The sequence below is a fragment of the Zootoca vivipara genome, chromosome 13 (assembly GCF_963506605.1).
Source record: "Zootoca vivipara chromosome 13, rZooViv1.1, whole genome shotgun sequence".
NCBI classification, from domain to species: Eukaryota; Metazoa; Chordata; class Lepidosauria; order Squamata; family Lacertidae; genus Zootoca; species Zootoca vivipara.
The window spans coordinates 38739390-38990494 of record NC_083288.1 but is presented as its reverse complement, the minus strand read 5'-3'; the positions used below and the strand labels follow the sequence as shown (position 1 = coordinate 38990494).

Here is a 251105-nt window from a genome sequence, read left to right as displayed (position 1 = left end):
GAGGGTTTTTTTTAAATAAAAAAAACCGTCCCGGGAATTGTTTAGTCTAAATTTAGACAGGGAAAGAGAAGACAACAAAGGGAGAGGAGAGTCGCAGAATAAAGTTCCGCTCCGGTCATGGGGCTTTACTTAATGTGATTGCTTCGATATTTATATTCCAAGATTACTTATTATATATTTAAAAAACAATTCGTACAATCATGTTACATTTTTTTATTTATTAAATTTATATCCCACCTCCCAAAGGAAAATAAAAAGTTATAACCAGAAAATCCTCACACATATAACAATATGATAGTGACGACAGATTAAAATAGCATCAGCAGAATCAAACGATGCCATGACCCCCCCCCCAAAAAAAGCAGCAAATGTTGATATATATGAGTGTTGGCATCTGTTTGTCTTGGGAGACAATGGAAGAGTGCACCATCGAGGGTAAAGTCAAACCCAAGGTGCTGGAGAATTCCAGCGCCTGCTCTGGCTGTCGAGACCAATGAGGGAGAGACATGCTTTATTGCAGCTGTGGCAGATAAGGCATCCAGTATAACTGATGCCAGTGCACTATGCCATTTCTTCTCTTCTCTGGTGTCATTTATCCTCTGGTTACTGATGTGGCTATACAACTTGTCTGTCTCCAGGGATTCCCATACAGTGGGGTTAATGTTGCCAGACTTCATGTCACTCTTGCAGACAACTTTGTAATGCAGAGTTGGTTGGTCAACAGGCCTGATGATGAGGCCACCTCCCTGTAAAGCACATTCTTGGGGACCCTGCCATCTTCCATCCAAGCCAAGGTAGACGTCACTGAGATAGAAGTGTGAACAAGCTGGGAATGTGGGCTTGAAAGAACACATCTTTGTTTGTTTGAGACTCTGACTTGCCATGTGATGCCCAAAATGTTCCTGACACAACGCATATGGAAGGCACTGAGGCATCGCTCCTGGCCGCTTTAAGTTGCCCACAACCAACTCAACATGCAAGCTTGGTAGATCTTCATCTTGGTATTGATCATTCTCCCAAACCCTTTTGGAGAGGCGAGCCATTGCCATAACTGCCTTGCCAATTAGCTTGTCCGGCTTGGCGTCAATGGAACGGTTGCTGGTTATGGTGGAGTCCAGGTAGACAAAATTTTCTATCATCTCAAGCATGTGGTCACCACCACTGATCCATGGAGTGCTGGCGATATCCTGACCTAATATGGTCTGAAAGGCTGGTGGTGAGGCCAAACGCCCCACAGGCTTGGGCAGGAGCCTCTCTAGTGTCCCATCTATTGTGTCCTTGAGTCTAATACCTCCTGAGGGTGGATTCACAAGCATGGCCTCAGAGGTTAATATTAACCTTAGATCCAAATAGATCCAAATAAGTGGGCATAGGATTGCAGTCGGCCATGCCGGTCCATCTACAGTATAGGACAAATGTTTGCCTAAAATGGGAAGCCTCAGAAGATCAACTCCCTACCAATAATTAAACCTCATAGCCCTACTCAGTGTACTGTGAGAGGCAGCTAAATCTGAGAGAAGATGCTTGAAGCCCAAGATAGGCTCTCCTTGGTGGAAGAGGACAAGCCCTTTGAAGGGATCAGCTGTGGTTCACTAGGCTATGTGGTGGAGAACTGGCCTCAGCTGGACTTGGAAGCCTCTTCACCTTCCTGGCAGTAGAGATGGAGGACACTTGGGGGAGCTTGTAAACAGAGTGCTGATGACTGTAAACTTAAACCTATACCGGCAGCCACTAATGTCATTTGGGCTAGAAAGATTATTGGGAGTGGGGTGTGGAGACCGTCCATCCCTAAGAGAAAACAAGCCACACAAAAGAGCACATTTTCAAAACAAAGCAACACGGATCAGATGAGCCTACTGATCTAGTCACATTTATCGACTGGACAATCTGAACAAGTGTTGGCTAAACATCAAAGATGGACAGAGCCAAGGGGCACTATTTTTCAACCTTCAACCCTCCACCTCTGAGGCCTGGTTCAGAGAAATGTACATGGTGAAGGAACATGATCATAGCCACCCCACTCAGCAGGCACAGCTGTCTCTTGCCACATGTTTCAGGGGTGAAATGTCTTTTTAGATCATATCTGCACACAGACCCACGCTTATGTTTTCATTAATGTACATAGAATCTGGGAAAGAATGGTTCAGCCTGAAACTACATTCATTGGAATTTTTTTTATGAACATCATCCGCCAACAATTATGTCCATGTGTCATGTCTGTAAATAAGTAAGCATGGTCCTGTTTCTTCCCTGTCTGTTCCCTCAGTGTTTATTCAGACTAGGCCTGTACGTCATGAAAAAATGAGCTAGGGGACATGCAACATTTTGGTGTTTGTACTGTACTTCAGATGTGGCAACACCTAACGTTGTAGTGGTCTGAGCCTGAGTACATGTTCTATTGACATTAATCATGATGTCAAAAGTAGCCTTACGTAACTCAGACCCCCGTATACAGTACAATATACATTTAAAGCACTATGAAACCATTATGAACAGCATGGCTTCCCCCAAAGAATTATGGGAACTTTAGTTCAATAAGGGTGCCGAGAGTTGTAAGGAAACGCCCCATTCCTCTCAGAGCTACAATTCCCAGAATTCTTTGGGAAGGGGATTGATCGTTAAACCATTCTGGGAACTGTAGGTCTGTGAGGGGATCAGGGGGTCTCCTAACAACTCTCGGCAGCCTTAACAAACTACAGTTCCCAGCAGAAGCCATTTTTCCAGGTGCCTCCTCAGTCTTGGGGCAGGTATTGCAGGAGCTTCAGGCTGTCTTTCTCTATTATTTATCACTCCCCTGATGTGTTAACCCAGGCATCCCCAAACTGCGGCCCTCCAGATGTTTTGGCCCACAACTCCCATGATCCCTAGCTAACAGGACCAGTGGTTGGGGAAGATGGGAATTGTAGTCCAAAACATCTGGAGGTCCGAAGTTTGGGGATCCCTGTGTTAACCTTTCATTCTGAGAATTTTGTCCAGGATGCTGGACTAGGTAGGTCTTTGGCCTGATCCAGCAGGCTCTTCTTAAGTTCTCATCAAAATGAAGTAAGAAGTAAGAGTCTGCTGGATCAGACCAAAGGCCTGTCTAGTCCAGCACCCTGTTCTCACAATATTCAAACACATCCTGCCTCTGACAGCGGAGACTGAAACATTGCCATCATGGCTGGCTGTCACTGATAGCCGTTTCCTCCATGAATATGTCTAATCCTCTTTTAAAGCCACCCAAGTCTGTAGTCATCGCAAATCTTGTGGAAGCGAATTCCACAGATTAACTATGTTGTGTGAAGAAGTAATTTTTTAAAATGCACCATATTTTTCTGTGTATAACACGCCCCCATGTATAAGACAACCCCTAATTTTTTGGACCGCAAAAAAATGGGGGGGGGGAATTGCCCAAAGTTGTTGTTGAGCTTTTTTGGGGAGGAGTCGCCAGTCGCTCTACAGCCTGCCCGCCAATGCAAATCGCATGCATCGCCGCAGTCACCAATCATCTGCACACTTGCCGCCAAAAGCACACCTGCACACTCACGAAGCCACAACTGATTGCACGCATGCAAGCCTTGCCGCTGCCGTAAATAGCCCGCCCAATTGCCACAGCTGCAGCCAATCGTTAGCAGGCCTTGCCGCAGCAACCAATCACACACCCTATAAGGGCCGACTCTAGGTAGACCCCCGGTGGCACGGTGTGATAGGGTGCCGTGCCGGTAGGCCGGGCGCCGCACAGTGAAGCCGCGTGGAAACCATGCTGCGCCCTGCAAGGGTGGGGGCGCCGGAGCAATCTCCTCCTCTCAGCACCAGGGCGCGCGACCTGCTCGAGACTGCCCTGCACCCTATCGCCGCTGCTAATCTCCTGCTGGCTGCTGCCACCAATCGTCCGCCCCCCCTCTTCTATCCGTTTATAAGACAACCCACAATTTTTGCCTATTATTTCTAAGGAAAAAATATCATCTCATACACGGAAAAATACGGTATATGCTCAAGGTGGGTCTTGAACCCATGACCTTGAGATTGATGCTGTGAATACACCATACATTTAAAGAACAACTCCCAAAGATTCCTGGGAACTGTAGTTTGCACCTCAAAGAGCTACAATTCCCAGCACCCTTGACCAACTACAGTTCCCAGGATTCAGTGGGGAGGGACATGCTTTAAACATATTGTGTGCAGGCCGTCTAAGAGTCTCATGCTCTACCAACTGAGCTAACTGGATGTGTAGCCCAACCACAATCTAACATTTATTTTATCGAAAGATAACTGGCTTGTCTTCTCAGAAGCTTGAGGCGGTGTAGATGGAGCTATCCCATTTTTATCTTCACAGTTACCCTGTGAGGTAGCTTCCTGGCTGGGAGACAGCTGCCCAAGGCCACAAAGTGACCTTCATGTGTTAAGACAGCATTGCATGGACAGGTGGAGTCCCCCCAAACCCCAGGCGACCCCCGAGCGGAATAATGACTCAAGACAACTTGCTGTGGGATTAAAACTGGCCACAACTTTATTAAGATTCAGATGTAGGCTGATGGCAATGGCACAATTGACTTCCCTGAATTTTTGACGATGGCAAGAAAAATGAAGGATACAGACAGCGAGGAGGAAATTAGAGAAGCATTCCGTGTACAGTATTTGATAAGGATGGTAATGGTTATATTAGTGCTGCAGAGCTTCGCCATGTGATGACAAATCTTGGAGAGAAATTAACAGATGAAGAAGCTGATGAGATGATAAGAGAAGCAGATATTGATGGTGATGGTCAAGTAAACTATGAAGAGTTTGTACACATGGTGACAGCAAAGTGAAGACACTGTACAGAATGTGTTAAATTTCTTGTACAAATTGTTTATTTTGTCTCTGTTTGTAACTTATCTGTAAAAAGTTTCCCCCTACTGTCAAAAGAATATGCATGTACTGTATAGTATCAAACTCATTCCTCCATGTTTTCCCCTTTATCTGTCATCCTGATATTTTGGGGAAATGATCAAAGTAACAAATGTTTGCATGTGGCTTACTCTGGATATTTTAGCCCTTCCACACTTCTAAAGCTAGATGATGTGTTGGTCAAATGAGGGAACATCTAGGTTATGCCTGTTTTAAAATTAGTTCTTTTAGGAAACTTAGCATGTTGTTGAAATGTAACCTTAACTCTTTGTGGACTATGGACAGTCAACAATATGGAACTTTAAAAGTTTGCACTATTGCAAAACGGGTGTATTATCCAGGTATTCGTACACTATTTTTTGTACTGCTGGTCCTGTACCAGAAGACCTTTTATTCTATGGTTACTATGCTTTTGAAACTTTTGTTCAGCCACTTATTTTCAAAAGAATCTGCTTATGGCACAACTAGCCTCAAATCCATTCCAAGTTGTATATTTGTTTTCCAATAAAAAAAATACAATTAACACCCCCCCCCCAAAAAAAGATTCAGATGTAGGGAGACCTTGGCTCAGGCATTCAGCATTTATCCTTCCCAGTCACAAGCCAGGGATCTGGGAGACTTCAGGGTTATCCAGAATGTTTGGGGATTGGGCTGGCTCTGGAGAACATATGTTCAAGCAGAGAGACCGCCCCCCCGCCCCCCGCCCCCCATCGCAGGGGAGAGCAATGACAACCACTCGGCGTATGGCCAATGCCTCCCCTCAAGACCCCTTTAACGGGGAACCCTGGTATCACCGTCGCAAAGGGGGCGTGGGGCACCGCTTCACGCCCCCCCACCCCATTTAGGAAGATAGACTAAAGGATTCCGCCCAAGGCATGAAACTGCCAAAGCTGTGACGTTTTGCTACGGGAAAGGCGACCTTGACGTAGCAGCGCCTGCGTACCTGTGGAGAAGAGCTTAACCTGCAAAAGAAGACTTAATTGAGGGAGTGGAGGGTGGGAGAAGCTCTGGAGCCGAGTGAAGCTTCCCAGGTAAGCGTGTGCAGGGTGGTCCCTCCCCTTACCTGCCCAATCCCCTGGCAACGCCTCCCCAGGCAGGATTGGGCGGTTGACTGAGGTAGGCGGAGATCCCAGGTATCCAGCCTGGGGAAGATGAAGCCAGTCCGAAATACCAGGAGCCAGACTGGGATCCAGGGGGCTGCGCATGACCACGCCAAAGTCACCCCCCTCCATTTGATGTGGGGAGCGGTCATTATCTTCCATTCCATCTCTGGTTCACACTTGGCGTCAGTGGCAGCAGGAAAAGGAAGGCAGGGGTTATCCAATATAGTTAGTAGGGTAGGGCTGACTGGTATAAAATCAAGCCTTCACACCACATTCCACCTTTTTGGTTTATTAGGCGTGATGCATCCTCAGAATAGAAGGGAGGACACTCGTTAAAAAAGAAAAACCTGGTTGCTTCGGGGTGAACTCTGGCCACAGCAAGCTCCTTACATCTTGCCCAAATTGTTGCTACCTGTCTTTGTTTCCTCATCAGATGAAACTCCGGCCTGGCAGGCGGAAGGATGATGCAAGAGGTTGCCACCTCCAAGTTGCCGCACGCAAAACAACTCACTCAGCGGCCTCTCTGCCTCAGGGTTCTTGGATTGACTCACAACGATGAGAGGGGAGGAGAGGCTTGGGATATATGGGGGAAACCCTGGGCTCCTCAGTTCCCTGTCAGCATTTCTTCCTGACTTCTCAAAGCCAGACATTCAGGTTCCTCCTTGACCTGCTTCCATGAGATCCCATGGTAGTCACCATCAGTTCAGCTGAGACCAAGCTGGCATGTGGTTCCTGCTCTCCCAGGACTGACTCCCACGTTATAAAATTTGCGTCACTCTAGGGAAGAATTAGGGCCTGAATTTGCTTGTTTTCCTTTCCCCTCCTCATGCCTTTTTCCTTTTGTATCGGAAGGTCGGCAGTTTGAATCCACCCGATGGGGTGAGCTCTGTCCCAGCTCCTGCCAACCCAGCGGTTTGAAAGCACACCAGTGCAAGTAAATAAATAGGTACCACTGTGACGGGAAGGTAAACGGCATTTCTGTGCGTTCTGGCAATCATCACGGCCCTCCGTGCGTCAGAAGCAGTTTAGTCCTGCTGGCCACATGTCCCGGAAAGCCGTCTGCGAACAAATGACGTCTCCCTCAGCCTGAAAGCGAGATGAACGCCGCAACCCCATAGTCACCTATGACTGGACTTAACTGTCCAGGGGCCATTTACCTTTTTACCTATCCTGTCTACTGGATTACAAGCCTATGTTGTATACTAATCTATACAATTATAACAATTGTAATATAAGTGTGTGTGTGTGTGTGTGATATGCACTATAATATTGCCTATAAAACTTTCAGAATTGTGGTGAAGGTCATGAATGGACCAGCTAAATGAACCAATAAGGAAACAACCCTACTGGGAAGTTATATAATGTGACTCCAAATGTTCACCTTGTCCTAGATGCTTAAGGGGGTCAGGTGACTTGTCTTTCATGCACTAGGGTAAAAGAGCAGTGTTGCATTATCTGAAGTCCATTTCCACTCTCTGCTTTCACCATTACTGAGTAATGCCTTGCAGTACTTCCCCTATTCTGAGAAGAACCCTGGAGTCCTGGTGTGCCCATCCCATAACCCACAGCACTTTTGACCTCATGCACCAACCCAGAGCCAGTAATCCAGCTCTCTCCTTCCGAAGAATCTAGAAGTCTTAAAGCCACCCACCCCTGAAAAACCAACCCGATCCTCTCTATTGCTTTGCCCAGTGCAACTCAATCCTCTTCTGGAGGGATCCGGCCACCAACCCCATCCCCGTCTAATCTCGATTTCTCCCCTTCTAGCCTGCAGTGGGAATAGAACTCCACTACCCGCGAGTATCCCTTCTCATCCTCACCTTCTCTATTGCCCCTACAAGGATTAATACCGGGTATTGTTTAGGGTGAGTAGTATGAAGTGGGTCAAAGCTGGTCAGTCCACATACCCCGCCCTGCCCCAACCGGTTCTCTTGAAATTTGCAATGAGAAAGAGGTTTATTGTCATGACAAAACCACGTCCCCCAAACGTACCAAAAAGTGTGCTTTGATGGCTAAGTGCGAGTGCCGTGCCCCTACAGCACTCCGGTCAAACACTTGTCTGATCTTAACATAGAAATCAGTGCCAGATTTCAGGTGCAAAGTCATCGCCACTACCATCATCATCCCACAGAACCACAGAACTGTAGAGTTGGAAGGGACTCCCAAGGATCATCTAGTCCAACCCCCTGCAAGGCAGGAATCACAGCAAAAGCATCCGCGGCAGGTGGCCATGTGGCATCAGAGCCCCCATGGCCATTTAGTCAATCCTGTGAGAATCCCTCCACTCCCATGAGTTCAATGGCTTAATTAAATCATGCAGATTTGGAGGAACATCAAGCATATGTTTTTCTTTCTGGGGGTGGGGAAGTGGGATTAATAATAAAGGTAAGGAAGATCAGCTGGACAACAGGTGTGTGGCAGCTCTTGTGCCATTGTTCTGCCTGGATTTGACCCGCTGGAAATCGAACAGAAAATGACTTAAGGCTTGGAGAAGCAATGGCTGATCCCTTCCCTCAAACCGATGGCCTCCTTTTGTAAAAAGAACTTCACGGCCTCAAAACAGAATCTCTCGGTGCAAACTCGGTTTGGTTAAGAAGGCAATGCAATATAAAGCACTGTTATCAAAGCAATAAAAGGGAAAGGTCCAAATTTTCTCTCCTGGAAAGAAGCATTCATGGATATCCATTAAACATGGGCATCAAGGTACTTTACAGGGACCAGCTGCTAAAATAAAATAAAACACACAGAGACACACACGCCCAGAAGATGCAGAAAATCTATAGAGGTATTCATGCATTGCACATAAATATATTTTAGAAGCCAGAAAATGGTTCCCAATAAGATCCGTAAAAAAGCAACTGTACCAAAAGGAATTATTGTGGAAATTATAATTGGGGTGTGTGTGTGTGTGTGCAATTTATGTCCTGGCTCAAAGCACCATATTACCAAAGTTTGCCCCTGAAGGAAATAGTTGCTTCGTAGAGACAGGACTCCTGGTTACCCTCCTCAACAGACAATTGGGGCTGGGTGTCTGATAGGGTGGAGGAGGAATTTTCCAGAGCAGGGCTATGTGCCCCTTGTCTCCCCTTCTAGCCTGGCTGGTTTCTTCTTTCTGAACAGCTGCATCACAGGCAGAAATTATACAGAAACATCTACATCTAGTCCTCCCCAGAGCAGACCCGCCGTAGTTAATAAGCATGACTAATTTAGGCCCATTAATTTCAGCGGGTCTACCCTGAGTAGAACCTAATTGGATTTACAGTGGTACCTCGGTTTATGAACACAATTGGTTCCGGAAGTCTGTTCATAAACTGAAGCGTTCATAAACTGAAGCGAACTTTTCCATTGAAAGTAATGGAAAGTGGATTAATCCGTTCCAGATGGTCCGCAGAGTACTTAAACTGAAGCGTTCATAAACTGAAGCGAACTTTCCCATTGAAAGTAATGGAAAGTGGATTAATCCGTTCCAGACGGGTCCGTGGAGTACTTAAACTGAAGCGTTCATAAACTGAAGCATGGGTGTAATTGGTTCCGGAAGTCTGTTCATAAACTGAAGCGTTCATAAACTGAAGCGAACTTTCCCATTGAATGTAATGGAAAATGAATTAATCCGTTCCAGATGGGTCCACGGTGTTCATAAACCGAAAATTCATAAACCGAGGTGTTCATAAACCGAGGTTCCACTGTATTTATTTTTTTACTCCGCTGTTCAGCTGAAAAAGCTCCCAGAGAGCAGCTTACATATCAATCATTATTTTCCAAAAGGCTGTTCCTTCCCACAAGCTTCAGATATTTTCAAAAATGACCGAAAAGGAAAAGGGAATGGGGAGTAGGGAGGAAGAAACCAAACGTCAGGTGCCATCAGTTCCTATTTTTTTTTAAAAAAACATAGCTTGAGTTGAAATAGTTCAGATAACCGTTAAAGGCACCCGCAAACTCGGCCCTGCAGATGTTTTTGGGACTACAATTCCCATCATCCCTGACCACTGGTCCTGTTAGCTAGGGATGATGGGAGTTGTAGTCCCCAAACATCTGGAGAGCCGAGTTTGGGGATGCCTGGCTAATAACCTGATGGAATGGCTGAGATGAGGGGAAAGAGCAGCCAGAGCATCTGGTCTTTCAGCACAGCTGATGGAGAAGCCCTGCTTCTCTTCTTCCTCTCCCTCTCCTCTGCAACCTGCCAATGTCTTTGACTGTAGAGATAAAGCTGGCACGGAGATGCAGTGATGGAGGGAAGCTTCGCCTGCTGAATTTCTGCCTGCCTGATGACTGTTACAAAAACCATAGCCCTGCTCAGGAGGAAAAAGTGGGAACCTTAGCTTTGTGAGAGTGTTTGGGTGGAGGAAAAACTGACACAATCCAGACGTTTTGAACTACAACTCGCATCAGCCCTCAACGTGCCAACATACACCTGTTGAATTGCAAAGCCTCCATCTATCCCTGCACCTTAGGCCTCATTCCCCTTAGAATCATGGAATTGTAGAGTAGGAAGGGACCCCTGAGGGTCATCTAGTCTAACCTCCCCTGCAGTGCAGGATGCATTTTGCCCAATGTGGGGCTCAAACCCACAAGCTTGAGATGAAGTCTCCTGCTCTACTTGGCGTCTACAGGTGAAAAGGATCCAGCCTGTAAATCCAAGTGGCTAAGGGAATTTCCACTTGCCTTGTCATGCAGAAAGGGCACAGGAACTTTTACTAGAGGAAAAAGTTGGCAACCCTCCCTGCTGGTGGGAAGAAACTGGTACTTCTGGGTTGCTTGAGAAAGAGAGCACTTGGGATCAGGATGGAAAGGTGGAGAGATTTCATTGCCGGGCGAGTCCTTAATCCCCTGAAAGGCAAGTATGCATCTGTGCAGGGGTTAGGGCCCTACTTTGCAGAAGGGAGCGGAATCTAGTGGTTAGATCAGCCCCTGGGTTCTGGAGCAGGGGAGGGGGGGAAGGAAGGGGTTGCTTTTGAGAAATGGGGACGTGAGCTTCCTCATGTTGAAAGGTTGGCTCCTACTTCGAGTCATTTCCTAATTGTGTAATTGACTTGCTCACAGCCTTTGCGTATGAAATCATTGCCCTCCCCAGGAATAGGTGCAGGGGACTAAGCCTACATGGATTTGCCTGAGGCCTGCCCCTTTCCCTGCTGCGTCCCTGCCTGCCTGCCTGCCTGCCTGCTCCTTTTTATCTTCTCTTTTCTCCTTCCTGGTAATCTACCCTCCCCTTCTCTGTAATTCCACCCGCCCCAGAAGCAGACGGGGCGGTGACCTTAATGCACAGATATATATATCCACCTAAACGGAGCCAAGATGCTTTTCCACCATCATCTGTGTCACCTTGCCCAGGAGGCGGACGGAGAGAGGCGCACACTTGACAGGTGAGTTTACCTGGGGCTGGGTGGAGAAATAATGGGGACCGGACCCCCAGATTTGGAAGGAAATCATTTGGCAGAAACTAACTTTACATGCGTTCAGGGGTACAGTTGTGGTGTTTACTAACAATAGAAGTGCTTTGTTGAACCGCTCTGGAGGGTCAGCTTAATCTTGCATTCTGTTTCCAAAAGCGGCTGTTCATGTTGCCTCTGGAAAGCAGAGCAGGAAGATGATAGTCCTTTCCCTGTTATTCATTCCCATCAATTGGTGTTCCGAGATATACTGCTTCTGTTAATAGAGGATCCATTCAGCTGTCATAACTAGCAGCTCTGGCTAGACCTCCCATCTCCATATATACACCCCCTGCAATGCAGGAATCTTTTTGCCCAATGTGGGGCTCAAACCCACAACCTTGAGATGAAGAGTCTCCTGCTCTACTTGGCGTCAAAAGTTCTTTGACAGGTGAAAAGGATCCAGCCTGTAAATCCAAGTGGCTAAGGGAATTTCCACTTGCTTTGTCTTGCAGAAAGGGCACAGGAACTTTTTCTGGAGGAAAAAGTTGGCGTATATATATTCTAATCTCTTTTTTAACCCATCCGCACTGGTGTCCCTCACCAGTTCTTGTGGCAGTTACATCCAGGAGGAAATTATCTGCACTTTCCAGAATCAGTTTAAGACATTTTTTTGTTCCCAGCTGGATAAATAGGGTCTTTACTACAACTGTCCGCTTGTTAGCGCTTTAGTCTTGTTTTAAATGCATTTGGTTTTTGTGTTTAAGTGTTTTTAATTGTCTCATACGTAAATTGCCTCAAGACCGTGGTTTGGAAGGAGGTTAGTAAATTAATAATGGCGATAATAATAAGATTGGTTTTTCTTCATGTCCTACAGTTTAACCCTGTCATTTTTAGAAAGGTAAACCATTTTATGAGAAGTGAATGAATGGGCATGGCCGTGGCTTGTGGTTTGGCATGTGGGAACGTCTGTGACTGGTTGGCAGAGCTTCTCCCTTGCATGTAGAAGATCTTGGATTCGGCCCCCAGCATCTGTAGGCAGGGCTGGAACAGATTCCTGTCCAGACCATGGAGAGCCGCTGCCAGTCAACACAGATTAATGGTCCCCAATTACCTAAGTATTGCAAACCCCCCGTTTTTCAAAAGCCAAGACATGGCCCCCCCTTACTTTTGAAAATTTCAATAACCCTATGGTAGTTTTTGTCGTGTGAATGGCCGGTGGCACGGACCCCCTGGTAGATTACATGGACCCCTTGGGTCTATGGACCACCAATTGGGAACCATTAGCATAGACAGTACAGAGCCAGAATGGAGCCCTGTAGCTTCCTATGTGCAAATCATCACAAGTGTGCCTCTCCCATGCACCCGTATCCTGTACACACCGAAAGATCTGCACACAACCACCTACACGAGACGATCTGCCTACAACTTTCATGCATTTCCCCACTTCCAGCGCATTGGGAAAGTTGGGAAATTTCAAGCAGTCCTTTGGACACTGGTTTGAACTTGTTTGCAGTGATGCTACCTTCTCGCCCCTCAAAGCCGCAGATGGATCCAAAGGAGAACGGCTTTTATGCCACCTGTAGACCAATTTCAAAGAGACAGAATGTTACACAGACAAAATGTTACTGGCAGCTGTCCCGAGGCCGTGCGAGAGACTCCCTTGACCTTCAATCCAGTGTGGTGTAGTGGTTAAGAGCAATAGACTCGTAATCTGGGGAACCGGGTTCGGGTCTCTGCTCCTCCACATACAGCTGCTGGCTGACCTTGGGCTAGTCACACTTCTTTGAAGTCTCTCAGCCCCACTCACCTCACAGAGTGTTTGTTGTGGGGGAGGAAGGGAAAGGAGAATGTTAGCTGCTTTGAGACTCCTTCGGGTATCAAATACAAATCCAAATTCAAAATCCAAGACTTGCTAAAGTTTTCATCCGCTCTGCAAACCTTGCAAGACTCGTTTATCTGGGCTTCTGGTAGCCACATTAAACCTCTGGCCGCAAGGTTTGAGCATGTTTTCTCTTGTTTAGTTTGAAGACGCTCGTTGCTCGTTACTGCTCTGCTGCCACCCCATTAATCCACATTTATGTGGTGACTCCACCTACCTTGTGGGAGTCCATATCAATTCGAACTGTTTCTAGACCTTGTGGTCTCCTGGGGAAATAATAACCCTTGCCACCTGTAGAGAGCAGAGCAGCTACAAGTATAACGTTGGTTTCTGCATGTCCGAACGGACATTGGTAAATTCTGTATGCTGCTATTGACCCAGACTCTTGTTCGAGAATTGTCTCATTTGTTCAAGGATGGTATCATTTACTCATCTGTTCTCCTGCACTTTTTCTCCAGCATACTATGGCTTCTGTTTGGGTACCAGCGACCTTCACTGCGGTGGTCCTTTTGCTTTCTGGGGGATGCTACGCCAGTTCTTCAGGTAACGCCACGCTGACCCCACCCATATCCTAAGTGTCTCCATTTTGCTCTGGGGAGGGCTTTAATGGATAATTCCTGGGGGTGAAATTGGATCTTCCCCTTTGCATGGATTCGGTCCCATAAACTTATGCCCCCTCTGTTTCTTTTCCTGACAGGTTCCTGGTGCTACGACAGCCTACTTTGTGGTAAGGAAAATAGCAGCCCCAACTTCTCTTTAGCCACATAATCCAAGCAAGGCATACTTTTGAGCCAAGGCCGTCACACCAAACTCAACTTTTATTTCCAGGGCTTTGTTCTGTAATGGACTAAAATGCCTCTGAACATGTGCAAAGTGCATTTTCCTCTCTACTTCCTCATACAGATCTAGGACTAAGTGGGAGGGCTGCCTAACAGAGGATATAGTTTTCAGGAAGTTTAGAATCCTGGTGCTAATTCTTCTTCTCCTTTTTATTTATTCAATTCAGTGCCCCATCTCTAATTACCGCTCTGTCTGTTCTTGGCTCTTCCTTTCCTTGACCAGGACCTGACACATGGTCATCCCAAGGTCATTGCAATGGCAAGAGGCAATCTCCCATCGATATTGTCACCACCAGTGTCAGGCATAACTCCAAATTGGGTGCAGTGACTCTCACCGGCTACAACGACACCAAAAAACTGCTGGAAATGAAGAACACGGGGAAAACAGGTGAGTGTGCAAGCATTTCGTTTTCAAAACACTATGCTTCAAGTCCTTAAGATAGCAGGAAAGTATGAAAAAGAAGACCCAAAACTGCAAGATGGGGAAGCTGCTAAACTCCATCCCTTCCTGTTTGTGCCATTCCTAGTAAAAAGGTGGGTTTCCCCTACCTTTACAGTGATGGCAGCGTGGAGGAGCCCGGAAGAGTGTGGGAGAATCTCCCAACCTTTCCCCCCAGCTTGGGACAGGTTTGGAAAGGCAGCCTGTTGTTTTCTGAAGGGGAGCTTCATTTATTTCCCTTCAGTTTAACAGGCTGTAGGCAGATCAAGAGATTTCACCTGCATTCTGCCCACATCTTGCCAGGGCCCCATGAGAGCATGCTTTTTTTGGGGGGGGTGAGATTCTTCCCCCCTTTCGGGTCAGAACAGCTTGGTACTTCTCTCCTTTAGCTGGTGGGTCGCACTGACCACCTGAGCTGGCTATTAGAGAGATCGGTACTTTTCAAACTCAGAATCGCCTGCCCTCAGGGCAGCCCACCTGTTCTGTGTGTAGTGTCACTTTCTGATTGGAAGGAGAAAATCCCGCCCTCCACCCTGGCAATGATTCACGCAGTGTCATAGCAGAGCAGGCAGTTCTGCATCTCTCTGATGGGGATGTCTGAATGGCCGAATCATCAATGGGAAATGCTCCATCGAGTACCTTGTCTTTTGCTCTTTGTTCTTGGCCTGCTCTATGTGCTTCGGCAGGATCCAGGCTTCGCCAGCCTGCTGCCCTCCAGATATTTTGCACGTCAACTCCCTTCATCCCCTGCTAGCACAGGAATTGATCAAAAACATATGGAGGGCGCCAGGATGGCAATAGCCGGAAGAGGGTGCAAGAGAAGGGGGGGTAAGCGCCTCCTTCTAGACATGCAGCACTGCACCCCACATTACTGAGCCCCTGCTGAAGAAAAGGCACTTTTTACGTACTTTAGTTTCCAGCTGATGATGTAATTAAAATTTAGTAAGGCACCATTGTCAGGCTTCCTGGCAAAAATTAGCACCCTCAAAAATCAACACAAATAAGTCATACCCCTCCCCACCCTCTGACTATACATAAGGGTCTGGTGACTTCTGTTTCAGCGTATCTGAAGAAGTGTGCATGCACACAAAAGCTCATACCTATGACAAACTTAGTTGGTCTCTAAGGTGCTACTGGAAGGATTTTTTTTATTTTTTGTTTCGACTACGTCAGACCAACACGGCTACCTACCTGTAACAAATAAGTCACAAATCATTATTATGTTCAATTGACATCCAAAATCATTACTCTGCTTACTCTGTCAAAATCAATAGGATATACTTGAGAGGAGATGCAGTTAGGATGGGACTGTCAGTGTGTGATGGACGCTGATGTTTCTCTTTCAGGATAAAACTCTGCCCCCTCCACCCTAAAAATGCACTTCTGTCGCTATGTGCACACTGTACCTTCAAAGCACATGTAAATTTCCCTTCCTCTCAAAAGAACCCTGGGATCTGTGGTTGACCCTGGTCTCACTTTCCCGATCGTACGAACCAAAATGTTACCAACCCAGCCCAATCCTGCGTGTCATTGATTGAAATGACACCACTACAAAAGCAGTAAGAGAAGCTTTTCGATGGAGAATTCCAACGCTCTTGATGCACTAATAGAAATTGGTCTGGTTTCTCCTTTTGCCTGCAGTTGACATAGAACTGGGCGAAGGTCTCCAACTGAGCGGCCCTGGGCTTCCGGCTACATACACAGCCAAGGCCTTTCACCTCCACTGGGGAGATGGAGTCCACAAACCTGGATCGGAGCACCACATAAACGGCGAACGGTACTCTATGGAGGTGAGGATATCTTTCCTTACCTGGATTCTGGGATTGATAGCATGTTAATAATGTCAGCTGGCATATTTTTTATTAAATTTATTTTTCTTTCCGTTTGTTATATTAGCAAATATTTTTTGTTAAAATAATTGTTCCTTTGAGCATGTGCAAGTACAGCAGCATAAACTCCATATATACTGTATTTATCAGGGCATGCAAAGCTTTCAAGGCAGAGGGCTTTTTAGAAATTATGAATGACCAGGTCTAACGGGAGTAGACACAAGGATGGATTTCCAATATGCATCAGGCTTTTGTGTGTACTGGGTCAGCAGGGATATGTCCCAACCCAATCTTTTTCTCTCTCCCCTCAGTTACACATCGTGCACACCAAAAACAACACAAGTGTATCAGAAGCCTTGAAGGACCCACAGGGCATTGCTGTGCTAGCATTCTTTGTCCAGGTGAGGGATTGTGGAGGTCAAGGTTTGTGCACGTCTATCCTATCAGCTGGGATATCAATTTTAAAGCATTTTGGTTGTTTTGGCTTCTTCCAAACAATTCTGGGAACTGTGGCAAGTTTTTCTCTTGACCAGTCACTCACTTGACTTATGGCTTAATGTGATGTGCAAACCAGGCCACTGAATGAAGTGCTTTGCCTCGAGTTCGCTGGGAAGGGGGCACGGCTGTTGAAAACACCACTTGGCTATTCCATAGTGGAAACGGAAGAACTGGGAGAAGCAAACGTTGTTGACAAGCAGTAGATTGTCCTGATTGATAAATGGGCAGTGTTGCTTCTGAAGAAGCACTTCTTTCAAGGAGGTACATTGGTACCTCTACTTACGAATAACTCTATTTACGAATTTTTCTACTTACGAATGGAGCTCCGTCCGCCATCTTGGATGCAGTTTAGATAGGATTTTTCTACTTACGAATTTTTAGATAGCGTTGCTTCGACTTACGATTTTTTTCTCTCAATGCATTCCTATGGGATTTGACTTACAATTTTTTTCGACTTACAAATGTGTGTTCGGAACGCATTAAATTCGTAAGTAGAGGTACCATTGTAATTGCATTTTCCCAGCACTCAAATGACCATCTTTTCCCGCTGGAACAAAGTTCCAAAAAGTATGCACCTGTTGGATAATGCCAACGACATCATGAGTGATGAGCACCACAATTCCTGCCTTCATCTGCTTCTTAAGGTACCCCCGGGAAGGGGAGGAAGACGATAAAACAGGAGATGCTGAGTCCTGGGATTCCTAGGTTCCTTCATCACACTTTATTTCTGGGTCTTATTTTACACTACTGTGTATGATGTTTCCTCTTTACTGCAGGGCTATGAGAAGGCACAGGGCAAGACAGCTGAAGCATGGGAATTGTTTAAAAAGAAGCTGAAAGACGTTGAGGAAAAGGGTAAGTCCATCAGTGAGCGGAAAGCCAAGGAAAACATCTGGTTCTTCTCTCATCTCAGAGAATCCATCATGGCTACCACAATGAACTGGAACAAAAGAATAGCCCATTTGAGTGGCGAGGAGGTGTGATTCTTTCAGTCGCCTCCCTGATGAATCCTGGGAATGGTGATTTCGCAAGAGTCCCTTGGAATTCTTCGGAACCTTACATAGAACTGCAGTACAGTGGTACCTCGGTTTAAGTACACAATTGGTTCCGGAAGTCTGTACTTAACCTGAAGCGAACTTTCCCATTGAAAGTAATGGAAAGTGGATTAATCCATTCCAGACGGTCCGCAGAGTACTTAACCTGAAGCGTACTTAACCTGAAGCGAACTTTCCCATTTAAAGTAATGGAAAGTGGATTAATCCATTCCAGACGGTCCGCAGAGTACTTAACCTGAAGCGAACTTAACCTGAAGCGAACTTTCCCATTTAAAGTAATGGAAAGTGGATTAATCTGTTCCAGACGGGTCTGCGGAGTACTTAAACTGAAAGTACTCAAACCGAAGCACACTTAAACCGAGGTATGACTGTATTCCAGAGTCCCTTGTTGGGGAACTATTATTATTATTTGTGAAATCTGTATTATATCCCATGTTTCCTCTAAGGAACTCAAGCCCCCCCCCCCAAAAAAAAACATTTTATCCTCACAACAACCCTGTGATGTAGGTTAGGATGAGAATTAAGTGTGGAGCACAGATGCAACCAACTTACCTCCCCCTGTACAGGTGAAGAGACAAAATTCGATGGCAGCTTCTCTCTCCAGGACTTGCTGGGCCGCCCGGAGCTTGACCGCTATTACCGCTATCCTGGGTCCCTCACCACCCCCGGGTGTGACGAGGTTGTGCTGTGGACCATCTTTGCCGACCCCATTCTGGTGTCGGAAGACGTGGTGAGTGCTGCCATCTTGCGTGTGTCTGTGTGTAGGCAGAATGCTGAGGCACAGAAGTCCTTAGAGAGGTAGGAGGTGCTGTTGTCTAAAACATCTGAGGTACACTAGGTTGGGAAAGGCCAACTGAACAGCACAGGTACATGAGGGAAATTTGGGAGATTGGCTTCTCCTATTTGGGCTCCCCTTGCAATTAGGATCAAGATACTTTTCTTGGCGTTTGAAGTAAAAAAAAAAGGCTATTATCTACTAGAAATTGGGCTTTTTGGGTGGTGGCCTATGGTTTATTGATTCCTTCTCCCACAGCCACCACGCCAGGAAGGTAGGAACAAATACTTAATTAGACTGTTGGTACATCTAACTCAGGGTTTCCCCAGCTTCGGCCTCCAACTGTTTTTGGACCACAGCTCCCATCACCCCGAGCTAACAGGATCAGTGGTCAGGGATGATGGGAATTGTAGTCCAAAAAAAACAGCTGGAGACCCAAGTTGGGGAAATACTGATCTAACTCAATATAGTCTATATTGGTTTCAGGGGACATCCTTGGAGGTACCAGGGATTGAACCTGCAAAGCAAGAGCTCAGTCCCCCAGTACCTGGGAGTTAAAAGACGAGGCCTGGAGGAATGAGAAATGGAAGCTTAGATTTCTCAGGCAGCTGGATTCTACAGTCAACCCCAAACCCTGACCCTATTTTTCTGTACAAGATGCAGGTGTGATGAGCTGGAGGGTGAGCATTAGATGGTCAGAGGATGGCCAAATAGCAGGTAGACGAGAGGTGAAGGCACCACTGGGAGGGCAGGAGAGGCTTTGAAAGCGGAGGTGGCCTTGAGAAGGAAGCACTTTGATAACCAGAGAGAACAGAGCCATTTCCCAGTTCCTCATTTGTCTCATTACATTATCCTATTCTGTCAAAAGCAGTGTCACAGGGCTGAACAGAAATGTATGCCCCACATTCTGTGTGCTATTTGTGGACCATGGAACTGGAGAGTGAGGGGGCAGTTTGCTGAATGTTCTCCAGGGGAGAACCAGAATTCTCCAGCAATTCAAGAGCAGCTGAGAAACCTCAGTTCAGCTCCATGCTGTCATAACTCTTGCTGTGGAGTTGCCACATCCTGGTCTTCACCGGGTAGATCCCACTGCCCGACGTAGGAGTTCCTCCTTTGCCATGTGCCACCACCTGACTCCTTCCTTCTCCCTTCCAATAGGTGCATGCTTTTCCGAATGAGCTTCATTCAACAGATTCCTCCACCGGGCCCTATATTGAGAACAACTACCGCCCCCTGCAGAACATTGGGGACCGGAAAGTGGAATCGTCTGCTGCTTTGAAGCACAAATCCGCTGCCTCGATAGCCTCTCCACCAGTAGTGCTCCTCCTCTTCATTTCTGCGGCTACTCTTGCATCCTTCTTACCTGCATAAAGGCTGGGGCCGGGTGGGTGGATGTAGGAACCACATGGAGGGAGAGTCGACATGATCTCCAGAGAGGCCATAGCTAGGCCACAACTCTTTCTGTCCCCCTCAGGAACTTCAATTCACCTCCATCTACCTCTCAACCAGCTCAACCAGTACCAGAAGCACTGGCAAAGGACTCTAAAAAGGCGGGAGGTGCAGATTTCAGTGAGGAGAGGAGCACAGAGAAGGAGATCAATAGGAGCTAGGATGCCCAGTGCTGGGGGGGGAGGAGTGCAGTTCAGTCCACTACAGCTAGAGCTGAAGTGAAACTTTCCATTCAAAATGGGCTCGCTGTTGACATTTCCCTATCTTATATTGTGGCTTTGTTTCTCAATGGTGTTTGAGTTTCCAGATCATCGTTTGGGCTTAAGTGGAATAGAACTATCACCAGCGTTTGAGCTATGACGCACATTTTGATACACTGCATACCAAAACCTCAGGTGTCAACAAAAGCAAAGGGTGGGTGGGTGGCAGGGAATCCCTTGAAATATATAGATTTCCTTGTGGCCTTTGAGATTCAGGTCTGTCTGGGCTAAAACTTCCAATGATTAAAAAAAATCAACATTGATTTCAGCTCTAATTTTAGCAGGAATTGCTTGTTCCCACAAATGTGACTTTGGGTGGCACATTCACACTGCAGAGAAAACCCATAGTACCTAGTGTCAACATCTCAAAGGCTACACCTCTCCAGTGAAGCGTGTTCACACATTCAGCTGCCATTGAGGCACCAAGCGATGTGCGTGCATGTGTGACCCAACTCATTCCCCATCATGCTATGAAACAGCAACTGGGACCAGAGGTTTAAATATCAGGATTTTTCTCCTTAGCTGAGAAACTGGGGCAAACAGCCACCCTTTAACTACATACCTTCCTTGCTCTCTTGAAATGTTTGTTTGTTTCTTGTTGTTATATGACCAGTGCTTTAGGGGGTGCTCAATGGTACTCAGTACCACTACCTCTTTTTGTTGTGGTTAAAAAGCGTGGCACTTACTGTACTGTAACAACTTCGTAGTACGTACTGGCACCTCTCTGTCTTTCTCTCTCTGTTTGTTAAAAAGTGTGACACACCCTGTAACAACTTCATGGTGAGCATCTATTTTTCTAGGGAAAAAAGCACTGTGTATCTCCAATGGTGGAAAATCACTTATTTATTTTTTTTAAAAAACCCACACAATTTTTAAAGTGGAAACTTTCACGAATTGAAATGCATGGGATGCTACTTACTGATCATTCCTTGGGAACTTCTATTGTGAAAATAGTTTTGAGAACTAATGAATAAGCTGTGACTTGAAAGACAAATGTGTGTGGAAATTAAATTAAGTGGATTGTGTGCTGCAGTGTGTGTGGTTGCACTGACATGAATAGAGGCAAGCAATGCCAATTATTCCTTACTTTAGAACTGCCTTGCTTTTCCTAATGTGGTCTCTCAATCTCCTGCCTGTCTAGCTCTAAGGGAGGGGGCACTCGGGTCGCAGCATTCTGAGAGAGGTGGTCCAGGTGAGTGCCAGCGCTATTGCCACTTTGCCAGAGCAGCTAGGAATTTTATTGCAAAAGAGAAAAGCAGCTAAAGATTTAAATGAACTTCAGTAATTCTAGACTTAACTGATTTAAAAAATCTGTTTTACAATTTTCTAGCTGTCATGGCAAGGCGCCAATGATGGCACTCCCCCCCAACTCACCAAGAATGCCTCCCTTTGACCAATTATGGAGTTGGAAGGGACCACAAGGGTCATCTATAATAATAATAATAATAATAATAATAATAATATATTTATTTATTTATACCCCGCCCATCTGGCTAGGTTTCCCCAGCCACTCTTGGCGGCTTCCAACAGAAATATTAAAACACACTAATTTCTTAAAGATGAAAAGCTTCCCTAAACAGGGCTGCCTTCAGATGTCTTCTAAACATCTGGTAATTATTTTTCTTTTTGACATCTGGTGGGAGGGCGTTCTACAGGGCGGGTGCCACTACCGAGAAGGCCCTCTGCCTGGTTCCCTGTAACTTGGTTTCTCGCAGCGAGGGAACCGCCAGAAGGCGCTCGGCACTGGACCTCAGTGTCCGGGCAGAGCGATGGAGGTGGAGACGCTCCTTCAGGTATACTGGACCGAGGCCGTTTAGGGCTTTAAAGGTCAGCACGAACACTTTGAATTGTGCTCGGAAACGTACTGGGTTCCACTGCAGGTCTTTCAAGACCGGTGTTATGTGGTCTCAGCGGCTGCTCCCAGTCACCAGTCTAGCTGCCGCATTCTGGATTAATTGTAGTTTCTGGGTCACCTTCAAAGGTGGCCCCACATAGAGCGCATTGCAGTAGTCCAAGCGAGAGATAACTAGAGCATGCACCACTCTGGCGAGACAGTCCGCAGGCAGGTAGGGTCTCATCCTGCGTACCAGATGGAGCTGATAAACAGCTGCCCTGGACACAGAATTGACCTGCGCCTCCATGGACAGCTGTGAGTCCAGAATGACTCCTAGGCTGCACACCTGGTCTTTCAGGGGCACAGTTACCCCATTCAGGACCAGGGAGTCCTAAACACCTGCTCACCTCCTGTCCCCCAAAACAGTACTTCTGTCTAGTCCAACCCCCTGCAACTCAGGAACCTAGAAGGGACCCGCTGTCCTCAAAGTGTTGCATGAGGATGGGGCAAGCACTTTGGAGAGCCCTGCATAGCCACAAGATCCTTGCGCTGTGGGCTGGGAAGGTGTTAATTCACTGTTTCCTAGACCCAGCACCCGATGCAATTGCTTCGATTTGCCTCAAGTTAGGGCCAGACTTTAATCTGAACTCGTGTCTCCCTGGTCCTATGTCCAACTGTGTACCCACTATGCCTCTAACCATAGGGGCTTAATATATAGGAGGACACCATGCCGCCACCACATTTTCCACACAAGGAGTACAGTCTCTGGGGAGTCCTGTATGGCTATCCCCAAGTTTTCCCTTGGCCTGAGGTAATTTTCCTCTCTGTGATGGGCAGAAGCACCCTGAGAACAGTAGACCAGACTGCGAAGCAACCAACCAACCAGGAATTAAACTGAAGGAACTCTTGGTGTGCATGATGTTTTAGCAAAATGTTTCAGCATTTGCATGTTAAAGAAATAAAAGAATAAGCTGCATTCCTCACTACTGGAGGGACATAGGATTAGGAACGCCTCCATTTTGTGTGGGGAAGGGCCAGAGGGACTAATCACAGTCAACTCTCAAAACCTGGGCTCAATTTCTGTTAAAACACTTCAGCATAATTACTCTTCACCTGAAATCTCATGAGTTTCTTCTATCTACTGACATAAAAAATTCCTTCAGTAGCTCCTTAAAGACCAACTAAGTTTTTATTTTGGTATGAGCTTTCGTGTGCATGCACACTTCTTCAGATACACAGATACACTGAAACAGAAGTAACCAGACCCTATCTACTTCTATCTTCTATATACTATCTACTGAGTCTATCTACTATCTACTGAGTGTGAGTACAAATCGAGTAAATGTAAGTTTAATAAAATAAAACCAACCATGTGTGTGTGGTGATAGAGGTGTTTTTAATTTTTCTAAGAAATACCTCATATGTGTCATCATCAAAAGTGGACGGGGGGGAGAGAATATGGTCTCCCTTATGAAACACACCACATTGAGAAATTATTGATACTTGGGTCAGAAGATGGAACTCCCTGCATTGCTCAGATCTTTCAAGCAGAAGAATTCTGTTGCCATCCGTCTTTGCAATCCACATACTCTTTGGCCCCAAAACTATTGCCAGGGCAACGTTTCGGATCATACTCATTTAGGTTGAAGGCACTGATCCCTCGGTTGTTCAATGGTTGTGTGGGACGGTAATTATTCTGCATACGCCGATTTTCTTCTTTGGTGGTAAAAAAGAGCGAGTTGGTGAATTTCCTCACCTAGGAAGAAAAACAGGAGAAATGGGAGGAGGGGGAAGAGAAAAGGAGAGTAGCGCATACAAGCTCAGGAAACCCATGCAGCAAAGAGACCAGTGTCAAATGTCTAAAGTCGAACTCGAGTGCCTGGGGATCAAGGTGGCCTTCCGCCATGAAAGCTCTCTCCAAACGACTGTGAAAGGAGACACTACCTACTGACCTAGAAGTTTCCGTTGCTGTTGCCAAGCCCAGATCCGTAAAGATTCTGTGCGGCCTCCTTGGCAGGGAAACCCTAACTCTAAGGAAAACCTTGCGCAGGAAGGGGCAACCTAGCCTGCTCACTGAAGCTTTTCCTGAAGTGTTTGAGGTATGCAAAGGAGCTCCCAGAATCCCTTATAGCACCTCACCAGGGAACTTCCCTGGGGACCATGCTCATTCTATGGAGAATGTGGCTTAGTGAGGTCATAGGTAATCTGGGCTGCTAGTAAACTGAGGTGACATCCACACTGTACACTTAAAGCACATGGCTTCCACCAGAGAATCTTGAGGACTAGTCTATTAAAGGGTGCAGAGAATGGTAGCTCTGCGAGGTGTAAACTACAGCCCCCAGGATTCTTTGGGGGAAGCCGTGTATTTTTGAATGTGTGTCAGATGTGTTTTAAATGTGTGGTGTGGATGTGCCCCAATATTATGTGAGGCACTGGTGGGGCGGGACACGCGAGAGTCTCAAATCAGGACTACAACTGGGCTCCAGCACCTCACTATCTGTGCTACCTAGCATCCCATTGTTCCTGCCACAAACCTTGCAGGCTGAGGTGTGTTTCTCAAAGGTACCTCCTAAGGGGATGCCCCCACCACTTAAACTGACAAGAGCCCTCAGTCAGCTGGTCTCACAGACCAATCAGGTTCCACCAGGCCCAACAAGGGCAAGGTGTGGAACTAGGAGGCCAACTCTGAGCAGGCCCTGACTTACTTGTATGAGGAGGATCCTGTCAGGCTAAAACACCTGCTCCTTTTCCTCTACATTGTTCCCTCTGGAGTTTGACTCCCTGCCTGTCTATCTTGGATTACACTCTCAACCTTTGGCTCTTCTGATGCCTGGGCATAGCTGCCAAGTTATCCCTTTTTTTAAGGGATTTTCCCTTATGCTGAATAGGCTTCCTCACGCGAAAAGGGTAAACTTGGCAGCTATGTGCCTGGGTCCTCAACCCTTTCCCACCTTGGACCATGTAATTCACCTTAACCCCTATCAAGATGAGAGCTGACTTCTCAAGGAAACCTGATTGCTTAGGGCTGGAACTCCTTATGGACCCTGAAATATTGTGTCCCTTTTGCAAGGGACTTTGGGATAGTACAATCTGATTTTACATCCTTATGAACTAACTAACTGATCACCTTCCACACCTGTCCCATGATGATCTAAGAAATAATATAAAAACAGCAAAAATGGTTAGGAAGCAGCATTAAAAAACCAACAACCCAGAAATGAGTTTTAAAAAACTATATGAAATGGACAGGCACAGCAGAGACCTATCCACCCAGCTGGGAAAGCTTGTTGAAACAGAAACAGAAAACAGAAAACAGAAGGCTTGTTGAAACAGAAACAGCCTCATATTTCCCCCCCCCAGAAAGTGCTCCCAGTACGTTTCCGAGCACAATTCAAAGTGTTGGTGCTGACCTTTAAAGCCCTAAACGGCCTCAGTCCTATATACCTGAAGGAGCGTCTCCATCCCCATCGTTCTGCCTGGACACTGAGGTCCAGCGCCGAGGGCCTTCTGGCGGTTCCCTCACTGCGAGAAGTGAGGTTACAAGGAACCAGACAGAGGGCCTTCTCGGTAGTGGCGCCCACCCTGTGGAACGCCCTTCCATCGGAGGTCAAGGAGATAAACAACTACCTGACATTTAGAAAACACCTAAAGGCAGCTGTTTAGGGAAGTTTTTAATCTGTGATATTTTAATGTATTTTGGTATTTGTTGGAAGCCGCCTAGAGTGGCGGGGGAAACCCAGCCAGATGGGCGGGGTATTATTATTATTATTATTATTAATAATAATAATAATAATAATAAAATGGGCACCTGCTTCATGTCAACAGAGGACTTTGTTCCACAGAGGAGGGGCTGCCACAAATAAAACCCTGCTCCAAGTTATTGTAGAGCAGGCATCTAATTCCTTTGGGACTTGAAAGAGAAATTCTCCTGCAGCATGCAGTGACCTATTTGGGGTTGGGGATCTGAACGTGAGGGTGTTGTTTGTGGTGGCGACCTTGTCTGTTTCCTAAGAACCCACGAATCAAAACGCCTAGGCCTCAGTCCGCTCTTACCCCCAGCAGGCTCCATTCAGTGAACCTAAGGACTCAATCCCTCCAGCTGCCGCCACCCCCCCACACACACCCTTCCTCAAAGAATAGATGGCACCCACTCACCACATAGGGGTGCACCTTGATGACATCAGGAAAGACAAACCAGGTCACAGCTTCAGAGCAGTTGGGCGTAGTGAGGGAGCCCTGGTAGCGGTAATACTTGTCCGTAATTTTAACGGTGTCTTTACCTCCTGGTTTCAATAAGTCCGAAAGAGAAAATTCCCCATTCAGTGGCACAGAGTTACCTGGGGAAAGACAAGAAAGGTGAGAGGCCTGGTAGGAAGAAAGATCCATTCATTTTCTAAGAAATGGAGGCAGGGAGGCGGACTGGGGGAGCCTCACCTTTTTCTGGGATTCTTTGCAGCATACTAGCCAGAAAAGCCCATGCACCGTCAAAAGGAGCCTCAAAGGTCTTCTACGGGGACACGAAAGGTAATGGCATTTGTTACAGGAAATTATCTCTGTAAGCTTCTTGGCCTCCTCCTTTCCAGAGGGCTGAGCCCTAAGCAGCCCACAACAGCCCCCAAGGGGTTCAGGGGCTCCTGAACCAATCCACCCTTTGACTGCACAAGCATGGGCCACTCTGTGCCGTTCCTCACCTGTATGAAGAATCCCAGGACAACGAATCCCTCTGGGTCCTTCGCCGCTTCTTCGGCACTTATGCCATTTTTAGTGTGAACGATGTGGAGCTGGTGCAAGGGAAGGGAAAAGAAAGGGAAGGGAAAGTGAGAACGGTGTTTCTAAAGTACGCCAGAGTGAGAGCGAGAGCGAGATTCTTGGATTTAGTTCAGTGGGTAACAGTGAACTACCTTGCTGGCCACTCTGGATAAGAGGGTGCTAGACTAGACTAGGTGTGTCTTTGGTTCAATCCATCAGGGCTCTACTGAGTGCAAAGCAGATTCCCTACAGCTGAGCCACACGGCTTTCACGTAAACTCAGGCATCCCTGGAGTGCTGTTGCTCCTTTTGGAGACGCGAGCTATGATCAGCACAGTTGTGCTGCCTCCTCTAGGAGTCGGTCTGCTCCCAAAGTGCTCTGCTTGCATATTTGGGGTGGGTTTGAAAGCAGCACCAGATACAACCCCATAAATCTCCAGGATGCTTTCTCATCCAAAAGCAACTAAACTCTGCATTGCCCATAGATTTACCACTGCTGTGTATTTTTTAAATCTAGCTGTTATGTTCTGTAAGAGCTCCTTCAGATAATCAGAGCCATAGCTGCCAAGTTATCCCTTTTTTAAAGGGATTTTCCCTTATGCTGAATAGGCTTCCTCGCGAGAAAAGGGAAAACTTGGCAGCTATGATCAGAGCATTCATCCCTATTTGCTTGCACCAGTTAAACTACGTCCGGTCTTTTATTGAGCATGTCTTCTGATTTGTTTGCTGGTTTGATGATAATGAGCATTCATCCTGCAACTCGATTTCCTCGTGAGGTGTTTACATGCCTTCCCCTTAATCATTGGTCCATCCCACACCTTTCAATGCATTCCCTGTCACATCTCAAAGTACAAAACATCTGCTGGAAAGGGATTTGCTGTGTTAAAATGACAGAGTGTTGCTTTAATCCACTTCAACTGTGCAAACCTAAAGTTCTACGATGCACTTGAATCCCTCCTGTACGATACTGACAGCCCAAAGTAAGGTTACCAGACGTCCCCGTTTCCTGGGGACAGTCCCCAGATTTGCAAACCAGTTCCCTGACAAAATCCACTGAATTCGACTGAAGTTGAAAAGTGTCCCCAGATTCATTGGAAAAAAAATCTGGTAACCTTAACCCAAAGGCAACCTTACTCCCCCAACTAGCCTAGGAGCATATGTTTGCAAACACGCTGTCTGCTGAAGAGGAAGGTCTGCCCTGGAATGTCTGCCTTTTTTGCTCAGTGTTTCTCAGAATTGGAGAGGGAGATACAGTATATAAACAAGTGATAGCCCAGAGTTTCCAGGAGCCTTAATTGCAGCCTCAGTGGAATTCTTAAAAAGAAGAGCCGGGGCAGTGAGAAAGTGTGGGTTAACCTTTGCTTGATGCAACATTGCATAATCTGCTCATGCTCAGCAAACTAATCCAAATGAACACTCATCAATAAACAGCCAATATCACCTAACCTCCCCACGAACTTAGAGAAGGAGAAGAGGAGGAGGAGGAGGAGGAGGAGGAGGAGGAGGAGGAGGAGGAGGAGGAGGAGGAGGAGGAGTAGGAGTAGTTTGGATTTGATATTCCGCTTTATCACTACCCGAAGGAGTCTCAAAGCGGCTAACGTTCTCCTTTCCCTTCCTCCCCCACAACAAACACTCTGTGAGGTGAGTGAGGCTGAGAGACTTCAAAGAAGTGTGACTAGCCCAAGGTCACCCAGCAGCTGCATGTGGAGGAGCGGAGACGTGAACCCGGTTCCTCAGATTACGAGTCTACCGCTCTTAACCACTACACCACTCTGGCACACTGTGGAAACAATTTGAGATGAAGTCTCAATAAACAAGCCATCTGGAAGTGGCAGACCTTGGGGTCTCAATTTTCAGTGACACCCTGTGCAACGCCAAAATTCAGCGACCCTTCGCCTCTCGTGCTCCATTCTAAATCATAGCTGCAGCTTCCCCAGCAGCAACTCTGAGGCTCTGTGCCCAAACCAGTCTGCATCTGGAAGTACGGTAGCCAAGATCTTAAGAAAAGAGGACAGCCTGAACACCAGAGAGCGGAAAACGACATTATAGGTCCAGGGCAACAGAACAATAATATTTGGGCTAAAATCCTCAGCTGTTGGGGACTGCAGCTCCCATCAGCCCCAGCCAGCATGGTCAACTGTTGAGGTTGATGGGAGTTGTAGTCCACAAATGTCCACAGGGCACCACCAGGTTGGCTACCCTAGTCTGCCCATTTGTTGCTCACTCTCATTGCTGCTTTTGAATTATGGTGGTGGAGGAGACTCCTGAGAGTCCCATGGACTGCAAGAAGATCAAACCTATCCATTCTGAAGGAAATCAGCCCTGGGTGCTCACTGGAAGGACAGATCGTGAAGCTGAGGCTCCAATACTTTGGCCACCTCATGAGAAGAGAAAACTCCCTGGAAAAGACCCTGATGTTGGGAAAGATGGAGGGCACAAGGAGAAGGGGACGACAGAGGACGAGGTGGTTGGACAGTGTTCTCGAAGCTACGAACATGAGTTTGACCAAACTGCGGGAGGCAGTGCAAGACAGGAGTGCCTGGTGTGCTATGGTCCATGGGGTCACGACTAAACGACTGAACAACAACAACAACAACAACAACAACAACAACAACTCATTGCTGCTTCCCCTGTTCTCCCAGATGGCTCACCTCCATTGAGTGGTGCTGGCCATTAATGGCATGTTCTGAGCCTGCATGGTGGTTGGTGCCGAAGTGGAAGTGGAAGGACTTCAGGTGGTACTTGGCCGGGAGGCTGGGGCTGGAAACGGTGGCTCCTTCCTTCATCTCAACCTCAGCTGCAATGGATCCAAGAAACAAAGCAAGTGTTGAGTTGTGATGACTCCTTTATTTTAAAAAAAGAATAATAACGTTTCCAGCATTCCCACCGCCAGCGAGGCAAAATGCTGAAGTGTTAAGAGATGGCTCACATAGTCAGAACTGTGTACTCAGAAAAGATCAAACTAGGTTGCTGTGTGTGTACTATACAGTATACATTTAAAACACATTTCCACTCTCCGAGAATCCTGGAAGCTATAGTTTGCAAAGGATGCTGGGAATTCAAAGAATCAAAGAATTGTAGAGTTGGAAGGAACCCAAAGGGCCTTCTAGTCCAACCCCCTGCAATGCAGTAATAAATTGTAGTTTGGAATTGTAGTTCTGTAAAAGTTAAGCTACAGTTCCCAGGATTCTTCTAGAAGGATCAAATGCACTTTAAATGCACATTAAATGTATTGTGTGTATGCATGTGATGTTTGGGAAGGCAGGTCTTTCAGGGAGTCATTCATCCAGAAACAGGGAGAAGACTTCAGAACAGTCGTATATAAGTGGGAGTGGCACTCTGAGCATGAGCAGCTTCAGCTGGAAGTGCAGATCAAAGGAGAACTTTCATTTTTGCTTTTTGCAGACGACTGACCAACAAATGCTGTCTGCAAACTGCTATGTCATGACTGCCAATAGATTGTGTCTGCCTAGGTTGTTCCTAAAGAGAAAGAGGGACTGAAACTTAAGTATGCTTTTACAGCTAATGCTATAATGATTGTAAATAGTGCTACCGTAATGCATTTATGACCAGCCAAGCAATAAATCACTTGACTCAGTTTTACAGTGTCTGTGAGCGTTTCATCTCAAAGTGTAACTTCAATTGCTGACCACTGCTTCCAGAAACTCTGCTAAATGGACGAAAGCTGCTAACGAGGTGCCTACACACGAGTATTCTCACGCAGCAAAAGTATGATGGATTGTGACCTTTAATAAGTTCCCCACTGTATATCTAAAATCAGGGGCAGGGGAACTTTCTAGCCCAGCAATCGAGATCTTTCTATCTCCACCACTCCATCGGCCGATTCTGCCATCATAATGACATCTGGTGATTGACAAGTGGGTGATACCACACACCTGTCAAAGTTTGCCTGCGGGGGTGGGGGAGGGGAGATAGTAACCGTGCAGGATTCAGGTAAGCAAACAAGCAGGATTGAACTCCAAGTGCATCAGCTGATAGGCATGGGGTTCAGTCCTTTCTGTAGGATTTAGGGATGTAAAAGAATTATCCCCCTCCCCCAAACAGCCAATCCAGTCATATGTCAGTTGTGGGACAGGTAGACATCAGGGGCATGGCAGGTGGGTGTGATTGGGAGAAAACGGCCTTGCGGACCAAATGGGCAGGGAGCTGACAGGCCAAATTTGGCCCCTGGCCAGGTGTTCCCCTGTACTTAATTTTACTGCCTAAAATTAATCTTGGAAGGGTACAATTTAGAGGGAAGAAGTGGTGGGTAGGGTGGGGGACAAGTGAGCTTATCCTTTCCCCCATCCACCACTTTCCTTGCTCAGCTGCTTCTTCCCCCCCCCTCCCGGCTTGGTTTTGCTCTATGTTGATAGGACAGTCCAGTTCTGCAATGGCTTAAGTAGCTCTGTGACGTCTTTCGATTTAGGAAACCATCAAAGCTTATTTTTCAAGCCTCCTGAATTTGTAGTTGTGCATTTGCTGATGCAGTGATCCTATGAAGTACTGCAGGGCCAAACTCCTCTTCTTGGCAAATGGTTTTATCTGCATCTTAGACTATGTATAGGCGGTTTAATAACACCAGTTGTTCGCTGCCCTTTAACTGATGGCAGGCTATAAAGAAGAGAGACAGGAACCTCTGTACATCATAGACAGAGTACATGTCAACTTCTCTCTCCCTGGGGCCAGTTTACCTATGAGATTTTCCTTACCCAATATATTCTCACTCAACCCCTTCAATGTGCAGCACTGGCCATGTTACTAGGAGCTGCATGGCACCCATTCTTCACTTGTGAGGAATCTATATTTTAGTGTGGCAGCCCCCACACTTGCTGTACACATTTTGGAGAATGCTAAAACCTTTTCCCCGTTTAGACAAGTCAACTCAGATATGTTGAATTCTGCCATGCATTTTTAAATCCGTTTTCATCTTATCGTTGCTTTAAAAGACTTGGCGGAGCCCATTTAACCGGTGGCAGCAACCTTCCAATCCACCACCCTCCAGATGTCTGGGATCACAACTCCCATCAGCCCGACAACTTGGCCAATAGTCAGGGATGATGGAAGCTGTCGTCTAGCAACAGGGCACCAGCTTGGGGAAAGTCTGTCCTATAGCGTCGCCCAACCCTGCTGAGCTGGTAGGTACAATGCCGCTATCTGGGTCTCTCCACTGTGTTGAAGCATAGCTGTGAAGCCAGCAGCTTCCATGGAGACACACAGATTAACGCGCCTGCAGTCAGAGTCCCAATTTCAAGACCTCTCCCAATGCCTTCTACATCGCCCACCGTTGATCAAGTCGCCTATACTTACGGTAATCCCCTTTGTTCAAAAGTTCTCGCGGCCTCCAACGGTCCTCATATCCGGACAATGTCAAGGGACCCAGACAGGAATCAGGCTGTGTATACTTGGTGACAATGTTGATGGGAGACTGCTTCTTGTCGTTGCACTGGCCCAAGTGTTTCCATGTAGCGGGGCCTAGGGAGAGGGAGGCAGAAGCAGGTGTGGAGCCAGCGAGGAAGAGGAGGAACCCAAGGCAAAATTGAGTATTGCCTTCCCTTTGGGCAGGACAGCTTATCAAAGCAGAAAGGGTGACTGTCGGCCTTCCAGTACCATATACACACAAGCACTATATTGATTAATCTGGGAGTCACGGCCTGATCCTGAACACCCAGTCGCCCACTGCAACCAGGATCCTCACTCCGACCATAATTGTGGACTGAAGTTGCAAAGGATGGGGAAGAATTCACTTTTCTGGGAATTGGGAATGGGGAAGGGTATCACCCTAAGAAAGGGCTGGGGAACTTGTTTTAACCTCAGGTGTCACTAAAACAAAAACATTTTCTTCCTTCGTCCTAGCAGGAGTTTCTGGAATCCTGCCAAACTGAGCAGGGTTTGACCCCCCCCCCACTTGTCAGCTGACAAGCAAGGGGTCAAATCCTGCTTCTCTGGTTGTGCACACCTCTTCGCTGCTGGAACAGGATTTAACCCCGCCCTCCTGAGAAGGTGTCCTCCCACCCATGCAGGATTTAACCCCGCCCTCTCAAGTGATGTCAGCTGGTGGGCAGATGGGAAGGTGGCTTTGCGGGTCAAACTGGAGCTTCTGGCCAGGAAGGATTGGCCAATGGGCTGGAAGTTCCCCATTCCTGGCCTAAACACTAATTTGGATTGAACAACTGCTGAAATTCCTACCCGTTTGTCCCACTTCAATATGGAAAACTTGGAACTGCCAATAGGGAACCAGGAACCAATTGGGAACTTCAAACTGGCATGATTGGATTGGTGGCCTAGTTTGTGCTGAGGCCTCTTTCAGGCTGAATTTGGCTCAGCCCAGCTTCCTGCCTAGCAGATTAAACAGGCTGCTCTGTGGGCATGAGAGCTTGAAGCCCCATTAGAGAAGCCTGCTACCCTTTCTGTGCCTCAGCGATCGAACTGCACTACTGGAGAGAAATAGTCTTTACTTCTTACACTGGGAGGTACTGAGCTTGTGGATGAAACCAAGTAATGCTGTTTTGCTTACCACAGATTGGCTTGTCATAACACCATTTCTCTGCAGGAGAAAGAGAGAAGTGTTAGCAGATGGGAGTCTGTAGAGAAAAGAAACCCGATAATACTTACTGAACAACAACAGAGGTCTTGTCTTTCTCAGATCGGTATAAGCCTTATACTTAGCAGGAAGACATTCAATCAGGTACACAGAGCGGAAAACTCCCTCTGAACTGCACAGCCAATCAGAGCATGTGCTACCTCAGTGAAAATATTGCAACTCTGCTTGGTTACTAAGCAACACCTCCACCCAGCACCCTCTTAGCTAGTTGACTTTAACATTAATATAATTGACCCTTAAGCTACAAACTGAATGACCCCTGCACTTCAAACAAGGAGGGCAGAAAGTTTGTTTTATACAGTATTAGAGACTTGAGAATATTGCACACACATCTTTCTGCCTTATTTCCATCCATAAGGCAAGAGAAGACTGGGGCTGTCTATTGATGCCACTGCATGAAGTGAGAGCAGCCCAGCGCCACCCATCTTTCTGGCCCCCATTACAGCCATTTCATACCTCCACTTTTCCTGTTCTACACACAGAGAGAGAGGAGGATGGGGGAGAAATTAGTTTGGTTAGTATTTTAATCTGACACACACACACACACACACACACACACACACACACACACACTTGCATTTTCCATAATAGTGAGCTGAAACACAATTAGCTTTCTACATTCACACCTCTCCGAATTTTGTAATGCAATTCTCCAGCCAAAAAATGTGTGGAAAAATGAGTATGTTGGGGAGAAGGGAGAAAGCATAGGTCAAAATCCATCGGTTTCCTGTCCTTTCTCTGGTTTAACATGAGATGATAAGATTGCAGAACCCAGTAAATCCCCAAGGACTGATGCAACACTTTCTTCCACGAAACTAATCCGAAACTCTGGCCTCATGATGAGCCAAAGAAATGAGCCTTGGACTCTGTGAACCCTGAGTCTCCAACCAGAGACCAGTTAACAACACATCCGCACCATACATTTAAAGTACAGTGGTACCGTGTTTCTCATATTATAAGACATGTCTTATATTTATTTTTTCCTCAAAAAAACACACTATGGCTTATTTTCAAGGGATGTCTTATTTTTTTCCTTCTCCTCCTGCCGCGGCCGGCATTGCTGCTGTGCCTATCACTATGTCTTATTTTTGGGGTATGTCTTATATTCCTTGAATGCTTAAAAATCCTGCTATGGCTTATTTTATGGGTATGTCTTAAAATATGAGAAACAGGGTACCTCTACTTACGAATTTAATGCGTTCCGAACGCACATTCGTAAGTCAAAAAAAATTGTAAGTCGAATCCCATAGGAATGCATTGGGAGAAAAAATTCGTAAGTCGAAGCAACCCTATCTAAAAATTCATAAGTAGGAAAAATCCTATCTAAACTGCATCCAAGATGGCGGACGGAGTTCAGTTCGTAAGTAGAAACATTCGTAAGTAGAGTTATTCGTAAGTAGAGGTACCACTGTACTCTGATATCACTTCCCCCAAAGAATTCTGGGAGAATTCAGTAATGGCCTCCCCCAAAGAATTCTGGGAGCTATGGTTGGTTATGCATAATGAGAGTCGCTAGGAGGCTCCTTATTCTGAGCTACAATTCTCAGAGCGGTTTAACCATCAAATCCTTCTTCCCGGGGAATTCTGCGCTCCAGAATTTATCATTTCACTTTGCCGCAGAGGCTTACCTTCACAGCTAACATAGGATCCTCCCAAGAGCAGCAACATCAATAGATGTGTGATTGGTTTCAGCGTGGGAGCCATGATTGCTACCTGTGCAGAGAGGGCATGTTAGGAAAAAGACTTCTCCCACTCAGCCTTGTCCAACCCTCAGCACCAAAGCAGTACATGCTCCAGCCCCGTTCACAGTCATTTTCCTCGGCTATGTGATCAGTGTCACCATTTAGCATGAGAACATAAGAGCAGCCCTACTGGATGAGGCCCAAGGCCCATCTGGTCCAGCATCTTGTTCTCACAATGGCCAACCAGATGCGTCTGGGAAGCCCAGAAATGCACCAGGACCTCTCCCTCCCCATGTGTGATTCCTAGTGGCTGGTAGGCAGAGGCACATCTCCAATAGTGGAGGGGGAGCACTGTCCAGTGGTGGACTTTGGCTTCTCGAATTTCAGCGGCGCCCTGTGTGACACTAAAATTCAGGACCCTCTCCACCCCACCCCACCCACCTCTCATGCTCCGTTCTACATCACTGTTGCAGCACTAGCACCCAGTGCAACTGCAACAGTCGTGCCATCCCAAATCCTCCTCTGCCTTGTCTGCCTCCACTTGAAATTTTCAGAACTCTGGTGCCCAACTATGCACCAGCAGAACAATGGTCTAAGGCAGAACAATGGTCTTAGATTAACACCAGCCCACGTCGATGCATGAAGTCTCTCATCCATTTACTTATCACCTGGATCTCCTATGTGCTAATTAGCTGAACAGCAATTAACTTCAAATTTCACAACGTCAAATTTTGAACGCGGAAGGTTAAAGGGAACAAAAGGCATTCACGTAATATTTTCATATGCCCTTATGCAACTTGGAGCGGCCTGAGGGGAAGTTTGGGTAGGATCCTTGTTGAGTGATCAGCCTGGGTGCTCCTGGCTGATCAGGGGATCACAGAGCTGCTATATTATTATTATAATTGTTACTAGATTACCCCTGCTTTTCAGCCATGATTGGTTCCCAAAGTGACCTACAGCAATTAAACAACGTATCAGAAGATACCAAGGCTGGATCTATACACATCAAAGATGCTTTTCGGTTTAAAGCGTTGTAAATTGAAGCAGGGATAAACAGGACTCCACGTTGCCATCTTGGTGGCACAACGTTATATTGCACATACAACATATATAAATAGCTTTAGAGCTGAGTCCCCAGTATAAAATATTGAGAGCACATTGAGTACACAACCATAGGAAGGGACCCTGAGCACAGTATTTCACTCTGTATAGTATTTTACTCTGACATTGTTAATTGATGGCATTATCCAGGTTCCAGGCGCTTCCCTCCAGAAGGAAGGCGGAGGGAGGAGATACAGAGAGAATCAAGGCTTGGCTGGAGCTGAAGATGGCGTCTCACAAGAGCAACCTCTTCCTTGATCTACACCAGGCATCCCCAAACTGTGGCCCTCCAGACGTTTTGGCCTGCAACTCCCATGATCCCTAGTTAACAGAACCAGTGGTCAGGGATGATGGGAATTGTAGTCCAAAACATCTGGAGGGCCGAAGTTTAGGGGTGCCTGATCTACACTAAGAATGGGGAACCTGCAAACCTCCAGAGATGTTGCTGGACTTTAACTGTCGTAATCCCCAACCATTAATCACACTTACTGGGGATGGTGGGAGTTGGAGTCAGACGATGGCTGGAGGGACACAGGCGTCCCATCCCTCTTCTACAGTCTTGTATGGCTTCTAGTCAGAGAAAAGCATTTGGAATGCACCAAAAGGTCCTCCAGTCTGGCCCTACACTTACCCAAGGGCAGCAGCATAATATACCCACCCACAACACACATGCAGCCAGGCTGTGCAAGCTTCTAGACCCCATTGTGCCACAAGCTGAAAGCCGGGGACTGAAGAGAGGCACAGGCCAGGAGATCACATTATGACATACAACAGAGGAGGAGGAATTAGCAACACACACACACATCCTGCAAATCCTAGAGATTCTCCTGCCACTCCAGAAGAATGGCTCCCCATTCTTACCTTCTGTACCAGAGTCGCCCTGCGTTGTTGCCGAATCCTCTGGGAGTTGCTTCTTTCCAGAGATGTACTACTTCAATTATGGGCCCCTCCCCACAGAGGAGGGGAGAAGTGGGTGAGAAAGATGGGTTACCCAAAGGTGGCAATTGGACACACCCTGTAGCACAAGAGATACCTGGTTGAGGACAAGACAGATAGGCACTCAAGAGGAGGTTCCAAGTGTGGTGATGAACAGGTTGACAATGTACTATATGTGCGCTTTGCATACGACAAGGAAGTCATCATATATAAAATTAGGTGGCTGGTCATCTGATTTTTAATTAAGAAATCTCTCTCTCTCTCTCTCTCTCTCTCTCTCTCTCTCTCTCTCTCTCTCTCTCTCTCTCTCTCTGACATGTGATATTTGACTTTTTGTTTTTAATTAGTTTGAGACTTCAGAATATACAACATTCCCTATCACGGTCATCTGCTTGGTGCAGGTGTGACCTGTTCCATTATCAGCAAGTGGGAAAGTGCTGGTATTAGGAAGGATGCATTTTAAATAAAAGCACACATGCTACTCATATCAAAACACGCTGATTCCTGGACCATCTGCGGTGATTGGGCTGGATCTGGCCATAGTTTGGCCGCCCAGGCCATAGTTTGCCTACCCATGCTTTAAACCCAAGGCCAATCCAGCAACAGGAAACTCTGGGCAACGCCACAGCACCAACTGCCTTGGAACATCAAAGCAACAGGAGGTAAACAAAGAGATATTCTTTGCTGCTATTCCTGCATCACAGTGGGGTTGGACTATATGACCGCACTGGGTCCCTTCCAACTCTACGCTGCTATGATTCTAAGGCAGGGAACAGCTCTGAAAGTCAGTATGTGCTACTGAGTGGCCATACATTTAAAGCACCCCCCAAAAAAGAATCCTGGGAACTATAGCTTACAATCTGCAATCCCCAGCACACCCTTAGCAAACTACAGTTCCCTTCTCTCTTTGGGAGAAGCAATTACCTGTTACTGGAAACCACAGGAGTCCCGAGAGCTCTTGCACTTGCGATCTGCTTGGGGGCTTCCCACTGTGAGAACAGGATGCTGGACTAGATGGGCCTCATCCAGGCCATTTTATGTCCTTAAGCTGTCTTCTTAAACTGCCGCTGGGGATGAATTTAAGACAAAGTTTGGACTATAAATTCAAATAATAATAATAATAATAATCAGCACCGATCTGTTTGGGACTTGGTGGCCCCAATACTGAACTGCATCCTGCATTGGAGAACCTCCCTGTTCCCAGATCTGCATTTGTCTTAAGGGGGTTAATAAATTCCTGATTCACCCCTTCTGATTTGCATGATGCGAGTGATTTTCTGGTGGTCCTGGGCCATTGCATTCAGGCCTACTCTCCACCCCTTCTACCCAAGAACAGAAGAAGAGCCCCGCTGGAGCAAATTGGGAAAGAGATCCTGTTCCCAATGGAACAGCATCCCAATGGCGGACAGCCTTGACACCACTCCCCTTGCCCCATGGAGAGATTGGGGTGGGGGAGAAAAAATTGCTAAGGGAGAAGGCACGGGGTGTGGGTGGGGAGATCTCACCTGTGTCCCTGCTAAACTCGGGAGAGAAAACTGAGCCAAGCGACTGTCCCACAGTGAGGAGGGAGGACAGGGGAGACACCCCCAAGACGAGGCGAAGGAAGAGGAAGAGGCTCCCTTTCTGTTGGAAACCAAGCTCCCGCTACCTTCCTTTAAACCAACGGAAATGCACTATTGTTGTCTTAAACTCTCTCTCTCTCTCTCTCTCTCTCTCTGTGTGTGTGTGTGTGTGTGTGTGACGAGAGAGAGAGAGAGAGAGAGAGAGAGAGAGAGAGAGAGAGAGAGAGAGAAAGAAAGAAAGAAAGAAAGAAAGAAAGAAAGAAAGAAAGAAAGAAAGAAAGAAAGAAAGATGAGTGAATGCAGTCCCAGGGCGGGTTACAGCCATTTAAAACTCGGAACTAAACATTTAAATATGTCCCTTCCCTATGCCCTTTGCATCTTTGCCTACTATTCCAGACAATAACAAGCACTGTGGCTTTCTTTCCCTTCCCTGCTTCTCTTTAAAAACCAGCACTTGACAACAAGAGGAAATTCCAGGGCCACCTGTTTAAAACAAAAGGCAGAACCCCAAAACCACAGGGCACCATCAACCTAAGCCTCCTCATTATGCTTTAATAACCGGGACTTTACGGGAAGCATTGGCGGAGAGAATGCAACCCCAAATATGTCCTCGAGTGCAAACCACCCACACAAACACTCAGTGTTTGCACATGCTGGCAATTCTACAGCAGAGTACCCAAGAAGGAAGGAAGAATCTGCTAAATCTTCCCTGGATGAGGTTGTGTTGTGCCATTTCTGGCAGTTGCAAAGGCTTACTTATTGTCAGGGATTATGAAGGATTAGACCTTGGAACCTGCTTCCTATGCTAAGGGCACCAACGTGAAATACAAAAATTTGAGCGTGTGATGTCTCTTTCCCACATCAGACCTATATATCCCATGCCAAAGTGAGGACCCACCTCAGGTCAAGCTGAGACCCAGTGGTGGGTCCCAACACACCCGCTGAAGCCTGGTGATCTGGAGGAAAACAAAGATCCCCCGCGTTAGAGGGTACGACTTTCCCATCCACATGAACCCCATTATTTGCAGTTTCCTTCCATTTCTATTTCCTAGTCTTAAATTCAGTTCTTCACATTTCCACATCAGCTTGCGAATGCATTTTTAAAAGTCTTCATGAAAATTCGTCAGTATGTTTTGTAGGCAATGTTTCCTAATACACACAATTTTGACAAATACAATAATGCATTATTTTCACCATTACAGCCACACTTTCCACTAGCATATGCATTTTGTACACATTACTTGGTTGGAGAGTTGTACTGCAAAACTTGGAAAAGTGAAAATTTCAAAGGGTGAGTGTGTTCCAGTTTGCATGTCGTTACAAAAAGTGTGAGTTAGGGAAATTTGCAGTTAAATACGAACTGTATCAAATTGCACCCCACTCCCCACTGTTGGATCAGTATCCTTTTTATTTTAGCAGAGTTCCTGTGCCTTGTACAGAAGGGTATGACAAAAGTTCAACAGGATCAGTTTTTTCCACCATAGAGATGCAATTACAGTGTAAGTGCAGTTGGAGATGAAGGGGAAACTTGACCTGTTGCATTTCTGCCTGTTTTTCCAGTTGCCTAAAGGCACAAGAGCCAAGCAAGGGGGCGGAAGCTGGCAACCTTACATGCGTACCAGTTTAATTAGCGTTGGCTCAGCACATCCTGTAGTCGAATCACAAACCTACCACATTAACCTTAATTCATTTGTTTCAGTCACAAGCCATAACAAATTGCATATGGGTTCAAAATGTGATGTTAAAACAAAATGTACAGAACAACCCTGGGAAAACTTTTCATAACTTTTCATAAGGTTCATACAAAAGTAAATCTCTTGTGACAAAAATTGTGAAAGCATATGGCACAGAGTACGTGTTGATCCAAATGGCAGTAGAAAACATGTCTACACATTTTGTCCCATTTTTAGCTGGTGGGAATACAAAGATGGCCACTTTTTGAGTAACCTCTTCATTATCTGAAAGCAAACAAGCCTAGTGGGGTGTTTTGTTTTTACAAGTCTGACCATTTCAAACTTGCCCTTTTAACAGCCCAGGGAGCAAAGCATTCTAAACATGTTCAGTTATAATACAATTAAGCAGAAACTGCAGAGTGTCCTTCCCCACAAATACAAATTATTTTTATTCTGATATCCATCCTCTAACACAATAGGTATTTGTTGCAGTCTGAGAGGATGAGAGCATTTCTTAAGGAAAACTTCTTCAAACCATGCTTGAACAACCAGGGGGCTGCCATAGTATTACTCCAGAGAGATCATCGTTGTCATCTATTTCTTATACCCAGAATATCTGACTGGGTTGTCCCAGCCACGCTGGGCAGCTTCCAACAAAAATACAGGAAAAACAACAACAACAACCACTTAGAGCTAACTGAAACAGAGCTGCCTTCAGATGTTAACTTTATGACGTCTACTGGGAGGGCATTCCACAGGACGCGTGCAATTACTGAAAAGGCCTTCTGTCTGATTCCAGATCAAGGGCCTGGAAACCAAGCCTTACAAGGAACGGGTGAAGGAACTGGGTTGTTTAGCCTGGAAAAGAGGAAACTGAGAGGAGATACGATAGCCGTCTTCAAATATCTTGTTTTCTCCTGCTCTGGAGGGTAGGGGCGAACAAATGGCTTCAAGTTATAAGAAAGGAGATTCTGATTTAACATCAGGAAGAACTTTCTGACAGGAAGAGCTGTTCGACAATGGAGCTGTCTTCCTCGGGAGGTTGTGGGCTCTCCTTCCTTGAAGCTGGACCTCTCTGACGCCTTCGTACTGCTCCCTGATGCCACCCCCCACCATCCGCTGCCTGAAGCAACCACTGCACTTTCCCTAATGGTAGGGCTGGCCCTGTAGTCCAGATCTGGATTAACCATGGTGCTACAAAGCATCATGCATTCTCTGGGACCATCCTTCCACCTTTGTGGTCTGGGCTGCTGAAGATTTCTCAGGAAGGAAGGTGAGCAAAGTGCTGAGTTCTAGCCAGGAGGAACGGCTGCCATTCCAATTGCCCATGAGTCCAGGTGGAAGGCGAGAGATGGCCCGACAGCTGCCCTAATTCTCCCTCACCAGCCTGCAGCCCACCCATCTTAACCAACAGGTCGTTCTGTCCACAACTGCCTATGGGAGCCTCTCCAAAGGCACCCAAAATAGCAAGAAATGAAGCTGGAAGCAGCAACACTGAAGGAAGAGCCACACTTAAGTTTTAAAAGACATATTGAGACCATATAGAGTTACAGAACATTCACTTAAAGCAGATGTTTTATTGCTGCTATATTTATTGCAGGTGCTTTGGAATCCCTTGTGAGAAAACAAGGGTCAAAATATCATTCACTCAAATCAATGCACCACCAAAGGTCATGGGATCCAGGAAGATTAGAGGCTAAAACTGCATTAAATGCTGTGCCAACTTCACCTTCATGTTTATTCTGTACTTTATTATCGCTTCAGGCCTTCTGGCGCTAAAGACTGGTACAAGAACCAGGGATGGGGCCTGCCCAGCAGGTCCTGGTTCCAATCAGTGGGTAGTGCCAAATTTAGAAGTGCAGGGTCAGAAGTGTCATGCCCCATCTAAGATTATACAATCTTATAATTATATTATAGCAACAATAATTAGGGGTGTATTGCAACGATCAGATCTTCATGTGTTGCCTTTCAGCTAGCTGTGCAGCTACAGAAAACTGGAGTGCTCCAAAATCATCTTCTGGATTGTCCTAAATTGCGTTTTCCACAAAGTTCCATTGTGTGGAAAAGAACTTGCACGCCGTTCTCTTAAAACTGAAGCACCTTGTGTTTCCAGTGTTCCTAAACACTTCATTTTGGAGCTTACAGTTGCTCCCCTTTCATGTTGATTGGGCAGCTCTAGGTGACAGGGACCATGCTGCAGAAATAGTAATGGGTCTCTGACACCGGACCGCTATACCACTGGAACCATTTAATCCCATTTAATTTAATCCATTTAATTGAGGCCCTCAGAGGGTTAGAACAATGGAGACGCAGAGTTTATGTGTTTTCAAGGAGAAAAACAATAGAGAATGCTGTTCATGATCACGACTGCTGGCATTTATCAGCAGATCAGGAAGAGAAGTGCAGCAAAGCTAATTTGCACAGAGGTATGGATGGGAAAGAAATTCAGTTCGGATTTGATGAAAATTCACACTTTCTGAAACAAAAGGATCACCCACACTTCCATTTGTCCCATGCTTTCTAGGTAAAAGTTTGAGATACAGGTAGGTAGCTGTGTTGGTCTGGCGTAGTCGAAACAAAATAAAAAAAAATCCTACCAGTAGCACCTTAGAGACCAACTAAGTTTGTCATTGGTATGAGCTTTCGTGTGCATGCACACTTCTTCAGATACACGGAAACACAAGTCACCAGACCCTTATATCTAATGAGAGGGTGGGGAGGGGTATTACTCAGAAGGGTGGTGGGAATCGGTGATTGGCTGATAGGTGTGCAAACCCGACTGCTTACGGCTGCAGTTGGTCTTACAGGAAAATTTTACAACTGTTTACGACTCCAATTGGTCTACAGGAAAAAGCAAGCTAATTTTTTTTCTTCCAGTAGCACCTTAGAGACCAAAGCAAGGGGTGTGATGGCTAAAGATAGCTTTATCACGTATAATGAGTTAAGAATCCAATGTCTTTATTCAGACCAGGTTTCTCCATGGTTTTAAGTTTGGTGATAAGATGCAGTTCAGCAACTTCTCTTTCCAGTCTATTTCTGAAATTCTTTTGTAATAAGACAGCTACTTTGAGATTTTGTATAGAATTGTATAGAATGAGATGTTTTTCTTTTGTCCTGCCTCATTCCCCTGGAAAACCCACTGTCTACTGCTGAATCGGAACAAATGTCCATTGGGATCGGCATTTCTTCCGATTCGAAAGTAATGAATGAGTTTACCTGGGGAAAGTGGCAGGATGAAAGAAAAACCTCTCAAACCGGTGCCTAGAAAGTACAAGACAAACAAGTGGGGATGAGCCTCATATGCGAGCTGAAACAGGTGTCCTTTGCACTCTGCACCTTGAAATCTTGTGATGCAATTCTCCAGCCAAATAATGTGTGCGAATTTGTGTGTGATATGGGAAAGGATGCATTAAAATTCATAGATCTGCAAAAAAATAACACATATAAATCCATCCTGCTATGGGAAATTGGTTGCCAAAATGTGAATATCTGTCAGGCTTCGGGGAATTGGCTTCCTCCCCTGTGGCCATAAATGAGCAGATCAAACAAAAGGGAATTATTACCAGTTAGTTTCTTCAATAAACACAGCAAAGGACAAAAGAAAGCATCTTCCCAGAATGGCGGTTTGGTCTGACAATATAAGACCAAACAGGATATAGAATGTGTGTATTAGGACAAATTTGCATTCATATTTTTCTCAACCAGAGAAAAGCAATGACAAACCTAGACAGCATCTTAAAAAGCAGAGACATCACCTTGCCTACAAAGGTCCGTATAGTTAAAGCTATGGTTTTCCCAGTAGTGATGTATGGAAGTGAGAGCTGGACCATAAAGAAGGCAATTGATGCTTTTGAATTATGGTGCTGGAGGAGACTCTTGAGAGTCCCATGGACTGCAAGAAGATCAAAGCTATCCATTCTGAAGGAAATCAGCCCTGGGTGCTCACTGGAAGGACAGGTCATGAAGCTGAGGCTCCAATACTTTGGCCACCTCATGAGAAGAGAAGAATCCTTGGAAAAGACCCTGATGTTGGGAAAGATTGAGGGCACTAGGAGAAGGGGACAACAGAGGACGAGATGGTTGGACAGTGTTCTCGAAGCTATGAACATGAGTTTGACCAAACTGCGGGAGGCAGTGGAAGACAGGAGTGCCTGGCGTGCTATGGTCCATGGGGTCACGAAGAGTCGGACACAACTAAACGACTAAACAACAACAACAACAATTTGCTCATGAGGACTTCACCACAAACTGATGCAGAAATGCAGGGCATTTTTTAAGACTGGGGGGGGGGGGAAATAAGCAACAGAGAAAACAAAATTGATAGATCTGTCCATCCCTACACAAACGAAAACAAAAGCTCAGGGAGACCACCACTTGTGTGGGGCAAAGGGATCTAGTGGCTCTCAGCAGATTGGATAGGAGCATGAGCTGGCTCCTCAGACATCCTTGTCCTGTTTGCTTCCAGAGAGTAGGTCACTCACCCATCCCCTTTTTCGAGAGCTCACACCCTGAACTTTTGGAGAGCAATTACAGCTGCTGCACACGTTGCAATCAAGAGTTGCTATATCAAGAGCTTTTAATTCCCCTTCTGAGGGAGTGCCAGCAGGAAGGCAGATTCTTGATGAGATGCCATGAAGCCTGGCCGGGCAAATGCCAGACAAAATTGCCAGTATGTTCCATAATTTTGCAATTTTGAACTGGACCACCTTGCCAACTGCAAAGGTATACCAAGGAGAGCAAAAGCCACGTCAGTCTTCCAAAGCATCTTATATTTGCCCCTACAAAGTCAGCAAAGTTGGGGGTGCCGGGGGAATAGGTTCAGGCTTGGCTCTGGCAAAAAACCCACCTCCAATCCTCATATAATAATCTTGTCTCTACTCGCATGCTCGGAGAGAGAACAGGGAGTGACAGCAAGGATGGGGGTGGTGCTGTGGTCTAAACCACTGAGCCTCTTGGACTTGCCGATAAGAGGGTCGGCTGTTCGAATCCCCGCGACGGAGTGAGCTCCCATTGTTCCGTCCCAGCTCCTGCCAACCTAGCAGTTCGAAAGCATGTCAGTGCAAGTAGATAACTAGGCACCGCTGCAGCGTGAAGGTAAACAGTGTTTCCGTGCGCTCTGGCTTCCATTGGGCCAGAAGCGGTTTAGTCACGCTGGCCAGAAAGCTGTCTGCAGACAAACGCCAACTCTCTTGGCTTGAAAGTGAGATGAGCACCACACCCCATAGTCGCCTTTGACTGGACTTAACCGTCCAGGGGACATTTACCTTTTTAGCTTTCTGGGGGTCAACAGTGGTATGGGCCTCAGCAACTGCCCAAAGATGCCTACCTCTGGTGCCAATCCTGCCAGTCCTCCCTTCCTGCTAGGCTTCTTCCTCCCACCACTCAAAGGATTTCATTCAAAAATAAATTTCAAAACAAAGGATTGTAATAGACAAGGGCACATGATGTAGCCTCTGCTGATTTTCTGTATTGCGAATCCAGAATGACGTGTTCCCATGCTTCCTTCAGAATTTGTAAAGCATACTTTCACTAAGGTGGGCTGGGTGTAGCCTCAGATCCACGTGGTGCATTAGTAATAACTAACTTAAGTTATACTGAATTCAATGGAACTGAAGAACAACTAACTTCCTCTGGATACAATTCAGTTTGCTGAAGCATATACTGTACACTTCTGAGTCTTAAAGCCAAAATAGATATGGTTGTGGGGTGGGGTGTTGTTGTTGTTTGGAGCATAGCTGCCAAGTTATCCCTTTTTTACAGGGATTTTCCCTTATGCTGAATAGGCTTCATCGCGAGAAAAGGGAAAACTTGGCAGCTATGGTTTGGAGGGGATTAGAACGTATGCCTGAGACCCTTCTAATTCCTGGATCCAGCAAGGGCTAAAATCTAAACAGAGGATTCAGTTGCTGGGATAGCCAGGCCAACTTCTTGGTGAGTTTATCCCCTAAGTGTGGGTCAGTATGGTAACAAAGGAAGCATAGGTGCCAACTCCCTGGGGCCCTGGGGGCCCGAGCACACAGAAAATTTCCCATGAAGGGTCCGGGCACCCACAGATTTCAGTGCCAGGGCCATGCACGCTGCATGGCACCCACAGTTGCAGGGCCAAGTTGGCACTCCAGAGAGGAAGTGGCTTTGAGACAGGGGGCAAGGGGGTGGGGTCTCTCCCTCACTCAGCTGGTAGCGAGAAGGGCAAGAAGCAAACATTATGTGTGCAAGAGCTGGGCTAGAAGCAAGCGGATGCCTGAGAGTGAGAGCTGTGCCTGATTTCTGCTGGAATCCAAGGCTGTGACTATGGGAAAATAAATACCTTCTGGGGTGTTAATGCTGTGAGCCCCTCCATCATAGGTTCAGGTTGTATATAGGTGTAAATAAACCATATATCTTAAAGACACCACTGTCTCCGTTGTGCCTCATTCCAAAGAAAGCAAATACTGGGCAATCGCCTGGAATCCTGCACCACTCGGGAGACTGGGGTAGTGTGAAACACTATGATATTTGACACATACGTTACCCTTGTATTGTTCAAAACAAAATAAAAAAATCCTTCCAGTAGCACCTTAGAGACCAACTAAGTTTGTCATAGGTATGAGCTTTCGTGTGCATGCACACTTGTATTGTTGTCACTTTCAAAGGAAGCTACCTTATCCTGAGTCAGACCATCTAGGTCAGTATTGTCTACACTGACTGGCAGCAGCTCTCCCGGTTTCAGGCTTGTAACCTCACCCAAGCCTACCTGGAGATGCCAGGAATTGAACCTGGGACCTTCTGGTTACTAAGCAGATGCCCTGCTGCTGAGCTATAGCCCTTCTTCTAAATAAATAGCTAGAGGGGGAGGGGAATAAGATGGGGGTGGGGAGTTTTAATAATTTGCCCCCACCTTCTGCCTACTATTTGCAGTACAAGGAAAGCTCCCATTGGTGAATAGCTGGCATGGAGGTTTGAATTCCAGCTGGGACCACGGTGAGGGCAAGGCATTAGAGACCAACCCCTGCTATGTTACAGCCCCGATCCAGCTTCTCCCCACCCCAACTGTTTAAAAGCACATTAATATTCCATTTTTAGCTCATGTTTCAAATTCTCGTTATTCTTAATGCAATAATCAAATTTACTCACTGATAAAATATATACATATCCAAATAAAGCCAGCGGAGGTGATTATAATAACCTATCATTTTTAAAGTTGCACTGAGAGACATATTTATTTGAGAGGGGAAAGTTCTCGATGTGATCTCAAAAAAGTTTATAATCTGCTGTGCCTGCCCTGTAGGGTTTATTTAGTTTGGAAATTGTGAGTAATTAACCTTAGGGCACAGCCAACCGTATTTTAATTAAATGTGCCCTTTCTTGCTTGGGAGGGAAGGAGGGAAAGAAGTGTATGAACTTGCCAGCGCGGAGAGCAGATTCATAGAAGTATGGAGGTGAAAGGGGTCGTCAGCTGGAGGAAGCCAGGTTGCAACCCTAAAGTGGTTAGTAACCAACCTGTACCTAACACAATCCAGACTGCAGCATGCCAAGGGGAAAAGGCAGAGTTGCTGGCTCCTTCCAGACAACCTGCCTATTGAGCATTCATCTGCTTTCTTTGCAAGGAGGTTAGACATTGGCCATTTTGGGGGGCACTCTGCTCAGGGGCATCTACATGACGGTACCAGTGCAACCATTAGGCAAAGTGAGGTCTCTGCCTCAGGCAGTAGATGCTGTGGGGTTGGCAGGCACTGTTCCTCCTGTGCCTTCTAACATGCATAAGATCGCAAAGCAGAAACAATTCAACATGGATAAATGCACCCAGAAGAAGAAAAAGAAACTGTGGGGACCAACATGTGAATAAACCCCTTAAGTACCTACCACTTCTTTGGGTTTCAGGGGCTGATGGGAGTTGTAGTCCAGCAACAGCGGGAGGGCCAAAAGTTTCCCATGCGTACTTTAAAGCCAACTCTGAGCATGTTCAGGAGTGCCTTTATGGGCACCACTTACTGCTCTGCTGTAAAATGTATCGGGCTGGCCCTGCCGACCAACTGAAAATTTATTATACTTTCTCCCTATGTTCCAATTTGTCACATTTGTATGCAAATTGATGAAGCAGTGGATCAGCTAGCACTCAGTTAATCCACTTAAATGTCTTTAATCAGGCTGGGCTGGTAAAACCTGTATGAGCTCCATAGAAGGATGGGGTGGTTTAAACAAAAAAACAAAAAAACAAAAAAACATTGACAGCAGAAAACCAGAATAAATTGATAGTGTGTTGTTCTCCGAAAGGCCAATTTAAAATCTTGTTCTGAGAATAATCATTAGGAGGGAGGTGCCTTTCTGGTAAAGGTAAAGGTAAAGGGACCCCTGACCATTAGGTCCAGTCGCAGACGACTCTGGGGTTGCGGTGCTCATCTCGCTTTACTGGCCGAGGGAGCCGGCGTACAGCTTCCGGGTCATGTGGCCAGCATGACTAAGCTGCTTCTGGTGAACAAGAGCAGCTCACAGAAACGCTGTGTACCTTCCCGCTGTAGCGGTACCTATTTATCTACCGTACTTGCTTTTGAACTGCTAGGTTGGCAGGAGCAGGGACTGAACAATGGGAGCTCACCCCGTCGCGGGGATTCAAACCGCCGACCTTCTGATCAGCAAGCCCTAGGCTCTGTGGTTTAACCCACAGCGCCACCCACGTCCTTTCCGATAGCATCTCTCAATTCTGGAGCTACCATAAGAAAAGTGGAGGGAACACATATGACCACTTTCAGAGCCACCCTCCCTGTGGGCCAACTCCTTCCTGCTCCCTTGTGCCTCCTTGCCTCGGTCTCCCTTTTCATCTCCAGTCTCAGCCAAAGCTACCTGACGCCAGGCTAGTCGGGAGTGTGATGCAGAACCTGGTCTCCCTGACACAAGGCCAACAGGGTTCCTGCATTATTCATTGGCGTGGTGTGTCGAACTCTTCATAATTCATCAGTGTGTTAGTTACATTCAGGAGAAAGACACGTCTAAGAGGGCACAGAAAGGAGAAGCCTGGCAAAGACGACAGCGGCAGGAAAGTTTTTCTGCACTGTTGCCAAAAGGCTCTCTCCTCTCACACAGAAAAGGACTTTCTGAGACCAAAGTTGGAAAGGCAAGTTACAGGCAGGGAGTGGGAACGAGACATTTCGCTACCTCAAGCATTCACACTGGCATATAACCCATCCCTTGTAAAAGAAGAGAATGTGGCCCTTGGGCTGAACGTGGCCCTCAGGTTCCTTGCCAGTGTGGTGTAGTGGTTAAGAGCGGTAGACTCGTAATCTGGGGAACTGGGTTCGCGTCTCTGCTCCTCCACATGCAGCTGCTGGGTGACCTTGGGCTAGTCACACTTCTCTAAAGTCTCTCAGCCCCACTCACCTCACAGAGTGTTTGTTGTGGGGGAGGAAGGGAAAGGAGATTGTTAGCCGCTTTGAGATTCCTTCGGGTAGTGATAAAGCGGGATATCAAATCCAAACACCACTCCTTCTTCTTCTTCTTCTTCGTCTTCTTCTTCTTCTTCTTCTTCTAAACACTAGGATGCTGGTTCTAGGTTCCTTTATTTGTTATAGTTATTACATTTATACAGTGCTATTTTTCTAGAAAAACTCACCATGAACACCTGCCTTGTTCTCTTATAAGGGCAATGGTGCCCACCTGAGAGGTGCCAGAACTGAGTACAAGTGAGTTCTGGCTGAGAAAAAGCCCTGCATTTATACCCTACCTTTCTTCTGAGGAGCTCAAGGTGGCACACAGAGTTCTCCATTTCATCCTCACATCAGCCCTGTGAGGTGGGCTAGGCTGAGAGAGAGTGGCTGGCCCAAGGTCACCCAGTGAGCTTCATGGCAGAGTGGAGATTTGAAGCCCGGTCTCCCAGATCAAACCACTACACCCCCTGTCTCTCCTGGTCCTTAATTAGTCCAGAAATGCAAGGCATTTGTACCTCTGAGCGAGCGGAACATTGCTGCACCCTAAAACAGAAACCAACACCTGCCTTCTCGTAGCACGCATCATGGATGTCCTCTTTACAGAAGTGGTCCAGAACTTATTTGGGGAGCATAGATCTGTTCAAATTGACAGAGTTCTGGCATCTAGCTGTTACGTATTCAAGACTTGTAGGCGTAACAGCTTCTGTCTTTATGTGTGCACTGTGGAGAGGATGAGAATCTGGGATAATCTGCCCACACCAGCCCCCAGAAGGTTTCTCACTAGGTGACATGCTCCTTGAAATGAGTATGGTTCCCCCACCCGCCTGGAGGAGGAAGAGAAACTAGTTGGGCTCATTGTGGCACGGAGGAGAGAGGTTGCCAAAAGACCTAGCATTTCCCTCTTCAGACCTTCGTCCAAATGCACAAACTTTTCTAGGCACACAATGTCCCCATTTATTTATCATATTTAACAGGGTTTCCACATGGCTAAATTAACCAATCCTCCAGGCAATCTAATATAAAATCTACCTTAAAATTACCAATAACAAAAAAGTAGATATCAGGAACAAGGGGTGATGGGCAGCTCACTTTTGCTCTGAGTAAACCCATTGAAATGAATGGGACTAAGTTAGTCATGGTCAGTCACTTCAACTCTGAGTAAAGGTTAGTGGAATGCAACCTCTGTTGGGCTAAAGGTTTTCATAAGAAAATTGGCAGGCTTAAAAATTACCTATTAAAATATGTGTCGAATTTGCATGTCTGGGAAGGCTTGTCTAAACAAAAATGGTTTTTATAGAAGGTGCCAAAACCCACGGAGCAAAGGCACTTGCCTAATATCAATGGGCAGGGAGTTCCAGGGAAGAGATGTTGTCACACTGAAGAATCAATTCCTTTTATGTGCAGTCTGCACATAATTTCCAAGCAAAGGGTCTACTGGTTTCCCTTTAAGGTTTCCAGACTCAAAAGAGAACAGGACAATTAAAGGCACAGAAGTCCTGTCCACTATTGAGTCTGGCAACCCTATGTGCAGAATGAACATTATGTGTACCTTGCAAAACTGCCAGTTCCCTTTAATTTGATTAACTTGATGTGCAAACAGGGCTTAAGAGAAGAGTGTATCTGGGGTTTTTAAATAAATAAATAGGCCACATATGAGAAAGGTCATCAATACCCAAACTCACCCCCCCACACACACCTCACCCAATTTGAGCTGTAATCTTGATTATTTAAATTATCCAGATCTTAGCTGCTTTGCTGTTAATCAGGAAGTTCCCTGTTCAAAAAAGACACATCCTCTCAAGATAATCATCACCCCCTCAGCCGTGTGGGATTTATTAATGGGTCCCCAGTTGTGCAGATTTGTTTCAATAAGCATTAGTACCGATAAGATTATAGTTCTTTACACACAAGACATTTCTGTTGAGTGTGTGTATTTAAGGACTTCTGGGTTCAGAGTCTCAAGAATGATTAAAGGAGTCATACCCTTCATGGCCAGTTTCCAGCCTAGAAGCAAATTGTATTGGAGACTTTACTCCTTTTTCTGAAAACACGGATCAAAATTATGTTTTTCCTTACACTAATCATATATGATTTATTTAGCATGGTGTAATAAAATGTGAAAAAAGTAGTAACAAACATTTCCTGCAGTACTTTGTCACTGAATCTCTTTGAATGTTCACAACACAATTGAAAGTCATCATAGCCAAAAAAAAAAAAAGTGGCAAATGATCTGCTATAAAATAATTCATAAAATAATTATTTCCATGGGTACATCATGGCCAAATCACCTTTTCCAGACATCCAGAAATACAGACAGATACTCCTTGACCTGGATTCACACATTAGCAGCTAGGTCATGGCTATTAATTGTCCAAATGCTAACCATGGTTTAGGAGAGCCTAAGTAAACTCAGGTTTGCACATTCCTGACTCCAGCACTCCCACCTGATATGCCAGTGGAACAGATCATCTGTTTATGTTTATATTTAATTGATTCACTGAAACTTATCAGTTGATTCTACCTTAAGTCACCCCGAGGCTGTGGCACAGGTGATTAAGGACTCCTCCAGATGACCTGTTTACTGAGCAGCCACCCTAATTTGCTTGCACAGAGGTTACATTATAACTGGTCTGTATTGAACATTTGTATGACTCCATTTGCAATAAGGTTACATAGGACAATGAGTATTCATCTTGTGTTCATCCTGATTTGCTTGTGGGGTGTTTGAGCATCTTCCTATTAGTCATTCGCTCCTCCTACCCCTTTCCAGGGGATTTCCCTGTCACTTTCCTAACTGCAAATGTGCTCATTCCTATTTTTAAGTGGATTAGTTGTGCTGTGGTGACAGAACGCTTTAATGCACTTTAATGGCACAAGCCTAAATTTCCCAGTTATGAGCTTGAATTCCTCCTGCAATGTAGGAAACTCAAGAAATCAAATGAAGAAACAAATAATAAAACGGGGTGCAGTTGTGGGTGGAACAAGGAAGCACAGGCTTAGGAGCACTCACACGCCCCTGCCCACAGTGGAATTTTGGAGCTGTCACCATGAATCTCCTCAGTGACTACTCTGTCACTGTGACTACTCAACAGCCACCTCAGTCCCATTGCCACAGCACCCAATCACATGGCACACCACCTCCAGAATAAAAGAAACCCCATAAGTCAGATGATGAGACACATGCTATGGGACTCCACCTCTCTGGCTTAAGGTTGCGCACATTGAAATGGAATTGTGTGGCTTTGTGGGCTGGCCTGTCTCCCACATCACTTACAGTGCTGGAAAACTGCAACAGGGTCAGGCTGTTGTTGTTTTTGTTTCAACAGCTTTCCCTATGGAGTAGTAATGCTGTACTGTTTTAATAATGCTGTACTGTTTTAATATTTGGTTGGAAGCCGCCCAGAGTGGCTGGGGAAACCCAGCCAGATGGGCGTATAAATAATAAATTTTTATTATTATTATTAGCCTGGGGAAATCACAGTTTAGGAAATTATCTTTTTCAGAAACCTTTCACAGTTCTTGTTGAGTCTAAGGTCTTCTGCTGGTTTTAAATTAGCTGTCTTTCGGAGACTTTAACACAAGATTGAAGAATCTGTGACCTTCCATCTGGAAGAGGGGTGGGAACCAGAGATTGCTGGACGCCAAACTCTCACCAGCTGCAGCCACATGCCCAATGGTCAGGGGTGCCGGGAGGCCCACAGGCTGTCTATCCCTGTTTTAACAAGTGACGTGGTTTAAATGTTTGAGGGCTTGTTTGCTCTTTCGTCGCCACTTCCATGTCACTTAGGCTTACAGCAGGAAAAAACATTTTTAAATGTTGTTCATCGGTATTTTTTTTATAAGTGAATGGTTGCATTGTTGTGCCAAATGAGTATAGACCGCCCCCTGGCGGTGGTGCCTGTGTGTGTAGTGTAGGATAGATATCAGATGTGTGAAAACCAAATGAAGGATGGATCAGCGTCAGGGCTGATCTGAAATGCCGGATTGGGGCTCAAACAGTTGGGTGGGGGTATAGCCCCAATTTTTACCTGTGTGTGTGTGTGTGTGTGTGTGTGTGTGTGTGTGTGTGTGTGTGTGTTTTATGCCCACTTTGCCTCAGTACGTGCATTTTAGTACACATAACTTGGTTGGCGAACAGAATTGCAAAATTCAGAGTTGTACAAATTTAAAGGATGGCTGTTTTGGTACTGAAAGCATGAATTAGGTAGGTTCACCTTTAAATGCAAACAATTGGAGTTCTCTCTCCAGCTCAGGCAAGGAGAGGGGAGCGCTTGGCTGGGGGCCTGAGAACAGAGCTTGATGAAGCCAACTCAACCAGAACAACCTTTGTGCTTCTGTTCCTGTATTTTAGATTTTAGTCTTTCCTCTTGGGAGACCTTGAAAAAGAGACTAAACCTGGCAGGAGCTTTGAGTTTTGAGTGTAGCTGAGCTTTGTTCCATGTTTAGATCAGAAGGCCTGGCAAATCTCCTAAGGCCTTTTGGGAAAGAATGGGGCGAGCTAGAATTCATCACAGTACATACAGTATTGAAAGCTTGTTTTCAGGGCTAAAACATGAAGGTGGAAACCTTTCCGGTGCCCACAAGTATGTAAGAACCAACCGGGAGAGATGTCAGAGAATTCCATCAGAAGCACAAATGGGTGTCGAAATTGTCACAATTCTGATTTTCACCCAAGGTCAGGGACAGATCTCCTGCAAATGAATATGAGCAGTAATCACTGTGGCTGTGGGGTTTTTTGGGTCCATGAAAATTTCATAAATACCCAGTAATTAAGGTTGTTTTCTGCATTGTTTTTGATATTTGATATTTCCCTTCCACTGATATGCACCGAAGTGAATTACGTAATTAACTATGTTAGCTTCGGCCATAGTGGATAGCAAGACAAACAAAATAGGTTTTAGCTAGAAAATGTCTACTTCTGCTTCATTGATTATGCAAAAGCCTTTGACTGTGTCGACCACAGCAAACTATGGCAAGTTCTTAAAAGAATGGGAGTGCCTGATCATCTCATCTGTCTCCTGAGAAATCTCTATGTGGGACAAGAAGCTACAGTTAGAACTGGATATGGAACAACTGATTGGTTCAAAATTGGGAAAGGAGTACGACAAGGTTGTATATTGTCTCCCTGCTTATTTAACTTATATGCAGAATTCATCATGCAAAAGGCTGGACTAGATGAATCCCAAGCCGGAATTAAGATTGCCGGAAGAAATATCAACAACCTCAGGTATGCAGATGACACAACCTTGATGGCAGAAAGTGAGGAGGAATTAAAGAACCTTTTAATGAGGGTGAAAGAGGAGAGCGCAAAATATGGTCTGAAGCTCAACATCAAAAAAACCAAGATCATGGCCACTGGTCCCATCACCTCCTGGCAAATAGAAGGGGAAGAAATGGAGGCAGTGAGAGATTTTACTTTCTTGGGCTCCTTGATCACTGCAGATGGTGACAGCAGTCACGAAATTAAAAGACGCCTGCTTCTTGGGAGAAAAGCAATGACAAACCTAGACAGCATCTTAAAAAGCAGAGACATCACCTTGCCTACAAAGGTCCGTATAGTTAAAGCTATGGTTTTCCCAGTAGTGATGTATGGAAGTGAGAGCTGGACCATAAAGAAGGCTGATCGCCGAAGAATTGATGCTTTTGAATTGTGGTGCTGGAGGAGACTCTTGAGAGTCCCATGGACTGCAAGAAGATCAAACCTATCCATTCTGAATGAAATCAGCCCCGAGTGCTCACTGGAAGGACAGATCATGAAGCTGAGACTCCAATACTTTCGCCACATCATGAGAAGAGAAGACTCCCTGGAAAAGACCCTGATGTTAGGAAAGATTGAGGGCACAAGGAGAAGGGGACGACAGAGGACGAGATGGTTGGACAGTGTTCTCGAAGCTACCAACATGAGTCTGACCAAACTGCGGGAGGCGGTGCAAGACAGGAGTGCCTGGCGTGCTATGGTCCATGGGGTCACGAAGAGTCGGACACGACTAAACGACTAAACAACAACAACAACAGAATATGTTATGGAAATGATGTATAGGTGGTATTTAACACCATTTAAATTGGCCAAAATGTATAGAACAAAAGAATGACTGTTGGAAATGTAAGGAAAAGGAGGGTACTTTTTACCACATGTGGTGGACATGTAAAGAGGTAAAAGCTTTCTGGGAAATGATATTGTTGTTGTTGTTTAGTCGTTTAGTCGTGTCCGACTCTTCGTGACCCCATGGACCATAGCACGCCAGGCACTCCTGTCTTGCACTGCCTCCCGCAGTTTGGTCAAACTCATGTTCGTAGCTTCGAGAACACTGTCCAACCATCTTGTCCTCTGTCGTCCCCTTCTCCTAGTGCCCTCCATCTTTCCCAACATCAGGGTCTTTTCCAAGGATTCTTCTCTTCTCATGAGGTGGCCAAAGTATTGATATGATATATCATATATAACTTATGATATATCATAAGTTAAAGAAAATGTTTAAAAACACCTTTGTTAAAAAAACCAGATGCTTTTATGTTGGGTATAGTTGGTAGAGAGATACTGAGACAAGATTTTAAATATTGTTCTTATATGCAACAACTGCAGCAGGAATTTTGTTAGCCCAAAGATGGAAACAACAGGAGTTACTAGAGTGACAGGTGAAGCTGATGGACTTTCCAGAACTAGCGAAATTGAAAGAATCTGGAACCAGCGAGACCAAGCATTCCAAAAGGACGAACAAATTTATATTATATTTGAAAGACAACGGTAAGCAATTAACATCATTAGCAGGGCTATATGAAGATATGTAAGATGAAATTCTACCTATTAAGGTTGAGTAATATAATATTTTACGTCAGGCATCCCCAAACTGCGGCCCTCCAAATGTTTTGGCCTACAACTCCCGTGATCACTAGCTAACAGGACCAGTGGTCAGGGATGATGGGAATTGTAGTCCAAAACATCTGGAGGGCCTGTAGTCCAAAACATCTGGAGGGCCGAAGTTTGGGGATGCCTGATTTAGGTAATGATATAACAAGAATAAGAAATGAAGGGAAATGTAAAGATGTAAAGTTTAATTTTGTAAACCATCAGACGGGAGGGAGGGAAGTCATTAGGCTCAGTTGAGCCAAAGAGATAAAACAAGAGGGTATAATGTTACGTAATGTGATTATATGTAAAACCAATAAAAATCATTTATGAAAACAAAATAGGTTTTAGCAGGAGCCAAACCTATAGCAGCGCTGATTGTGGTGAACACAGGGAAGAATGGAAATCACCACCCCTTGGCATCCCTACTGCCAACAGGTGAAGCTTATCCAAGAAGGGAGATCCAGGAATCCGAAACGATCTGTCAATTGCTGTCTGCGGAGACACACAACTTTTGTCCGTAAAAGAAAAGCTAACAACTTGAGCCAGGGTTACTGGAAGTTGCCCTCTCCCCACATCACCCTCCTTCCCATCTACCACGTAGTCCAAGTTAATCGCACATCCAACCCATGACTGAGCTTTTTATTAACCACTCCTAGAGGAGCTGCCCCAGAGAGTTCCTTGACTTTGCCTACTTGACTGTGGGAGATCCAGAGCTTGAGGAACCATGGAAGAGGAATCGCCAGTCGTCGCACCAGAGAGGGCGGCCATCAACAATCCAGCAGACATTTCCGTCATCTGCTTCTACTTCCTTGCGGTCATTGGAGTCGGTCTGTGGGTATGTATGTAGGGAGCGGGGTGGGGGTGCTCCTCTCATGTAAACACGCTTCCCTCATCTAGGGTTTTTTCCCCAGACTGTCTTTATTTTCAGGTGGGATTCTATCCCACCCTGGAAAATTCGGGTTGTGCAATTAGTCGATTGGGAGCTCCTGTGTAACAGACTTGTTTCTTCTCCCTTGAAACCAAACTTTTTGCAATAAGTCATGGGAAAATGCACCGGAAAATGAGTCTGTTTGATATACATCATCTAATCTCCCTGCAGATGGATCCCAATTAATGCTCGATGAACAGGCAGTTTGGAAGTGACCTAGGAAAGAAAGGACTCAGTTCCTCACTTACAAAACAAGGGCACTACCTTGCTGTGGGAAAGGAATTGGAACCAGCATTTGAGGGCAAAACATGGGGCTGTCAGAGCCAAGCCAGGCCAAACAGCATACCATCACCACCTATTTTTCTATTACTCAGCTCATTTCCTTGTATAACTCAAAAGATTCCTGCATTGTAAGGGGTTGGACTAGACCAGGCACCCCCAAACTCGGCCCTCCAGATGTTTTGGGACTACAACTCCCATCATCCCTGACCACTGGTCCTGTTAGCTAGGGATGGTGGGAATTGTAGTTCCAAAACATCTGGAGGGCCGAGTCTGGGGATGCCTGGACTAGATGGACTCCCTTCCAACTCTACAATTCTAAGATTCTATTATTCTAGCCTGAACACAATTCATCCATCCACCATCATCTCTCCATTTGAGCCCTCCATGTCTTCTCTCGGAGTATTTCAGGTTCGTCTATTAATTTACAAGGCAACTTGGGTCCAGGATCTCTTAAGGACAGCCTGATTCCTTATATCCCTGCCTGACCACTGAGATATTTGGGGGAGTCTCTGTTAATGGGCCCTAGTGCCTCTGTTGCACACTTTGTATCCACCAGAAGCCACACATTCAATTCTGTGAATCCAATCGTATGGAATGCCCTCCCAGCTGAAATCAGACAGAACCCCCACCCCACCCCACCCCACCCCACCCCGTTGAATGTCAAGCGCTTGACAAAGACATTTCCGTTCCAGCAGGCATTTTAAGTTCCCTGTTTTGATAATAAATTTTCATTTATTTTAGCCACTGTGTGTTGGGGGGGGGGGGTTGATTCTAATTGGTTTTATCCATCGTCTACTTTTTAGAATTTTTTATGTAGACTGCTTAGAAATCCTGGAGATTAAGTGTCCCGTATAAATAGCAGAAATAAAACAAATTTACCAAAAGGAGAATGAAAAGCAGCTGAAGTGCTAGACTCAAATCCCCTTCGCTCAAGGGATTACTCAGTTACAAAATGTCATTAGGAACTATAAGCATGAAAAACGCAGAATAAATTTGAGTGCGTGTTGGTCCATTAGGGCTGCTCCTCCAACCTTGGTTGGCCCCCGCCAGACCACCTTCTTACTTGCAACCAGGCCGGGGGGGGGGCGGCATTGCCCATCAGCTTCCTCCTCCTCCTTGGTCTTAGTGTTTCCCTTCTAGATGCCTTCAGGGAGAAGGTTGGGGAGCAAAACTAGAATTAATTGTCTCCACCTTTCATTGGCTCTCGGTCCTCCTGCTGTGGTCCTCCCAGCCTTCCACCCTTCTAGTCCCAATGGGCAGAAGACGCCAACTGATAAATTTGCCCGAAGATTGGAACAGATGTTTTCAGAAACACACCACACCCTGTTCAGTTTTGTTAAAGCAGCTGCACTGGCTGCCCAACTGCTTCCGAGCCGGAAACAATATTCTTGTATTAATTTACAAAGCCCTGAACAACTTCAGTCCAGGGTAGCTCAGAAACCACCTAAACCTTTCTTTCCCAGCTCAGTCCTGAGATCATTTGCAGGAGCATCGGTGGTCATTCACCGATTTTTCAAGGCTCATTTGCTGTTGAAACCTGAATGTCACCCCTGATTGACAGGTTGGTGTGTCAACGCATGGAATGGGACCAAGTCTCAAACCCATGAAAGGCCATTGTAAGCCTATATTGACACCTCTCAAGGATGAAACTAGAACTTCTTTTAAAAAGCCTGATCAATATATCAAACTTCTCCCAAGGCACTGCAGATAAATACAAAGATTTAAACTAATCTGTGTATACCTAAACTGCAAGATACTTGGATGTTATTAACTAAGTTATAAAAAAGATGTGTTCAATTTAACCGGAGGCAGCCTGTTCCATTATGCCATCTGAGGCAGCTACTTCAGTCTGCCTCATGGCTGGCCTGGCCCTGTAAATGCAGTTGAGGAACCTAGAACCCAAACACTGCCTCAAGACTCTCCTTTGCTGTTCTCCTCTCCTAGAGGGTTCTTCTGCCCCATATTCAAGCAGGGAGGCCTGTCGCACTAGGCATGTTTTCTGCTTTTCTCCCCATTCTTATCTCTTTTCTTTGATCCTAGGCCTGGTCATTCCAGATGGGTTAATGATTGCAAAAAGCTACACCAGTCAGGAATGTACTAGCAAACTGGTAATGAGGTGTAAAATTGAACAGATTAGCAATTGAACAATCTGTTCTCTAAATGGTGGGCTCCGTTCCCTCTGTGCTTGTATTCCCTTTGATGCGGCCAGGGCAAGAAATACGCTCCATATTATAACAAACACACACACACACACCAAAATGGCTGAGCCCTTCTACAATGTCTACTTACAGCACCTTTCCTCTCTTTCTTGGCTCACAGTCGATGTGCCGGACCAACAGGGGTACCGTCAGGGGATATTTCTTGGCTGGTAGGAACATGGTGTGGTGGCCGGTGAGTAACAGAAAATGGACAGGGACAAAGGAAGCGATGGGACTTGGGAACAGGGGGGGAAAGGCCCCAAATCAGCGAATGGGAAAGCTTTTTCAGCCTGAGGGCCACATTCCCCTTTAGGCAACCTTGTGGGGGCCGTAGGTCAAGTACACAGGCAAAAATGGGCAGAGCCATGGTTGTACAGTTTACCTTTGTACAGCAGGCTAGTTTCCAGACAAAGTCACACACCCCTCCCTCCCTACCATTCAGGGAAGCATTACTAGAATTCAAGGACACATCGCAACCCTGCAAAAAATACCGAATGAAGGTGTAAAGCAAGGCTGCTGAGGGTTGTGGCGCAGAGAGAGTCTCAAGGGCCAGAGAGCTGTATTTGACCCCCAGTCCTGAGGCTCGAAACTCCTGCTCCAAATACTTCAGGTTGGGGAGAGGGATGGATAGGAATGAAATAAGATGATGAGAATGGGAGGGTGGGAAGATAGATCAGAAGACTGGGAAGATCAGGAGTGAAGAGGGAAAATACGGAGAAGCAAAAAGAAAGTGAGAAATAAATTAAGATGCATGGCAGGGAGAGAATTAAAATATTTAGGACATTGGATGGAATTGGAGACGGGGGGAAGAGAGAGAAGCAGCACAAAAGACAAGATGGTGGGTGAGCTTTGGTGTTTTGGTTGGTGGTGTGCATGGGGAACGTCAAGAACCTGCGCTATCCCTTCTTTGGCGGTTGGTGTCCCCACAGATCGGCGCCTCTCTCTTTGCCAGCAACATCGGCAGCGGTCATTTTGTGGGCTTGGCAGGCACTGGGGCAGCGACCGGCCTGGCAGTGGCAGGATTCGAGTGGAACGTAAGCAATGGGCTGCAGGCTCCATCTTTCTTTTGGGGGAAACACAGCGTGCGGGTGGGGAGGCAAGATTCTTTCATTCAGCGAACGGAAACTGCAAGCAGGGCTGATCACATACACACTTGGATCGGTGCCTGCTGTCACCTGGGCAGCTTTCCGAGGGCCACCTGCCACCTGTGGGTGGGCCGTAGTGGAAAGTGGGAGGGGCAACACATGCAAATTCTACCTTTGTACAGTAGGCGAGTTTCTATGCATACGCTGCACACTCCATCCTTCACCCAGGCCATCCAGAGGCAAGATCAGAGTACAAGGGAACATTCCAGCCAGGCACAAGCACTCAAGGAGGGTGTGAAGCAGGGGCCAGTGAGTGGTTTGGCCTGGGAAGAGTTCCGAGGGCCAGGCAGAGAGGTCTTGAGGGCCACATCTGGCCCCTGAGCCTGAAGTACATCACATTCAACTGGTGTTGATTTCCCCAACGTGAAAAGGCAGCGATAGAGGAAACTTCACCCATTACATTTCTGCCTCTGACGTACATGTTAATGACATAGTAGCCCTACCAAAAAAAACCCAATATTTCTTTTAAGTGAGAACTTGAACCACCCTAACCCACTTCTCTCTTTCCTCCCAGGCTCTCTTCCTTGTCCTCCTCCTAGGATGGCTCTTCGTCCCGGTCTACCTCACAGCTGGGGTACTAAGAATGCATGTTGCTTGCTTCTTTGTGGCATTTTAAATCTCTTCAAGGAACCCGGGGTAGCCCCATAGTTCTCCCTGACTCCAGTTTTATCCTCACAGCTGTACTGGGTGAGGAGGTGGGTTGGGCTGAGAGATGGGGGCGGATCTGCAGTCACCCAGCAAGCATCATGGCTGTGCAGAAGTTTGAACTCAGGTCTCCCATGTCTAAATCCAGCATTCTTAACTCCTTGGCTATGTCAAACAATGACTGGTGTGTGAAAACAGAGGGCATGAGAAGATGCTGAGTGGGAGTGGGTGGCAAGAGAAAAGAGGATGGAAAACTAGGATGCTTGTCCTCGGGTCTAGGAGGGGGCTAGCAGAGCCAAAATAATGGATTCATCCCAGGGAGCATGCTAAGAAGCTAACCCTTGGAACAAGAAGTTCCCCTTTTTCCATATACAGCTGTGTGCCATTAATTGGACCAGGTGTGGGGAACCTTGGACCTTCCAGATGTTGCTGAACTACAAGCCATTCAGCCCTGGCAAGCATGGCCATTGGCCAGGGATCATGGGAGTTGTAGTTCAGCAACAATCTGGAGCGCCAGAGGTTCCCCGCGCCTCTACTACACCAATAAGCTGCAGATTTAAGCAGAGTAGGTATTCATTTTAAATGTGCAATTTTTAAAAACCAAATGTTAACAACAAGTTGACTTTAAATTTATCATCCTAATGTAAGCTTTGAAAAAAATCAACAGTCACACACACAAATTACATGTCTTAGAAAGGCTTGCCAAAGAAGAATAGCATTTTTAGCATTCATCTAAAACAGTAGTGCAAAGTTGCCTGTCTAATGTCAATGGGCAGGGAGTTCCAGAGTTTAGGCGTTGCCCCTCTGAAAGATTAACTCCTTGCTAGTGCAGAGAGAACATTATGTGGCTCTTGCTTTAACGCTATGAAAGACAAACAGTGACATCTCCCCTGCTGCTTCCTCCCCCTGCAGGTCATCACGATGCCACAGTACCTGAAGAAGCGCTTTGGAGGCCAACGTATCCGACTCTACCTCTCCGTCCTCTCCCTTTTCATGTATATCTTCACCAAGATCTCAGTAGGTCATTTCTCTAGGCATGAAGAACTGAGAGGGTGGGCAAGTGGGTAGGTGGGTGGATGCACCATTTCCAACAAGGGTTCTGCTGGTCCACTTCCACCTGAGGAGAGAAGGCCACTTTAATGGTTCACGAAAGCTGCCAGGCAAAGCCTGTCCCCTCAGCCAGCCTCCTGGCGAGGCCACCTCTTGGAGACGGAAGAACCCCTTTCCCCATAGCTGCCAAGTTATCCCTTTTTTTAAGGGATTTTCCCTTATGCTGAATGGGCTTCCTCGCGAGAAAAGGGAAAACTTGGCAGCTATGCCTTTCCCATTCTGATTTCTTTGGGGACCATCTATGGACTTGGGCTTTCTCCTTCTCACCCGGCAGGTGGACATGTTCTCTGGAGCTGTCTTCATCCAGCAAGCTTTGGGCTGGAATATTTATGTGGCCGTCATAGCCCTCCTGATCATAACCACCATTTACACAGTGACAGGTAATTGGAATGTTGAAACGGTTATCGGAACAAGCTGGTGGCAGGGAACACAATAGAGAAGCAGGTTGCCAACCGGCCATGAGAGAGAGGCAGTCTGACCTGTTCATGCCCCTTTAACCAAAGCAGAAACCAGCTTTTCAGACCATCAACCTATTAATTGCTGCAAGTCAACGTGTTTGACAGGAACAGGGGCAAATGACACCTGGGGTCAGGCTGTATTATACTACCGTAATAACTTTCTTCTTCTTCTTCTTCTTCTTCTTCTTCTTCTTCTTCTTCTTCTTCTTCTTCTTCTTCTTCTTCTTCTTCTTCTTCTTCCTCCTCCTCCTCCTCCTCCTCCTCCTCCTCTTCCTCTTCCTCTTCCTTTTCTTTGGCAATCACTTGTAGCCAAGTAAGATTGTCTTCCATGAATACCGTTTTAACAGTGAGTCCGTAAGTGACTGTGGAGGCCAATTCTGGATCCACACGTCCTTCCACAATGGGGGCATAGTTTTCTGGGCAGGAGTTGGTAATGGTAAGGGTTTGCCAAATATGCCTTTTCTCCTCACATTTCTCCTTTTTGTCCTGAGTTCGAGCGTCTTCAAAGCCCATGATACCGGTACTAATAGTACCCAGGGCTTGTCAAGAGTTTGTTTGTTTGCTTGCTTGCTTGCTTGCTTGCACCTGAGGCAGAAAATCCCACATGCACCTTTTCCCATCCCAGGCAGCAAAGAGGCAATAAGAATGAATTAAATAATAAAATATTTGATGCCATTTTGTGAAACTGCTGGCCTAACGAAAGGACAGGCAGTCATTTCTAGTTCATAAAATGGAAACCTCAGAGAGGTAGATAGGCAGGTCTTTGTGCATATGTGGAAGAGAGAGAGAATGGGAGAGGGAGAAAAGGGAGCTGTGTGTGTGTGTGTGAGAGAGAGAGAGAGAGAGAGAGGAGAGTGTGTGTTATACAGTGAGTGACAATATATAAAAAATTCCTTGACAATGTGAGAGTGAGAGAGATTGAGAGGCAAGCACTCTCTCTCTCTCTCTCTCTCTCTCTCTCTCTCTCTCTCTCTCTCTCTCTCTCTCTCTCTCTCGTGTGTGTGTGTGTGTGTGTGTGTGTGTGTGTGTGTGTGTGTGTGTGTGTGTTACAGAGCGAGACAGAGAATAAATGTTGTGCCAAGCATGGCCGTTACTCCTTGCATTAGCCAAGTTAACGGCATACGATTTCCCAACAAAACATATGCTAAGGGACCACCCACCAACCCACCCCCTGCTTAGAAATGGACTTTGCGCTCTTTGTGCGTTTGAATCACAAATGAGGGAGCCTCCTCTCGCTGCATTATCTCCCCTCCCCCCTCCATCCCGGCATGTAGGCAATCTTACCCCTGGGAACATTACGCACATTTTCTGCCCTCAGATCTTCAAGCGCAGCCTTTTCTGAGTAAACTCCGGTTCCCCACCCCCAGCTTCTATTTGCCCCAAGAAGAAGAAATAAGCTCTATTTGGCTCCAAAAACTGCTTCCTGGGCTAATAGGAGCAGCTGAGGAAAGGATTCGACCCCCTTTCCTCAAACTAGGGGACGCCACTTCTATGAGTCACTTTTAAAAAATAAGACAGGCAGCAAATGACATGTTTAGCATATGGCATCCAGTTTGGTCCCCAGGAGAGATCAAAAGGATGAAGTTAGCTAAGCTAAGTCAAGTCTAAAGCATGGCCTGGGGCTAAGGGCCTAACTCTGACTGAAAATATGCAAAGAAATGCACCTCAGGCCATGGGCAGAATGCCTCAGTAATGCATAACCACTGCTTACACCCCCCTCTGAGCTCTGGGGCTCTGGGCATTCAGGTGTTCGTTTCCTTGAAGAGTTGAGGCATTCCCTATTTTTCAGAAAATTAATAACAAACAGGCTAGGCTACCTGAAAATGGCACATATAATAAAGCTACTGCTGATCCACAGATTAGACACCCGTTTTTCAAAGCACTGTCATTCCATGACGCTGCCACCTCATGGATGAAGTTGCTGGTGTTTCTAGTTTTCTGCCCTGAAATCATTGGCTGAGATTGTTTTTAGAACGTGTATTGTCATCTATACGTTAACCACTCCTTTGGGAGGGGGACAGGATATAAACTGAATGAATGTACAACTGGAGGGAAAGGCTCCTGTGCCTTTAAATACCTATGCAGCAGGCAGAGCTTCAACTGGCAAAGCTTTGCCTCACCCTGAAGGAAGAGTTTACATGTTGAATTTCTGACTGACATTAAGGATCCCTGCCAGAAAAAAAAAAAGATAAGCAGCCTGACTAGTGATGAGCAGGAAGAACAGGTCCGGTTATTCCTTTAATGCCCTTGAGAAACCATGAGCTGTTGCTGGTCTGTGTTATAGTAGCAGGATTTCAACAGAGCCTCTTGTGCACATAGTGCTTTACAGAGTTTAAGAGGACAGGTCTTTGCCCTGAGGAGCTTACAGTCTAAAGTGCAGCTGGTGCCAAGTGAGATGGATCAACCAAATGACAAGATGATCCCCAGGATCCCTGTTCCAACTCTGCAGTTCTGTGATTCTATGATTTAGTGCAGTACAGTGGTACCTCCCTCGGTTTAAGTACACAATTGGTTCCGGAAGTCCATACTTAACCTGAAGCGTACTTAACCTGAAGCAAACTTTCCCATTGAAAGTAATGGAAAGTGGATTAATCCGTTCCAGGCGGGTACGCGGAGTACTTAAACTGCAAGTACTCAAACCGAAGTGTACTTAAACCGAGGTATGACTGTAATACGTTTCCTTATAACCTGCGCATGGCCTTCTCCTGTCTTTCCTCCAGGTGGGTTGGCGGCGCTGATGTTCACAGACACAATCCAGTCGTTCGTCATGATCAGTGGATCCTGTGTCCTTATGGGGTTTGGTGAGTAGGCCACTTCCCGTGGCAGACATGACACCGAGGCATGGGCACCATATTGGTAACAGTGGCAGTGGGGTGCAATGGTTAGAGTTTTGGACGAGGACCTGGAAGACCAGGGTCCAAGTCCTCATTGGGTGACCTCGGACCAGTCACTGTCTCTAGGCCGAACCTACCTCACAGGATTGTTGTGAAGATAAAATAGGAGGAGGTGGAATCCACCCCGTCTGCCACCTTGAGGTCCTTGGAGGAAAGGTGGGACATTAAACAAATCAACAAACAAGCTTTTAATCAGTGCTAAAATGCTTTCCTCACTCTTTTTCAAAGAAATATATTAAATGTTAATGAAATATTTTCTGAGCTTTGAAACATTAGAAAAAGTGATGCTTAAATTAAAGTGACAAAGAGAGCTATAAAGCAAAAATGCTTAAAAAATAAAATAAAATTCTGGTCATCACCATTTTAGCAATTTCCTCCACGTTTCCAATCTACATTTCTGATCCAAAACACTTCTTCTTTTTTTACCACCACCACTCCACAAAAAACCCATATCCTGAGTTGCACTGGTGCTAAATAAATATTTTTACTTATTTTTTTAACTAGGATTATTATTATTTTATGAGATAACTAAGCTGTGCATCTTTCATATTTCATCTCTGTATCCCTTGTACGACTCTGGTTTGAAAGTCTTGTTCTAAAAACAATCTTTATTTGTGATTTATTTGTGGTGGAGAAAGCCTAGGTTCTTTTGGGGTTGGAAGGAAAAATCTGGGCAACCGTAGCAGATGTTTGGGGTGAAATTATGAGTGGGTGTGCCATTTCCTGTCTTTAAATTGCCCGCCTCTATTCCGCTGCAGCCTTTAACGCAGTGGGAGGTTACCAGGCCATGTTCGACAAGTACATGAAGGCACTTCCCAGGCAGACTCTTTCCCCGAACCCCGCCCTCTACAACATCTCAGCCTCCTGCTACCTGCCCCGCGAAGACTCCTATCAGATGATGAGAGATGCCATCGTCAGCGACATGCCCTGGCCGGCTGTTATCCTTGGCCTGTCCATCAATTCTCTCTGGTACTGGTGCACTGACCAGGTATGGCAGGGCAAGGGCGAGAGTAACTCTCTGTGTGTGGCTGTATCGCAATCTCCTAATGCACAAGATCATACTCTTTTCCTCTGGATTTTAACACCCAGTTTCTGACTCGCCTTCTTTCCAATCTAAAAAGCCTCAAACGCTGTAACTTTTCTGCAGCCACTTGATCGTTCTGGTTGCAGTTTCCTGCACCTTTTCCAGCTTTGGACTCTTTGAGTTGCAATGGTCAGAACTGTATATACAGCAGTTAGGTAGCCATGTTGGTCTGACGTAGTCGAAACAAAATAAAAAATTCCTTCCAGTAGCACCTTAGAGACCAACTAAGTTTGTCATTGGTATGAAAGCTCATACCAATGACAAACTTAGTTGGTCTCTAAGGTGCTACTGGAAGGAATTTTTTATTTTGTATATATAGCAGTGGTTCCCAACTGGGGGTCTGCGTGACCCACCCAGGGGGGTCCCCATTCACATAACAAAAACTACTGGTACCATAGAGATATCACAACTTTCAAAAGTAGGGGGTCCATGGCTTGGCGTTTGAAAAACAGGGGTCTGCAGTACTTAGCCAATTGGAAAACACTGGTATTCAGTTTTTCCAAGTGCAGTTGCACCATAGATTTGCGCAAAGTGGGCTGGGGAACCTCCTGCTAGCCAATTTTTTTAAAAAAGAAAAGGCCACTTGTCAATTAGCTGACATCATCCTGATGGGCAGCGGGTGTCAAATGACGGGCTGCGGGGTTTGAGTTTGGTTGTGTGGCACTGTTCCTGCCCATCAGTTCCTAAGTGGGGATGTGGAGGTGTTAAATCCTGCAAGGACTTATTGTTCATAGTCAATCCTTGCAGAAAGCAGAATTTATGAGCAGCGATTTGCATCCTGCCCCACCCCTGTCCGCCAGCTTTGATAGATGAGAGGGGTATAAACATTATTATTATTATTATTACTGTGGTTTTTGCTATTGAAAGGTGGGTGGTCTCACCCGTCTGCAAGGCCCCTGACATCATGATGACATTTCCATAGCTGCCAAGTTCTCCCTTTTTTTAAGGGAAATTCCCTTATGCTGAATAGGCTTCCTCGTGAGAAAAGGCAAAACTTGGCAGCTATGCATTTGTTGAATGACAGGTGAGGGATTCTCAGGGTAAAAGCCCCACCCCCACCCCCACCCCCACCCCCGGTGTAAAGGCATTAGCTAAATCATGGGAAAGATGACTGGCAGCCCAAGTTCCTGTTTTCATCCCGCACAGGTGATCGTGCAGAGGTGCCTGGCTGGGAAGAACCTCACCCATGTCAAAGCCGGCTGCATCCTTTGTGGCTACCTCAAACTGCTGCCCATGTTTCTTATGGTTATGCCCGGCATGATCAGCCGGATCCTGTATCCAGGTAAACACCTGGGGAGAGCTGGGGAGGAAGGTCGGAACTGGGGGACGGAGGCCACGTCCTGGTATTCCATGAAGGCGGAAAAAGTTTGGAGTGCTTTCCCAATCTCAGTGCATGCCACTGGTGCTTGACCACGGACGTACAACGCAACCACAACCTTCAGTCCTGTCACCAGTGGCCTGAATAGAGCTGACGGGCTTTTATTCTCAATATATCTATTGCCCTCACTAACCACTGCTGTTGCGACTGGGCAGCTGTGCTCATTCTGCATGCCTTTAAGATTTAATCGGAAAAATTTTAGGCCGTGGTACATTTGTTAGCCTGCAACCGCCACAAAAGCTCTCTCCTGCTTTTGCTGAAAAACAGGTAACGCAGTTGCCCTCCTGGAAGCTGAAGAGTGAGTTTGGTTCCTCTCAGCAGGTAGAAACTTCCAGCTCTCCAGCTTTTCCCTCCACTTTCGCTGTGGCCTTGGAGACCTCGAGAGATTGCCGGCGGTTTAAGAATTTAGGTTGCATACACACCATACATTTAAAACACATTTTCCTGCCAAAGATTCCTGGGAACTATAGTCTAAGGGTGCAGGGGATTGTGGCTCTGTGGGGGGTAAACTAAAGTTCCCATGATTCTTTGAGGGTGGGATGCGTGGTTATACACAGTCAGAGTATTATAATCATAGCACTATTTCAACTGCAAGCACCTATTTAGACATTGGCAAAAGCCAACACCTCTGGCCCAGCGCCCAGTAAGTCAGGCATCCCCAAACTCTGGCCCTCCAGATGTTTTGGACTACATTTCCCATCATCCCTGACCACTGGTCCTGTTAGCTAGGGATCATGGGAGTTGTAGGCCAAAACATCTGGAGGGCCGCAGTTTGGGGATGCCTGCAGTAAGTGGTGCGTGCACAAAACATTAGTCCAGAACTGATGGCACCCTTGCAGTCTTCCCATGACCCCTGCAGCTTCCCCCACAACACACTGGCCCTTGGGCATAAGGTGGCTGTCTTTCCCTTCCTTGAAAAATACGGAGAGCTGAAACAAGGAAGTTGGAAGAGTGCCACTCCTTCCTCTTTCAGCTCTACGGGCTTTTCCAGGCTCAGAATAAGTCTGCGGAATCAGACTTTCATCCAAATCCTTTGGAAAAGAGGAGTGGGTATGCACACATTTTCTCACTTCCTGTCTCTCTGCAGGGGGGGGGGAGGAGTGGCCCCCACGACCCCCATTCAGAGATCCAAATGTACTGACAGGCAGGAGACCCTTGCAGTTATTTTAATCTGGGAGTTATATTGCGTCCCCTTTGCTTTCTCAGACGAAGTGGCTTGCGTCATCCCAGAGGAATGCAAGCGGATCTGTGGCACGGAAGTTGGGTGTTCCAACATTGCGTACCCCAAACTGGTGGTGTCTCTCATGCCGAGTGGTAAGGAGCAGTGGTGTTAAGGGGAGGGCGGATTTTGCCTGACTTTATTGCCCTTGAAATCCTGAGTCCTTCGGAACCCACTGCGCTCGCCTTATTATGAATTCTGACCAGCTCCATCTGTGTCACCTGAGAGATGCTGAGCTCCAAGGAAGACGGACGTGCTTCCCTTCCCACTTCATTGTGTCTCCCTTCTGCAGGCCTCCGGGGTCTCATGCTGGCTGTGATGCTGGCGGCATTAATGAGCTCGCTGGCTTCCATCTTCAACAGCAGCGGTACCCTCTTCACCATGGACATCTACAACCGTCTGAGGCCGCAAGCCAGCGACAAGGAGCTCTTGATTGTGGGCAGGTGAGAAAGAGCCCTGGATTGCCCCATGCCCATTCAGTACCACATCATTCGTTAAGATACCAATGGAGCCCTGTAGCAGAAATGGGGAGCTCAGGACAGGTCCTGTTTGCCCCCACTCTGCTGTAAATAAACAAACAAACAAACAAACAAACAAATAAATAAATAATTTATTATTTATACCCCGCCCATCTGGCTGGGTTTCCCCAGCCACTCTGGGCGGCTTCCAACAAAACAGTAAAATACAATAATCTATTAAACATTAAAAGCTTCTCTAAACGGGGCTGCCTTCAGGTGTCTCCTAAAAGTCTGGTATTTGTTGTTCTCTTTGACATCTGGTGGGAGGCGTTCCACAGGGCAGGTGCCACTACCGAAAAGGCCCTCTGCCTGGTTCCCTGTAACTTGGCTTCTCACAGCAAGGGAACCGCCAGAAGGCCCTCGGTGCTGGACCTCAGAACGATGGGGGTGGAGACGCTCCTTCAGGTATACTGGGCCGAGGCCGTTTAGGGCTTTAAAGGTCAGCACCAACACTTTGAATTGTGCTCAGAAATGTACTGGGAGCCAATGTAGGTCTTTCAATACCGGTGTTATGTGGTCTCGGCGGCCGCTCCCAGTCACCAGTCTAGCTGCCGCATTCTGTATTAGTTGTAGTCTCCAGGTCACCTTCCAAGGTAGCCCCACATAAAGCGCATTGCAGTGATCGAAGCAAGAGATAACTAGAGCATGCACCACTCCGGCGAGACAGTTCACAGGCAGGTAGGGTCTCAGCCTGCATACCAGGTGGAGCTGATAAACAGCTGCACTGGACACAGAATTGACCTGTGCCTCCATGGACAGCTGTGAGTCCAAAATGACTTCCAGGCTGCGCACCTGGTCCTTCAGGGGCACAGTTACCCCATTCAGGACCAGGGAGTCCTCCACACCTGCCCACCTCCTGTCCCCCACAAACAGTACTTCTGTCTTGTCAGGATTCAATCTCAATCTGTTAGCCATCATCCATCCTCCAACCGCCTCCAGACACTCATACAGGACCTTCACCGCCTTCACTGGTTCTGATTTGAAAGAGAGGTAGAGCTGGGTATCATCCGCATACTGATGAACACCCAGCCCAAACCCCCTGATGATCTCTCTCAGAGGCTGCATATGGATGTTAAAAACATGAGGGAGAGGACAGAACCCTGAGGCACCCCACAAGTGGGAGCCCAGGGGTCTGAACACTCATCCCCCACCACCACTTTCTGAACACAGCCCAGGAGGAAGGAGCGGAACCACTGTATGACAGTGCCCCCAGCTCCCAACCCCTCTAGACGGTCCAGAAGGATGTTATGGTCAATGGTGTCAAAAGCCGCTGAGAGATCCAGCAGAACTAGGAAACAGCTCTCACCTTTGTCCCTAGCCCGCCAGAGATCATCAACTGTAGGGACATATTCGAAAATCTAAGAAACTGTCATGGAAAAAATACATTTTTTACATTAGAAAAACTAGCAACAACCGCAGGCCAGATATGTCGACTGCCAAAATGGCTTTTGTAAAAATCCTTTTGGAAAACCAAGCCAGGTGATGCCACAGCACAAGGCAAGGACCTGCAGAAATCCCTCCCCAACTGCAACCAAGCACCGCTCGCTAAATGCCTTTGGTGGTGCCTCCATTGTCCTGCTCTCCCCGAGGGGGTGCTGTGTTCTCACCTTGCTGTTGCTCCCCGCAGAGTGTGGATCCTGCTCCTTGTGGGGGTGAGCATTGCGTGGATCCCAGTGGTGCAGGCGGCCCAGGGGGGCCAGCTCTTCGACTACATCCAGTCCGTCAGCAGCTACTTGGCCCCGCCGATCGCGGCCATCTTTCTCCTTGGGCTCTTTGTCAAAAGAGTTAACGAGCAGGTGAGTGACATTCCGGAAGGGGCCAGCATGGGAAAGGGACACTCAGCCGGTGGAGAGGAAAACCAGGTGCCTAAGATAAAGGGAATTTAAGTGATAGGCAGTAGGCATTTTGGGATATGGAACCCAGGTGTTCAGGGGATGGGGAGACACTGGAATAGAAGATACAGGTTCTGCGGCGGACTCTCAATTTTGGGGTGCAGCACAGGAGACCAAAAAGAACAGGGCAAGCAAAAATTTGGGTTAGAAAGGATTCAAAGCAGCCAGACCTAGCTCTGTTGTTGTAAATCCCCCTCTTTCACCCTGTTTCTCTCTCTTTAGGGTGCATTCTGGGGGCTGGTGGGGGGGCTAGCCATAGGCATGGCCCGGATGATCCCGGAATTTTTTTACGGGACAGGAAGTTGCCTCTTCCCCAGCACCTGCCCCCGCCTGATCTGTGGCGTCCACTATCTCTACTTTGCTTTCATCCTCTTCTGCCTCACGGCCACCATTGCGGTGGGTGTCTCTCTCTGCACCTCACCTATCCCTGAGAAACACGTAAGTATAAAGGCCGGGGGGTGGGGGGTGGGCAGAGGAATCCACATGAACCTGGCACACGAACCTAAACTGGGCACTATAGGGTGACAGCACTTCACTGCCAAGACAACGGAAGGCTGCCACCTCCAAGTGTGCAGCCTCGAAAAGCCCAACTCTAGTTTACAGTCTTTAAATGCATGGTGGGTGTGTAGCTCATTTTGGGGAAGGCTGGTCTAGTGGTATGAAATACAAGCCACAGAAAAGTATATTTAAAGCACACACAAGAATCTTGGGAAGTGTTGTTTTCCCCATCACAAAACTATAGTTCTCATCGCATTTAACAAACTACGGCTTAACTACCAGCCAGTTGACAGAGTGGGAAGCCCCCATTTTTCTCTGGCACAGAGCCACTTCCTTTGGTCCCTTAATGGCCCATTACCCAGGCTATCGCCTCACTAGGAAGCTAGCCTGGCTATTCCAAGACTTAGAAGGGGGCCCAGGCATGCAACCTATCCTTCTGCCAACTCATAACAATACTATATCTGCCCATCCATTGTCAAGGGAAAGGGAGGAGGGCTAAAGGGTAGCAGGTGAGCAACACAACCATGCACCTTGCGTCTCACCAAACCACCCGTCTTGCCCCCCTAGCTGCATCGCCTGGTGTTCAGCCTCAGACACAGTAAAGAGGAGCGAGTTGATCTGGACACGGAGGAAGAGGAGGAAGCCAAACAAAGGGAGGCTGCCCGGCAGCGGCGCCGGGAACATGCAGAGATGGAAGCTGCCAAGAACGGGAGGCTGGAGCAGGCGCTGGAGCTGGAGGGTGAGGCAGAGAGGGAGGCTTTGATTCGCAAGGGTGGGAAGCCTTTCGCACCCTGATGGCCATATTCCCTCCTGGACAGGTTTCCAAGAGCCACATGCAGGGTCAGGTGCAAAAGTGGGAAGAGGAGCAGCAAATGCAAATTTTACTTTTGTAAAGTAGGGCAAATTCACACACCTGTCCCAATCCTCCATTCAGAGACATGAGTTTGAGGATACATTCCAGCCAGGCAAAAACAACTGAGTTTTGAGGCAAAGCCCTGGGGAATGTTCCAAGGGCCAGTGAGAGGGGCTCAAGGGGCCACATTCAGCCCTGAACCGGTATCAGGAGATGAGAGGCAGGCCATCCCACTTTTCCTCTCTGAACTATCCCTGCAGCAGGCCCCAATCCACTTATTACTTGGTGGCGTCATTTTCCTTGAGGTGGCCTCAGTCACGCAGCCTGACCATCCTCTGTTTCTTCCCTTCTCCGCGCAGATTCCAAAGCAGCGGCCTCCTCTGGCAGGCTGTGCCGGTGCCTCGGCTGGTTCTGTGGGGTGGCGGCAGACGGCCAGGAGCAGCCGGAGCAGAGCCCAGAAGAGAAAGCTGAGGAGCTACGGCGCCTGACAGACATCACCGAGCATCCAACGTGGAGGCGCGTCGTCAACATCAACGCCGTCGTCATGATGGCCCTAGCAATATTTTTGTGGGGCTACTATGCCTGAGCGCCACCCAAGATGGCAGCTCTCCGTAAACCTCTTGACACCCTCTTATCCACCAACCCTATCTGGGCATAACTTCAGCCTCTGAGGGACAGTGGCATCAACAAGTTGTCAGGGACCGAGCAGTCATCAACCCGCCGGCCAGTATCACCCAAACCCACCAGAGACCAACCCTTGTAATCCAAGTCAAAGGGGGCATCATAACACGACACAGGGAAGGAGAAGCTGTGACCTTTCAGGTGTTGTTGGACTCCAGTTCCCATCAGTCTCAACCAGCATGGCCAGGGACGATGTGCTTTGTAGTCTAACATCAGGGACAGGTACTGGCTCCCCGTCCGTGTTGTAGCAAGATGCCCCATTTTGAAGGCCCTTCTTAGTTCCTCTGTGCAATACCACATATACTGCCTCTCTCCCACAGCCCTCACCTCAAAGGTATGAAGCCAATGTTAGTGGTGTTGCAAATTAATAATAATAATAATAATAATAATAATAATAATAATAATAATAATGGCATGTTCTTCTTGGGGGCCCCACCGATTTTGCACCTGGGGTCCTCACCCATTCAAGTCCCTAGAGCAAGACATTCTAGCTTCTTGTCCATGCTTTTCTTAGGTCTGGTCATCCAAACCACACACGTTCTCTCAATGCTTTTCACCTTCATCAAATGTGTGCGGCCCCTGGAATCCAAGTAACCCTCATGCCGTCATCACCATTTTCACGAAGGTCAATGTAGCAGGGGTTGTTCAGTTCCTCCAGAGCAGGCATCCCCAAACTGCGGCCCTCCAGATGTTTTGGCCTACAACTCCCATGATCCCTAGCTAACAGGACCAGTGGTTGGGGAAGATGGGAATTGTAGTCCAAAACATCTGGAGGGCCGAAGTTTGGGGATGCCTGCTCCAGAGCCACATGGAGGTCATGAGAGTCAGGCACAAGGGTACCTCCCTTATTACTTGGTTTGAGGTAGACAATGCTGGCCTGCCCATCCCCCCCCAGAAAGCTACACATCTGACAGCACCAGCAGCATCCAGACCCAGTGGAAAACAGAGAGGCCAAAGAATGGGGGAATAAATGTGACTGTGAAAATGGCCAATGTGCTTTTGTATGTTCTAAGCCGGAGGCAAATGGGGAATCTGAAGGAGGGTAAGTTCCCACTGCAACTTATTCTGCCAGGAATGGAGATGTGTCTGCGTGAATGTTCAATTTGACAAATACAGGCCTCAAAAGTGCACAAGGAAGTTATCGGTACTGCAAAACTACTACTTCAACATACATAAAATTTTCACACACAAAATGCAAAAGAAGAAACACTTTTAAACTTCACGTTTATATATATTTAAAAAAGGTTTATTTTTGTGTTTCCCGCTCACCCTCAAAAAATCAGGGAGGGAGCAGGTACCCTGGGCTCTCCTCCATTTTGGCATTAAAAACTCTGACCACCCCACGTGAGGCAGAGACAGCCCTTCTGGCACCACTGTGGCAACTGAGATCCACTCCTCCCAAGGCTTTAGCAAGTCGTCAGGTTAAACGTCTCTTGGAGTTAAAGGGTTTTCTTTTCGGGGATGGTCCAATCCATGCGCCACTCGTCAGGGCCCAGAAGGTTCCGGTCTGTTACCCATCCTGCTGCTGTCAATCCTTGGAAGCGACGGGTGGGTCCAAAGTGAAAGGAAGGGAGTCTTGTTGAGCTACAGCTATACATTCAATTCATTCTCAACCTACACTTCCCTGCTCCTACCGCTCTTGATACAGGACAGTGCAGAAGGGTGAAATATAAACAGGACTGAATGGGGTTTTTTTTGGGGGGGGGAGTGAGGATTCTTGCAAGCAGAAACAGCATGAGAAATCATAAAAACTTCTGCAGTCTTTTTAAAGGAAAGCAAGTTTCTACCCCCTAGGATTAAGTTGAAAATCTGTGATGGGAAAAGCCTGATATCAAAGTTCTGAAATTAGAGAGGATCTGAGCAGGGGTTCTAACAGGGGTGATTCCCTTTCCCCAGATCTAATTAGTATACTATTATACTAATCTTATTATTATGTACAGCTAAACAAGCAGCTAGATGCAAATCTATTGAATTTTCATAACTTACCTAATTTTCATAACTTACACAGGTCATGGAAATGTAGCTTTGCTCGGCGCTCTCATTCAGAATATTTTTTTATTTTTTTAAGTAAAGGTCAGCATCTATATCACGACCCCCACCATACCTGCCAGGAATTTGGGAAATACTTTGTCCAACAGCTGATGTGTTTCAGAAATCGCAGTGCTGTCCTTATTCTCGGGTTCTGAATGATCCAAAAAAGAAGAAAAAAGGAAGGAAATCACAGCATCTTCCCTGACAGAGCTATACCAAGAAAAGAGCAGAGCATATTAAAATGGGTAGATTGTTCCCACTTGAGCTCTAAGTATACGGTGAACACTGAAATAATGGGCTAATGCTGCCAATTTCTTCAAAAGTCCAATACAATACAAGCAGCACGCAAGGGCACAAGATTCAATCAAGTTTCAATCAAGTATTATTAGTACAAAAAGAAAACAATAAGAGAACCATGTACAAGTGCTGACACAGAAGCCAAAACCAAACGTCAAGCAGATAGCACAGGGGTCCCCAGACTTACCGCGCAGCGGGCCGGAGGGCAGGGGAGTGCGCGCGCAGCGGGCCGGAGGGCGGGGGAGTGCGCGCCCGTGCGCATGCGCGCACGCACACGGTCGGGAAAAAATCGCCGAAAATTGCTTGTGCGCATGCGTATGGGCCTCCCCCGACCCGGAAGTGCATCGGAAATGACCTCTTCTGGGTCGGGAGAGGCCCATACGCATGTGCACAAAGGATTTTCGGCGATTTTTTGCCGATTTTTAAGATCGTCGCCGCGCCACGCGCCGTAAGAGCGGGCGGCGGCAGCGGGCGGCAGGGGTCGTCGCGGGCCGGATTGGGAGGCCGATTGGGCCGCATCCGGCCCGGGGGCCGTAGTTTGGGGACCCCTGAGATAGCATATACAAATAAATACCGAAAGGCAAACCAGTCTTTATGGTCTTTGAGGCTATATAGCGGTCCTGTTAGCTAGGGATCATGGGAGTTGTAGGCCAAAACATCTGGAGGGCCGCAGTTTGGGGATGCCTTTTGGTATTTATTTGTATATGCTATCTGCTTGACGTTTGGTTTTGGCTTCTGTGTCAGCACTTGTACATGGTTCTCTTATTGTTTTCTTTTTGTACTAATAATACTTGATTGAAACTTGATTGAATCTTGTGCCCTAGCATGCTGCTTGTATTGTATTGGACTAAGTATACGGTGGGCTATAAATGCAAATAAAATAAACTATCAAGGATCAGCGCAATAGGAAGGGGAAAATCTCTCTCTAAAAAACAAAAACACACGACGGAAAATAAGGACGGAAGCAGCTGTCTTTATGCTGCCTGACAACCCAGCATCATCCATTTTGACTGGCGGTACAATGTCAGAAAAAAGAGCACATTCCCAACCCTTTAAGTCATATCCTTTAAGCCTCCGATGGACAGCTGTTTTAATTTCGTTTTATTAATACATTTCTATGTCCCCCCCCCTTTCTTCCAAGAAGTATGTGGCTGTGTACAAGGTTCTCCTCCTCCTCATTTCATCCTCATCCACAACCCTCCAAGAGAAGAACTGACTCAAAGTAGCCCAGTCAGCTTCCTTGCTGAGTGGGGACTTGAACCCTGCTCCCCCAAGCCCAGCACTCTCACCACTACACTACACCACCACGTGCCCCTCTGCCTGATTTCACACAGTCCTCAACCTGATTTCATGCAGGTGGCCCAAAGGGCAGAAATGGGGGTGGGGTGGGGTGGGAAAAGAGACACAAGAAGGGTGTCCCGCCCACTTTTGGCTCTGGGCCCAGCTGCCACTCTCCACAGGAGCGGAGGGTAAGATTCTTCACCCGTCTTATAAGTGGAGATGCCAGAAATAGAAGGGGAAAGGTGTGTGCCCCACCCCCCACTGAGCTGTAGTTGCTCCCCACTCCCCTTCCCTCCTGGTTCATCACCTTCACGAAGACGACGCTGCAGATTCAAGAGAGATTCTTCCTCCAAGGCAGACATTGCCACGTCTTGGTACAGCAGGGCTTCCAGGAAGAAGGCATGAGTGCAGGCTTTAATTACATCCACGCTGCCTGCCAGTCGGTGTAGGAGAACGGAGACAGTCCCTGGGGATGGAGGGAGAGAGATGGGGCAAGGCCATCGCCATCCTTTTATTTGTATGCCGCCTTTCCATAGTTAAAACCAGTGCTTTTTTTTTTTCCTGGAGGGGACTCGGGGGTATGCATACCCCTAAGCATTTTGTGAATCTTTGTACTTTTGTCCATTTACTGTATTTATTTTTCCTTATTTGAACTATAAAATGGTGATTTTCTTGAGTCAAAAATGAGAGTGCCCCTAAACATTTTTTAAGGGGAAAAAAAAAGCACCAGTTAAAACTGTGCTCAAGGTGGCTTAATGTGCTCAATGGTGACGAGATTTGCACCATTGCAAACCTAACAAAAGTAATAAACAATAAATGAAACACATAAAAAGTACACAACCAAATTGAAACAATTTCCACTTAAATAATAAGATCTAAAAATAAAGATACAGAAATCAATACCATTAACTTACTACAAAAAAACCCCAACTTAAACAATACCACAGCCTAAGAGTATGTTCAGCGGTTTTTGTAGCTGGAGTCAGTCCTGTAAGGCCTGTAAGGCAGGCAGCAGGTTTTCCAGGACTCACAGCCAAGATGGTGCTCAGTATCTCACATGTTGACACACCTTTCTACTAGGACCCCAGATCTGCCGCCAGAGGTTGCATCCAGACCAGCCTTTACTCTGGCAGAGAGTGAAGCCGTGAACTGGGATTGGGAATTCAGGATCAATTTTTAAAACAGGTAACTTTAGTTCATGGTCCAAACCTCACTGCCCCTTGAAATATCCATCTCTATTGTTATTGCTATTGTTACTGGAAGACAGGAGTGCCTGGTGTCCTATGGTCCATGGGGTCACAAAGAGTCGGACACGACTAAACGACTAAACAACAACAACAATTGTTATTGCTTCTGCTACGCCAGTTTATACCCTACCTTTCTATATTAATATATGCTCTGAGGCTGACAGTAATCAAAATACAACAATCTAATAATTGGGGGGGGGGAAATACAGAACAAAAAATGTGGTGAAAAAAGGATATACAGTATGTATGAGATTTTTTTTAAAAACCAAACTCATTTACAACCTCTCTCTTTTTCATGCCACATTGCTAGGAAACTTCACACATGCCTCAGGCTGCAATCCTAACCCCGTTTACGTGGGAATAGGCCCCACTGAATTCAATAGAGTAGACAAAATTAGTATTGCACTCTTAATAGCCAGACACTTCATAGATGCAACTTTCTCACCAACCCACCTGCTGCTCGGTTGAAGAAGATTAAGTAATTTGTGGAATTCCCTTCAAGGGCTTTCTGGAAATCTGCAACTCTGGTTGGAGTTGGAAGAGAAATTCATGAATGGGAAATTCAATCTGAAAGACAAACGTCTGGGACTCCTCTGCACCCAGGAAGAATAGTTTAGGCCCTGGGACTAAAGGCTGCATCTAGAAGCCTGCCTTTCAGTAGAATAAATGCATGGGGTTTTCCAGGTTATATTTACACACTGTCACATGGCAACAATGCGGAAGTGATCGCCCCCCACCCTCTGGAATGCCTTCCCCTCAAGGAATTTGTGACACATTCGAAAACCACTTTCAAAAGTCCGCTTATCCAAGCTTGTCCTGGACTCTTGCACGTTTAATTCTCTGTCCTGTGCACTGCTCAGTTTTGTGATATGTACTTTTTTGTTTTTAAAGCAGATTCCTAGGAAATCTTATTCGATTGTTATTGCTATTGTTTTCATCATTTTTATGTCATGCACTTGGACATTTTTAGTTATAATAAGTGGGTTGAAAAACTTCACGAAGAAACGGCAAGCTTAGGAACAAATTATCCTCCAGAGAATGGAGGGTTAAAGGGGCACCTGATAGTTCTTACTCACCTGGAGGCCACAGTGCGGAGTGGTGTCCCAAGGTTCATCCTGAGCTCCTGCTGAAACCCTAGGCAAGATACGGGGGAGGAAACCTCTGGGTTTTTAAGGATGCGACCCTGAGGGCCTTTTGCTGAAGTCCCACCATGTTGGCGAAACCAAGGTATGTCACCGCCGTGACAGACATGCTGGCAAAACCTTCCCTGACCTTGTACCCTTCAAATGTTTTAGGCCAGGCACCCCCAAACTTCGGCCCTCCAAATGTTTTGGACTACAATTCCCATCTTCCCCAACCACTGGTCCTGTTAGCTAGGGATCATGGGAGTTGTGGGCCAAAACATCTGGAGGGCCGCCGTTTTGGGGTGCCTGTTTTAGACTATGGCTCTCATCTACAACTGGAGATGTCACTGAGGAGAGCTGAGCGACCCATACAGAGACCTGGAGGGCTGCATTTGGCCTAGGGCATCTCTGACCTAGGGTGTAATGTGACTGTCAGTTCTATGGTCTCCCTCTACCGCCAAAGGATGGGGGGGAGGGAGGAGAAGAGGAGATGGAGGCATGAGCACGGACAAAGCTCTCAGGCGGCACCACTCCTCCTTCCCCCTACAAACAAGCCCTTCGTTACCTGGCACGAGAGGCTCCTGAGGGTTGGCGAGAGCAGGGCCCAGCACTTTCCCCCGCTGCAAAAAATGCCGCAAGACCAGGCGGAGCCGGGCACGGTTGAGGGTTTCCATGCAGACGGACCGTACCGCCCTATAATTGGCGTAGAGATGCAAGGCAGTGAAGAGGCCGTAGAGGGAATAAGTGAGGCTGAAGAGAAAGAAAGCAGACAAATCAGAGAAAAGTCTCACCTAAGAAAGGACTTTCCTCTGTCCCTTCAGTGGCCCCTGCCAAACACTTCCATTCCTTTTATCCTTGTAAAACCTGACTTTTCCACACTCCCTACCACGCGACACAGAGAGAGGTAGGATCATCATCGCCATCATTTTATTTGTATGCCGCCTTTCCATAGTTAAAACCATGCTCAAGGCGGCTTACAACATGACAAGATTTACATAACTACAAACGTAACAAAAGTCGTAAACAATAAATAAAACACATCAAAAAGTACACAGCCAAATGGAAACGATTTCCACGTAAATCATAAGATCTAAAACTAAAGATACAACAACAATATCAATAACAGCAACAACCTCTCCCAACCCCCCCAAAACAATACTCCAGCCCAAGAATCTGTTCAACAGCCTCAGCTTCTGTAGTTGGAGTCAGTCCGCACTCCACTCTCCCAGGACAGATGGGAAAAGGCCAGCAAGGCAGGGATCCTTCCACTCACCGGAGATTGTCTGCTACAAGAGGAATGAGGAGAAGACTGAAGAAGAGGCCAGCTAGGTTCACCAGGGTCTCCTGGGTAAACAAGAGTGGACGTCACCAGAGGGCAAATGGTAGGCCTCAGGCCTTTCGCAGTCCCTGCACAGTCCTAACAAGAGTTGGCAAATGCATGCCTCATTCTCTCCACACCCCCTAGAGTTCTCACCTGGCTTCCATCTTTGGCCGAAACATCGGCCATGTTGTCCCGCCGGGCCTGGTGCATGGTGAGGGCTGCCCGAGTGGCCCCTCCAGCAACTCCCACAATGCACTGAAGCAGAGAGGAGAGAAAAAAGGAGATGGAAGGAGAACAGAAAGCTTTGTGGGTCACACACAGACACAACTACATAATCCTCCAAACAAACGGCAGAACATGACACCATTACCTCCTCAGCCCCCCGGGGTATCCACAACCCATCAGGAAAATTAAGATGAAAATGGACACCAAGTTTTGTCCCAATACTGGCTCACAGAAGCCTTAGGCCATATTTGCACATTTAAAGCACGGCGATACCATGTCAAACCCAAAGAATTCTGGGAACTGTAGCTTGTTAAGGGTGTGGAGAGTTCTTAAAAGACCCCTAATTTTCCTCCCAGAGTAGAATACCCAGGGTGGTTTAACAGCCAATCCCCAGTGAACTCTGGAAATTGTAGTTCTGTGAGGGTAAACTTCAGGTCCTAGAATTCTTTGGAGGAAGCCACGACTGTTTAAAGTGGCACCATAGTCCTTTTAACATACTGTGTGAAAGTGGTCTTACAATAAATGTCTCACCCAGTTATACCCGCCAAGTTCCACTCCAGTTGCACATCTCAATTATCCCAACATCTCACCAAGCCAACTCCCATCCCTCCTCATTTGTTTATTTTTACCTTGAAGAAGCCACTGATGCACACAATGAGAGTGAAGCATGCTGGGAATGCTGGGGCCAGGATCTCCATTAAGATGGCCATGTCATTCAGGACATCAGCAAAAAGCCTAAGGGGGTATTTTTTTGGGGGGGGGAATTAAATGTCAATCAAAGAGTGACCCATTAAGTGTCTAAGCACAACACCCACGAGAATGCAATTGTCAGTAATCTGGAACCTAAATATCCAAACAATACAAGTTGAAATAATGTGGAACTGGTGTTATAAAATCATTTTATATCACAAGTATAAACAATTACAAACATGACCTAAAATCACTCAACTCAGTAAAATAAACCCAAACACATTTTGCCCTTATTGTATTCCCCAGTAGTCAATAATATTAATACATATATATGTACACACACACACACACACACACACACACACACAGGCATGTATTTCAAAAAAAATTGGAGCCATCAGTGAAATTAATAAGTAAACACACACCAAATAAGGCTACTATTGGTCTTGCTTCTTATCATACCACGGATGGCCACATATGTGTGCCTGTAAACCAAAACTAGCACTCAAGCAAAGCCATAAACCGTCCTTCCAACTGGAACATATGTCTAAAAGTGTCCTACAGAAAGTACAGTTGGTGATAAAGTACTGGATTTGTACCTAATTTTAGACATGCAGCTAGAGAGGAGGAAGTCAAAACACCCCCTCTTTACCTCCATTGCTTTGCATCGCAGTCCAGTTTGCTCCTGGAAGATAAAAAGGAAATGGGATAATGTGGGAAGGAGAAGAAGGACAGGGCCCCTTAGAGATCAAACTCGGAAAACAGTCGGTGGTCAGAATGTCATAGAATCATAGAATTAGAGAGTTGGAAGAGACCACAAGGGCCATCCAGTCCAACCCCCTGCCAAGCAGGAAACACCATCAAAGCATTCCTGACAGATGGCTGTCAAGCCTCCGCTTAAAGACCTCCAAAGATTAGGACTGGGCAGAAGACCAAGGTTCAGACCCCCACTCAGCCACGAAGCCCCTCCTTGCAGCCTAGCCTACCTCATACGATTGCTGTAGGGATAAAATTGGGGCAGGGGGCGTAAAAACATGTATGCCACCTGAAGGAAAGGTGGGATAGCAACGGCTTCTAGCCATGAGAGCTATGTTCCACACCCGCTGCCGGAGGCCTCATGGGAGGTAGAAAATCTCAAGTGGGGAGAAAACCCTTTGTAGCCCTCAGGTCCTCCTTTTGGGCTCCCCATAGGCATCTGGGGCTAAATGGGGCTTATGGCCTGATCCAGCAATGCGCTTCTTAAGCTCTTATAACAAGGGAATAAATAAAATATGAACAGTCCCACCCTAGCACGTTTCCTTCCCCCCCCCCCCCCCCACCAGCACCAACAACATAGGACAGAAGCAGGACTCACCCCTTACTCCAGGCAAAGAGAATTCGGCCCAGCATCCCAGTCCCATCTGAGGAAGAAGGGATAGAGAGCACACATCAATGGCTGCCACAAAGGGGCAACTGGTCCACATGAGAATGGAGGATACAGGAAGCTGGCTCGCAACACAGTTTGAATCTGCAAGTTACAAGAGCTTCTTTTTGGAGTGGGGTAGAGACTATATTGCCGGCAAGATAAGGAATGCACTGGAAAAGGGAGAACAGTGATGAGGGGGTCACCTTAACCTGAGTGGTTCTGGGTTCAAATCAAGATGAACAGATTTGGGGAAAGGCTCCGAGGGAGCAGTTTTACATGGCACTTTTCTTTCCCCCTGCTTGCTGAAACCGAGGCCACATTCAGCCATGGGCTCTATTGCATTAGTTTTACTCTTTATACTGCTAGCCCTTCCGTTTCTGGTGTTCCTAAATGTCGTGGGGCAGTAAAGTGGGTTTGATTTTGTGGGCACCAGTAATTTAAGTGTTGTTTAAACGCTTACTAAGCATTTATTTAAAGCTCCAAGCAAGCACCTCGAGCTACCTTTAACTGTGGGAAAGGATCAGAAGAGGGAAAGTCGCAGAGGATTAACAGAAGGGCAAATCCCACCTTTCAGGATCCATGTGACAGTAGCAGCTGTGACGGTTGAAGCCTCATCCCCGACTCCCACCCCTTTCAGCACAGCCTGGGTGGCCAGAGTCCCTGTGATGCTACTGGCAAAGGCCTGGGTTGGGGCGGGGGAAAGAGAGGGGGAGCAGTTAAGGCAGAACAGAGGAGGGGTTTTGCCCCACTTAACCACCCGTTTGAGACCTTCCCTTGAGCCTTCGCTATCCTATCCCGCCTCAAACCACACACAGTTCCATCCAAGCCAAAAGACTTCCTTTAAAAAATACCCTCCACAGAACTGATGCCCTCACTTTTTCCAGCCTCTGATAATGAAGAGGACGAGCAGGATGTTGGAAACCAAACATCCCACTGAAAAGCAGGCCACCACCACCCCTGACCCACCAGGATGGAGAATAGAGCCCTCACCTGCACTGTGTCCCAAATCTGGTAGGCCAGGTAGTCTGAACTCACACTTTCAGGATAACCCTGGGGTAGGAAGACCAACTACAGGAAAGAGAATAGAGGTTGTTGTTGTTACATTCACAACGCACTGAGACATATCCGTTTTTACTGTCGGAGTACTTCAGACTTCTTGCCACATGTTTCCCCTCTCATCCCCATCCCAAGTTGGTTGTGGGCTCAGCAGCCCCTCTTTGATTTTTTTAAGAGCATTGTTTTTGCATCCCAGGGATACGTTGCCTTTTATGCCCACACTTAAGGCCACATCCACACGATATGTTTCAAGCGGTATGATACCCCTTTAACTGTCATGGCTTCCCCCAAGAATCCTATTCTGGGAACTGTAGTTTATTAGTGGTGCTGAGAGCTGCTACAAGACCCCCTATTCCCCTCCCAGAGCTACAATAACCAGAGTTCGCTGGGAAGAGGGGTTGCTTGCTGAGCATTTTGAAAACATCTTTTAAGAGTCAGGGATCCTTTTCCTCTTCATTCACCCTCCTTCTTGCCAAGGCACAACCTGGCATAATATGCAGCACTGGCTCCCATTGACAGATAACACATCACACCCAAATTCTGTCCTCCTACATCTGTTCCCAACCAATTTCCCTTCTTCAAAAACACAAATCATGCAGCATCCATGATGCATATGGTATCACTTATCCCTTTCTGCTCCCACACCTGACACACACCAAGGCATCCTCAGGGCAGTCTCGAGCAGGTCGTGCGCCCTGGTGCTGAGGGGTGGAGATCCCTCCGGCGCCCCCGCCCTCACAGGGTGCAGCATAGTTTCCGCGCGGTTTCGCGGCGCCCAGCCTACCGGCCCGGCGCCCTAACACACTGCACCACCGGGGGTCTACCTAGAGCCGGCCCTGGGCATCCTTCATCCCATCACTCCAGTATCTTCTTCCTAAACCACTATCATCAAACAGACCTTCTATTCACTCTGCTAAATCTGTACTGCAAAAGCACAAAGGGACAATGGACGTCTGTGTGTGTGTCCATATACAACCACAACCACAACCACACACACACATATACACACACAGAGATAAATTTAATAAATAATAATAATTTGTATATACAACATTCAGGAGCCTTTTGGAAACACAAACAAACAGAAACCGTTTTCTCACCATGAAGATCTCCCGTACTGAACGGAATCCTTGATTTTGAGGTCCGTCCGGAATGCAGTCTAGCCTCCCATCAGGCAAGGCCCGGTAGTGCTGAGCACTGCGGGAGCCATAACTTTCCATACAAAGCGGCTGAACCCCCAAATTGGTCATATCTCAAGCAGCTCCTAAGCTGTTAAGGACACACAGTATTATTAATTGATTGTTTACTTTGCGTTTGAGAAACAGAATATGTGAATAGGAATGCATAGGTTGGGACAGGAGAACCTCAAGTCCAAGGAATAGGTGTGGCCCTCCAAGCCTTTCTACCTGGCCCTTGGGATTCTCCTCAGGGCAGCCATGCCTTCTCCTGACTGGGATGTGTCCTTAAACTCTGATAAGGGCTCCCCCCCCCCCGCACTGTACATTTAAAGTAGTAGCATACCACGTGAAACAGTCATGGCTTCCCCAAAGGAATCCTAGTACTGTAACTGTAGTTTGCTAAGCATCCTGAGAGTAAAAAAATTCCTTCAGTAGCACCTTAAAGACCAACTAAGTTTTTATTTTGGTATGAGCTTTCGTGTGTATGCACACTTCTTCTTCTTCTGCATTCTTCTTCTGAAGAAGTGTGCATGCACACGAAAGCTCATACCACAATAAAAACTTAGTTGGTCTTTAAGGTGCTACTGAAGGAATTTTTTTATTTTGTTTCGACTCAGACCAACACGGCTACCTATCTGCAACATCCTGAGAGTAGTTAGGAGAACACTTTTCCCCCCAGAGAGTTGCACTTCCCAACATTTCCTGGAAATTCCCAGTATTCTCTTTTGGCCTCTGTTAAAACATTTTTGTTTAGCCAAGCCTACCAGACAACATGTAGATGTTGATGTGCTCTAATCTTTTACTGTTGATTTTAATTATATTATAAATGTTACAGTTACTTGTTTTCTTACTGGCCTTATTGATAATGTTAATATTTCTTGTGAACCGCTTAAGGGTCGTATCACAATCAAGCGGCATATAAATTTTGCTAAATAAAACCAATAAATTACACCACTTGCACAAAGTACTCAAGACAGCTTGCCACTTTACCGATCTATCCCAAAAGCCCCAGCTAAGTCGTTTTCAGATGCTGGCTGCTTTAGAAAAAAAACAATTTCCACATTTAAAGCCGTGTGCATCGTCTACATTATAAACAGAGGAAATCCCCAAGCATTCAGCACAGGCAACCCAACCCCCTTTTGCACCTAGCTCCTGGGCATACATACTGACATTGTCATTTAAACTCTAAGAATGTACGGGGGACGCATCCGAAAGGCAGCTTTTCCCAGCAGTGAAAGTTGACTGGCAGCTCTCACAGAAGCGCGCACGCCAATGCCTGCTGGCTCCCGGATCTCTCTCCGGGGGTTGGCATCGCACCGCCACCCTGAGCCCAGCCTAACCTTTGCAAGCCGCCGTCCAGGCGCCACCAGCTCAGCGCCCAGATCTATTACGCCAAGTGGCAGGTCTCGGTTGCTCCATTCCGGGGAGGTTAGGGCTGCAGAGGATGCTGGGGGATAGTTGCAAGGGACTATGGGGGCTGTAGTTTTGGGTGGCATTGAGTGCCTCTTCCTCTCCCCTAACCATTGCCCTCCTTCGTTATTAAGATACAGTACAGTATTTGCTTCTTAGGGAAGAAAAAGAAAATCCGGAGGGGTGGCCATATTCATCTGTTGCAGCAGCAACAGCGGCGCAGGATCTTGCAGGTTGTGGAAACTCTTTTAACAAATGTCTTACGGCGTAAGATTTTGTGACTAGAGACTTACGATGCCAGCTGGCAAATTATATAGATTAAAAGTTATACCGTGATAAATGCGCTCGGTAGCACAAGACTACTCTTAAATAAATAATAAAAGCCTTTTTTGGGGGGGTGGAAAATGCACATTTACACGCACCCCGAATACCCCATCTCCAGGTTCGTAAGTGAAGTCTTATCCGCGAAGGTATCGCTGCTTAAAACGCTTGCAGAAGTACACAGATTTGGCAGCAGTTTTTCCCAGCGTGGACTTGGGAATTGTTGCCTGGCATGCAGGTGGAATTGTTGCCTGGCATGCAGCCGCCGAAGGCACAGGGGCTTTATAGGGGGAGAGAGAAAGGGGGCGCCTTCCGTTCTGTTGCGGGGCTGGAGCTGGTTCGTTCCCAGCTGACGCAGCAGTCCTTTACTGCGCGGGATTTAGCGAAGAGAAACGGGGCGCAAAGGGGTGGAAACTCCAAGCGAAAGGGAACAGTTTCCCCTTTAACGAAACAGGCAGCCACGTCCTCCGGGAAGCATCTCCAGCAATCCGGAAACGCCGAGGATCCAGCAGGAACGACGGGAGGAGTTGCAACCCCGGTTCCAAGGAGCTCTGGGAAATGTGATCCTCTATCGTTGCAGTTGCTTCTCTCAGAGTTTATTGAATCCCTTTAAAAGCCACCTAAGTCCACAGCCATCGCCACTCCATGCCGTGGCAATAAATCCCACAATGATTTATTTTTTAAAAAAGAAGTGGAGAACGTTTATGCATACAATCTGCTGATCTCCATCTGAATTAGCAAGGTGCAATGGGGGACAACAGACGAGATGGTTGGACAGTGTTCTTGAAGCTACTAACATGAGTTTGACCAAATTGCGGGAGGCAGTGGAAGACAGGAGTGCCTGGCCTGCTCTGGTCCATGGGGTCACAGAGAGTCAGGCACGACTAAACAATGAGCTACTTGATTTGTACCTGCCTTGCACATCACATCAAGTAGTCTTTCTTACCAAAATGCAGCCAGAGAATAATATTGAGAGAGCTTTATTTTCAATAGATGCAACTTGCTCTTGTCACTGAAGGTTGTATTATCTCTGGCAAGCAGGGTTGGGATAGGTAAAGGCACAGGGGAAACCAATATCCTAAAGTGATCCAGCTCTACACTTGAATCCCAGAAAAGTGACGGTTGGGAGCAACTTTCATTTTTGTATTATCCGAGTTTGACTTTGCTTACCACACACATGGAAAATTTAAGATTTGTATATATAAGTTGTTTTTGTGGATGGGATCTTAGAAACAGGATTTTCCAGGGACCAGAAAGTTGAGGTATCTAAAAAGCAACAACACAGCTCTGAGCTGCTTTGTTTTTGGCTAACATGTAACTTCAGCAGAAACTGCTGGCTATCATCAGGGACCCAGCACTCGACTTTGTTTTAACCTCTTCTTGTTATATGAGGGGGCTGTGTGAGTTATACAAAAAAAGCAGCATAGAAATGCTATAAAATAAATACATACAAAGAATTCCTAAAGCCCTTCCATATTTGTACAATACATGTAGCTACATACAGAATTTGAGATGGATGCAAGCTTTCACTTTAAAAAGTTACTCTTCTGGCTGGCTTTTTCCAGTCTGCTAGTAAAAGCAACTGGTCCTTTTATCCTGCAGCTGAACTGGCCAAGTGAATTGCTAGGGAACAACCCATTGTTTCCCTGCACTGCTGATTCCTCTAGCCACTTGCCCTGTGCTTTCCGTCTTTGGTGACAATTCACCTTACCAGCTCTGAAATGTGTGCCATTTGCTCCTGAGCCATGTCTGCCCAGTCCTGGTTAGACCCAGATCCTATTTATTTCCCCCCTAATCTTCACAACACTTTCCACTCAGCTCTCCTTCCTTGAGTGTGAGTCTGTTACTGCACTGGTCTTCAAACTGCTGCATAAGGACCAGCTACTGGGTTGCAGCTTCATCTAAAGTGGGTCACAACAGCAGCACAACCACCATACAAATATTATTACTCCTCAGATGAAGGTTTGTGTTAAAAGTGAGTCTGAATATGGAAAGGTTAAAGTCTGCTGTGACCACGTTAACGTGCACAACCAGTCCACGGCATTCATGCATGATTCCTTGTGTATCTCTCTCCTCAAACCCTCCTCACCCCACAAAGCTAAGCTTTGCTCTGGTGGGGCTCAACACAACCTACAGGAATTCCCCATAGCAAAAGCCTTCCCCCACCCCCCACCCCCACCCCCAATCCTGCCCAGAACTCATTCCCAGAAGGCGGAACACAAGGTTCTAAGAACACAGGGATCTCGCAGGAGCAGATCATCTCCAACTTTTACTTCCAAAACACGGAAAACAATTATTAAAATAACTGAAGTGTAAGAATCCACCTCTCCAACAGAAAGCATTTGATCTGCATGACTGCTGCCTGCAGACAGTGGTTGTCATAAAAGTTTTCAAAATGGTAGAAGAAAAAGATCCAAAGGCAGTTTGGAGGGAGACCATTTGGGAAATGCCGAGAAGAGCAGCAGCAGCAGCAGCACAGAGGATTCCTCAGATCTAGGGAGGGGATCCAGTGATACAGACCCAGGAAGTATACAGGCAAGGGGAGAGAAGAGAAAGTAAACCACTGAAAAGGAAACTCTGCAAAATATTTTAAATGCTTGGGAAGGGGTCCATGGACCAGAGCCAGAAAACTGGTGTGGGGGAGGAATGAGTCTTATGCGGACCCGAGGCAGGTTTTTGCTAGGTAAGCCACAGGATCCAGGCACCGTCTGTGAAAGGGATCCCCTTGGGCGGGAAATTGGACCCAGGTGTTCAGCTGATATAGATGCGGTGGAAGTCATTGGCGCCAAAGGCCGCGTTGCACTTGGGGCACTTCCGCTGGCGGGTGTCGTAGCGTGTCTTGACACAGTCAAAACAGAAGACGTGGAAGCATTTGGTGAGGACAGCATCCTTCTTGCGGGTATTGCAGCAGGGGCAGGTCAGCTTGGCCTGGAGATACGGGACAGATAATTCGTGTAAGATCCTTGACTTAGCTCTCCCCGACAAGGCTTGCCCTGGGTTGCCAACCAAGCAACCTGCTCCTTTCTCCTCACCTTGTATTCCTTGATCTCCTCCTGCAAAATCTCATCTGCATCTGCGTACACCTCCACTTTGCGCTGTTTCTCTAGCTTGCGCCGCAAACGTGATATGTCCTCCTGAGGAAGTGATGCAAGTCAATGAATCCCAAAGGTGGTTAGCAAGATGGAAGGTAACACTGGCATACTGAGAAATATTTATCAGCAGCCTTGAGGGATAGTAACTTGCTTTTTAAAAATAATCTAACATTTTCAACCGAGAAGAGCAGTAGAGCAGCTGACACACTTGCAGAGTAGAACAAGTTACTCTTTTCTCCTAGTACCTGAGCTCTTTTGAGGTTGAAAGATTCCTTCTCCTTGGCTGCTCGGTTCTCGGCCATACAGGTCTGGATCTCCTTCAGCTTACACTGCACGTGCTCCAGCTGCACCTTCAAGTCCTCCGCCAGCTGGGCAGCCTCCACTGCCTGCCAGAAGAAAAGCAGCAAAAGCCACCACCTCAGAATCTCCCAACTTAAGGACCATCAGCCGCAAGCAGACCCAGCAAAGGCACCCCATTCCTGGGGCTGTGAAAACATAGCGCAATTGCACTGTGTGCACCCAAAAACTAGCAATGGGAAGAGACAACAGTAGCTTGGGAATCTCTGCTTCTAGTTTCTAGCCCCCTAAGGCCATGGAGACCAACTGAGAGGGGATGGGCTATGCCTGGGGAAACTTCATAAGCAGAGGGGCTGGGGAGAGAGACGGAACAGGATTTCCAGGTCTTGGGCATGAAATTGCCCCCAACCCCGATTACTGACAAGACCAGAATATGTAATCTAAAATATAGGCAGAATGTACCAAAGTTTCAAGACTGAAGAACCGAGCTTGTAAAAAGACTCACTGACCTAGAAAAGAATTTTGCTTTTGGGAGCACAAGTACCCACGGCCCTGACTGTCTCCCAATTCAGCCCATGGCTCCTCCCGGTTCCCTCTCCTCACCTTCCTCTTGTTGAGTTCCAGGGCCTGGCTGCGCAAAGTGAGCTCCTTCTCCACTGTGCCCAGATTCCCCTGCAGAACACGCTCCTTCTCCTCCAGCTTCTGCACCACCAACAGCTGGGTGTCCACCTAAGCACGGAAACCAAAGCCGCAGCCTTCAGCACATGGGGCAGGAGCCTCCCCTTGCCTCAGGCTCCACAACCCTGTGAGGAGGAAGGGGAACGGGCTCTGCCTTACCTGGGACTTGAGGGCCAGCACCTGCTCAGCCAACTCGTCCTTCTCCTCCCGCAGCAGCTTGTGGATCTGATTGGACTTGATGCGCTCCGACATCAGCTTGAAGTTGGCATCATCCTTCTCGCGCAGTTGCTGGTTCAGCCGCATGTTCTGCTCTTGCATGTCCTCAAAAGCCTGGCCCGTCACGTCCATTTCGGACAGGAGAGCCTCCTCCTCCTGCCCCAGCAGAGCAGACATAAGGAAGGGAACGAGATTGCTCAAGTTTTCCCTCCTTGCCCTTGCAGCTTCCCTTATTACTACACACACACACAAACACGGCTGGTAATTTTTTTTGGGGGGGGGCTGTCAATCCCCTGGTGGCATCAGGACATCAGGCGGTGGGTGGTCCCGCCCACCTGCCAAAGTTGCACTGCAGCTGTGTGGGGAAGTGGTGGCCAAGGAGCCTTGAATCCTTCACCCATCAGCAAGGAGAACTCAGGCACATACTGCTGCTCCCTGCAGAATGCAGGAATGAACCCCCTGCTAATCAGCTGACATGGCTGACAGGTGAAGGTGATTTTAAGGGAAAATGGCCTCACAGGCCAAACCCTGGTGAGCCAGTAAGCCAGAATCAACCCAACCCTGGTCTACAGATGGCTATAGATAGACTGAAACCACCATCAGGCCTATGGGAAGGCTTCCACCCTGCAGCACAACGTACACCTACACAGGATCCTCCCACAGCCAAATACCTGCTTGGTTGCAGCCAGCTTCTTCTGCAGGTGCTCAATTTGCTCCTCGGCCAATTTGATCTTGCGCAAGGCATCCTCGTCTGCCATTTTCTTGTTCTCTTTCTTCTCTTTCTCCTCCAACTCGCGGATCCTCACCCGCAGCTCCTCCACCTGCCAAGGGGACCGAATAAAAGGGAACAGGGGTGACTCCTTATCCCTAGTCCCTCAACACGGTGCTGCCAAATCCATCACGCAGCACTAAGGCAGGACAAGCCAAATTGCAAGCATCACAACGTTATTTGCCCTCATTTTAAAAGCACAACCAACCAACCAACCCCAAGCCCCATTTTGGGGAACTATGATAGCTACTGTCCAGACACATCATTCACATCAACTTGCCCAGAATTAGCATGCCAATATGCTATACCGTCACTCAGATGTCCACTATTGGGGGGCTTCTGGGTTATGTATTTTGTGTTTTGATACAGTGATCGTCAGATGAAGGACGGCATATAAAGTGAATAATAAAAACCCTAGAGAAGACTTTGACTCACTCATACTTAAGTGTGAACTTGCAGAAAGGGCCAATGGGACCTGCACCAAAGCTTGACAGTGCCTAATGCTCATGTTCAGAGTGCCAGCCAGCCATGCCCTTTCCCAGGGCACAACTTTCCAAAGCACCCAGCATTCTGCTCCTACCCAGCATGCCCTGTCCTTGCCGGGCTGTTTGGGGACAGAGGGACTACGTACTTTCCGAGAAACTTTGGGGTTCCCCCCTCGCCCAGCTTGCTGATATCTCCCAGCTCTGCATGGATAGCACCTCTTTAACTACAGAAAGATCCACACTTGAGAGAATTGAGATTGTGAGTAGCGCATTTGACCGAAGCAAAGAAGAGCTGGAATAAAAGAGGGGCAGAAGAAGTGCAATGTTCAGAAGGCAGCAGGCATCCGTGTGCAGATAAGCCTCTCACCTCTGCCTTGGTCTTCTTCTCAGCGGCCATGAGCTGCACTTTGTCCCGCTGCTCCTTGGGTGCCGACTTATACATGTCCAAGAGCAGCTTCATCTCCTTCTGACTCTCCTGAGCCTTCCTGGGGAACGAAACAGGATCATCGTGAGCAGGGGGAGGTAGAACCTTGCACCCCAGAGGTGCCAAGGTTTTCCCCAAACATCAACCATGGGGTGGCAAGCTTCTAAGACAGGGGTTATTGCTTTGAGACCTATGAGAAATTATGGGGTGTGCGAGGGGACGGTTCAAACTGTCTTACAATGAACCTCTCAGTTGGAGGGTAGCTATTTCAGCAAAATTATAGCATACAGGGATCTTTCTAACCTCCCCATGAGCCCAAACACCAGAGTGAGGGGGCCTACCACCAAGGCCTGCCTCCTGAAAACCTAAAATCTTGGCAAAGTGTTTTCTGGGTCTCCAGCTCTTCAGCTGCAATGTAGCCCTCCTGAGCCCGATCTCCCTCTCTGCTGGATGCAGAGGTTCAAGTTGCTTCCAGGAGCCAAAGCACAGGCAGAGATCCTCCAGGTCCACGGCCTTTTCTGAGGCCGTCGTGCCCTCCCCTACCCAGTGCCACACACACACACACACACACACACTCTGAAAACTCCTTTGCATTTGTCTAGCCTTCTCTCTGCGTGTGATTCCTCTACCCACTTCCCCACCCCCATTTTGAAATGGTGCCATCTTCCACCTCCCTCACTTGAGTTCAGTCCGCAGCTGCTTGAGCAGATCGGAATCCTTTTTCTTGGTGTCCTCAGAGCCTCCGCCACCCTTCTGCTTCTCCCGATCCCGTGAGGAAGAGGACGAGGAGGAAGACGAGGAGGAGGAGGCCTCTTTGTCCCGGTCCCGGGATCTCTCGCGATCCCCGCTCCGTTCCCCGCCACTGCGCCCCTTGGACCGCTCTGGCTCCTTGGCGCGGGGGGGCGGGGGTGGCTGTGGGGCGAGGGGGTGTGGGGCAGGCAGCTCCTCTTCCTCCTTTTTCACCCCCTCATGGATCCCGAGGGGCTGGGGGGCAGCAGCCTCCTCCTTGGGCTCCTTCTTCACTTGCACCTCCTTTGGCTCCTTCTTCACCTCAGTAAGCGCTGCTCCCTCTTCCTCTTTCATGGCGGCGGCCCCCGAGGGCCCCAGCAGCCCTGCGGGGTCCTCGGCCCCTGGCGTTGGGGGCGCTGCCATGGAGCTGGAGGTAAAGCCGCTTTGTTGCAGCCGAACCTGAGCAAAGAACAAATGGACATGAGCTGCAGGGGAAGGTGGCCATCACAGCACCTGGAATGACGGTGCTCTAAGAGGGGGCGACAAAAGGCCACTTGCAGTCCCCAGCATATGGGTCAGATGGGTAGCAAGGAGGAGGAGAAATACAAAGAGAGGGGGGCAGAGAGAAGGGCCTTCGCTAACTGGTAGAGCATCTATTTTGCACACAGGAACCCCCAGGTTCAATCCCCAGCATCTCCAGGTAGGGCTGGAAATGTTTCCTTTCTGAAAACAGGAAGGACAATACTGAGCAGGATGGATCAATGGATTGGGCTCAGGGTAAGGCAGGCATAGGCAAACTTGGCCCTTAAGATGTTTTGGGACTACAACTCCCATCATCCCTAGCTAACAGGACCAGTGGTCAGGGATGATGGGAACTGTAGTCTCAAAACATCTGGAGGGCCGAGTTTGCCTATGCCTGGGGTAAGGCATCGTCCTCCATTCCTACGAGAGAAGGAGTGCCCTGGCCACTTGGGGCTCTGGCACCATCTACTGCCAGCATGTAGCCCCCAAGAGATTCCTTGGAGGGTCATTCCCTGAAACCTCCCCCTCCTGCAGCCCCACCTTGTTGATCTCTGCCTGCACTTCCCGGAGCTTCCGCTTGTACCGCTGCACGTCACCCTTCAGCTGGTGGTTATGGTTCTGAAGGCTGCTGATGAGGTGGCGCATCTCTCGGTTAATGGGACCTCGGGTTCAAACGGAGGGAGGGGGGAAGAGAAGAGTGAGAATGAACCATTAGGTAGGTAGATGACTGCAAGAGGAGATAGACCTCTGCACAAGGCAGACCTTAGAGCAGGGTTTCCCAAACTGTTTTTGGACTAAAATTTCCATCATCCCTGACCACGGGCCCTACTAGTTAGGGATGATGTTCTTGTAGTCCAAGAGCAGCTGGATACCCAAGTTTTGAAAAACCTGCCTTAAGAGTACTGAAGGGAGAAAAATATTCATTTGGGGCCAAACCACGAATGCTCAATGGGAAGGAATGCAGCCTCACCTGCTTGCTCGTTGGCGGCCAGGTTCTGCTCAAATTCAATGCGCAGCATCTCGTATTCTTTGCGCACCTGGGCCAGGGTGTCCTCCAGCTGGATCACCTCCGTCCGCAACTTCTTCTGCAGGTTCAGCTCATCGCTCTGTTGCCGAGGAAGATGAGGAGGGGCAAATAATATCATCTGGGGGGGGGGGAGAACAGGGTGCAAGACCACTCTTCCTCCTTGGTAGCTTACGCAGTCTGACAAACAGTGGGGTCATAAGCTCTACCCACTGAAATGAGCCTAAATCAAGGGTGGCCACTGATTTCAATGGCTAATTTTGGATGCCACCCAGGGCTTCGTGAGGTTATGCTATCAGGGCCTGAAAGGAAGGCCACCAGCGGCCACTTGCCATGATGGCTATGTCTTCCTCCGCTGTCGGATGCCTCCGAGTGCCAGTTTCTTGGCATCGTGGGGAGAGAAGGGCTCTTGCATTCAGGTTCTGCTTGTGAGTTTCCCACAGGCATCTATCTGGTTGATCCAGCAGGGCCCTTGTGCTCTTCTATGAAACTGCACAACTGCTTTCCTTACCATTCTATCTAATGCTACAAAGCAAAGAGGTACAGGAAAGCACGCCCGTTGACTACCCTTTCAGGGGCAATCAGCCAATCATGCGCACACACATCACAGGCTCCCTCACCTCCATGTGCTCGATGTGGCGCAGGTGGCTGTTCTTGGTGGTGAGCAGAAGGGCCCGGGCCTCGTCCAGCTGTGTTTTCACCTGCAGGCTCTCGTTGTACAGCAGCGAGAACTGAGACTGCAGCACTTTGTACTCCAGCGTCTCTTTCACTGCCTCCTCGGGCAGGCTCCGCAGCGCCACCTGCAGGGGGAGGGCAGAGAACAGGTGCCTGGGTGAGGAGAGCCACAGGAGCTCTCCACATCAACTGGTCTTGATGGTTCTTTTAAAAGAAACATGACCCATCCTGCATGTTAAGTTTCATAGCAAGTGTACAAAATAACCAGCAGCAGCAGCAAATGGGTCAAAGCCTCAAGATACTCAGCCTGAGGTTTGTGCCTTTCTGCCTGATTGCTGAAATGCTTGGGATGCTGCATGCATGAGTGTAGGTAAAGGAGGCATCTGAAGTTGTTTGCACTGGTTTAGTTCTATTGCTAAATGTTGGGGGAGGGGGAGTCATGAGAACATAGGAATCTGTCAGAGCATTGGTTGATTTAGGGTTGGCACTTTTGATTGACAACGAACATTTCCAGCCTTAGCTGGAGATGCCAGGGATTGAACATGCAACCTTCTGAGCTATGGGCCTTCCCCAAAGTCAATCTGAAATTCTTTTGCCAGGAAGCAAAGAACACACAGGTCCTGCTTTCTGAACACAATGCATTCTCAGAAAATCATTCATTAGGCGAAGGTGCATATAACAAGTTGATGATTTTCATTCTTTCCTATGGGAACATTTCTAATTCATGCTTTCTCACTCCATGCTTTCTGCCTGAAACTGCTGCAGCCAAACAGCAAAAGCCAAACAAAGGAAAAATAGATTTGTCCAATCTCTCTTGCTCCCCGATTTGTCCAATTGCTCTCATTTCCTGCCATGGTTTCAGCCTGAAACGGCAGCTGCTGACCAGCAAAACACAAACAAGTAAAGAACTGGACAAACTCCAGCTGTTCCAAAATCTGAGTCAGCCGTTTGTGAATAATTCTTTGTGTTCAGATAAGTGAGATTTCGGATAACAAGTGTTCTGATAGCAGGACCTGCGTGTAATGGACTGAGGTGCCAAGAAGAATATGAAACACTGAAGTACTACAGCTACACAGATGGAGAGGGCCTGGAAATGCACAGAACCAGAGCTCTTCAGAGACACCGCCTCCCCGCATCACAAGGACTAGAAATGTAAATAATATCCCTCTCCACCCCACACCTGCAAAAGTGGCTCTAAAGAAGATTCTCCAGAACCATCATTCCTGGTCATACAGTACTAGCATATTTTCTGCCGACCACTAGAGGGCATTCTGCTTCCCTTCCCCAAATTCCACAGGAGGCTCTTCCTTACCTTGAGCTTCTCATTGGTCCTCACAGCCTGCTGCATTTCGTGTTGCAGTTTCTCCAGCTCTGCCATGCGGCTGTTGGCAAGCTCTTGGTGCTCCTCCAGCTCTGCGTTCAGCATCTCAAACTGCAAAAGCCCAGGCACAAAACTGAAGCAGGAAGATTCCGCAAAGGGAAGCACTTGGACCTGCAAGACTCGCATCCCAGCGCCACCCCCTTCCCCCGGTTGTTTTTCTCCTGCTTACCTTCTGCATGCTAAGTGTGATCTGCCCACCCTGGAACCCGCCGGAACTGCCTGATGCATAGTAGCCCGAGTTCAGCTGCCAAAGGAGTTAGAGAACAAAGTTCAGTGCCTTGTACGCTACAATGAACAATATTGGCCCATGGGCTTGGGAGGGGGAATAGGGGGCCCCGGAAGGTCTTTGCTTGCCTGTTCCAGGGCCTCAGCCAGGTGCTTGTTCAGCTTCTGCTCCCGCTTGCGCAGCTTCTCGATATCCCACTGCAGGTCCTCGATGGTCGTCTCCATCTCCAGCACTTTGGTCTCGGAGGAGGTCACCTTGTCTTGCAGTTCCGTGTACTAAGCGAGCCAGAGGAGGAAAAGATGCAGACATGCCAGGCTTCAGAACGATTCTCTCCCACAAAGCGGCGTTGGCTATGGGAAGCCCGCCCCCTGCCTGCCCGCCTGCCCCCGCCCTTTGCTGGCACCTGGCAAGGAACCTACCTCCAATGAGATCTTATGGTGCTTCTCTTGCAGCTGGGTGGTCAGGTCCTGTAAGTGCCGGTTCTCCCTCATCAGGTCCTTGTTGAGAGACTTCACTGCTTCTTCCAGTTGGTCAAACTCCACTGGGGAAAACAAGAGGCCTCTTGAGAACCCAGGGCGCCAAATGCTAGGCCCCCTCAGCAATTTCATCAGCTGGCTGCTACAGGCTATTTGCAAATTTGTGTTAAAACTTCTTACAATTCCTTCAATGCGCAGCCATGACAAGAACACAAAACACTGTGCTACTTCCAACACCTCCAATTCTCTCTCCTTGAGGGCATCAGAATTCTGGATCTCAACAATCTCCCTTTTCCATTAGTTTGAAAACTTATCTGGGTTCTCCATAAGTCGTATTTACCGCATGCAACATTCACACCTCCATTTCTAACAAACTTTTTCTATTATCTATTCCACATGAATTCCAAGTCGCATTAGGGCTTTTCGGAAATGCCCCCCTGCCCCCAACGTAAACTGAACGAAATCAAACAATACCAAATAGAACATTTATTGGTTTGCTTTGCCCTTAAAGCAAGAGAACTGTTTAGGTCAGCATCTCGGACACAGCTAGGAACCAAACCTTTTAATACCAGGCTTTTACCATGTCAACAGGTAATAATAATAATAATAATAATAATAATAATAATAATAATAATAATACCCTTGAAAATCAATAAAGCACAATTAATAATAATAATAATAGAAGCATTCATATCGGCATCAACAAAAGATCCCATGAGGTGACCCAACTGAACTCCAAAAGGACCTTTCCCCAAAAACACTGCCAAAGTAGACAGCTTTATCCATAACTGTTGCTTTTGCTTTGTTGCTTTTGCTAGCTCATTTCTATGGATTCTTTTTTATGTATTTTTGAAATTTTAATTAAAAATGTCATTTTAAAAAACAAACCTCCCTTTTCTAACTGATGCTTGGAGACAAAAGTTATGTAAATGATCCTGGGAATGCTGTCAAAATCTACCTCATAGGATTGTTGTGGGGATTAAATGATATAGGGCAGAACCGTGTAGAACACGTGGAGCTCCTTGGAGAAAAATGTGGGAAATAAATGTGATAATAATAATAATGCTTCGAAAGGTGCCTGCTCAGCCCAGCTCTGACATGGGGCCTGGCCTCACCCCGGGCGTGGATCTTCTGGCAGAGTTCCTCGGTGCGCCGGTGGATCTTGTCAGAGAACTCCACGATGCGGGAGACGGCGGCTTTGGAGAACTCCATGCTCTCCTGGAGCTGCAGCTCAATCTCTTCGCTGCTGCTGCTGGCCAAGGTAGCCAAGAAGGAGAGGGCTGACTCGTTCAGCACAAGCCCCGCTCCAGCTTTCCACGGGGCGGGGGGAGTAACGGGGGACAGGACTGCCTCTGTGGGGACCAGAAGAACAGCAATGGTTACTGGCTCTGAGGACGGGAGCTGCATCTCCTCCCAGCATCCTGTATCGGAGAGAGCTGGGCTCACCTCTCCTCTCCAGCCCCTCCTGCCCCAGGAGAGCGGCATCCAACTCGGCTCCCGTCATCTCCAACTTGGGCTCCTCGAGAGCCTGGCCGCATTCTCCGTCACATCGCCTCAGCAGCACTTGCACGGTCTCATCTAGCTGTAGAAATTGGGGGGGGGGAGAGACGGCTTGAGAAGGACACAGGGAGAGATAGGGGATGCCACAGGCAGGGCTGAGTCAATACCAAAACTATCCAGCCAGTTATCTCCATTTGGCTTGTGCTTGTCACAAGGAAGGTGACACAGGAGCAACATGACAAAATATCGCTCCCCAACCACTTAGAAACCCTGCTTAATACCCTGCTGGTTTCCTAACGCTTCCACCAGCTGCTGAACTGATCATCAACCTCATCTTGTCAACCTTAAGGACTATAAACTTAAGAAAAGGAAACGATTGGACAGGAAGGCGCCCTGACCTGCTTCCAGTAGCGGTTGACAATCAGGAGAGTGGCATCGTCGGTGGCCTGCCTCTTCTCCAGCTTTTCTATGCGCTCACGCAGCTCGTCCTCAAAGGCCTGCCGCTGCTCCAGGCGTTCGGCTAATTTCTTGTTCTTGAACTGGAGCACCTTGAGGTCCATCTCCTCCTGAAATAAAACAGCACATCAGAATGTAAATCACAGCATGATCCTCGGCCGTTTCCATCAACAACTCCAAGTTCTGATGGTATTTCTACTATATTAGATAGATACACACACATCAACAGCATCCTAAAAAAAATATGGTCCATCATCATTTACCCTAGTGTGGCACAGAACTACAACTAGAATGAATTCCGTCCCCCTCTCTTTTTTAAATTGACCAATAATTCCTTAAAGGGTGCAGATCAGTGGCAGAACACATGCTTTGTTTGCAAAAGTCTCAGATTTGAACCCCAACATCTCCATGGAGGGTGGCGAAGGACTCCTGGCTGAAAGCTGGTGCCAGACACTGCCAACAATACCAATCAACAAACAGTCTGAGTCAGTATAAGGTAGTTTTCTATTCTTTTAGTTAAAAGTAGATAAATGTATTGATGTATATACTCTACACCAGGCATCCCCAAACTTCGGCCCTCCAGATGTTTTGGACTACAATTCCCATCATCCCTGACCACTGGTCCTGTTAGCTAGGGATCATGGGAATTGTAGGCCAAAACATCTGGAGGGCCGCAGTTTGGGGATGCCTGCTCTACACTGACAGCAAATAGACAGTAAAAGTAAGTGTGAAGAGGATGTGGAAAGATGTTATAAAAGAGTCAATATGCCTATTAAAGAGTGAGAAGGAATTTGCTGGCACTGATAGGTAAACTTATGGCCTCGCTTTCTCAAGCCCCTGCCTATGATGTTACTTTTGCTCTCCCAATAAGGTTATTGCTTAGTTGGCCGACTGCAATTCTCCTTGATATGGTACTTAATTGCTACTCATGTGCAAAGCTAAGGTGAGGGAAGGCCCCTATATAAGCCTGAGTCATTTATAGGCCACAGCTCTACTTTGGGGAGTTCCCAGCAGGTGCTGCTGTTCTGATCAAGTAAACACTGCCTTTAAAATCACAACTGGTGTGGTTAAAAGACGGAAATCTACCACAGGGGCCCGTGCCCCTGTTGAAAAGGTTCCTGTCAGGAAATTAACCTGGAAGGTGCTGCTTAATATTTTCCTCTAAAAGTGATAGGGGAAGGTATTTCTAACTCCTAAATCTTAGCAACTAATTTTATGCCACCAGTCCTGCAGAGATATTTCAGATACCCAGCTACCAACATCCAGTTTCTAGGCAAAATTTTGGGCATAATTTTTTTCCTGGTCCCAACCTATATATTCTTTTTTGCAGAGTTGCCTATTTAAAAAGCCTGATCTGGAGCATACTTGCGCCCCAAACTCCCAATATTTATTTCCAGAAGGGTTTTTTATTTTATTTTTAAAAAATCAAAACAATTAATTGCCATATAGAAAGAGTTCTCTTCTCACAGTGTGCAACCAGATGCTCATAGGAAGCCAACAAGCAGGACCTGAGGGAAACACAACTGTCAAGCTCAGGTTCCCCAGCAGCTGGTATTCAGTGCAAGCTGCCTCTGACAGTTGAGGCAGAACACAGTCATAACTAGTGGCTGCTGACAGCCTTATCCTTCATGAATCTGTCCAACCCCCTTTCAAAGCTATCCAATTTGGCAGCCATCACGACACCTTTCAGAAGCGAATTTCAGACTTTGACCACCACCACCACCTGAGTACTTCTCCACCCTGCACTCAATCCCCTGGTCCTCACCGTGGAAGAGATGCCCCCCAGGCGGATGGGCTCAATCAGGGTAGTGGTAGTCTTCTCCTCCCTGTTGGATTTCTTCTCAGGGGGTCCAGAGCCCCCATCCCCAGCTGCCCGCTTGCTCGCAAGTCCCGACATGGTGACTCTGAGCAGCAGGTGAGAGCAGAGGAATCAGGCAGTCAGCCAAGGGGGCAGCGCTTCAGCTATAAAGGGAAAGGAAAAGAGAGAGGGTGAGTTGCAGTTGCCCGTAAGTAGACTAATGTGACATTAATCTTCCTATAGTCAAGACCAGGTACTGCTTCCCATATCTGGTCAGAGATGCAGAAAGAAGCAAAACACAGAGGGCAAAAGAGGTGTGTGGTAGGTAAGGAAATGCAGTGACATTATCAAGGGAATCATGGAATTTTTTATAAGAGGGCACAAAGGGGAATAAAAGTTGCAGATATGGCTGCTAACTCCCCCCCCAGTGTGCACTTTAAAAGTTATACACCAGGCCAAAAACCAACAGGTGTCCCCTGGCACAGAGACAGTTAACGCGCAAGAGGCACCTGCTGAACCACTGATGTCTATCTTGGTGCTGTACCAAGAGCCCAATCTCTGCTGGGCGGAGAGGTGTTGACAAGCAGATAAAAAGAAAGCATAGGCTTGGAGAAGAGGTAAGACTTAGCCAAAGAGAGAGAGAGGATGCCAACTACACTATGGAAAAATATTCTTAAATTGAGAGTTAACAAACCAAAATAAAGAGTGAAATAAGGAGGGGGAGCTGCGGGGGGGGGGAGTAAAAATGGGAAGGAGGCAAACACTTCACGCTCTATTTTTAAAGACGCACTGAAGCCTCCCCCCCTTTCGCCCCAGCTTTGCTACTTCCCTCTGACATGTTTTTCAGGTGCGAGGGTGGGGGTCCCGTTTTCCTCAACCAGACGCTGCGGGACTCCGACTCCCCTCAGACCCTCAGTCTTGGGGAGACACTGGGGGTCGCAGTTCCAGAGTCCCAAGAGCCTCTGCAGAGCCAGAGGTTCCCCACCCGACCCCCGACCCCGCCAGGACCCCCTCACAGCAATTCAAGGGAAGGATGAGGCCACCTTTAAAAGGGCAGCATCGGAATACCCGGCAAGGCGGGCGAGACTTGCTCCGGGGAAAGTTCAGTTAGGAACAATCCACACAGGCAAGGGGGGGACCTCAATAAGGCCGGGGGGCGGGGAGAGCGGGGCGGGGGGGGCACGTGCAGGGAGCGTGCTGCAAGGGGGGGTCTGGTGTCGAGGGGGGTCTCCTCTCACTCACCTGCCTGAGCGCCCCTCTCCCCCCCGGCTGCGGCTGCCTCGTCCTTCTCCCCCCGCCCCCCATGCGTTACTCCGGCCGAGAAACGCCAGCGCGCCTACTGCGCATGCTCTCGCGCAACCATTCTCAAGGCCCAACCTTCGCCCACGACGGAAGCCAGAACCTCTTTGCCGAGTGCGCATGCGCAAATCCAACCTCAAGCTATTGGGCAAAGCGCGAACCAGGGCTGCGTTGCTTAACCTCCTCGAGACGCCTTAACGGAAGCGCGATCTGTGATTGGCTCTTTCTTTATCGTAGACTTCCCAAAATTAGAGTGATTCAAGACCCTTGAATTGGAGATTTCGATCCTACACGTAAACTAAAAATACAAATTTTAACCCAGTAAGATTCTACTTGGCGCCCAACACTGAGGTCCATAGAGGAATAAAAGCGCTTTTCTATCTCTACGAACAAAATTCACATATATCTGATGAAGTGTGCATGCACACGAAAGCTCATACCAAAATAAAAACTTAGTTGGTCTTTAAGGTGATACTGAAGGAATGTTTTTATTTTGTTTCGACTCAGACCAACAGGGCTACCTACCTGTAACTAAAATTCACATATGTTAATGTTGTTGTTGTTTAGTCGTTTAGTCTTGTCCGACTCTTCGTGACCCCATGGACCAGAGCACGCCAGGCACTCCTGTCTTCCACTGCCTCCCGCAGTTTGGTCAAACTCATGTTGGTAGCTTGACCAAACTGCAGTGGAAGACAGGAGTGCCTGGCGTGCTCTGGTCCATGAGTTCACGAAGAGTCGGGGATCACTATGTTAATATGTCGCTCTATTTATTCTATCTCTACTGGTACTTCCCCCCCCCCAATCGCCGGAACACTTCAAAGAGAACCTCTACAATTGGCGAAGCGCATCGCTCTCAAGTATTCCTCGTTCTTATTGGACGAATTTCGAGGGAATTCCAATTGGCTGAAGCAGGGATTGCTATGGCAACGCGTGATTCCCCCAACCTTCTACGGTACACTCCGACAACCAGAGATGGGGTTGGAGGGCTTCCAGCAGGTGAAAGGGGAGGGGGAAATTCAATAATATTCACGTGCAGCTCAATATCTTCCACTTTTACTTCGGACATATTGCTGGGGAAAGGATGGGGGCGCACGGCGCTGCCAGCAGCAACACGAGGCAGAAACTCAACTGGGACAGCTTTTGGCGCAGTAGAAATGGTGATAGGAAACGCTTCACCTGCCAAGTGCCTGTCTGTCGTGCAGCTGTTGAAATCACAGGGGTGTTTGTCAGGATTGGGAAGCAATCCTAATACCAAAAATTGTCAACGTTTCATAGTAAATAATAGTTATCTAGCAGTGGTAAGAATGATAATCCATGCGGAAGTATAAATTGTGAAGATAAAATTAATAAAAAATAATGGTATTAGAATAAAGTGCTGGGCCTAGGAGACTGGGTTCAAAGTAACTAAGCAGGTAACCTTATGCAAGGCTCTCCTCGCAGAGTAGTTGTGAGGGTAAAATGAGCGTAAAACCCCATGCAATACCTACCCCAAGCATTGTAGAAGGTGGGTGGAATGCATGCACGTGTGAAAAACTGCAACTAAAATACATAATTCAGCTGAAATGCAGAGGCACAGAACTGCACGGTGTGGGTTTCTTAGGAGGAGTCCGTTTTCTCCTATCAGTCAGAGAAACTTGGACTATCTGCCATCTGTCTTCACATTTTGCATAAACCACCAACATAAATGAAAATCAATTACAGTAAATAAAAACATTCTGTTTGAAGAAAAAAAAATATTATTTGAAATTGCAGCAATGTGGCTTTCAGCTTTAAATTGTGTAACAAACACTAATTCAAAGCACGCTCCAGCTAATTAGAATTTCTTCCCATTGTGGCAAGATAATCTGCCACCAAATCTCATTGAAATAACTAGTAGTGATAGCAGTAGTAGCAATAAAACATGTCTCTCCTGTATCAGTCACTACAGCCACAGCAGGCACTGTAACTCTCCAATGACTTGACTTTACCTCCAAATGCACATTCTTCTATTGTCTCTTGAAACAGGCAGATGCCAACAATAGTAGTATACAATGTGGTCATATAACTCTGTATGAAAAAATATTTGTAAATTGATCCCTAACACTCCTACTCAAAAATTATTTCTGTCTTTCAGCCTCGGCCTCATAAGGCAAAGATATGCATGTGGTGAGTAACTGTTCCTGTGTATTAATTTAGAAGAAGCATTAATTGCCACATCCCACCCCAGAATCAGCTGCATTTTGGTGCATGGCCTGAAGATCCTTGAATTTTGGCATTGCTGCATGTTTGATGCACATTATTCCTAAGGCTGCTTGTGTACATTAAGAACATGTAGCTGTTTTTCAGGTTACTTGCTTTCCCTTGTTCTTCCTGTTCCAGGAAATATCTAGATGTTCACTCCATGGATCTCATCAACAAGGCTGCAACCACTGATGAACTGAAGAGGTGATGAGACTTTAAGACTAAGAAACATCTCCCAATTAGCCATGTCAGTCTCTTACCAAAACAAACATCTAAGTAAGAATTACTGCTGAACAAACACATAGAGAATCGGGCTGCATTCAGGATGTTCCAGATAAAGGAACACATCCTAAATGCAGAGTGACAGAGGGTAAAGTCCTCTAAATTTTAAACAACCAGCATTGGCTACTATAAGTACATATTTAAACAGACACTGTTTAAAGAGGTTACCAAGAATAGGTGGCTGGATATATCCAAGTCTGAAGAATCAAACTGGCAGTGAAATTTAAAAAAACCTGATCTACTCCTCCACTGTTCTCAGGTGCAGAATCATCTTATTGCGGTTAGCTGTGCAAAATAAAGGCAGACTCCTACCAGTTAAAGGAAATAGTGATGATGGAAGAATTTTGTCATTCTCCCATCAAACAGGATGTCTATAATCCTACCTCCCTATTTCCCTTCTTCTCTGCAGCCTCCTCTCCAGACTCTTGGATTTGCAAGATTTCGAATCAAACCCACGCTCCACTATCTTATTGGATCTGTACTTCTACACCATCCAGTTCTGCCGGGAGCAGGGCTTCAACCGGGAACAGACCTCAGCCTTCTTCTCAATTGTGAAGGATGTACACGAGGCCTGTGTAGGTAAGCAAATGGATGTCAGATGAGAGGAGGGAGTTGTGTGAATGGAAAAGAAGAATGAGGAGAAAGTGGGGAAAGGACCGCAGAAGCCTCATTGGGAGCAGCTTGCCATTATAAAGGGTAGGATACTGCCTTAAGTACACAGTAGGTTATTGTGGATGCCTGCTAGTGCTATAGTGATACTGCCTTATCATAATGCAAAGAGGGGAGAGTAACACCCAGAGCCAGTCCTGTTGGCTGCTGTTGGGGAACTGGACTGTAGAAAAAAGGCCTGAGAAGAAGAACATGATGCTTCTACCTTCTTCTCCTGTAGAAACACCACTGCCCAATGTGGAGGAATGCTACAGCTACTTCTCTGAACTTGTTTTTTGCCACTCCATTCGGGTGAGTGTGTCCAGACAGGGCAAAAATGATAACATAACCCAGGTGTCATCCCTCCCCAATATTCCTCTTGGAATATTGCGTATGTGGAAGAGAATGGCACCCACCCACCCACTCACACACACAATCTCACCTATTTTTTCCACACTTCTTTAGAGGCCCCCCTTCAGCATTGATCTCTTCAATCAGAACCAGCTGGTGCGCCTAACAGACTACATGATCAACACCTACTTCCGCCACTACAAACTTTACAAATATGTTTTCACTCCACAGGTAAAAATTAGTCTCTCTCTTTATGCCAGGTTTTGGGTGGATGGGAAGGAGCTCTCATGTCACCTTCCCATGTCATGGGAGGAAAGGGTTTGCAGGATCCTGGATGATTTATGTGTAGCACGAGGGATTAAACATGGACTCTGATGCTCCCGTGGATTTCGGGGTGGGATCCAACATTGCCACTCAGCTTCCATCAGTGGAACAGGAGAGGAAGCTATTCCAAAGGAGCAGCACAAGAGCTTCTGCCCTGGAGGATCCCCCAACCCTCTGGAGAAGGTATAGTGGGAGAAAATTGCTGAAGTTTGCTTCCTTCCTATTCCACTGACAGAAGTCTTACCATCAAGCTGAGCAACACTGCTGGATACAGCCCTTTGTTTTTAAGAGCAAGGTACTTGCCTTTGTGGATGCAATGAAAAGCATCAAAATGTGACCAGAAACAAGCCAGCCAGTGAAATTAGTGGATCACTCATCAGCAGCCACATGCTCACACATACCGGTCCCAAATCCTCTCTCTTCCCTAGGTGCGATTGGACATATCATTCACTTACATTGGGATGCCTGAACCAGAGTTCAAATTTGAAGGTAAGTGTGGGCAGGCCCAGATCCCCCTCCCTCTGAGCACAACAGTGTAAGCCAGCTGTCATTCACCTATCTTGACAAGGATGTTAAAGGGGTGAAAAATAAATTGACCAGTCCTTCTAAATGAGGACATCTCCCAGAATAGAACAAGGGGAAGACAGAAGCTACGTATAAATCTGTGGCAGAAGGTGGCTTTAAAGCAAGCATAGGCAAACTTGGCCCTCCAGATGCTTTGGGACTACAGTTCCCATCATCCCTGACCACTGGTCCTGTTAGCTAGGGATCATGGGAGTTGTAGTCCCAAAACATCTGGAGGGCCAAGTTTGCCTATGCCTGCTTTAAAGTAACACACAGACCTAGTTATATAGGAAGCCATCTAAAAAATATGTGTTTGTTATAGGAAGGCATATTCTGCCAGATTAAATTGTCAGTTATTCTGACTGGGGATCTCAGGCAAAGCTACATCTTGCCCAGCTCTATGATCTTGAGAGCCTTTTAACTGGAAATTACAAAGGATGGAACCTGGATTATGTTCTGTGTGAATAGCACATGTTTCACCCCTGAGAGATGAGTCTTCCCTCTTTGGGGCCATGGTGCTCTTGCTTTGAATCAGTACTTGGTCCTCAAATGCTAAAATGTCACAATAGCTATCACCACCCCGTGTCTTGCATCAGGTTGAAGTTTTTACAACTACCAAGAGGGTCCTGAAGGCCCAAGAGAGTCTGTAGGAAAGGATACAATATCAAGAGTTGTTGCCCCCAATCCTACCCTTTCCCCCAAAGCGTCTTTAACATCTCTTTCTTCTACAGAAGTAGCAGCTGAGGAATCAGAGGCAGCTTTGTCACCTCTGCAGGAGGATGTGGACGAGACAGCTATTGCTGAAGAAAGTAAGAGGGGGTGGCTCAGTGGCTGGGGCTAGTGTGTAGTGTCCAGGGTGAGCTAAAAAGTCCCCCATCTTAGTCATGAGGTCTTGGGTGAACCTCCCTCACTCCCTCTCTCTCTGCCCTTGGCTCCTCGTCTGCAATCTGCGGGTAGTAATATTGCCCTACCTTACAGGCTTCTTGTAAAAATCTACTGAGATTATGACCTTGCCTATGCATTGCACTAAGCCAAACCGTGGTGTAGAGTAAACACGCGGTTCACAGGGAGGAGCTTGCAGCCAGTTTGCTCCTCCCCTGCCATGTTTTTGTTGCCACACCACACTGAACTAAGCCAGTTTGGAGTGGCATGGCATCCAAAACCAGGCTTGTGGTTGAGCTCTTGTCAGGCTATCCACAAGCTTTAACCCCGAACAAACTCATGGTTTGTCTGAAAAGAGCTTAACCAGAAACCTGGGTTTAGACAGCATGCTAAGCCAGACATTGGGTTTAGCTCAGCACAGTATTGAAAGAGGCTGAGGCAGAGCAATGCAGGCCAGGCCAGTATGCTGTAAGTGCTTCAAATGCTGCAAAAGTGCTATTTAAACGGTAAGTAGTGTATTCTTTTTTGGCCGGGGGGGGCACTCCTGAACCTTAGCCTAGAGGCGAGTGCTCTCTCTCATTTATTCTGCCTCCCACTCATTTATTCTGCCTCCCACTCCTCCTAGGTCCCACCGCTGTGCTGCGAGAGTACATTGCAAACCAGCTCACCCAGGAGCTGACCATGCTGCGCCTTTCAGTAGATCAGCGCTTGAAGGCAACGGAGGACCAGTTTAATGCCAAGCTGCTCCAGCTGGAGAAGGGCCCAGGCAAGGGGGGTGCCAAGGGCAAGAAAAAATAAGCAGGTTGGGAGGCGAGAGAAATAACTTTATAGATTAGAATGTTGAGAGGTTATCAGGGCCCACCCATAAAGTATCTCATGCCTCAGAAATTGTGGAAATAATAGTTAAAAGAGGGGTGGTAGACAGACCACACTTTTAAATGCCTTTTAGAAACCTGTTTTTCAGAAACTTTCTACAGTATACTGCTTAGGAACTGGAAGGTTCCATGTGGCTGTGATGTTAAGACATTAAAGAGCTTTCCTAATAATCAGTACCACTGTTGCACATCTTCTGTGTGTAGGATCCAGGCAGTCTCTCCTCCTCTTTCTCAGCCTGCTGCATTCCCCATCAGAAGCACTCCAACCATTGTATAGAGTAGGTCTCCTCACACCCTACTAGCAGAGCTGCTACACTTTGGGGGCGCTGTCTGAATTGTGGATGTACAAGTATTGCAGGCATCATGCATCCATGCTATCTCCCTCACTAAACCAGCTACTGGAGTGAAACTGATGCACTGCCTTTCTTCAGATTTTCTCTTGAGTCCCTTAGATTCCCACTCTGTGCAAATCCTGTCTTCTCAAGCTGAACTCTTTTCCCGTGGGTGCACACCCTTCCAGCAGCAACAGCATACCCCCACCCCCACCCCCCGAAACATTGAACACCCCTTGGATATTTCCCAGGAGAAATTCAACTTTGTGCCCTCTCCCAACTGAAAGGATATGGCCGCTTCTTGGGAAGCAAAGAAAGCCAAAGTCCGGCGTCAGTTTTGGTCACATTCCATTTTTATTCTATTTGTGACATCACGGATGTGGAAAGATGGCACATCCAGGTGGAAAATAAAATACAGTATAATCTACAGAGAAGGGTCGAGCCCAGTTCCTGCTAGTAGGGAAAGGGAACTCTGCAATTTCCAATCCCAATCCACCCCCTTCCTCCCTAGACCACCCATACTGGCTGTATGCAAGGATTGATCCCTCAGCAATGGTCAAATTGGCTGCTTTGAGGGGCAAGAGGTAGCAGGAGCAGGTCTCCTTACTGTGGGAAGAGATGCAAAGACAAAAAGTCCTTCTTCTGGCAACACACAGATAAGCCTCCCTAATCCATACACTTCTAACAATTCAGATGCTCTGTATTCTTGCCCTACACAGATCTCAAGGCCCTTCCCAGGTATGTTAGGGGACCCTTAGTTTCCGACAGCCACAAACTCGGGAATTCTTTCCAGAAGGCAAAGAAGTCCTTGTTCCCCAGGAAATTGGACCCCCTTCGCATGCAAGGATGAGGATACCTCCCCCCCCCCACAGGAGGTACTTGCTGTATCCCCAAAGAAGAGATGGAAGGTGGTGGGACAGTTCTTGAAGTGGCTTCTGCCTCCTTTCTTCGCTCAGGGACCCAGTGATTCCACAGTTCCACAGGGAGCAGCAACTAGGTGTTTAGTTGGGAGGGTCGTCCACCACAAACGCAGGGGCTTCCTCCCCCTCTGTGCTGAGCAACACAAGCTGGATGGCCTTGGGGACATTTTCAAAGAGGGCAGCCCGGTTCTGCTGCTCACCTTTCTTGACCCAGTGCCCATAGATGCGGAAGGCGCACGCGTCAATCAACTTGCGCACCCCCTTGAGCGCATAGGGGTCGCACATGAGCATCTCCTTGGTGACCGGCCGCACCCGCCGGTAGTTGGAGACGATGCGGATAGAGGCCCGCACAGTCCATGCAAGAACCTATCGCGGGAAAGAGATGGGAATAGTGTCAATATGGGAAGCGAGACCTAGAAGGTTAGCAGGAGAGAACATCAGCACTTGCTGTGCCAGACTAAGACCCACCTGGTCCAGCATTCTTATTTATCAATTCATTAATTTAAATGATTGTAATCCACGCTTTCATAAAGTATATCAAGGTAGCTTACAACGGATAAAGTATAATAAAACCAGTGTATAAGTATCAATAAAACAACAGTAGATACTGGTTGGTTTTTTTTAAAAAAAGTTCCTATTGTGAAGAGCGGTCTAAACAGTAGTTTTCAGCAGACTGAAATAAGGCATTTTCCTGCCAAACCTCTTCTGAATATGGAGTTCAGCAGGGCAGGGTCTAAAGGCACAGCCTCTAGTGAAGGCCAAATGAAACTCAAGGGCCTGGGCAACCTCCAGATGAGAGCAGATCTTTTCTAAACTGTGTGCCGTGAGTCACGACACATTGGTTTATCAGCTGCTGTGTGTAGGTGTGTCACGCAAACACTCTCCACACTTGTCCTGGGGCTGGAAAGGGGTTTTTTTAACAACTGGTTTGCTAGTAAAACTGAATTACTGTCACAACATGATGCACGCCTTAAAAGTGTGTCGCCAACATGAAACGTTTGGAAAACTGCGTTAAAGAGGATCTCTGTGATCAAGGGGGAGTATAATGCATGAGACCATCCTGAACGTACTTTGCACCCAAGTTGTTTAGGGCTTTGTGAATTAACCTGGCCTGGTAGCAAATAAACAACCACTTCTCCAGTGTGGCTTCCCGGGTGCTTCTGGGAAGTCAACAAATGGGACATAAATGCAACAGCCCTCTCTCCTCCTCCTGCTCCTCAGCAAGTGGTATTGAGAGGCATGCTGCTACCTCTGATCCCATATCATAAAGCAATCATGACCACTACCTATTGATAGACATCCTCCATGCATCAGTGACAACGGACTAGGGAAGAAACAAGTGGAAAGACCCACAAAGTTTCAGGCATATTACCAGAAAGCTATAAAGCACCAGCAGTGAAAGGAGACGATCAAATTGGGAAGGGGGATGCACACAAACTGACTAAGAAGCCCTAATTGATCAGTCATGCTGGTTTTGGTCAATTCACTGATTACATCTGCGTTTTTTAAAAAAATGGTATGAAGGAAAAAGGCGAACACATTGTTTTTAGAAAACGCCTGCACATGTTGCAGCAGGGACCACCTTAGCATAAATGTTTCCTCCTGTGCGGGAAACATTTGCATGGCAGGAGGAAGGATCAAGAGACTTGCCCTGAATGCGTGGTGCGGATTGAAGAGCTGGCGTTTGCGGCCGCCGTACTGCTGGAAGAAGGGGTGCTGCAGGGCCTGCTGAGCTGTCAACCGTTCTTCTGGATCCACCTGCAGCAGTCGTGAGATCTGCCAAACACACACAGACAGTTGGGCAAGAGACATTTGGGGGAGAGGGGCATTTATTTGGCGCCCAATGTAGAAGGCTGAGAGTGGCTGGGGAGACTCAGCCAGATGGGCGGGGTACAAATAATAAATTATTATTATAAATTATTATATTCAGGGGCAAATAATAATAATCTGTTTCATCCCACCCTTCCTGCAAGAAGCTCAATACAGCATGGGCGGTTCTCACTCTGCAAGCTAAGTTAGGCTGGGAGATAGGGTTAAAGTCTTCCAATGAGTTCTGTGGCTAAATGGATATTTGAACCAGGATCTCCTCCGGTCCTACTCTGATACTCTCTGACCAATACACGTTGACTTTATCGCTTAGTTGTGAGTTTTTCCACAGACTCTCACTTCTTCAACTCCCTCTGTCAATCTACTTTGCCAAACACTTCATGTCACTAGCTGCCAATCAGGGCCTTTTTTCTGCAATGGAATCTTGTTTTTTAAACCTGCCAATTAGGGCAGAGGTGAAAGTACTGGAAGCCTCAGGAATCAAGTTCACCACAAAGCGATCATCTATTAACATGGGCAACAATTGCTGGGATCTCTTCTACCCCACTGTTGACACATTTCAAGAGATGAATCTTAAAGCTGAGTAAATCAGAAAAATAATAATCCTGAGAATGTTGGTTCTCTTTCTAAAGGGAAAAACAAGTTTTTAGTTCTCAAGGCCTAGAAGATACACTTTGAAAATATAGAGGCTGCTGAAATATGTGACGCTTGAATTGGGAAACAAATACCGTAGGATTTTAGGAGGTAAAGGGCAGGGATCCCTGTGTTACTCTTTGCTCCTCCCCATAACCAAAACCAGAATACTATAAAATATACAAACAGTTTTGAATTGTGTAAAGATACTGGATTTTTTTAAAGCAGAGATTAAATGTAAGAAGGTTGTTACAATAGCAGTATTTGATTTAAAAAATGGTTAATTGTGTGAAGAAGCAGGGAAACCCAGCATTTTGCTTCTGGCTGAAGTCAGAAAATATATAATGTATGTGGGTTCAGCTGGCAGTCTTGCCAGGGCTAGTTTCAAAATACCAGATTTGGCTCCATACTTGCTAGGTTTACAGTTAATGGCAGTTAGCTGTGGACTCTACCTTTTATTAGGGTCAAGTGAATTGAAAAAGTCAAATAGTGATAGGTCCTTTCGTGGGCATTCCGTTCGAATGATTGGTCCAATGAGGACTCGGAACTCCAGAAAGAACCCAATGATTGGCCAGAGGGAGTAAATATAAGGGCAGACACAGCATTCTTTGGGAGCAGTTGGTCAGGAGATGAGAAAGAGTCGGAAGATGAGCTTAGAACCACAGGAGACAGGGACTAAGGGAGGCCAGCCAGGAGAGGTAGTTTTCCAGGATGGTGTCTGACCAGAGCGGCCAGCAGCTGACAGTGGGCCTCACGAAGGAAAAAGACTTCAGAGGCAGCACCATGATGGCTGAGTCTTCAAGTGCCAGACCAGAAAAGAGATTTCTGAAGAAAACTGAATCAGGCCGATCAGGGGGTGAGCAGAAGTCTCAAGAGATGGGAGTTCAGTCTGACTAACAATTGAGACACGCTTAGCTACCTTGTGCTCTTTCAGTAATACCCTGACCAGAGCAGTGGATAAATGGAGATCTGGCTATCAGGTCGGCATAGGGATGAGAAATAGGACAATGATGTAGCAACCTTTTTTGAGCCAACACCAGATTTAAAGTAATGGTAACATATTTTGGCAATCATCAAACTATGTAGGTGATGATGATGGGACGCGGGTGTCGCTGTTGGCGGTTCGAATCGCCGCGATGGGGTGAGCTCCCATTGCTGGGTCCCAGCTCCTGCCAACCTAGCAGTTCGAAAGCACGTCAAAGTGCAAGTAGATAAATAGGTACCACTCTGGCGGGAAGATAAACGGCGTTTCCATGTGCTGCTCTGGTTCGCCAGAAGCGGCTTAGTCATGCTGGCCACATGACCTGGAAGCTGTACGCCGGCTCCAGCTCCATTTGTTCCATGCCTCTAATCTGCTACTCCATGTAGTAACATATTTTGGCAATCATCAAACTATGTTGTTAAATAAATACCTGCATTAAAGCCATGATTTTATATTAAATAAGCTTTAATGCATATTTGTTTAGGGAAGCTTTTAATGTTTAATAGATTATTGTATTTTAATATTCTGTTGGAAGCCACCCAGAGTGGCTGGGGAAACCCAGCCAGATGGGCAGGGTATAAATAATAAATTATTGTTGTTGTTGTTGTTACTACTATTATTACTATTATTACTATTAATATTACAAGCCTCCAGCTCCATTTGTTCCATGCCTCTAATCTGCTACTCCATGTAGTAAAAGGTTAAAGCAACCAGCTGGAATTAAATAGTGGCAGCTATAAATTAAAAAGTAGGAACACTGTATATAAACTGTTTTAGACAGGGATCCTGTAGGATTTAATAAGAAACTGGTGGGAAGACAAATCCCAGTTGGGCCCAGCTGGTAAGATCCTTCACAATACCACATTGCAGAAGTCTTTTTTTCTGGGCACAGCTGTTTCCTAAAAGGAGATGTTGAATGTACATGTAGCTCGAGTTGTGTTACAAAAGATGGGATTGTCACCATCTTACCAGATCTTTGACTGTGTCGGACCGGTCATCCCACTCAGGGGAGCCAAACTGGTATCGCCCTTCCATGATCATCCGAAGCATCAGCATCTGCTTACGGTGCCAAAAAGGAGGAGAGCCAGCCAAGAGGGTGAAAAAGATGACTCCACAGGCCCAACTTCAGGGAAAGGAGGAGAGAGCTTTATTTCCTGCACCCTTTTCCCAAAACACCAAAATTGGAGAACAGCAAAGCAGAAAGACTAAGGAATATTGGCCGAGGAAGCACCCTATACAATTTGTGCAGCTTTTTGGAATCTTGAAAATATTATTTTATCATTTATTTATTTGTTTTAAATTACTATGCTTCATCCATGGGAAACGGTCAAAATATTGTTCCCCTTCAAAACAACAACAACACAAAACCCAATCCATATTTTGCTTCCAGACTCAAGTACGTAAGAGCATGCGGAATCTTGTCAATGGGTGTAGCTGTTCTGCCAACTATAGAGTAAGATGGTAGAGTTCCAAGCTATTTTCAAATAGTGACTGTGTGGTGAGCAACAAGGGGACAGAGGGACAGAACATGGTGAGAGAACAACTGATTCCCCCCTCCCATTCCCTCGGGCAAAAGAACAGGGAGCAGACACCTCTCTCTCAGAACAGGTATAAAGACCCAGCTGAGCTTTGGCTCTTGTCATGGGACATCCTTCACCCCTCCTTCCCAAAAAACTATCCCTCCGCCAAGGGGGACAGGTGTTAGCTAGATGTCACTTACAGGTCCACTTCCTTTCCATAGCCAAGGTGGGTCTCATCCATGGAGCATTTCAGGATTTCTGGGGCCAGGTAGCCAGGGGTTCCACACAGCTCTAAGAGGAAGTAGTTGGAAATTACAGAGATGCATAAGGTTTGGTGCCCAAGAATCTCAAATCAGGAGTCACTGCTAGCAGGAGCTGTGTAAGTCAAAACAGCTCATAGCAGAATCACAGAATCTGTAATGTTGGAAGGGTCCACAAGAGTCATCTAGTCCAACCCCTGCAATGCAGGAATATTTTGCCCAACATGGGGCTTGAACCCATGACCTAGAGATTAAGAATCTCATGCTCTACTGACTGAGCTACCAATGAGCTGGTCTGCCCTATAGAGACGTGTACTCAGACTGGCCCATCCCCACCTCGCAGCTTCTCCCCTGGCTTCAAGTGGCAGGAAAAGCCAAAATCCGAGAGTTTGATGTTCAGCTGGTCATCCATGAGGATATTCTCGGGCTTGAGATCTCGATGGATGATATTATTGGTGTGAAGGTAGCTCACGGCGTCCAAGAGGGCTCGCATGATACACCTGGAAGAAGAGAGACACAAGTTGCAGGAGCCTCCACTTCTCAGATCATCGCAGAAAAACAGCTGGAGCCGGGCAAAGAGAGCTTCTGCCTCTCCAGCTCCAGCAGAGGGTACGGCACATTACCTGGTCTCCTTCTCGCTGAGGGTCACCTTCTCCGTAAGGTAGTCAAAAAGCTCCCCGCGTCTCATCCTGTCGGGGGAATGTGAGATGGAGTAAATCTACATGCAATGGAGGTGGAGAGCCCCATCTCCTCTTCCTACTCATTTACAATGTCTTACTAAAATACCTCTACAGTGGTACCTCAGGTTACAAACACCTCGGGTTACAGACTCTGCTAACCCGGAAGTAGTACCTCAGGTTAGGAACTTTGCCCCAGGATGAGAACAGAAATGGTGCCGGTGCCGCGTGGTGGCCACAGGAGGCCCCATTAGCTAAAGTGGGACCTCAGGTTAAGAACAGACCTCCGGAATGAATTAAGTTCGTAACTAGAGGTACCACTACTTATCTACACCGAAGAGGATTTTCAGAGGCACAGCAGCAAGCACACGGGCATTGTGAGTTTGAAAGCAGCACCACTTCAGCCCGCAAAGGTCGAGAAGTCTAGCAGCAGAAATCCACTGCCTCTGCCAACTTCCCTTTTCAACAGCTATTATGGCTCTTCCACCCATTACTTCTCAAAACCAGACTGATCGCCATCTTGGAAGGAGAGGGCCTGTAATATGCAATGGGAAAGTACGTCTCTTTATTTTTCCTTTTAATCCCTCTTGGGAGGGTCAAGACCCACAACAGCTACAAGGGCGTTTCCCATCTTGGTGAGAACAGGGTGGATCAGCAGCTCCTCTTTTCAATAGCTTGTTACTTACAAGTCAAACACCAGGAACATGAAGGCAGATGACTCATAGGAATCTATCAGAGTAACTAGAGAGGGAGAGAGAGAGAGAAGGAGGGGAAAGAGGGGGATTGGGTTATACAGTTCAAGCGCTGATTGCTTCACTGACGTAAGATGGCAGGAAACAGCTCCAGCTCAGTGCCTGGAGACAGGCAGCTACAATGAAAGAGAGCATGGCCACAGTCTTATTGTGCTAACAGCGCTGCGTAGCTTTAGGGATGGGGGAATCTACCGCCCTCCTGCATGGCCAATGGTAACAAATTATGAGAGCTAGAGTCCCACAGCTTATGGGAGGCGGTCACAGGTTAGACACTGCTGAAGTAGGCAGTGGAGGGTGTGTTCATCCCTTTCAGCAGTAGGGTAGGAGAGCTGGGGGGGGAATCACATTTGACAACCAATGCACCCCTTTGGTTTCAGATGGTACATGGCTAGGTGAGTCTAAATTTTTTCATGGCCTTCTATCAGGGGGCTCATTTACCAGAAGTAATGCATTTACTGTTAACTCTGGAATGTGTATACTCTATATTCTGACCAAACTAAGACTCCTGATGTAAATTTTGCTCTTGCTCTTCTGTCAATTGACCAAATTGCCACTCCCCAACAGACCTCCCTTGCTCCTTTCAACTCCCCCCCTTCCCACTTTGCTACATTCCACACTCCCAGCAATCTCCTGCTCCCCACCCCAATGCAAACCCTAAACATGGTTTCCTCCATTCCGACAACAATTAAGAGCAGGGGCTCCAATTCTCATTACCAGCCTGCATAGCCAGCGGTCAAGGATGATGGAAGTGGCAGCCCAGCAACATCCAGAGGGTCACCGGTTCCCCATCCCCGATTTAGGAGTGTGCAGGACGAGGTCACACAATGATGATTAAGGAAGTAGAGTTGGGCACAGATGTCAACATGGCGGTGTTGCTGTGAATGTTGAGATCATCAACATGGTGGAAGGCCTAGATGCTGGGGGGGGCAGGGTTCATTGGGGGGCAACTATACAATATAAAATTACATTTGAGAAAAGACTAGGGTTTCAGAAGGAGGCCCAAATATCGGGATGCACATTTGGGTTACAGAGATGCTGGGCTGGGTGGGTAGCCACTCACTGATGTAAGGGTGTCCGGAGACCTGGCGCAGGATTTCAATCTCTTTGCCTGTCGATAAACGCACTTCCTCCAGCTGCTGTGCGGTCATGCGTTCCGGAGTGACCTCAATAATCTTCACCGCATACTCCTGGCCTGTCTGCTTGTGTATGCAGCGCCGGACCACGCTGCTGACACCCCTGCAAAGGAGCAGAGGTGAACAAACAGCAAGAGAAACGTCAAGTTTCTAAGAAATATTGGCTCCACGGTGGGAAAGAAATGTAGGACAGAGGTTGGAAAGCCATAACTCCTCCAGATGTTCTGGACTACAATTCCCATCATCCCTTATTACTGGCAATGCAGGCTGCTGGGAGCTGAAGTCCAACAATATCTGGAGGGAAACAGTTTATCCACTTGTGATGTAATGGGTCCCCACCTCAGCACATCATTCAATCCATGATTACCCACCTCCCCATCCTGACCCACGCCTCACCTGCCTATTACATCCTTAGGGTCATATTTCTGGTAGAACTCTTTGGCTCCAGCCCAGTCTGGAAGCTCATCTTCTAGACCCACGTCCCGAGTCATCCTATTGTAGATGTGGAATGCTCTGGATCAAGAGCTGAAAAGCAAAGGGTGATGGCAGCAGTGATATTTAGACAGCTGAATACTTCAAGCAACAGCTACACAATAAAAGACTTTTTGAAAGGTCAACATGGAAGGTGGAATGCAAGGAATGCAACACAGCAGATGGAGAGTTAAGAAGGGCAGTAAACATAAGAGGCAAAGGGTGTCTGATGTCAGGGGAGGCAGGTAGAGACATGCCAATTACCATGCCACTTTCAGGGGAGTTGTGGAAGTGAGAAAGGAGAATGACCTAGTCTTGGTCATCACTGGGAAGTAACCATTGGTAGGGCATAGTTGACAATTTCATCAGACACATTTCAGCCATCAAGTTATCAAGGCCTCCAACAAAAATCACAGGTCATGAAGCCTCCTCCCTTTAGACAATCAGACTAGTCAAAATCAACAAGTTGGAGGACTGCAATATGGCTGCATCAGATTTCCCCAAATAGGGAGGGAAAAGGTCAAAAAGCCTGAATCAGCTCTCTGGCACAACCACAATGACGATATAAGCACAGCAAGACTGCAGGCGGGAGTAGATTGCAGAACTGATCTTAGGGAGATTGCTCTTCAAATGTCAGGCGTGAATGGTGCAGCTTATATCCTTTGTTTTCCATCCTCATACTGCAGCAATTCTGATATTTCTTCAAGCAACTTGGACCAACATTTCAACTGCCTTATAACCCTATGAGGTTAATCTGTGCTAAACCCCGCAGAGATTATGAACTCAGATCTCTGCAATGCAGCTACCATCCAAAACATTCTGACTGCCACTGTGGAGCTTCATCTATATATATAAAAATGTTAAAAACGTGAAAGTGTGTGTTCCACTTTTCTCCGTAACCGCTTGACCGATCGTCCTGAAATTTTGACACAACAATCCAGGCCACTCCCCGACCGTTGTTAGAAAAAAAAATCCCTCAAATTTCACACCTGGGCAGGTATAAACCTGCTTTTCCACAAAGTAAAACAGCGCCCTCAAGTGGAATTCCTCCCACAGTACACGCCCTCCCTTCCTGTGAAATCTACACCACACCCACAAACCAAATAATGACATCATCAACCAAGCAACTGAAACCACCAAGGTGGCCATTATCAGACCCCTAGGCCCCTGCCAGGCTGCTAGGCCCCCACAAGGCCCGGGGGGGGGGGAGAGGACGAGCGCCCGGATCGCAGGTCGCAGCACGGCCTTTGTTTTATGTAGGCCCCTGCCAGGCCGCCAGGCCCCCACTAGGCCCGGGGGGGTGGAAGGGTGACTGCCCGGGTCGCAGGCCGCAGCACGGCCTTTGTTTTATGTAGGCCCCTGTAAAACAGGGGGACTCTGAGGCTCAGGGAGATCTGAAGGGGGCCTATTATCCTCCATTTGACAGACTAACACACAGCAACGCGTGCAGGGCCAGCCAGTCTGAAATAAATATGCATAAGATTGCACTGTGTGTTAAATAGCCATCTACTACATCCCCATGGGGACGCAGGTGGTGCTGTGGGTTAAACCACAGAACCTAGGGCTTGCCGATCAGAAGGTCAGCGGTTCGAATCCCTGCTACGGGGTAAGCTCTCGTTTCTCGGCCCCAGCTCCTGCCAACCTAGCAGTTTGAAAGCGCATCAAAATGCAAGTAGATAAATAGGTACCGCTACAGCAGGAAGGTAAACTGCGTTTCCGTGCACTGCTCTGGTTTGCCAGAAGCAGCTTTGTCATGCTGGCCACATGATCTGGAAGCTGTACGCCGGCTCCCGCGGCCAATAACACAAGATGAGCGCCGCAACCCCAGAGTCGTTCATGACTGGACCTAATGGTCAGGGGTCCCTTTACCTTTACATCCCCATGACTCTGAGATTTCTTTAGTCTTTCAAAATAGACCCTTACAACCATGAGTTTGAAACAATACACTGTAATTACATCTCCTGGGTATCAATACAAATTAGGAAAATAAAAAGAGCCTGCTGGGTTGGACCAATAATCTGGCCATTATCCTGTTCTCATAGTGGCCAGCCACATGCCTATGAGAAGCCCGCAAGCAGGACCTGAGCACATCCTGTGGTTTATAGCAGCTGGTATTCAAGATCACACTGCTTCTGATCATGGAGGCAGAGCATAGCCAAATAAGAACAGTTGTAGGGAACCTTTTTTCAACCACATTCCCTTCTAGACAAGTTTCTGGGGGCTACATGCCCCATGCAGCATGCAGGGCTGGACAGGCCCAAACGCAAAAGTAGGAGGGGCAACAAGTGTCAATATAACCTTTGAACATTAGGCTACTTCCTACAAACACACACACACACATCTCTACCCTCCATTCAGGGAAGCAAAGATGCATCATGAGAGTTCTAGGACACATTCCAGCCAGGCAAAACCATTCAAAGCAGGGCCCATAAGGGGTCTAGCTGGGGAGAGTCCTGAGGGCCAGATAGAGAGGTTGGGAGGGCTATAAGACCATATTCGGGCCCTGAGCATGAGGTTTCCCACCCCTGAATCAGAATAAACATGCACTGACAACAGGCTTGGCAGGATAGATTTTATGATCCAGATTGTGCACAGGAGCATAGCATATCACAATCCCTATTAAACAATTACATCCCTACTAAGCAATCCCTATTACATTATCTGGAGTGTATAACCCCTTCTACAAGATCTCCAAACCCATAATACCCTTCATTCTTTCCCCATCCCAGGACTTCCCCTTCTAAAAACATCTGCAATACTGGACTACCTTGAAGGACTGGTGTAAGGATTACTAAAACAGCCCTTTGTTCATTATATACATAACGACCGTTTAAAGTATAATACTATAATTTATGCAGCGGCTGAGACAAGATACCCATCCTGTTTATCCTGGAAGTCCCCTTCCCAAGGCTCAATTCAGAGCCACGCAGAGGTGGAAAATTCACTCTGTTTATACTCAGAGGCACTCTGTCCGTAGATTTCAGAACCGTGGCCTAGCACTGTCAACAGGTTCCGGGGCTCATGAGAGCCCCAGGGTGAAATGAAGCCTTGCCTATCGGTCCAGCCCTTCCGAGTTACCTCCTCCTCCTCTCTCCAGAGGGATTCCTCACACCGCCCAGCCCCGCCCACGCACGCGGAGGGACTCCCCGAGATCCTCACCCGGCAGCGCCGTTGCTGGGTGCGAGTGAATGACCCCCACCTGCAGCCGGCGACTCCCAGGCTCCGCCTCCTCTTCTTTCTGATTGGTCCGTCGCGTTCCAGAGGCGCGGCCGGGCCGTAGCACCAATCGGCGAAAGGAGAAAACAGGGTGTGTCGAGACGGCCGAAGGCCAGCATCCAGTGAGTGGACGGATGAAGAAGTAGCGCTGTCAGCGGCAGTAGCCAATCAGCGCTAAGGTGAAGAAATATGGGGCGGGGATTAAAAGAGGAAGCGACTGTTTCCGAACGGCAGCCGGGGAGGGGAGAATGCTCAGCCAATGAGCGAAGCCACGGATGGGCGGGCGAAGGAAGCGCGTTATTGACATGCGAGTTGACCCATCGGCTGCTCGTATTGAGGAACAGCGCTGAGGGGAGGAGCTCAGAATCTGAAGTCTGGGGAAAACAGCGGCCAATCGCGATCGGAAGTGGGCGGGAGCAGAACATTGGGGTTATTCAGGGTTTCACAATCGCGATACTAAAGGTCAGAATGAGGTCATAGCTACTACTTCCCTACTTCCCCAAAACGAAAAAAAACGAAAAATACACCACGGTCTCTCTACGGAGCAGGAGGGAGTTTGTGCATTTTATTTCTGTTTCCTGGGTGGTCCTGTCGTGTCTTTAAGTTTGGGGCAAATCAGGAGTTTGGTTGTGAACAAAATGAGATGATAATGATGATGAGTCCATCTTTCCTGCAAGGAGCTCGAGGCAGCACATATTTTCTTCCTACCTCCTCTTCCAATCTTCACAAGTCTTGTGACGTGAGTTCTGGCTGACAGAGAATGACCCGCCCAAGGTCACTCATCGCTCATCATGGATGAATAAGCATTTGAACCTGTGTCTCCCTGACCCATCATTTTAACCTCAATTTCACAGTTGGTCTTCGGGTTTCCTGCACCAAATAAATTGCTCCATCCCATGACATCCATAGGGAAAGAAAACCCCTCCAGCAGAACACCCACTCACCCAGAGGCAGCTACACAAAGTGTAAAAGAATTCCTTGGGCCAAAAGGCTTTCCCTCTCCTTCTGCATATGCAAATCAAACTACATGGCCTCTACTCCACCCCAAATTTTGCCATGACAGCGCTGTGATCTCTAACGTGCAGTAAGAATCGCTCACTCTCTTCGTAAGGTGGGAGGGAGGGGGTTATTGGTTGGTTGTTTTTTCTTGTGTTTATCATGTATTTTTAGGTCGTGAACCAACCTGAGATTTGCAGATGAAGAGCGGTATACAAATGTCATATAAACAAATAAATAAATAACACGTGCCTACCACTCAGGTACAGTTACATCCGTTGTCAGACCAGCATCTATCAGTAGTGGCTATACAAGTGCTGTTATTAATGTTTTTTTCATTAAGCCTCTCCCTTGGAACCTACCTGTAACAAGTATTCAGAGATTAAAATAGTTGTGAATGTTAACACCTTTCATCTCAGCTAAGGATCCTAAGCCTGACTGACCCCCCCAACCATTCTCGCCTCCAATTAAAACATGGCTGAAGCCCCTTCTCTGCATATTGTATGTTACATTAATTTAACTTTTTAATTGTCTGCCCTGCTCCGTAACAAGAAAACAACAAATAATATTGGAGTGGCACCTTAACAACTTGGATTTCTCATACATCTGCTGGTTTGCACAGCGTCACAAGGTGCTGCCGTTGTTTCCTCAGTTTGAAGCAGGGTGGGTTCATAAACTGACAAAGGCAATTTCACTCCCTTTTAAGTTAATATTTAAAGGAATGTTTACTCTCACAATGGGCTTGCCTGCACTTGGAGAATAGCTGCATCTTATACATGCTCAGCAGGTGGGACGTGGATGGTGCTGTGGTCTAAACCACAGAACCTAGCTTGCCGATTGGAAGGTCAGCAGTTCGAATCCCCACGACAGGGTGAGCTCCCGTTGTTTGGTCCCAGCTCCTGCCCACCTAGCAGTTTGAAAGCACATCAAAGTGCAAGTAGATAAATAGGTACTCTCTGCTCTGGTTCGCTAGAAGCGGCTTAGTCATGTTGGCCACATTACCCGGAAGCTGTCTACGGACAAACGCCGGCTCCCTCAGCCTATAGAGCGAGATAAGCACGCAACCCCAGAGTCGTCCGCAACTGGATCAGGGGTACCTTTACCTTTTATATATGCTCAGCATCATCATGTTTCTGAGCAGGCCATTACTGGTGAGCAGATGTGAGTAAGAGGCACTGACATGATGGGGCAGACCCACACGTTTAGAGAACATGTGGATCTGTCCCACAACATCAATGCATTTTTAAATCAGATGACTTCCCGCAAAGAACCATGGAAGCCATAGCTCGTTAAGGGTGCTAGGAATTTGTAGCCACCTCCAACCACCAAGGCCAGGCAGAGGCAGCAGCTGGAAGAAAATAAGTGGTGGTGCAGTGGCAGGATCTCCTGCCCTCTGAGGAGCTTACTAGAAGTGGGTCACTTCAGGTCACCTCACTGTTGCACTGGCTATGGGACTACAACTTCTATCATCCCTGACCAATGGCCATCCCAACTGGGGCTGATGAGAGTTGGAGTTCTACCACACCTGGCAGGGGGCACAACTATTCCTGCCACTAGACCCCAAGTCCAATGTTTTATTTGTTTCTTCCAGCCCTACTCCTGTAATGGCCACCCAAGAGACAAGTGGAACAAAACAAAACAAAAAACACCACCCCCATAAAAATCACAGTAGTGCAACTGTTTATTTGTATTTTTGCATATAAAATTAATGAGCAGAATAAACATGCTTATTGAAAATAAATAAATAAATAAAAGATTGAAGCAAGAAACACAGCACAGTGCAGAAAGTATGTTCCTGTGTTTCCAATATCCTTCAGTTCCAAGGGAGTGGATCCTAGCACTTACGTGCAGGAGCAAAACCTGAAGCAGGACAGAGCACATACTTTGTCCCAAGCAGAACTCAGGCATATCCCAGCTACGCTAGAGCTTAAAGAAGAGGCACTTCCCAGCTCAGAGCAAAGCCCCCTCTAGTCCAGCATCCTGTATTCCACTGTAGCGAACCAGATATATGTCCATAGAAGCAGTCCATAAAAGCAAGCCATGGAGATCCAATGTCTGCAGCAGAAGCTGTTCTGTTTCTACAGTCTCCTAGGACCTCCACAAAGAAGGCTTTGACAAGAGTACACCAGACCAGGGTGCATGTAACAAAGACCCACATAATACCCACTTCTGCTCATTCCAGCTGGGCAAGTATGTGGGAACCAGAGGAGAAGATGGTCCTGGAAGTCCCAAGTCACATGTTCTTCAGGGTCATCATCATTCGGCTTGAGTTAAGAGGTAGGAAATGAGGTACACTGACACGGGCACCAGAATGATGAGGGACACCCAGACACTGATACTTAAGACAGACAATCTCCGGGACCTCCGAGCCCAGTCAGCCGCTGATACCTGGGAACCAGCCTTTTGCTTCTCACTAGCCTGGATGGGACAAAACCAAGAGAGAGAAGCTCATTATTGATGTCACTTATTTTTATTTTATTTTTAAAAAAAACAACTTACATTTTAGGTCTCCTCCTCTGGACTTACATCAGGTCTAAATTTCTTTGCAACCTCTGATCTTAGTAGCCTTGACCCAGATTAAAGCTATCTAAGCTTGTTGTATAATCTTAGAAGGGGCGTATGGACATGAAGGGGCATGGCTACGACTCTCATGAAGGGACCTGGCACTTCTGGATCTGCTGACTTCAAGGGGCCAACTTTCCAGGAATATCTGGCCTCTGTCACATAATGCCTGTCTTGCTGGGGACTCTAGGGCTCCTTTCACAGTTCAGGTGGGGTGGCTCGGCTGTCAGAGGGAAGGCATGGCCCAGAACACCTCCAACATCCCTTTCTGGCTGCACATTGCAGGGGAAGAAGATCAGTAGTGGTGGCAAGTCCTCTCAGGGAATCTCGTCCACCACCTCTGGCCTTGTTGAGGAATCCCAAGGGTTCTCTGGAGCAGACTCTCATTGCCAGATGGAACGCAACGATTGCCGTGCCTTGGTTTCAGATTGTACATCTCCACCGAGCATTCGCTGCAGTTTCACCACGTGACAATAATGTGTGGGAGCTTTCAAGGCAGTAAATATTGGCCTGGGTGGGGCAGTGAGGTGGCTCCTGCCCACGACTGCAATGCTGTGCTCAGGAAACATCTCACACACGCACCCCATTTAATATGTGGATCTATCATTTTGTTTCATTGATATGACAACCCTGGGTATACTACATCACTGGTTCTCAGTCACTTTTTACATCGCCTAACATAACTTTGGCATGCCTTTAATTTTTGAGCTGCCCATTTGTCCGGCTGCCCATTCTGTTTTGGTTTAAAGAGCACACTTGCAAGGACACAGGAGGCACAGCTACAGTTATTTATCTGGAAAGGAAGGCAAGAGAATGGCAGAAGCTGTTCAGATCCCAGCGGATTTTCGTCTGATCAGTAAATACATTTGGAAAGGCACAAGGTTTTCTCTAACCAAAGTGTACTCACAGTGGACCTAGTGGACTTAATGGATCCAAGTTTGCCACTCATTGTTCACTCATTTAAATGGCTCTACTCTGTGTATGATCAATATTGAACCCACTTCCCCTCCCTAAGCCTCCATTAATTCTTTCCCTAGAAAGAAAACTGATCCAAATACTGCACTGCACTTTCATTCATTTGGGGAAGGGCACCCCTTGTCCCACCCACCTGCATCCCTTGTCAAAGCAGCAGGTAACTCACCTTGACTGCATAGATCAGTGCTAGGACTCCGATGCAAGAGCAGCCACAGATGATGCTAAATATGGCCAGGCTGCGCAGTCTGTGTTTATGAAAAGAAGGGGGCTTGGCAGGCATGTCCTTCTCCTGGGTGTCTGCTGGGATCATCACGATGGTCTCTGCAGCATCTTGCCGAAGGGTCCCATTTTTGAGCTCCTGCTCTCCTTCCATAGCAACTGGCACACATAAAATTGCTGGTGTGCTGACAAGCCTGCTCTTTTCTCTCTGCTATTTCAATTATGAACCACGAGCAGTGATGATCTGAATCCACATTTGTGCTTCTAAATTCCAAGCCAGGAGCTTGAAATAGCTAGTGGAGAGTTCGATTTTAGAGGGCCAGGTTCAAACCCCACCTCTTCTGTGAATTCTCTGTACAGCACCGAGAAAGTGACTTTCGCTCTTGGCCTCAGGTTTCCTTTGTGTAAAATACCTGGGCGTATTATCGCCCTACCTCACCAGACTGCTGCAAAAGGAAACGTGGAATTCAAAGGAACGTCTTTCACAAGCTGAAAGTGTTCTAGAAATGATAAAGTACCAACGCCTGATAATTCACCTGAAGCCAAAAGGGTGTGATCCTCTTCATGCCTAAATAAGTCTAGTTCCTCAGTCATTAGTACAGCTCCTCTGAAGGAAGAAATATTGAGAATAGTCCAACATCTGCAGGCTGGGAGCTCACCTCTCAGAAACACTTTTATACACACCTGGCAGCTTCCGGTTTGTTTGGTTATTCATTTTTTTGGGCTGGGTCCCAGAATCTTTATTGGGTGAGGTCACTGTTGTTGGACCTGACTCAGGTACATACCGTAGGTTGCACATTCCTCCTGAGATCATACACTCCTTTCCTCTTTGTCTACAGGCTAGTGCTTCAGCTTAACTGGGTTGCGGTTCAGGGAAACTTAAGCGCAGGAATTTCACTTAATGCAGGAAATCTGAGAAATCAAAACTTGGGGGGTGGTCTCCTCAGCTGCTGAAGGGAGATCAGGCTGAAATGGTAAGGTAGGCAAAATTACCTGTTGGGAGGTGCCCAGAGTGGCTGGGGAAACCCAGCCAGATGGGCAGGGTATAAATAAAAAATATTATTATATTTTTATTATTATTATCATGATCCACAGCCTCTGGGAAAGGGAGGGAGGTGGTGGCACGAGTTAGCACTGTGGGTTCCTTCACCCCTTAACTTTTACACCTATCACTAGATTTTTATGACTTTTAAGTGCTTCCAAAAAAGAAAAGAGGGGGCAATACAATATTGCACCCACATATTTTTTTGTCTAGCCGCATTGACTTCAATTTTAGAGCTTTATAGTGTGGGGCACACTTACTGTAGCCTTCACAGTTGTTGTTTTGTTCCGTTCCCCCCAACTTTTATCCTAACAGAGATAGCAAATTCCCTCAGTAGCGAAAGGGACTCGAATTTTTCAACTCTCCTTTGCCAGTCCTTCAGATGCCTCAGGTCTGAGGCCTAGCACATCATGCTCCGAGGCTCAAGTGAGCTCAGCCTCCAGTTCTGCTCTCATGTAAATATGAAGAACCAAACTGCAGAACTCTAGAATGGTTGCACCTGCTGGTTTACACATGTAGATTTTTGCAATAACACAGGATTCTCCTTTCACCATAACTGATAATTTTGCATTAACTTCCAAGTACAGGTTTAACTCTTGGATTCTGCAAAATTTCACATTTTGATCCCCTGAAAGCACATTTTAGAAGACAAAAGGGGCATAAGAAAGGCTGACCCATCCAGTCCTCTCACTATCCCCTGCCAAAAGAACAAATGTTTCCTTTAAAAGTTGTTGTATTGTAATTACAATTAAGCAACTGTAGCACAGAGGAACTACAGTGGAACCTCGGTTTTCTAACTTAATCCGTTCCAGAAGACCGTTCAGCTTCCGAAAAGTTTGAAAACCAAGGATCAATGGGCTGGCTGCAGTCAAGGGGAAAAAATGAAAAATGCGGCTCAGCTGTTCGGCTTCCAAAAATCGTTTGAAAACCAGAGCAGTTACTTTCTGGTTTCGGCGTTCGGGAGCCGAAACGTTCCAAAATGGAGGCATTTGGGAACCGAAGTTTGACTGTACAGTTATCTGTTTAAATTAAGGACTTATTTCCTAGCATTACCTGTACCCATTTGGCCACTGCCCAGGTGGTTCTCATTTCTACAGCCACTCATATACAGTATTAGCCCCAAAGTGGGTTGTATGTTTCAGAGGAATGCAGCTGCTTGTTTTTTTTCACAAAACACTATGTTGTATAGAAAATCTACAGATCAGAAGGCTGTTGTGAGAGGAATATGCCAAAAATGAATCAAAAGGCCTAAAAAGTGTAAACGGGAAGTCCTAATTAACTGACTCATTGTTTACTCTTGGTTACTGTAGGCTTCGGAAGGTGTCATTCCTGACTGGCTACAAGAATGTGACCAAACTGGTCCCCCCCCCCCGGTTGTTCGTGGCATTACCTAGCAGTGGGAACTTTTGTGCAATTGTCCCATGCCTCAGCTGAGGCGTGTCCTTGTTTAGACTTGCCTGGGCCCATATTTGGTTCCTTGTTAATCTATTCTTGATCATGGTGCTTTCCAGATTATCAGATAAAAAACCTAGATATTGCAATAGCAAGGAACTAGCCCTTCTCCACCAACATGTGGAGGTAGTACAGGCCTCCATATTAATCCCCGCCCCCTGAAAGGTATAAAACCAAGAAGAAGCAACTTCTCTCCCCTAGTCAAGAGACATTAAGAGTCAGAGGACACACTCCAGCCAGTCAAAAAGACTTAGGGGGTGCAAAGCAGAGTCAATGAGGGGTACAGTCCAAGGACTGTCCCACAGGCTTGGTAAGTGGCTTGGAGGACTCCATTTGGTCCCTATGCCTAAGTTTCCTCGCCCCTATCAACACTGTTGATCAATTCCTTTTGGTACGAATGTTCTTGCACCAAAGAGGATGCCTCACCCAGAGTACAAAATAATTTAGGATGGATGCCCTGTTCAAGGGGGTGTGCCCTGTGAGGGACGCGGGTGGTGCTGTGGTCTAAACCACTGAGCCTCTTGGGCTTGTCGAGCAGAAGGTTGGCAGTTTGAATCTGCCCAACAGGGTGAGCTCCCGTTGCTCTGTCCCAGCTTCTGCCAACCTAGCATTTTGAAAGCACACCAGTGCAAGTAAATAAGTACCCATGCAGCAGGAAGGAAAACAGCATTTCCGTGCACTCTGGTTTACGTCACGGTGTTCCATTGTGCCAGAGGTTTAGTCATGCTGGCCACCTGACCCGGAAAGCTGCATGTGGACAAACACCAGCTCCCTTGGCTTGAAGTGAGATGTGCACACCCCAGTCGTCCTTGACTGGACCTAACCGTCCAGGGGTCCTTTAACTTTACCATACCTGCCCCTGTGAGTCATTGAACTACTGCATATATGGATTTTAGAAAATGGTGTGCCCCACCTTGTCATCACTTGACAGTGGAGGAAGACTGAAGAGTGCTCTCACAGAGGAGCAGAAAGAGGCCATCTAGAGGAACTGTGCTGCTTTTAGCAGCCAACCTGCTCAGTGTGATTTTTCCCACCCTGGAAAAAAAGAGTCCTGAGCCTCAGTGTATAAAAGCAGGGATGTAGCCCTCCTAATGCTGTTACTATTAATTATATTTGCTGTATGTGTTGCTTGCCCCTGGCTCCTGTCAGCCTCTGCAAGCATGGCCAAGAGTCACACCTGACAGAGGCCATAATCTCAGAAAGACCACAGGTCCCCCATCCCTGAGGTAAAAGATAATCCCGTCCTCTCAAAAGCCAGTCATGGCACACAAGCTGGTTTTATACTAAATGAGAAGTTATCTTTTTGAATATAAGAGTGTGGGCAGAGGGAGGGGCTGTGAGAGCCTGAGGCTTGCTCATGCAACACCATGCAATGGTCTAATATTGTGCATGAACCAATCATTGGATCTTCTAAGGAAGAGCTTTCCAAACTTTTCATGTTGGTGACACACACTTTTTAGACATGCATTATTTCGCGACACATTAATTCAGTTTTATTAGCAAACCGGAGGTTAAACTAACCCCTTTCCAGCCCCAGAAGCATTCAGACGACACATCCGCACACTGCAGCCGACACACTAATGTGTTGCGACACAGAGTTTGGAAAGCTCTGTTCTATGGCACTGGTGGGGCACCAGAAGTTCCTGGACTCCAGCTCCTATCAGCCCTAGTCAGGGTGCTCAAGAGTCAGGTATGATGGAAACTGTAGGCCGAGATTGGGAGGTCCACAGGTACCCCATCCCTGCTCCAAGAAGACTGAAAGAATCAGAAAAGGAAGCATGAAGTGTCTTCTTTATATATAAAAAAAGACTCTACAGACCCATTTGGTGTGCTGTTGGTTTTTCTTTTTTTAACACTTTATTCATAGCATTATTCTGAAGAAAGATTACATCGGTCTTCTGTACAAGTTCTGAACATGCTTCAGTAGGAAAGACAGCTCCATGGGAACACCTCCCCCTCCACCCCAACTGCACCCCCTTCCCCCAAACCAGAGAACTACTGCCACCCCTCAATCCCACTGCGGTGGGGGAGGGGAGGGAACGTTGTGCTCCCCTATACAAAATAACCTTTGCATAGATTATGTTCAAAAGAACCTATTTTACAATGAGAGCTGTACACAGAGAGGCGGGGAAGGGAAGAGGGATTTGATCCAACTCAGAAGCCCACAGAGTCCTCGGAGCAGTGAGGCTGCAATATACATCATTAAAAATAAGACCATCTCTCCTGGTGGCAATGCAAAACATGAGGGCACAACCTTCCCCTTTTCAAGGAGTCAACTCTGCCACCTCCTTGTGCCTCAAGAGGGCCCTAAGCTGTGAACGGAATAAACAGGGCGACAATCAAAAGGGAAAGCCAGAGAAGGGGACCCAGCATTTGGTCACTGTCATTTAAAAACCAACCCAGAGCCATTAAAAAAGTAAGAGCTAATTGTGTTATAAATCAGGAGGGCATCCCCTGCGGGTTTCTTAAGGGGAAGGGGCAGAGGGCAAGGATGCAGAGCCCCAAAATTTGATTTTTATTTTAAAAAGGATGCAAGCGCCTAACGGAAGGCTGAACGGAGGCATCCCAAAGTGGTACTGAACTTTGCGGGGGCCATTCAGTAGCAGCGGGAGCCCTGAAGCGTCAACTCAGGGGGCCACACCTCTATGGAGCTGCCCTCCCTCACTCCATGATCAGCAAGTAGCAGAATTAATTGGGAACAGTGTTGGCTCCGTCACTTCCCCTGCGAGGGAGCAGCTGAGCTACACATCCAGAGCTAGCCAACTTCTGCAGGAGTGTCCCTCGCCCTGCTCTGAGACAAAGCATCCGGGAGGGAGCAGCCACACCTGCTGCCCTCCTCCTCCTACTCTTTCAAGTAGTACTCTTAACAGTCAAGTCTGGAATGCAGGGAGCTGTGTGGGGACAGGTGAGCCCCATCGGCTGCCCTCCATGATAACAGGAGGATCGAGAGCAATGGGTGGGTCGGGGCAGGGGGCTAAAACTGCTTACAGTATGTGCGAGGAAGAGCTGGCCATTGACCCCCCCCCCACACAGAGAGAGAAGTGACGGCAGAACTTCTCGCGCTGCGGTCACGTCTTGGGCTTGCGGCCTCTGTTACTTAGTGAAGAGGTAACCGGGGCGGCTGGAGAAGGAGTGCAGGAGGGAGATAGCACCCCAGAGCCTCCCCCCGCTGAGGTGGGCACGGAAGCAGGGCCCGTTTTCCTGGTGGGGATGGGGGAGGAAGCCGGCCGGGTGCCTTCACTGGGCTTGGCTGCGCTACGGAGAATCCGGTCAGCTGGGCTCCCAGTGCACCAACCCCGCCCCCGCCCCCTGCCCCGCCCACCACCCGACTCATAGCACTGGCGCTTGGGCTGTTGGGAGCACTTGTTGCTGCTTGACTCCGAGGAGGACCCGGACTCCCCACCCTCTTGCTCCGAGGTGGCCTGGGGAGGGGGTGACTGGCCGCTGTTGCTCACCCGGCTGCCCTTCAGGAAGCAGCGGCGTTTCCGTCGCTGAGTCTCACGCTCCAGTGGTGGGAGGAGGCTGCCGGGCCGGAGGCGGGTGGAGCGGGCGGGGGTGTCCCCAGGAGGCTGCTCCCAAGTGCTGCTCTCTGCAGACGAAGCGCCCTCAGGGAGCGCCTGCTTTGGGGAGGGCTGCGCTAAGCCCTCGCCACAAGACTCTGGCTTTTCCTCGCGTTTGAGCAGAGCCAGCCTGGTGAGTGGCCGGGAGTCCTCGCCCTCTGAGGAGCTCTGACTGATGCCTGGCAACGACGGGCCCAGTTCATCCTTTCTCCTCCTCCGTCGCCGCTTGCGGACAGGGGGAGCCGGGGTCTCCTTCTTCTCGGTGGAGATCTCGTGGTCAGATGGTGAGGTGGGAGTTGGCGCGGCCTCCACACGAGGGGAAGGTGGGTTCTTTGGGGGCCGACCCCTCTTCCGCTTGGGCGGAGACTCGGAAGTTGTGGAACCGAGGGCAGCTTGTGGCGGTGTTTGTGGCGGTCGGGGCAGAGAAGGCAGTGCTTGAATCTCTGGGGAGGCTTCTGCTGAAGAGACAGCTCTAGGGGGAGTAGGAAGGGGCTCACACGCTTCTGTGGAGAATTTGGAAACAGGCTTGGGGGGAGCGGCCAACAGTTCTCGTGCCTTAGGAGCTGGTTTAGAAATTGAGGTGGGTTTGGGATGCACAGGCATTCGGTTCCGCGCCTTGGGGGACACTTTTGAGATAGACGTTGTTTTGGGATTGGGATGCAAGTCCAGCGATTCATGAATCTTAGGTATTGCTTCTGCCACAGGGGTGGGCTTAGGGGACTTGTCCCGCTGCTCCTGCACCTTAGGGAGTAGCTCTGTGACCAGAGGCTTTGCAGAGGAGGCTGGCAGAACTTCAGAATGAGAAGGCTTTGGAGACACAATGGGGGCCTCCCGTATCTTGGGGGGGCGGCCACGGCGTCGCTTTTCGACAGGAGAGTTGTTCTCACTACTCTCCGTTTTACCCTTGGGAGACTTGGTCTTGGGTGAAGTCGTTTGGGGCACCTTCTTGTCTAGCACCTTACTTTTGAACTGGGTCTTGGGCACCTTCTTCTCGGAGGTCTTGCTTTGGGGCTGGGTCTTGGGCACCTTCTTCTCGGAGGTCTTGCTTTGGGGCTGGGTCTCGGGCACCTTCTTCTCGGAGGTCTTGCTTTGGGGCTGGGTCTCGGGCACCTTCTTCTCGGAGGTCTTGCTTTGGGGCTGGGTCTCAGGCACCTTCTTCTCGGAGGTCTTGCTTTGGGGCTGGGTCTCGGGCACCTTCTTCTCAGAGGTCTTGCTTTGGGGCTGGGTCTCGGGCACCTTCTTCTCGGAGGTCTTGCTTTGGGGCTGGGTCTCAGGCACCTTCTTCTCAGAGGTCTTGCTCTGGGGCTGGGTCTCGGGCACCTTCTTCTCTGGGATCCGACTCTGGGGGGTGGTCTCCTGGCCAAGCTCCGGGAGGGGCTGCAGCAGCCCTGGACTCTGCTGCTCAGAGGACTTGTTCTTGGGGGGACGCCCTCGCTTGCGTTTCAAAGGCTCAGCAGAAGGGCTAGTGTGTGCCTCTCCTCTTAGGCCGCCATCTCTCTCCTTAGCTGCTGCCCGGCTCTCCAGCTCAATTCTCCGACGGGCAGGCAAGTCTCGCAGCAGTGGCAGCTCTTTGCCAGAAGGGGAGGAGGGCTCTGGCTCCAACACGCTCTGATCTGAGCTGTTGCTGGGACTCACCACGGTGCTGTTGGCAGTATCCAACTTGCGCACACGATTACGGCGACGCCGAATCAGTTTTTTCTCCTCCACCACTGTGACCAGCCGCCCTGGCAGCTTGCGCAAAACTTTTGCAGCAGGGCCATCTTGGTCCTGACAGCTCTGCCGGATCTGCACGTCCGCACTGGTTCGACGGCGAGGGGTTTTAATCAACGACAGACTCTCATCTGCAGATGGCGCTTCTGAGCAGACAGCACTATCTGATGGACTTGCCTGTGAGGAGACAGCTGGCAGGCAGGTGGCCTGAATTTCAGCCTCTTTGTTTTGGTGCTCCTCCCCATGAAGCTTCTTCCCAACAACCCCTTGATCCTGCTTGTGTGACTCCTTGGGGCTCTTGCTTTCACTGCTTGAGACCTCTGGTGTTGGCAATACAGTCTCTCCAGGTGCGATCTTAGACTCTGGCTCATCTAGGATGCTTGAAGTGGGACATGGCAAGTCTTCTGCTCTGGGAGCCTGCTCCAAACCATTTGGCTCCTTGACACAAGGCAGAGCTTCCAGTTGAACAAGGGAGCTAGCAGCTGGCATGGTGTGGTCCACGGAAGGAACCACAGGCACCTCAATCTTGGGGGTCTCACTCTCCAACCTGGATGATGCACTAACTACGGACTCCATGGGGGTGGCCTCTGAGCTTCTAGAGGTGAGTGTCTTAGATGCTGTTCCATCAGGACCATCAGAGGGTGCTGCCCCTTCAACAACCTCAGGCCTGCGTGCCTCAAATACAGAGTTCAGTGACTCTTGTACCGCAGTACTGCAAGAAGTGCTCATGTCTGCTTCTTCCTCTGACCTTGGCAGGCTCTCCTTTTGCTCCCTCAATGGTAAGTCTACCTCACAAACAGCCTCGGGTTGTTTCTCATTAGGTAGCTCCACAGTGGCAAGGAGACTCACTGTGCTTGGTGCCTTCTCTTTAGTTGCTGGAACCTCAAGGACAACCTTCTGAGTGCCAGGTGGTGACTGTGTACTCAACAACTTCTCCTCAGCCACTAGCACATCTTGTGCCTGGAACACTGGTACTTCCACATTTGGGACATTCATGGGAACATGGGGTTCAGGGGCTGATGGATTGAGCTGGGCACTTGCTTTCTCTTCCTGCTCTTTTAAAACTGTTTTTAAGCTGGCCACCTCTCCATCAAGTGCCTGAGAAGGAAGCTGGAGGAGTTGTGCCTCATTTATTGGTACTTCTAACCTAGGAGGGTTGGATGGGAGTTTATCTAACTCACAGGGTTTCTCATGCTTCTGCAAGTCTGGCCTCACCTCCTTATCCAAGCCAGTTTCTATTCTCTGGGGGCCACTTTGTGGCAACTTATCACCAGCAGGCTGGGTTTCTGTCCTCGGAGAGGTGCCTTTTAGCATCCTGTCACCTGCAGCCCCTGAATCTGCCTTCTGTGGAGTAACTGGTAGCAACGTCTCCGCAGCAGACAAGGTCTCTGTCCTGTGGGGATTATTTCTCAAAACCCTGTCACCAGAAGCAGAAACCTCAGTCCTGTGGGGAGTTGTTTTCGGCACCTTCTCCCCAGTCACTGGGGCCTTAGTCCAGGGCTCCTCTCGGCGGGCCAAAGTTCTGCGGGAGTGCAGGGCAGCCTGGACAGGCTTCTCCTCCCGCACCAACTCCCTCCGCACAGCAGCCCCTCGCGTGTGTTGAGCTACTTGGGGCAGGCTATTGTCTTCCTCATCCGTCACCGTGTGGGAATGCCGGAGATTGGGTAGTCTTGTCTGGGGGGATTCCCCATCTCCACTCTCCCCATCCCGCAGCAGGAGGCGGGTGCTACGCAGCCTTTCACTCATGCGGGTGCCTGTCCTCTCTGAGGCTGTGCGGCTTGAACCCTTGGACTTCTTACTCTTCTTGCTGGTGCCTTCCTCAACAAGATAGCTCTCATCCTCATCCTCTGGCAGCTTGAAGACTACCTCATCCTTTGCCTGGTCAATATCTTTGCGGGCAGCTTCTACTTGTTCCTAAGGACAACAGAGAAGGGAGCTTAATAAACAGCTAAAGGGGAACTACTACTGATTTAACAAGTGATGCCAACCAGGCTTGGTCCATTCAGTGGCACTAGAGAGAGTAAGACTCCAAGAGGCCTGAGCCATCTTCTTCCCTTATAAGACTGAGTACACAACACCATAACTTCTAATAACAATCCACAGAAGCTCCTCCTACAAGTTTCTGAGCCTTGGTGTCATGACCATGAAAGATTGCTGTGCATTTGTCTCTAAAAAGTTGCCATCCAACTGAGGACCTGACCAACTTCAAATTGGCAGATGCAACCAATCGGTCACAGAGCATCCCTCCAGCTGTGCTTGCCCAACAAGATACTATGCAGGGGGTGCTTCAAGTCAGGGGTAGGGAATTTACCTCTGCCTGCTTCAGCTCCTCCCGACTGATGTCCTCTAGAGATGCCTCCAGGAAGTTCATGGCGTAACGTTCAATAGGGGTGAGCTGCAAAGGGAAAAGGAAGTTCAGAGGGGTATCTGAGGGAAACTGCAGGCCAAGTCAGTCAGAATAGGGGGAAACGTGGAGAGCCAGGTTATCAGGGTGGCTGCAGCGGAGGGGTGGGAGGGAGATGGAATAGGAACTGAAGCTTCTAAAATGATTTTGGAAAAGGAGGGCCTATAGTTCAATGGTAGAGTATGTGTTCTTCATGACTCAAATTCCATTATCTCCAGTTTAAAAAAATAAAAAATCTCTGCTTGAGATCTTGGAGAATTGCTGCCAATCAGAGTAGACAGCACTAGTAGACAGTCTGATTAAGGAAGCCTCAAACATGCACACACCATGAAGGAACAGAACCACTATTCCATCCCTATCTAATTTAGGCTAAAAGCAGATAAGCACTGGCACTTTCTAAGGGGCACCAAGAGACTGTGTACCTGTTCCACCAGTGAGGCAATCTCCTGCTCAGCCTTAGACATCTCCTCCTCTTCTTCCCTGCTAGGCCTATCTTCTGTGTCCAAAGGAATGTTCTCATTGAACTCTGCCAGCTCAGCCACTTGCTCTGCTTTGGCCTGGGTAGCTGCCCGGATGTCTTCAGGGTCTTCTGCCTTGCACAGTGCCTGTGAGTCAGAGATAGCCACACAGATATAAATTAGGACTCTCTTTGTTGGAGGGCCACCACTTTTATCTTCAATATGAAAGCTGAAAGCTTACCTGCTCCAGAATCTGTGTCTGCTTGGTGGCCATGGGGTCCTCTTCATCCTCCTGTGCTATAGCTGAGGCCTCCCCTTCTTTCTTGGCTGGCTCATCTAGGGGCATGTCAAACAGCTCACGTATTGTTTGCTGAGGAGCACAGAAAGAAACACATTACAAACAGACCTTACAGAAGTGAGCTCCTCATTCTCTGCATACACGTCAGAAACCAGTTGCAACAAACTAATTTGTCTGTAAAATGCCATGAGCTTCTTGTTTTGCCGTTCTTGCAGCAGACCAACACGGCTACTCCCAAGGATGTCTCGGGATAATACAAGTGTTAAGGAACTCTTCATGAGGCTCAGCATCAAAACAGTGGCACTGCAAAGCCAACTGTCTGAAAGGCTATACAAAGCAGATTTCTGCAGGCAGGTCTTGACAGATCTGTGTGGTCACCTGTTTGAAATAGGCTGTTGTGAAGTTGCCACCCTCAATAGCCATATCTCCAAGCATCCTCTTCTGATTGGCCTTCTTCAGGATATTTTCCTCCACTGTCCTTTCACTGATCAACCTGTACAGAGCACCAGAGAGTCAACATTCAAGTTACTGCTAGTGTGTACAGCTTCTACAGGTGAAACTCGGAAAACTAGAATATCATTGAAAAGTGCATTTATTTCAGTAATGCAACTTAAAAGGTGAAACCAATATATGAGACAGATGCATGACATGCAAAGCAAGATATGTCAAGCCTTTATTTGTTGTAATTGTAATTATTTGTCATTAGGGGGGGTCAATTATAAATGGAATGTAATTAATGAAATGTTATAGCAATGTTTATTTTTATTTTTGTATTATTTTAACTATTTGTCTTATTACTGTGGAATTTCCAAAAGAAAGCATTTGTAAAAATCAAAAAACAAACAAACAATAAGTTGCATTACTAAAATAAATGCACGATGATATTATAATTTCCCAAGTTGATATGTTACTATGCCACCCTATTACAAGTCTCTTTCAGGAAGTCTGTCCTGCAGTCTCTGCAATGGCTAAATAAACAACAATTGTACCCTGCCCATCCGACCGGGTTGCCCTAGCCACTCTGGGCAGCTTCCAACAAATATAAAAGCATAATAAAACAAATATCCAGAAATTCCCTATACAGGGCTGCCTTCAGGTGTCTTCTAAAAGTAGTATGGAAGTCTATCACTTCCTAAAACACACGTTTCATATGCAAAAAGGTCCAAGGTTTGGTCCCTGCTGTCTCAGGGTAAGGCTGGGAAATATCTCTGGGAAACCCTGAAGAACCACAGCTAGTCAATGAAGATAATATTGACTGACTGGGCACAATAATAATATTATAATAATTTTATTATTTATACCCCACACATCTGGCTGGGTTTCCCTAGCCACTCTGGGCTGCTTACAACGTATCTAAAAACATAATAAAAACATCAGTCCTCAAAAACTTCCCTAAACAGGGCTCCCTTCATGATGAGGCTTGAATCCCAATTGGAAGGGATCCAAACGGCCCACATCCTCCAGGCATGCTTTGAGTTGTTAGCAACCACCCGCTCAATCACCTTGCCCAAGAATGGAAGATTTGAGACTGGGCAATGGTTGGCCATATTGGCTGGGTCCAAAGATGAACTGCCTCTTTCAGTGGGGTCTGGGAAAGCTCCCTCACAGAGGGAAGCATTTACCACCCCGCAGAGCCCATAGCCCAGCTCTTCCCACTCGTTTTTATAAGCCAGGATGGGCAAGGATCAAGGAGACAGGTGGTCGGTTTCACAAGTCCAAGCAGCCTGCCCAAATCCTCGGAGGCAGCTTTCTATGCCAGCGGCACAAGGAGCCCAGCTAACCTGTAGATGTGAACATCACGTGTCTGCCCGATACGGTGGCAGCGATCTTGGGCCTGGGCATCCATGGTGGGGTTCCAGTCACTGTCATAGAACACCACAGTGTCAGCACCTGTCAGGTTCACTCCCACACCACCACTGCGCGTTGACAAGATGAAACAGAAGATGCGCTTGTCTGCATTGAAGCGCTCCATCAGTGCCTGCCAGGATTAGAGAAAAATCTGGAGCCAAAGAGGGAAAAAATCCAAAACCCAAACTCCTGGTTTTATTTTTGAGCTTTGGAAAGTGTAAATAGCCAGAACTGTAAGGAAGCCAGACCAGTATACAATAATTCCCTTAATTCTGCAATCATAAAAGCCAGCTTCTATCTCTCGAATTACTCAAAAAGACTCTACATAAAGAATATGGAGATTCCTTGATGTGCATGACTTTCTTTTCTCATGCCACCCTGTCCCTGCTCTCTCTGTAATCCATATTTGCCCAAGCACTTCCTCCTGCCATCCCATTGCTCCTTGCCAATAATGACATAATTCTGGGGCATAATGTAGACAGTAGTACCCAAATCTGGCAATTTCAGGTTTGAACCTTTGCAATCTTTGTACAATCCCCCGCCACAGCAATTTCTTTTATCCACCTTTTGATATACCATAATAATCATTAAGGCAGCTTACAGACTAAAATAATAAAAAACAAAAAGACACACACAAAACACACTGAGCATCCCCTTTGTTCTCTATCAGATGGCAAAAGGCCATGAATGAGCTTCCTTTCATTTGCCCCAAATGCAGACTAGCATTCTCCTGGAGTTTAATGTTTTGATTTTTTTGGATTTGACAGACCCATTTCTCAAAGCAGCCAGGACCTCAGGAGTTCTCTGAGCACTTTGTAAGTGGCCACAGGCTGTTACTGCCTACCTGCCGCTGCTCCACACGGGTGCTACCATCCAGCCGCAGGTAGATATGTCCATGATAATTGAGAAACTGCTCCAGCACGTCCAACATGCGAGTCATCTGAGTGAAGATGAGGACCCGGTGGGCACCAGTCTTGAGCTGCCGCAGCAGAACATCCAGAGTCTGCAGTTTCCCTGGAAGGGGGGAAAGGGCCAGAAAGAAAAACTGAGCAAAGGGCAAAGAGTGCCCAGCAGGATAACTGGACACAGTTCACCCTACCAGCTTTAATGCAGAGCACTCCACATTGCCCTGGCTCCCAACTAGCAGCATGCAGGCCCTACCCAGCTACACGTACCACAGTCATATTGGATGAGGCGGAGGTCTGGGAACTGAGTCCGCATGTTGCAGATGATACGGTGCAGGCCGCTTGCACGGGGCGAGAGCTCCTGTCTCAGGGTCTCTTTGAAGACAGCCTGCTGGAGCAGGAGTGATGGGGGCGGGTGAGAGGTATGCATGGTGATAGCAGGAGCCTCCACAGGAGGCATAACAAAGATGAACCTGCAGAGAGAGAAAGGATGGCTGAGGACAACAAGGGGGATACCATGGCACCTCTGGAGAGCAGGGAGCAGGACTCTTGGGTTCTCTCGTAGCCTTCAAGCTGCAGCTCCCAAGAACTTTTTTTAAAAAAGTTTTATATGCTTTATTGAAATTAAGATTTAATAACAAAACATTCTTATATATGGTATATCCAAGTACAATGGTACCTCTACTTACGAATTTTTCTACTTACGAACGGAGCTCCGTCCGCCATCTTGGATGCGATTTAGATAGGGTTGCTTTGACTTACGAATTTTTTCTCCCAATGCATTCCTATGGGATTCGGCTTACAATTTTTTTTGACTTACAAATGTACGTTCGGAACGCATTAAATTCGTAAGTAGAGGTATCACTGTATGCCCAGTATACAAATAAAAATCTGTTCAATCTTATACAGTCCATTTCACCATAGCTTCTTACTAAGATACATAAGACTTCCTGTCACCACACAGTGTAGTTACCATTTCTGCTATCAGTTGCACTTAGAATTATTACTTTGTTCTTTTTATGTTATCTCATAGTTTCTTATACCTTTTCGTACCCATTCTCGTTAGTTGTTGTTATTTTACACGGAAATCATTCCAATGCTGCCATAGATGCCACCCCACTATTGTATTTTTCTAAATGTTTCTTGAACGTGTCCTGTTTTTGAATAAAGCTCTGCTTTGTATTGCCTCTCAGCCTGTTTGTCATTTGTGCCATTTCGGCGTATTCTAGTAATTTATTCTGCCAATCTAGTTTTGTTGGAACCCTCTCCCCATTCCAGTTCATTGCAATCAACATTCTTGCAGCAGTGGTTGCGTACAGAAAAATCTCTTTTACATTTTTTTACATCTTCATACCCCCCCTCTCTCTGTTTTGCTGCCACCCCCCATAAAAGGTTTACCTCCCCACAAAAAGATGCTACCTCTCTATAATGTCTGTCAGTTCCTCAATTCGCTGCTGCGGCTTCAAGATAGCCTGGGCCAAGGTGTCTGCCCGCTGCCAGTGAGTCTCGAGGCGATGGGGGTCCCTTTGCACTTGTGCTGCATAACAGTGTGCATAGCTACCCCCTCTGCAGCCCTTGGGCTCTACTTCCTGGGCTGGTGCTGCTGCTGGCTCCTCTTCCTCCTCTTCCTCCCTCCAGAGAGGGGGAGCAGGGGGGAAAAGAGTGCAAAAGTGTAGCACCTCAGTGCCGTAAATTGGCACAAGGTTGCAGTGTTGCTCGTTGAGGCGGAAGAGCCGGTCGAGGCGCTCTTCCTTCTGCTTCTTCCGCTTCTCTTCAAGTGATTCCTGCAGGCCAGAGAGAACGGAGCCAGTCAGAGAGAACAGAGGCCAGGGCAATAACAGCCTCTAGGCCACCCCACTCCTCGATCCCCCCCCAAGGCCTCCGGCAGAAACTCACCAGATAGAAGGGTGAGCGAGGTGGGGGAGGCGGCTGCCGCCTTGGCCGTGGGGCCAGGACAGAAGGGGGCGGGGGCGGTGTTGGGGTGGTGGAACGCAGTGTTAACATCTCTGGCTCCTCCTTGGGCACTGCGCTCGAGGCCATCTGGGAAGTCATAGCTGGGGAGGTGTTGGCGGCAACAGTGACGGTGGCCGCTGGAGTGACCGCAAACGAAGTCGCTATCGGGGGTGTGGCAGCTGCAACTGAAAAAAGGGGGGGACAGAAGGGGAATCAGAAGGGCTGCTGGGGAAAAGAGAAGAAACTAAACTCTACTAGAAGATGGTGCTTTGGCATTTCACATTATCATTTCCACCATTTCCAGAGCTGATGCTGACTCCCAAGATGGTGAGGAACTCTTCCCAACCCCACAGTTGTCTAAGATGCACGAATCGCTACACAAGGTGCTGGGAAACATGCTTACCCAGCTGTTGCTCCAGGCTGGGGCTTGGCGCCTGTACCATTCGCAGCATGGGTCTCACAAGGCCCTGCAGGGGAGCTGGTGTGGGCACCCTAACTGGCACCAGTGGCTGAGCGGGCAACCTGACAGGCGGCACAGGAGTCATGGGGAGCGGGGCTCGTTGGGCCATGAGGGCCGCTGGGAGACCAGGCAGTGTGGCAGCAGTTGTTGCTGTAGCAGGGCGCAGAGATGGCTGCTGCGGGCCAGGGGAAGGGGTCAACAGGCCATCTCGAGGAGCCTGACGCACAACAATCTTCACCACACCGGAGCTGTTCACTGCTGATGAGGGCACTGTGGGGGCAACAGCAAAGAGAGAGGCTACACTGCGGCTCTCAAACAGAGCTGTGCCATTTCTAATTATTCCTACCAGACATTTATTTTATGCCGGTGCTGAAGGAGAAGCCTCAATATAGGACAAGGACATGGCAATTCAGAGAATGCTTGGGTGATGGAGGGTTGGACCAATGTAGGGAGCAGGGCAGAAGGAAAGGGAAGTGGAAGGCGGCCAGGGTGGAGCAACAGATGCCATACGAGGGAGGATGAGAACAATATGCTGTTGGGGACACAGAAGGAAGGTTTACTGACCCAAAGGCAAAGTCACCCAGGCCCTCAACCCACAAAACCACATTGCCTTCCAAGAGCGGGAGGGCAACCCCCAGGAATCCAGATACTGACTGACCTTGGGTGGCAGCAATGGGGACGCTGATAGTTGCTGTGGAAGCCACAGCTGCTGCAGCTGTGCTGGTAACTGGGACAGGCAGGATGGTGGGAGGCTGGTGGCCTGGCACAGCCTGCACCCCAACTGGGGCCTGCCCAGCCTGCTGAGCCATGGCCTGGATCAAAGCAACCTGTGCTGGCTGGCTGATGATGTGGTGCTGCCCCCCGGCCGACACCAGGTGAACTACATTCCCTAGATGGGACAGGAGGGAGAGACCATTAACTACTCAGCTACCTGCCTTGCCTGCAGATGGTGGTCAAACTTCCCAGTGCATGTGTAAGCCCTCCTGCAGAGATCCCACCATAGAAACAGTGGACCTCTATGTCAGGAAAGGCTCTGGAGTTTCCTGTATCCCTCGGGTCACCGGATGCCCCACAAAGAGGCATCAGGAGCTTAGAGGGACTGCTCTGATAAAAAATATTTCTTCCACTGTACCCATTTCCTACCAATTCTGGTATTACTACTTCTCTGCATATTCATATTGCAAGGTTTTTATTTTGCATCCAGATCTATGAGGAAAATTTTTCAGCGCCGTTTCAAAGGAGGACTCAGGCAATGGGAGTGGAACAGATTATCTGCTGCAGAAGCAAGCCGCGTCAGAGGGCAAGTGGAAAGCTCTCCCATGGAGACCCCGGCACATGGAAAACAAGCCAGTCAAGAGAGCAGAACCCTCCCCCAAAGACAATCATTATGGAAGGCTCAATGAAGTGATACTGGAGCCCGCCCGCCCTACCAACTATCTCCAGTAGCACAGTAGTCTAGCAACCGACACACTGTGCAGAGCTGCCCATCAGGCTCTGACAGGACACAGAGGAGAAAAGTGAGGTTGGGATGGTGGGGAGCTGGGGGGTTTACCTACTTGGCAGCTGTCGGGCTGGCTGAGGCATAGTGACCTGCCGGACCTGTGTACCCGTCAAGGTAAGCTTGTTGCCTTGGATTTGGAAGGTGAGGGGTTTGCTCCCTGGAGCACTCTGCAGCGGCCGGTTGGCCAGTGAGGCAAGCTGCCCGATGCTTACCACTTCGCCCGCTGCAGTGAAAGAAGATACAGGTTAGGCTTGGGAGATGATCATACCGTGCTGCCTCCTTCCCAGCGGTCTCTCCATACTTACAGGGCAACCGTGCCTGCATATCCGGGGACAGCAGAAGCCTTTGCTGAAGGCCTCCAGCAGTTGCGAAGTTGTAGCCTGGCAAGGCGGACACAGCAGAATGGATGTTCATGGGCTTCATCACGCCTCCTATGGTGCCTGTGCCCATGGTGCTGGTTGACTGCTGGGCTGTAGCAGCTGGACTCAAAGTGTTGGTGGGTGGCAGCTGCTGTCCAATGGGGGAAACACCCAAGGTGCTGATGGGCGGTGGCGGCTGCCCCACAGAGGACACACCCAAGGTGCTGATGGGCAAAGGTGGCTGCCCCATGGGAGGGACACCCAAGGTGCTGATGGGCTGGGTGTTGATTGGCTGCTGCTGCCCCAAGGACGTGGTGGCTAAGGTGTTCATGGGCTGCTGCTGCCCCACAGGGGCTGGCAGTGCACCAGGTTTCAGTGAGAAAGATGCTGTGGTGATGGGAGGAATAGGAGATGGCTGGAGGAGGGGTCGGGGAGCATTTGGGACCAGCTGAGCTGCAGTGATCGCCACAGGTAGGACTGTGGAGAAAGAGGAAAAGATTACAGATTTGTAGTGTCTCCTGCTCTAGCCCTGGTCTCATTTAAAAAGAAAAAGAAAAGAAAAGAAGACATTGCTTTGTTCCCAGTGACGTAAAAGAAAACTTTTCTCACCCTATCTCTGCCTTTACTAATCCTTCCAAGCAATACCCTCTTCTCTCGCATTCAGATACAGGATTGAAATTGTTCCAACACACAAAATGGGCACATTCCCCCCTGCAATTCACGTGCTACTAGCTTTAAAAAAAACCTTTTGTTTTTAGAGTGAGTGAGATTTGACACCCCAATACAGAATACTTGTATGCCAGAGAGGTAGATACATTTCAGGCAGTAAAACGTCTTAGTACATCACTGTAGAGAAGAACTTGAGATGCCAGGGCTCAATTGAGAAAGTGAATTAGCTCCCAGCCCCCTTTCCCCCCTCCCCGTTACCACTGCTTTGGGATCTCTGAATCTTACCCTGCGGAGTAGAGGCCTGGCCTTGCAGCAGAGCAGCAGCTGTGTTGTTCTGGCTCAGTGTAGGCACTAGAGTCTGGGTCTGTGGTCTGATGGAAGGAGGCACTGGTATTGACATGGTCACTGGTGAGGAGGGCAAAGGGATGGGCATGGGGAGAGAGACCGCAACAGGGAGTGTGGGGGGCTGCACTGGTCCTGACAAGACTGGGCCCGGGTGTTGGATGGGGGCCAGAGCAGGCGTCAGTGTCTCTGGAAGGACAGGGGCGATGGGCTTTTGCAGAGGAGTTGTGGGACGAGGGCTGTTCACCAGCACCACAGTTCGGTTCTCCGGCTTGGGCACTGGCTGAAGCATCCTGTGGGTAGAGAGTCCGATTTAGAACTAACACACTGGAAATCCTCTTCTCACAAAATCTGTGTTCTCTACAACGGAACCCCTATTAGGCGAATCTCAAGCACAACTACTTTACTTTCTCTGCCTTAGCTAAGGGAATATTCCGAGTCAGGATCCTGGGAAGTCACTAAGGTGAGGGCTTTGCAATTAGTCCGTATTCTGCCGTGCAGCTGAGAAGAGGCAAAACCTGATGTCAGCCTCTTCTCCATGCTAGAAGGCTTCCTGCATTCTCCAGCATCGACAAATCCAAGGCCAGGATAAAACGCTTAATGGTGCTTTTCTAATACTAGCAGCAACGTTATGGGGTGTGCAGACTTTGGACAGCAAAAAACAAAGGCAGTTTTAATGTTTGATGTTTTGCTGTAGTTTTATAATTTATTGGAAGCAGCCCAGAGTGACTGGAGCAACCCAGCCAGATGGGTGGCATATAAATAAATATCATCATCATCATCATCATCATCATCATCATCATCATCATCATCAAACCACTTCTGGAAGCTGCCCACTATTGAGAATGAGAAGAATCACAGGTACCTGTTAACTTTCATCTTGACAGGCTTGGGTCTGGGAGGAGGGTCTGGGGACTCAGCAATCTCCTCAATCAGTTTCCTTGTCACCTTCCACTTGGGCAGGAATGTGTCTGTCTCATAACGGGACACACGGCCCTCCAAGTTGATCAGATCGAAAATGCCCAAGTCTGCATGCTGTAAAAAGCAAGGCCCATATGCAGGAAATAAGCACCATCCCAATAGGGTCTGGTTACACATACACATACCCCTTCTTGCCCCAAAGACAAATGATCTCTCGCCCAACCTGGAGCATCTCCCTCTTCTACTAAAGCAGCAAAGAGAGAACAAACTTGCCTTGAAAGGGTCGTTATCAAGGGCATGGAGGATGAGGGAAGCTGTGTTGAAGCAGATGCCTTCTGTGATAAATGGCGAGTGGATTGGCCGTGGGTCAAAGAGGTTGGGGTGGTTGCAGACCTTGCGGAGCTGCATCAGGATGTTGATGACGCTCATGAAGTGTCCCGTTGCCAATGTCTCCTTGGTGCTAAAAGAGAAACCAGGCACAGGGTGAGCCAGATTCAGAGGTGCCAAGCATCAGAATAACAGCTGCTGATGTTAAAGAGGAATGGCATAATAAAGGATGGCTTGTCCAGCATTGAGTAACCAAAGCCAAAGAATAAAACACTGGGCTCATCCTCCAGAGCTGCTGCCCCCCAGCCCTCTGAGAGCCAAGCAATCCCTAGTGCAGCACCCCCTCCCTCCCTGCCCTCAACTAGCTTTCTGTACTTACGTAGCCTGGGCCATGAAATCATCGTAGAGATAACGCTGGCGCTTGGAAAGCCGACACTTGATGACATGTTCGTATTTCTTTGGCATTTGCTTCTCTACATCCACTTTCACTCTCCGCAGCAAGAAGGGCCGCAGCACCTGGGGAGGTGGAGAGAATCAATTCCCATTTGCCTTCCAACCACGCCAGCTGCTCTCTGTACCCTCACCCCCACCCTGCTCACCTTGTGTAGCCTCTTCACCAGGTTCTCATTGTACTCCTGACTGCCCTCAATCATGCCCGTCAGTGGGTTGGAAAACCACTCCTTAAACTCGCGGTGGGACTGGAAGACATGGGGCATCAGGAAGTGCATGAGGGACCACAACTCCATCAGGCTGTTCTGGAGAGGAGTTCCGGTCAGCAGAAGCCGTCTCTGACTGGAACAGGAATAGGACAGGACAGTGAGAACCTCTGAGAGGGAGGCTTTCCCCCACCCTGCGCCCCGATCTCAAGCCCACCACCACACACAACCCTCACCTGTTGAAGTTTAGCAGAGACTGCCAACGCTGAGACTTGAAGTTCTTAATGTTCTGAGCCTCATCCAAGATCAGATACTTCCAATTCTTGCGTCGAAAGGCCTGGTGGTCCTGCAGTACCAGCTTGTATGAGGTGATGCAGATATGAAAGGCATTGGGCTTGGTCCAACCCTGAGTACAAACAGGGAAGGCTTACAATTGTGACCAATAACGCAAGAGGCACCAAGCTCAATAGCTGTAGACCTGCGGCAGGGAACTTCCAGCCCTGAGTTTCTTATTTTGATATTTATTTAACAAAATTTATATACCACTTGATTGCAAAAAAAAACTTCTAAGCATTTCACAAAGATAAAAAACACATTAAAAATATTGATAGAAAGCAGTTAGAAACAGATTTTTAAAAACATTCAAAAGAGATAAAACACATGAAACATTCTACATGTCTGAATTGGCTTGGATAAACAAAAATGATTTAAGCAAAGAGTCTATAGAGGGTCCTGCACTACTTATTTAAGAACAATACTGATCTAAGAACCCCTTATTTCAGCCTTAAATACATTCCAGACTATTATCAAGTAATTTGGAGACTAAAACTAACTAAAACTCTTTAATATCTCTACTTAAGGTTTCCCTACCTTATGTTTCCTGAAGTACCAAAGAATTCAGCCACCAACATGTCTTATTCAGAGAACCATAGAAAAGTACAATTGGAAGGGACCACAAGGGTCATCTAGTCCAACCCCTTGCAGTGCAGGAATCTTTTGTCCAACAGGGGGCTTGAATCCATGACCCTAAGGTTAGGAGTCTCCTGTTCTACCAACTGAGCTATAGAGGTGGGCTTCATATTCCTTGTGTGCCAGCACAAAAATACTATAGCATGATTTGCCCATGTTTCACCAACTGGTTTCCCCCCAAAATGAATAGACACACATAAATATGGTTACATACAAACACAAATCAATTCCGGAGTACAACTTGTGCGTCGTTTAACAACATGAGGTAATCTCTATCCCCTGGACTCATATGACACATACTATTTCAATACTTTCTTTCTGTGCTTTTGGGAAATTATGCTAGCTATATGTCTTCTATTGCAAGCTACATATGGATCAGAGACTGCATTACAATTACCTACAAGCATCATCTCAGTTTCCTTAAAACAGATCTCTCATTAGCACAGTGTGACCACCAAACCTAATTTAGCACCATACATGCTACCCAAAATAATGGTAATAGTCTAGTTTCTCACTTTGTAGACTAACCACCCTTTTCGATTTACTTAGAACCAGATGGTGGGGGAGGGAAATCTTTTAAATATTTTATCAAAGGACCCATAGAAGTCAGAATGTTTCCTGGAGGAAAATGATACCCAACATTACATTTTTTTCAACCACAAAGACACCTTTTATGCTTAACTGGAGATTTAAAACCATTTACATTGTGAGACACAAAACCCATCTTAGGTCCCAGCTGCAAAGCTTGAGTTCCCTCACCTGCCGTTTTAGCTTACGCTCCTTCTGTGCCCCGTAGTAGGTGAGGATCTTGAAACTGGGGCACCAGCGCTTGATCTCCATCTCCCAGTTCAGTATCACGCTGGTGGGAACGATAATCAGGTGGGGGCCCCAGCTGCCTACAAGAGCACACAAGCACAGCAGAGAAGCTTCAATGACTCTGGAGACCAAGGCTGCCTCTGTGCCTCACTCCTCAGCCACATGCCCTCCCCTGAGCAAATCCAGCTCTCTCCCCTCCAGAGCTTGCTCTCCATAGCCCATTTGTCCCCAGAATGGAGCTGTTAAAGCCAGGTTGCCAAAGGGAACAGTGACCACTAAAAGCACTGAGAGCATGAATTTTTACTCCACATCTTAGAAGGTTTAAGATGCCATCTACTGCTTCTAGCAAGAAGCCCATTCTCACCCTCCATTCTCTTCTCAAAGTCCCTGACCCACCCTTTTCGCAGGCCAGATGCGCCAGCAGCGAGATCGTCTGGATTGTTTTGCCAAGCCCCATCTCATCCGCCAGAATACCATTGAGTTTCTTCTCATACATGGTGACCAACCAGTCCAGACCAATGTGTTGGTATTCTCGCAGTGTCCCACGCAACAGATAGGGAATAGGCGTCTTAACCTACATGGGAGAAGGGCAATATAATTTGCCTGCTTTATTCCACTGCAACCCCCTGCAGATTCCCTCTGACTCACCTGCGTAGTATCCAAGGTATAACCTTTGGGTTGCAGGCTCTCCGCTGCAGCTGCTATGTCTGTGATCTCCTTCTTGGGCCCTGGGGCTGGAGTCGAGTCATTGTCTCCCTCACCACCACGATCCTCATCCTGCTTCAGGAGATACTCAACACCAAAGTCCTCCTCCTGGCTCACAGAAGCTTCTTCCTCCGCACCTTCCATGGCATCCTGCTCTTCACTTTCATCCTGCTCACTCCCCACCTCTTCTGTGGAATCTGAAAGAATTAGCAATGTCAGGACAAAAAGCAGCTGGGCAACTTATTGCTATCATCTTCAAATCAGTGCCTTACAAACTACATTGCTCTATACAAGAAATCATTTGTTATGTGCCACAAATTCCATCAAGACAAATGCAGCATGTTAAGTTGTTTTGGGACAAACATTTCTTCAAAAACAAAATCTGATCCCAAGACTGAGGCAAATACTTGAGGAAACCTGCTAAGAATACCTTCAGCTACAAAGAGGAGATAATATTACCTCGGTTTTCGAACAGCTTAGTTCACGAACTTAGAACCTGAATGCTACAAAACCACAAGTAAGTGTTTCGGTTTTCAAACTTTTTTCTGGAAGCCGAACATGCTCCATTTTGAGTCCCCCTATGTTTCCTGTTGCGCTGCTAATTTGCATCCCCCCATTGTAATTCAAGCCTTCCCTTTCCGATTGCAGTGTTCTGAGGTGATATTTGGAGCTTATATTTGGTGCTTTTGTTTTTGCTATTTATTTTGCGTTTTTTGTTTTGAGGTTTTTTCAGTTAATTTGTTTCTGTGACTGTGTGGATCCCAGTTCAGCTACTGACTGTGTGACTGCGGAAATGGATAAAAGCCCCCCATCCAAACAATGACTATCATCAGTGCAGGTAAGAAAAAAAATATTTTAATTTTTATCATCTACAATACTGTCTTATTTATTTTATAGTACAATACATTGTTTACTGCTTTCATATGGATCAATGGTCTCGTAAGATAGTAAAATTCATGTTAAATTGCTGTTTTAGAGGTTGTTTTTAAAAGTCTGGAACGGATTAATCCATTTTGCGTTACTTTCTATGGGAAAGCGCACCTTGGTTTTGGAACAGACTTCTGGAACGGATTAAGTTTGAGAACCAAGGTACCACTGTAATTACATACAAGATTCAATTACTTTCCAAAGTTACAAGACCCATTCCCTTTCTTTATACCTGACTGGCTACTGCTGTCTTCTTCCTCTGACTCTTCCTCATACTCAGAAGTGCTGGGCTCCGAGGCCTCGGATGAAGTGTCTGACTCCTCCATTTCAAAGTCTGAGGTATAGGCGCCAGCGTATTTCTGCAGCAACTCATCCATGGGCAGCTCACCTGCCACAGGGAAAGAAAGCACAAGATTATGCCCAAACACTAAGATAGATAGTTCTCTTCTCGGATCTCTGATCACATCCTGTTGGTGTTGAAGTGGCCCTCTGGTTCTGTAACCCAGTTACAAATTAGAACAGGGGGCTCCATCTTGGAAACCCCAGCCTAGGTTTTGGGTTCAATGACTTATCCTTTCCGAGCTCACCAAACCTTGCCCATCAGTTCAAATCAGCCCCTTTTAGACTTACGTTGACAATACTGCTTTATCTTCCCATGGTTGTGGAAAGAAATGGAAATAGGCGTAGTGCAACCAATATAGGCCCAACTCAGTTCACCAACAAGTAAGGTTGGTCTACTAAGTCAGATTACAGGTTCCAGGGCAACTGGAAACACTTGGGGGTAGGGAGTACTCCAAGAAATACAATACTGAGTTGGGGCAGGTGCTTACCCTGGCCCTACGTCCCTTTAAGAGCAGAAATTCTGGGAACGATGGTTCACAGACCTAGCAGACATTCGGAAACACAATTTAGTAATAAAGCGAATAGTGTTCAGGGCCCAGAGAATGAAAATCCTGACCCCCATTTGCCACCCCAGCCACCATCTGTCTCCGAACCTTCCTTGGCCAGCTCATTCAGCTCCTGGCTATGATCCACATCTCCTTCCAGCTTTTCTTCTGCATCTATTGTTTCCTCTTCATCTTCAGCTACAAGAGGAAGGATGCCCTGTGTTAAAAGAATTCCAGCACTGGTCCCTGCCTCAAGTTTCCAACGTGCTCAGTCAACCGCAGACCCAAAATAACAGGCTCACCTTCCTCCTCATTGGCAGTGAACTCCTCATCCTCTTCATCGGGCTTCCAGGGTTTTTTATTCCTCTGAGTAACGGGCTTTGGCTTCTCCTGCCAAATATGAGAAAGGGCTTTCAAACCTTTAGCAGTGCGTGTGCATGTCACAGAAAGCAGGACAGAAATTTGGCAACAAGTATCCTCAACTAGCTTAATCTTTCCTGCTTTCTACAGCTAGGCCCTTGTCTGTCCAGGCCCAGCCTGATCCCTTGCCTGACTCTGTGTCCCTTTCCTACCTGCTAGTGATGCCCATCAAAGTGTGACTGCATGATGGTCAGAATTCTGTAGCTGCATGTTCTAAGTAAAGTTCCCTACACATCTGAACTCAAGACTTGCCCATAAACCAGCAGCACACCTTTAACTTCTTGGAAGTCTGTTTTTCCTCCTGCTCCTCTTCCTCTTCACTGTCACCCTCCTCCTCTTCATTTTCAGAACTAGAGGCACAAGGGGGCACACTGAAGGAGTTCTCCAAAATTTGGGGTGGCAGTGACTGCAGCAGCTCTTCCAGGGGCAGTTCACTCTCCTGCTTTAGCAACTCAATCTCCCGTTGCTGAGTCTCTGAATCATTCCCTTCCTGCTGCTCTTCTACTTCGATAGTCTCCTCATCATCCGACTCCTCATGGGGTTGAAAATCCCCATCTGCCAGAGAAGGAAGAGGGGAGTGGTCAGACACAACTCCTTGGGGCTTACACAGTCTCTCCTCAAAAGAAGCACACATTACAATTCTACCATGTTTGGTTGGGCAGGAGTAGGGAAGGGCACGGAAGTTCCCCCCCTGCAATTACATTCACAGGATGTAAGCCATATAGGGGTACCCGTGTTGAGCTAGCCCTGGATGGGCTGGGGCTGGGCAGTTTCAGAGAAAAGGGTTGAGACTTTTAAGTTTCTGACCTTCAACCTCAGTGAGGTGACTGGGGGGTGGTGGGCTAGAGGCAGTAGAGCCCGCATGGGAGCCACCGGTCTTGCTGGGTACTGGAAAGGTCTCATTGAGGCTCTGGGTCAGTAGGTCCGAGTATTTCTCTGTCTGGCCCACTATGAAGTCTAGCTGCAGGTCCAAGGCTTTTTTCCGTTTCTCCTCCAGACGTGATTGCTGCTTGAATTGCACAACCTGAGGAAAAAGAATTTTAGAGGGAAGTCTCCAAGTTTATTCCCACAGAACCTGCTGTGCTAGAACTTGCTCTTGAGTTAAAGGCAACGTGGGCAAAGAGCTACTATCTCCTCTTAAGTCTTCACTAGCCCTGTGCACACAGTGCCACTCTTTTCTCTGCAACTTTAACCTTGCAATTTTTCAAAGCTACTAAAAAGCACTTTGTTATTCAGGTAAAAGCAAGAAACCCCAATTTAGTTATTTGGAACAGTAACTCCAATTACAAGTAATAAAAGCAACTGATGCTTTGAGACAGAGCAGAACAATTCATTTCACTGCTGTAGGAGAATAAACAAGAGTATAATTTGCCTCAGCTTTTTAATATGAATACAGAAGTGAAGAACGAATGAGAGTGGACATATATAATTTATATAATAGAGAAAACCTCCAACTAACTGCATGATTTATGTGTTTGAAATTCTATGTTTGTTATACTTTATGTATTTTGTCTAAATGAAATCATTCATATGTGTGTGCAGGGCCGTCTTAAGGTCCTCGGGCGCCCTGGTACAGGGATCCCTTGACCGCGCGCCCCCCCACTCTTAAAAAAAAGAAAAGAAGGAAAACTCTTACCTGGTGTGCCGGGTGGCAGGAGTTTCACGGTGGCCCCCGCACCTCACAGCGGGGCTGCGCTGTGCCGGAGGCCGCTGGATAAGCAACCCGGGAAAAAGAGGTGCTGCTGAGGCACGACAGGAGCTGCTCGCGGCCGGGCCGCCTCCGAGTGTCGCGGGCCATTTCCGTGGCCCGCCTGCCGAGCTCCGCGCGCCGGCCAGAGACGCAGCTGGGTGAGTGCAGGATGCGGCCGTCAGGGTTTCTTCCCGCCAACAGGGCGCTGCGTTTCATTGGTAGAGGTGCTGCCATGTGGCGTTGCCTCTACCAATGAAACGCAGCGCCGGGGTGAGGGATGACCATGGCGCTGCAGAGCGGAACAGGGTCCTAGTGCCCCTGTTCCGCTCGCTTACCTCCCTGCTCTCCCGGCATGGCTGGTGGAGGAAAAAGGGAAGCCGCCGCAAAGCTCCCGCACTTGCTGGGGCGCCCCTCAGCGGCCCCCTGATCGCCCAGGCGCCATGGTGCATTGCGCCACTGGAGTCAATGGGCGAGCCGGGCCTGTGTGTGTGTGTGTGTGTGTGTGTGTGTGTACACACACACACACACACACACTGTATGTATACCTATATCAGGCATCCCCAAACTTCAGCCCTCCAGATGTTTTGGACTACAATTCCCATCATCCCTGACCACTGGTCCTGTTAGCTAGGGATCATGGGAGTTGTAGGCCAAAATATCTGGAGGGCCGCAGTTTGGGGATGCCTGACCTATGAATGAGAGAAATTCCACCAACAAACTGTGAAGGCAAGAAATTCACTCAACCCTTCTATGGATGAATCCACAGTATTTTTGATTAGGCAGAGTAGAGGCAACCAGCTCCAGACACTTGGCTCAAGGTGTGGCTCTTGTATTCAGAGTATAGCTATGCCAGCAAGGCCTGCATGCTGCTTTCATGATGCCAGACAGGTGCCTCATGTACCTTCTCTACGTTGCTCCAGAATTGCTTGACCTCTTTGGCGATGGATGAGGCAATACGGCGCAACTTGGCCTGCTCCTCCCGTTTGGCTCGTTCTTCTTTTTGCTTCTGCTCTTCGTGGTGTCTGATCACCATGCGCACCACCTGCAAGCAACAATGGAAAGAAGGACCATGTTAATAATCACAAGTCTTCACAGATTTCCACGGCTCTAAACAGTTCTTCCTAAATCTGGGTCATAGGGAAGAGCTAGTTCCACTTCACTAAAGTGGATGGAAACCCTCTAGGGACACACATATTATACTGCTTTTCTGCAACAGCACAAGCTACAAGCCTAGGGTGTTACAAAATTGCATGATTATGAAATGCCCTTAAACCCAGAGATTAGAATGCATGTGTGAAAACTGAAAGAGATGGGTTAAATGTTTGGAGAGTGGCAGCTGTTTCCATCAAACTCACCTTCCTCGCAACACCCCTCTTCCATCGGCGCTCTTGGGCAAAGTCAGCAGAGAGCCACTGCATCTCCTCGCAAAGATAATCCCAATGCACTTTGGGCCGGACTGGCTCAGGCACCTTTGACAGCCGTTTCATGGACCAGAACCCTTCCTTCTTCATTTCTGCAATGCGGTTTTCAATCTCTGCCTCCTGAAATACATCCCCCAAGTCAGTTAGCCCAAAACACACTATCCCTGTGAACTGCAGCTTGGAAGGACCAACTGCACAGAATGTTCATGTAGATTGTGTAATGTTTATGCCCAACTCAAGAGGGCAGAAGGGGCCAAATGATCCCTGGACCCTGTGTAGCTTACATGCTTGGCCTGCTCAGCAATCTCTGCGTGTGTCTTGTCCCACATGCTTGCAGGGTCCGGGGAGGTGTACATCCCGGGCGGCACAAGGGCTCTGTTCTGTGTCTTGGGAACATCAAAGCCTGGGTGACTGTCCAGCGAGGAGTCGTGGGTGAGATGTGGTGGCGAGATGCTGCCAGTTGAGGCAGGTGAGCCCGAGGAGGCTGGTGACACTGGGTTACTGCCTGTCATTCTGTCCGATGCAGTCTGAAATGAACAAGAGGAGACAAATGAGGGTAGAAAATTATTATAGTGGCCTTAATGCTAGAAAGGAACCTAACGGGTCTGGGGAGCTTGTCTAGGTAGAGCATCAGAAGAGCGTCCCTTGTTCTGACTCTCACAGATGCTCTTTATGGTATAATGCTCATCCACATACTTCATTAAGGCAGTCAAAATTCATTCTGAAGACCCCTGATGAACTGCAGTGCTTTGAAAAACTGTAATCCAGTAAGCGGCCTCAAAACACAGGGCCTTGCACTGGGATTCCCCTCACCTCCAACTCTACCTGTGGGTGCAGCGCATGTTGCTGTTGGGGAGGACTGCTCTGCATTTTAGTTCTCTCTTGCTCTTTGCCTCTCGTCCCAACAGCTTCGTTTGCGGTTGTAGTGCTGGCTTCCTGCTCCAGTGCATGCTCGGAACCGGCCTCATTCTGCTCAGCCAGCCACTGGGACGAGCCGTCCAGCTCCTGGGTTCCTTGGCAGCCCAGCCTGCGCTCGGGACTGCCTGTCTCAGAATTATCTAGAGATTCATGAGGAAAAATCAGTCACATTGTGATCAGAGCCAGACTGAAAAGAACTGAAAGACACCCACTCAAGAACAAGCTAAAGGAAGATTTTCAGAGGAAGTGAAATTAAACGTCAAAATGACATTAGTATGCCCTCTGCCTACAATTTTACTTTCCTTTAACACAAAGTAAAGCACTAAAAATTAAAGAAGGAAAGGAATGCACCTTAAAAGCAGCTATTAACTAAAGAGCATAAATGTAAACCAAACAGTTCCCAGCTGATCAAATCTCATTTCTCACTATGTTTTTTCAAAAAAGAAGCTGTGAGTATAAATATGATTTGATTAATGATTACAGTGCAGGGAGGGGGGTTCTTTTTCCTTTTTTTTGCTGTTGCCAAAATCAGGGGAGGCCCAGAAAAATTTGCTTGGGAGCCGGATCAGGCCCCCAAACTAGGGGCTAGCCTCTCCTAATTTACAATCTACAAAAGATCTGGTGGCAAAAACCAGTAGAAAATTAATATATCCAACACAGTAGCTATCAAAAACACAACAGCATTAGGAAATCTCCATTGCTAAGTTTGTACACACAAGCATACATTTTCTGTTACAGAATAAATGTTTGGGTAATGTGACTCCAAAATGGAAAACAAAAAAAAAGTTTTCTCTCAAAGTTTGCATTTGATACTTTAATATTTTAGACACAAAAGATGTAAACCCTGCCTACAAGTAGAGGATTCACCTATCTTCCTCCACTGGATACATATTCTACTGTTTAGTACTAAATGCCTAGACTTTCCAAAAATTTCTAGGGGAGCTATGAACAGATATTGTAAAATTTATTTCATTCCTTTGAGCTGCAGTAGCTCAACAAGCAAATTAAGTTTAGTTGTAGCCAAGCCAGATTCTAGTACATAATAAATTATGGCCCATCAATATAGATGTTGGTGACAGAAAAAGCATTTTGAAAAGAAAATAAATCCAACACTGAGCTCAGAAAAACAGCCAAAGATTTAGATTTGCTTGATGTTCCTGCTTAAAACCCTGTTGCCAATTCCCCAAAGGTATTCAATTTCACTTGTACCTGCGTGAGCTGCGAACTCCTCTTGCTTGTCAGGCTGAACTTCCAGGGTTTCGCTTTCCTGGGGAATACTACACCTGAAAAAAGATGGAACTATTAGTCCAGAGAACACTTGTGTGTGTGTGTGTGTGTGTGTGTGTGTGGTAGATGCACAGAAGCCTATTCCTTTAGGTAAGGATCATTCAAACTTCCTCTCGGGACCCTGAACGACTCTGCCATAGGGTAAATCAAACCCTGTCTCTCTTTTATTGTTACGCAGACAGCATGGGAACAGCCTGTCCACGGGTTGTGGTGGAGAGTTTTACTGTATGCACCAGCTACCAAATTCAAGCCTATGAAAAGAGGCAGGAACCTGTTTGGGGTGCGGTTTGGTGAGCCACTAGGAGAATTATCTCACTTTCCCACCCACTTGATGGATTCTGAGTTGTCTAGCAGTGTCCTTTTCACTCACTCCCATGCCTAGGTATCCAGAGCCCAAAATATTCTCAGTATCTGGGGTGACCTGGCTGGATGAGTGGAGTATAACTAATAAATTATTATTTTGCCTTTTATTTTGCTTCCTATGTACCCACCTTTGCTTCAGAAGCGTGAATATTCTGCATGTCACCCTGATATCATTATCCCAGACTTTACTTCCCTTCTTGGCTTCATTCTTTTGAGAGATATCTACAACCCATGCATCCTGCTAGCTGAGATTTTGCAACTCAACTCTATTGCTAATAGTGTCCTATTAACTCTCTGCTTCTATAGCTCAATTTTGTCCCTAGCTCATAAATAACCCACTATCTCCCAAATCTTTTGTTCCTTCCCTCTCACTCCACACTTAACCCAGTTACCTTGTAATTCTACCTCCCTGGCCTGACCCTGCTGACTCCATATCCTGCTTCAGCCTATCAGCCAGCCCCTGCCCTTCTACTTCCAATCCTGACACAGCCTCACCCTCCACATGTTGTGCCAGCCTCAGCGCCCTCTGTTCAACCTGCCCCAGAATGGAACTAGTCTTAACAGAACTCAATGGAATACCATTGGAAATTTCAGCCACCTTCACCCCCTTCACATGCAAACCAGCTGGGCCTTCACCCCACATTGCCCGCCTCATGGCATTATACCTTTTAATTGCAATTCCCATTACCCCATCCCGCCAATCTTTCAACTCTTGCTTTCCTGTTAATACGCCTGGACTTCGTCTCCCTGCCATAGAGTCAGGACTGCTTGCTTTTGAGCCACAAACTGTTACAGAGAGTCGAGAGACTGTCTGCTTAGATCCCAATACGTCCTTCACCCAGTGTACATTGCCTGATTGGCTTGTAAGCCCAAACACCCTTCTTCCCATCCCAGACACTGGTGGCTCAGGACTTGGTCCTCCTGACTTTACTGCTCCCTGACCTGTCACCATCATGTTTATTCGTTCTTTTATTCCAGCCCGCAATGGCCCTAAAGCAAGTCCATGCCCAGACCCAAGGCCTGCAGTCCAACCAGAACCTGGTCGTATTGTCGCATAATCTTGTGTTAGTGGCCTACCAAGCCATGGCAAGTACATTCCTTCTGGATGTTGCCTTGCTCTGTCATCAACATCCTTGGCCAGTGTCTCCAACTCCTTAACTTTCTCTTCCTGCCTCGGTAGTTCTGCTGGGGTCTGATCAGGTTCCTTCCCTGCCTCCTCCATCATAGGAACATGCTGAAAGCCCTCTATCCTGTTATCTGCCTCAGAGAAACATGACATCCCTTCCCGTCCAATTCTGTACCCCATCATAACCACTGGCTCACCCACTTTAACCCTAATTGCACGAGACCTCAATTCAGCTGATCGTGTCTCCCTCTGATCTAATTCACCCTTTCCCAGTTGCGTAGAAGCCTCCTTAACCATTCCCTTTTGCTGAGCCATCGCTGTTAAACTGGTCACAATCAACCCTGGAGCCCTGTGCTCCAGCACTCCACGACGGAATCCACATGAGCGTGTTGCCCCTTGATGTGGTACCAGTATTGGCCCTTGCCGTAATCCTGCCAACCCTGAAATTATTTTCCCCTTCAACTTGCGACGTTCCTCTTGACTTCCTATGGCAGTACGCTGTGAAAAATGTGATGATAGCACTGAGGAACCTGATTTTTTCAATTCAGCCACCTTCAGGCTTGATTCCACTCGACCTCGGGCCAGGTTCGTATCAGATGCCAACCAGGTTACTCTGGTATCTTCTTCAATTGGTCTTGCCCTTTGACTCAATATCACCTCCCTGGAAGGCACGCCTGCCATCTCCTGAGTTGGTCCTCCCAACTGTTCTTCTAATTCTGGGCTCCAAATTAATGTCTTCTCCTGAGAGGATACCTTTCTTCCCAGAGTACCTTGATGCTGCTCAGCCAATACAATCTCTCCTACACTTGTAACCTCCACTACTGGTCCTTGAAATGGTTCCACCAGCACCTTAGTATCACTCTGATCCCCAACTAATGCCTCTTTTTTTTCTCGAGATTCCTCCCTAGTAACCATCTCAGTTGAACCCAACTGCCTGGCTTCTTCCTGATCAAGTCCTACATGCTCTTTTGTCTCCCTTTGTTCTGGTTCTGCTAGATCTCCAACTTTCTCCTGACTAGTTCCTAGTTTCACCTCTTCCTCAGCCCCCATCTCCTGACTTTGCACAAGTACTTCCTCCAGACCTCCAGTTTCTTCTTGTGTTCCAGCTATTCTCTCTGGTGCTCCCACCGCCTCCTCCCTTCCTTCTTCCTGACCCATTGCAGTCATCTCTTCTGTTTCCCTCTGAGCTGCTCCTATCACTTGCTCAGCCACATCAATAGCCACTTTTATCATATCCTCCTTGACAGTCACCTCCTCAGTCTCTTCCTGACTTGTCACTACCAAACCCTCCCCCTCAATAAATGCCGCATCTCCCTTTGAAATTGACACCTCTGCCTCCCTCTTATCTTCCCCTAGCACTTTTTCAGCTTCCCCTTCCTCCACTGTGGCTACCATATCGCCAATCTCACCCTGACTTATCCCAGCCAAATCCTCAACTTGCTTTTGATCTTCTACTGATTCCACATCTTTCTCTGTAGTCACCTCCTCTACCTGCCTTTCATCTATTCCTGGTGACCCCTGATCTAGTGTTGATGGCATACTCTCTTTTTCAGTCTCACCCTCAACTTCTTCCTGACTTGCCACCACCAAATGCTCAGCCTTCTCCTCAGATGCGCCTGCCTCTCCCTCAGCAATCACCAACTCTGACTCCCTCAGATCTTCCTGTAGGGCTTCAGCTTTAACTTGATCCATTGATGGTGCCACCTCCTCTGCCTCTCCCCTGCTTGACTTCACCGAGTCTTCAACCTCCCCCCAACCCTCTGCTGATACCACATCCCCTTCCACAATCATGCTTTCAGCCTCTCTCTGATCTACCCCAGATACCCTATCTTCCCTTTCAATTTCCTCACCAAGCCCCTCCTCACCTGGTCCAACTGTCATCTCCGCCTCCCTCTTATCCAAAACTGGTTCCTCCTCTCCACTCAACACCTCAATTTCCCCCTGACCTAGTCCTACCAACTCCTCCTGGCCCCTTGCTAATATTGCATCTTCCTCTGCAGTCACTTCCTCTAGCTCTCTCTCATTTACACCTGACACCTTCTCAGTTTCTTTATAGTCCATTGCAGGTACCACATCCTCTTCCTTTCCGGTGACCTCTAGGATCTCCCCTTGACCCAGCCCTGACAATTCATCCATCTTCCCCTTATCCTCTGTTGATTCACCAACTTCTTTGTCACTCTCTCCCAGCTCCACAGACTCTGGCATCTTTTCAGCCTCCTCCACTGCCTCATCGTCTCTAACAGTTGCCTCAGCTTCCCCCTCTTGCAGTCCCATCAACTTTTGCTGTTCATCTCCCTTTTCAACCCTCTCTCCAGAATCTACACGGTCCTCTTCTACCAAATCCTCTTCTTTCCCATGGTCCGGCCCTGCCAACTCTTCAGTCCCATGTCCCCCCATTTCTAGAACCATTTCACCCTCTCCCACCAGTGCTTCTTCCTCATGAATAAATTCCTCTGTCTCCTGCTGATCCATTCCTTTTCCAGTCTTCCCCTCAGCTTCCCCCTCGTCTGGGCTCCCGGAAACACTGATTTCCTCCTGATTTGGTTCACTTGACTCTTCAGCTTCTTCTTTCTCTCTATTACTCTGGTGTTGAATTGCCTCAAGAACCACTGTCTCCAATTCTTCTGCTTTTCCCAGATCTGGTTCAATAATCTCCTCAGCCTCTTCCCCAGACATATCTAATGCCACATCTCCTTTCAGTGCATCCTCAGCCACCCCCCTATCCAGTTCTGCTAAGGGTTCAAATGTATCCTGGTCTGGTTCCATCAATTCTCCAGTAGCTGGTGCCTCATGTTCTTTTTCAACCTCCTCCTCTGTCTCCCCCTGACTTGCCTCCAGCAAGTCCTCAACCTTCCCCTCACTCGCCTCTGAGTCTTTAGCCTCCCCCTCACTTGCCTCTGAGTCTTTAGCCTCCCCCTCACTTGCCTCTGAGTCTTTAGCCTCCCCCTGTCCCACACCTGTCTCTGGAAGCAATCCAGATATCTTTCTCTCTGCCTCATTGGGAAGTCCTTCCACTGTGGTTTCTTCATTCACTACAGCCTCCTCTCCCTTCCTATCATCCTGAGCTTCAGCCTGCCCCTCCTCAGACTCCATGACTACATTAACCTTTCACTTATTTCTGGTCTGGTTTCTTGCAAAACTTTGATGGTGCTAAGTAACTGCAACCCACTCCCAACTTTTCAAGTATTATCCCTAGCCACTCAAACCCTAGAGCAGTGCAACCGCTCAAGTCCCAGATGATACCCGAATACCCTTTGAACTTGCCACACTTTAGCAGAACCCTTGCGCCCCGCTAAAAATCAATCCTTGTACCCGCAATCCTGCATTTATTCATTCATTGCACCCTAACCGCAAGCGATTCCCCCTCTGACCCCTAGTTTCTTTCTTTTTCAGCACAAGTTCGATGCCCTTTAATTTTCCCCACCCTTTAACACCCTTTCCCTCCCACCTTTTCCCTTTGACCCCTTGACCCCGCCCCGGTTTCCCCCAAACGCCTCCCTCCCTAGCCCTCCCTCCTTAGTCCCCCGAGAATCCCCGCTCGCCCCTCCCCCACCCACTGAGGAGTAGGCGGCCGTTGGTTGGTCGGTTTCGCGGCGCGCGCAAGGAAACGAGGTGACGGGGGGGGGGGGAGGGCGATAGGTGAAGTAATAATAGGCCAGCACTGAGAGCGGCCGTTGGCTGGGTAAGCGCGTGCGGCTCCCACATTGGCTCCTTTCTCTTTATTTCCCGCCCCGCCACTCTCCATTAGTGCGCCCTCTATAGGCAGGGGAGGGAAATGGCCGATGGCCGATGGAAGAGAGGAAGGGACGGGGGAGGTAAAAGGCCGCGCGAGCGCGCGACCACCGGCAACCAGGCACACGCGCGCGCTCTTATCTGTTTCCTCACTTTTCCCTCCCGACTCGAAGCAGAGACTTGCACCCCTCCAGGAAGGTGGGTGTGAGCGAGTGGAGTAGAGCCCCGGCCGGTCCGCCATCTTACCTGGGTGGGAGGGGGGAGGAGTGAGGAGGGAGGGGAGGCGCCTCCTGCCCCGCCTCCTCCTGCCGCCGCCTCAGCCCCAGCGCCGCCGCCTCGGCCGGAGAGAATCCGCCGCCATCCGTGGCCCCCAGGCCTCTCCCGCGCGACTTCTCCCTTTGCGCGGCCTTCGCCGGTGCTCCTCGGCACGTCGCCCACCCCTCCCACCCGGATGCTGATCCCTAACCAGGCCCCGCCGAGCCAGACCCGACCCGCCGCGGCAAAATGGCGGCCGCCACCACCAAGCGCCAGGGCCAGCCCCTCCCTCCTCCCACCGCTCCCTCCACCCGCCGGCCTCGGCGTACAAGTCTCGCGAGAGCTTGGATAACGCGAAGGAGGGTGTGCGTGCGTGGAGAAAGAGAAAAGAAACTCAAACCCAAAGTGTCTCACAGACGCGTCACGCAGGAGGACGGCGTCCCGGCGAGAGGCCGCGGGCCAGAAGAACTGCGGAAAATGGAGGTCTTCTCCCTCACAATCAGATAGATTGGGATGCGGGACTGCGAGCCCGCGGGACGAGGGAAAGGCCATCGCGAGTGAAGTGCATGCTGGGATATGGAGTCCTGGGGTATGCTGGGGGTTGGAGTCTCCCGTTCTCTTTCGGACGGTGGGAGGGAGGACTCGATTTGTCTTTCCTGAAAAATTCTTCCAATTGTTCGCTGGGCGGGCTGGCGCGACCATTCGAAGGTGCTCAAAACAAGGTGCACACCGCGCTTATGAATGAGAAGAGGCTGCTTTGGCTCGTGAAAACATGCACTTCCCCTAGGACTGGCAGATACTTCAGATGCGACTTTGAAAGTCAGGAAACTTTCAATGAATATTGTTTACATGGGCACCGTTGCGCGAAACGAGGTTTACAAGACGTTGTTGACAACATTTCGATCTCATTTCAAAACCATAAAAGCTGTGAATTCAACAAACTTCTAGTGCACTGATAAATCTGCATTCGGAACTCCAGAGCTTCAATGAGTTTTGAGTTTGAAATCATGATTTCTCCAAAGGGAACCAATTCCAAATTTTGAGGTTACATGCAAAAGTGGGCCTGGCTAACTTGGCAAAGGAAGAGGGAAAAACTCATTGGCATTTAAAGCAAACATGAGACTTATTTCAAAACCAGTATTTTCATTTTAGATGTAGCATAGACCTTTTCATGTTCATGTGGTCGAGGCTATAATCCTACACACACAGCTGGCAGTAAACCCTATTGAACTTAATGGAGGTTACTTTTGAATAAACCTTTTAGGTTCATGCTAAAGCCTTGAGCTACCTGCTTATAAACTCATTTTTACCTGCTCTTATGTTTTTTATTACTGTCTTTATTGCTTTGATAGCTATAAGTCACAGTTGATTTCTAAATAAAATAAGGGGGTGGCATTTACAAATATTTGCTCTTCTTCACTTCCATTCTGGATAGATGGTTCAGGATTGGGCCTGTCCAACAAATTTAAAAGAATGGGGACAGAGAGACAGCATGCTGCAATGTCTACTTGACTTAATACGTGAGAGGCCTATATTCAAGTCCTACCTCTTGCCATGGACTAATTGGCTGCAGTGGGAAAAACAAATACCTAGGATACCCTCTCACTTATTCTGAGGATAAACCAAGTTAATGCTGCAGTCCTAAACACACAAGGATTTTTAGCAAAATTGTAGCTATATTGAGTACTAGCATCTTTGATCAAGCCAATTTGTTATTGTGAATATATAACTTTTAATTTATTTAAACTACTATGCTGTGTAGCAGGGATAGCTAACCTGCAGCCCACAGGATGTATCCAGCCCCCTCCCCAAGATTCCTCTGTATTTGTCATTTTTAAACTGCTTCCATAGGTCCCACTGTCATAAGTGATGACGAGTGTGTGTGTGTCCGTCCGTCCATCCGTCGTCCCCAATATATTAAAAAGGATGTATGAACCCATGGAAGTTTTGGACTTCTGGATTGGAGTGCAGCTTGATAGGTTTGTGTGTGTGTGTGCTGGTAAAAAACAACCAGTTATCTATAAACTGATAACCATACGATGTTGCCTTACATTTAAGTCAGACTATAGGTCTAGCATGACCTAAAGCATTAGTTCTCCATCACTGCTGTACGTAGCTCCACTTGTTGCAGACACAAATGCAAGCTTTGCTGATTGTGTTCTGGAACTAGATTCTTCTGTTCTTAAAACAATTCATTAAAATGCCTTCATCTGTGACGTTTCTTTCAGATAACTTTTATTTTCATCATAAAAGGAAAAAAGCCACACATTCCATGAATGACATCCGGTTCTGAAGGAACAAATGGAAACATGCCAGTATGTAGAAGAACTCCTGAGGATGTATTATGAGGACAACACCTCAGAAAGTTTTCACCAAGGGTTTATAAAATCGTTTTCACTATACAATAAATTGTTATAGGATGGTATCCAATTTTAGTCACACACAGAACAAGGCCAGTTAAATCAATAGATCTAACTTGGGACTAGGTTGAAATCTGTGTTGGGGCTTTAGAAATCTCAGTGGATATTCAACCCGGAAATAATTTTTATTATTTTTTCGTATCAACACCATGGAGTTTAAAGAGGATGTGCCGTTTAAGATGCAATACTATACCCACTTACTTGGGAGTAAGTCCCATTGAATTAGGATTGTAGCATTAGCAGCTTCGGGATGTTCACATGGCAATTAAAAAAAAACAGCATTCCTAATACGGTATGTGATAACTACTTTCCAATGACAGCTATCATTTGGAAACCTCTTGCTTTAACTTTTTTTTTACAAGTATTACTTTTGAGACCAGAAATTATGTTATTGGGAATATTTTGGCAACATATTATAAAAGCATCAATATTTACTAAATTATCTATGTGTTACAGTGTATATTCTGATTACAAAATATGGGAAAAGTCAGTTTGCCTCCTCTGAAGGACTGGCTCCCGTTTGGCAAAGGTCAGTTAACAGTAAAAATCACTTGCTATAAACTACCACAGGGATTCTGTTTTTTGGACAATTGGGAACCATTATTGATCTACCAGGTTTTGTTTTGTTTTTTAAAAAAATACAAAACAGCTCATCAAGAATATTGGACATTAGAGATCCATCTCAGTCTTTTGGATAATTTGGTACCACCTCAAAGACATCATGTATCTTTGTGTGTTAAAAATATAAAAATAAAACCATTTTAAAAAGCTGGGAGACACAATCCCAAATTAGATTGAAAACTGCAGGATTCCCGATTTCCTAAGCGCTTTTGCCACCCAATTCAATTTGTGAATATGTAGAGAGTGGCGTATAAAAGGCAAGAGTAAGGACTACTACACTTTTCCAATACTTCATGTTTCAAACAAGAGCTTCAGTCCAAACTGAACCAGGCATGTAGGTGGCGTGTTTTTATGTATAAAAAATAAAAGTAGCCTAGGATATAGCATTTGGCTAGTTGCACTCATTTCTGCAAAATGATCCCTGCATCACCTAGAACAGGGGTCAGCAATTTTTTTCAGCAGGGGGCTGGTCCACTGTCCCTCAGACCTTGTGGGGGGCATACTATATTTTTTGGGGGGGCAGAACGAATTCCTATGCCCAACAAATAACCCAGACATGCATTTTAAATAAAAGGACACATTCTACTCATGTAAAAACACGCTGATTCCCGGACCATCCGCAGGCCAAATTTAGAAGGCGATTGGGCCGGATCCGGCCCCCGGGCCTTAGTTTGCCTACCCATGACCTGGAACATGATAAAATCTCTAAATTTGTGGCTTGGCGGAGGAAAGAAAAGTTCATTCTTATTAAAGTGGTTTTAAAAGGGATTTTGGATTTCAGTCATTGTTGCTCCAGATTCTTTGCTGCCTCCTGGTTGGAAAGAGACAGTACCAAACACTGAGACTACTAGAAAGCAGAAAAGTACAAAGCAAACTTCACAGACAAGAAACTTTCCATTTTACCTACCTCTTCCATCCTATTCTTATCACAGAGATTTAAAAATTGCTGCAATGGAGAACTTTTGTGAAAATACAAGGAGTATAAACCAATTATGTATGTGTCACTTAATCATGGCCATTCAATATTTAGTGAGATTTCCCCCTTTTCCCCAAGGGATCGCAATGAACAATACAGTATGTGGCTTTTGAAGTGAGAATGGAGAAAAATAAGGGTCCAACCTGGTAGTAGTCCCAGCCTGGCTCATTTCTGGCTGTAATGCCACATCTTTTATCACTTTCCCCCAGATTCTACCAAAGCCCAAACAGTCTATGGTGTTAAAGAGTTGGAAGGGATGTGAAGCAAAACTCCAGAATCGGAGATCTCAGGCTGGTGATAGCCAGGGGATCTCCCCAATGACAATTCCACACTGCCAACCCTGTTTCATAATATACCAGGATAGTACAGGATTTGGAGATGTCTGCCCCTTTTATGTACTTTCTCAACATTAGGAAGTGTTTGTGGCAGAGGTGTCAAAGACTGACAACTACTGGTTTGAAAGTGAATTATAGACTGGTTCCCTTGCCATAACCAACCAGGCTACAAGCAGCATCAACGGCCTACTTCCTCCTCCACTCTCATTTGGCATGATATATCATACTAGGGCAACTCATAGTAATGAAAATCCAGCCTTTAGGGTAGAGAGAGAAATCCTTAGGGCTTTCAGTGCTGCTCAGAGCATCAAATCTAGCTCAGTGTTCAATAGTGGCTAGCAAAGATACCACACTTGGGTGGGAAAACCTCTGGCTATGACTGGTAGGGGTTACCTGTAGACCTGCACAAATTTACCTTAGTGTCTTGGCATGGCTTATAGCAATGAAAGTGAGAGGCACCAAAACATACTTTGTCCCAACTTCAAAGGAGTTATGAAGTCTGTCCTGCAGATATCTTAGACCATTTCATTTTGCCCAACTCCCTGGCAGGTGTTAGCTTTTTAATGGGCATTTCTTAAGTTGCCCTCTGGTGTGTGGGATCATCCTTTGGAGAAAGGGCTTTGTCTGCTGGGATCTAAGTCTAGCACTTGTGCAGGAAGGATTAAAGGTGGGGGCAGGGAAATGGAAAACCCACTTTCAATTTCAGGCAGCCACTTGCACTGGTTTATCACTCTGTCCCTAAAACAAAAGGGTGAGGGAAGAGAGAGACTAAAATGAGGCTTTCATTTCTCTTCCAAAGCAAAAACACTGTTGATGCTGCCTTCATGCCAAAGGGTTTCACCACCTGTAAAACTAGTGTCCTACTTCCATACCATCACAATTGCTCTGGAGATGGGATGCTTTTGGGGGAATCTTGATCAAGCAGTGTACAGTTTGGCTCCAAGTCTTGTTCCCTTTCTTTTATCTTTTAAAGGGCTACAAAAATTATACTCTTCCAGGGTGCCAGCCTCCCTTTCCCAGAACTCCACTTTTAATCTACCGTAATAGTGTCCTGCTTCCAACAGATGGGGCTAAACACCCAGGATTCAAGTGAGAAAGATTGTAGAGGTCTTGCGCTTTCCCCTCCTCTTCCTCCTGCCCTCCTCCCCGCCATCCATCCAAAGACACACACACCGAGGAATCCAGAAGCACCAGTTTGGGTTTTAATTAACCAACCTGGGGAAGAAAAGGGGCACAGGACAAGTGCATTGCACCCTCATCACTGCACCTTTCCGATCAATTACAGAAGGAGGAAAGGGACCAGGAGGTGGAGAGGGTGCAGATACAGGTATAGAAAAGAGCAGTACAGTAAAAACAAGGGGAGCTGTGGGGGGAGGATAGGAGAAGAGGGAGAAGTCACTTTTAAAATCACAATCTCAAACCTTTTATAAATGTACAAAAAAACCTTTTCCCCCACCTGCTTGGGGCAGAATATATAAATATTTACACTGCCTGGCAGGGGGAGGTGCCCCAAGATACAGCCCTCCCCCTTCCCCTGAAAGCAGCTTTCCCATCAGTCCATTGAGGGAGAACACGCCCCAGAGCCATTTCAGCCCAGCAGGAATACTGGAAGCAGACACAAACCTGTTAGGAAGAGGGATCTGGGAAGAAACCGGGACCCCAAACTGAGGGCACACCAGCCCCTCGACTCCTGCCCTCCCTCCGCCACAAACACCCCTAAAACAGAGACATCACACCCCGTATCTCTTAAGCCCCAACCTGTGCTTGGAAGAGGTTCATAGCTGAAGGAGGCTAAAGTCCTTCTGGGAGGGGTGGCTGGGTGCTCCTCAGGTTAAGGCAGCAGGAGGCTGCACTCTTATCCCTGCCTGACAGGAAGGGAGTGGGGGGCTCGGTTTCTCTGCCCAGGGCTCACACTGACCCCACCAGTCCACTGGAGACGAGGGAAGCTGCTTGATACAGGTGCACACATGTCCCAGAGCACCATTATCTGGAGTCCCGGTCCTTGTAGGCTGCCAGTTCCCGGATGTCAGGAGCACGGCGGGGAGAGCAGGGCCGAGCATTCGAAGCAGGGATGAGAGGCGGGGGGGCGCTCAGCAGTCCTACAGCGGCAGCTGCGGCGGCGGCAGCCGCAGCAGGGGTGGCTTTTGCCAGCAGCCCATTTGGGTGGCGGGGATAGGCCATGAGGCTGGGGTGGGGTGGGGGCGCCAGGCCATATAATCGGGCCCGTTCGTAGTCCTCGGCGGCAGTGGCGGCAGGCGACGAGGTCTCCAGGTAGCGGGGCAGGCGCTGTAGCGGGTGCAGCTCCAGCCCCCGGTGATAGGGCTCGCGCCAAGCTTCAAGCGCAGCATAGGAGGCAGCTGAGGGTGGGGCAGCAACTAAGTATGGGGAGACGCTTCCACCAGTTCCGGCCTGGGGTCTCTCAAACACAGCCAGCGTCCCCAGGGGGTGGGAAACATGCAGGGTGCTGTGGAAGGGAGGCCCTGTGCGTAGCGCCCCCTCGAAGCCCGTCAACTCAGGCTCCTCCTTGACCTTCACTTCCTTCTTCAGAGGCAGCTCTGGGTAAGGGGAGCGGGAGGCGTGGCCTGAACCTGCCGGGCTTCCGTAGCGATGCTCACGCTCTGCCGGGATGTGTGACCGGCCTGGGAGCTCCTCGTGAGTCAATGCTAGGTTCTTTGGGGTGGGAGTAGCTGGAGAGGCACGCAGTGGATGGCGCGAGAAGAGGGCATCTCTGAAACACACACAGAGGCAAAAGAAAGTTTGTGTTGGGGGCAGGAAAAAGTCACTCTCCACACCCTGGTATTGTCAGCCAGCCCTATGGAGACCCTTTATCTGTCATACTGGGCTGACCCAACTGCCGCTTACTCCACCAAAAGTCCCAAGAACCAGCAATTGTCCTCCCTCTCCTGAATACAGTGGAACCTCAGTTTTCGAGCATCTCAGAAGCAGAACGATTCAGAACCCAAACGCTGAAAACCTGGAAGTAATTGCTTCCTGTTTTTTAATGCGCCTCAGAAGTCGAATGGCTTCTACTGCATGTTTTTCCATTTTTTCAATGGGTTTTGCAGACTGCGCTATGATCCTCGGTTTTCGAACATTTCAGAAGTCGAACAGTCTTCCAGAATGGATTACGTTCAAAAACAGAGGTTCCATTGTATCTAACTCCATTCACTCTTCATCCAGGAATCGCCTTGACCCCCTTGCCATCACCTCTGTGTCCCGCCTCTTACCTGTCCTTTTCATCCTTGATCACTGGCCCTTCTGGCTTCTCACTCTCCTTCTCATGCTGGGTTCCACCACGCTCAGCCCCATCTCCAGCCCCACCTTTAGGCCAGGCTGGGGCAGTGGGAAAGGAAGGGGGTGTGCGGTGCAAGCGGTTCCATGCCTCATGGGGGCTAGGGAAGGCTGGAGCTCCGGGACTGTCCTTCTGCCCAAAGACAGCACTCGAGTCTGGGAGGGGAAAGCAGAAAGATTGGAACTGGCACATTAGAAAACCCTTTGCAGCAGGGTCCTCAAAAGCCCCAAGCAGCTGGGCTCACCCAGGTAAGACGTGTGGGGGCAACTAGGTCCCCAAGCTAGAATAAGAAAATAAAAAGAGCCTGCTGGATCAAGCCAATGGCAAACCTAGTCCAGCATCCTGTTCTCACACTGGCCAACCAGACGCCTGTGAGAAACCAGCAAACAGGAAGTGAGCACAAGAGCACTCAGCCTTCCTGTGGCTTCTAGCAACTGGTATTTAGAAGCATTACTGCCTCCGAGCATGGAGGTAGAGCTTAGCCATCATGTCTAAAGCACTGATGAACACTGCACCATGGCGAAAAGGGCATAAATTAGAGCTCGTGCATGCAATCATTTAGAAATAACCCCCTCCCAAATGCTGCTAGTGAATTGAGGGGGAGGAAATGGGAGGAAATGTATCACACATTTGAATGATCACTCACAACAAAAACTTTCTGCATGAAGGAAGCCAGCATACCAAGGACACAGGTTCTAACTTGGGCTTCTCCTAATATGTGAGTTTCCTAAGGGCAGAATTTGTCTCTCTATTCCACTCCTGCCTCAACCCAGTTATTGCCGCATTGGCTTTTTTGAAAGTTTAGATCAGTCCTAACAGCCTCAAGTTTGCAAGGAAGAGGCGTAAAGCCTTAGCCTTGAAATGACAGCCAGGTGGTAGGAGCACCACAAAGGGAGGCAAAGGGAGGAACTTCAAAAGCTTTGGCTCAATGGAAAAAGTCCACTTAGCCTCTGAGAGGGGACACAGAAATTGGCAGAAGGAAGAGGGTGGGATCCATAGCTCCTGGGTTTTCCTTCCAGCTCTGAGTGGGAAACAAGGGAATGTGGGTGAAACAAGGGGAGAGCAAAAAAACCCCCACAAAACTTAGAACCCAGGATTTTCTGTCTCCAGCTCTTCATAATGGGGCTGCAAGGGCTGGGACGAGTAGAGGGTGGAGTAAGAGGAAAAGAAGGAGTCCTGTGTTCAAATCCCCATCAGCCTAGAGGTCTTGGGTAAACCCAAGAAACACCATTCTGGTCCCATTAATTACAGATTTTATGCCCCAAACTCCCAAACAATACTCACTGAAAGATGGGTTGCCCAGGCCCCCAAAAGCCCCATTGGAGAGCGCCCCGAGGGAGGCAAAACTGGGGGGCCTGCCAAAGGGATCTGGAAAAGAGGCGAGCAGAGGAGTGAACAATCGTACGGAAGATGCTGGGTCCTGCCCCACCGGCCCTGGCATTCTGGTGCGCCAGCTCTTACCAATGTGGGGGCTGGGGCTGAGGAAGGAGCCATGAGGGGTGCCGGCAGGACCAAATGATGTGCCACTGCCTGGGTGGTGGATGGCACCTGCAGGACAGAAACATGGAGAAAAGTTAATGGTCAAGATGGTGGGATTGACAGAAGAGGGTGCACCTCACGGTTACTGACATGATTTAACGTATTTAAAGTCTGCCTTTTCCCCAAGTTGGGATCAAGGAAGCTTCGAACATTAAAAAATATCATTACAACATACTAAGTAGTAAAAACAAACTAATTAAAAACAATAGTGAAAATCCATTAAACCGATTTCAAACCAGCAGTTAAAATGCAGTTTGCCCTGACAGCAGCAAAGTGACCAGCATTGTCTGCACCTTAGCCTGTCTGAATAGGAACATCTTCGCCTGCTGGCAGAAGGATACAAAGAAGGAGCTAAGCTAAACTCTCTTGGGGGGGGGGAATTCCACAATATAGGAGCAACCAAAGAAAAGGCTCTCCCTCACGTCACCATCAACTGTGCTTCTCATGTTGATGGGACTGAGAAGATGCTCCCCTGAGGATCTCAGCATCTGGACTGGTCAATACAAGGAGATACGATCTTTCAGGTAGAGGATGCTGGGCTCCCAAAAACATAAGCAGGAGTAAGAGTCCCTTGTCACTATCAAATAATCTAACAGGCATCCCCAAACTTCGGCTTTCCAGATGTTTTGGGCTACAATTCCCATCTTCCCCGACCACTGGTCCTGTTAGCTAGGGATCATGGGAATTGTAGGCCATGTAAGCAGCATATAATCTTTTTAGTGTCTTTTTTAGCTGCCTTGACACAGCCATATAAATGGCAGGGCACACCTGTTCACATTTCACAGGCAGGGCTACCTGGAAAAAAACCCACCGTTGAAATCCTGCACACTGGGTGCCTCAAAAAGCTCACTATCATTAATGGCATAGTTCTAGGGGAGCCTCCAAATACCATAGAAGGGAAAGAGTGTCCACAGAGTTTGCAGGAGGCCCAGAAATCTGGCAGGCTGAGTCATAGAGTGCCCTCAGCCTTTTTAGAGTCAAGAAAACTGCAGGATAGGGAGTAAGGCACCAACCTGAGGCTGTGAAGAGAGTGGCTGGGCGTGCCAGTTCCTGGCTGTGAGGCAAGCTGCCAAAGGCTCCTGTACCAGGCAAACCGGTGAGAAGGTCGTTCCGGAAGTCTAATTTCTGGGGGTCACCCTGCACCAGCTGAGAGGAAATAAAGGAGACAGAGCCCCCCTTGAGCAACCAGGCCTGGCACGCTATTCATAGCAGCCTCCGCAGCCCACTCTCTGGCAGGGACACCTCCTGCTCCTGCCCAGCCCCAGGCTCTGGTCTTGGAGTTCCCGTTTACCCGCCTCCTAACCCAGACTCACAGACCCCGCCTTGGATCCAGGGTCCAACACAGACATCAGAAGAGCAGAATGGGAGAAGCTTCTCCCGTTGCTTGCAGCGACCCTCTGGCGGCTACCAGCAGGAGCTGCGCCACACCCCATCACTGTACGCAGGCGGAGGGGGGAGGCGGCGCAGGCCCACCCTACCTTCATCTTCTCCTGGTGCCGCAGGATCATATATGCTACACGAACGTGCATGGCGCACCACTTCCCGGGCTTCTACAAGAGAGGGGGGAACCATCAGCTCTGTGCATTAAGTCCCTGCTGGGCCAGGCACAAGCTGCCCTACACCCTGACTTGAGTCCCTCTCCCCACCGCCGCCCCCTGCGGGGTCAGCCATCACTAGTCCTTGCCACCCGAGCAGCCACCCCACTGCACCGTGTCCAGGAGGGGTCCCAGGGTTACTCACTCTTAGCGTTGGCCTGAAGGGATCGGTGAGCTGAAAGGAGACAGAAAAGCCAAGTGGGGGGTTAGTTATCCTTTCCACACTGCCCCGCCCCCTATACAGATGGCACACTCACCTGAGTGCCTTTCTGGGACAAGGTAGGTGGGACAGCCCCCAGCCGGGATGGCAGATCAGGGTTAGTACTCTGGGGAAGAAACAATGGGTCAAGAGGAGACAGGCTGCTGAGGATAACCCTCCTCTCTCCACATTCAGATCCCTCTGCCAAGCACACAGAGAATCGTGCAATCCTCTTGGCAGAGGTCAGAAATCCATTCTTGCACTCCGCCTTCTCTGTTTTCCGCATAGAATCCTGGCTCCCCAACCCAGCTATTGAGGAGCTCTGGCTCCCAGCCTCCCTGTCCACCTCAGGACGAGGGGAGAATGCCACTCCATGCAGGCCATGCAGGACATCTCTCTCTCTCTCTCTCTCTCTCTCTCTCACACACACACACACACACACACACACACATGCTCTCCGGATCACGAGGGATGCTCCCCTCGGCCCCACTTCTTTCCCAGAGCCAGCAGATGAACCCAAGAGTCCAAGCACCTGCTCTTCATGCTCAAAAGCTTTGGGGCTCCACTTCTCCCCAGTAACCCTGGCTCCCCGCATCCACATACTCTGCTCCCCCCAACTCTTCACATAGATTCCCCAGGAGTCTAAAAATCCACCAGGAGGTTGGGGAGGGGGAACCCAGGAGCCCTGAATTCTAGAACTTCCCCCCTTCCAAGATAAAAAGAACAGAAAAGCCCATTTGTCTACTATGTCTGGAGGCTTCACCTTAGGTTGGAACGCCCCCTGCAGGGAGCCAAAAGTCACAGCGGGAGGCAGGACCGGGGAGATCCCCGACACGGTTGGGGGGAAGGCGGCATAAAACTGGAAGAAGAAGAGAAAGCAATGGAAGCGCCACCCAGAGAAAACCAAGGCGGGAAGGTAAAGAGGGGAGGGATCTGCTCCTTCTTCAGGACACATAACTCTCAGAGCTTCCTTGGATCCCCCTGCCAACAGGTCAACCCCCTGGGCGCTCCCTACTCCAAGAAGGCTGCACTTACATTGTGCCGCAGGAGCCCATCCATCTTGCCAGGGTATTTCTCATACTGCAAGAGAGAGGAAGAGAGAGGCACAAGCGAGAAGTGAGAAAAGCTCTGAGGGGAGAATCCCATCCTGCACATGATCTCAGCTCTCACCAACAAGCTCAGTCCTACACTAGGGAGGGGATGCAGCAACCCGGGGCCATGGTTCCTAATGCCCACCCTCCCTTTCTCCCAGCAATCCCACCTGGACTATACTCACCATGGCTGGACTGGCTGTGGGCACCATGCCTGGTGGGAAAGGGGTGAAGTGCTGGTGGGTGTGCTGGTGGGTGTGCTGGTGCTGGTGGTTGTGTTGGTGGAACTGGAAAGCCAGCGGGCGGATAGCGGCAGCCCCCATGTCGGCGCCGCCTTGGGCCGTGAGGAAGCGCGAACTCAGGTCTTGGCGGATTAGCTCTTGTTCTGGGGAGGTAGAAGAACAAGTCACCCGACAGCAAGTTGCTTGGGGTGCGGAGCCAGCAAGGAAAGGAAGGGAGCACGGAAAAGGTTTGACACTCACCCACCCCAAATCACCTCACCCATACAACTCACTAGAGCCACAGAGCCCTGCCCTACAGAAACCCCCAGTTTTTCTGGAAGTGATTCTCTAGGCTAGACTCCAGATTTTTCCCCTTCTTGCCAAGGCTTTCTGCCAATAAGCATTACACCTTCGAAGCCAGCACTGCTACACTCAAGTGAAACCCTTCGTGTATCTGCCCTGGCAGTTATTTTCCTCCTCCCTCGCCCCAACTTCCATCCTTTCCTTTCTGCTTCATGTTGCCCTTGTATAGCCACACATCTCTTTCTCCCCAGCCCCAACCGCCGCCACCACGAGGGCTACAAAAAAATTTTTTACACGGAGTTCTCTGGTTTCTAAAGTTATCATAAAGCATGAAAAATATGACAGTATCCTTCTATTTTCTTAGCCTATGCCCCACTTTCTCACGCCCTCTCATTTCTACATAGCCCCTGACCATCTTCCCCAAGACCGCAGATCACACTCAGGCACACCCCTCCCGCCAAGTCCCTCTTACCAGATATGGCAGCGGCTGCAGCTGGGTGCCCGGCAACTTGAAGCAGCGGGGGTGGCGGTGGGAGGCCAGGCGAGGGGGTGAACATGCCTGGGTGGTGGTGGGAAGGGGGCCGAAGGGTGGGCGGAAAGGCGTGGGGAGGCAGGGCCAGCGAGGGGGTGGAGGGCCGGTGAGGGAGCTGAGAGGAAGAGGGGGAGCACGGTGGGAGAATGGGCTTGGGGTGAGCTGCGCCGCGGCTGCACCTGAAAAAGGGAGAGAAAAATGAATTTGGAGTGTGGAAGTCAGGAGGAGACAGAGTAATGACTGAGGCCAGAAGAGCACAGAAGCACTGAAGAGAGCACTGAATCAAATCTCAACTCAGCAATGGATTCAATTGGGGGGTGTAGGGGGGCATGAATACAACAACAGGCCTCACTGGGCTGTTGTGAAGACAAGCCAGAGATAGAGGGTCTTCTATTCGAAGTAATCCTACATAAAGGATTACTCATTATGGGTGTTTAGGCTGCCAAGTTAAGCTGCAACACATCTGCACTTTAATATTGCCAAATTGATTAATCTTCCAAGTGAGTGCAGTAATGTCAGTTGCAAAGAAAGAATAAAACCTTTTCTGTAATAAAAAAGGAGGATAAATGGGATGAGCAACACTCAAAGAGGAAAAAAAATGAGTAAGAGGAGAGAAAATAGGGGGGGGGAGGCAAGTGCAGCCAACATGCACTGAGTAGTCACAAAATGGGGCCCAGGAAGTCCCAGTTCAAATCTTGCCTCTGCCAGAGGTGGCCTTCGGCAAGCATCTCTCTCCCCCCCCCCATCAGCTCCAGTCAACCCAGTTGCAATATGCAATATGAGGATGCCAATACTGACCTACTTTACAGAGATGTAAATAGTGATTTGAAAATAAAAAACCTTTATGAGTGCTCCATGAAGTGTTATTATTATTAAGACACAAAGGATAGAACGCAAACTGCTTGAAGGGGACAAGGAGGAGGACGATGAGTGACGGGTCAAAGGCAGGGGGAAGCAAAGGGAGAGGGGACAAAAAACGGAGAGGAAGACAAGTAAGAGGGACATGAGAAAGCTTGAAATAGAGGGAAGAGGGAAAGCGAGAACGAGAAACAGAGAGAGAAAGTGCACTGGGACTCACCCTCCGGTGCTGAGATCCAGCCCTACAGTGTATGGCGCTTGCGTCTGACTGGCAAAGGGCGGTACCTTCATGTGCAGCTGGCTCTGGGTGAGGTTGTGGGGGACGGCTCCCCCCTGAGGCATCGGAGGCAGCTGGCCTTTGGGTTGGGGTGTCCCGCGAACAGCATTAGGCGTCTGAGCCCTTGTCCTGGTGGGAGGTGGGGCAGGAGGACTGGGGGGCAAGGCTTGAGCTGGTGCAGGGGCTGCGGCTGCCTGAGAAGGGGGCTCCTTGGGCAGGAAAGGCACTAGCAGGGGGTCCCGGTCTGCCTCATAATTACGCTCCTGGCTCCGCTCCAGGCCAGAGACTTTAGGGATCACAGAGAGTTTGGCTTCACAGCTCCCGTTTAATGCACCAATGGGTCCCGAGGCTGCTAGGGGCAGAAACAAAAAGAAAAAACAGAGGTTAAGAGTACCAGGTGAGTAGGCTTTGAACTATCAGTTCAATCCTTGCTGAGCCATAGACTCCCTGGCTTGGCAAATCAGCCACATGTCCTGTTGAGCAGGAGAGGGGCTGTGTCACAATCTACTTCAAAGAATCCTTTTGGGGGCAGAGGAAGGAACTATTCTTAAGCAACTGGACCCTAAAAACTCTATGAAAACAGCAAACACAAAGGGAGCAGAAAACACACCTGGAGAAGAGGCCCACCTGGTCACAGTACTTCAAGCACTTAGCATGAATAGATATTAGGTGTTGCTATTACTCAAAAAGCTTACATTAGCTTTCAAAAAGAGAAACAATCTAGTGCAGCTTATCTGCTCCCAGCATATCTGCTCCCAGCACACCACAGGAAATGTGATGAGGCAGAGGAAAGAAAACTCAGTGCAAGTGACTCCTACCAGAATATCATGCTGTCTATTAAGAGTCTTTCTGGCACCTTGGTGTTTGGACAAGAGAGCAGTCTCAGTGATGCTAACAGGAATATGGTTGTGAATATACATTAAAGGAAGCTAGACTATTTGCCCATCTAGGCCAGTATTTTCTACTCTGACCAGCAGCCCCACCCTGTGCACTCAAACCCACCTTTGCTGGTTGAGACAGTGAATGACTGTTCGAGGTCATCAACGGAGGCCTACAGAGACAAGAAAAACAAGCCACTCATTATTTAGCAAGAGTAGACAATTCGCCACAATGGAAGTAGCTTGTCATGCAAATAAAGACAGATTTGCTACTTCTAGTCACTAGTTCTATGGTTGGTGCAGAACATGGCTGCTTTCCTTCCAAAAGGAACAGGCCTCTGGGAAATTATTATGCTAGTGTTGACAAATGCTGGCCTCCTACACCCTTCCAGATATAATTCAAGGTGCTCATTTTGACCTGCTGTCCTTGTATACCAAGATAGGTCACTGTATTCTGCAAAAGTATCCCCCTTGAAGTTCCTAAAATCTCAGAAGCCTGCTCCATGGTAACTTTCAGAGAGATATGGCAGCTGCTCACTATTTGTACTTTCTGGAAAGCAATTTATGACATTTGTTTTGACAAGCTTTTCCAGCCAGGTGAAAAGGTATTTTCCATATTGGTTTTAAACGTACCTTTTGTTGTTTTGTGTATAGGTTTCAAAGCTATTTTTAGTTGTTTTTATGTAAATTGTCTTGAGACTCATGTGGAAGACAAATCATTAATAAAATAAGATAAATAAAGGCCCTATGTCTGCATATTTTCCACAGCACCTTGACACAGTACCACTGTGCAAAGATCCATGTGGTTCAAGTATTCACAATACCAACATTTGCGTGGGTTGAAAAATATGGAGAATTGGATCCCATGTGGCTCAGCATGCAGAGAAACAGGACCTTGGCATTTTTCAAATTGCTGGATCCATTTTGCAATATCTGCCCTGCCCCAAAACTCCCATACAAGTGTCAAGTGATGTGGTAGTCACAAGTGAAGCCTGGCAAATTACAGGACCAGGGTAGGGTCAATGCCTACCTGCTCCTCTGGGTCACTTTCTGTATCACACTGCAAAAGGAGAATGAAAGAAAGAAGTCCGTCAGTACAGCAAATTGGAAATGCTCCTCAGTGGCACGCATACACACCCTACCACAATGCTGGTCAGCAGCAGGCTCTGAAGAAGACTTATGGTAGGATTTTATGGCACATGGAAATACTGATATTCTGATACCCCAAAACCATGGACCACCCAAGGCCTCAGAAGGGAACAGAATCAAATGCAAATAAATCATGCAGGCGGGCATCATTGCAAAGAAGCACGGCTGAATCTACAGAGATCAAGGAAGAAGCCTTGGTGCCTTCTCACTCTCCAAGGGACCAGCATCTCCCATGGTTTAGCACCGAGTGGAGAGGATTAGTTACAGATCTCCTGGAGGCCATTTACAACACACACACACACACACACACACACACACACACACACACACACACACACCCTTGCTGCAGTTCACAGGTGAGAAAGGATGCCAAGGAAATAATGTTTGGGAAGCTAAAACGGTGCCCTGTGAAGCTGTGTGCTGCCAGGGCTCGCCACTAAGGAAAACTACAGCCCAAACCAAGAAAACAGGGGTGTGGGAGAGAATGCTTATACATTGCCCACTTACTATATATCCAGTTTCCAGGTAGGATTGGAGAGAAGGCTGGAAAAAGAAAATAAAGGTAGGCCGGGGGTGGGGGCGGAGAGAGGAAAATAAAGAAAGAAAGATTAGACTCAGAAGGATAGGAGGCTGTTAATCCCAAAGATTTAAAAAAAACACCCAAGGATAAAAAAATTAAGAGAAAGCTTCCTTGTTTTGTCAGGAGAGTAATAAGATTTTAAGAGCAATACTGAAAATAAAAGAAAAATGTGTCCTCTTTAGAAACACATGCTGAGTATTCCACAAAGATGAGGAGATTTTGGCTGGCATGTTACACACAGACACAAATTGGCTGCATTCAGATGATCATCTCAACTTTAAAAAGCTGAGATATGAACGAGTCTCTTTCCTCCTTGTGCAGTCACTTCACTCCTCCCTTTGTGCAAATGAACAAGACAGGAAGATCAGTTAACTATAATACCCCATGAATCCTGGTTTCATAGCCTAGATTTTTCAGAAGCCATTGACCAGCATTTCCTAGTTCAGATGCAACGTGAAACCATAGTTAGTCAATACTTCCTGGCTTGTTTTCCAGCTTGAGCAAAGGAAGAAGCCAGGTACCTGAATGCAGGTACACAGGACTCATACATATCTCAGTTTATATGATTGTCCAAACATGCCCACTGCTCCATTATTTGCTCTAAATTTATTGGGCATTTTGAGGATGCAAAGAGCAGTTTTGCTGGGCTGGGATTTGTCTCCCTCCTCAAATCAAATTATTAGTAATATTTCCAACCCTGTTGAGGCAGCGTCACTGCTGATGTCACCAAAACTCATCTGCCATTTGGAGATTCAACAACAAAACAGAAAGCCCTCCAATAAATAAACCACAAGCCCTCCTGTGGAGGGAGTCCCACTTTCTGAGGGCAACTTTGCTCCCGCTGTGTTGCTGTCTGCTAGCAGGAGTGCTGAGATTCAACCTGTCTCAGGGCAATACACTAGTACAGTACTTGGAATCCTTTATTTTTAATCCTTTTCTCCAGGAAAAATATGGTAATTTAACAGCAAAGGAAAGTTATCCTGCACAAGCTCAAAGAAACTCTGTTTTACAGATTCAGTGGCTTGGTCCAGGCAGGACGCTATGTTCTGGTTCACATTAAGCTCTCTGTTTCCCTTATGTCCTGAATTTGCAATTAGCCTTAGTATTCAAGATCTGAAGAATGTTTTCATGTAATCTCATTGAATTCTAGCAGCTTTTCATTTTGCCTCTTGCTCAACCCATATTTTTAACGTAATGCCATACTCAGAAAGAGAAGAAAATTCACCAGACATACAACCAAGTTATTCAGCGCTATATAGTTGCTGCTACGGGCCTGCCTTTTTGCACAACAAAACCTAGTGAATTTCAAGCATGTGTATAAAAAAAGAAGTTATTTGATAACAGAATCCTGTCGGTAACATGTCCTAGACCAGCCACAACCAATACTAATTGATGTCCATTCTCCCCCAACCCAACAAGACACCCAATTAGCTGCCCAAGAGATATAAACTTAAGCCTGCAAAATGGGGGGAGCATATAAAAGCAGGCTTGAGAGCAGGCAATACAATAAAAAGCAGTTTCCAACCCCTTAGCTACGAGTCTCACCTCTTTGTGCCGCTTCTTGGTACGTTTCCTCACTGCTCTCTCCCGGCTGCGACCCTTCTCCGAGCTCCCATCCTCATCTTCAGGATCAGAGTTGTTCCCCTCTCCCCGTTTTCTCTTTCCAGAATGCTTCATCCGAAGCTCCAGCCGCTCTGGGGTCTTCAAGGTAGCATCCTTCTGTGGGAAGGTGACAAGGCAGGTGTGCATTAAAACTGTATTGAGCACAGAAAAGCTCAGGACTCCCCAAACTAACCCTAGATGGATGATGGGATGTATTTCAGCTCCCTAGAGGCAGCTATAATAAAATAATAAAAATGATAATAAAAATAAAAAATGGGAAGGTGGGAATAATTATGTGTGTTAATTACCTGATCATCTGTACCAGGCTGGCTGTACTCAGAAATAACATACACTCCTTCTTACATTAGTGTGTGGATATGGTAGAAATTTACATTTCTACGCATACACAAACAAACCATGGAAATTTAAGAGATCAAAGTGTATATCCAGAATGGGAGAGTTGGTGTGGTGTATACTGGACTTTGATCAAGAAGATCTGAACTCCCATTTCTGCTCAGCTTTGGGTCAAGTCACTGCCTCTCACCCTTGTAACTGTATGAGAAGGGTTAATGGGGAGCTATGTACACCACCCTGAATTCTTTGAAAGAACAATGGGATAAAAATGTGACAAATTATAACCATATGCTAAGCATTATGAGAATAGAGCCAGCATGGTATAGTGGCAGAGTGTTGAACCAGCACCAGAGAGTCTCAGTTTAAATTTCTGCTCAGCTATAAAGCCTCACTGTTTGACCTTGGGCCCATCTCTCTTATTTAAATTTTAAATATTTAATTTAAAATATTTCCAGTTCACATTTAATCAAAGATCAACCAAAACAGCAGCCAATACAGAGATATAATATTTCAACACCTGCTCCAAGCACTGCTACCCTGAAAACGACTGAATAAATAAATGTGTCTGCAGCTGGTGATGAAACCCAAAAAGAGATAGTGCCACCCATCAATGAGAAGGAAGGGCATTCCACCAATGGAGAGTCACTGCAGAGAAGGTCTTCTCCCATCTTGCTTCATAAGAACACTGCCTTTAAAGACAACCCAGAAACTTCAAACACAGTGGGCAGATTACTGGCTGGAGTTCCATTTAGATCTCGCACAATCCCTGTCTGAAAGCAGCTGCATTGGTTGCCAGTTCATTTTCAGAACCAATTCATGGTGCTCACATTAGTATTTAAAATCCTTAACTTAAACCCCAAATATTAGAAAGACTGCCTCCTTCTCAACAGAATCTCTCAGGAGAGGGACCATCTTGGTAGTTCTACTACCCTCAGAAACTGATGGTGATGGTCCAGGAGAGAGCAACTTTTGAACTCTGGAATTTCTTCCCTACAAAGGTGCATCTGGCAACTTCATTATATAGTTTTTGTCATAAGCTGAAGATGCACCTCTTTACCCTGACCTTTAATACAGTTTGAAATGTTGTATTTTAAATTGCTGTGACCCATCCCGGGACTTCAGGGTGAAGGTCAGGGGGATATATCAAAATAATAACTGACTATGCCTGGCAACACACAACAACAAGGGTGTCCCTGAGGATCTTAGCCTGACCAGATGTGCAGGGTAAGACTATCTAATCTAATCTATCTATTTATTTAAACAATTTCTACACTGCCTAACTACAATAGTCTCTAAGGGGGCTACAAAGATACACTGCAAAACATAAACATCAGATAAAACTATAAAATGAAACATCATTTAAAATAGTGTAGGGGTAGAACCAAGTATACCATGAGTTCCTTGGAGAAATGGAGAGATAAAAATGGAATTTAGTCAATCTTATTGTAATTTAGTCAATTACAAAAATGTAATTTAGTCAATCCAAACAAATGAAGCTTGCCATACCACACACCACTTTAACCAGCAGCAATTGATAAAACTTTCTGAAAAGCTCAGCAAGCACACACTTGCCTCTCCTGGTCAGTTGCATCTGAAATGCTGCATCTGCACAGCACATGCAAGTCTGTCTTGCAGAGCACATGCAAGACAAGTCTATCTTGTCACCAGGCCACTATAGGAAATGAAAGTCACCTTCAGTGCATTTGGGGGAGCTGATAACTTAGGGAAGATCGGCTTAGCTCAACAGAGATACCAACAAACAGGAAAGGGCTCAGAGGAAGATAAGAAGTTTGGGACTAAATCCGGAGAAAACCGCCAGTCTCGGGGTGGCAGAGTATCAGACCAAGGCATGCTCTTCCACCCCTGTGATTTCTTGTGGCTGTGGAGTGAATAGTTCTTAGCAATGCATTGGATTCCTTTGTAGTTTGGCAAAGGCACATGTGTTCACGCCCAGCTCCTCACCCAGTCCTGTCAAGCTGGAAAGGCAGGTGAAGCCAGTCCAGAACAGGCCTACAAGCTCAGCCTGGAGCATTCCTGTGTTTAGCAGAGCCTCCTTTGCTGCTTCTGCAAGTGAAGCAGCTATGTTTTGCATGTCACCTGAGAGCTACACATCAGCACCTACGGAAGTCACATAATCCCACAGCCACCAAGGTATGCAGAGTTTATTAGACCACATCCCAGTCCTAGAAATATTCATGAAAAAGGGACCATAACTTTAACACACTAAGAAACTCATAGCAAAACCACACTGATTAGAGCTTACTATAGCCACCTTTGCTTTATGTCTCATGCTATACCTTTGCATATGTAAGGTGCACCTTATACTGAGGCAGACAATGGGTTCATTTAGCCAGTACTACTAGCGATTTAACTCAAGTTTTAATATAAGAAGAAGAAGAAGAAGAAGAAGAAGAAGAAGAAGAAGAAGAAGAAGAAGAAGAAGAAGAGGAAGAAGAAGAAGAAGAAGAAGAGGAAGAAGAAGAAGAAGAAGAAGAAGAAGAAGAAGAAGAAGAAGAAGAAGAAGAAGAAGAAGAAGAAGAAGAAGAAGAAGAAGAAGAAGAAGAAGTTTGGATTTGATATCCCGCTTTATCACTACCCGAAGGAGTCTCAAAGTGGCTAACATTCTCCTTTCCCTTCCTCCCCCACAACAAACACTCTGAGTGGGGCTGAGAGACTTCAGAGAAGTGTGACTAGCCCAAGGTCACCCAGCAGCTACATGTGGAGGAGCAACCCGAACCCGGTTCCCCAGATTACGAGTCTACCGCTCTTTACCACTCCACCACACTGGCTTACCAGCTCTGAACTATGGTTGCTCCCTTGAGTCAATAACCATTTTATCTTATTTCAAGTGCTGAAGACTCCTCTGACAGCAGCTCCTCTCCCCCTCTTACCGGGTACCTCCTCCTCCAGTCTCTCACAAAGGGTTATTTCTTCTCAAAACAATTTACCAGAAAACAGACCTGCTCCCCCCCTTTTTCTCCCACATGCCAATCTGTTTAATTTGAGGGATCCATGTGGTTCCCTATTTGAGATGATTGACAGGACAGGAGACCATCTTACCATGGTCTTGCTCCCTTTTATATCACCACTGGCTTCTGCTTCTAGAACGAACTGAAGTTCAAACAACCAATCTGCCTTTGTCCTGTGCTAGATAGCTTGAACACTACCAATCATAGCTTTAAGATCTTCTGCTCTTATAAGGGACTTCTAGGGATCTCCCATCCAAGAGACGAATCAGGGACCCACATGTGTTTAATTTCAGCAATTATCTGATAGCAACTCAGACTGTCCACTACGGTAGATCTATCACTGTCTCTTGACTTGGGAATCCCATGCTGACAGGGGGGGGGGGGACGACAACAACAACCTGCTGCACTTAAAATATACTAGTATTTACATATGTTTTTACTCCCATTCCCCAGTACATCTCATCCTAGCTGACTTCATCCTGTGGAGTCTCAGGTGACATGAAGTTGCCTTTTCTGAATTATGGGGACAAGAGAATACAAGGTTCTCCCCCTTTCTTCTTCCTTTCTGTATCACAGCTCTAAGGGGCCTGCAGATCTAAAATCGCTCCCAGCTAACCTCAGAACACAGACTGTACAAAGGCCCGTGAGACCCCACAGATAGAGATTGGGACACCTCCTCACCTCAAGTGCCTCAAGGCTGACAAAGCTGGCAATGGCAAAGCCATCAATGAGATCCTCCTCCTCCTCTTCCTCCTCCTCCTCATCGCGGCTGCAGGACGATCCAGAGGGTCTCTTCCGCCGCCGGAGGGGCCGGCGCCTTCGACGCTGCTGCTGGTGCTTCTGCAGGGAGTGGCCTTTTCCAGGTGCCACAGGAGCAGGTGGGGAGGGGCCTTCACTGTCCGATCCTGAAGATGAAGACGACAAGAGCCCACGACGAGATCCATCCCCAGGACGGCTTCCCCGGCGGCGAGTGCAGCGGCTCTCACGGTCCCGCCGTGAACAACGCCGCTGCCTCCGTGTTCGGCTACTGCTGCCTCCTCCCCCACTCCAGCATGGGGCAGGAGCTGCCGCTGTTCCTTCCATGGTTCCCCCCTTGAGGTACAGAGAATGTGTCGTGTTGTGTCCTGTGGATACTGCAGACACGCAAGGAGGTGGGGGGGGCACTCTTCACCCTTCCCCAGCCAGTTGCATTGCAGCTGCTCTCAACTGAGCCCTTGTTCTTCCGCAGATGCCACTTGGAAAAGCAAGAACAAGGCTCCCCTCTTCTTTTCCCTAAAAAAGGGGGTTTTGTATTTTGTCGCCAAAACAAAAAAATCCTGGGCTTTTACACCTTACAGTTGTCAGCAACCTTTCCTTGATTTACATTTAGAGAGCCTACTCAACACAAGAGGATCCTCTTTGCTCTGGGAAAGTCAAAGCAACTCTCCTTTCATTCAAGTTTAATTCCCTCTCAAGTGACAGGGATGGCAGCTTCTGTTTTTTTCTGTTTGTTTTTGGTCTTTGTCTTAAAGGCAAGACCATTAAATTAAAAGGAATTAAATACTTTCAACATAGAACTCTAAAAAGTGGAAGGTGACCCACTAACGTTTTCCTCCTTTACACAAAATCAGCCCCTGCCGGCGCACAGAGATCTCTCTCTAACATGGAGCCTCCTGTTTGGGTGGGGAAGGAAATCTGTCAAAACACCCTCGCCTTGGACAAGGGTTTTACATCCCTCCAACTGCGACACAGTGTGCCTTTAAATATATATATATATTTGTTTGTTTGTTTGTTAAATCCAATTTTAAAACAAACCCCAGCGCATGGCAACTTTCTTGCAGGTTGAAGGAAGCCTTTGCTTTAAGTGCCTATCTGTGTGGTTTTTTTCGAAGATGAACCACGAAACTGTCACTTTCGACTTTCCCTCAGGGGAATTCGGGGTTCGCCCCCCGACGGAACTGCCAGCCCCCTTTAAACTGCGGAGGTGGCTCCTGCCAACAATGGCAAGCGGCTTCCGCCCAGAGGGCAACTCACTTCCTCCGCTCGGCCGAGGGCTCCCCGCTCGGGAAGCGGCTCCGCGGGGCCATCTCTTCTTCCTCTTCTGCTTTCCCGGGAAGCAACACTTTCTTCCTCCTCCTCGCGAACCACCGTCCGTGAAGAAGAGGCCTCCCGGATTCCTCCCACAGGGTGTGACCTTGCCTTTAAGGGTCTCGATTTCCCCTTTAAGAGTGTTCGATTTTGAGTCCGCCACACATTTCCTGCCAAAGCATGGCCTCCCCTTTAAGAATGTGGATTTAAAGTTCTCCCTTGTCAGACATCGACTCTCTCAGCAACCGGAATTAAAAGCCCTCCAAACATTTCTTTTTCCTCCTTGTCAGCTTGCACGGCCCTTTAAGGACCCAGCGTTCAAGGTCCTCCGGAGAAACCCAAATTTCACCTTTAAGGGCCACCCCTCCCTCTTAGCCACAATGAGGGCCCGAGAAGAACTCCCCTTTAAGAGGGCCGAGCTCCCTTTAAATCCATTGACAGGAGCTGACGGTTGGGGGGGTTGTTGTCCTCCGGCTGAAAGTGCCCCCTCTTCTCGCGGGCCCCCCCAAGCTGTACCTTTAAGAGCGCCGGCCGTTGAGGGTGCTTTTCAACTCACCCCACCTTTTCGCCTTCGTCCAGGCTCGCGGCAAGCGGCCCCGCGAGCCCCTGACGCTGATTGGCTGCGAGGCTGGTACCCTCCGCTATCGTCGCGGCCCCCCCACAGCTGATTGGCCGAAGCGGTGAGGTGAGTAAGGATGGGGGAGGGGTGGCTGGCTGGGTGGCTGGCAGGGTCCGGCCGCAGGGAGGGAGGCCGGCAGGCGGGCTCACGTTGCGCTCCCGTCCCCCTCGCGCCTGGGTGGGGGGCCCCTTCGGCTCGCCGTCCTTTGCCCCCTCCCTGCTCCGTCTCCGCCGCTGCCCCCGACTCTCCCTCTCCCTCTAGCAGCCTCTGCCGGATCCCCTTCGTCTCTGCGCACGGCACGCAACTCCTCCCACAGCGTCATATCCCTCCGCTCCTCGCGCTGATGGAACCATTAAAAAATTCCTCCGCTGGAAAAAGAAAAGGAAATAGTCCCTTCGGTTAGCCTTCATTCCCGCCATCCACCCACCCGCCTTGGAGACTGTTCGAGGTGGAGGGTGTTCCCTTAAACAACACCCCCGCCTTTAGAGTCACTTCCGTCCTCCGCAGGGTGACGTCATGGTTCCACGAAGCCAAACGTGATGCAATGATGTCATACTTTCTTCGCAGCAACCTCGCAAGGTGATGTTATAACGCCAGCGCGTGATGTCATAGGGCTCAGCACCACTCGCCTCTGCTGTAGCAGCCCGCTGAGGACGAAGGATAACTTGATAACGTCACAACACTACCATGTGATCACGCAATGGAACTCTTACGTCCCACGCTCCCGTATAAAGTAGTGTAGTACTTTTGAACCCTTCATTCAGTAGAGGACTGCCTGCCTTGGCTGGCAAAACTGCTCTGGGATTTTTTTGCAGGGGCATTTCTCAGCCATGGAATCTTGAGACCTGGACTTCTTCCACTTGCAATAGCCCTGCACTGAATCTCAACAGCATTTGTTTGAGAAAAAAAATTCATCCACTTGTAATGAAAGTAGCTGAAACTATTGATCAGATATGATCAATCCTTCTGCATTGTTGTTAACTTTGCCATAAGTTTATATTGCACTGTGGTTGTAGAGAATTAGAAATAAGGGGGGGGGCATTATCAGCAACCTGATTTAGAGTTTAATGAAAAACGAGCTTGCTCAGAAGACCTCCAGTACAGTGAGGGGGAAGGAGATCAAGTCCAATTAGAAAAATGGGTAGGTATGCAGAGGAAAGTTAGTTTAAGAAGAAATAGAGCAGCAACTTTTGAATTTGTTAATTACTTTTACATAGTGCAAATTCTTTTCCTGTCATTCAGGGTAGATCCAAACTAACAGCTTCAATTACAAGAAAGGGGATTTCAATTAAACATTATAAAGAACTTATTGATGGTATGAGCTGTTTTGACCACAGTGGATGGAGCAGTCGCAGCAGATTTTGTATATCAGCTGACTAAATGTGTTTTGAGGTCCCTTCTATTATTCTAGATGCATCAGTGGCGTAGCAAGGGGGGCGATGGGGGCAGGCCACCCCGGGTGCCACCCTGGAGGGGGGTGACACTTGGCGCCCCCCACTGGGGAACATTTTTTATTTTTATTTTCTGTTTCATGAGATTTTTCAACTGTTCTTATATGTTCTTTCAATGCTGATTTCATATCTGAAGTCACTTTTGTTCTGTAAGCTCTAGGGTTTTTTTTTGCAATTCATGTTTTTCACTTTTTACCAGAGCCAGAGCCGTGTTTGGGGGGGGTGACAAAAAAAATCGCACTGGGTACCACCTGGGCTTGCTACGCCTCTGACATGCATACCTGTGTTTAGATAACCTAAGTCTTTGTGTTCCTTTTGCTTTATACCTTGAAGACAAAGTCGCTTAACTCTGGAAGGACTTCGTTGTTGCAGTCTGTTGAGGTGCCCAATGCCATGCATGTCTAAACTGATGTTGTGGAATCAATTTCAGCTGATGTGGCCTGATGATGTGGGCAGGGGGCTTGCAGCAATGTGTCTAACTACTGTATGTGCTCTCTTGCTCCTTGCCCTCATTTGCTAATAAAAACTAGCAGAAAATATGTGAGTGGGCAGGTTCAGAATGTAGTTAATGCATCTCTGTGTAAGAGGGTGGTCTCCACTGTTCTCAACAAGGCAGGGGCACCCTGGACCCTCTGACGCAGAGTAACTACCAACCAGTTGGGTATTATTAGTATGGTGCCTAGAGAAGGTTGTAGCATAACAACTGCAGGCATTCCTCTCCCCATTACTAGAACTTGTGGATATCCAAAGAAACTGAATAGTACAACTTTCTTCTCAGACCCAGCAGTCACTGAAGCCCTTATTTGTCTGTCTCCTGCACAAGAGGTCCAGAGGGTGGCAAACAGTGGTTTCCCGTTTGTGGAATCAGGGTCGTCTTAATCTTCTCTGGCGCCATGGTGCAAGGATCCCTCCGGCACCCCTACCCCAACCCCAACCCCCGCTGGCTCTGGGGCTTTTGCGGGGACCCAGCCCGGCCGGGGCCACCCCGTAACAGGCCATGGGGCACACGCCTCTGTTCCAGGTAAAGCTGGGGTGGCGGGGCACATGCTCGCGCACACATTGTGTGTGTGTTGTTGTTATTGCAGGTCACTCTCCAAAGTGCAGTGGAAGGAGCGCAAGGTAGAGGAGCAAGCACGTGGGGACGTCAGGGTTTTGAGACACGTGAAGGGATTGTGGCAGTGTGTGAGAGAGAGGGGGGGAGGGAGGGAGAACTGAGGGAGAGGGAGAGGGAGCAATGCAGGTGGGGGATACATGCGGAATAGCTAACTCCCTGGAAGGGAGACGTGTGGCGGCGTTGGCGTGAGAGGAAACCCCCCCATGGCCGGCCATGGGGAGCCAAAGTGAGGAAGTCGGCAGAGTAGGCAATGGCTGTCAGGCACTCCGAGCACGCCCCACAGAAAAAAAAGGGAAGCTGCGCTGGCTGGCTGGCAGACGGGCTGACGAAGAGGGGCGGCTCTCAACAAGCTGCCCGGCTCCTCCGGGACCGCCTCCCCATAGCCAACTGCCATAGCCCTGCCTGGGAGGGAGGGAGCGGGAGAAGCACCTCTCGGGACCTTCGGGCCACTACGCGTGAGGCGCAAGGGATTCCCACGGCCAAGGGAGAGGAGGTGGAGGAGGAGGAGCCATAGGGTTCAGTGGATCGTTGCACCCCGCCAATGCTGGGGCACCCCTGAGAGGCCGGCGCCCTGGCGCAATGAGCCACTAGCCCCTATGGGAAGGCCGCCTGTGTGGAATGCTCTCCCCAGGGAGGCTTGCTTGACACCTTCATTACTTATCTTCAGGCAACAGGAAAAACTTTCCTCTATAACCAGGCCTTTGGCCTTTTAACTATTTGTGGCCTTTTAGAAGTGGATGGGATGTTTTTAATGTACAGTATTCCCTTTTCCTCTTGGTTTTAAAGTATGTATGGGGTCTTCTGTCTGTTTGGTAAGTTGCTTTGAGTTGCCCTGGGCAAGATAAAGCAATCAACAAAGTCACCAAAATAATGATGACAGACAAAAGGAAAGTCACTCAGCACATAGTTATGGAATTCGCTCTCATAAGAGGAATTCAGTCTCCCATTATGAGACTGAATCAGCCTTTGTGGCCCCGATGGAGGACTTCTACTGAGAGCAAGGCACAGGGAGTATAACCATTCTCCTTCTCAAGCTCTTGGTGGCTTTTTATATCATTGACCATGGCATTCTCCTGGACCAACTCTTGTGAGCTGGGTATTGGAGGCACTGCACTGCAGTGATTCTGATCCTATCTGCAGGTTTAGGTCCAGAGAGTAGCAGTTGAAAAGATACTCATTGGTGCCACGGTGGTTTTACATTATGGTGCACCACAAGGCACCACTTTATCACCAATGTCTTTTTACCATACGTATAAAGTTGCTAGGAATTTTGGGACAGGATGTCATCAGTATGCCAACTTTCCGCTCTACTTCTCTTATACCTCTGATTCAGGTTAGGCTGTACACACCCTGGACCAGTGGACTGAATGAATCCCAGTAAGACCAAGGACTGTGGTTGAGCGGTTCCCATGTCCAGGAGGCAAATTATCTGTTCCAGATAGGTCACACTCCCTTGGGTGGTTTGCATCTTGAAGGTGCTCCTGGATCCGTGTGGTCTCAATGGCCAGGAGCTCCTTCTATAAACCTTTGCCTGAGAGGACAATTCCTGGATTGGGATAGCTTGGCCACTGTGTGCCATATATTTGTAAGCTCAACATTATACAATACAGTGATGCATCCTAGGCGAGGCTTTTGATTGGGTTTGGTCCAGCAGCTGGGACTACTAAGGGTGCCACATTCTGCTTACCTTGCTGCTTCTACAAGAGGGCATTTAATGTGTCTTCTGCACCTAGGTTCTGTAACTCCCTATTACCATGAAGCGAACACAAGTACTTTGTTTCAGATGCCTGCTTAAGCCTCTTCTGCTTGCTTTTCCAATGCGTTGTTCAGCCAATAATTTATTGTGTATCACCATCCAGATGTTGGCATAAGTATTGTTTCCTGCTTGGCAGGGGGTTGGACTGGATGGCCCTTGTGGTCTCTTCCAACTCTATGATTCTATTGTGTGCTTTTTTTATAGGTATGTTCACACCCCAGGTCCTTTGTTTACTGTGCAATATTTAAACCTGTAAATTATTAAAAGCAGGCAGGACTGAGAGGAAGACAAGTCTGAGATACACACTAGAGCAAGGTTAGCGAAAAATGCAACCATCCCCACCCAGCAATGCACCTGACGGCAAGGCCTGTCAGATGACCCCACTTTGGGCAAGTAGCCTGAAGTGGATTATGAGGCTAATGATGTGCACTACACTATCTCCAGCTCCTACCCAGACTGGTGATTGGGAAAGGAAAGCACCTTAATGGTGGAACCAGGTAGGCACCCAAGAGTGGTGCCATCCTCTTCAGGTTGGTGGCATCCCAAAACAACCAGTCTCAGCCCACAACATGCAGGCTTGGCAAAGGTTGGGCAGTGTTTACCCCACCCATCTCCACCTCTTCCTGTCATTATGCAGCTGAGGTTGTGAAGAGTGGACCTCAGCTGTTCGTACTTTAGCAACGTAGCAAGGTAATAAAAAAATACTGAACAGAAGCAAAAGTACAGAATGAACGTAGCCAAACCTAAGCCTTGAAGAGTTTGTTTCATCCACAACCGTATGGAGGGAAGGTGTACCATGTTTATTTAACCAGTTTTATATAGCATCAAAATCTCTAAGCAGTTTACATAACTATAGACAGGGGGACCTTTCTCCTGATGCACGTGTGGAGCAGCAGAACTTTTGTCAGGGCTTCAGAGTCTTGCAAACTTTGACCAGAGCCTACTGTACTAGGATAAAAGCTGCTCAATAAATCCTAAGCAGTTAACTTACAAGAAAAGGCATTTTCCAGTAGACAAACTGACCAAAGAAAGGCCTGTGAGAGTGAATAGGATGGAAATGTCTCCACTCCCACGCAAAACCTGTTAATTTGATAAAATGAGATATTACTGTTACAATACTAACAATAAGGAATCAATCAGACACACTTGTCTTTTCCTGTAACGAATGACGGAGTGAATTTAACCAATGTCAACTCTAGACTATGGTAGCTTTGAAGGTGAACGTATCACCTCAAAACAGATTTTAAACTGGGCACAGCTACTGAATTTGCACCAGAGGCTACACAAATCCACATATTTGTTATTTGTTGTAGTCTCTCATACATGTACAATTGTAGTACAACCGGGTGCAGTTCACTCGACTTCTTTCTTGCCATTTGATTCCGCATCACAGCAATTTTGCTTTTTGCCACAGCCAATGCATCTACCACCATTCCTGATAGGAGGCAACATTGGCTGGGGAAATTAATTTAGTGTGGCAATGATATATGATCCATCGCTTGCTATGGATTTTCATTTTCTGGTTGCTATGCCCTTGTTCCAAGGCAAAATTATCTATTGCGGTCTCCCTTAAAGCTGCATTCAGAGTCCCACCAAGGCCAGTTAAGGAGCAACCGGCAATATGTGGTTTTATTCTCCCCCCAAGAGACAAAGTTTATTAGAAATATAGATTAATAAAAAAATGAAAACCAAAAACACATCATTCCTAACAGAACAGTTGATGCAAGCTAGGAACACCCAGAGGCCTTGATCCAGAGACGCAAAGGCATTCTCTCAGGATTCCCAGCCACCCATCCACTGTCTGTGCTTAAACAGGTGGACACGTCCCCATTGCCTAGCCTACTGCTACATTGTCTCTTCTGCCACATCATCTGCTGTGCCATAACAAAAACCTGCTCCTGCTGATTCTTTCACACAGTCCCTTTTTTCTTTCTCCTTCCCGTCCAACAGGAACATCGGTTCTGCATTCCTATTTGGTTTGATGGCGATGGCCGCTCCAGAAAAGGCAACTAGGCCCTCACTTGGCTAGGCCCATCCCTTGCTCACCTAAGTCTCTCGCAGATGGCACAATGGCGCTGGGCACTGGGCGCAGGAGGAAGAGGGCAGAGGACGGGCAACTCTGGGGCACCACAAACATTCTTCCCCTTCCGCTTGCGAGCCAAAGAGCCAAGCAAAAGGGGATTCGCGTGGTGCCAGAGCAGGCAGCATGCTGGCTGGGCCAGGTGGCACAGATAGGCACCCAGGCACTTTTCAAAGCAGCAAAGCCTGTGGCTTAGAGAGTGATCAAGGGAGGAGGAGGCAACAGGCACAGAAGGCTGGTTTGATGGGAAAGTGGAGAATAAACAGTACCACAGGAGAAACTTGGAGTGGTATTGGTGACTTCGGTAGAGTTTTTTTAAAAACAACAACAACAACACCAGCAACCTCTTTTGCTTGGGCTCCTCGGGGTGCTGCCTTTTCCTTTAGCCTCTGCTCAGATCTCAGCATTCTTCTCCCTCAAACAGGGCATCCAGTTCAGCCAGCCGCTGCTGCAGCTTCTCCTCCAGCTCTGGACTCTGAGGCTTCTTTACCCTCCGCCCTCCTGCTGCCTTGCGACGCCTTCGGGAGTGGGCTTTGCGCTGCTTGCGAGGGAGGCCTCCCTCCTGGAATTCCATGGCCCGCTTCAGCTTGCGCTGGCTGGTGAAAATGAGCGCTCCATTGCGTTCCAGAGGCACCTCAAAGATGGTCTCAAATGACCTGCAGGGGTAGAAAGGAAGAGGTGGGACACCAGGAAAAAAGGAGACGACCTCTCAGACTCCACTAAGCCTAGCAGTATAAAAAGCATAAACAAATGCAAACTAACTACAAAACTGCTGACATTTTATAGCTGGAACGAACAATGCAACAGTTAAGGTCACCACGCTCTGCCATGATGCAGTCTGGTTTTTAAGGCATGGGTCAAAATCGGGATGTTTTCGCAACATGTGGCACACACAAGCACAAAAGAGGTTTGGAGGGTGGCAAGAATGAGAAGTCACAGAACATGTCCTGGAACCTTCATAGAAAACTCAAGACTCCAGCCCAGGGTCCTCTTCGCATTCAGAGTTTTCGGCATTCACTGCTCATGTCAAGTATTTGCTTCATCCATCTTGAGAACTCGAAACTTCTAAATTAAAAGCAGCACTTCTCAGGAAAGTAGATAAAATTCTGAGGGCTACAAGTATTAACAGGAGCAGAAATACGGTGCAGCAATGACCATGAAGTACAGCACGGGGAATGAGAGATTTATCAGTTCCAAGGGCCATAGACAAAGCATATCATAAGCCAGAGGACCACAGTTCATCCACATATTTGCATATTGCTTTCAGGATATGGGGCTGATGTTAAAACTGTATGTGGTTGGCATTTCACTTGTATTCTATTTACTGCTGGTCCAGTCAGGCTACAAAAGAACCACCAGGAGTTTGCAGTGAGATCCAGAGTGCTCTTTTGCTTGTTCCAATAGCACCAGTTTCTCTTGAAACTGCATTTCCCGTTTCAGCTGTGGTTTCAAGGCAAACCACTTAGTGCTACAGGACCAGCAGGGCCATTTCATTTCATTTCTTAAATTTGTACACCACCCTTCATCTCAGGGTGGTCCATAACATAAAAGTGCTGAAAAGTGGACCTTGGCAGCTAGATGGGACAGCCCGCCTACCAATCATCACTTGACGTTAAATATGGCCCATCAGTTGCCATCAAGTTAGGATCTGACCCACTAGGTGAAAAAGGTTCTCTGCCCCTGGTTTAGGTGCAGCGACGGTCACCAAATGGGAGATCTTTAAAAGGGGATTATGAAGTTCATGGGTGATAAGGCTTATCAATGACTAGTAGTATCTCTAGGGACAGAGATAATACTGTATGCCTCTGACTACCAGCTGCCCAAGAATAGTGTTTACTTTTGGGATTGCCTTTCTCCATATCTGCCCACTCAACCACTTCAACGAGAGGAACTCGCATTGTTTACAGGTGTAACAGGATACTCATTTGGCAGTTGTATGAAATCCATCCTATAGTGCAGCAGCACCTACACATTGGAACTCCCTGCCTATTGATATCATGCAGGTGCCTTGGCTGCACTTTTTATGGCCCCTGCTTAAAGCATTTTTGTTTAGGCAAGCCTGTCTAGACCTGCAGAAGCTACGCATGTTTTCATTTGCCTTTGTTGATTTCAATCAGTTTTGAACGTTTTAAAAACACCTGTTTTTAAGTGTCTCTTATTGATAATGGGTTATTTAATTCTTTTGCAAGATGCCCTGAAATTTCATTAGAATCAATTGGTATACAAATTTTGTTACATAAAATGAATAAAAACAAACATGAGCAGAAGTGTGCTACAGAGCCCGCCAACTGCTTGCTGGCTTCCCCGAAGGCAGCAGGTTGGACTAGGTGGACCTTCAAAGGCTCAGAAAATAGGGAGAGCTTGTACCACTCTATGCCCCTGTGACCAACACTGCCCCATTACTACCCTCCCCATCCCGTTTTATGCATGTTCACAAATATATTCAGACTGAAGGAGGTAGTGCTTATCGCTTGCAGATGCTGAAGACAGAATCTGCGGTTGCTGGCTCCGAGGGGAGAGAGAGAAGTGTGTGTGCATGTAAAAGTAATGAATGCTGGTGTCTTAGGAAAGGACAGATGCCAGCAGACTTCCTCACCTCTTCTCTGTGGGTGTGCGGTAGTTCTTGTTGGTGTAGATCTCCTCCAGGCTGAACTCTTTCTTGTTCAACCTGACACAGGAAAGAAGAGAATAGAGTTCATCACCCAGAAATGGCCTTGGCCTACGATAAAATATGTGTGTGTGCGTGTAGATATAGATATATAGGAATACTCACTTAGCCCTGCTGGGCACCAGATTGCTTTCCCTGCTACCCCGCTTTGCTCTCATGCTCTGCCAAGAAACCACCAGCTGACCTCTTAAAGCTTGCAATTCAATCTGAATCAGGCCCAATGGTTTAGCCCACTGGGTTTTTATTGCTTTCCTGAGGTCCCAAGAGTACCAGAGTCAGCACACACCCCACCAATCAAGTGGTCCCTGTCAGAGAGGCTCTGCATTTGTTCCAATTGAAAGGCAGATGATCAACTAACAAATCCTTAACATTGGTGGACAGCCCTAATTCTTTACTGGCAGGTTCAACTCAGCTAGTACTTTTAATTTTAAAATGCCCAAAACCATTCCCCCCCCCTTAGGGCGTGCCCCTTCTCTTAAAGCACTCATCTGCCCCCAGGCTATATAAGACCACATCCACCTCCTTTCCAAGCACTGTGGAATCTGAATCCAGAGTTCCTAAACCACTGTCAGTCTAATTCACAAGCTACTCATCTACTTTTGCAGAAAGGCCCCCTCCATTTCACTCTAGCCCTCACCTGACGGGCCGGGGAAGCCCCATGGGAGTGAGATTTGCTTGCTGCTTGGACGGTGTCTTGCGGATCCTTATGGAGGACACCTTCCCTACGGTGTTGTCTTGGGATCCCTGCAGGTTTTAGGGAGGTTAAGAAGGATTTTGAAAGGCCACAATGGCAAAGCAAAACGGCCCTCAAACCAAGAGCAGGTACCACAGACCCCCATTCTTCACGGTGCAGCACCTCCTAATTGAGAAGCTTGAGTCAAACAGCAACTGACCTTCATCTCAACTTCTGAAAGCATCATCTGCTCCGACGTGAGCAACTCTGAGTCGACCACGTCCAAGCCAACCCCAGGCGCCCTCCGTCCATGATCGGGCGAGGGAGAGAGGTCCCTGCAGAGCACAGAGGAGAAACCAAGTATCGTGTATAAGTGTTAGACGTCGATGTTTCCCAGCTGACAGTTCTCCCTCTTGGGTGGAGGGGACTTTAAAAGAGGAAGGCAAGCCAGCAAAGCAATGCCACACAGCACTGAGGGTGCAAAGCATCATGGAAGTTCTGAAGCCCTGTGGGGAAAACGGAGCCTTTCTGCCTGTGAGCAGAACCAAAGGGGGAAGAGGCTCAGCCCATTTGCCTCAAGAACTAGTCAATGAAATGCCTTATTAAGAATCAGACCTCTGGTGCTTCTGGTCTGAAATCATCTCCACTGCCTGGTTTTCAGGAAAGGGGCTTTTCCAAAACTGCCACTCAAGAAGCTGTTGCTGGAGGTGCAGGGGATAGAACAATAGATCTCTGAGGATGTGCTTCCACTAGGACACAACTCCTCCACATACACAGTAGATATTTCCTCTTCAGAGTAGACCCCTTGAAGTAAATGAAATTAACTTGGATCCATTAACTTCAATATGTCCACTCCAAGGAGGATACAGCCTCTGAGGTTTTTTTAAACAACCACCCTAGAATGGCACAAACAACCCCACAGTGCTTGCTTCTTTCTCCCTCTTGGTTTTGAATGGGAAAGGAGCAAACACTTACCTAACATGTCATTTGTGCCCTTTTATGGTGTTCAAAAGGAACAGCTCTGTTAGACTCTTCAGGGATAACAAACAGCTTGCGGGGAGGAGAATATTTTTACCTGGAATGGACAGTGTCTGGTTCACGGTGGCAGGAAGGCACATGGGAGGTGTAGGGGGAGCCATCGCAGTGGGGAACGTGCACGGAGGGACCCAGCAAGAAGTGTGCAGGGGGTGTGCTGAAAGGATACACCTCCTTGCGCAGGCAGGGTGGGGTGGGGCGGCCCAGCTCCCGGGACACTTCCAGGCTGCAGACGGTGTGGCGACGCTGTCGCAGCTGCGCAGAGAGCGAAAGGGCCACAGGGGAGGCTTGCCACAAGCGGGCATCAGGGAAGTCAGGGCAAGAATAGCTGCGTCCGAGGCGGGGCTGAGAGGCTGGGTGCCCTTTGTTCAGGCGCCACTGGCGGATAGGGGGCCGCCCGCTCACCACCGCGTCACCCATCTCCTCTTCCTCCTCCTCTTCCTCCTCCTCGTGCTGGCAGCTCCTCTTCCGGGGGCGTGGTTCCGAAATGGCGATTTTCACCTCGATGTTGACTCTTTGGCGGGGTGTCCTCGGCTCGGCTGCCTCCTGCTCCTCAGGGGGGCAGGGAGGGAGGGACGAGGGTCCTTCAGTGGACAGCACGGCTGGCTTGGACGGGGTCAGGAAGATGTCAGCAAAGGCCTCCAGCTTGGAGCGCACGCTCTGGAAGACAGGGGCCAGACCCCAGTGCCGGAAACGGGAGGCAGCCGATGGACGCAATAGAGCAGAGGCTGAAGGCAGCCAGGACGGAGCTTCAGTGGACACATCTGGCAGGAAGGGAAAGGAACAACATTGTCACAAGAGGACCAAAGGCAGCCTTCCCCAAACTGTGGTCATCCAGGCTTATGGGACTACAATTTCCATCATCCTTGCCCATTAGCCACGCTTGCTGGAGCTGGTGGGAGAGGTCATTCAGCAACATCTGAAGGGCCAAAGGTTTCCAATCTCTGACCTAGAGTCAAGAGTTGTCATCCTCCAACACACCGAAACTCACACACTTTGTGAAGGATACAGACATCTTCCTCTTCTGTGTTTACCTGGGAATCTTCCTCCAGCTGCTTAGCTGTTGCCTTTCTTAAATTATTAACTGGTCTCAAGATTTCTGAAGATTTCTGATATTCAGCCCAGCTTGACTCTTGGCACTCCCATCTGGATGCCTCAGTCTGTGCCCCCTTCATCCAGCCCCACAAACACCTTGCCATGGGTAGGAGATGACTGCTCATTTGGCTTGGATTCAGTCCAACGTGTGAAATTTTCCTGCATTACCAAAGGGGTTTTCAGGCTCCATGGGACCAGGGATGTTCCAGTGAAGTTACACACACACACACACAAAATACTTGCACACCCCTGAGATGCCACTTTGCACTAAAGGACAGACTTAACAGGACACAACACCTGAATCAAGAGTTTTCCCTACCTGTTTGATTACACTGTTCTTGTGGGTCTCGAGGGGTTTGGGTGTCCCCATTTGGAGATGGTTGGAGAGGCAGCATCAGCTGATCACTCCTAATTAACCACAGAAACACAATGGGGCAGTGATAAAGCAGTCTCCTTAGCCCCTCTCCTCCCCATGCTTTGAGAAACACCCACAGGATCAAAGTTAGCATTTCTCCCAAAAGGAAAGAGACCATCACTTTACCCTCCAAGGGAGTTTGGGATGGCACAATAGGCACCAACTGTAACCCTTGAAGTGGATCGCTTCTCTTGCTGGGTGATTGGCACTATCTTTAAGGGATGGGGGAGGCACAAGCAGTTCTGTGCCTTCATTGCTTTGGGGGGGCACTCACCCACAGGGGGCTGGGGAGGTCTCCGGCTGCTCCTTGCCAACGCCGGCAACCTGCCAGCAAGAAAAGACAGCTGAATCAAAATGTGGACCAAGCCACCACCATCCCACTCCTTCAACAGGTTTCTCCCTGTCCCTCCCAGCACTATTTGGTGAGGCTGCTTCCCAACCTTAACTAACCAGAGCTTGGCTCAAGGAACCAGCCTCCAAACTGGTGGCGAGGATTTGCTGATGCGCCGCCTCCAGCAGGGAGGTCTTTGTCCCCTCACTCCCATTTGCAAGGGAAGCCCCCTTCTGAAGGCGCTGCCTCTTGGCGTGAAGGCGCTCTGAAGCACGACACCGTGAGGGACACACTCTCTTGTCCCACAGTTGCTGGCGGGCATGGTCCAACTTCTCTTGAGGCTCTCGATGGGATGGAGGGTAGCCCTTAGGGGGAGACGATCTGAGGGTAGGAAGGGTAAGAAAAAAAGGCAGAACGTTTTTAATCAGGTGCTCGATCCCAAAGCTGTTCCACGCCTTCCGCCTCCCTGGGGCCTCTCCTCACCTGCACACTGGACTACTTTGTGTCTTTGTTGACCAGGAAACTCTGTCTTCATTCACAGCTGCTGACTGGGGGGGATTTGCGCAGGGAGATGTGTCAGGTCTTTGGGGAGGAGAGCCCGCTTGTGGATCATTCTGGGCAAAGAGAGGCGCACACCAAGTTTCAAAGAGCTTAAGGATAATGAGGGTCAGGGGCCTCCTTTCCCCTTTTCCCCCACCTTCCATGTGTATGTTTACTCAGGAATCGACTAATGGGGACAAAGCATCCTTCAGTGTCCTTAATCCAGGTGGCTTGACTCCTCCATCACAATGCAAGAGGTACACTATAGGTCACAATTCTCCGGGTCTGGTAGTGCAAAGCACCCTGGGAGTTGCAGTGCACAGTGGGAAAACCAGTGTTTTTTGTTAGGAGGTTCTCAAGGGTACGCAGTGCCGGAAACTCTTTTTTGTTGTTTTTAAAAAGTGTGGCACTTACTGTAACAACTTCATGGTGAGTAAGGTAAAGGTAAAGGTAAAGGGACCCCTGACCATTAGGTCCAGTTGTGACCGACTCTGGGGTTGCGCGCTCATCTCGCATTATTGGCCAAGGGAGCCGGCGTATAGCTTCCAGGTCATGTGGCCAGCATGACAAAGCCGCTTCTGGCAAACCAGAGCAGCACATGGAAACGCCGTTTACCTTCCCGCTGTAGCGGTTCCTATTTATCTACTTGCATTTTGACGTGCTTTCGAACTGCTAGGTTGGCAGGAGCTGGGACCAAGCAACGGGAGCTCACCCCGTCACAGGGATTCGAACCGCTGACCTTCTGATCAGCAAGCCCTAGGCTCAGTGGTTTAACCACAGCGCCACCTGGGATCAGCACTGGGGAAAACTATGGAACTGGGGCCTTGAGACCTGTTCAACCAGATTTCATACAGCCCATTAGGAATCCTCTCATGCCCCCTGCAACCCAGCCCCTGCACTGTGGCATCCTCACAAGCATTTGGGCTGTTGAAAAGTCCTCCAGGTTGACAGCCAGCATCTTCCGCTGCTGCTTCTCCATGGGAGAGGCCACCCGCCACAAGGTCTCTCCCGCCGCGCCGCAAACTTCCCCGTTCGGTTCCACCATTTGGGGCAACCCCTGTTGAAGCCGCTGCCTCTTGCTGGGTGACAACTCGGCATCGCCACATGGAAGGGGGCATGCCCCCCCGGTCTCGATGGGTTTCTGGAGTAGGGCTGAGGATTCCTGCTCCTCAGATGAAGGCCTGGAAACATTGGAGGACACAGAGAGAATGTCACAGCGGTGACACAATTTCTGTCTCGCCTCTCCCACTCAGGAGTTTGACAGGGAGGAGAGCCACTCTTCTCTCACCTGTAGATGAGGATCTTTCGCCGTCTGATCTGCCTCTCCAAGTGTGACATTGGCTGAGGGTTCCCCTCAGATGTTCGTTCAAGGAGGGGCCACTCCATGGCCTGTCTAAGAAGGGAGACACCCCACCCCTTCCTGGCATCAGGAAGGTGGCCGCCCCAGAACAGCCCACAGGGTCTTCATTCTTCACTTCTCTGCTTCAGAAAAGAAAGAAAACCAGAATTAAAATGTCTGCATTCCTATGGTCCTCAGATATAGTTCTGCCTTTTAAAGCCAAATGCTACTTTAATCCAGATTAACCTGGAATGTGTAACACCACACCCAGATTGTCAAAACCTCCTGCGCAGATGACAAATCACAATTCTCTGTACTAGCTGCAGAAAACTTCACATTTACTTCTGAACAAAGCAAACGATGGTAAAGAGGGCAATCCTGTTCTTGTCTACGCAGAAGTAGGCCTCTCTCCCCTGGGTTCAATAGGACTTCCTCCCAGCTAAGCGTGTGTAAGCATTGAACCCCACGTGGGTCAGGGGAGTACACAGCCTGACTAAAAACCCCTAGCAATGCTACCCCCTCCTTTCTGAAGGACCAGCAGGCTCAAACATGCATCCCTCCAATGGCACTGAACAAGACACAGAGGCCAGCATGGGAGCTTACTGTATTAGGTTTCCCCTCAAAGAAGGTAATTATAAATCATTAGGAGCCATGCAAATAGTACATTAGCAACAACCAAAAAAACGCCCTTCCTTCACAGAGACTCTCCAGGGCTACAAAACTAGAAGCTCAGGTAGGAAGGGAAAACTTCTCCATGGGAGACAATGTGTTGCATCTGCAGATCCCTCCACCCAGTGAGATGGGCAAAACCAAGTAGGCACTTGCCAAATGGGGGACAGCAAATTAAAGGTGGGGGCTAGAAACAGAAGCACCACAAAGGTATGTACTAACAGCAAGCAAGGCAGAAGGAAATGCAAGCTGGAAAACACACTCCACGGCTTTTAAAAGGGCTCAACAGAACAGGAAGAGGGAACCTGTTGCCCTGCACTGGTGTTGGTCTACAGTACATAGAATTGTAATTGGAAGGGACCACAGGCGTCATCTAGTGTAACCCCCTACGATGGAGGAATCTTTTCGCCCAACATGGGGCTCAAACCCACAACCCTGAGATTAAAAGTCTCCTACTCTACCAACTGGCCTTGCTGGCAAGAGCTAATGGCAGTTGGGAGTCCAACATCATGTTCAGGGACATAGGTTGCCCAACTTTGCAACACAGATACACACTAAAGGCAGACCAACGTTTTAGTGGATTTACATTTCCGCACATGACAGGAGCCTTGCTCAGACATTCGCCTTGTCTGTTACCTTCCTCACATTTGACATCTCATTACGGATTATTCTCAAAATTTACCCCAGGCAAGAAGAGGTCCAGCAAGACTGTGGGATGAAGGGTAGGCAATGCCAAGTAATGCCGGGTGATAAAACTCAAGCCAATGAAAACGTCCCAAGTCATGGCAAGATGAAACAAATAAGAGGCAAGCAACCAAGTGAGCAGAGGGTAGGTGATTTTGCTGGGGCTACTGCCAGTGGCAATATTAGGCTGTCTCAGACTATATTTTCCCAGTAGAGTCCTGGACTAACCAGCTTGGACAGCTGCTTCCTTCAGCAAAGACACTGTGATCTCTACCATCCAATATTTTCCTCCCAGGAGTCCGTATTTTAATATTTATTAGGTATTAGCAGCATTTATGGGGGTTTTAAAAATCCACTGATCTTTGTATTTCCGGTTCTGCAGCATAATTATTCCCTGGGTCTCCTTAACTACCGGTATGGAAGAAGATTGGTGGGTGTGATGCCACTGACAAAGATGGCAGGCAAAGATGGGAGTTCTGTCCCTTGGACATAGAGGTACAATGTAAACAGCAATCCTCCTCAAAACTTGATCAGCAAAGATCACAAGGAATGCTTGTGATCTTTGCTGATCAAATTTTGGCTCTGAACAAGAAAGGACTCCACTATCAGAGAATGAGGGTAAAGGATACCTTAACTGAAAAAGAAACTATAGGTCCCAGCTTGGTTCCAAAAGCCTTAAAACTAACCAAAGAAGAATAAGACCTCCTGACCAAAATTAATCAAAGCATAGCTAAAACGCATGAGGATTTGCTTCTAAATGGGATGCAAAAATAAAACCATTAGAGGCTAGCATTGTTTATCTGACAGCCTAAATGGCAGATACCTGCAAGTGAGGCCATGAATATGGGCATTGAACATCAAAGCAGCCTAAACTGACTTCAAAGAAAACATTCAGAACATGATCAAAGACTTAAGCACTGAAAATTTCTCCTCAAAAGGGGTTTTATTGGGTTTTCAGACAAGTGGAAAGGTTAAAAGTCAATAGTTTTCAGAAGGGTTTTGGGTTTGATGGGGAAATTTATGAAGCATACATGAAATTGTAAAAACTGAGGGAGGAATGCTGAAATACTATTGTAACTGCTCTAATTTTTCAAACAATTTTTATCATAGCAGATGGTAACTAACATTATATTACTAAAGTCACAGGGGTCTGGGCTCATCAATAAAGGGTATTTGCAGAATTAAACCATATTCTGACTCTCTTTTTTGTATTACAGCAAATTCATTTAAAATAAATTAATTGCAATATTTTTGCACCAAAATAATGTTTTCATGGAAATTAAGCACTACTCTGTTACAAAACACATTAACTCGAAACAACTGACAAGAGGTATTAAAACAATTTTGAACAAAACCATTCTATTCCATCTAAACCATGGAAAAGGAACACAAATGTGAAGGATCGCCAGAGATACCAAAATAATAGTTTTATTTGAGCTTCTGTATACCCTGTTTGTTAGGGACATGGGTGGCGCTGTGGTCTAAACCACACAGCTTAGGGCTTGCCAATGAGAAGGTCGGTGGTTTTAATCTCCACGAAGGGGTGAGCTCCTGCTGCTCGGTCCCTGCTCCTGCCCACCTAGCAGTTCAAAAGCACATCAAAGTGCAAACAAATAAATAGGTACCGCTCCAGCAGCAAGGTAAACAGCGTTTCTGTGCGCTGCTCTGGTTTGCCAGAAGCGGCTTAGTCATGCTGGCCACATGACCACTGCGGACAAATGTTGGCTCCCTCGGCCAGTAAAGCAAGAAGAGCGCCGCAACCCCAGAGTTATTTGCGACTGGACGGTCAGGGGTCCCTTTACCTTTACCACCGTTTGGTTTATTGTTATTCATTATTTGTTTGTATTATAATATATATATATATATATTTGTACAGTACAGTATTGTGTAATATTTGTATTATGAAATAATATGAGCATGCGGCATCCAGAAAGTATAAAACAATGCAGCTACATAAGAATATGAATCATTGCCAAAATATAATATTAATTGTCCTTGACTTTTCCTGCCACACTTGCCATCCCCTCATGCCACACCCTTTGATAACCACACACACACATATTAAAAACCTATGGAAGTGGAGACACCATCCTACCTGCTCCTGCCCCTTACCATCCCTGGCGATGGACCCTTGGTGAGTATACCAGATGAGCATGTGGGGCATGTGGAAAAAGGGAAACCATAACCTAGGGTTGCACCCGACCCAATGATATTTCCCAGAACTGGATTTCAGTGGCAATTCTAGAATGCTGGAGGAAAGGGGTCTGCCGTCTATTCAGGATCCCTTCCCCCCACCCCACCCCTGCTTCGCAGCCTAGGCTCACCCCACACATAGGTAAGCACGGGCACCGTCAGGCCCCTCTTTCTCTTGGGAGTCACCTCCTAACTATCCCCACCGCCTCAAGATCCGTCCCTTTTAGCTCTCCCGCCGATTCCTCCCTCACTGACCTAAAAGGGCGGCTACAGAGGAGGCGGCGGTGTGAGGAGGAAAAGTTTGCCTCCGATGACCTGTTGGCTCCTCATCCGCCGCCCCCCCCCCGGTGCCCCGTGCTCTGCCCTAGGCAGGGTCAGCACCGCTCCCTGGCGGGAGGAAAAGGCGAGCAGAGGCGGAGGCTGCAACTCCTTCTCCTCCTCCGAGGGAGAGCTACAGCATCAGGAAGAGGATGCGCCGGGTGGACAGTTCCTCTGCGCACCCCTAACCGACGCCGGGTGAAGTGTGGGGCTGGACGGTGCCCACCTCTGACCCCTCAGACGCCTCCTCCGGATCCTTCCGCCCTTCTCCCCACCCCACAAAAAACCCTCCAATTTCATGGGACCTCCAATTTCATGGGGGTCCCCTCCGCCCCAAATATCTGGCCCCACGTGGTGGCCTTTTGCTCCTTCCACCCCCTCTCGATCCTCCCCACAAGTTGCCCCCTCCCCGCCCCCCGTCTCCTCCTTCGCCCGAGCCCCGCAATCCGCCAGGCGCGCCCGACTCGGCACCGGCCGGCCACCGCACCCGGGAGCGGCGCCCCCCTCGCCCGTCCCATCCAGGTCTCACCTCCGCCGCCTCCCTCCCTTCCTCGGGCTTCTCGCCTGCCTCAAGCAAACAAACTGATAAGCACCCGCATCTCAATTTGGGAAAAAATAAAATAAATAAAACTACTCCGCACGCTCGACCCCGCCTTTACCTCCTCCTCTCTCCAACTCACCAGCTCTTCCTCCTCCCCTCGCCCTTCTTCAAGCAGCCGCTGGACAGAGCCCGGGCCGTCTCCACATACAGCCCACCCAATGGCCATGCGTCTTGTAAATGGTCCCAACCAATGGGCGCGCGGTTTCTTTACCGGCGTCTGGTAACTACAGCGCCGCCATCGCTGTTCAGGGCAACAACAACAAAAAGTTGGTTGTAGACTTTTTGAGTTTGTGTTGCAAAAAAAAGCGGTGCGGCCGCCTTTTTCGCTAAAAGGCGTCAGCGCCGCTGAAGTCAGCAGGTCCGCCATCTCAAGAAAGGGCAGGGAATGAGAAGAAAATAGGAAGGAAAACGTACAGGGCGGTAGCCATTTTGGGTGAGGGCAGAGTCTGGTTGGCGCCGTTAAGACGCCGCCATTTGAGGGGAAGACCAGAAATTCAGGCTTTAAAGGAGCCGTGTTTCCATTTTCCAGTTGGATGCGATGAAATAAAAAATAGTAAGTTTCCTTGGTTCCTTCCTTTCGGGAGGTCGTTTCGTCATACACGCGGTTTCTGAGGGAGGTTTCTGTATTAGATTAGAATTATAGAATTATATAGCTGGAAGAGACCCCAAGGGTCATCCAGTTGAACCCCCTGCAATGCAGGACTAAGTTCGTTTTAAGGCAGTGCAAAACACCACACACACACAAAGACTAGTTTAATATGTTATTATTATTTATTACATTTCTATACCACCCTTCATCCGAGGGTCACATGGTGGTTTGCAACATAAAAACACAAAAATACATAACATAGTAGCAAACAAAACAATACTGCCTCCAACACACACACAGTTTAAAGGGCCATACTGTATATTGTATAATTAGCCAAAAGCCTAGGAGAAGAGGAATTTTTGCCTGGAGGAAAAACATTTGTGTTCATAATTTTTAAACAATGCTGAGGTATGAAGTGCTCACCATCTTGCCAGTTCATTCCCTCCACACTCCTAGGCATGTCTGCTCAGAACTAGGCACTTCTGTGCCAAAGGAGACCACTAAGACAGAATGATCTTTGCCAAGGAATCAGACTGACCAGGATCTGTGCATATTCCCCCTCATCTCTCTCTGAAAGTAGTAAAGGTAAAGGTAAAGGGACCCCTGACCATTAGGTCCAGTTGTGACCGACTCTGGGGTTGCGCGCTCATCTCGCATTATTGGCCGAGGGAGCCAGCGTATAGCTTCCAGGTCATGTGGCCAGCATGACAAAGCCGCTTCTGGCAAACCAAAGCAGCACATTTACCTTCCCGCTATAGCGGTTCCTATTTATCTACTTGCATTTTGATGTGCTTTCGAACTGCTAGGTTGGCAGGAGCTGGGGCCAAGCAACGGGAGCTCACCCCGTCACAGGGATTCGAACCATCAACCTTCTGATCAAAAAGCCCTAGGCTCAGTGGTTTAACCACAGCGCCACCTGCGTCCCTTTCAGACTGACCAGGATCTGTGCAAATTCCCCCTCATCTCTCTCTGAAAGTAGTAGTGATCAGTAAAGGTGTACTCCTTACCCCCACTTACCTCATGGAGTAGACATGGTAGGGATTGCCAGCTTAGCTGGCGATGGGTGGGCCCGGCTATCCCACGCAGACCTGGCCAGAGTCCCTCTGACTGGAATGAATCCAGTCAGTGAATGAATCTAACCCAGTTTATTTTAGGTTAGAAAACTCAGGGGGAGGAAACTGATTTAATCTAGATCCATTTCAACCTGAGTTTCAGCCAGGTTTCAGCACAAACTGCTTCCAACAGAAGCAGTTTCCAGGCCCCATTCAAAGTGCTGGTTTTGACCTATAAAGCCTTAAATGGCTCCTGACCACAATACCTCAAGGGTTGACTCTCCCCATATGAACCACCCAGCAGCACCCTGCAATCATCCTCTGAGGTCCTTAGCGTGTGCCTCCTCCAGAAGAAGGTGGCAATACTGTATGAGAATGGGCCCTTTCGCAAGGAGGTTTGAATGGCGCCTTCATTATATACACCTTCAGGTGCCAGGTGAAGGCAACCAGGCCTTGGGCTGATTAACATCATATACTCTTTTAAATGTGTTTGTGGGGTGGGGTGAAGGGGAGTTATTAGTTTGTGGTCTTGTCCTTTTTGTAACATATTTTGTGCTTCATCTTGCATTTTTATGTTTTGAACCACCCTGAGATCAAAGGATAAAGGGTGGTATACAAATTTCATAACTAAATAAGAATAATTATATCCCTTAGCAAATCTCTGCCCTACACTCGCCCTTTTTATTGGACGAAGCCTTGCCCGAATGAAGGTACCATTCAATTCTCCCATCTGACCCCTTCCCAGACGTTGTTGGACTGCAATTCCCATCATCCCTTGCCATTTGCTATGCTGGCTGAAGCTGATGGGAGTTGGAGTCTATCAGCCCCCGGCGCTCACAAGCGTTGGCTACACCGCTTTTTCGGTTCTAAATGACAGCTGCTTCCGCCCCCCTTCATCTCTAGGATTCGCCCGTCCTCTCCCCTCAGGATCAATGGGCTTACAGTATTTCCACCCAGACCTTTTCTTTTAAATGTCACCCGCTTGGGGAAACTACGCCTCCCAGGATGCCGCGCAGAGCCAGCCCTCTTCCTCACCGTGCCTTGCGCTGCGTCGGCTGAGTGGGACAGTGCGCGCCAAGCGCGGCGCTCGTTCAGGCTGCCCCTCGCGCGCCTTACGCCGCCCTCGCCCGCTTGCTGCCCCTGCTATGGCCGCAGGGGCTCCCTCGGCTTCTCCTGCCCGCAGCCCCCCTCGGTGGCTTGGAGGCCCTGCTGACGGCTCCGTGTACCTCCTCCTGCCCGTCCCTGCTGGAAGTGCCCTGGTGCTAACACCAGGTGAGCATGTGGGGAGTATGGACGGAGGGTTTGCTCGGAAACCGGGGCTAAACCTGACCCAGGGATCTGCCCTAGAATAGTATTTTTAGCCAGGTCTAAAGTTTGGATCTTGAAATGTCTACCTACATGTTAGAAAGTGGGAGATGGACTCGTGTTTATGGGCGTGCAAGGGATAGATGAAACTGAAGCAGTAGGTTTCCTGAGTAACACTGCAAGCCTAACCCCATTTACCCGGAAGTAAGCACCACTGAATTCCATAGGCCTTAATACTGGGTAGGCATGGTTAGGAGACTGCTGCAAACCCCACAAAAACTGTTAACACTGTTTCTCTCTTCCTATGGATGCAGCCTACATATTTCTTAACCCAGGGGCTTCTTGGTTTTTGTGGTAGATATCACACCGTCTTCCTGTGCGTTTTTTCTTTCCAAGATGTTTTTCAGAGGGATTCCTCATCTTGCAGCGCTTAACCCAGGGATGGGGAAACCTGTGGCCCGCCAGATGTTATTGGATTCCAATCAGCCCAGCCAACATGGCCAATGGCCAGGGATGATGGATGTTGTGGCCGAGTAGCATCGGGCGGGCCAAAAGCTTCTCCATTCCTGCCTTATTCTGCCTCTCACACTACCTGGGAGTCAGAGAAGAGTCTGTGCACAAGCAGAACCATGGTGGAGGGTGGGTGCAAAATTGTGCCCAGGTTGACACCTGCCCGCCCTCCCATCGAGCCACTGAATGTGTGTGGATTGGTTATGTTTCAAAACCAAGTGCTTAATTTGGTGATCAAGCCTCTTTTCTGTCTGCAGCAGATGGAGCAAATTCTGCCTGGATTCTGTCTCTCCCTGCAGAGAGCAAGAACAAAGTGGAAAACCCACAGGAAGATGGTGCACAGCCACATCCCATTTCCTCAAGCAGCTCCAGCGGAAGTGGAAATAAGGTGCTACAGAAAGGAGGCTCTGCGAAAGACCAGTCGACCTCTTGTAAAGGGGACTTGAAGAACCCTACGCAGGCCTTGTGTGGCAAAACAAAATCCTACAAATGCCCCGACTGCGGGAAAAATTACCGCAGGAGCACAGACCTCTTGAGGCACCAGAGGACCCACACGGGAGAAAGGCCTTATCTGTGCCTGGACTGTGGGAAGAGCTTCAGTCGGAGTTCAATCCTCCTGGAGCACCAGAGAATTCATACGGGTGAGAAGCCATACAAGTGCAGCCACTGTGGGCAAGGATTTAGCCAGAGCTCCAACTGTAAGCAGCATGAGAGGACTCATGGGAAGGAGAAAAGGAGCAACCCAATACACTGGGGATCAACTTGGCAAAGGACAGAGGTTCAGAGGTGTGGGCCTAAAAGCCTGAAAATAATTGATGAAGGTGCAAGAGCTGAGCTCGGACTCGGATCTCAGTCTCCAGGGGGAAGTTCCTCATGGAGCTCAAAGATGGTGATGAAGTATCAGAAAAGCCATAGCATGGAGAAGCCCTACAGGTGCCCCGAGTGCGGGAAATGCTTTGCACGCAGCACAGATTTCATCCGGCACCACATTACCCACACAGGAGAAAAGCCCTACACCTGTGTGAAATGTGGCAAGAGTTTTACGCGCAGCTCGGTCCTCATTGAGCACCAGCGAATACACACAGGAGAGAGACCCTACAAGTGTCGGCTGTGCGGAAAGGGCTTCAGTCAGAATTCCAACCGTAACCAACACGAGACAATCCACCAGGCTAAGAAATCTCCTGACACTTCCTGAGTGGCAGTGGAACTTAGTACCGGGGTGTGGGACTCACTAGAGCAGGCATCCCCAAACTGCGGCCCTCCAGATGTTTTGGCCTACAACTCCCATGATCCCTAGCTAACAGGACCAGTGGTCAGGGATGATGGGAATTGTAGTCCAAAACATCTGGAGGGCCGAAGTTCGGGGATGCCTGCACTAGACCATAAAGAATCCACTTGGGGAGAAGGCCTGAAGCGTGAGTCCAGGGGGGTACAGATGTCACAAGGCAAATTTGAAGCTACTGTGTGTTAGAATCCAAAATGGAGAGGGAAAGTCCAAGGCTGCAAGTTTATGCCCACTTACTTGGGGGTAAGCCCCACTGAATTAAATGGGACTTACTTCTGAGTAGACATGGGTATGATTGCAGCACTCAAGTGGTACAGGGGCTTATTTTTATATGAGGTGATTTGACAACAAAAGGTTCTTGCTGCAGAAATCATGAGGAAAACACATGTATCTATGAAAAACCTTATTATTGACACTGAAAGGAAATAAATTAATTTTATTTGTTACAAATTATAATATTCTTGTTAATTGTTCTGTGCATCCCAAATGTAAATTCCACTATGTTCAGTGGAATGAGTGCCAGATTTAGGATGGTGCAGACGGTTCCCACACAGGGTGCCAAGCCAAGGGGGAGAAAAATTGAGAATATTCATAAATGAGAAGAATCATTTGGGGGTACCAAATTTTGGCCTCACACAGGTGGCCATATTACAAAGATTACCAAAATCCACCCCGGTGGAACTTACAGTACTTCTTCCATTCAGAAGTAAGTTCCACCAGGTAAATGGGCACAAGAGAGCTGCTTGTTAGAAAACCATTATAATTTAAATAAAAGAAAGAATAAAGGAAAAGAAAATAGTACCAGCAGGTGATCTTTTTCTTTCCCATATAGTGATAAGTACTAATAACTGTGCTGGTACTTACCGTAACTATATTCCAAAATATACTGAGAGTGTACAGCCTGGTCATATTTCATACAATCTACAGAAAACTGCAAGAAAGTAGCTTTGGTTTCATCACATGGTTGTTGTTTTTAGAGTAGTGTAGTAGAAGCATTTGCTTGATTAGTTTGGACAAAACTTGTCTTGCATTTCCTGGCCAGACACACAATCACTGCAGCATTTTTTCCCCTTTTCACACCAGTGAATTTGTTCTGTTATACAGTATTTGTACCCTCTTTCACTATACATGTCTTGCTAATTTTTGTTCTCTAATTTATTTTAATGAAAGCTAAATTTGCTTATTCCATGGTCCTGGAAATAAAAGTGCCTTTGAGCAAATGCACACCACCCCAATCTCTGGGCGGTGTGAAATTCCAGGGGTTCCAGGTGCTTAGCAAGGGTTTGTGTTTCCTTAGGGAATAAGGCACAGCAGAGACTGTGGTGTCTTTATGACATATGGTTTATTTACGCATATATACAACCTGAGCCTATAATGGAGAGGTGCACAGCATTAAAGCCCCAAGAAGGTTCTGCTTCTCCCATAGCCCACAGCCTTTGATTCCAGCATAAATCAGGCCTGGCGCTCTCTCTCTGCCCTTGCAGCCTGCAGTTTTTGCCTGCAACTTCTAGCTCATATCGTTCAACTCTCAACTCTGGCCTTTTGTATTTCTAAGGAACAGACAGTTGAGGGAGGGGCCCCACAATCTTTAGCGTGCCATCACCAGGCTGGCCCCAGCATTCAGACCACCCCCTCCCACCAAACTCCTAACACGACAAATATTAGTCACATCTGTTGCTCTCCACACTTTTACCTCTGGCCTTGCCTTGCCTACTTTTTGCCTCTGGCCTTGCCCATCATTGATATGTCGCCCCTACAAGGTTGCCCATGAAGTAATGCCATCAGTCCTCAGACTCATGGAAGTTCCCCACCCTGGTCGAGTGTGTCAGACTACAGCTGGATAGGTTCAGATCCCCACCCGCGTATGAAGCTGTTTGGGTTACCCTGAGTCAGTCACTCAGTCTTTTCCAACAACTCATAGGACTGGTGAAGGATGAAATGGGCAGGGTGGTGGGGAGAATCTTCTATGTCACTTTGAACTCCCTGGAGAAAAAGCAGAATAAAAATGTAGAGAATAACAAAATATGTTGTTTTTTTGGGTGGATGGTCCAGCCATTCCCGCATCCTTTCCTGTTAAGAGTTCCAGCTTCTCTATCACACAGGGTAGTTGCCAACCCCTTTTCTAACAAAGGTTTTTGTGCCATTTTAAAAGCAGCACAACAGGAAGAAATCCAGCAGGTGCTATTTTACCTCTTCAGCCTATTATTATTATTATTTGGGGGAATACAGTACACGCAATTTCTGTTGTTGAAGAGGGCTGTGTGTCATGCACCTTGTGTGTCAAAGCTACCTTTGAAACTACCCTACTGATCTCCCTCCCGCTGTCCTTGCCCTCAGGCAGCGAAATGTCTTGGGCCGGCCTTTGCTCCCAGGCATGTTCCTATGCGCTAGTCCCGTGTTAACGGCGCACCTTCCGGATTCGAACGGACAAGAGGCGATCGTTACTCTGCACATTCTCGGAAGCATTATTCTCTCCCCACCTCCCCCCGTCCCTATTCCATGGCGCGGTTTCTGCAAGAGCTCGCTGGCCATGAAGAAACACGTCCCTCCCGGGTGGCCTCTAATAGAAGCTCCGGTTCAGCGGCTCCGAGCTTCTCTCTCTTCCTCCTCGCCCCCGCCCCTATTTCAAAACCCGAATACCCGTCGCTTGCGGGGCTGGAGAAGGGTGGGTGGGAGGGAGGACTCCTGGGTCCACCCCCTGCTCAGGGTCTGGCAGGAACAGGCGCCGCTGCTGCAGTTGCCACTCTCCCTGTCTTGCAGACCTCTCCACCAATGAGCGAGAACGAGGGAAGGCAACGTTGGCGAATCTGCGCGGCGCACCGCCCCTCTGCCACCCTCCTCTCGACGTCTAACATTCTCCCCGCCCGCCCCCCCCCCCGCCCTCGGAGCTCCCCCTCCCCACTCTCAGCAGGGTCTCTTCTCTGGGAGGGAAGAGGCGCAAAAGCGCAGCCGGAGCCGATTCCGCCGCCCGCCTCGAGGCGCTTGCCAAAGGGCGAGGAGCCTCCGGATCCCGCTGAGCGGCTCTGCTAGCCACCTCTGCGCCCTCCTCCGCATCATCATCATCCTCAGCAGCCCCACCACTCCTCCCCTGCTCCAGAGAGGCCCGGGTGAGTGGGGAGGGGAGCTAGCCTGGGTCGCAGGAAGCAGTCACTCCTTGGCTCAACTTCCTTCCCGGACTTGGTACTGGCCCCGGGTGGGGAATCCGTCTCCCCTTCCTTACCCAGGCCCTTATCTTGCTGCCAGCTACCCTAACTCTCCATAGGGACGCGGCGGAGAAAGAGGGTGTCTACCACGTGGGTTGCCAGAAGCAGCTGTTGCTTGGAAGAGAGAGAGGTGTGCATCACAACACAACCTCCCCCCCCCCCCCGCCTTGGATTTCTAAGACGTAATTAGGCTAAACTTACGGAGCTAGTGTTATTAGCCAGCAGACACACACCAAGACTGAGAAACAAAAGAGGTAAGTTTTAAGAGCTTGAGACTCCTGGGGGTTGCGGGGAAGGGTGGGGCTTATTTGGGGCCATGACCTGCCCAGGGATCCCTGTGCAGTTGTGATACCTTCAAAATTCTTACAACACTACAAATTAGTGCTGTGCTTCTGAGCATGTGAAGGGTACATAAATAAGCCAGTCGTTCTCTATGAACACAGCACTTTGCATCAGGGATTACCGGTAGTGACAGGATTTCCAGGCAGACTTGAATCATACCATGGCCTCATCCATCTTCCCATAATATATTCAAACCAAGTGGCATCATCCCTGTTCATTGGGGGCTGGGGGCAATAGGAAAATAGATCTAAATATCTCCTGGATCTAAGCTAGGTGGCTGGCCTCACAGGGTGGTTGTGAGACAAAAAAAGCTGCACTGACTTGTAGGGGGTTTGATGGTTACAAATAAGAGTTGTTTAAAGAGGACTTAATTTTCTAATAACTATGCTTAGGGTGGAGAGCTTGGTCGCTTACCTTTGTTTCTCCCTCAAAAGCCACTCACTTCCGCCCTTAAATTAATGATGGATGAGGACAAGGAGGGCATGAAAGAAGAGAAGTCAGAGGGGATCCCTATATCTGGCACGCCAACCGAGGTCAAAGATGGGGGTGTGGTAAGTAACAGAGGCGCTTTGACACTGAATGTTTCCCCAGATGCCTCTGGGTTTAAAAGAAAGACTCCTTTGTGGAAAACAGACCCAAACCATCATGTCTGTTTCTGCTTGGACTGATATGACTAAAGCAATCTCATGCTGGGTGAACAGCACCATGGGAAGATCTGGTGCCTGAAATATTTAAGGACCTAATTTGGTCACCTAATGGATTTGTTTGTTTGTGTATGTATTTGTTTTCCCATTTTGTACCTTCAGAAACTGGATGCAGACAGGCCATTGATGAAGAATGAGGGAACATCTCGGGGATCCTCACAGATACGGCGGAAAGGGCTGCTGACTAGAGTAAAGAAGGAAAGGGAAAGAGCACAGGAGAGCAAGGTGTGGCTATACAAGATCTCCAGGGACACAGCTATGAGGTTTTTTTGTTTAGAAGGAGGGTGGTGAGGTGGGAAGGAAGGAAAAATCAGGGCTAGAGGTTTGTGAGTCTGTCCTGAGTGTAATTTGCTTCCTACTAAATAATTATGGAACAGAAAAGGCCCCATAAAAGACTGAGCAACACACAGATTTGAGGGAATAGGTTGGAAAAACCGGGATTCTGAGATCCAATAGGAATGGAGCAGGATTTTTTGGTTTGCAGGGAGTGTTTATTGATTGCCTTTCTATCCCATCCTTCTTCAAGGAGCTCAGGGTGATGAACATGTTCCCTTTTCCCCCTCCCCATTTTATCCTCACAACAACCCTGTAAGGTCTGTTAGGCCAAGGGGTAGTGACAGCCTAAGAGCACCCAGCAAGTTTCATGGCCATGTGAGAGTTGGAGCCCAGGCTTCCCTGATCCTAGTGTAGCATTCTGACCACTATGGTATGCTGGCTCCTTGTGTTCTGCCCTGTCCAGATTACACAGGATTGGTTGGTGTATTACTGTGCCTGACTTCATAGAAAAACAAGATAGTTTAGGGTTATAGTGTTGGATTAAGGGGTGGGGAGAGCAGGATCAGATCTTCAAGCTTGAGGCTGATCCGTGACCTTGGACCAGTCATATTTCATTCTCTCACACACATTTTCTCTCAAGCTAGCCTGTCTCACAGGGTTGTTGTGAGGATAAAGTGGATGAGGGCTAGAACAGCATGTGCTGCCTTGAGTTCCTTGGAAAAAATATGAAATAGAAATCTAAGGAATAAAAATAATGTAAAATCCGCTCCCAGCTACTTTACCTCTTCTTTCAGCCTCTGCCGCCTACTCCAAGGAAATGGACACGACTTGCCACTTCAAGCAAAACAGAAAAGGTGGCAACAGAGAAGGAGGAAGAGCCTCCAATTGTGGTGAAGATGCTTGAGATCCCAGTGGGTGACAACATGGTGAGTAATGAAAACAAACCGATGACTAGATCTCAGGGCTACATCTATACAGTGGTACCTCTGGTTACGAACTTAATTCGTTCCGGAGGTCCGTTCCTAACCTGAAACTGTTCTTAACCTGAGGTACCACTTTAGCTAATGGGGCCTCCTGCTGCCGGTGTGCTGCTAGCGCACAATTTCTGTTCTCATCCTGAGGTAAAGTTCTTAACCCGAGGTACTACTTCCAGGTTAGCGGAGTCTGTAACCTGAAGTATTTGTAACTCGAGGTGTTTGTAACCAGAGGTACCACTGTATAGCAGAAAAGGGTACACTGTATAAAGTGCTCCTGTTTACATCTGCACCCCTTTCTAACATATAATATTCTTCATTAGCATTGCCAGCCTCCCAGCCAGCCTTTTTACAAAGCAGCATGATTTGGATGTTTATGGAGAAAATATGTCATTTGTCTCCGTACTTAAAGATTGCTGCTGCCACCGTCCTTCAGTTGATATTAGAACTGAATACAGATTGATAAAGCACTCCAGGCATTGTAGCTCTGTAGGGAATAGTGTTTTTCTAACAACTGTCAGCACCATTAACAAACCACAGCTCCCAGGATTCTTTGGGGGAAGCCATGACTATTTAAAGTGGCATGGTACCACTTTAAATGTATGGTGTGAATGTTGCATGAATAACTTACAGAAAACAGTATAAAAAGGAGATTGCATAACTTACTTACAAACCACATAGTTGTCCCAAGGAGGATGATAAACATGACGGATAGGTGACAAATTTCAATTCAGCGCCATCTTTGCTACTACACAATATAATGGGGTTGGCAGAGAGAAGAGAATCCATCAATCAGGAGTTGCCATAGCACGCTGGATAAGATTTTCTTATGTACTCAGGAACATGACACACCAGTATGTACACTGAAGTGATTGGCCTGGTTATATTTTGTCCACAACCTGGAAAGGGGAATTTTAGAGACGTGAATGTGAGTCATCTCTACTCCTGGTAGGTGGAAACCATTTGGGTACCCAAGACTTGGAACATGACAGAAAAGAATGCTAAACAGTTTTGCCAGATACAAGCACTCTTTGCTCCAACTTTTCATCACAGTGATTTTTATCTCTATCCCATGGAAAGTGTTGTCTGGTAATTTCTGAAGAATGAGCCACTGCTAAATGTATAAGAGAATCCATTTGCTGGTTAGTTGGCAACCATATTCTTTATTAGAGATAAAAACAAGATCTTGCCTGCAAGAGTATTGTTCTTCAACTTTTAAAGGCAAAATCTGAATTATTTTGCTCTTCCCTCTTATTAAGAAACTAAGAATTGGAGAGCTGGAAAGGAACAAAGAGCAGCAGTTGTGGCACACTATGGAATGGGTTGCATACTCACATTGTTGCTTTTTAGTAGTGTGAAAAAACTGCCACTCAGAAAGCTCAGTGGCCTACCTTTAAACAAAAACAAAAAACCCACACGTTCTGCATGCTGAGGGCTACATAAATGGTTATCATTTTCAGTATTCTTCTATAAGTTGCTTTCCTTTGGCAAAAGTCAACACCGGTAGTGATTTTGATATTTTAAAAATGGCTGTTTGAGTTGGCTGCAGAGAACACATACTGTGAGGAGAAATTGACAAAGTATTGTCAATTGACAAACCATTTCTTCCCTCCTTAGCCTTAGGCATGCACAACATTTGACTTGCTAGTCATCTGTGATGACCCTTGGTGACCGCCTGGGACAGTAAAACACAGGAGGGTTGTCCAGGATCATATAGGTCACACTATATGGTTGACGATATGTACTTGGTTTAGTGCAGGGGTCACCAGTGCAGCAGCTGCCAGTGTACCTACAGTACCTCTTATGGTGCCCACAAAAGGTCTCAGTAAATATCCCCTCAAAATCTACAGTGTATGAGACTGTTTGATCTTCCTGCTTAGTACCTCTTTGCATTTGTTCATCCTCTTCTGCACAACCCCATAACAGCCATTTTGTGACAGGCACCAATGGTACTTCTGCAGGATTCCAAATGTGCTCACTGGCTCCAAAAGGTTGGTAACCTCTGGTTCAAGTAAGGCCATCTAGGCCTGTCTCAGCATTCGAGAACTATTTGTCTCTAGAGGGATAAGATACGTGTAAAAATGCTCACTTCATGCTGTTTTTGCCTTTTCTAGCCAGAGTCTTCATTCTCCCAGAATAGGCTAATAATGGAGGATGGCAGTGAGAAAGAACTGATAATTAGAAGAAGAGTGAAGAAGGAAAAGGATGAGGAAGAGAATCTGGAATTTGAAGTGGAGGTGAGGAGGGTTTCCGCAGGTGGGAAACCAGTGAGTGGAGATGAAGATGGGAAGGTAAGATGCTTTATTTGGGTGAGGGGAAAGAAAGACCAGCTTTCAGGAAAAGAAAGGATTGCTTAGCTCAGGCTTTGAAAAACTGGCCCCTCAAATGTTCTACAGCTCCCATCAGCCCTAGCCAGCACAGCTGGTTTGGAATTGTAGTCAAAAACATGTGGAGGGCACTAGGTTTGCAACGGCTAGTGAAATCATTGTCTTGGTCAAACTTGCTCTAGCTTGCTTCTACTGCCTTACAGGACTTGCCACCTGAGGAAGAGATGAAGGTGGAGGTGGAGGAGCAGAAGGCTCAAGAATTCGAGATGCAAAAAGTCACCATCCCAATAGATGGGATTTTGGTGAGTGCTGGGGGGTAGCATGGCCGAGGGAATGTCAGGAGAGCTTGGAGGAGAGACTTATGGTAGATGGGGGTGGGTGGTGAGGTGGTTCTATTGTACTGTTTCCATGATCTTTGGGAATGTTGGGTTTCTCCTGTCAGAGGCCTGATCTGCACTATACATTTAAAGCAGTATTGTACCTCTTTAAACAGTCATGGTTTCCCCCAAAGAATCATAGAATCATAGAGTTGGAAGAGACCACAAGGGCCATCCAGTCCAACCCCCTGCCAAGCAGGAAACACCATCAAAGCATTCCTGGCAGATGGCTGTCAAGCCTCCGCTTAAAGACCTCCAAAGAAGGAGACTCCACCACACTCCTTGGCAGCAAATTCCACTGTCAAACAGCTCTTACTGTCAATAAGTTCTTCCTAATGTTTAGGTGGAATCTTCTTTCTTGTAGCTTGAATCCATTGCTCTATGTCTGCTTCTCTAGAGCAGCAGAAAACAACCTTTCACCCTCTTCTATATGACATCCTTTTACATATTTGAACATGGCTATCATATCACCCCTTAACCTTCTCTTCTCCAGGCTAAACATACCCAGCTCCCTAAGCCGTTCCTCATAAGGCATTGTTTCCAGACCTTTGAGAATCCTGCGAACTGGAGTTTGCTATGAGTGCTGAGAGTTCCTAGGAGACCCCTGTTCCCTCACAAAGCTATAAATCCCAGAGTGATTTAATAGTCATTCCCTCTTCCCAAGGAAATATAGGAACTGTAGCTGTATGATGGGAATATGGGTCTCCTAACAATTCTGGACACCCTTAACACTTTTCAGGATTCTTTGGCAGAAGCCATGACTGTTTAAAGTGGTAAGCTGCTGCTTTAAATGTATGGCGCTGATGGAGCCAGACTGCTGTGGCTGCATTCTGATGTTAGCCTTTTTTTGGTGAGTCTTGGCAGCTGTATGGCAGGGGGGGACGAGGATGAAAGAAGTGGTATTTGGCAATTCTTCTGACATTGTACAGGACAACATCTTACTAATGTTAGGACCTTGTAAGTCACTGAAACCCAAGAGTGCAATGAAGGAATAGTAAAGAAAAAAATGTCTACATGCTGAATCCCAAGATTCACAAAAAAAGGCTTGTCATCAAGATGTAGCCTTAACAATATGGCCAGAGAACAATCAAGGGAAAATTTGGCCACATGCCTCTTTTCTTATCACACTGCTGTAGCATTGAGACCACCACTAGTAGGGACCCTCTTTAGCCTTGTCTAATCTCCTGTCCATCCCCAGTTCACTTGGACACAATATACACTTCCTTTACAAGTAGGTCAGGTTATATCATCGGCAGCCTGTTAAGCCAAAAGAGAGGCTTGCCAAGCATATATCAACTTTGATCACTGGTTTTGACCAACTCTTAATATACTTAGTATATTAAGTATATTATAACTCTTTAATATACTCTTATCAAAAGTTGATTTCTAAAACTACGATACAGTACAAAGATGGACTCCTTCTTTAAAAAAAAGAATGACTTGTTTATGTGGCAGTTTCCAGGCTAGCATTCCTAATATCCCTTCCCAGAGTGCCTTTTTTACAGAAGGCTAAGCTGTCCTTATTATTTCCTCCATTCCTGTAGGTGCCCTCCTCCTCCTCACACCCCAATACCTGTGGCGTTTGTGGCAAGAGTTTTAGCCGCCGCTCAAACTTGGCCAAGCACCAGATCATCCACACAGGTGAGAAGCCTTACCGCTGCAATGACTGTGGCCGCAGCTTCAACCAGAGCTCAGCCCTCACCAAGCACCAGCGGACACACACTGGGGAGCGCCCCTACGTCTGTGGAGACTGTGGCAAAGCCTTTACGGCCAGCTCAAACCTCCTCCAGCACCGCCGTTTTCACACAGGAGAGCGGCCCTATCGCTGTGAGCTGTGTGGCAAGGCCTTCTCCCAGAGCTCCAACTACAACCTGCATCGCCGCAGCCACACAGGAGTCACGCCTTATCAGTGTAATGTGTGTGGCAAACGCTTTACCGGGAGTTCCTGCCTTACTCGCCACCAGAGGACCCACACAGGGGAGAAGCCATACCAGTGCCAGGAATGTGGCAAACGCTTTTCTGGGAGCTCCACTCTGGCCAACCACCGGCGCACCCACACAGGTGAGAAGCCTTACGGATGTGCTGAGTGTGGCAAGCGGTTCACCCACCACTCCAACCTAGTGGACCACTGGCGGGTGCACACAGGAGAGAAACCATATGTTTGCACTGAGTGTGGGAAGAGCTTTCGGCTCAGCTCCCACATCATTCGCCACCGCCGCACTCATGCCAATGCCCGTGGTGCTAGCCTGGCATATGATATCCTTGGCAGTGTCGATACAGCTGGCAATGACGCCAACATTAGTGCCCATCACGTCAGCCTCCTTTATGAAAACCCCAGCAGCACTGACGATGGCAGCCCTCACGGGTCCGGTCACAATGCCCTGTGTGCCAATAGCAGCATCTCCAATGGCAACAATGATACCGATGGGGAAGAGGGCAGCCGGCTTCTCATCTGCAGCCAGTGTGGTAAAGGTTTCCGCTTAGAATCCGGCCTTCAAGAAGACTCTGTGCTGGGCGAAGGACCCTATACTTGTACTGAGTGTGGCACCAGCTGTTGGACGTAGCCGGACAGTGGTGTAGCTGAACAGCAAATCTTCAGTAGCCCTCCAGGATCTCTTGACTGGATCAGAAAGCAAAGTCCAAACACAGGAGAGAGATTTATCAGCGACTAAATCAATAATGGACCAGGATGGAGAGTTGTATTCTGATCTCCATTTTTTTAATGGGTTTGGGAAAATGCTTGTATTGAACTAAGATTGGATCTGCTTCCATAGAATACTATGTTCACCTCCAAAGACCTGTTCCTGCTTTTGCTGTGAAGAAAAGGAGTAAATAATATTGCAGAGTATGTGCATGTGCACGCGTGTTTGTTTGTGGTGGCAATCTTGATTTCTAGGACAGAATGGGTTTCTAGTGCAGGGATGGGTAACCTTTGGCCCTCCAGATGTCATTGGACAACAGCTCCCATCATCCCTGACCACCGGCTGTGTTGATTGGAGCTGGTGGGAACTGGAGTCTTAACAACTGGAGGGACAAAAGTTCCTGCTATAGTGCCACATGATGGCATTAGGAAGATACTAAGAACATACAAGGCTTGCTGGAACAGGGCTGTGACTTATCTAGTCCAGCATCCTGTTTGCACTTGACTGGGAAGCCCACAAGCAGGATGTGAGCTCCAAGAGCTTGAATAGATTTTCTCATCCTAGTGTAATAAAGTTAAGGAAAATAATATCAGTAGTCAAGGCTCTGATTGAAGCAAGGACATAATTAACACTGGTGCAAATACCAATAGACACAAAAGCTTTGGGTTTGTATCACTAACTCCCCCTTCTGGCAGGAAAAGAGACACTTGAAGGAATGAAGATGTATCCATTGTGGGAATGGATGCATAGATGAAGATGGTCTTCTGTTTTTTGTTTTCGTAAGGCAGGGGTGTGTGTGTGTGTGTGTGTGGAAAAGCGTATATGTCATATATATATTTAAGATCCTTGGACTTCGTAGACTCTTACTAGTATTTGTAGAACATCTAAACCAAAATTTGGTCCCTAAATAGACCTGGTCACCCCTGTTTACTGGGAAACGTTAGGAGGACACTTTTTCCACACCTGTCTCTTGAAACATAGAACCCTACAAAGCAAGGCAGGCCACATACTTCAGCCTCAGATTGACAAAGCAAATGTTCACAGTGAACTTCATTTGTGCAAATGAAATTTCTGCTTGGCCATTAATAGTGTATAGACAATATTCAGGCCAATATTCAGCTGTGTAGGAGAGGGCAGTATCCCAGGAAAACACTCACACCGTAATCAATCTCTTACCAGTGAGAAATATCATATTACAATCTTCCATGGTCTAGGGACTTTGGGTCTGGGCTGTATATGTTCTGTGCTAAAAGTAAAAACTCCCCCCCCCCTCAAAAACGCACACTAAAGTAACCAGAAATAAATCGTGTCAAATGAAAGTGTAATCTTTTATCTAGCTTAGAAGCAAGCCCCATTCAGTTCAATGGTGTTTTTTCCCGAGTGAGTGTAGGGCTAGAGCCTAAGCAACATAGGAAATTTTCTCGTAGCTTGCTCAGTACTGATGATATTGGTAGTGGTTTCCCGTAGTTTCAGATTGATGTCTGCCAGCCCTACCTGAAGATGTTGGATTGAATCTGGGATCTTCTGCATGCCAAGCATGTGGTCTACCACTGAACTATGGCCTTTTCCAAATTGCATAGAGCTGTGTAAAATTATTTATTCTGCTTCCCCCAAACCCACAAGCTACATGTAAACATATATTAGTACTGAAGCCCTAGCCTATGACCAGCGAAAGTTCTGATCAAGCCCAAATCTAGTTTCTGATCCCACCAGGCACTGATCCCATGTCTTCCAAAATTCTCTTTGCTGCCATGAGGGCTAGAAACTGATTGGTTTTCATGGTTTAAAGGAAATGTCAGCACCCTAAGAGTCTTTCAGTTCTATAATATGAAGAGTGGAATAACATACTGTCCGTCCGTCCCCCAAGATTACTGCTGACACATGGCAGACAAAGGCATTGTGATGGAGTGAATTAGGAACACAACTTATTTATTTATTTATAAAAAGAAATATTTTATTAAGCACGGCAGCCTAGCAAGGTTGCACAAAAGAAACCATCAAGTAAGACAGAGATCCCATATTTGTAGGGAAAGCAAGACTTGCTCTGCTTTGAGGAGGAATTCCATTTAAAACCTAGAGGAGAGAAGCTCAGTCTCTTCTGCTAGGTATTTCTAAACAGAGCCTGTCGGGCTCTTGAAACAAATTTCAGCTTTTCCCCAAAGCTCACAGGTACTAGGGCACTGCCACTTTGGGCTCTAGAACTCAAAGTTCCGAAACTGAGATGAACGGTTGTTTGGTTTGGGCTGGGGTTTGTAGCCAATTCGGTCATGTATCATCTGCTCCCGGCTCTTATGATCAGTGTTGAGTCCCAGTGCACCCTCACCATCGCTGGCTCCCACCACGTCGACCTCCTCGCGCTTCCTACGACTCTCGAGTTCCTTGTGGGCGCCGTCGAACTCCTCGATGTCGTCCAGCTTCAGTTCAAGCCGCGTCGGTTTCCGCCGCAGCATCTCGCAAGCAGACCTTTCCCCTGTGGCTCTCGCGCGCGTGCACAGCAGCTCCCCGCTCTTTTCTTCACTTGCACCTCTGGTGCCGACGCCAGAGTCTCGATCTCACCATGCCCCACGTCGCCGGCCAGCAACCTGCAGGAACACAACTTACTTATTGTGAGGGTTTTTTGGTTATGTTTCTAACCTGCAGTCTTCAGTAAATAATGTTCTTGGGATGGCTTGGAAAAAAATAATTCAGCCAGATCTGAAAAACCAGTAATTGATAAGAATGGGTAAGAAATTTCACCATGGCTTAAAATACTTGGATTGTTGTTTGTATGGTGGTTGTTGTTTTTTTTTAATAAACCTGGGACAAGAAAAAGGTCTTTATTTGCCTGGTGCTGAACTGATAAACAACATAGGTGCTAGGTGAGCTTTCCAGAGGACGGGGTTCCAATGACAATGTGCCACCACCAAACAGGCACTCTCCCTGGTCATGACCTATTTTATGTTGGACCGGGGATACACCCAGTAGAGAAGCTCAAAAGACAGCCTCAGTCTATTTGTAGACTGATCCAGGTGAAGATAGTCTAACAGGTATCTGGCTACTGAGCCATGTAGGGCTTTAAATGTAAGTACCAATGCTTTTGACTGGACTCGGAAACAGACCATGAATCAGTGATATTTTTTTCAACACAAATGAAATATAAACCCTGCAACACAAGGGGTACCCTGGCAACTGTGTTTTAAGCGGCCTTTTCCAACTCTTCAAATGCAATGCCATGTACAAAGAAGCTCTCTCATCCTAATTGTGCCTTTCCTTGCTTCTAGCTTTATTATGACAATGCCAACAAAGGTGCCCAGGCTATTTCTGTGAATTTAACCCTTTAGGATGGAAAATCTAGGCAATTCTTGGAAGGAGGCCTTTCTGCTTTTGGTGTCTGCTGGGAAACATTGTGTGTTAAAGCATGGTTCAATGAATTAAAAGCACCACCACAAAACTTTGCAGTTAGTTTGGACAAAAACACAAAAGCATCCCAGAATCTATGTTCAGGGTCTACCAAGTTCAAATCCTTGTTGATGATAAAAGGTCACTGGGTGATTTTTGGGGTGTCACTGTCTCATGGCCTAATTTACCTCACAAGGTTTTTGTGATGTTAAATAGAAGGAAAGAGCTGCTTGGAGGAAGAAAAAGATAAAAATATAAATAAAACAAATAAAATGTAAAGGCTTGGGGCTAAAATCCCATATTCAATTATCAGAGGCTTGCTTCTGTGTCAATAAATATTGGATCACACTAATAATTATTGCAGGGGTATAAACTGTACAGTGGTACCTTGGGTTAAGAACTTAATTCGTTCTGGAGGTCCGTTCTTAACCTGAAACTGTTCTTAACCTGAGGTACCACTTTAGCTAGTATGGCCTCCCACTGCCGCAGCAGGATTTCTGTTCTCATCCTGAGGTAAAGTTCTTAACCCGAGGTACTATTTCTGGGTTAGCAGAGTCTGTAACCTGAAGTGTCTGTAACCTGAAGCGTCTGTAACCTGAGGTACCACTGTACACTGTATGTTAAGGATACAGTGGTGCCTCACAAGACGAATTTAATTCGTCCCACGAGTCGCTTCGTATAGCGAAAAATTCGTTTTGTGAAGCGGCTCCCATAGGAACGCATTCAAGTGTGGTTTCCCATAGGGCGCCTCGCAAGACGAATAAAAAAATTTCGCCTTGCGAGGCACCCTATGGGATGAAAAAAGTTTGTCTCGTGAAGCGCGCCATAGGAAACTTCGTCTTGCGAGTCTCCATTGAAATCGCAAAATGCATTCGTCTTGCGAAAAATTCATCTTGTGAGGCATTCGTCTAGCGAGGTACCACTGTACTAACATTTAAAAATTTACCCTTCATCGTTTGGCTTCAATAACAGCCTGATGGACCAAATTTTAGAAGTCAACATTTTTTCCCACCACCTTAGGAGGCTGAAAAAGAGAGAAATGCCAGGAGAAACTTTCCCCATTTTGGTATATTTTCCTACGCTTGGACTGGAGAGTGAGATACAGAAAATTTAGAAGCAAATTTAGCAGAATCAGGATTAGGTTTTTCATTGCTTAAATCAAAAATATGAAATAAAATCACTGAATTCTCACATAAAAACAATATATATAATGTATTTAGTATAATATATTTTATTAGCTGATCCAATGTATTGTAAAGAAGGAAATTTGGGCAATCTTAGGGGTTAATACCAGCGAGATTTTTATATGCTAGACGAGACATGGAAGTAGCAGTAAGGGGGAAGGTGGTGCTATGTGTACCTTCCTGTGCAGCATCCCCCCTCCCTGTTTGCCTCAAGCGGACAACAAAGCTTAGCCATGGGTTCACAAAGTGCAAGAGCTGTCAGCATGCATAGCCTTGTGAGTGATGGGAAGTCCAGAGCTGGGGTTATTCTATTTATTATTTGTAACATTTTTACTTTTCAAGTCTACAAGTTTTGGGGCATCAGCAAAGCTGGGATATTGGGAGGTTGGGGTTATTGGATATGAAATTTTGTCTGCTAGAAATAAAACGTTAGAAGTCTATAAGCTGGAATAGCTGCAGGTTGGGTGGTTTCTTAGATGATGATGGCGATTGCCGCTGCTCCTGGGAGAAATGTCGCCTCGCAAAGGGATATTGCTTTGCTGTATGTAGTGAAGGAAGAAGGCTGCTGGTATAACTTGCCTTTGTCATAGCATGACCCAGGTAAGCTGTCCATCTTAGTTGCTGGAAGTGTAGGATATAAAAAAGGATAAAAGCCCTTTCTGAGGCTGTAGGCTAGAAGTATATGAGCTAAATGGGAAATACTGGACTAGTACTGTAGTAGATTTGTTTTCTGGTGTTGTGGGAGAAGACCGAGGAGGGTCATGAGAATCTTTCACGTTAGACATGTCTCCCAGCCACAAGGTCTTTATTTGTTGTTTTAGTGTCTGCTAGGACCTGTCCCTTTCAGCCAAGGAAAAGCACACCATGTTACAGTTTAGGAATGTAGCTACAGAGACACCGAGAAGAGAATTAAGAGACTCCTTTTCTCCAGGTAAGGGTTCTTTTCTTCTGTTAAGTACATCCTCCAGGTATCTGATGCCTGTGTTCTTTAGCCTGAGCAGGACTGTCTTCTGATTGGGCAGCATGGCCTATAGTAATTGAGGGGGGAGGAATAGTAGCCAACATAACGCTTTTGCAGGGTTTTGTTGGGAAGATGATGTTTTCAGCTGGTCTTCATTTATTTCTTTTTTTGCGAAGGTGGGAGGATAAAGTAATTTCTAGCTTTCACAATTCTGGAAGCAAGCTTGAAAATGTTACAGTAATTATGAGCTAATGACATGGAACTGCTTTTAGTTTATCCATGAGGTAAGAGCTATTAAGAATAAGTCTTCTTGAGTCCCAATAAACTCTTACTCTGACTCTTACTTTTTCTTTCCTTTGAACAGGGCATTTCTATCCGCAAACCTCTTGTAACTCCTGAGATGGATTGAGGGAAGGAGCATAACAAAACAGGCTCTAAGGTTAAGAATAGCCTTCTAGCTTCAAGGAACTAGAGAACAGCTCCAAGACCATTTTGTAAATTGGAGAAAGTGAGCTCTGGTAGGAGGGGTAGCACACAGTGATTAAAACAACAGCAGAAGTAGGTAACTGATATGGTAAGATCACTGTCAATACAGTAGGTTCAGGTCTTGACTGCCTCTCTTTAAAAAATATATTATTAATTTGTTGGTTCGGAGAGGATGTGGCACTCCACACTAGTGTGGTAGGAGAGGATGGCAAGTGTGGCAGAAAGATTCAAGGACAATCAAAGAAATATTGAAATATTTCAACATTTCAGTTTAGTATAGTATAAGTATAAATTTTTTTGGGGGGGGGGGATATACAACCAGAAACAGTATCCATGAGCATTGGCTATTCTTCTGAACTTCTCCATGGCATACTGTTGCAAACAGGGATTTTCAACTCTGACAAATCTGAAAGATCAGAAAAGGGAAAGGCTTTTTTGTGTTGATGAGAGTTCATTTAACTCAGATTAGACCTAATAGAAATGAAATTACCTGACAAAAGCGAGCTCACACTTCTGACTGAGTTTGTATACATATTTAAGATACATATGTAAGAGGCTCATAATTATATTTTGAGAATTATTCATGTTCCTATGTAGCTGCATTTAAAAAAATGTTTTGGATGTCCCATGATCATATTATAAAGTCGTTGTGTTCAATGCTATAAATCAAGCACTGATAGGAGTTGTTTCCTTTTGTTTTCCAATATATTTCTAAGCAATAAAAAAATTGGTATGAGCAAATTTTTGTTTTAAAAGTGTGGCCCTGAGAAAAAAGTTAAAGAAACACTGTATTAAAGTATTAAATATTATTAATCACCATCATCTCAACAGTTAGACACTGCACATTTTTTATTAAAAGGAGCACCCTCAAGTTGAAGATGCTAGTTTTAACACTAGAGTCAGGAACAGGGGACTAGAAACCTTCCAGCAACAGAAAGGCTCAAGAGGAGGGTCTTCTGTACTTTTACCTCCCAAACCACATCCTAACCACAGCTTCTAGCAGTGAAGGAGTATCAAAGATTGCTTAAGGGTTGTGCTCCCTTCCTGGAGTGGCTAGGAAGATGGAATGATCTGGGCAGGAGGTGGTAGCAGGATAAAAAGATGTGGGGATGGTGAGTTAGTCCATAAATACAACTCAAGCACATTGTGCTGAGAATGAGGCCCTGCGGAAGGGCCATATTTATTCAGAAGTGGGCCAGTTCAGGAGTCTTGTCTTACCGGCCTGCAGCAACTTTCATAATAGCTGTCATGGAGAGGCTCATCTAGCTCATCATGCACTTTCTGGGTTGGAAACCACAATGAGGTGGGAAAATAAATTCACTGTGATTGAGAAAGGCTCTTCACATATCACTGGCCTAAGCTGCAGTAGTGCCCACATTTGGGACCCAAGGCCAATGCAGAAAGAATAGAGACGAAGGAAGAAGATGAGGACTTGGTAAAAAATATATCTAAAGACTAACTGGCAGCAAATGATGCAGCATAGACAGGGCCGTCTTAAGCATATTGGGTGCCGTGGAGCAAAGATCGCTCTGGCGCCCCCGCCCCGTTTGCCGCCGCGGCTATCTGGCAGGCACAGCCACGTGGCACCCCCCTGACGGCCCGGTGCCCTGGCACCCTGCGCCACCCAGCTTTGCCTTGGAGCCGGCCCTGAGCATAGATGGAGCGATGGTGGTTAAAATAAGACTTGTGGAGGAAGAATGTGAGGATTGATGGTAGTTGGGGATTGATGGTAGATGAATCAATGTGAATTTCTTCTTTCTGCTAGGAAACAGAAAGATGGATACAGCTGAAAAACCTGCAAGCAAAAGGGGAGAAGATGTAGTATCAGGAATAAAATCTCAGAGATGTTTAGCAACCCTAGTAGCAAAGCATCGGCGAGTAGGTCGGGTAATCTGCGGTGTTTGTGGAAAAAGCTTTGTCAAGACCTGTGAACTGTTTGCCCACCAGCGGACCCACACAGGGGAGAAGCCATACATGTGCTCAGATTGTGGCTGTTGCTTCTCTGTCCAGTCCGCATTGGCCAGTCACCAAAGTATCCACACAGGAGAGAAGCCTTATAAATGTCAGGAGTGTGGCAAGAACTTCCGGCTGAAGAGCAACTTGACCCGCCATCAGCGAGTTCATGATGGCATAAGACCATTCCGATGTGAATACTGCGGGACCACCTACAGCACCAAAGCTCACCTGGTCTGGCACCTGAACACACATACAGGTGAGAAGCCATACAAATGTACTGAGTGCTGGAAGCGTTTTGGAGAGATTTCCTTGCTGGTAGAGCATCTTCTTTCACACCAGGGTGATGGTAGTGGTGGAAAAAATGGAACTGCCTCTGCAGGACATTTAGGTAGTGGGAATCTTCACCGCTGCGACGATTGTGGCAAGAACTTCTGCCGGAGCACCACGTTAGCTGAACACCGTCGCATTCACACGGGTGAGCGTCCTTTTGCCTGTGGGGAGTGTGGCGAGCGGTTCATGCGAAGGGCTCTCTATAACGAACATGTCCGCACTCACTCTGAAGAGGGCCCACCCAACCTGTGTGTAGCCTGTGGTAAATCTTTCACCAAGCGCTATTCCCTTCTCCAGCATCAGAGGTCACACACAGGAGAAAAGCCCTACCAGTGCCCTGATTGTCCAAAAAGCTTCATTGCCAGCTCTGCCTTGACACAGCACCGGCGGATACACACTGGAGAGACACCCTACCCGTGTCCAGATTGTGGGCGCAGTTTTAGCCAGAAATCGGTGCTCACAACTCATCGGAGACTTCACACAGGCGAGAGGCCATACAAATGCCAGGAGTGTGGGAAAGGCTTTAGTCAGAGTTCCGCGCTGACTCAACATCTCCGGACTCACACTGGTGAGTCCCCGTACAGCTGCCGAGAGTGTGGGAAAAGCTTTAGTGGTATGTCAGCTCTCAAGCGACACCACCTCACCCATACAGGGGAACGCCCCTTTTGCTGTGATGAATGTGGCAAAGGGTTCAAGCAGAGCTCCACGCTGGTCCAGCACCAGAGGATTCACACTCATGAGAAGCCTTATGCCTGTCTCCAGTGCAACAAAAACTACAGCCAACGGGCTGCTCTTGCCAAGCACCTGAGGACTCACACCAAGGGAGCCTTACTTTCTGGCACATGCAGTGAGCCAATAGACATTAGGGTTTACAAAGAGCTTTTTGTCCAACCCCAAGAAGAGGAGGACAATACAGAGAATGACATGGAAGAAGAAGCCAATGAGGTGGTGGTACTCCCTCCAGGGACGTGGGATGCTGAAGTAAAAGAAGAGTCAGAGCTTCAGTGGGGGAATGACATACCATTTGCAGAAACGGGGTCGCTCTCATGGATGAAAAAGGAAGAGGAGTCAGATGAGGCCCAGGAAGAAAGGAGAGAACTGTCAACAGTTTCTTTGCACATCAAAAAGGAACCAGATGACTGAAAGAATTGTGGGCACGATGTCAGGCTTTGTGGTTTTTTCAAACAAATGTGCCTGGGCTGTCCCAGAAACTCCCACATGTCACAAGGGGTTCTGTCTTGGAAGGAGAAAGATAAGTCTTAACTTGGAGCACTGTAATGATAGACCTCTGAAAAGAGCACTATTGGAACTGAAACCTGTCTTGAACCATGTTTACCAACCCTCAAATCCTGCAGTTTTATCCCATAATTGTATAATTTGGTTATGAATACTCAGTGGTGAGGAAAATGAATTCAGTATATCCTGAACCTGGGTTCATGCAGTGTCCCCTTGGCAGGGAGCAGATTCAGAAGAGGTTCCAGAGCAGAGCCTTAACTCAATGAAATTATTGGCTGATCATATTCTGTGGGTCAGCTTTGGGAGTTTCGTGGTCTTGAAAACCCACTTTAAAAAGAAAAAAGTGTAGTGGTGCTCCAAAGTTGCACATGCAATTTGGAAGGTATAAAACTGGAATTGCAGACAGCACTGCTAGTGGCCATGTAACTAATTAATATGAGTGGTAGATGGCATGGAGGGGAATAAGTATTCCCAGGAGGTGATTGTGCTAAAATCTCTCTCTGCATCCACAATGCATTAAAGGCATGATGACAACAGTGGTGCTGCAGTCAATATTTTTCAGTAGCAATCATGGGCGTACCCAGGATCAAAACTAGGGGGGGGCAAGGGGAGGGGCCAAGGCACGGAAGGGGAGGGGCCACAAAGTGGGCGGGAACAGCGAACTCGCGCTCCGCCGGGCTGTGCCCCTCCCTAGAAGCAGGGCTGGTGGGCGGAGGCGGAGCCCAGCCCAGCGGAGCGCGAGTTCAGCGTTCCCGCCCGCCGCGCCGCGCTCCCTGGTTCCCCGCCGCGCTTGGCCTTGCCTGAGGGCGCGCCGGGGAGCTGGAGGGAGGGTGCGGCGCGGTGCGGCGGGAATGGCGAACTCGCGCTCCGCCGGGCTGTGCTCCGCCTCTGCCCACCAGCCCTGCTTCTAGAGTAGGGCAGCTGCCCTAACTTGCCGAATGGTGGGTACGCCCTTGGTAGCAATGTTAATACACTATGCCTCAATCTTTGCCCTAGGGCAGGGATTAGGAACCTGCGATTCCTCAAATGTTGTTGGACTACTCTCCCAGATCATTGGCTGTGCTGCCTAGGGCTGATGAGAGTTGATCCAACAACATCTGGAGGGCCACAGGTTCTCTATCCCCACCTTTGGGCCAGGTTGTGAACATGCATTGTGCTAGTTCATATAGGAATAGTGGCATGTCACCTTGAAAATAGCTTGGGCAGTGTTCACATTGTCTGTTTTCTGACGGGACCCTTATCAATCATGGGATTAAATAAAGTTGCCCGAAAGTTGACAAATAAAAGCTGAAGAACTCTGGGCAATCCTACGCCAGAAAAGCTCAACAACTCTTGGCAATCCTCTGCAGAAAAAGCTCAACAACTCTGGGCAATTCACCCACCCCACGCAAGCTCCTCCTCCCTCCAATGACAATGGGTAGATCACTGCCAGTTTTTTAATACTGGGAGTAGATCACAGTCTCTAGGGAGTTGGACGTGCCTGACCGGTGCTATCAGTTGTAGTCCCACAGCAGAAAGTTGGCTTTTGTTTGTTTTTTGTTGCCACAGGGAAAAGATACAGTACAGGAAACCTTTCTTCATAGTGGTGTTAAAACCCCTGAAACATTGTTTGCACTCTTTTTGCTAAACAGGAATTCTTTACCATTCATTTTGCTCTATCTTGAGCTTAAGTTATGGCTCCTCCACATATTTCTAATGGATGCCGAAAGTGAGGTGGGTATCTTACAGAGTTTTCTGGAGGTTAGAAGGAGCTGTGGCTCTGAATTTAAGCAACATATATTATCTTCTGCTGAACTGGTCTGTACTTCTCATACAGGCGGAAGCTCTTTAGAAGAAAATATATGTAGCATTATTTTATTAAAACCACCCTCAGGCCATGATTTCATTTACAACTTCATTGACTTCTCTGACAAAAAGGTATCACTTATGCTTGAATTAATTTTTAAAAACCAAATCGAAAACTCAAAAGAACTTAACTTAATCCTTTTAAAAATGCATTTATGGAAGAGTGTTTCCAATAGCAAGTAAAATAAAAAAGTTCCTTCAGTAGCACCTTAAAGACCAACTAAGTTTTTATTTTGGTATGAGCTTTTGTGTGCATGCACACTTCTTCAGATAGCAATAGCAAGAGCCAATTTCATTGGGGGAAAATAGGGATAACGAACAATGAACCTAGATAACTTTGGTTCAACTCTTCACTCAATTGTAGACTCACTAGAGGCACAGTTTTGACAATCTTTCCATTTCAGGTCCTCAGTCTGCAAGATGGGATCACCGATTGCCTACCCTACAGGGTTGTTGTGAGGACAACACTAACATTTGCAAAGACAATTATGAACAGCGAGTTACTTTTCCTTTTTTTTTTAACATTTGAAAGCTAGAACTGTATTTGCAAAACAGTGCAATAGCTCAAGACCACAATTGTGTGATGTTTACATAAGCATTTACTTCACTTTAACAACAAATGAACAACTTTCAAAAGTATCTAGTAGATACACTGCAAAGGAAAGTGGATGGGGAAAAAGGAACTGTGAATCAGGATTAACAGATTCCATTCTCAAGGCAGGAAGTATTCTTTAAGCATTGTCTTCTTACACACACACCTCCTTATCTACAGTCCTCATCAGCATCTGCCTGGGAAATGTAGCTATACGATATGCTACTAAATGGTCCTGTTTTGAAGGAAAGAACATCTTCCAGTTTCCCAAGTTGCTTTCACCTTCCTTTGGGGGAATCTCATGAAAAGGCATTCCCCTGCCTACTTACACCAGACTGATTATGTATTTAGTGTTTCTATCCAATTTTTCAGATAATTAATGAGTTGTAGTCAAAGCTAGTCCAATAGTAGACCCATTGCACTAAGGGAAATGATGATTAGTTTAGATTCATTCATTTCGATGGGTCTATTCTGAATAGAACTTAGTTGGATAAAACCCATTGTCTCACATAGTGACTTGCGTCAGTAAGAGTAAGAGAGGTGTCCTGCCATCAGACTTGCAATTTAAAAAGGACACACAAAGATGGGAGCAGGAGGTAAAGGAGGGAGAGCAGTTTTTCAAAGACAAAACAGTGGTGAGCTAAAAGCAAGTCCTTTTGTCAAGTTTAGGGCAGGCAGGTGCATCTCTTATTGTTCCTTTGGTCCCAATAAGAACACAATGGGACAAATATGGGGACAATTTGCAGAAGATCAGAAAGGAGGTGGTGTACTTATTTGGATAATGGTCCTGAGGTTTCAAGTTACTGTTTTAGAGTATTTATTTGTCCTCAAAATGACAGCTCCACAGGGGAAGTTTGTGTTTTCATACCTTCTGTCCTTCAACACAAAGAACTAGTGTACAGACACTTCAAGCTTTGTCGGTGGAGTCCAATTTTGTAAAAAAATACAAACCCATAAAATTCCCGACAGGAGTAAGAACACAAGCCTAACCACGTCAACTCTGAAGTAAATTGTATTGAATTCAATGGGGTTTACTCCCAGCTAACTGAAATTAGGATTGCAGCCTACGTCAGTAAAAAAATACATTTTGCCCTTGGAAATGCAGGTTTTGTTTGTTATTTCTAAGCTTCAGTTTTGAAAATACTGGCATTTCGGTCTGACAAGCCTCCACGATAGAGTAGGATTACATCTACCGCCCTGCGGGAGCCTTTAACACTTCCCATTTTTTTGACTGGTGAATCTTGATACTGTACCAACCTTCCTTTCCCCTGGCAAATCGAGAACGCTGTCTTGCGTCAGATTTCTTCCGGCAGAAGAGTTTGACCGAGCAGAGCGCCCGATATACTGTACGCCTCTTGCTTCCCGTCGATTGGCTCTTCCTGTTTAAAGAACGTGAGACGCACCAATGAGAATCTCCCATTTGTTCTCCCTAGCTAACCTACTCTTATCTTCCGCGTCTTCCTTGAGGATTCTCCGCCCATTAGAGGCGTCGACCGGTCACCTGGTGCACAGATGCAGGAAATGGGCAACTTGAATCCCTCTTGCGCGTTGACTCTGGTGTCTTTTTTTGTCTCCTCCGAAGCTCCTCCTTTAGCGTCTGCATCTTGATCTCTACTTCTCGCATCCTAGATCCTCTTGCTATATTACGTAATGGAGGGACAGCACATAATGGCTCAGGTGCATATACAGACCCCAACGTCCTCCTCCTCCTCGTCGTCGTCTGTGGTTGGGGAAGAATCCAGGAGGCTCCGGGTGGCAGCCCGCGAAAGGATGGCTGGAGGCCGTTTGTTGGACAGTCATAGCCTGGATGGGATAAGCCAAGTGTATGGAGCATCCAAGGCTCAGGAAGGTAGGAGGGCTACCATATCCAGCGCTTTGGAACTAGAAGGGACAGTGAGCCATGATGGGGACCTGACACACTTTGTGGCCAACAACCTGCAGATGAAGATCAAGATGAGCTCCCGTGGCAGTCTGGATGACACAGAACCCACCTCCTCATCATCAGTGTCATCACAGTTGTCCGTTAGGGGCAAAACTGCAGATATACCTCCAATTGACCCACAGGTGATTAGGGATCTGGAAAGGCTCACTAGGGATGTGGCACAGAAGGTGGACCAGATGCTAAGAGCATTGAACAGCGCTATCCAGAACATGACAGCCCTCAGTGTGGGGTACATCCAGACTTATCGGGATGCTGTGGACAGCTTGGGTGAATCTGTGGACATGAGCATCAAAGGGATGTACACTCTGATGGCAAGGTGTGAGGAGTTGGACCGCTCCATGCAACCTGTCCATACGCTCGCTAAACAAATCCGGGAGATTAAGAGGACTCTGGAAATCTTTGAGGCACTTTGCAAGTAGTGCCTCTTTAAAAAAAACACAACTAATTAATTTGTTGACTGGTGGGGCATGAAGCAGGGGCTGATACCTGATCTACTGTGATTCATACTCAAAAAGGGAAAACTATGTGGATGTGTTCTTGCACTATAATAAATGAAGTATGGCAGTGTTTCTCAAACTTTATAAAATATTGTCCCTAGATAATGTTACTAGATCAAACTCTAGAAACCTCATTAGGGGCCTGCCTGTCCTTCTTTAAACAATCATTGAGCCCCTCTTTCCTCACCCACCAAGATTCCAACATCCACCTGTGCTGATTCAAGCCCGTATAAGACCCTAACACCTCATCTCCTAGTGCTGCTTTCTTTTCAGCCTAAGGTAGTTAATGGGACCTCAACCCTGATTCTCTCATCAGTCCCAGAGGAGTGACGACCCACACACTGGAAAAACGGACTGAACTATGTGTGGGCCAGCTACTAATGGGTGCACAGCTTTTTTTGCAGCTAAAAAACAGGAAATTATGTTCATGTGTTGTTCAAGCTGACTTCACTGATGTTGGGTTTCAAAAACTTCTGTTTCAAAAAGCTCAAGTTGTTGGACCTGAATTTCCACAAAATGTGTTTTATAGAATTTGTGTCTCATTCATACAGGGCAATAGTAGAGGGTCTTTTGAGAAATTATAGAGTGTCTTTTCTTGACTTGCTAATGCATCTTGGATTAAGGGACAGGGCTGTTGAGGGCATGGTTGTGATTTTAAGGAAGCTGTGAGCCCAATACTTGTTACCATTGTTTCTTCTTATATTCTTAAATGTTCATCTATGTAAGCTTCCCAAATAATGATCAACAGACCTGAAAGAATGTTCCATGTTGTCTCAAATGCAGGTTCTAGCATTTAATAAGCCAGGGGTGGGAAATCTTTTTTCTAACCAGGGCCAATGACCCACAGGGGAAAAAATCCAGGGGCCATACACAATCATTAATTGTGCAATGAATACAATAAATGAGTAAGTATATTGAAATGCTCAAAAAGTTAGTGTTCGGGTGTTGCCATCTCCTGAAGCTCCTGGCTACGTAGGTTGGGATCTGCTTACTAACAGGAATAATACTATAACTGAAAATAATACTATAACTGCTTTCTTCTTGCAGGGATTCTTCCAGTGGAACAAGAAAGGTAGGTGGACAATGCTTTTAACCTCTGCAAGATACTAGCTGTTCTTCATGCCACCTTTCTGTTTGTAAAGAAGAGAGGGTGTTGTGCGCTGCTGTTAGATTATGCTTGAAGCACCGGCTGGTAACAGTGTCCAACTGGCTACTTTCCTTGCTGACCCATCAGGGAGATGGTGGTGGGGAGCAATAAAGAGCCTACTGGTAAAGCCCAAGGGCTGGATGAAATTAAAAGGTGGCATCTGCACTTGACAAACCATAGATAAGAAAAATAAATAAATAAAAATCCTTCCAGTAGCACCTTAGAGACCAACTAAGTTTGTCATTGGTATGAGCTTTCGTGTGCATGCACACTTCTTCAGATAAGCAGTTATACTAGCAGAAGAAAGATGGAAACACAGTGCCACATAAGACTTCTGACTTGTTTCAAAATACTTGAACAGGAGACTCCAAAGATGACAAATAAATAAATCAGTGATCATTAGTATCAACATCATCAGTCAAAACAGGACATCCTGCCCACCAACAGTGATAGAGTGGCTTGGTTAATTCTGTCTTGTGAGCTATTTCAATCTGGGCAGTGACAAGGAAGATGTCATATCTCGCCTCAAAATTTTAGGGAGGCCCCCTGTCTCACATCCAGAACTTAGCAACTACATAGTTTTCCTTGCTGACAAGCTATATTTGCACATGGACAAAACTGTCTCAGCTGAGACTGATTTTAAACATACATACTTGGTAAAAATCTGGTTTAGACAGTGATTAGATGATGCAAGTTTGCTCAGGAACAAATATTGTTGCCTAGCTACCAACGAGCTGAATAATTTATTTGGTGGTCTAGTTTTGTCTTTGTATGCACTTTTAATTAAACCCAGTTTCTGAACCCTCATAAAGTATACAGTACTATCAAAATCAGTATTCTAATGATACAGAGAAAGAAGAGATGTTTCACCAAGTTAGAGTCTAGCAGAATACAAGAAACTGGTGCTGTCCATTGCTGGATATGACAAGGGAGTACCAACTGCTCTCATCTCTATCATCTGGCTGCTTGAAGGCTAATATCTGCTTATCTTCTACAACCCTGCACTTTAATAAGGAAGGGCTTCTTCTCTGGGCAATGCAGTGTTTTATTTGACCAATTTGTATATTATCCTTCATCAGGTAAGAGATCAGCAATTCCCAAACTACATTCAATAAAAACTATTTTTAAACATTAATTCCTACTTTAAAATAATATTCAAACCATCACACCACTATAGCAGAAAGCAGCATCCCTGCCTCTGACCAAAACCCACCATTCTTTCCCAAAGGCCTGAGTGAAGACAGATATCTATATATGTCTCAAGATGGCATTGGAAACTTAGGAATGAAGGTGACAACACAGCCTCTAAGGCAGGGATGATGAATCTCTGACTCTCCAGGTGTTGCTGGACTCCACTTCATGCCATCCCCAACTATCTACCATGCTAGCTGGGGCTGATGGGAGTTAGTTTAATGACATCTGGAGGGCCACGAGCTCATTGTCCTTACCCTCAGGGAAGGCATTTCATAGGCAGGGTGCCACCACTGGGAAGGCCCTGTCACCAGATGATGATGGTTGGTTTACCTGTCGATGGGAGAGACCGCAAGCAGCACCTCCCCAGCAGATCTCAAAGCCCAGACCAGTGGATATAGGAAGAGGTGCTCTTACAAGTATTTGGGAACTAAGTCACTCAGGGCTTTATGTTTACAGTGGTACCTCGGGTTAAGAACTTAATTCGTTCTGGAGTCCATTCTTAACCTGAAACTGTTCTTAACCTGATGTACCACTTTAGCTAATGGGGCCTCCCGCTGCTGCTGCGCTGCAGCCGCTCGATTTCTGTTCTCATCCTGAAGCAAAGTTCTTAACCCGAGGTACTATTTCTGGGTTAGCGGAGTCTGTAACCTGAAGCGTCTGTAACCCGAGGTACCACTGTACATTCAAACCTTGAATCTGACCTAGTAAGCATGTTGGTAGTGCATTCTGTTTAAAATCAGTGTTATATGATTCCAGCTGGATACACTGATCACAAATCTGTTGGCTGTGTTCTGTACCAGTTGAAACTTCTAAACTGACTCAAAGCACAGTCTCATGTGGATTGCAGTAATCTGTTTGCAAGTGTATTAGAATTTGGAGCGCTGCAGCAAGGCTATCACAGTACAGTACAGTAGCTGGAAACAGGCCTTGCTGACCACTGAAGTCACTTGGGCCTCCAGTGACACTATTGGATTCAGGAGGACTCTCAAACAAGCTATGGATCTGCTCCTTCAGCTGGAGACTGAAGTGCAACACCATCTAGAACATAGTCTCCCCAATATCCGAACATGAGAACCACTCACCAACACCTCTGTCCGCCTCATCAGGATTCAGCTTCAGTTGGTTGGCCCTCATCCACCAGCCCATTACTGTCTCCAGACATTGGTCTAGCACTTGCACAGCCTCATTTGGTTCAGATGGTGTGGAAGGTGGTGATGATCTTCCTTGGGAGGGATCCGGTTGGGTTTTTGAATCACTGGCTTGTTGGTATGGCTTGCATGGTATACATTGATAAGTAGCAAATTAAATTATTTCTACTCCATTGTGGGCATTTTGGTATGAAGAGTGCTGCCAGCGTGTGCTCATCTTCAGTATTGAATCTTAATAAAGGAGATGGCGAAAGATGCAAAGCGCATCAGATCTTGGTCGCACATCCTAAGATACTTTGGGAGGAGATGGTATGCAGGCTGCACCCACAAAATCCTCTTAAGATGTGTAGGCTACATGGAATAAGCCACACAATTGTAAAAAGTGGTATTCACTTCCAACAAAACAGAGGCTAAGATTTAGCTATTACTTACATTCAGGGTGTTACACAGTGAGTGGCTTTCCACTAGCACCCATTTTTTTGCATAGAACCAGACTGCTTTATTTGAGCAGGGGTTGAGCCCCAAAATCTATTTTGAGAAGGGCTCAGGCAGCTAATACTATCTATGTTCCAGCAAATACGAGTTTTGTGGCCACCTTAAAAGACTTGACAGGTTTATTGCTGTGACTTTTTTTCCATGGATGATGACGACGATGATTCACCAGAACAACCTATTCACGCAGAACTGGGATTTCTGAGCCATTTCTGTGTTTAAAAATGAAGCGCGGGAGGGTGGCAGTTGCTCCGGATAATAGCTACTTCGGAGTACAAGTGGGGGCGTGAGTCCGTTAAACGTGGAACATAAACGTTCAGCCGTCATCAAGTGTCGAGGAGCGAGACGCTCACAAGAAGCGAAAGAAACTACCGTCCGTTCCTCCGTTAAGAATGAGGTAATAATAACTGGTCGTTTAAAACAGTTCGGCCAACTGCCTCGAGCAGGCAGCACGCGACACCTGCACCGACAGTTTGTTTTAAGGCGGGAAAATCAACCAAGCTGCCTGAATGGGGGGCGGAGTTAACCCGGGCAGGCGGAGCGCGCGCTGCGGCCGTTGAGAGGCTGACGGGTCGGTCGCGCGCGGGTGGGGGGGCGGGGTGGGTGTGAGGCGAGATGCTGCTGCTCCCGCCGTTTCTCGTTATTTCCCATTCCCGCCCCACTTTTTCTTCTCAAACATTAAAGTGGGCGAGGTGGAAATGCGCTTTGTGTGCGCGGGGGGGTGGTGTGGGGATTGTTTTCTGGAGCTTCCAAATACGTTATGATTTTTGCAGAGCCGTGCTGGGGTCTCTCTCAACAGTCCCTGGCCCTCAAAAACACGACACCAAAGGAAATGAGTTTTTGGAGGGGGGAGGGGAAAATTAGTTCAATGGCCTGCAAAGTAAAAACATTCCTGGAATGTTTTTACATTACTTTCAGTCGTCTTTAGTGGTCGCGACAATAATTTTATTATTGTTATTACTCAAGTCACACGTTCAGTCCTTGGCAGGTAGAATTGGGAGAGATGTCTGAAAACCTGGAGAGATGCTGCCAGCCAGTGTTGACGATACTGAGCTAGATGGAGCAAGGGTGGAAGGCAACTTCCTTTGTACATCTCAACGCTCGTAACAGGTTAACTTCATTATGCAAGGAAGGAAGAATATGGCTCAGTTTCCCGTGGGGTGCAGAAATAGTTTTCATGGGACAAATGATATTGATAGAGGACACGGCGCGTTCAGCATGTAGAACCAATTCCAGACTGACTCAGAACTGGATGTGGCACATGCTAGAATATGCAGAGCAGACTTTACAGGAGCAGTTTAGGGCACTTGTCATATCTCACTAAACACAGTGCAAGGATTGTCAAAAACCTTTTGTTGGTCCCAGAAGAACACCACTCGCCCCCCCCCCCATTTTTGCATTTGGAATTGCATTGCTATCGGCAGCTTTTTAAACCTTAGCTTCTGTAAATGAGATATTGTACCTGATTTGGGGGAGAATAGATGGACAGTGAGTTGACATTTGTTGGATGTGTAGTGATGTATAACAGTAGTAGCGGGACTCGGAAACGTAAGTATGGGGATTGGCATGCGCTCCCATCTTCTACCCTAAGTGTTCGGGTCATTTTCCCCTCTTATAGTTTTAACACTTTTTACACGAATCGTCATAGAATCATAAAATCGTGGAATGTTAGAGTTGGAAGGACCCCGAGGGTCATCTAGTCCAACCCCCTACAATGCAGCAATCTCAGCTAAAGCATCCATGACAGATGGCCATCCAACCTCTGCTTAAAAACCTCTCAAGGAGAGTCCACCACCTCTCGAGGGAGACTGTTCCACTGCTGAACAGCTTACTGTCAGAAAGTTTTTTCGAATATTTAGTCGGAATCTCCTTTCTTGCAACTTGAAGCCATTGATTCGAGTCCTACCCTCCAGAGCAGGAGAAAACAAGCATGCTCCCTCCTCCATGTGACAGCCTATATCTGAAGATGACTATCATGTCTCCTCTCAGTCGCCTCTTTTCCAGGCTAAACACACCCAACTCCTTCAAGCTCTCCTCATAAGGCTTAGTTTCCAGACCCTTGATCCTCTGGCTTGCCCTCCTCTGCAGACGTTGCAGCTTGTCATGCCAGGAAAGTGGAGTTCAGAAGGGGAATCTGGGTTGACCATGCAAAAGCAAGCAGTTGCTTAGCGTACGTGGGAAGCAACGGGATTTACCGGAATAAAATCTCAAAAACAGAAATCAGTTCCTAAACTTTGGTCTCATATAAAGGGCATGTATTATCATCAGATTGGGCTGCGAAGTGCTCTAGCCGTTTCCTTAAACGAGGGTCGTATGACAGCTCCAACTTCGGGAAGTGACTGAGTTAAAACCGTAGAGCTTCTACTGTGTCCGACGCCTAGAAAGGACTCAGAAGGAAGTACCGTTCTTGAGGGGGCTTAATCATGAAGGGACCTTCCTGTTGCAAGCCGATCTCCATAGCTAGACACCTAGCAGCATCCCCATGCCCACTAATGAAAACAAAGCCTTCAGGGGACCCATAAGGGAGACAACGCCAAAGAACAAGGTTCGATGTGGCTGCAGTTGCAGCATCTCGCTGGATCGTACGAGCAGAGGGTGAAGGGAAAGGGGCTGGCGAAGGGGTGGGAGTGAAAACAGCAATGGAGTCAGGAAACTGTCATGGTGACAGGAATGCAAGAACCGGGGTGGGGAAAGTTAAGGAGAAACGACCCCCCCTTCCAACTCAGCTTTGGCAGCTTTCCTTTTATTGTGCAAAATATCCTTAAATTTTAGAGGAATATTTTTGATGTGAGAGGTGTTGAGTGGGTTGGGGTTTTTTTCTTTTTCTTTTAAAATAACTGTCATATGGGGAACTTACGACTGTTCTACCAGGCTCCGTAGAAAGAAGGGTATATATGTCTCTACTGATATGGATTTGTGGGGAATGTCTGTTCTGTAAGATGCTAGGGAATTTGTGTTATAGGATGATCTAAAATATGTGTACGGGGGTTGCTCTTTTATGAGCCTCAGTAGGGTACTGGGGCATGGTTACACATGTGAGCATTGCATGTCTTAATAGTGTAGACATCTTTGCATGCTCTCACCCTATACAAAACTGTTTCTTTCCCCTCAATCAGAATTCTCCAGTACTAACGCTGCTGTGACTTCCCTTATGGAACGTGAAAAAAAAACATGTATCCTGGATCTCCAGGATTCCAGTGAAGAAGAGACACTGAGAGGTGAGGAATGAATGGACGCTCCACAGCATAATGACTGAATGAATCAGGAAATCTCCCCCCTCCACACACACAAAGTTATAGGGATGTTTTTAGACAAGCCATCACCTCTTGACAGCTTTCTTTAAACCTATAAACGGGAAAGAAAGAAAAAAATACAGATTTCCAGGTTTACCAGAAGGAACCTTGAAATTAAACTTGATTTGGATTATTGTAATGAGATGTCTTACCCCCTTATTTAGAACCCTGCTTTCCTGTTCCTGTTTTCTTGATCCACTACCAAAATTACGCAAGTCATTTTCATCCCTTATCGTTTTGCTGACGTTTCGAAGATATGTCATCAACTTTCTCTCTCAATTTGTGGGAGAGTTTTCAGTTGCTACTTGTCAGTTATATAGATCTATTTTAACATTTTTGTTAAACTATGCAGGCAATGAAATTAGTTTTGCAATCTGCTTTAGTCTACCACCCACAAGTGTGGGACTGGTGCTGATGGAACACAAGACTAAGAGGAGGCAGGTGTTCAGTCAAGACATGGTAAACTCTGATTAGCTTTGAAAAGTGTTGAATAGCTGCACAAAGTAAAATCCTATGCAGCAAACTCCCCCATAGCTTTTATGTGATCACCGTTGAAAGTTGAGCTAATTCATCCCACATACTACAGAAAAACATCAAGGTTTTAACAAATCGATTACATTCTCTTTCAATGCTCTAATTTTACCCACAATTCTGTCATTTCCTTGTGATGAGAGAATTGTGGGTAAATAAGTTTCTTTGATTTCCAAAATAGCCTCCATGATTGACTTCATTTTGCAAGCTTTGTGGCAGTTTAAAAGCAGGAGAGGATTTGTATCAATTTCCTTTGTGTTATTAAGGCTGGGCCATATCAGCTTTTCAACACTGCAGTGTATCGGCAGCCAAACATCGTGGTTTGGCTACATACTGCTATGTTGAAAAAACAAGATGCATTGGCCCCTGCCCGTGAGACCCTGGGTGAAACTGCCCCAGCTCTCACCTTGAGAGCTGAGGCAGTTTCACCCAGGCTCGCAGGCTGGTACAATGCAGCTTGTTTGTGCCGCTCAGCCCCGGGGCTCTCGTGTGCAAGCAGGCAGAGCATCATGGCTCCTTTAACTGCTTGCTGTGGGGAGCGGCAACCATGCTCGCCTAAGCTGAGCAGTTTCACAGAGCCCCCACCCCACCACGGCTTGCAGGAGCCAGCGCAGGGCTGGGGGCTCCTTTAACTGCTTGACTGAGGCAAGGGCAGCTGCATATTCCTCAGTCAAGCCATTTAAATATGCAGAGGGAGGAGCCGATACAGCTTGTTTCTCCCTCTGCGTCATATGAGGGCAGAGTGGGATGGCGGTTTCACTCAGCAATATATTGTTGGTGAAACTGCCACCACTCCTGAGTCCCTCTGCTAGCAGTGCCCGCTGGAGGAAGGAACTCTTGACTCCCTTCAGTGGATGCTGCTAGCAGGGGGACTCAGAAGCAGTGGCGGTTTCGTTTGTCATTGTTATTTATTTTAAAATGTATAGTGTGCTTTTCCAAGGTTCAAAGCAGTGTACAAAATGAAGTTATGAGTTCAGCTGCCGACAGTGAGGTAAAAATCTTTGGTATGATTATTCCGACAGAAGATACTGAGATAATAAAAGAAAATAAGGAAGAGGAAGCAGAACGACAGAGCATACAGAAAGAAGACAAGGGGATTCATGACAAGGCAAAGAGGCAGCAAGAAATCTTCCAAGAAAAAGGAATTGCAGCACAAGGTCATCTAATGGAAACTACCCAGCATGTGGCCAGTAATGGGGAATCTGTCATTTCTGTGGAACAAGAATCTACAGACAATTTTTCCGACAATGACAAGGTGCCCAAAGCTACCATCTGCCCTGACTGCGGGAAGAGCTTCAGTAACAGCTCCCACCTAGTTCGGCATCGTCGTGTACATACGGGAGAGAAACCGTACAAATGCCCCCACTGTGACAAGAGCTACCGCCAAGACTCCCACCTGGTCCAGCACATGCGCTCTCACACAGGGGAGAAGCCATACCGCTGTACTCACTGTGGCAAGGGCTTCTCCCAGAGCTCCAACCTTATCATCCACCAGCGGACTCACACGGGTGAGCGGCCCTTCACCTGTCCCGAGTGTGGGCGGAGCTTCAGCCACAGCTCCGATCTCATCCAGCACAAGCGGATCCACACGGGCGAGAAGCCCTACGTCTGCTCCATCTGCGGGAAGTGCTTCTCGCAGAGCTCCAAGGTCACCCAACACAAGCGCTTCCACTCTGGGGAACGACCGTTTTCCTGCGGGGAATGCACCAAGACGTTTCGTCTTCGTGCTGACTTGGTCCGCCACCTCCGTGCCCACACTGGTGAGCGGCCCTTTGGGTGCCCAGAATGCGGGAAGCACTTCGCCGAGAGCTCCCACCTTATCCGACACCAAAGGATCCACATGAGTGAACGGCCCTTTCGCTGCCCAGACTGTGGGAAAGGGTTCAACCAGAGCTCCAACCTGCAGCAGCACCAGCGGGTGCACCGAGGCCAGAAACCCTTCAAATGTGACGAGTGCGGGAAAGGTTTCGGCGTAAGCTCAGCACTCCTGCAGCACCAGCGCACGCACACGGGCGAACGGCCCTACTGCTGCAGCCAGTGTGGGAAGAGCTTCAGCGTCAGCTCCACCTATCACATACACCAGCGTATTCATGCTGGTCAAAAGCCCTACTCGTGCGCTGACTGCGGGAAGGGCTTTGTGCGCAGCTCTGCTCTCCTTCAGCACCAAGCCACCCACACTGGTGAAAAGCCCTTCCGCTGCCCATACTGTGGGAGAGGCTTCGGACAGAAGTCGGCACTCTCCCAGCACCGGCGAGCCCATGTGAGGAGAGGAGAGACGTTGGCTTTGGTGGAGGGCTGGGATGCTGCTGGCATGGAAGGTGTTGGGGACCAGGGGGTGGAAGGAGGAGTGGACAGTCTGTGGCAAGGCAATGGGATAGGGATTATGGAGCAGGAGTGGCAGAGCGAAGGAGACGAGAGCATGAGGCGGGAATGGGAGGACGACGGAGATGAGACGATGCGGGTGGAGTGGCAGGATGATACAGTCGAGGGCGTGGTGCAGCGGTTGCAGGAAGACGGCAGAGAGAACATGAGGCAGGAGTGGAAGGATGGTGTGGATGACGAAACAGAGAGGACAGAGTGGCAGGATGACGAGGACGAGTGTGTGGAGCAGGGCTCACAGGACGACTGCACCGAAAGCATGAGGCTAGAATGCCAGGATGACCCTGACGACGAGGCCAACGAGAGGGTGGAGGTGGGGTTGCAGGATGATGGGGACGAGAGCATGAGGCTGGAGTGTCAGGATGACGACAGCGAGGAGGAGGATTTCCAAGACCATGAGGATCAAAGCCTGAGGGGGAAGTGTCTGGATGAGATTGTGGAGCCAGACTGGCAGGATGACAGAGAGGAGAGCCTAAGGGAGGAGTTGGAGAATATCATAGGTGAGAACTTCAGGCAGAAGCATGCCAGCGAGGGACAGGAGTGGCATGGCAGTGAAGACGGTAGCGAGAGGCAAAGCTGGCTGGGAGAAGGGGAGGATAGCTTGGAGGGGGAAGGCGGGGAGATTGGAAGACAGAGTTGCCAGGATGAAAATGAGGAGATTGTGGTATTAAAGTGATTGGTTGGGATGCAGTGGACAAAAGAATGGGAGTGGGATGCTTGGGGAACTCATTCTATAGAACAACCAGCAAGCCATCAATATGTAGTGGACAGAAATGGCAGGACTATCCATTGGTGCAAAGTGGTCTTGTTCACCTGCAGCAAATATGGCCGTGTTTGTGTTGTGTGGGAGATTCTGCTTGGGCTGTTCTCCACTTGAAACATGTTCCTCACCCTCAGTACCTGCATGCCTGTACTAGATATCTCCACATGGCTGCCTCATGGTCAAGCTGGTCCAGCTCCCTGTGTTGTCCCAAGTCTTGTGTCATTTGCTGGTCAAATTAATTCCAAATCTGGTGATTTTATTCAATCAGCTTTTAAATCTTACCATACATCTGTACATGGTATGCCACACTTTTCAAACTGAACTATGTAATGTTAAAAACCCATAAAGCTCCCTGAGGCCTTTTCATAAAGAGGTGGGTGACTGTGCCTTTCCTTATTATTGTAAGCAATTCTTGCTACACTCCTTGGATCAGTTTGGTAGGAAGGAAACCTCACCTCAGTCTGGAAGCTTTGAAATCATTGGCTTAAAAAGGTACTGTGTGAGCAACAAAAAAACCCCATTAACTTTGTTGTTTTATTTTCACTGGTATTGTTTAGGAGCCCAGGCAAATCTGGGAACATATGTAAGACTCCAGTATTTAACTAGAACAGCTTTTTAAACTCTTATTGCATGCTCCAGACCCTTTACCCTTCCTAACTGAAGTTATTTTTGTAACATTTTGATTTCTGCTATTATCCATGTCTCCCCTTATGAACTAATAAATGCTCTTTTTAATTCCCACACAATTGCCCTGAATTCTTTTAACTTTGACACCAGGGCTAATAATCAGGCTAAACATTTTTTTCAAATCAGTTTCAAGACAATTGATTTTACATAACCTATGCCTTTTGGATACTCTGATCTGTGTCTATTCTTTGGAAGCAGAATGCATTTACACTTACAATTGCCAACTAAATCTAGACAGCTGAGCTGATCAAAACTTGCTGGCCTTGATCCAGAGAACAGCATGAGTTATTCTGCATACCTAAAGGTGGTTTAGATTTGTGTTTCTCAAATGGCCACATAGCAAACTGCATTTGAAGCTGATTGGAGTTTCATTAGCGGTTTGGGATATGGTATGGAGCTTAGCCCTTCAAAGAGAAAATGTACACAGGGGGTACTCCAAGAATTAATTCCCTTTTAGCGTCATTAAAATGATCTCTGATTTCTGGTAAGACAAGATGGCAAGAGCCACGGCCGCATGGTGCTCCTGAGAACCACCAACACCAATTGTGCTGCCTGACTGGTCCCCACACCGCCACCACCATCGCGATTGGAGGCGGGAACTAGGGGTGCCCAACGTGACAACAAGAAAGGTCGCAAGGAGCCCCCATTGGCCTTGACCTTGCTGGGACCAGGAGCACCCCATCGACAGCCCAGCAGAGCTACTAGACCTGGAGGTCTCCGGAACTGAACAGAAAGCAAAAAGGACCCCACTCAGCCAAGCACCAGCTTACCACTGTCGCAGCCGCAGCCACAGCCACCGCCTCCAAGGGAGAGAGATAGGAGGGTACCGGGAGGGCCAGGGAGGCCATGAGGAATCATGTGGCCAAGCCCAGGTCTGACCCTGAGCCTACCTTCCCGGCAGCTAGGTCGGGACCGGGGGGGGGGGACCATGTGCCAGAGACCACCCTGGGGGAAAAACAAACTCAGCACAGGACATCCCCTTCTGGAAAGTTATTGTTGTTTGTTGCTGGGTTTCTTTCAGTATTCTTTATTTTTTATTTTTATTATTAATTATTATTAATTATTATTAATTATTATTATTATTATTATTATTATTATTATCTTTGAACATCTGTAATGGCATCCATGCAGGAGGCAGGGACCACTGAAGGCTGCTCCCTGGGACTGCCAGAGTGGCAGAAAAAACTACACTCGTTTATTTTCTCACACAAAAAGTCAAGAATAAGCCCCAAATACTTGCACCTCCCCTCCTCAGGAGGAGGATGGGGAATCCCCAACATAGAATCATATTACATCGCAAACCAAGTATGCCACATAATGCACATATATTCTAGAAGATGAGACGAAACAATGGGTCCACTTGGAGAGAGACACCATCGAAAACATCCCCACAACAGCATACCCATTTCTCCAAAACAAACTAAAGAAAATCCCTACAACACTGAACAGGTTCACACAATCCATGCTTAAGACATGGAAGGGAAAAGTAGGCATACTATTCCCATCCCCAACCCCACTAACCCCCCTGGCCTATCGCCCACTATTCCAACACGCAGCACAAAACCTCCAGATAAAAACCTGGCAAGCCAAAGGCCTACGCTGTCTAAAAGACTTATTCAAAAACAACAAACACATACCAACACAAGAAATACAAGACGAATAGGGAACACACAAATACCTTGGGTAACACACCATCAACTACATAGCTTCTTAAACAATCCAGCAGGAAAAGCAGCAGCCGCTAGGCCCTTGACTTCCTTCGAAAACCTCCTGATAGCAGAGGGATATGGCAAAGGGATGGTATCCCCAGGATACAAAATACTGCTCTAGAATCTCACAAACCCCATTGACACTGAAACTCACCTACAG

At 47.5% G+C, this 251105-nt stretch overlaps 18 protein-coding genes across 52 annotated transcripts; 8 read left to right on the top strand and 10 right to left on the bottom strand.

Moving 5' to 3' along the window:
• Positions 1–10750: 10750 nt before the first annotated feature.
• Positions 10751–21808, top strand: LOC118094677 (carbonic anhydrase 4). The gene is made up of 9 exons (XM_060281700.1): positions 10751–11332; positions 13679–13763; positions 13918–13947; positions 14283–14447; positions 16140–16288; positions 16639–16728; positions 17602–17680; positions 18447–18610; positions 19814–21808. The coding sequence occupies exons 2-9, from the start codon at positions 13685–13687 to the stop codon at positions 20024–20026; spliced, it is 969 nt and encodes a 322-aa protein (XP_060137683.1). The 5' UTR covers positions 10751–11332; positions 13679–13684; the 3' UTR covers positions 20027–21808.
• Positions 21809–23575: 1767 nt separating this feature from the next.
• LOC118094676 (carbonic anhydrase 4) lies at positions 23576–63364 on the bottom strand. 6 transcript variants are annotated; one of them, XM_060281696.1, is made up of 11 exons: positions 63328–63364; positions 62884–63067; positions 37195–37366; positions 35179–35263; positions 33464–33493; positions 32257–32421; positions 29598–29743; positions 26890–26979; positions 26633–26705; positions 26354–26535; positions 23576–23954 (listed from the first exon to the last, which is right to left on the bottom strand). In XM_060281696.1, exons 4-11 carry the CDS (start codon positions 35252–35254, stop codon positions 23742–23744), a joined length of 975 nt encoding a protein of 324 aa, XP_060137679.1. In that variant the 5' UTR covers positions 35255–35263; positions 37195–37366; positions 62884–63067; positions 63328–63364; the 3' UTR covers positions 23576–23741. The 6 variants fall into 6 exon arrangements, with proteins under 6 accessions (XP_060137679.1, XP_060137680.1, XP_060137681.1 ...); XM_060281697.1 differs by lacking the exon at positions 63328–63364 and adding an exon at positions 38194–38336 and having other exon boundaries at positions 62884–63139; XM_060281698.1 differs by lacking the exon at positions 63328–63364 and adding an exon at positions 38194–38336 and having other exon boundaries at positions 37195–37348; positions 62884–63139.
• Positions 57423–75583, top strand: SLC5A2 (solute carrier family 5 member 2). Of its 3 annotated transcripts, XM_035135251.2 has the most exons (15): positions 57423–57587; positions 60282–60353; positions 61090–61194; positions 61820–61879; positions 62863–62967; positions 63335–63440; positions 66239–66319; positions 67171–67400; positions 68643–68778; positions 70081–70188; positions 70386–70536; positions 72239–72407; positions 72726–72941; positions 73569–73740; positions 74214–75583. In XM_035135251.2, exons 1-15 carry the CDS (start codon positions 57477–57479, stop codon positions 74438–74440), a joined length of 2049 nt encoding a protein of 682 aa, XP_034991142.2. In that variant the 5' UTR covers positions 57423–57476; the 3' UTR covers positions 74441–75583. The 3 variants fall into 3 exon arrangements, with proteins under 3 accessions (XP_034991142.2, XP_060137675.1, XP_060137676.1); XM_060281692.1 differs by lacking the exon at positions 57423–57587 and having other exon boundaries at positions 60087–60353; XM_060281693.1 differs by lacking the exons at positions 57423–57587; positions 72726–72941 and having other exon boundaries at positions 60087–60353.
• A 169-nt stretch (positions 75584–75752) lies between these two features.
• On the bottom strand, positions 75753–87913 carry RUSF1 (RUS family member 1). The gene is made up of 15 exons (XM_035135259.2): positions 87731–87913; positions 86313–86481; positions 85147–85224; positions 84724–84838; positions 84106–84151; positions 83404–83436; positions 82691–82796; positions 81990–82091; positions 81789–81859; positions 81081–81265; positions 80468–80525; positions 79845–79915; positions 78452–78610; positions 76640–76717; positions 75753–76069 (listed from the first exon to the last, which is right to left on the bottom strand). The coding sequence occupies exons 2-15, from the start codon at positions 86460–86462 to the stop codon at positions 75975–75977; spliced, it is 1347 nt and encodes a 448-aa protein (XP_034991150.2). The 5' UTR covers positions 86463–86481; positions 87731–87913; the 3' UTR covers positions 75753–75974.
• A 2464-nt stretch (positions 87914–90377) lies between these two features.
• Positions 90378–104217, bottom strand: RNF40 (ring finger protein 40). The gene is made up of 20 exons (XM_035135244.2): positions 104112–104217; positions 102837–103033; positions 101014–101181; positions 100562–100697; positions 100231–100467; positions 99059–99180; positions 98768–98914; positions 98583–98657; positions 98345–98464; positions 96978–97157; positions 96304–96439; positions 95874–95995; positions 94762–95270; positions 94026–94143; positions 93076–93225; positions 92348–92560; positions 92114–92239; positions 91459–91599; positions 91154–91255; positions 90378–91049 (listed from the first exon to the last, which is right to left on the bottom strand). Exons 2-20 carry the CDS (start codon positions 102966–102968, stop codon positions 90873–90875), a joined length of 3111 nt encoding a protein of 1036 aa, XP_034991135.2. The 5' UTR covers positions 102969–103033; positions 104112–104217; the 3' UTR covers positions 90378–90872.
• Positions 104218–105083: 866 nt separating this feature from the next.
• On the top strand, positions 105084–110488 carry CFAP119 (cilia and flagella associated protein 119). 3 transcript variants are annotated; one of them, XM_035135275.2, is made up of 9 exons: positions 105084–105164; positions 106282–106313; positions 106527–106592; positions 107080–107249; positions 107560–107630; positions 107784–107900; positions 108422–108482; positions 109289–109366; positions 110065–110488. In XM_035135275.2, exons 1-9 carry the CDS (start codon positions 105141–105143, stop codon positions 110235–110237), a joined length of 792 nt encoding a protein of 263 aa, XP_034991166.1. In that variant the 5' UTR covers positions 105084–105140; the 3' UTR covers positions 110238–110488. The 3 variants fall into 3 exon arrangements, with proteins under 3 accessions (XP_034991166.1, XP_060137674.1, XP_060137673.1); XM_060281691.1 differs by having other exon boundaries at positions 105094–105120; XM_060281690.1 differs by lacking the exon at positions 105084–105164 and adding an exon at positions 105224–105442.
• Positions 110489–110977: 489 nt separating this feature from the next.
• Positions 110978–123180, bottom strand: PHKG2 (phosphorylase kinase catalytic subunit gamma 2). Of its 3 annotated transcripts, none has more exons than XM_035135269.2 (10): positions 123021–123180; positions 119747–119875; positions 119278–119453; positions 118152–118206; positions 117412–117477; positions 117125–117288; positions 116729–116819; positions 115978–116131; positions 113217–113342; positions 110978–111932 (listed from the first exon to the last, which is right to left on the bottom strand). In XM_035135269.2, exons 2-10 carry the CDS (start codon positions 119839–119841, stop codon positions 111648–111650), a joined length of 1212 nt encoding a protein of 403 aa, XP_034991160.1. In that variant the 5' UTR covers positions 119842–119875; positions 123021–123180; the 3' UTR covers positions 110978–111647. The 3 variants fall into 3 exon arrangements, with proteins under 3 accessions (XP_034991160.1, XP_034991159.1, XP_034991162.1); XM_035135268.2 differs by having other exon boundaries at positions 122981–123031; XM_035135271.2 differs by lacking the exon at positions 123021–123180 and adding an exon at positions 122900–122998.
• Positions 123181–125029: 1849 nt separating this feature from the next.
• On the bottom strand, positions 125030–128835 carry TMEM265 (transmembrane protein 265). The gene is made up of 2 exons (XM_035135280.2): positions 127737–128835; positions 125030–126451 (listed from the first exon to the last, which is right to left on the bottom strand). The coding sequence occupies exons 1-2, from the start codon at positions 127941–127943 to the stop codon at positions 126290–126292; spliced, it is 369 nt and encodes a 122-aa protein (XP_034991171.1). The 5' UTR covers positions 127944–128835; the 3' UTR covers positions 125030–126289.
• A 3414-nt stretch (positions 128836–132249) lies between these two features.
• Positions 132250–157500, bottom strand: SRCAP (Snf2 related CREBBP activator protein). Its single transcript, XM_035135224.2, has 31 exons — positions 157303–157500; positions 156774–157016; positions 156424–156609; positions 155970–156110; positions 154186–154402; positions 153650–153933; positions 153261–153348; positions 153067–153156; positions 152304–152459; positions 151088–151341; positions 150836–151013; positions 150383–150519; positions 148891–149060; positions 148598–148790; positions 148378–148514; positions 147945–148131; positions 147616–147785; positions 146694–147043; positions 145686–146216; positions 145436–145603; positions 143823–144149; positions 143363–143604; positions 142886–143250; positions 141737–141939; positions 141406–141575; positions 140495–140691; positions 139092–139206; positions 138657–138785; positions 138380–138562; positions 137865–137948; positions 132250–137467 (listed from the first exon to the last, which is right to left on the bottom strand). The coding sequence occupies exons 1-31, from the start codon at positions 157357–157359 to the stop codon at positions 133352–133354; spliced, it is 10068 nt and encodes a 3355-aa protein (XP_034991115.2). The 5' UTR covers positions 157360–157500; the 3' UTR covers positions 132250–133351.
• A 1197-nt stretch (positions 157501–158697) lies between these two features.
• Positions 158698–163597, bottom strand: LOC132593046 (uncharacterized). Its single transcript, XM_060281689.1, has one exon. It carries the CDS (start codon positions 163274–163276, stop codon positions 159446–159448), a length of 3831 nt encoding a protein of 1276 aa, XP_060137672.1. The 5' UTR covers positions 163277–163597; the 3' UTR covers positions 158698–159445.
• A 1304-nt stretch (positions 163598–164901) lies between these two features.
• On the bottom strand, positions 164902–189396 carry FBRS (fibrosin). 12 transcript variants are annotated; one of them, XM_035135237.2, is made up of 18 exons: positions 186643–189386; positions 182582–182755; positions 180964–180999; positions 180338–180367; positions 179432–179480; positions 178373–178778; positions 177235–177473; positions 176424–176623; positions 176183–176227; positions 175911–176006; positions 175206–175274; positions 175094–175123; positions 174667–174903; positions 174367–174499; positions 173276–173362; positions 173099–173182; positions 171750–171969; positions 164906–171250 (listed from the first exon to the last, which is right to left on the bottom strand). In XM_035135237.2, the coding sequence occupies exons 1-18, from the start codon at positions 187042–187044 to the stop codon at positions 170506–170508; spliced, it is 3282 nt and encodes a 1093-aa protein (XP_034991128.1). In that variant the 5' UTR covers positions 187045–189386; the 3' UTR covers positions 164906–170505. The 12 variants fall into 12 exon arrangements, with proteins under 12 accessions (XP_034991122.2, XP_034991123.2, XP_034991125.2 ...); XM_035135239.2 differs by having other exon boundaries at positions 164907–171250; positions 174832–174903; positions 186643–189384; XM_035135234.2 differs by having other exon boundaries at positions 164904–171250; positions 175206–176006; positions 178373–178781; positions 186643–189393.
• Positions 189397–194863: 5467 nt separating this feature from the next.
• On the bottom strand, positions 194864–207834 carry PRR14 (proline rich 14). Of its 6 annotated transcripts, none has more exons than XM_035135245.2 (12): positions 207689–207834; positions 203094–203287; positions 202719–202986; positions 201749–201879; positions 201385–201646; positions 201209–201258; positions 200839–200927; positions 199465–200188; positions 198610–198724; positions 198354–198460; positions 197645–197716; positions 194864–195704 (listed from the first exon to the last, which is right to left on the bottom strand). In XM_035135245.2, the coding sequence occupies exons 2-12, from the start codon at positions 203189–203191 to the stop codon at positions 195449–195451; spliced, it is 2172 nt and encodes a 723-aa protein (XP_034991136.2). In that variant the 5' UTR covers positions 203192–203287; positions 207689–207834; the 3' UTR covers positions 194864–195448. The 6 variants fall into 6 exon arrangements, with proteins under 6 accessions (XP_034991136.2, XP_060137670.1, XP_034991138.2 ...); XM_060281687.1 differs by having other exon boundaries at positions 203094–203284; positions 207689–207751; XM_035135247.2 differs by having other exon boundaries at positions 207668–207748.
• A 2489-nt stretch (positions 207835–210323) lies between these two features.
• LOC118094674 (endothelial zinc finger protein induced by tumor necrosis factor alpha) lies at positions 210324–214561 on the top strand. 2 transcript variants are annotated; one of them, XM_035135272.2, is made up of 2 exons: positions 210324–210522; positions 211326–214561. In XM_035135272.2, the coding sequence occupies exons 1-2, from the start codon at positions 210396–210398 to the stop codon at positions 212258–212260; spliced, it is 1062 nt and encodes a 353-aa protein (XP_034991163.2). In that variant the 5' UTR covers positions 210324–210395; the 3' UTR covers positions 212261–214561. The 2 variants fall into 2 exon arrangements, with proteins under 2 accessions (XP_034991163.2, XP_060137692.1); XM_060281709.1 differs by having other exon boundaries at positions 211323–214561.
• A 668-nt stretch (positions 214562–215229) lies between these two features.
• Positions 215230–225368, top strand: ZNF771 (zinc finger protein 771). Of its 3 annotated transcripts, XM_060281707.1 has the most exons (8): positions 215230–215457; positions 215613–215807; positions 216330–216446; positions 216702–216824; positions 217670–217801; positions 219964–220086; positions 220380–220478; positions 222098–225368. In XM_060281707.1, exons 3-8 carry the CDS (start codon positions 216354–216356, stop codon positions 223115–223117), a joined length of 1590 nt encoding a protein of 529 aa, XP_060137690.1. In that variant the 5' UTR covers positions 215230–215457; positions 215613–215807; positions 216330–216353; the 3' UTR covers positions 223118–225368. The 3 variants fall into 3 exon arrangements, with proteins under 3 accessions (XP_060137690.1, XP_060137689.1, XP_060137691.1); XM_060281706.1 differs by having other exon boundaries at positions 215230–215807; XM_060281708.1 differs by lacking the exons at positions 215230–215457; positions 215613–215807 and having other exon boundaries at positions 215839–216446.
• Positions 225369–225384: 16 nt separating this feature from the next.
• LOC118094682 (anaphase-promoting complex subunit CDC26-like) lies at positions 225385–236474 on the bottom strand. Its single transcript, XM_035135281.2, has 2 exons — positions 236421–236474; positions 225385–225777 (listed from the first exon to the last, which is right to left on the bottom strand). Exon 2 carries the CDS (start codon positions 225643–225645, stop codon positions 225391–225393), a length of 255 nt encoding a protein of 84 aa, XP_034991172.2. The 5' UTR covers positions 225646–225777; positions 236421–236474; the 3' UTR covers positions 225385–225390.
• Positions 227945–233289, top strand: LOC132593047 (zinc finger protein OZF-like). Of its 3 annotated transcripts, XM_060281704.1 has the most exons (4): positions 228014–228032; positions 228579–228688; positions 229083–229292; positions 230970–233289. In XM_060281704.1, exon 4 carries the CDS (start codon positions 230981–230983, stop codon positions 232631–232633), a length of 1653 nt encoding a protein of 550 aa, XP_060137687.1. In that variant the 5' UTR covers positions 228014–228032; positions 228579–228688; positions 229083–229292; positions 230970–230980; the 3' UTR covers positions 232634–233289. The 3 variants fall into 3 exon arrangements, with proteins under 3 accessions (XP_060137686.1, XP_060137687.1, XP_060137688.1); XM_060281703.1 differs by lacking the exon at positions 229083–229292 and having other exon boundaries at positions 227945–228032; XM_060281705.1 differs by lacking the exon at positions 228014–228032 and having other exon boundaries at positions 228052–228688; positions 229083–229157.
• Positions 236475–236659: 185 nt separating the features above from the next.
• LOC118094679 (BLOC-1-related complex subunit 6-like) lies at positions 236660–238642 on the top strand. The gene has a single exon (XM_035135278.2). The coding sequence runs from the start codon at positions 236814–236816 to the stop codon at positions 237522–237524; it is 711 nt and encodes a 236-aa protein (XP_034991169.1). The 5' UTR covers positions 236660–236813; the 3' UTR covers positions 237525–238642.
• On the top strand, positions 236903–250312 carry LOC118094293 (zinc finger protein ZFP2-like). 3 transcript variants are annotated; one of them, XM_060281701.1, is made up of 4 exons: positions 236903–237012; positions 238650–238674; positions 244700–244801; positions 246430–250312. In XM_060281701.1, exons 1-4 carry the CDS (start codon positions 236989–236991, stop codon positions 248460–248462), a joined length of 2184 nt encoding a protein of 727 aa, XP_060137684.1. In that variant the 5' UTR covers positions 236903–236988; the 3' UTR covers positions 248463–250312. The 3 variants fall into 3 exon arrangements, with proteins under 3 accessions (XP_060137684.1, XP_034990427.2, XP_034990429.1); XM_035134536.2 differs by lacking the exons at positions 236903–237012; positions 238650–238674 and adding an exon at positions 243981–244128 and having other exon boundaries at positions 246430–250311; XM_035134538.2 differs by lacking the exons at positions 236903–237012; positions 238650–238674 and adding an exon at positions 243987–244128 and having other exon boundaries at positions 246348–250312.
• Positions 250313–251105: the final 793 nt, after the last annotated feature.

Bases quoted from the DNA above. Each gene is read 5' to 3' on its own strand.
- LOC118094682 (XM_035135281.2), bottom strand. From the start codon at position 225,645: ATGCTGCGGCGGAAACCGACGCGGCTTGAACTGAAGCTGGACGACATC.
- SRCAP (XM_035135224.2), bottom strand. From the start codon at position 157,359: ATGCAGAGCAGTCCTCCCCAACAGCAACATGCGCTGCACCCACAGGTA. The intron at 154,403-155,969 runs GTACATGAGGCA...CTTTTTCCTCAG, and splicing joins TCTGGAGCAACGTAGAGAAG to GTTGTGCAATTCAAGCAGCA. The intron at 145,604-145,685 runs GTAAGTATGGAG...CTTTCACTGCAG, and splicing joins TATGCAGGCACGGTTGCCCT to CGGGCGAAGTGGTAAGCATC.
- RUSF1 (XM_035135259.2), bottom strand. From the start codon at position 86,462: ATGACCAATTTGGGGGTTCAGCCGCTTTGTATGGAAAGTTATGGCTCC. The intron at 85,225-86,312 runs GTGAGAAAACGG...TCTTTCCTGTAG, and splicing joins CAGTACGGGAGATCTTCATG to TTGGTCTTCCTACCCCAGGG. The intron at 83,437-84,105 runs GTGAGTCCTGCT...TTTATCTTCCAG, and splicing joins CTCTTTGCCTGGAGTAAGGG to GAGCAAACTGGACTGCGATG.
- RNF40 (XM_035135244.2), bottom strand. From the start codon at position 102,968: ATGTCGGGACTTGCGAGCAAGCGGGCAGCTGGGGATGGGGGCTCTGGA. The intron at 100,468-100,561 runs GTGAGCCCAGCT...TGGTCCCCACAG, and splicing joins GGAGGGGCTGGAGAGGAGAG to AGGCAGTCCTGTCCCCCGTT. The intron at 96,440-96,977 runs GTGAGGGAGCCT...CCTCGGCAACAG, and splicing joins GCCACATCGAGCACATGGAG to AGCGATGAGCTGAACCTGCA.
- PHKG2 (XM_035135269.2), bottom strand. From the start codon at position 119,841: ATGACTCGGGACGTGGGTCTAGAAGATGAGCTTCCAGACTGGGCTGGA. The intron at 119,454-119,746 runs GTGAGGCGTGGG...GCTCCTTTGCAG, and splicing joins CCTAAGGATGTAATAGGCAG to GGGTGTCAGCAGCGTGGTCC. The intron at 117,478-118,151 runs GTAAGTAACAAG...TTCCCCCGACAG, and splicing joins ATGTTCCTGGTGTTTGACTT to GATGAGACGCGGGGAGCTTT.
- LOC118094677 (XM_060281700.1), top strand. From the start codon at position 13,685: ATGGCTTCTGTTTGGGTACCAGCGACCTTCACTGCGGTGGTCCTTTTG. The intron at 13,764-13,917 runs GTAACGCCACGC...TTTTCCTGACAG, and splicing joins ATGCTACGCCAGTTCTTCAG to GTTCCTGGTGCTACGACAGC. The intron at 18,611-19,813 runs GTGAGTGCTGCC...CCCTTCCAATAG, and splicing joins TTCTGGTGTCGGAAGACGTG to GTGCATGCTTTTCCGAATGA.
- SLC5A2 (XM_035135251.2), top strand. From the start codon at position 57,477: ATGGAAGAGGAATCGCCAGTCGTCGCACCAGAGAGGGCGGCCATCAAC. The intron at 68,779-70,080 runs GTAAACACCTGG...TTGCTTTCTCAG, and splicing joins CAGCCGGATCCTGTATCCAG to ACGAAGTGGCTTGCGTCATC. The intron at 72,408-72,725 runs GTGAGTGACATT...CTCTCTCTTTAG, and splicing joins TCAAAAGAGTTAACGAGCAG to GGTGCATTCTGGGGGCTGGT.
- LOC118094676 (XM_060281696.1), bottom strand. From the start codon at position 35,254: ATGGCTCCCACGCTGAAACCAATCACACATCTATTGATGTTGCTGCTC. The intron at 26,706-26,889 runs GTGAGGAACGGC...GTGTCCCCGTAG, and splicing joins TCCTGGGATTCTTCATACAG to AAGACCTTTGAGGCTCCTTT. The intron at 23,955-26,353 runs GTGAGTGGGTGC...TTTTCTTCCTAG, and splicing joins TCAAGGTGCACCCCTATGTG to GTGAGGAAATTCACCAACTC.
- PRR14 (XM_035135245.2), bottom strand. From the start codon at position 203,191: ATGGAGTGGCCCCTCCTTGAACGAACATCTGAGGGGAACCCTCAGCCA. The intron at 200,928-201,208 runs GTGAGTGCCCCC...GTGGTTAATTAG, and splicing joins ACCTCCCCAGCCCCCTGTGG to GAGTGATCAGCTGATGCTGC. The intron at 198,725-199,464 runs GTAAAAATATTC...TGTGCTCTGCAG, and splicing joins CCAGACACTGTCCATTCCAG to GGACCTCTCTCCCTCGCCCG.
- LOC118094679 (XM_035135278.2), top strand. From the start codon at position 236,814: ATGGAGGGACAGCACATAATGGCTCAGGTGCATATACAGACCCCAACG.
- ZNF771 (XM_060281707.1), top strand. From the start codon at position 216,354: ATGATGGATGAGGACAAGGAGGGCATGAAAGAAGAGAAGTCAGAGGGG. The intron at 216,825-217,669 runs GTGTGGCTATAC...CTCTTCTTTCAG, and splicing joins AAAGAGCACAGGAGAGCAAG to CCTCTGCCGCCTACTCCAAG. The intron at 217,802-219,963 runs GTGAGTAATGAA...TGCCTTTTCTAG, and splicing joins TCCCAGTGGGTGACAACATG to CCAGAGTCTTCATTCTCCCA.
- FBRS (XM_035135228.2), bottom strand. From the start codon at position 187,044: ATGGAAGGAACAGCGGCAGCTCCTGCCCCATGCTGGAGTGGGGGAGGA. The intron at 179,481-180,337 runs GTAGGCATTGAC...TTGTCTCTGTAG, and splicing joins AAAGTGACCCAGAGGAGCAG to GCCTCCGTTGATGACCTCGA. The intron at 174,500-174,666 runs GTGAGTCTGGGT...ATTTCCTCTCAG, and splicing joins CTGGATCCAAGGCGGGGTCT to CTGGTGCAGGGTGACCCCCA.
- LOC132593047 (XM_060281703.1), top strand. From the start codon at position 228,622: ATGTTACAGTTTAGGAATGTAGCTACAGAGACACCGAGAAGAGAATTA. The intron at 228,689-230,969 runs GTAAGGGTTCTT...TCTTTCTGCTAG, and splicing joins AAGAGACTCCTTTTCTCCAG to GAAACAGAAAGATGGATACA.
- LOC118094293 (XM_060281701.1), top strand. From the start codon at position 236,989: ATGGAGCATCCAAGGCTCAGGAAG. The intron at 237,013-238,649 runs GTAGGAGGGCTA...TTCTTCTTGCAG, and splicing joins AGCATCCAAGGCTCAGGAAG to GGATTCTTCCAGTGGAACAA. The intron at 238,675-244,699 runs GTAGGTGGACAA...CCCCTCAATCAG, and splicing joins CTTCCAGTGGAACAAGAAAG to AATTCTCCAGTACTAACGCT.
- LOC132593046 (XM_060281689.1), bottom strand. From the start codon at position 163,276: ATGGAGTCTGAGGAGGGGCAGGCTGAAGCTCAGGATGATAGGAAGGGA.
- LOC118094674 (XM_060281709.1), top strand. From the start codon at position 210,396: ATGGCCGCAGGGGCTCCCTCGGCTTCTCCTGCCCGCAGCCCCCCTCGG. The intron at 210,523-211,322 runs GTGAGCATGTGG...TTCTGTCTGCAG, and splicing joins TGCCCTGGTGCTAACACCAG to CAGATGGAGCAAATTCTGCC.
- TMEM265 (XM_035135280.2), bottom strand. From the start codon at position 127,943: ATGGAAGGAGAGCAGGAGCTCAAAAATGGGACCCTTCGGCAAGATGCT. The intron at 126,452-127,736 runs GTGAGTTACCTG...TGTCCCATCCAG, and splicing joins CACTGATCTATGCAGTCAAG to GCTAGTGAGAAGCAAAAGGC.
- CFAP119 (XM_060281690.1), top strand. From the start codon at position 105,323: ATGGTGATAGGAAACGCTTCACCTGCCAAGTGCCTGTCTGTCGTGCAG. The intron at 105,443-106,281 runs GTAAATAATAGT...TCTGTCTTTCAG, and splicing joins AAAATTGTCAACGTTTCATA to CCTCGGCCTCATAAGGCAAA. The intron at 108,483-109,288 runs GTAAGTGTGGGC...TTTCTTCTACAG, and splicing joins ACCAGAGTTCAAATTTGAAG to AAGTAGCAGCTGAGGAATCA.